At 40.8% G+C, this 227,208-nt stretch overlaps 19 protein-coding genes across 50 annotated transcripts; 10 read left to right on the top strand and 9 right to left on the bottom strand.

Annotated features, from left to right (window-relative positions):
- The first annotated feature begins 5,093 nt into the window (after window positions 1–5,093).
- Window positions 5,094–9,023, top strand: saxo4 (stabilizer of axonemal microtubules 4). Of its 6 annotated transcripts, none has more exons than XM_084364550.1 (12): window positions 5,094–5,183; window positions 5,535–5,655; window positions 5,756–5,879; window positions 7,205–7,370; window positions 7,463–7,508; window positions 7,895–7,995; window positions 8,101–8,166; window positions 8,270–8,356; window positions 8,442–8,507; window positions 8,594–8,688; window positions 8,785–8,889; window positions 8,966–9,023. In XM_084364550.1, exons 2-12 carry the CDS (start codon window positions 5,544–5,546, stop codon window positions 8,982–8,984), a joined length of 987 nt encoding a protein of 328 aa, XP_084220676.1. In that variant the 5' UTR covers window positions 5,094–5,183; window positions 5,535–5,543; the 3' UTR covers window positions 8,985–9,023. The 6 variants fall into 6 exon arrangements, with proteins under 6 accessions (XP_084220676.1, XP_084220675.1, XP_084220674.1 ...); XM_084364549.1 differs by having other exon boundaries at window positions 5,522–5,655; XM_084364548.1 differs by having other exon boundaries at window positions 5,104–5,183; window positions 5,517–5,655.
- Window positions 9,024–12,910: 3,887 nt separating this feature from the next.
- On the bottom strand, window positions 12,911–14,119 carry lrrc10b (leucine rich repeat containing 10B; the record flags this gene model as incomplete). Its single annotated transcript, XM_084364016.1, has 1 exon — window positions 12,911–14,119. One exon carries the CDS (start codon window positions 14,117–14,119, stop codon window positions 12,911–12,913), a length of 1,209 nt encoding a protein of 402 aa, XP_084220142.1.
- A 7,782-nt stretch (window positions 14,120–21,901) lies between these two features.
- fads2 (fatty acid desaturase 2) lies at window positions 21,902–29,752 on the top strand. Its single transcript, XM_084365075.1, has 13 exons — window positions 21,902–22,207; window positions 22,810–23,063; window positions 24,417–24,527; window positions 24,884–25,081; window positions 25,167–25,268; window positions 25,341–25,466; window positions 25,574–25,634; window positions 25,715–25,791; window positions 25,952–26,049; window positions 27,118–27,214; window positions 27,310–27,389; window positions 27,754–27,879; window positions 28,702–29,752. Exons 2-13 carry the CDS (start codon window positions 22,851–22,853, stop codon window positions 28,751–28,753), a joined length of 1,341 nt encoding a protein of 446 aa, XP_084221201.1. The 5' UTR covers window positions 21,902–22,207; window positions 22,810–22,850; the 3' UTR covers window positions 28,754–29,752.
- A 54-nt stretch (window positions 29,753–29,806) lies between these two features.
- Window positions 29,807–50,965, bottom strand: eps8l2 (EPS8 signaling adaptor L2). Of its 3 annotated transcripts, none has more exons than XM_084365073.1 (19): window positions 50,690–50,965; window positions 43,993–44,057; window positions 41,708–41,869; window positions 41,378–41,527; window positions 40,022–40,101; window positions 39,300–39,409; window positions 39,132–39,202; window positions 38,916–39,012; window positions 37,006–37,094; window positions 36,841–36,915; window positions 35,759–35,907; window positions 35,380–35,551; window positions 35,253–35,287; window positions 35,060–35,165; window positions 34,822–34,941; window positions 33,022–33,097; window positions 32,760–32,928; window positions 31,739–31,871; window positions 29,807–30,688 (listed from the first exon to the last, which is right to left on the bottom strand). In XM_084365073.1, the coding sequence occupies exons 1-19, from the start codon at window positions 50,781–50,783 to the stop codon at window positions 30,611–30,613; spliced, it is 2,031 nt and encodes a 676-aa protein (XP_084221199.1). In that variant the 5' UTR covers window positions 50,784–50,965; the 3' UTR covers window positions 29,807–30,610. The 3 variants fall into 3 exon arrangements, with proteins under 3 accessions (XP_084221199.1, XP_084221198.1, XP_084221200.1); XM_084365072.1 differs by having other exon boundaries at window positions 38,886–39,012; window positions 50,690–50,964; XM_084365074.1 differs by lacking the exon at window positions 50,690–50,965 and adding an exon at window positions 47,728–47,961 and having other exon boundaries at window positions 38,886–39,012.
- Window positions 50,966–59,932: 8,967 nt separating this feature from the next.
- On the bottom strand, window positions 59,933–63,180 carry LOC311264029 (transmembrane protein 80-like). 2 transcript variants are annotated; one of them, XM_084364552.1, is made up of 6 exons: window positions 63,107–63,180; window positions 62,902–62,918; window positions 62,700–62,793; window positions 62,517–62,609; window positions 61,578–61,779; window positions 59,933–60,861 (listed from the first exon to the last, which is right to left on the bottom strand). In XM_084364552.1, exons 1-6 carry the CDS (start codon window positions 63,123–63,125, stop codon window positions 60,849–60,851), a joined length of 438 nt encoding a protein of 145 aa, XP_084220678.1. In that variant the 5' UTR covers window positions 63,126–63,180; the 3' UTR covers window positions 59,933–60,848. The 2 variants fall into 2 exon arrangements, with proteins under 2 accessions (XP_084220678.1, XP_084220679.1); XM_084364553.1 differs by lacking the exon at window positions 59,933–60,861 and adding an exon at window positions 61,878–62,031 and having other exon boundaries at window positions 61,650–61,779; window positions 63,107–63,179.
- Window positions 63,181–67,821: 4,641 nt separating this feature from the next.
- Window positions 67,822–93,232, top strand: myrf (myelin regulatory factor). Of its 5 annotated transcripts, none has more exons than XM_084364542.1 (27): window positions 67,823–68,456; window positions 78,412–78,502; window positions 78,635–78,925; window positions 79,425–79,486; window positions 80,676–80,898; window positions 81,011–81,090; window positions 81,270–81,384; window positions 82,658–82,853; window positions 82,941–83,017; window positions 84,566–84,676; window positions 84,768–84,873; window positions 86,263–86,463; window positions 86,722–86,830; window positions 87,010–87,119; window positions 87,204–87,364; window positions 87,546–87,618; window positions 87,724–87,806; window positions 87,911–87,979; window positions 88,079–88,162; window positions 88,362–88,429; window positions 88,524–88,598; window positions 88,676–88,906; window positions 89,065–89,167; window positions 89,409–89,471; window positions 89,941–90,046; window positions 90,181–90,255; window positions 90,387–93,232. In XM_084364542.1, the coding sequence occupies exons 1-27, from the start codon at window positions 68,411–68,413 to the stop codon at window positions 90,465–90,467; spliced, it is 3,090 nt and encodes a 1,029-aa protein (XP_084220668.1). In that variant the 5' UTR covers window positions 67,823–68,410; the 3' UTR covers window positions 90,468–93,232. The 5 variants fall into 5 exon arrangements, with proteins under 5 accessions (XP_084220669.1, XP_084220668.1, XP_084220667.1 ...); XM_084364541.1 differs by having other exon boundaries at window positions 81,011–81,111; window positions 84,768–84,858; XM_084364540.1 differs by having other exon boundaries at window positions 81,011–81,111.
- A 280-nt stretch (window positions 93,233–93,512) lies between these two features.
- Window positions 93,513–96,045, top strand: tmem258 (transmembrane protein 258). Its single transcript, XM_084363486.1, has 4 exons — window positions 93,513–93,663; window positions 94,019–94,128; window positions 95,668–95,796; window positions 95,891–96,045. Exons 1-3 carry the CDS (start codon window positions 93,661–93,663, stop codon window positions 95,792–95,794), a joined length of 240 nt encoding a protein of 79 aa, XP_084219612.1. The 5' UTR covers window positions 93,513–93,660; the 3' UTR covers window positions 95,795–95,796; window positions 95,891–96,045.
- A 316-nt stretch (window positions 96,046–96,361) lies between these two features.
- On the bottom strand, window positions 96,362–99,588 carry tmem138 (transmembrane protein 138). 7 transcript variants are annotated; one of them, XM_084363482.1, is made up of 6 exons: window positions 99,539–99,553; window positions 98,943–99,078; window positions 98,318–98,861; window positions 97,448–97,619; window positions 97,174–97,249; window positions 96,362–97,089 (listed from the first exon to the last, which is right to left on the bottom strand). In XM_084363482.1, the coding sequence occupies exons 3-6, from the start codon at window positions 98,443–98,445 to the stop codon at window positions 96,977–96,979; spliced, it is 489 nt and encodes a 162-aa protein (XP_084219608.1). In that variant the 5' UTR covers window positions 98,446–98,861; window positions 98,943–99,078; window positions 99,539–99,553; the 3' UTR covers window positions 96,362–96,976. The 7 variants fall into 7 exon arrangements, with proteins under 7 accessions (XP_084219608.1, XP_084219607.1, XP_084219606.1 ...); XM_084363481.1 differs by lacking the exon at window positions 99,539–99,553 and adding an exon at window positions 99,139–99,532 and having other exon boundaries at window positions 98,943–99,033; XM_084363480.1 differs by lacking the exon at window positions 99,539–99,553 and adding an exon at window positions 99,445–99,463 and having other exon boundaries at window positions 98,943–99,252.
- A 429-nt stretch (window positions 99,589–100,017) lies between these two features.
- cracr2b (calcium release activated channel regulator 2B) lies at window positions 100,018–109,838 on the top strand. Of its 3 annotated transcripts, none has more exons than XM_084364955.1 (18): window positions 100,018–100,117; window positions 102,072–102,328; window positions 102,406–102,517; window positions 102,627–102,774; window positions 103,825–103,971; window positions 104,064–104,154; window positions 104,246–104,341; window positions 104,428–104,615; window positions 105,558–105,629; window positions 105,784–105,838; window positions 106,477–106,556; window positions 106,663–106,771; window positions 107,771–107,897; window positions 107,990–108,071; window positions 108,185–108,299; window positions 108,552–108,659; window positions 108,782–108,858; window positions 109,591–109,838. In XM_084364955.1, the coding sequence occupies exons 2-18, from the start codon at window positions 102,074–102,076 to the stop codon at window positions 109,673–109,675; spliced, it is 1,947 nt and encodes a 648-aa protein (XP_084221081.1). In that variant the 5' UTR covers window positions 100,018–100,117; window positions 102,072–102,073; the 3' UTR covers window positions 109,676–109,838. The 3 variants fall into 3 exon arrangements, with proteins under 3 accessions (XP_084221081.1, XP_084221080.1, XP_084221079.1); XM_084364954.1 differs by having other exon boundaries at window positions 106,663–106,783; window positions 108,558–108,659; XM_084364953.1 differs by having other exon boundaries at window positions 106,663–106,783.
- Window positions 109,839–109,922: 84 nt separating this feature from the next.
- On the top strand, window positions 109,923–116,186 carry cd151 (CD151 molecule). 3 transcript variants are annotated; one of them, XM_084364960.1, is made up of 10 exons: window positions 109,923–110,161; window positions 110,987–111,033; window positions 112,192–112,276; window positions 112,696–112,887; window positions 113,403–113,477; window positions 113,934–113,954; window positions 114,257–114,361; window positions 115,185–115,334; window positions 115,420–115,506; window positions 115,653–116,186. In XM_084364960.1, the coding sequence occupies exons 3-10, from the start codon at window positions 112,193–112,195 to the stop codon at window positions 115,710–115,712; spliced, it is 774 nt and encodes a 257-aa protein (XP_084221086.1). In that variant the 5' UTR covers window positions 109,923–110,161; window positions 110,987–111,033; window position 112,192; the 3' UTR covers window positions 115,713–116,186. The 3 variants fall into 3 exon arrangements, with proteins under 3 accessions (XP_084221086.1, XP_084221087.1, XP_084221088.1); XM_084364961.1 differs by lacking the exon at window positions 110,987–111,033; XM_084364962.1 differs by lacking the exon at window positions 113,934–113,954.
- Window positions 116,187–116,245: 59 nt separating this feature from the next.
- gatd1 (glutamine amidotransferase class 1 domain containing 1) lies at window positions 116,246–118,801 on the top strand. The gene is made up of 7 exons (XM_084364963.1): window positions 116,246–116,409; window positions 116,658–116,734; window positions 117,739–117,844; window positions 117,935–118,042; window positions 118,126–118,217; window positions 118,309–118,402; window positions 118,497–118,801. Exons 1-7 carry the CDS (start codon window positions 116,361–116,363, stop codon window positions 118,610–118,612), a joined length of 642 nt encoding a protein of 213 aa, XP_084221089.1. The 5' UTR covers window positions 116,246–116,360; the 3' UTR covers window positions 118,613–118,801.
- chid1 (chitinase domain containing 1) lies at window positions 118,642–123,396 on the bottom strand. 3 transcript variants are annotated; one of them, XM_084364956.1, is made up of 13 exons: window positions 123,298–123,396; window positions 122,920–123,214; window positions 122,590–122,733; window positions 121,877–122,009; window positions 121,719–121,763; window positions 121,516–121,622; window positions 121,369–121,430; window positions 121,187–121,276; window positions 120,977–121,078; window positions 120,701–120,850; window positions 119,717–119,797; window positions 119,578–119,620; window positions 118,642–119,450 (listed from the first exon to the last, which is right to left on the bottom strand). In XM_084364956.1, the coding sequence occupies exons 2-13, from the start codon at window positions 123,022–123,024 to the stop codon at window positions 119,352–119,354; spliced, it is 1,161 nt and encodes a 386-aa protein (XP_084221082.1). In that variant the 5' UTR covers window positions 123,025–123,214; window positions 123,298–123,396; the 3' UTR covers window positions 118,642–119,351. The 3 variants fall into 3 exon arrangements, with proteins under 3 accessions (XP_084221082.1, XP_084221083.1, XP_084221084.1); XM_084364957.1 differs by having other exon boundaries at window positions 122,920–123,211; XM_084364958.1 differs by having other exon boundaries at window positions 122,920–123,024.
- A 7-nt stretch (window positions 123,397–123,403) lies between these two features.
- On the top strand, window positions 123,404–130,868 carry ighmbp2 (immunoglobulin mu DNA binding protein 2). Its single transcript, XM_084364952.1, has 16 exons — window positions 123,404–123,575; window positions 125,456–125,538; window positions 125,932–126,101; window positions 126,190–126,385; window positions 126,476–126,573; window positions 126,726–126,889; window positions 126,981–127,181; window positions 127,265–127,412; window positions 127,498–127,672; window positions 128,346–128,528; window positions 128,613–128,731; window positions 128,806–128,900; window positions 129,104–129,227; window positions 129,312–130,133; window positions 130,219–130,418; window positions 130,602–130,868. Exons 2-16 carry the CDS (start codon window positions 125,462–125,464, stop codon window positions 130,794–130,796), a joined length of 2,967 nt encoding a protein of 988 aa, XP_084221078.1. The 5' UTR covers window positions 123,404–123,575; window positions 125,456–125,461; the 3' UTR covers window positions 130,797–130,868.
- Window positions 130,869–131,443: 575 nt separating this feature from the next.
- LOC311263926 (zinc-binding protein A33-like) lies at window positions 131,444–134,529 on the bottom strand (the record flags this gene model as incomplete). The annotated part of the gene is made up of 6 exons (XM_084364301.1): window positions 131,444–132,052; window positions 132,132–132,250; window positions 132,332–132,354; window positions 133,283–133,513; window positions 133,686–133,781; window positions 134,137–134,529. 6 exons carry the CDS (start codon window positions 134,527–134,529, stop codon window positions 131,502–131,504), a joined length of 1,413 nt encoding a protein of 470 aa, XP_084220427.1. The 3' UTR covers window positions 131,444–131,501.
- Window positions 134,530–135,025: 496 nt separating this feature from the next.
- On the bottom strand, window positions 135,026–142,913 carry rapsn (receptor-associated protein of the synapse, 43kD). Its single transcript, XM_084363219.1, has 8 exons — window positions 141,626–142,913; window positions 140,715–141,053; window positions 139,981–140,139; window positions 139,078–139,176; window positions 138,819–138,941; window positions 138,673–138,726; window positions 137,761–137,960; window positions 135,026–137,509 (listed from the first exon to the last, which is right to left on the bottom strand). The coding sequence occupies exons 1-8, from the start codon at window positions 141,848–141,850 to the stop codon at window positions 137,437–137,439; spliced, it is 1,272 nt and encodes a 423-aa protein (XP_084219345.1). The 5' UTR covers window positions 141,851–142,913; the 3' UTR covers window positions 135,026–137,436.
- A 102-nt stretch (window positions 142,914–143,015) lies between these two features.
- On the bottom strand, window positions 143,016–147,024 carry kbtbd4 (kelch repeat and BTB (POZ) domain containing 4). Of its 2 annotated transcripts, none has more exons than XM_084363217.1 (5): window positions 146,940–147,024; window positions 145,548–146,022; window positions 145,319–145,460; window positions 144,519–144,625; window positions 143,016–144,400 (listed from the first exon to the last, which is right to left on the bottom strand). In XM_084363217.1, the coding sequence occupies exons 2-5, from the start codon at window positions 146,007–146,009 to the stop codon at window positions 143,540–143,542; spliced, it is 1,572 nt and encodes a 523-aa protein (XP_084219343.1). In that variant the 5' UTR covers window positions 146,010–146,022; window positions 146,940–147,024; the 3' UTR covers window positions 143,016–143,539. The 2 variants fall into 2 exon arrangements, with proteins under 2 accessions (XP_084219343.1, XP_084219344.1); XM_084363218.1 differs by lacking the exon at window positions 146,940–147,024 and adding an exon at window positions 146,758–146,933.
- A 1,776-nt stretch (window positions 147,025–148,800) lies between these two features.
- Window positions 148,801–149,695, top strand: LOC311263359 (protein FAM180B). Its single transcript, XM_084363361.1, has 3 exons — window positions 148,801–148,932; window positions 149,090–149,163; window positions 149,279–149,695. The coding sequence occupies exons 1-3, from the start codon at window positions 148,866–148,868 to the stop codon at window positions 149,624–149,626; spliced, it is 489 nt and encodes a 162-aa protein (XP_084219487.1). The 5' UTR covers window positions 148,801–148,865; the 3' UTR covers window positions 149,627–149,695.
- Window positions 149,696–149,737: 42 nt separating this feature from the next.
- ddb2 (damage-specific DNA binding protein 2) lies at window positions 149,738–225,141 on the bottom strand. Of its 3 annotated transcripts, XM_084363358.1 has the most exons (12): window positions 225,050–225,141; window positions 212,906–212,994; window positions 154,384–154,519; window positions 154,190–154,299; window positions 153,378–153,569; window positions 152,729–152,895; window positions 152,274–152,373; window positions 151,674–151,851; window positions 151,334–151,479; window positions 150,383–150,538; window positions 150,253–150,298; window positions 149,738–150,164 (listed from the first exon to the last, which is right to left on the bottom strand). In XM_084363358.1, the coding sequence occupies exons 3-12, from the start codon at window positions 154,511–154,513 to the stop codon at window positions 149,917–149,919; spliced, it is 1,473 nt and encodes a 490-aa protein (XP_084219484.1). In that variant the 5' UTR covers window positions 154,514–154,519; window positions 212,906–212,994; window positions 225,050–225,141; the 3' UTR covers window positions 149,738–149,916. The 3 variants fall into 3 exon arrangements, with proteins under 3 accessions (XP_084219484.1, XP_084219483.1, XP_084219485.1); XM_084363357.1 differs by lacking the exons at window positions 212,906–212,994; window positions 225,050–225,141 and adding an exon at window positions 154,625–154,828; XM_084363359.1 differs by lacking the exons at window positions 152,729–152,895; window positions 212,906–212,994; window positions 225,050–225,141 and adding exons at window positions 153,076–153,221; window positions 154,625–154,827.
- Window positions 155,121–165,280, top strand: LOC311263355 (kinesin-like protein KIF23; the record flags this gene model as incomplete). 5 transcript variants are annotated; one of them, XM_084363350.1, is made up of 24 exons in its annotated part: window positions 155,122–155,294; window positions 155,534–155,600; window positions 155,813–155,941; window positions 156,442–156,547; window positions 156,734–156,870; window positions 156,961–157,073; window positions 157,157–157,327; window positions 157,641–157,685; window positions 158,544–158,656; window positions 158,938–159,059; window positions 159,144–159,246; window positions 159,327–159,406; window positions 159,484–159,603; window positions 159,704–159,863; window positions 160,004–160,165; window positions 160,269–160,435; window positions 160,528–160,701; window positions 161,541–161,744; window positions 162,637–162,876; window positions 163,110–163,343; window positions 164,180–164,268; window positions 164,360–164,438; window positions 164,598–164,668; window positions 164,741–165,280. In XM_084363350.1, the coding sequence occupies exons 1-24, from the start codon at window positions 155,281–155,283 to the stop codon at window positions 164,754–164,756; spliced, it is 2,916 nt and encodes a 971-aa protein (XP_084219476.1). In that variant the 5' UTR covers window positions 155,122–155,280. The 5 variants fall into 5 exon arrangements, with proteins under 5 accessions (XP_084219480.1, XP_084219476.1, XP_084219477.1 ...); XM_084363351.1 differs by lacking the exon at window positions 157,641–157,685 and having other exon boundaries at window positions 155,123–155,294; XM_084363352.1 differs by lacking the exon at window positions 162,637–162,876 and having other exon boundaries at window positions 155,123–155,294.
- Window positions 225,142–227,208: the final 2,067 nt, after the last annotated feature.

The raw sequence follows: 227,208 nt of genomic DNA, 5'->3' as shown, positions 1-227,208 counted from the left end.
TTCCAGGCTTTCACAGAACGAAAGATGATACTGTCCTCCCACACCACTGCACAACCCTGTGCTTATCGCAGCAGCGCCTGATTTGGTCTGAATTAGACCTAATCTGCAAAACTAATCACAGTCAACTTGCTGCACCTTAGTCCTAATTATATAAAAGTTATCATGTTAACGTGCTAAACTAATATGTGAACGTGGTAAACATCCCCGCTAAACATCAGCATTGTCATCGAGAGAATGTTAGCATGCTAATGTTAGCATTTAGCAATCAAAGCACTGCCACGCCTCACAGAGCTGCTAGCATGGCTGTAGACTCTTGGTAAAGCAGAAATGCAAAAAAAAAATAAACCCAAGAAAACACAAAAAAAACACGTAGCAACTGTAGCTGATCCTATTATTCAAGCATCAGTACAAAGATTAGATCAGTGCCTGTTACTTTTCTTTTTTAACATGTCAAAGTGTGAGGGGCTTACGGCTGGATTCAGTTCAAACCTTTATCAGTGTTGGCAACGTTTCATTATTGTGAGCACAAACAGCCCTGACTGATCCTCGTATGTATAACAGCCACACAACAGTTTTCCACCACAGATGTTTTCTTCAAACTATGACAAAGATGAGTCTCAGGGGAGTTTTAACTCTCAAACAATGCATGCTGGGAAGTCTGTTAATGTGCCGATCATGTTATTTTTAGAAACGTACTTAAATGAGTTGATTGAACTCTGAACAATTCATTCAACTCATCATCAAAAGACTTCAAGTTACAACATGTGAACAGGGGTGTCCATATACTTCTGGCCGAACGGTATGTTTTGGACACACTTTCACATACGTTTAATTAGTAATTAAACTTAGGTATAAATAATTAGAAACTGTAATCACACACTTCCAATTGAACTTGTTCCACCGTTTGCTGATAGAAGCAGCAATTTGCAAAGGTTGTTTTTGCCTTTGAGAGCAATTAAAAATGTATACTGCAGCTCTGCTCTGAGCAACACATTAGTCAGCATGAAGTTAAATGAATAACACAGCTACATGCTACACTCTGAAGAAATCTTTCATCCCATTTTCAAGGATTGATGACAGATTGCCTCATTAATTAGCTCCTGCATTGTTCATCCACTTCGTTTCTTTTCTGACATCCCCCACGTACAACAGCTGTGTGAGTTTCAGGTTCAATCCATCAGACGTGCACGGTAATTGTATCAACATTCAAAGGCATGTCTTGCAACATCAACATGATGGTGAAAGAGATTGTTTATCTTTAATACTTTTCCCATCAAGTAACATCAGCCTGTCTTGCACATGTCAGGAAATGTACTCATCTTGACTTTAAGCACCTTTTTATTTATGCCTCAATCCACCTCCGCTCATCACAGCCTGCCTCCTTAGCATCACACGCACCCAAGCCGACTCAAAATGGAAAAAGATGACAATGCAATTTACTCCAAACCATCTGTACCAGATTTGCCTATTAAGTACAGAAGTCAAAAAGGAAGCAGGAAGGAGATAAAACTCGGAGCAGTGAAGGCGCTGAAGCGGAGAGAGCACCTCTGAGACCTGACACACAAAGAAGGGTCTTAGCGCCTGAGCTGTCTCTTTATGTCTCTCGAAATATTAATTCCATGCTATTCTATGGCAGACATAGAATCGCACTATTGAACCGACAGAGAAACCCAGATCAGGAGCAGAGAGTTGGCCGGGAAACGCAGACGAGCACTGAGCCAGCCGAGCTCCTGCAGACAGGGGCCGAGGTTTCATCCGCCCCTGAACTGCAACAGACGGCTGCAGGCAAGCCAAGCGCATCAGCTCGACGGGAGACCCTTGCTTGCATCACCTCTATCTATTTTTAGAAGCACTGCACCCACCTTTTAAAGTCTTTTAAGCTCCCTCTGTAGTCAAAGTGTTATCTCGAGTGCAAACTGTTGCAGAAGGCTCAGTTTTATTTCCTTTTCTTCCAGTATTAGTGTGAATTTGATTAAGAATAACTGATTCTGGCTCCGGCACACAGTCTTGTTTTGTGTGAATTAATCAGATTGCTGAATGCAGAGATGAACAATCACACAGAGGGCTGCAGGTTTTCATTGCAAACAGAGTACAGCAGGTGCTTCCACTGATCAGTTCCCCCTCTCTGACTCTCTGGCTGAAGTTGCTCTAATAAGTGAAATCATCTGGTGCAATCTTTGGCTGGAACGAAAATAGGCACCCAGTCTATTCCTGCTGTATGGATCCCTGTGTATTTATAATTAGAAATGCCAATAATGTGCGCATTGTGTTTAAGAGAAAAGAAGCAGGAAATGAGACTGTCAGTTTCAATGATGCAGGCGGTTCCCTGTAGTTATTTTTCGGGAAAGATAATGAACAGTTCCAGGCTTGGCACGACAGCATGTCAAGCAAGAGAGACTGTGGGATGGGAACACAAGCAACAGCTTGGTAAAGATAGGCTCTGCCGACCGCCAGCGTTGGACAGATGGAGGGAAGAAAGGGAGCAAGGAGTGATGTGACAGAGGTGAAGATGCAGTGTGAGTCCAAGGAAATGTGATGAAACGCGAAAGGAAGGGGAGGTGAGAATTAAAAGAAATGTGTGGAAGAGATGTGGCTGTTGGTGATCCGCAGGGTGAGCAGGTTGTCATGGAAAAACCCCAGTTAGATTGTTATACTGCAATCTCGAGTCCCAACTAATTCTGAAACTGTGAGGAGAATCACATGGTTTGAAGGGTTCATACTGAGTGTTTGAAGAACACGTGATCCCTGATACAAAGCAGAGGTTGTGTGTCATCCACTGGATGGAAATTAAAAGAAAAATCCTCCTGTCGCAGCTTAATTAGTGAGAATATGTCTACATCCAGCTCAGGCAGTTCTTCCTGCTGGCCTGGAGAGAGAGAAAAAAAAAAACAGGAGGTGAATATCCTCCAGATTAAACTGAGATGCTCCTGTAGATGAATGTGTACAGATGTATAGATGGTGTACGGACATTTTCTCCTGCTGACAGCGGTGGATGATAGCTCCCTGTCTGGGATGGACATTTTTATCAAGATGTCATGCAAATTTCAAGCCATCCATCATTTTTTACATAACCTTGTATCTTTTTCTGGGGCTAGACTGAAGCCGGAGTCACTGTGGCATCACACTGCCATCCAATGGACACACAGAGAAACTGTCCAGTCTGGCGAGAGAGCTGTGCAACTCATATGTAATGCAAGACTCTATTGTCTATCTTTGAATAAAAATAAATACAATGGAAAGCTGTATGTAATGTATAGAATACCTTAAATTAGTAATTTTGTGGCTCTTTCTGAGGTTTCCACTTGTGCAAATGTAAAATTTGTATGATGTACATGTGACTTGTTCAGTATTACAGAACAAAAACAGGCAGCCATGGTGTATATACTGTACATAATGTAATAAAAAATAATATATGAAATATATGAAGGTGTTTAGTTTTGATATATTATACATATGTGACAGGTAATCAACACCCACTACACCATAATGGTAGCATGTACTTTAACTTCTCCCATTTAGCGTTAATAAGAATCATATACACATTTAATCAAAACTATGATGTGGCTATAAGATCTTATATAAGTTTAATAAAACGTCAAATTAGTTTGTCAAGTGTCAAATTAGTTGTCAACATGCGTCTGATGTCCGTTGCATAAGGACCTTATGGGATTGTAATAATTGTTCCAGTTATTTGTCAAACCCTCGATTGTTGCCAGGGAAACAGATTTCTTGCTTGTGAACAACTCCACGTTTTGATCACAGAGGCTGAAAATATAAACGAATGGTCTTATATTCTTTTCTTTGGTGAGTGAGCATTATATAAGCCGGATCATGCCCTCTGAGGGTGTCCATTTTCAGGAATTAATGGACTCTGCAGTGCCAACCGTCCAAGGGCATTATCCCTTACATACCCAACATAATTAACACATAAAGATTTCCTTAACTTACGACTAATGCTTTAAAATCTGAGTGTGTTATATACAATATAAATTGTATGTGTCATAGAAAGAGGAGTGAACGCTGCATTGTGATCCAATATCAAATAAATCAAGTAAATTGTGATATAATGCAGTAAAGTACAGTGTAAAAGTTCTCATTACTACTTTTATTATTAGTCCTTCTAGTAATAATATTGATTTATTGTTAAGGACAACAGGCAGTCTATAGCCAGGAGTATTTGTACAAGTCAATGTGCCTGTAATTAAAGTAACTAAATTTATGATCTATCCACATTTTTGGGTTTTCGGACTTAAGGAGAACACAAACAAATCAGCAAGAGGCTAGTCTTTAGTATTATACTGTCACAACAACCACCTGACTCCCAGCTGTGATAAAGCAGGACACAACCCCGAACATGTTCGCAACCTGATGCGAGCAGCAAAGTTTAAATATAAAGCTAAAGTGGTGGTGAATGGCTGAAACATCCAGCTTCTTCTCCTCCCAGTTGTTGCTGGACAAATTCAAACTTATTTACCTTTACTTGTACTTAAGTACATTTAATGTCAGATGCTTAAAGACTTTTATTTTAACACAATATCTTTATTTCCACTCAAGTTTGACTTTTCGGGGCCCTAGATTCTTACTTGAACAAACCTCAGTCAAGATAAAGTTTCGAGGAGTTAGGCAGACTGGACAAACGTATTCAACTAAACTGTCCCTACACTCTTGTTGCTACTCGGGACGGAGAGGCGGGAGGACAGGTTAACAAGGGGGGATGCATTTTGGTCGCTAACAAGGAGGATGCCATCGCTGCTCATCCACGCTCAAATCGCAGACTGAACAGAGGAAGAGCAAGCGACCAGACATTCCTGGATCACATGAAAAACATTACTAATATTACATTACTGTTTAATTACATTTCACTTAAAAAATGCAGAAAAGCAGCTGAATGTTGTTTAAACTGCCGTCAACAAAATGGGAATCTTACAACATTCCCTGCAGCAACATTAGATAATCCAGATGATGCAACCTTACTTTATGATGATAAAATAACTTGTACAGGGACAAGTGTTTGGGAAATAGGCACAGGTCTGATATGCAGTGGAGACATTCAGTCTGGAGTCACCCTTCAGCTGTAGTGTTGCTGCCCTTGTGCTGAATGATCTCCTGGCAACAGAGACCTGTTTACCTACAAAACCAGCACACAACTGAGAGCTGAACAAACAACCTGGAGGTACCTGCAGGTATGTCTGGGGACTAAATGAAGCTTTCCTCTGCCGTGGCTTCTTTTTCTGGGGTAATTTATGTCCGGTATAAATAAAAATACCTGTAGTTGTACTGCAGAGCTGCTGTTACTCAGAACTCTCACACAGCATTCGATGAAAGGAGGAGGAAACTTATTGCATTACTTGCTCCAGACTGTAATCAGTTTTTCAGAGAGTTGTGTTGGATACTGTCAAAGCTAAAAAAAAACAAAAACAAAGACAAAGGAGTTACACCTTGTTTGCAGCTTTTATTTGTGGGTACAGCACTGCACACATGCCCAGAGGATTTTTGTAATCCATCACTGTTGTCAGTGAAGGTTTCCATTACAGCAGTCACAGATGAATGAGCAGGGGAGGACGACTGCTGGAGCAACGGGCAGCAGGGGACGACTGACCAGCAGCAAACTCTGCAATACTTCTTACAGGGCGTCTTATGGTGAGAGATTTCAAGGTGAGGGAGCACTTTTTTATTCAGCATTAACAGAAATTAACTTTTATCACACTGATTAGGGGTCAGATTCTGATGGCCGATATTTGATTGAATGTTTTAGACCAAAGCAGCATGAACCTCTCTTCTTACCTCGGACATCCCAGCGGGACCGGCTTCACAGCAAACCAGAGACCGGTCGCATTTTACAGGCCCAGCTTGGACCACATTGACAACCCTCAGTTTGGGTAGGTGTCAGAGCAGATGAAGGCTGACGCTCAACAGGCTTCCACTGTAAAAATTACACTTTGATGCTTCCCAGTTGATTTCTAGCCTGCCTCAAAGGTCCGGTAGTATTTATGTGGATTTAGGGAGGATCTATTAGCAGAAATGGAAGTTTTCATGAGTGTATAATCACCTGAAACTAAGACTTTAATATCTACAGAGCGAGTCTGCCATGTTGCACGGCAATGTTTCTACAGTAGCCCACAACGGACAAACAAAACACTGACTTTGAGAAGGCCTTTCATGTTTTGGTGGCCACTGTAGGGGGGGACGAGACAATACAAACTAAATCCTACACAGTTGACCTTTAATGCCCCAGCAGAGGTGTTTTCAGTTATTGATTTCTGGCTACTACTGACACAATATTTTTCTGATAGGCATCAAAGATGCTTAAAAGTCTTAGAAAATGGCACAAAAACATACTGGAATTACTTTACCTTTTAATATTGTTAAGAATAAGAGAAACATTTTATGGCATCACAACATCACAGGTGTTTTCAGTTATTCTGGGTGATTAAACCAATGCAGGTCACATTCTCACTGAAGACATTCGGAGACGTCGCAGCAGGAAAAGCACAGGTGTAATTAATGAAATTAATGATGGGTGAATTCCACATCACTGCTTAAGCTTCAGGGTCTTGGCGTTGTGCATGCTGACTCACTGTCATGGCTTCCTGGGACGTTGGAATAAATTGGTAATGTTTGCAGAAACACCTGTGCTTTTCCTTTTATGACACTCTCACAGCCCTGAGAAGAGGTCTAATCAGGCTGAATGATTAAAATCACGTGTGAATTTACCATGGGTGTGCAGGGTTTTTAAGTTGTGCATTCAGTGAATACAGGTTCACTTGTGCTGTTCATTTTATTGGAAAATGTTCTGTGAATACTTTCCATAGAAACTACTTCCTACCAAATATATAGCATTTATGTTTAAATATTTGATTTTTCAATGCAGTGACAGCCGCACACAAAACTGTATTATGCTCTCTCATGCAGGCAGAAATCTCAGGGAGCTAATCTTTGAGACCGTGCACAACCGTGTTAAATCGTCACACGTGATCTTAATCATTTTTGGCTGATTTGACATCTTCTTATAAATTTGGCGAATAAATCTCAAGCCATCTTAACAACAAACAAGAAAGCAAGAATGTAAATGTAATAAGCATAGGTTCTTTTGTGTTTGCATTTTTGTGAAATGCATAATTTGACTGTGAACAGCCTGACTGATAGATGAAATGAATGTTCCCCTCTTGCCTAAAAAGCTTTGTTACCTCGTTTTCATCTACAGACTCCTGCTATCAGACAATTACGTGTCCCAAACTAAACGCCACTACCAGCCTCACATCCAGCCTGATTATTATTCCAGGCCTTTGCCAAACCTCGTTAACAAACACAGACAGAGCGGCTTCCATCAGCTGAAGAGTCATTCAAAAACGGTGACTGCAGAGGAGAAGGTAGGACTTAACAACACACCAACACGACAACACTTCTTGGGAGAGACACGTCGTAAATGTCTCATTATCTGTCTTCTTGAATGTCTCTTCAGACAGAATACCAAAGATTGTTTGTGCCACATCCGCTAACATCTACAGGTAAAATAAACTTTGTGAAAACCAGAGTTTACGTGAATATGTTATGGGAAAATACAAAACTACGGAAGCCCTAAAGGGCCATGCATTCATACATTTTATTTCTTCCATTTTCCTGTGATAACGAGTTAATTTCATTTGTTTTCTCGAGATCTGTTATCTCGAGAACATTATCCCGTTATCTCCGGAAAACGGCAGTTGTTATTTCAAGATAATAACTCGAGATTTAGAGAAAACAAATGAAATTAACTTGTTATTACGGGAAAATGGAGGAAATACAATGTATGAATGCATGGCCCTTTAGGGCTTCATACAAAACAACAAATTCAAGAGCATTATTTTTTTATTCTGACCTGTGGGAGTGCTTTACACTGTTGCATGTCCTCCAGTTTCCCAGAACCTGGTGACTGTGGGTCCGAAAGGAAAAAGTGGTTTCACAGAAGGAACAGACCTCCAACATTACACATTTCAGGACAGAAAAAGCTGCATAGTAAGTATCGTCTCTGGAGATGCACGATAATATCAGCAGGTCATTGTTACGCTCCGCGCTCTGTCTCTCTTCCTGCAACGTCTACTCTCACTATTTTGTCTTCAGGTTGAATCTCACCAGACTCACAGCTCGGTGATGAAAAGTGACTTCATGCCGCCAACACTTCTGCAGGTTGACCCACACAACCTCACTTTGACTTTTCTTTTAAAAGGATGTAATGTCATTTTCCACAGTCTGTTCGGTGTAACTATGTGTTTCTTTGCCTCAGTTTGAGGGCGCTAAGGCGAGGCCGGGCCTGTGCAGCCATTCTTCTCGAGAAACAGGGTTCACTCGATGTGCCATCGCTTCTTTGGCCTGCCCGGTACGTATTGACTTCCTCCCAGTCAGCTGTAGTAGATCTGAATGATTTCACTTTAACGTCAACATCCTTCACTCCGCTCCTCTAGAGCTCCCTTCTGCCATCGCAGCAAACTCAAAGTAAAGCACCGACTGTGAAGACCATTGGGAAAAAGGTTATACATTTTTATCTCATAGTTTTTTGCTTTATCCTTTCTTGTTATCTTGAGTATTTTCTTAAGTCTGTTGTTGTGTTTTCTAGGAGCCCACAGGGTCTCTTCTGAATGCTCCCAACAACCAGACTTTCCCTGACACACCTTACGATCGTTCACACTTCACGACACATTATAAGAGCACGTAAGTACTTTCTAGATCGACTGGGAGATATTCTCCAAGCATCTGTTTAGTTGGCATACAGTATATCCAGTTAACAAAAAAAACATTATTTTACAGGTTCTGTCATCGTGCTGATGCTGAAGAGTTGAAATCTGGCTACACTCCCGCAGGAATCATCAGCGCAAAAATGGACAGCGGCTACAACCGTCGAGACGTGGACAGGTAAACAAACAAGCTCCAGGAAGTCACATTGTGCATATGTTTCCTGAACTGACATGACTTCTTTTTTTTCTCACAGGTTCATCTTAACAAGCTAGACCTTCACACAAAAATAAACATTTCTTGATCACTCATTACTCTTTTCTCTGCTTTAAGTCATTCTTGTATAAATAAAAATGGTGGATGTGTGATTTAAAACTGTTGCTGTATTACATTTCCTTATAATCACATCATGATAACCTTGATCACTCCCCCATCTGAGTTGTTAAACAAAAGCGCTGTCAAAAAAACAGCTAATTTTCATCTCTTTGTGAAGTCCTTTTCTGAGCGAGTTGAAAAGCTGCCAGTCACACAGTTGTGTGAAGTGAGTCGTTTGAAAGCCAAAGAGGGAGTGAAAGAGATGATGCATTGTCTCTGACCGCCTCGCTGTCAGTGACCTACAGAGAATGAGAGGAGTGTAAACTAATGAGCAAAATAATTACACTCAGTCTGAGTACGGCACCGATTCCCATCCACGTCTGCGCTGTGTCAAACTGTTTTGCCACCCACAGCTGTGGAGCGAGCAGCAGAGCACCGACCGAGGAGAAGGATTGACTTTCCAAAAGCATGTGTCATATACTGTAGCTCCATATTAACACCTACTGTGGGCCGACGCTCAGAAACTGCAGCGGTTTTACATTATCAAGTCAAATAAACACAAGACTGCTGTGTCAAAACAAGAGATAGATAAATCTCACGGAGTGTCTGCAAAGAATTGTTGGTGTCAACAAAGTTTAGATGGTAGATCATCTTTAATTAGCTGCTCATACGTCTTCCAGAGGTGAGAAGTGAAAATGTTCTGGGCAATTTTTAGTATTTATTCATGAAAATTCAAATATTTGATGAATTCAAAAGATGGAGAAAGTGAAGCAAAATCTTTGTGGAAATTTTTGCCATGCTAGCAGCTGGAAATGTTGGTCCAGACTTCAATATCTTAACGAATTTTGGTGCAGACATTAATGTCACAGGATGAATCAAAATGACTTTTTGTGCCATCAGCTGGTCATCATTTCATTTTGTCTGGTGCTTTATTTTATTACCAAATACCTGCTAAACTAACGACATTCCCAGCTGAAGTTGTACTGTGCTTAGTGCTAACTAGAAAATGTTAGATGGTAAACGGTAGGCCACAATTGCTAAACATTAGCATGTTAGCACTGTCACTGTGTAGTGGTGAAAATATCAGCTTTGGACGGGACAACTACAGGACATTTTCTCAAGAGCAATTCCTGAGGACGACACTGAAGTAGTGTATTTATGAGTGAGGACTGTTGATGTGTGCGCTCTATTGAGTGCAATACTAGTTAACTATTCAACCATGTTTAACAAAAAGTGACTAATTTCATTCCAAAGGTTTGCTGCTTTTTTTCTTTCTATACACTTCATCTTTATATAAGATGTTGGTTGAATAAAACAAGCAACTTGTAGACAGCAACATATTTTATAGGTCAATCACTTAAATTACCATTGCACAAATGCCCGCACACATATGTAAAATCTATGGTTTTATGTAAAAAGGGGGATTATCATATTTCACATTTAGAAATTTAAGAAAAGTAATCATCCCCAGTATGAGTTCTGTTTCACGGACACAGGAGTCGAGACGCGCTGCCACACGAGAACGAGCATGAATATTTCAGCGTCGGGGATAAATATTTCACTCTTTCAATGAGATGTGAGAAAAAGATACGTGGAGGGAAAGAGGATTGGATTACATACGAGCCCCACATGAATAATGAGTGCAGAGATGAGAGGAGAACAAGGGCCGGGCCTGCTTCATGTTGGAGACGGAGGTAGGAAAGGTGTAGTCACCGACAAAAAGGAGTATACAAAGGTCATGACGGACCTGAGACTCTGACCTGAAGGGGGCTTTAGTTTTTCTCTTTAACTGAGTAAAAATCACCTGCTTGAGTCCATTTCATGTGTGGACCTCCCTATGGGCTTACCTTTTATGGTGAGGCTCCCCAGCTATTCATCCCGCTTGTCTCCATCGCTTTCTTGGCACTGACACCCACATGACTGCTTACACAACAGTGACAAGGGTTGGAGGGGTTGTGTTTAGCATATTATAAATATTTTGCAAATCCAAATCCAATACACACATTTACATGCAGCCTCGGTTTATAAAAATAGCAATGAGGCGAGCTGAGGTGCACCGGCAGGCACGCAGAACAGACACAGGCCATGATGTGTGGAAATACTACAGTAAGTCAGTCGTGTAAACGTTCGCTGCTGCCGATGCGTTCACCAGCTCCAGCTCAATTAAGACATATTTCCACATAAATGATTGACAGTGACTTCATCAGCTGAGTTAATATTTAATAATGGAAGACTCGGTCTCCTGCGTACACTCAGAAAACAACACTAATGTAAAACAGACTCACTACACACACACACACACACATAACCACACACTCCTCCTGAGTCCTGCTCTGATTTTGGTCGTTTGCAGCTGATTGAGATGTCACAGGTGCTGTCAGTTTACAGTGTCATAATGCCTCATTTATTTTCACAGTTAACAATAAATTAGGAATTAGCAGCTCAGTTGAGACAGTCCCACCCTCACCCTGCGATTCCATCCACCTCCACCTGCCTGCAGATCATCTGAGTCTGGATGTATGAAGGGTCCTCCATGCTAGGGCTGGGCAGCGCATCAATGTTATATCGTTAACGTGATATGAGACTGAATATCATCTTGGATTCTGGATACCATTACATCGTGATATGGCGTAAGTTTTGTCTTTTCCTGGTTTTAAAGGATGCACTACTGTACAGTACGAATCCAGGACTTTGTTCTCACTTTGTTGAGAAAAGAAAGATAGGCTGCTTTTCTATATTTTCATTATTTTTTCAGAAATCAGGCATATTTAGCTGGCTGGTATTCATGAGCGAGCACAAAAGAAGACTGTTGAGCCTTGACAGAGGTATGCGCTCGAGGACCATTCCAGTTTATCGAGAATATCCACGTGTTAATATTTTGTGAAAGTACCGATTAGAGATTGGACGATGAAAGATCTTATCGTGGACTGCGATAAAAAACACTCACAATAAATTGATTGTGGTGAATCGAGATATCCTCACAAGAGCGACTTGAAAAAGCTGTTTTGTTCGCTGATGTACAGTCCTGAGTGGTTTCTGATTTTATTTTGAACTGCCTAAGCCTGTCACCATGGCTGAACGCATGGCTTGCACATTGAATCCCCCATAAAAACAAGTGAAACAGGTTGTGTGTAAATAAATATAGATACCAAACTTAAAAAACGATTACTTATTTAAAATTCTTTCATTGTTTTTTCACAAAAAAAGAGATGTGTCCTATCTGTGAGCCAATAAAAACATGATTCCAGTATGTTTAAAGGCAATTTTAGTTCTTACTTTAAAGGTTTAGGAATATTTTGACGATTTTCGGGATAATATCGTAACTCACAATTACCTGTATGTTGGACAGGATAATCGTGGCAGTATCTTCGCAATATTGATATTGAGGTATTTGGTCAAAATGATTTTGAAATTGGATTTTGTCGCCCAGTCCTTGCATGAAGTGCTTCAAGATACATATCGTGCATCGCGATAAAGCCTATAAATTAGAGCCTGCCCGATATCAGTTGGCCAATATTGGTCTAAGGTATTGGCGTATATGCTGTCCAATATGCCCCATTATGAAAACTTTTTTTGTTTTTTTTGTTTGCATTATAAAGCAGAAAAAGATTCTTGGGGTAATTTATAATTATTAAATTCCCAGTCAAGTCTACGGTTTCAGTGCATTGATGTCTTTTGAGACAATAAAGTTAGATATCCTGCCTCTGTGACATATCTTTGTCACAAGTGTTTGAGCATATTTCAAGAATCATTGCAAAAAATATAGTTATACCAGCCAATATATCAATATTGAAACACACCCTAATATCAGTATTGTCAAAATTGAGCATCGGCTCTATTAAGAATATTGCAATATTATTTTAAGGCCATTTCGCCCAGCCCTACTTCATGCTCCTTCATCTTGTCTCCCTGTGTCCTCCAGCTCCTCATACTCATAGTCCATGTCAGCCCTCTCGTACTCCAGCTCCTCTCCCTCATACTCAAACCCGTCTCCCTCACATATCAGCTCCTCCGTCTCATATTCGATCCCTTCCTCATCATACACAAGCTCAGCCCCGTCGTACTCAGTCACTGGCAGCTCAAAGTCCTCTTCCTGCTCTTTCACCTCTTCCTCTCTAATGTCTGCGTCCCCTAAAGTCACCGCAGCTTCGTTCACCGCCTGTTTGGAGTTGGAGCTGCTGTTCTTCAGGATGCCGTGAATCACCGGCTCCTCTCCTGCCAGAGCCAGCTCCTCGGCCTCTTGCTCTGCGGCCTTTCGTCGCCTCTCGTTCCTGGCCTCACGCGCCTCCAAGAACTCTGCAGCACCCTCCCCGACCACGAGCACCTCGTCGCCCACTCTAGGAGGGGCGTCCACCGGGTTGTGGTCGTAGGAGAAGAGGCGCAGGGCGTGGAGACGCTTCAGGCTGGGAAACTCTGATATCTTGTTGCGGTCCACGTCCAGTATCTCCAAGTGTTCCATTCGCAGCAGGACTCTGGGGAAGGTGTCAAAGCGGTTCCCGTAGAGCCATAATCCTCTCAAAGACTCCATACGCCAGAGGTCGGAGGGCAGCGTCTTCAGCCGGTTGTCCCCGATCTGAAGGGACTTGAGGTTGGGCAGGTCGTAGAGCTCCCGTGGAAAGCTCTGGAAGTAGTTGCTCTCCATCCACAGGCAGCGCAGACTCTGCAGGTTCCTCAGCTCAGGCGGGAGGCACATCAACCTGTTGCTGCCCAGGTAGAGGCGGGTGAGGTTGGTGAGCTGGCAGACGGCCGGAGGGACGTCCTCCATCTTGTTGAAGTCGAGGGCGAGTATCCGCAGACCCTGCAGCTGGGAGATGCTGTCCGGCAGAGTGCGCAGGCTGTTCCCGCAAACATACAGCTTCTCCAGATGCATCAGTCCAGGAACGCGTGATGGTAGACGCTTAAATTTACGGTAGCTCAAGTCCAGCACGGGATCCCCGCTCTCGAACAACTCCTCCACCCCGAGCGGAAGCTCTTCCTCCACCTCCTCCTCTTTCTTCTTCTCCTCGGTGACTTCTGCCTCCTCGCCCTCCACCCCTCCCTCCACTCCTCCCTCCTCTCCTTCCTCTCCCTCACCCTTCCTGGAGGAGTTGCCCATGATGTGGCCTGCAGCCCCCTGACTCACATAGGAGTCAGGGGGACAGAGTCACTTGACGAGGGAGTGTCTGTGACAAGTTAACCCTCAGTTTGGAGGCTGCCGCTGCTCTGTTGCTGAACCCACAGGCTGCAGACAGCAACATGGTCCAAGCCAATTAACACTCTTGCAGCCATGCCACGGCGGTCTGTCAGGTGTCTGTTCGTCCCTTCATCAGAAAATACCTAACAAACCGTGGAGTAATAGTTGTAGTAATAGTAGTAGTAGTAGTAATAGTAATAGTAGTAGTAATAGTAATAATAATAGTAATAATGCGGCTCAACAAAGTACAGCTGAATTTTGAGCTGAAATTGAATTCTTGCAGTCCTTACCCTCTCCTCCCCTCTCCTCTTTAACTCCCTCCAGGCTTTTAAGAGACAGATAAGGCGCCAGCTTCGAGGTCACCTGTTCACGTGATCCAGTCTGTCTATCAGAGAGAGAGAGAGAGAGAAAAAAAAAAGAAAAAAAGAAAAAAAAACAAGGTGCCACTTTAGGACACTAATAGTCAGTCTTCCTGCCGGGTGTCGGTGGATAAGCCCACAGTGCGCGCAGCTCAGTGACCTGGCCGCCAGCAGTTAATGGAAGTCTGTCCACTAGTTAATGCAGCTGCTCCCCATTAGAGGCCGAGGGCTCCCGGAGTTATAATCCGCGCAGGAAGGAGAAGAAATTGCACATTTTTGGAGGAAACTGCAGCGCCGGACAGACTCTCAGAGAGACTCTGCTCCTGATGTTGGCCGCTTCGCTCCATCAGTGAGAAGGTTTACATTAAACTGCTGCCTCCCTCTTCCTCCTCCTCTTCCTCTTCCTCCTCCTCCCTGTGGAACCGGAGCAGAGGACATTCATATCACATGGTCAGTGTGTGTGTGTGTGTGAGAGAGAGAGGGTGGGTGTGTGTGTTTGGTGATGTGGGTGTGTGTTAAAAGTACACTACAGATAAAAACTTTCCCTCCGATCGCGTTTTAAGATGTTTTTTAAAAAAAACAACAACTTATATTACATGAAATGAAAATATGTTTGTTTATTCAGTCACATTTTATTTTGGATGGTCTGCCTACAGAGTTTACAGAGGATTTGTTAACTGCTGTCTGTGGATATTTAGTATATGTGTCAATGCACAGCTACATATTTGTAAACATAAAATTAACTATGCGTGAAGTTAACATCTGTAGATTTTCATTTCTAATACCCATTCATAGTGAAAACTAGTTTTAGAGTCTGCATATTTAGTATATTATATATTTTTATTCTTGGCAGATGAGACTTTTCTTGTATATGCAGCTGAATTTGTAGATTTCTGGCTAGTTTTCACTTAAAGATGCACTATGTAGTTGTGGAGAAGAAATCCAAACTTATATATTTACAGTATTAATGAGGTAATAATACAAACTCAGTATTCATGTTTTTCCATAACTGAATAAACAAGCTGTTCTCAGAGGAAAATAAGGTCCCCAGAACACTGTTTGAAGCTAGAAAGGTGGCAGGGTCCGCCACATATAAACAAAGTAAAACAGTATGAAACTGTGTGTAAGGTCAGTCTTTCTCTTCTGATTAACATTTCTTACCCAAAAGTACATAATGCACCTTTAACTTAGATTTATCCTTTATCTATTAGGCTTATAGATATTATAATCATCTATGGCAACTTTTCAATAAACAATTGCTTAATAAATGATTTATAAAGCCTTTCATTGTTTGTTAACAGTCAAATTACTATTAACTAAAGTTTAATTAACTATAAATTTACCATTTAGCAGTTATTTTATTGTTAAATGTTACCATTTCTCGTTGTTTGTCTATTTTGTTTACTCGGTTGTTTTGTCAGATGCACACAATATGTTTATTTGTTTCATCTATTCCTATCGTCATTTTGTCTGATTGTCTGTGTATTTCTTTCTCTATCTGTTAATTTTGCAAAGCCATCATCTAATATTAATTCTTCACAAATATAAAAAACAAAGTTTTAAGCCCTTCTCGCCTGTCAGATAAGGCATTCAAAATAAAAAATAGACTGGAAAGTAACATCCACTTTCTAAGTATTATGGAGTTTGACTTTTGCTTTATTAAAAACATTTCTCTTCTCTGTCTCTTTCTTTTTTCACCTTCCAGATTAAGTTATATGTTTTTTCTACTGCTGTATATTTTTATTTACGTAAACAATCTGAATACTTCATCCACTTCTGTAAATACATAAATATACACAATACATTGTAAAAGGCCAGTAATGATCACAAAATCTCCTGGACACACCAAACATGGTAACTCCAGTGCTGCTTTGTGTTAAACACCACAGACTTCAGCTTCAGCAGGTTTTTATTGACTAGTTAAAAAAGCTGTGACGACAGACTTCATGTGACTTTCTGCTTTGACACAGAACAGACCACAAAAATAACCTCTAAACTGACTCCAACACTCACAGTGTTCAATCTGAGGCAGATGTAGGAATCACTCAACCAGAAGGATAATCAGCATTTTAACATCTTATTATTGATTGTTAAACTCTTGAGCTACAGGAAGTCATCAGATAAATGTGGTGGATTTAAAGTCACACCAAATGCTAATAATGTTTTTGCATGTAGGTCATCAAAATGTAATTTACTCCACCTCAGATAGATGGATGGATACATACATAACGAAACCCACTAAAGATTTGAATGAATGTGACACGACTATGTAATATATTCTTACACTGTGGCTCAAAATAGCACCAAAAATTTGATGAGCCCAGAGGAAGTTTTAAATACAAGGACAACAGCCTGTAAAGCACGAGCTAACTTTATCCAGTGGAGGAATACTCACTTCCTCTCCTACTTATAGCGATGTAAAAATACTCCATTACAACTGCATACTAAGAGAAGAGAACGAGGGACCGAATGTAAGTATGTAATTATTGTACTTCAGGAGAAATTCAAGGGGAAAATTACCCTGGGATTTCGATTTTACGCTTCAGTACTTCAGTTCTGAGGGGACATATTTTCACTCCGCTACATTTCTTTGGAGGTTTCTGTAACAAATTATTTTGCAGATTAAGTTTACATTAAGATACATACTGTACAACAATAATATAACAGGAACGCCTCAGTAGCTCAGTTGGTAGAGCGTGCAGCCCATGTGCAGAGGTTGTGTCCTCGCTGCAGCCGCCCAGGGTTTGAATCAGACCTTTGGTCCTTTGCTGCATTCATCCTCCCTCTCTCATCCCACTTTCTGTCCCTCTTCAGCTGTTCTATCAAATAAAGCCATGAAAACGCCAAAAAAACAAGCAAACAATGATACAAACAATAAAAATAATATAACACTCATAGGTGCACTTCTTCTTCTTGGTGAGTACTTTTGCTATTTGAGTGCTTCGGTGCGTTTAAGTGCTACTTAACGTTACTTAAAGATACTACAAGGTGCTTTTAACTGGTTATGAAACAGTCTCCAATGAACATGGATGCCTCCTTTGAGCTACATGAGCAAACGAGACCATCAGGGAGAAGATTGGATGTTTCTGTTTTATTATTATAGTTATTCTTAAAGGATAGTTTCACCCAAAAATGGAAATTTAGTTATTATCTTCTCAGCCACTTGTCGATGGAAAGTCACGTGAAGTTTCGTAGCCCACAAAACATTTCTGGAGCTTCAAGGCAAAACAGCGTTGCAGCATTCTCCTAAACAACTGAAGTAGATGCGGGCTTGTTTTAAAATGTTAAAAAACAACTGAAAAAATAACATGAAATGTATTGCTTCTTTCTTTTACTCGCTTCCAAACAAATTAAAATTTAAACATGCCAAACCAAAATCAAAAAACTAGTGGCGACAATAGCCGCCTGTTGTGTCATCTCATGCCGCCTGTGTCTCAGTGAAAAAGCTCCACGTGATCACACCGCAAAGACTACAGCTGACAGCCAACTAGCTTTAATATATAATTGTAATCTCAAAAAACTTACTAGGAAGTTTCAGCCATTAGATAAATGTAGTGGCGTAGAAAGTTGAAAACTTCCCACAATCAAAATACTAAGATAAATTACCAATGTCTCCAAATTGTCACAGATACAGTGGGTCTCTCTTCACCTCTGACCTGATTGAATACAGGACAATAGCAGACAGGCTGTCTGATTGACAGCCTGCTTTGTTGGATGTGATACTGAAGAAAAGCCTCGAAAAGCTGCTGGGGTCAGATGTACAGCTCCTCTGTCAGCCTGATGAGCTGTGGCAGAAGAAGCGGACAAACAGGGAGACAGGCTGCACGCTGCTTGAGGATAATCCTGTCTGATATGCTGAGGACCAAAAGAGCTGATTTGCAAATTTCTGCACCGCATTGAAACGACCCTGAAATGACACAATGGACTGTAAGCATCAGACAGACAGACCGAGACCTTGGGCGGTGGATGGGTGTGACAGCTGAGGTGAATGTGTGATGACGCGCTGCACGTCCCAACCATATGGAAACATATGGAAACATATGTTAATACCAACTAACACACAATAAAAGAAAAACTAAACTAAAGCAGAAATGATTGCTTATTGTCATTTTTCATTATGTACCAAAACCAACTCATTAATAATGATGAGATTTCACATTTGGGGGTTATGACATTGTTGATCATCACAAGACTGTAATGATATCTGCTGTTGCATCCTCTGGGTTACATCAGGACAAGGAAGGTATCTGAATAAAGGAACACATCTGCAGCATCTGCTGGTGGAGGACGGACCTGCAACAGACCAACTTCATAATATATTTATCAATGTTAAGATGGTAACAGGTTTCATAAACGTTCCAGCCTTCTTATGTCCTTGTAACATATATGCAATTATTTAGCAGTTAGATGTGTCAAAACATGGGGACAACAAAATATATATGTATAATAACACATTATTTATTACATTATACATGAACATGTTTTTGCCTTATCTATATCTATATCGTCTTATGAAATTGAATCAAAGTAGATTTTAGATCATTTTGCAGACAGACATTTATTTTCACTTTTTAGGGTTGCTGTCTAAAACAACAACAACAACAACAAAAACTTTAAACTTTAACAAAAATGTAAAACTTAAAAAATACATAAAAATAACATTAAAGGATTAAAGTTCACTTCAAAATTATTATCTAGTCACCCCCACATCCATAGAAATTCAGATACAGTTCCATTGTCCACAAAACAAAAAGTAGCCAGGGACTTGTTATTAAATGTAAAAATAAATGAATAAATAAATAAATTGGCTCCATACAACTCGTCTGGCACAATCCAAGTCTTCAAGCCCTGAGGTCCCAAATTGAATTGAAGGCAATTGAATAACAGACATTATTTACAGCCTTGACGCACAGTCAAACTTGTGCACCCACTTCAGAAAGAGTGCACACAAACCCTTTAAGCTTGGCAGCTACAGTGCAGGTTTTGGCTTTTAAAGGATGTAGCTAACGCCTTAAAAATAAATTTCACATATACTTCAGTTGTTTAGGAGAAAGACACAACACTGTTTTGCTGTGAAGCTCCAGAAATGTTTTGTGGATGACAAAACTTCACCAGGGGGTGAGTAGATATTGACTGTTGGGTGAACTTATCCTTTTAATCTACTTTAATTTAATATTGTGAAAATAAATAAAGGATGATGACGTCAAAGGGGATGAAAACACTTACAGGCATTGTAGCTGGACTTGGCATGGCACCATTGCAACCATTGGTAGTATGGAGCCTGGAATTTAGCCTTGAAGTGTGGGCATGATTTTAGATTAACCTGAGCCACTTTTACTCTGTGCTTTTTGAAACTTGTTCTGAATCTGTTAGGAAGAAGAAATAATGTTTTGATGTGTTATCTGTCAAAGTATGATAATCATCTTTAAGAGGCAAGGTTTCATGGTCAACGGTCAACTCTTGCCATTGTTGTCATTGTTGCTGTGGAGTGCTAAATGCAGTCTGTATTTTCTACCTTTCAGAGTACTGCCAACGTCTCCTCACCTGAATAGATCTCATCACACTGCAATGTTCTTATGGGAAACCTTCGGTCCTAGCACTTGATGGAAACCTTCATGGAAACTGCACTCTCCCATGGCCACACAGCAAAAACTGCTCAGAAATGTGCGAGGAACATGACAAAGAGCTCAAGGCGTCAACCTAGCCTTCCCGAAATCCCAATCCCATCAAGTGTCCATGCGAACAAGTCTGATCTATGGAGGCATCACCTTGCAACTCACAGGACTCAAAGGGTCTGCCAGCAATGCTCTGTTGCCAAACACAAAGGGACGACCCCAGGGTCAGAGCCAAGTCTGATCCATGGTGAGGCCTCCATGGATCAGCCTTGTTCAGGCAGTTTGCAGTCAGTACCAACTCATCTACAGAGGACACCATCTCCACTGCCCTCCACTCAGTCTTCACACATCTTGAAAATAAGAACAGCTACATCACAGTGCTGTGTTGATTTCAGCTCCGTATTGAATACAATCAAACACTTTGGGCCTGAGTACAACACTCTGCAGTTGGATATTGGACTTCCTCACAAACAGACCCCAGACAGTTCGGATTGGCAGTCACACCACCTCCTACGGAGCCCCACAGGGCTGTGTGCTCAGCCCCCTCCTGTTTACAGTTTACACCCATGACTGCACACCCAGACATCAAGCAAACTATTGTGAAGTATGCAGACGACACCACCATCATCGGCTGCATTGTTATCAACAATGAGAGCTCATATCGGGAGGAAATCAAAAACCTTGTAAACCAAGGAGCGGATTGTTGATTTTAGAAAAGACACACACCCCTCTCTACATCAGTGGAGCTAAGGTGAACATATTTAGGTTCCTGGGAATCGACATCACAGAAAGCCTATCATGGACATCACACATCTCCACCAAGCTCAGAAACGATTGTACTTCTTAAGGAAACATAAGAAGGCAAAATGACCATGCCAAGTTCATGGTTCGTTCACAGCCCAGGACAGGAAGGCTCTACAGCGGGTGATTAAAACTGCCCAGAACATCATTTGTACCCATCTACAGAGCAAACTTTTTTTGCTTTTTTGAAATTTTCTTTTTATTCGAAAAATAAAGTTATTACCATTTCCATTGCGTATAACCTTTATAACATTACAGACTTTCCCTGACCCACTCTAAGCTATTTGTCAATTGTTTAACCCCCTTTCCGCTGGGAATCAGGAAAGGTGGTTGCAGAAAGTCTGAATGTCTTTGTCCATATTGCTTTTCCAAGAACTGAACTGGGGAGCTTATGTCTTACAATCGTCCACATGTACATATTTAGGAGAGGGCATGTGGTCGCAAACATTGACTGCTCTTTATGCCAAAACAAACTTAATAAACAAACTCTCTTTGTTTTCATTACTGAATAAACTGAACAAACAAACTGACAAACACAACTTCATACTGCTCTTCGTTGTTTATATGTGGCGGACCCCGCCACCTTTCTATATTCAAACAGTGTTCTGGGGACCTTATTTTCCTCTGAGAACAGCTTGTTTATTCAGTGATGTAAAAGTTTGTATTATTACCTCATTAATACTATAAACATTAAAATTCTCCAAAACTACATAGTGCCTCTTTAACGCATCAGTGATGTGCGCATGCTCCTGGACTTCTCTCACAGCCACTTTTATTTCTTTAAAGTTTATTCTGATGCAGATTTTGAACGCAACACAACAGGCCACTGTAGGATTTCTATTTTTACTCGAGTAGCCTACTTTCTTCCACCACTGCGAGGCTGCAATTGAGGGAAGTGTACAAGCGACGTGCTCCCGCAGACTGTTTCCGTCTGAGCGCACAGAGCACTGTGTAATATTCAGATGAGCCGTTTATTGAGCCTATTGCACATCAGCCGGTGGTCCAGGATATACTGTACGCCGATTGGCCCAGAAACCCTCGAATGATCGGCTCGGAATTTGTACTGAATGAGTGGGTGAATGAGTCCGTGAACATACTGGGGGCAAGACAGAGGATGAATTTTGGGGATGTGTACGATTTAAAATGGATGTGAACGCATCGGGGGCGCATAAAAGTGAGGCGGCGTGTTAGTGTGAGTGAAACCCGAGCAGAGCAGCAGCCGAAATCTGGACACTGTAAGTCTGAAATATTTTTCATCTTCATGCATGCAGCGGGCCTGGACAAGCCTGTCTGTCCCCTGCTATCTGCGATCAATGTTGAATTAATCGATTCGCGGACGATGAACGTTACTCGACAGACTGTGATTGTGTTTAAAATGTCTGCTTTGTGTCCTATTTTTTGATGGATGCGACTTCTTGCTGACACGCGCTGCCATAAAATGAATAGTCTCCAACGCGCAAACAGGCTAAATATAGATTATTTCCAAAATGTGATCATCTGACTGTGTGCACTTGGCCTATACATCCATGCATGTCGACACAGACAAATGGTGATCCCTCCATATGTAATAAAAAAAAAAAATCCGCCCCGCCTCACCAAAGCAGCCTCCTCGTTGTCGGATTTCATCATTAATTATTAGTGAAGATATTCCTCTGCTCTTTGTCTTACTTCTCTTGTGTCACAATCAGCTGGGTGGTTAAAGTAAAGAGAGCAACAGGTTAAAATCCTCCTCCTCTCCCTCTGCACAGTGTGTGTGTGCCTGCAGACTGTCAGCAGGGTGTTAAACACATCATTTTCACACCCAGGTGTTAAACTTTGTGGCTGTCTGGATCTTTAGTGTGCAGGACCGGTGGATCCAGGCCAGAGACAGCACTGAGGATGGGAGGTGGAGGCCAGCTGACGGAGCCAGGAGAGCCGGGCAGCAGCAGGCGAGCTGGTGGCGTTTACACCTGGGAGGAGGTGCAGAGCCACAGCAGCAGGAATGACCAGTGGCTGGTGATAGATCGAAAGGTTTATAACGTCACAAAATGGGCCAAGAGGCACCCAGGAGGGTTTCGGGTCATCAGCCACTATGCTGGAGAGGATGCCACGGTAACACAATTGTTTTTTAAATTATTATTATATTGCCTAAATAACACATTTCTGTGAATATAAGTGTATTTTGTTGTTATTCATAAATGTCACTTTACTTTACCCGATGCTTCTACTCCACTCCATTTAAAAGCAAAATATCGTGCCTTTTACTCCATTACATTTATCTGTAGGGATCGGAATCGAGAACCAGAACCGTTGAGAACCGGTTCCAAATGGTCCGATCCATTTTGATAATATAATTCTGAGCTAATCAATTTCTTGTATCGATGCCAAAAAAAACAAAAACCTCAATGCAAACAAACGTTATGCAAGTATCCTCTTATCTGTCAGGATGCAGATCAAGAACTGGTTCCAATTGAGAACCGGTTCCAAATTTAACAGCGGTGCTTTTGCACACCTGAGTCACATGCATGTCTTTTTCTAAGCAGGTTTGTACACCGTGGTCAGAGTCAAAGATAATAAAACAGTTCATGCTGAAAACCTGTGCAAGCCTTCTTCTTTTCCACACAGTAAATGCATCAGGAATCAATATGGAAATTACCAAATGATCAAACGGGTACACAAAATCACTGGTGGCATTGGTATCAATAAAATCTTAGCAATTCCCATTCCTATTTATCTGACAGCTATAATTATTAGTTTTTGAACAGATTTTTTAACAAAAAAATAAGAAAAATAAAAAATCTGGAAAAATTGTAAAAAATGTGCAACAGAACTTAATTTTTTCTTCTCTTGTGTCCCATCAATCATCTAACGTCCCCTTATATTTATCATATGACTCTTTGGAGGGTCACATGATTCGTTGGAAACTAGACTAAACTACCCAACTTCATATAAAGTTCTTAAAAATAAAGTAGCTCCACCTCAATCAGCTAAAGCTAAGTGACATGCTGCTTATGATACGTTATAATAAGATGCAACACGATATGAAAGGATATGACGCGATACGATATGAAACGATACAATATATGAATAATATGATACGATACCATACGACGTGATATGAAACTAAACTATACAATGCAATGCGATACGATACGATACGATACGATACGATACGAAAGTAACAGACAACAGTTGGGACAATAGAAACAATACAATACTTATTGATGCGTCAATATTAATAATCAAAACAATTCTTTCTTTGCAGAACCAGGACTTTTGCTTTTAGTACTTGAATAAATTTTGCTGATAATACTTTTGTACTCTTACTTAAGCAAAATGTTAAATGCAGGACTGTTTTGTTGTATTGCCATTTCACATCAGTAAATATTCTGAGCTTCTGATAAATGTACAAAACTGTTTATTGACTGCATTGTATTGACAGGATTTCTTATTTCTGTCCTCCAGGAGGCGTTCACTGCTTTTCACCCTGATTTAAAGTTTGTGCGAAAGTTTCTGAAGCCCCTGCTGATTGGAGAGCTGGCAGCGACAGAGCCCAGCCAGGACCGAAATAAAAATGTGAGATACTTCTGTGATTCCTCATATAAATCCTCAAATTCACATTCATGTAGCAGCAGCTTTAGTGTCTTCAGTGTCAGTGAGACAGCGTGGCAGGATGAAGAACATGTACAGAAACACCTTAGGAAAAGGAGAAGGTCAGAACTATTCACAGATCTGTTTTGTTATTCATGAGTCTTACAGTGTTCAGGCACGTCTGAGATTCTGGACACTCATGTTTCATTAGCTTTTAAATAACTCAAACTGCCATAACACCTTCTTCTGTGTACCAGAGCCCTGCTGCTGTGCCTCATCAAATGATATTAAAACATGCTTTTTTCCTTAAACCTGTCTGTTTCTTCCTCTCCTGCTCGCAGGCGGCAGTCATTCGGGATTTCCACACTTTACGTGTGCAGGCGGAGCGCGACGGTCTGTTTCGAGCTCAGCCTTTGTTCTTCTGCCTCCACCTGGGTCACATCCTGCTGCTGGAGGCCCTCGCCTGGATGATCATCTGGCTGTGGGGAACCAGCTGGACACTGACTTTTTTGGTGTCGATCATCCTGGCAACTGCTCAGGTGACCCCAACGTCGTTATCTCTAACCAACAATAAGTCACATTCTGATCCAGACGAATCCCAACATTTCTCTTCCTCTTCCCTAGACGCAGGCCGGATGGCTGCAGCACGACTTCGGCCACCTGTCTGTCTTTAAGAAGTCTGGCTGGAATCACATTTTGCACAAGTTTGTCATCGGTCATTTAAAGGTTATTTGTATTCTCGGATCGATAATTCTTCTCTGGGAATTTTACACAGATATTAAAACGTTGCTTTCTTAGGGAGCCTCTGCCAACTGGTGGAATCATCGGCACTTCCAGCATCACGCTAAACCCAACATCTTCAGTAAGGACCCTGATGTCAACATGTTGCACATCTTTGTGCTCGGAGACACTCAGCCAGTGGAGGCAAGTCGCACAAAGCCGATATTTATCAAAAAACGTAATCTAGTTTTTAGAGTACTGTAATCTTTCACCAGCTGCTCATTCTGACTGTGTCTTCCTCTCTGTTACAGTACGGCATTAAAAAGATCAAATATCTGCCCTATCATCACCAGCACAAGTACTTCCTTCTTGGTATGTTTTCTTGGAGTCATATTAAAAGAGTGAAACTATAAAAACTGTGCAGGGATAATTGTCACCCTCCTCTCTTTTAGTCGGACCGCCGCTGCTCATTCCAGTTTACTTCCACATTCAGATCATTCGCACCATGATTTCCCGCCACGACTGGGTGGTAAGACGCTGTCTTCAGATCTTCTTTTTGATATGTCAGGTTACATGCAGGCTGATAGTCTTAATGATAGTTCAGTATTTTGAAGAAAGATAAGTATTAGAGTGAAAATAGACAATGTTGCATATTATATTAATCATATCAATGTTCTTGTCTTGGGAAGGATCTGGCCTGGTCTATGTCTTACTACCTTCGCTACCTGTGCTGTTACGTTCCCCTGTACGGCCTGTTTGGCTCACTGGCGCTCATCAGCTTCGTCAGGTAAATTAAGTTGTTGGTGACACTCTCTAACAAGACACTTTATCAAGTGGATCAATGGATCAGTTGGGAGCTTTTAAATGGTTGATTATTGATTTTTGAGCTGAATGCTCTACAGCACCACTTTCAAAATGTCTCCATCACGTACTCCTCCCCCGACCTTTCACCCTTTTCAACCAAAATGAAACTTTGGACTCTCATCAAACTAATGGAAATATCTGTTCACCCACACTTTAACCTAACATGCTCTGAGGGTCTTGCAAGATAGACAGTGAACAACCTAAAGCAGGAGGATATGGATTCATTGTTAATGAAACTTACAGTAAAAAGCAAGAAAAATGAAACATGCTTTAATAATTGCTAATAATGCTTTATATTAAAGTCCTTATATTAAAGTAAAAATGCCCTTATAAGTCCTTAATTGTTACTTATTCACATTAATCCAACTTTATAAATGTTAATTATAGCATTAATAGCAAATTTATTGTTCATTTATGAGACATTTATGAGCACTTTTGAGAAATTTTGTTAACATTTTAAGACGCTTACAGTAAGAAGGTTAGCAAAAGCTTCATGAGTGTCTTATAATAAAATAATAAAGGATTCATAAACTTTAATACGTTTTTTCTTAAGATCTGATAACTGCAAAAAGCAGAGTTAACTGTCATTAAGTGCAAAGTTAACTGCTAATTAATGTATAATAAAGTATGTATGAATCTTAATAAAGCAACGAAAAAAGGTGAGTTAAGGTTTAACAATTATATAACAGTTAAGTTAGTTAAACTCAATGTGTTTGTTATGCTATTATAAACCACTGTAAGAAACATAATGAGGCTATTATTAACATGTAAATAAGCATATGAATGAGTAATAAGCATCTAATAAGGACTTGCAAGGCCATGTAACCTTAATATAAAGTGTTACAAAGAAGACAAGTCATGGTGGAGGAGGATAAACACAGCTGAAATGCCCTCAGCAGCTAGAAAATAGGGAAGTCATTTTTATACAACACCTTGATCACGTGGTGTAACATATCATTCACTACTGGTGTTGTATTGTTATGAATGGCAGGTTTTTGGAGAGTCACTGGTTTGTCTGGGTGACTCAGATGAATCATCTGCCGATGGACATCGACCACGAGAAGCACCATGACTGGCTGACCATGCAGGTACCTGCTTTATTCTCCAACACTCCCCACAGCTACCTGCAGGTGCTGCTGACGTGTTGACTCACCTGCTCTCTTTGTCTCATCCTCTGCTTTAGTTACAAGCCACCTGCAACATTGAGCAGTCCGCCTTCAACGACTGGTTCAGCGGACACCTCAACTTTCAGATCGAACACCAGTGAGTCGATGTTGAGTCTAAGGACTCAGGAGAATAGTGTGTTCACCTGTTTGGAGGGAAGAAGCTCAATAGCAATAATTTGTGACGAGTCATTTCAAGCTCTAACTGTGCAGCCAAACATACTGAATGTCGTGTATATTTACGCGTTCTTCAGCGTGGAGTATCAATTACAAAAGAATAAACATACATCAAGTCAGCGTTCCAGACAGGGAAGACTTAGGCTTTTGAAACACATCACATAAATGAGGTTTATGTCAGGCATCCTTCATTACACTGGACTGAACGGTAATTTAAACCCCAGCTGTTGACTTGTTGGATGCTATTATGTCTGATTGTTTCCCATCTGTTCCTTTCATCTCTGAAGTTTGTTCCCTACGATGCCGCGCCACAACTACCACCTGGTGGCCCCGCTGGTCCACGCACTGTGTGAGAAACATGGGATCCCTTACCAGGTGAAAACAATGTGGCAGGGCATCGTCGATGTTATCAGGTAAGTCCAATGATGACACGTTATTTACCGCCAGGATGAGACACATTGAGATTGTCAAAAGCCAAAAATACAGTTTATTTTAGGCACTCTATAAACTATTAAAATGCCTTTATTGTCCTGACATCACGTTTCTGTATCAGGTCTTCTTCAGGGAGTTTCCTTATGAATGCCGAAACACATTGGAGTTTGTTTTAAGGTCTAACATGAACATGCTGTGACAATAAACACATGTAAATAGTTTATAGAGAGTGCCTTGGACCTTTCTTGTGATGTGTATGTTTTATTTGATATTGGATTAGGTCTGATTGAATTAAAGGAGACTGTAAAGGACTTTTTTTTAACCAATTGAGAGCTCTTCTTCCAGGGAGCCCTGGCCATGACAGCAAAAGAAAAATGTTTCACATAAAGAACAATCACATGAAAAAATGTCAGATGTTAGAAAACACACAATTCATGAAAGCAACACAATGGAAACACAGTAGTAAGCGGCGAGAGGAATAAAGGTCAAAGTGATAACGATAACACTTTCCAAGGATTATGTAAAACAGTGACCTTCAGGGCGGTTTGTGAAAGACTTTTAAAAGTATTTAAAGGAGGAGTGTTTCTGAGCTAATGTTATGTTTTCAGTCTGACAAGGCTTCAGATTTCCTGAACTGACGTATGAAGTTAAAGTGCAACTGAAGACAAAATGAAACAATTTGTGTTTTGTTCCACAAAATATACATTTCTTCAACACTGTTTTTCCTGCAGGACAAAGCAGAGTGGTGGGCCACCTCTCTGATCGACTAATATTATAGATTACCTGATGTTTTTCTTTTCCAGGTCACTGAAAAACTCAGGGGACCTCTGGCTCGATGCTTATCTCCATAAATGATTTTCTTCTCTTTCTCTACCTTGAAGGAGTGATGTTTTTTTCTCAACTTCTGCATCATACATTGATTGTATCTGTGTGGTTTTATAATCTAGTTGATAGTGTGGGAATGATCTTTTCTTATCGTTGGTGTTGTAATTCAGTCTTTTTACATTCTGTGCAGGACTTTTCTCTACATTGCCTTACAGTTAACTGAACAGCAGTGGTATGGTGTTATAAATACGATTATAAACACTGATTGTGAGTTATTTAAAGTGATTTTCTTTCTTTATTTATCATGTGATACACTTTGAACAATCAAAAAAAATGACAGACAAAAGAAAAATCTTGTGTAACTGAGGATGATAATGTTATGCGCTCAACCCTTTCATGCATGGTGTTCATTTTAACTGTTTAAGCTGGAGTACCATACCCAGTAACAAGGTGGTGATTCCCCAAAGCCCTGTCCATGATTGCATTTGATTATTATCTTCGTGTCTCTTTGTCATTTCGAGATATGGCATCATTAATACAAAATGGCGCAAGGATAACAAGATGCAACAGATACCTTTGTACCTTTTTTCAACAAAATAAGATGTTTAAAAATACTTTGAGATTTTACATGTACTCCACTCACAGAAAAAAGATGTACAACATAAATATAGTTGAAATCTGATGAAAAGTATTTCTAACATCTCTTATTTAGTTATTTAAAAGAAATCTTTAGATAAAGGTGGCCAATTCTTAACAGTTATTCCTGGATAAAGTTTTATACCTTTGATACACGGTTTGTGCTGCAGTGGACATTTACGTAACTCCTTGAAGATAGCATACAGCATATTGAAAAAGGTTATTAACATGATTTTTTTTACTTGTTTCAGAGTTAAGTCAAAACATCAAAAAAAAAAAAAAATCTTAAATTCATGCATGAAAGGGTTCATTTTTAATCTGTCAAACTTCTTCTTTACTTGCAACTCTTGTTCTGATTTTACAGTATACAATAAAGAATCTGCATTGACTGTTTCTCCACCTCTGGCATGATTCATCCACACACAAACACAAGAATTAAGCTCAAAAACAGATATAAGCAAGTTTATTTTTTTAATTATATTCTTTTTTTTAACAGTATGTCCCATCATATTTACAACCCCCTTGCAATGTTCTCAAAATCTTCATTTGATAATTGTTCACGACACATAATCTCATATATCCCATAGTATTCCTGTTTGTCTGCAGGCCGAACTGCAAAATATCATGCTGCGTAAAAACACATTCAATGACAGCATCTCACTATTACTGACAATATCTTCATGCGGGATTATTGAGAGTTTCTTTTTGGTGCAAGATGCAAATCTGCAGTTCGTAACCAGGATGAGACGACTTCTGATACCTGCTAGGACGACTAACACAGAGAGTTTTCTTATTCAGTAAACCTGTAAACAGTAATGTGGAAATAATTGGCTATATATCAGAAAATGTGTCAAACATTCTGGCACAAATTTAGATGAGCAATTACTAATATCTACTTATTCACCAAATCATTCAGTAAACAGCTGCAGTATTGACAATGAGCATAAACGTCGACCACACTGCTCGTACGTTACATGCTTTCACATGCGCGCACACACACTCACACACAAAACTGTACATGGATTTATACTGTATGTTCCTCTTTACAAACAGCAACAAAATCTGATGAGACAATGAAAACAAAAACGACATAATTAGATAAGAAAACACTTGAATGCATACACATTGGGTGATACAAAATAAATATACAATTAAAAATGTATACAACATGTTAGTATGTACTACTTTGGATTGATTTAAGAAGTTGGACAGCGGTGAGCAGACCAACGTGCCCGGATGGTTTGCGCTGGTTCAGTCTTTGCTGCCAGAGTCAATCCTCTCCTGCCTCCGTGCCATGATCTCCTGCAGCTCAGTGTCTCCGCTGCTCTTCTGTAAGAGAGACGTGATAAGATTCATCTTTAGTTTTTAAAGTTTTAAAAGGTGTTCTTTCTCCTTTGAGAGATTCACCCATTACAAAGTCTATGGCCTGAGCAAGGAGAGACATCATCAAGGACCTATCAATAACTGCACTGTTAAGACATAAAATTGCGAAATCAATGGCAACAGACCGGTTAAAGAGCGGCGCTTTTCTTCTCTAAGGGCAATAACAGATTTCAAGGTTCTTTATATTAAAGAGCATGAATCATTAAACGAAGAAGCTAAAAAAAAAAAAACTACTTCAGTGGATGGGGTAACAATATAACAAAGTCTTTGTCAGAGCATTTAAAGCAAGGGAGTAGACTCTGTAGATGATCCTGTCAGCTGTCAGAGCAGACAGTCACACTGTATAATCAATGTAAATGTGCCCCCTGCAGCAGTGAGGTAAACAAGTCTGTACATGGAGAGGAATATATGGAAGCAATTTGAGGAAATGTTCTCTCAGACGTGTCATCGTTAAAGCGAAGAGAAAACCAGGAGGTAGGAGAGCATCATCTTCAAAATCAAACACTTTTATAACTCTTAACTCATTTTTAAACATTTCTCTTGGTAGCGCTTCTGCTTCCACACGTCTCTAAACAGCTTTGCTTTTACTGAGTCAGAGCTCATGTGTTTATGCTCAGTGATGACCTCACTCCATTTGGTTTTAATCCTCCCCTCATAAGACAACCACTGAAAGTAAAATATACAACACATTTGATGAATAACAGCACAGAAAATGAATTATTTTATAGTATGAAGTCTGAGTTTAAGTCATCAGTGTCATACAAAAGTGTGCCCACGTTTTTCACACCCACGTTTTGACTGCGCCTGTATGAATTATTTGAGTGTGACTCCCTAATAGTCAAGACAGCTGACACAGGCCTTCACTGTACATACCTGAGTGTGATGACTTGTCCTAACATGCTCTTTTTTTTTGTCTGACCACGAATGAAGCAGCTGGGTTTGTAACTGGCGTGTAAGCAGGTTGCATGTAAACTCGAGTGTGAGTGTGTGACTGACCTCCAGGTGTTCTTTCTGCACGGTGGCCTGATGGTACACACGGCCGCCTTCGCCTCCACACACCGCCTTCAGTTCCTCTTTGTTGAGGGAAAACAGTTGAGCTCCAGTCAGGATCCCCAAACATTCAACCGTCCTGCAGACAACACAGACAGACAACTCCTTTACTTATTGTTATGTATACATTTGCTGTACTTCTTAAATGTACATGATTTCCTGTGGTAAGTACACTGATGGTGTAGATCCAAAAAGGCAGTCTTGTGGCATTTTGATATGTAATAGCAGGAAAAGCACAAGTGTAATCAATAACATTAATACAGACTTCTCTGGGGTGTGTCTGTTCCAATGTCCTGCACGTCGGCTTACCGACTTGATGTTATTATACTGCCTTCGAATGGGGTCATGTTTACTGTGTTCACAAGAAAGAGTCCATATGAACGCCCTCCTCTTGTGGTATTCACAACCTCTGAAGTGGAAATTTTCTGAAAGCTCAGCGTTCAGAAGTTGTGGCATGTTTGCTCATATGTTCAGAAACAGCAGAGGCCAAGTTCATTTTTCTACATGAAAAGTCGGTGGATGTCATGTTCCATGGCAATCCATCCAACATTTACCTCTGCTAACCAGGATGTTTTGACCTGTGTCTAGTTGGTTTGTCAGCAGGATTACACAAAAACTACTTTAGGAAATGATTCACCATTTTTATTCATTTCTCGTGGAATAATGCATGAAAATCAGGCGCATTTAGGTGGCTGGCATCTACGAGTGAGAACAATTTGATGCAGATCCTACATCTGGTGAGCTTAAATTATAGTTAAGCAGTTGTAATAATGTTATTTTTGGTTTAAAAGAGTGATACAGGGCTACTAAATTTGGCTTTGATTGAATTTAAGGGGACTGTTGGGCCTTGGCTCTACTGTGTGCCATTCTAGTTTATGACAAATATAATACTATCTGACATTTCAGTCAGGACGTTGAGGCATGGGGAGGTATTTTTATGTGGTGGATTGATGAGCGGGCAACTTACGGTTTCGAGAAACCTTTCGCATTGAGCCATGCGGTCACCTGGTCTGCGTTTGAGTCAAAGGTGAGTGGTACTTGGCTGCCGGCTGATCGCTCCACATGGAACTTCTTGGCCGGCTGTTTTTTGTTTGCGGTGATCATCATTAATAACTCATTGTTGACCTCGTCCATCACTGCAGCACAGAAACGGCAGACGTCAGAAAAACCTGCGAGAGCTGCTTTTTTAAAATTCCTATTTTTACGTTTACGTGTTTGTGCTCACTCACTTTTGTCTTTGGGTCTGCCCTTGTTGAAGCTGTCTCCATGGCTAAGAGTACCAGGAGGTGACGTCCTGTAGCCTTGCTGCACACACACACACAGACACAAACACAGTTCATAATAAAGCAACCACAGCCAGTATTATTCTAAAAACAGGTTTTGTCTTTCACCTCACTCTACATTGTTGCCCGGGAGCCAAAAGCAAAATATGTGTGCGAAAGTATTTCACTCCAGGAAGTGCAACCACATGCAGGAGCAGGTGCAGGGCGTTGGTGAACCTGCATGCAGTGTAAATGAAGGAAGGCTTTCAGTGAGTGTGGGAACATGTTGCATGGTCACAAGTGTGGAGAGTTTGTAGACAAAGCTCTCTTGGACCCCTGCTCAGATGATACGACTGCAAATGTTCTTGCAAAAGGAAAAACCCATTAACAGTAATTAACAAGCTTTTATCTGTGTCGTCTCCTTATCTCCTTATCATGTTTCACACAGTGTGTTATCTCTTTGTGTCCTAATCATCTTTTGTACTTCTAACCCGGAAGCGACAATTCCCGGCTGCAATACAAATGTATCCACAAGCAGTGATAAAGAGACCTTGAGCTGTCTTTAGTTAAAGATTGCCTACAATTTCCAAAATCCATCCTGACCTCCTGCCTCAGGTCAGGCCTGAGCTTGTGCAGTTGAGATAAGGATTATGACTGCAGGCGAAGTGAGTGAAAGTGATTCGACACATATTGTGAAATGTAGAAAACGCTGACAAAAAAATCTATTTCAAAACACAACATGTCCTGAAGCCGTGGACGCAGATCCTGGTAGGTACAGAATAGATTCTTTGTGAAAATATATATTTATTATTTATTTATCTATTAGAAGCTGAATCCACTTTTGAACTAATTCCTAACACAAAATTACAACACTTTTACAGGTTTTTGTTTACGTCGCCCCTATGTATCCTGCTCAGTGGTCCGAACCGTTGCAGAGCGTTCATACAGTACATCCTCTCCTAAGGGAAAACAAGCGCTGTAATATTGCTGCCACCAAATAGAAATAAGCTAGTTGTACCATGCTTGAAAGCGGCTTTGTTGCCAAATAACCCAGTTTACAATTTTCTTTCACTCCCTCAAAAAGCGAGGTGCAGCAAAGGAGGAGATCTTGATGAAAATGGTAAACTGTGGCACCCGGCCAGTCAATACCTGTAGCTCTGTGTCAAACACTTACTCACAGTACTGATGTTACCGAGTAAATGAAATGCGAGCTGAATGTGTCTGTAGATCGAAGCGAATCATAAAGGAGTCTTAGTGATTGTGTAACTAAAGTTTTTACAGTGAAAAGTACAGCCCTACCAAATAACATATGTTTTTAGAATGGAGCTTGGTGTAACACTCTGTCCACTTCAAGACCGTCAGAAGCACAGGGTATGTTAATGTTAAGAACTGACATTAATTGAGCTGACCTTCAATCAATAATCAATCTTATAAACAGTACAAAGTAACGTAGGAAGCAGGGCTCTCTCTCGGATAATAGTCGCCACATTTCCCCACAGGCCAGGCCCAGTACACCACCATAACCCTCAATTAATTCTAGCATACAGTCAGCAGACAGACTGGTTTCTGAACACTGCTGCAATATGTTCTTAAATGAAACTTGACATCACATTGCCTGTGGGAATGCTAAAAATACACCACGCAGCTACAAAAATAGTCTCAGAAATACCAAGTGTGACTTGAGTAGCTTAGCTTTTAACTATACAATCAGAAAAGCCTTGAAAGAATGTGATGTTAATGGACTGAATGTAGAGTACAGCAGGTCACCTGGCTGAAGACGCCCTCTGGCTCCTCTATCTTCACCACGTCCAGGATGTTAAATGGGACGTAGCCGGCCTGGCCGCTGCGATTCCGTAGTTTCCACCACTGTTTGTCATCCTCTATCACCTGCAAGACACATTTCACATCTCACTCAATGACTTTTCAATTTTGTAAAGTTGTTAACAGCGGACACAATCACGTTTGGCTTTAGCTACGTGTCAGTCTTTGTTTCAGTGGTTTTTACCTCGAGGATTTCATCCTGCAGCACTGACAGCTCGTTGGCATTCCTTGCTACAAAGTGGTAGCGAATTTTGGCATATTTGCGGGAGGGGGGCATCCCGTTGTAAGACCTGTTAAGACACGTGTTAACCTCTCATCACAGTTTGTTTTTGTGTTTAAAAGGGACAGCAGAGTGTGTGAGAAACCCCATTACTTACCCATTTGAAGAGTTTGAGGAATGAGTTCCATAAAACTGAAAAAATAGACAGATTATTAAAGTTTTCAGGGGTTTGACCGTAATTGTCTGTATATTTAAAGATGGTGGCTAACAAAAAAAACCCTTACGTCCTCAGCTGAGTGTTTTCTGTAATCGGGGCTGATGGGACTCGCCAATGGCCCCATGTTGGGGCCCTCTGTTTCCCATGGAGCCGTCCTAAGGAGCTCCGCCGGCGGCACCCAGTTGTTGCGAAACTTTGGGTAATAAGGAGGAGCGCACTGATCCCTGGGCCACTCTGCTCTGCAGGAGGAAGTGGAGCACAGTCAAAAAGGTGACCTTTAAGCTACACATCCACACAGGCAGTAATAATGCCCTCCTGTCATTGCTCACAATGTTCAAGCAGCACCTTACATGCTAGCTGATTGTGTCTGTGTGAAGGGCTGACTGAGAGGCAAACTGTGAAGCACTCTGGACAAAAGCGCTTTATAAAAGCAGCCATTTATGTACCTGGGTTTGGTCCATCCGTCCCCCAGCAGCTCGAAGATGGTCATCTCTTTAGGGGTGAGGTGTCCCCGCAGGAAGTCCACAGCGTCTTTGGAGAGGTGAGGGGAGATTACTGAACGCACCAGTTCAGGACTTCCACAGCTCTGCAGCACCTGTGGACGCATTCAGAAGATTAATGGTCAACAGGGGGAAGGATTAAATAAGTGTATACTTCTTTCTACTCCTTCCCGAGCGTGTCAACTGTGAAATGTGAATGTGTAAAGGTTTTCTGTTCTCTCCATTTTCATTTTGTTATTAACTTTTTTTTGAAAGCTTTTATTTGACGGTTTATTTTATTTTTATATGTTATTAGAATAAGGAAATATCTCAGTAAAGAATAAATGAACAAGACAAAAGATCTGACTCAACATTCAGCACTAATTTACAATATTTAAAAGGCTTTCGATTCTCAGTGCTCTGGACACACTTTGGCCAATCCATTAGCAGTATCAAGCTTTGATATCCATCCCTTGTATTCACTGAAGAAATTAACAGTATATTTTTGAAAGGGTATGAAAGTAATAAATAAACAGCACAAAACAACAGCAGCTGAGAGCTAATTAACATGAGGACCCCACTGAAAATCACTGCTTTGGCTTTATCTCCACCTTATCAAGTGAATCCAAAGTGTCCAGAGGTCAGCGCACAATATCAGCACAGGGCCTAATCACAGCTTAGTGTTTCTATTCAGCAGTATCGAAGGAGTGGCTCAACACTGCGGCTTGGGAAACCAACATTATGTAATTGTGGCCGCACCTGAGTCAGAGCTGAAAGCCACGTCGCTCCAGTCGGGTGAGAGTTTAGCAGAGGCTGAGTGGGTGTGGTGCCATTAAAAATACAAACAATGTCTGATGGTGACAATGCAAACTCTGAACTGTTTCATCCTTTGCATTTAAACAAGCTCAGGGTATTCTTTGTCAGACGTGGAGAACTTATTTAGTGCGACATGGATTTATACCCTTAACATGCAGAAAAATCACCAGGTGTTGAGGATGACAGGATGACAGCCTTCATACATATCAACCTGTGTGATTTACAGCTCTTACCAGCTCCAGTGGGCCGAACAGGAAATGAACCAGCTCAGACGCATTCGGATTCTGTATGTGTTTCTTCAGTTTGGCCTGCAGGGGGAGCAGAGACAGGTACACAGTGAGAAGGTGATGAAGGCTCGGCGGATGAACGAGGGAGGTTAAGGAGCTGTGATATCTCACCAAGAGGTTGAAGGCCAGCTTCAGTTTCTGCAGGCTATCAAAGAACTCTGCTTCAGAGGGGGGCTTGGCTCGCAGGGTCAGCATGCCCTCTGTAAACAAGCAGAGCAACAATGACCACACGCAGACTCCAGAGTTACCAGCCGACTGACCAGACCGGACACAGGTTTCACTCTCTGGCCAGGGTTCATAGACTTAAATGTTATTTTCCATCTCTAGTAAAGCTCACGATTTATACTCTGGATTGACTGATGTGCTGTTTTCATGCCTGATACCAATACCCGCTTTTAGTAATATAGGAGACCGATAACCAATATTTGGAATAAAAATCTTAGTGTCAGAATTTACCCCTGAAATAACCACTGATGGAATACAAGTACTGTATTTAAGTACAATTTTGAGTTGCTTTACTTGAGTATTTCCATTTTCTGCTACTTTATATTTTCACTCCTACATTCCTCATACATTTATTTACAAGTTACTTTACAAAGTAAGATTATTCAGTCTTTACAGCCTATTACTAGTGACATGTAACCAGTCAGATAGCGTTGTGGGCGGGACATTTGAGTGAGATCACAGAGTGGTGACTAAAGACAGAGAGAGGATGTAATGTAATAGTCTACTTGGTACTTGAGGTAATCGGTTTCCTGACCTTTTTAAAGTAAGGTAAACTTTTACATTTTAAAATGAATTTATTTAATTGGAAATCAGGCACAAAAAAACCCAAACGATACTGATAATTGGACAAATGCTGAATATCGGTCCCAATAATTGGCCGGGCTGATAATCAGTCTATCCCTAATTTGTACATCTCCAGTGAAAATAAAGGATAAACAGCTCTACAGGTAAAAAGTTCACCTTGGCCAGAGAGTAGGTCAAAGAAAGACATGCTACATCACAGTTTCTCAACTTGAAATTCTCACAACCCCAGAAACCAGGTTTAAATAACGCATTTGAGTATAATATTACTTTAGATTATATTTTCAGCAGTTTAGAGGTGTCAAATTACATAAAAGGTTTCGGCTTGTGAGAAATGGTTAATTTTTAAATAAGAAATATAGTTAAAAACACGTCAATACATCTGTCTAACAAGAAGTGTCCCCTCATGGGAGTCAGAGGGATTCTGATCAAGGTTGAGAAACTGATTCTGTAGACAGAGAATACATCACTTACATCTCTATAGTCAGTGGCAACACACATTCGTGTTACTTTTACATGGTTATAACCAAATACGTGCGTGGAAAAGCAACACTTGCTGTATGTATGTTTACCGCTGACATTAACAAGTCACATGTATGTCACATGTGCAGTTCGTCTGCACAGGAAACGTGTGTGTATAAATAAAAACACAGCATCACACCACTGCCGGTGTTGGGCCATAAAACATTACTCAGCAACATGTTACAGTAATATTATTACTTTGCACAGTAATTACTAGGGGACTTACACTTTTGGTTTCATTCTGTGTAAGTTTAACAATTGTTTTGACTCTTTTTATCTGCGTCTCTTTGCACAATTACTCTGAGTTTTGCCTTCTTTTGACATTACCAATAGTTTTTACTCTATCCAGGCAAAAACAGAACAATAACATTGTAAATCAGACAAAATCAATGATTCTGTGGGTGTGACATGACAGAAATACACCAGATCAGCCCTCTTTAGAAGTGAATAAGAAGTAATAATATTACATCAGTACTGACGCTTGAGTAATGAGTACTGTGTTACTTAACAGAACCCCAAACCGGCCACCAGTACCACACATGCACCACTGGATGAGAGTCCCGGGGTCACAGGACACAAAAAGACACAAACATGTCGACGTGAGCAATATGAACATATTGTCACTGCATTGGTCCACCACATCAGAAGAAAGGGAGACAGACCTGCTGGTCCTTTCTTCTTATTCTTCTTACTCTTGTTGCGATTGCTGAGCTGAGAAAAGGCCTCTGCGGCCTTTTGCAGCCGCGACACAAAGATCTCGATGTCATCCAGGCAACAGTTGAGGATTTGCTGAGGAAGACAAATCCTGGGGTTTAGCATGAAGAATATGGCATTATGAGACAGTGAAAGGAGCCGTGGCATGTAATGACATGGTGATGGTATCGCTAGGGATACAAAAAAACACTTACCACATCCTTCTCAATGCGCTGGGCCAGCTTTTCATGTGACTCTGCATCATTTTGTCCGGAGGCTCGTCTATCTGCAACCAAACACAAATACACTCATGTGGATTAAACAGAGTTAAAGATTAAAGAGTCCTTTTTAACTGTGTGCATGTGCAGTTTGTGTATTCTCACCTATTGTGTTTGGGGCTGCCACTCGTCCCCTCGCAGCAGGTGAGGGGCCTTTGGGGGCCGATGGGGGGAGGATTGTTTCTCTGTGACGCTTCATTTTCTCCTGATTCACCCTGGAGGAAGAGAAGGATGCAACAAACCCTTCAGCACCCAAACATCTACTAATAATAGGTCAGTGCCATCACAATATTTATTAGGGTGGTTTCTACAGCTTCTTAATTAATGTTGCTCCAGGACCATCCTTGCTATTGACCAATCAGGTCTTTGAGAGGACAAATATGCCTGTGGGAGAAGTCGGCCTTTGTAAGGTAATGTTAACACTGGTCTGTTTTAACCCAAACCAAGATCTGTTCCTAAGCCTCACCAGGTCTTTTCACTGACTGACCCTGACCAAAATGCAACAGAAAACAAAAAGTCAACCAAGGAAAATCAAGTCAATTACGGCAATAAGTCAACAATACAACAATAACTTCCACTTGGGAGAGTGAACCCAGTCTCCTGGGTAAGAGTGTTTCGTTTCACCCATTCAACGCACATGACTCACTCCCTCTGTGGACTTTGCTGTTTTTTCAGCAGTTATGGTCCTGGAGCAACACTAATTACGGTGTCGTAGGAACAACACCCACAGAGCAATATAAGATAAACCATGTCGCCTCCTTAAATGTGTATTTGACTGCAAGAACATTTGTTTATCTGTGCATACGTGTGTGTGTGTGTGTTCTCACTTCAGTGTCTGAAGCCTCATTTTCTTCCCATGCTTGTTGTCTCCAATGGCACTGTCTATATCTGCATGAACCATCTCAGCCTGAAGAGAGAGAGAAGAGACACACACACACAGCGTAACTTAACACACAGAACACATACAGATTCACAGTCGACATCATCATCGTCATATTTAAGGAAAAACGTTTCTGACTCTACCTTTCATTTCTCTAGATTCAGTGACAATATTACCTGAACGCTGAAAGTCTGGAGTTTAATATATCATTGCAGCTGACAATAACATCAGCCTCATGATTGATTCTACTCAACTGGACCAAGTGATTGATTAGATTCTATTTAGGTTGGGACGCTATTGGTATTTTCAAGTCTACAACCAAAGGCACTGGAATTACTTATAATCAATTCATGTTTTTCTATATTTTTATCTTTAATCATCAGTGCTGCAGACCTCTGGCTGCTCTAAGAATGAGGAGCACTCTTATCAAGCCTTTGCTGTTGCTGTTACCAGTGTGAACTTTTTTAACCGACCACGCCTTGCATTGATAAGATAAGATAAGATAAGATAAGATAAGATAAGATAAGATAAGATAAGATAAGATAAGATAAGATAAGAAGCAAACCAAAATAGAAAAATAAAGTTATATACTATTACTAATAACAACGACTTTATACACTCTATTCACCTTTCAAATACAAATATGACCATGAAGGACAATTGCACAGGATACTTATACGGACACAAATACTAAAAGAAGTATATAAAAATAACTATAATTGCAGTGTGTAGTTGCAGTGTGTAGGATTTGTTTGTTTGTATTAACTTGTGATGCATTCTGTGACTCTTGCTCACTAAAAGTTAAAATAAATACAATTAACTGACTTATCATCTTGTACATGCATACATACAGCTTAAATATGTTGAAATTAAATACATTTATCACAAAGCCATTTGACCTTTTCTCTCAAAACCACACTTCATTTAAACCCACTTTCATTTGTATCATTTTAATAAAGCCAAAGATAAACTAGGTTGTTCTATTCAGATTCTCCGACCCTCATCAGTACCCAATCATGATGATCATCTGTTGCTTGTAAGCTCATTCTTTGTACTGACAAGAGGTTTTTAGACTAAGTTATAGTATTATAGATCTTCCCTTAAGCAAATATCGCTGAACAAGGTTGCCAAAAATGTAAAAGGATACACAGAAGCACACTGCCACCAGCAGCAGTGAAACCTGACCTGGCGTTCCAACAACAGCAGCTTGGATTTATGAATGACGCCAAAGACAAAGCCGGCCAATCATGCGCAGACAATGAAGGAGGCAAACTGAGCCTGTAACGTTCAAACCGAGACTCACCTCCACCTCGTCACAGTGGAAGAAGTGGATGTCGGGTTTGTGTTGCTCCTTGTCCTGACACACCAGCAGCAGCACGGAGGGATAACGTGTCTGATTGAGCACCGTCTGACTCATGTGGATGGTGGAGAGAGGGAAGTTCTCCAACTCCTCCTGCAGGAGCACAACAGAGGACTGGTTAGAGGGAAGTATCTTGAGTAGGATGAGTCCTCAGTAAGATATAAGACTAACATAAGACTTCAAGATGTTTATGAGTGAGAACGTATAAATAATTAGTTAATGTGACATTTATTGCACGTTACGATAACAAAAACTGACGATGTGGAGCCGTACCTGTGTGTCACAGTCCAACAGCCTGACCGCCTTGTCGGTGACCTGCAGGAGCATCTCCTGGGTCCAGATTTTGTCTTTTGAGTCCAAAAGGACCAATTTCTTGATGGCATCGTCCACTGTGGCAATGGACTCTGTCTTGTCCATGATGAACGTGGAGAGATGCTGAGGAGAAAACAGAGGGTCGGGAAATGAAGGACAACATTTATGATTGTGAGGGGACACTGACCAAAGCGTATGCTTTTGAAAGTTATTGGGCTTATTTTGAAATATATATTATTTCAAGTTGAGTGGCTGTATTACAGTAATACTTAGGTAACAACAAGTTAGCTTAGCATGAAGACTGGAAACTGGGGGGAACACCTAGCCTGGCTCTGACCAAATCTGACATAATATCCACTTACCATCAACTGTAAGGCTCACTAATCACCACATAATATCTTGTTTGTTTAATCCATACAAAACTAGAAGTGTAAAGTCAGCAACTTTGTCTCAGCTAGTTGCCAACAAGCAGCAACATCCAGGGCTGAAAAATGAAGCCAACACAAAAGTGCCAAAAACTGTCCGGCCCAACATTACTGCAGAAATAAATATACTACAATGCTGTTGGTCTCTAAAGCTGATTTCCATGTTTATGAAAACTATATGGGGGAAGAATTAAGCATACACTGCTTTTTGTTATTATGTTAAGGCTTTTTATTGTGATTAATTACTATTATTATTATAATTAAGCATAATTAAAGGCGTGGCAAATTTGAGTGGGAGTTAAACGCTAGCTGTTAAGCTATGTGTCAGCCACTAAACTTCATTCAGCTCGCCTCTGCTCCACCCACGCACCACCTCTTTGCCAATTTTCGGATTAGTTGTATACAGCTACAGACACTACCAAGATGGCGACGTCTTGAGTCACCTGAGCTTCTCAGTGGCTCTTGATGAAAGTATGGGTGATGTCACGGAGACTGCGTCCATGATTTATACACTCTATGGTTGCCAAGAACATTTGGACAAGCAGACAACTCCCTAAAAACTGTTTTAGCTTCGGAGGTGTTAGTAGGCATATTTTGTTACCTTTGGACCGAGCCAAGCCAGTTGTTTCTCCCTGTTTACAGTCTGTATGCCAAGCTAAGCCAACTGGCTGCTGCTCCAGCTTCTTAATGAGCATACAGAAATGACGGTGGTTTCTATCTTCTACCTCTCCCCAAGTAAGAAATAAGCATATTTTTCAAAAATACTGAACTATTCCTTTGACTGTTACTGTATATCTAGGCCTGTTTTCTTATGTACAGTTTTTACCTGCTAAAATCTGTATTTCTCAGCGCTCCTTAGCTGTGTGATTTACTCTTCTGTGTTATCTAACATCAAAACCTTCCACAGCTCAGCATGCAACTGCTGCATACGTGGCAGTTATCTGTGATTACCTGCCCACGAGTGATAATGGGGAGGCATTTACAGAAATCCTACCTGCGCGGACCCGGGACATGGTTCACTAACATCATCATCCCTGCCGTGAGGCACGTTCTCAACTCCCTATATCAACTCCCCACTGCTGCAATCAGAGGCCTGATTGCTCTATTATGGCCGAGTTCCCGTTAATGAGATGTAATCAAGAGATAAGCCAGTGTGTCAGCTTTTATATCTGGGACACAGAACAATAGACAATAACCTTTATAGAGAGTGTTTTACTTATATCTTGTTTTATACTTCAGGTTCAGTGACCTTTTAAAATGTCTAAATCCTTAGATTTGTAGATCTTAGTTTCAGATTTTATTTCTTTTTTTAAGCCTTTTTTGTTTATAGTGTGTCAGAGAGGAGTGACTTGGGTCCTCAGCTGAATTCAAAAGACATAATGGTTGTGGGGCATAAAACTGGGTTACCAGAGTGCCTAATCTATTCTACTTTAAAGTTAATTTCATGTAATATCCAGTCCAATATTCACCTCCCCAGCTACAAGCCATTTGAACATGTATCAAATGCATCAGCAACAAAATAATAATAATACAGTAAATTAAATGAAAATGCAAACAATACTTTTAAATAATACAAAATGATGATACGGTGCAATGCACAAGTGTCTGTGATCACATGTGAGGTTTTCTATAAAAGGGAATTATTAAATATTAGCTTACTACAATGATTTTTAACCTAGTGATTGATTTAAAAAACTTTCTGTTTCAACATATTATCTGCTTTATTTATATAAATGTTTTCAATTACATGAACAGGCTGAAAATCATAACCATTATTATAACTTAATTTTTTCTGGGAAACATAAACAGAGCGGCTCTTACCTCGACATGATACTGTGACGTCTCATGCATGATGTAATTGGAGTTGGAGTATTTTTTCCTCTGTTCTGTAGATGAGAAATCAGCGATATTAAAAGTGAGAAACAAAAAAAATCAGCAACTCCTGCCTGGGATCTTTCTGTATATCCTATGTAAACAACGAGCAGTGACACAGACCTGAAGTCCACATGTTGCATGTGTGAGCAGAGCGAACAGATGAAGACAGATGACACAAAACACTAATGTGAGAGCTGAGAAGACCAGCAGAGCAATAAGGAAGTGGCCAGGGCACGTAATGTGTGAATGTCGGGGAACTGTAGACACGTGATAGTGTTTTTGTCAATATGATTTACTATAGTGCAATAAAAACTCTGCAAGAAATGCATTAGTAGTCAAATTCTACTTGTGATGATACATATTTTAGCATCATTTTGTGCCCAAAGGTGTCCGTCCAGTGGGCAAATAAACAGGAAACAGACCATTCTGAGTAGTTAATCATTAAATCTCATATCAAAGTCTCTGTGAGACCAGATTTGCCCTCTCTCACGTAACAGTGAGACGGTCAGACTGGCTTTAAAGCTCGCTCTATCTGGGGCACCAATCAGAGGCATAGATTTACTGAGGAGTCAAAGATCAATGACGCCACTTCTCGACAGCACCAGCCCTTCCTTGTTTGTGGCACAGTATTGTAAATTGTCACATGTAACCATCTAACAGGTTAAAGTGCTGGTAAGATCATTCCCGAGTGAGGTTTAAACACTTGTTTAATGCTGGACTCCAAAGCAGTGATGTAAAAAAAATTGTACGCATGAATGAATGACTTGTATGAATGCCTCTTCACTTCCTCTCAGCACAGAGAAACTTTCCCTTCAGCAGATTAATGTGAAAACAAACTGCTGATTCTGCACAGTGAGGGTCAAACATCAAAGTGAGGTCAAAACTCATTTTTGAGTGAAGGGGGGGTTTTATATGCAATTATGGATTTTTGGCTACTGGCGGGAGTTTACACAACATTAACATATCATCAACTTTGAAGTCAATTTGGTTTAACTTCTTCTTCTATGGTAGCTTATTTACATACCCTGCAGTTACAGAGCAGCTGCCTGCTGCAGCTAAAAACCATGATGAAAGATGCAAGAGTGAACCAAAACCATAAAGTTGCGTAAACCCATTAAAACATTTCACATTATAATTGTATTCAAAGTTAGGGCAAAAAAAGAAATATTGATTATGTCTTTTTTAATTTGTTGCACTTAACCTCTTAAATCTATCTGTCTGCTGCATTATTTATACTGTACATACTTTGCACTTTACTGCTTTTTGCACTTCTGGTTAGATGCTAACTGCATTTTGTTGTCTCTGTACCTGTTCTGTGCACAATGACAATAAAGTTTAATCTAATTTAATTAACCTCTTAAAAAATGGGACATGAAAAGTTGAATGTTTCAGATGCAGATGTCTTATCTAAATCTATTCGTAGCCGAGCAACAGTAATGTAAACATGCAATGGTTAACAGTTTCTGTAGACAGGCAAGAGTACATTGTAATTGCAGACTGAAGCATACAGGCATGCTGCTGCTTATATTTATATTAAAACTACTGAACTGATAAAAAAGAAGTGAGGTAAATTGATCACTGAGTGTAAGACTTGTAAACTTTGAAAGGAGATAACAGGAAGTTAACAGGTGTACAGTTAAAAGACTGTAGTAGACTTAATGCCAGACTACACTGTGGAAGGGGGTTTTATTGGTGAGACAAAATCACAGGTGTTGGACAGAACTGCTACTTAAAATGTTATTACATTTATATAAGTCTAACAGGAGATGTTTTAAGGGCCGATGGCGGTGTGTCACGAGAGTCGGACATCTGAGGTGAGATTTAACAATGCGGAGCCTTAATATTGCAGAGAAGCACAGCAACAGCTAACACAAACAAAGTATATTGTAAGACATAAAAACTACATTTCAGATCAAATCACATCATAGTCCATCTACTACCAACCCCAAAACACACAGTGGAGGGTTTGACAGCCAGACACTGACGATCTTGAGGTAAATCTACAGGCCAGCACAAAAAAAACTAAAAAAAAAACATTGCATCTTCCAGTATCACTGCACAAGGAAGTAAAAGCCAAAAACAACAGCCTGTGTGAAACAATCAAACCAGGAACTACAAACCTGAATTGTATATAAAAATCTAACAGGCCGCACATTGTGTTCGTATTGTCATTTGATCCACGGATATAACAAAATACTGATTGGCTGCTTTAAACATTTCTTAACAGCAATTCCTCAAAACCACTACGACATACAAAAAAATGATTTATAACGATAAAGTTGAAAAGTGGTGACCTGTTACACATATAGATGACATTTGTAAATGCTGAAGCGAAAAGCCATTTTCAAAACGCCACTGTTTGTTGCCCTGTGCGCTGTTGACTGCACTGTTGTTTTTGAATTGGCCGATGTTAAATGAGTGTGCCAGTGTGCTCATTGACCTATTTACCAGGTGAATAGTCTGCAGGTAACAATTACGGTTAAAGGAGAGCATGCTCCGATCAACTCCACTGCCAGACCTCATATCAGGTCTCTTTCTGTCTCCCACCCAGCAGAGTCAACATGTTGATGTCACGATCGATTCTCATTTCACTTTATGTTTCATGTCACACAAAAGCCCTGCTGTTTGTAGGACACTTGAGAAAATGTGTGTCAAGACTCTTTATGCCCTTATTGATGATTCAGCGTGATGTAAACATGATTCATAGAGCTGTGACTCTAAAGTGATGTCCATGCAGGCGCCGTCACTGAGCAAATGACGCAAGCATGTGCCTTTCCTGTTCCTGCCATTTCCTCTCTGCCGATTCCTTCCTGCTTGGCTCCCCGCAGGTGAAACGCAAGCGTCAGGTGTCGTTCTGAAAGTCGAGCTCGCCCCATGTCTTATTAATGACTGACATTTATGCCAATCAATTCACAGCGCTGCGACAGCTTGCAATAAGAGCCACTTAGCGGGCAGATGGGCAGATCCTCAGGCCTCTCTCCAGAGTCAACAACCAGTGATAAACATGGCTGCTTGGCAGATCATCAAACCAATACATGACCCAGATCAATCAGACAACCTGACCTCACTAATAATAACTGCCCTTTATTTAACCCGACTCAACCCAAAGCCAAGACAGTCACACGTTTGTTTGTTGTTGTTTCTTTACAATATCATGAAACTGGTCAATTTGAACCAACTTTTTTCAAATTTAGATTGATTAATGAAAGAATAAAATCCTTTATCGCAACATCCAAACACCCAGATAACGCAAACGATAGGATTACGATTATGTTGGTACAAGCTCATGACCTGATCTTTTGTTTTTATCATGTAACTGCAGCTCACCTTGTGGATACTGTGTCCACAAAGATTTGGCCATATGTCACCAGAAAGTATCACCACACCTCACAGCCTGATTCACAACAGTCAAACTAATTCAAAACAAATGAATACAGGTTCAAAGAGGCCAAACGCATGCTATTATTTTGTAAAATGCAGCCACTGATTGCACCATTTTAAGACAAACAGGCATAAGTGACACTGTAAACACGGTTGATCGACCAAAATCAAGTAGTGGATCTATCGACGATGTATCATACATGGACATTCAGGAAAAACGGTAGAGCTGGACGATATCCCCGAAGTCCCTCAATGAGAATTTCCACCTGTTGATTCACTCTCATCCCAAACACATTTTACCTGTCAGAGACATGCTCCTCAAGCACAATCCGAGAAAATCAAGAAAGCTGCCGGATGGTCTTAAGCCCAGGGATGATGAGTCTGATGTGGCACCTCTCTGCTCTACTTCAAATCTGCTGATAACAGATCAGGGTGGGAGGACCTGCGCATCATTTGCATCAGTTGCAGGCTGCCCAGCATTTGTGTGAATGACAGGTAGTTTTGCATGAGGGAGATTGAGCTCGGACTTTTGCTGTTGTTCCTCTACATGTTTATTCAGCACAAAGCGAGCAACAGTCCTATATCTATCCAAATATCTCCCACTGTTATGATACTGTGGTTCAGGAGGACAGTCACGCTGCTGTCATCCTGCCGTGAGAAGGTAGTGGCGACCATCTGCTGCACAAGACGAGACGGGCCAATGAAAAACAGCACAGCCTCGTCACACATACGGTGGGATATTTCACGGAGATCAAGGGAGTGGGTGCGTCCTGTGGATATTTGGATGACTTGCGGTACAAAAATATTTCACAGACAACGAGGTGCACAGTCAGATGGTTCAGGAACATCTTGCATCCCGACAACACCATCATCTGTCATCTGATTCTAAATTTGGACCAGTGCAGCGATGCATGAGCGCAGGTTGTACCTGGGTGTGGGTTTCTATCTGTACTGTACAATGTTGCCCTATGTTGGCAGCGAGGAAGGAGGTGCCGGTAGGGACCAGTGAGCTCATGTCTGAGGCAGCGCAGGGAGGACCAGAGGTGAACGAGAGTCCGCCTCTTCCTCTGCTCTTTTCAATGTGCCTTTTATTCACCTGCAAGACGTGGGCATCCCCACCCTGTTCCAACCACACATTAAAAACAGGCACGCCCTGCACTCCCTGCTAATGTAACACAGCATATTTCACTAGCAAACACACACCCTAGCGCAAGTATGCCACAGCGAGAATAAAATGTCACGTCACAGCGTTCACTGAGTTTAAACCACAGTCATGCCAGATCAGTGATGCAGTCTGACAATGTACGTAGATATAAATGGAGCCCTGAAATACCACAAACACATCCTTGGATTCAAAGTATGCACAAAAGACTGAAAGTCAGGCAACACGATGTGGTTACAGACAAACATTACAAAATCCCGATGCATCTGACAACAAATCCCAGCATGCCAAGCAGGCATGGCACAGAGCTGAAAAACTTATGTTCCCTTCAGGGACCCAGCCTCCCTCCCACGCCCCTCAGCGTCTGACAGAGGTGTCAGCAGCCGGAGCACGACAGGGCCCCTCAGCAGGACCTTGGCCCCCTCTTATCACTGTGCCTGTGTGTGTGTGTTCTGGGGAGTGGACTGCGATAGGTCAGCGAGGCTGTGAGGCAGCAAGAACATGCGGCAGAGTGAGCGTGCTGGATTTCCTGACATTTGAATAGCAAATTGAAGATTTGAAGAAATCACAGTGATTTCAGTCAATTACACTTCTGAACCACACACCTTGATGATTTACAGTTAGAAAGGTAGGGAGGCCTTCCGTTTGTGATTTGAAGATGTACAATTTTAAATATAATAACGCTTCATTTTTTAAAAAAAGAACAAAAACAGCTGGGTAACGTAGTTTTTTGCAAACGTTCCTCAAACAGGAGTAAATATTGTTTTTGTTGGGGACTATTTTCAGCTGCGGCTAGATACATATTTGGTGTACTAGAGAGTATTTACGGCAGCAGGACGGTGTATGTGGGACTGACACTAAATAAACTACAGAAGCTTTGTTTATTGTAAGGAATTAAAATGTCACAGATTGCAACAGAGTGATTCATTTGTGTGTTTTTAATAATTTAAGGTGAATCAGGTTTTTACTGATATTTTTACTAAAAAGTCACTACTTCTTGACTGATTTTGGCATAAACTTAATTTTCACAGATTTAATGTATACAGATTACAGTGAGCGACAGTTTTATCCTTACTTTAAACATTTTACTCTGTTTCACGTTGGAGTACTGGAGAAGCTGTGGTCATTGTGTGTGTTGAAGGCATCAAGCTTTGACCAGGCTTGGGGAGCGGTGGAATACATGTAACAAGATTAGGTAATTAGGATACAAAAAAAGGTAACTGTATCCCAGTAAAGTAACAGGGGGGAAAAGTAATTAGATTACTGATACATTCAGTAAGAAATAGGATTACTGACAGGATTACAATTTTAAAATAAAGAATGATAAACTAGTCTGTAACCAGGCACATGTGCACACATGACAACACTTCAGGCGTCTTACACAACAACATAACCAGATAAGTGTGTATTCTTAAAGACACACTCCATATCAAGATTACATAAAAGTAATCTTATTGATATGTATTTTCTTTTGTCTTTATTTGCTTATGTTTGGTATTGAGGTAATCCAAAAGTAACGAAAGTTACATTACTTTGATATTGTCAGACTTGGATTACGTTACTGACATTTTTTAACAGGAAATTTGTAACTTTATCAGAATGCATTTTTAATGTAACCGTCCCAACCCTGGCTACGACACTATGCACTTCTTTGTACTTTGTTTCATTTCACAGGTCAAATTCTGTGAAACTGACATCACAATGCAGTTTGACCTTTTCAGGGGTATTTTGTCTTCTTCAGTTACACAGAGGTCATGATGCATCATAGATAATTGTCTTGTAATGTATCAAATCCCTGAATCACTGTATCTTGGTGTCATTGTTCTCGTGGGCAACGTATTGTGACAGTATTGTATCAGGAGTTCCTCTTTGATTCCCGCCCCAAGCAAATATGAAATAATACAATCAGCAATGAGTAACAGTGAGCAAGCTTTTATAAAACTTCCTCAACAAGTAAGACTGTCAAACTTCCTGCGTTACAAGCTGTAAACAGCCTGTGGTGGCTCATTCCAAGGAAATAACAACAGGTGCCATTACATGAGAAGGGCATGTAAAGACAACAGTCCAACAGTAAAATACTCCTTCTGTGCAGTCACTTACCGTAGAGGGCCTTGGCGCTGAGCTTGCTGTCCGATCTGGCCACTCCACTGCAATGACAATGAGAGGAGACGGGGTTACGCTGCATGCTCTTCATCTTCACCCCTGCACCTCTAAGGATGTCACAAACCCTCTGAAACTCCCACACTGTCACTTCTCATGAACGCAAAATATACGGAAACATACGGACAGCGATATACGGAGAGCAGACTGGCCAGCACTGGATGAGATTAGCTTGAGATTCTGAGCATATGGACCAGCCAGGGAGAGAGAGGGAGAGGGAGAGGGAGAGTGGAAAAGGGAGAGGGGGGGTGTGGGACATGGAGGGTGGAAAGCGCCAGGAACCCAGGCAAAGCAAACAATCCTCAACAGAGCCGCTCTGTGCCCGAGGTCCCTGACCCACACCACCTTCTGCATACTGGGTTAGTGATTCTCTGGTGTGACAGCGACTCAGCTAACACACAGAAAGGTAAATATGTGAGGGGAAGCAGGAATGTGCGCAACACTCACTTGGCTTGCCTCGACGGAGGTCCCAGGACACTCATGGTTCAAGGCATCCACCTGAGGGAGGAAGAGGATGAGAAGCAGTGTGTTAGTGTGTGTTAATGAAAGACTAAGACAGGGCTGTTGGTGGAGGGAAAACAGCCGAAACAAACATGCATTATTCATCTAAAGGGAGCTTTTAAATGCCTGTTGCATCGGGTATCTCTTCATTTTTCTCTCTCATTCCGCTCTTGTGAGCTTTCATATGCAGTCAATGGTGTTTAAGTGGAAAAATTATTTATGTGCACAGCATTAAGGTTGTAGGCATGGCATGCAAAGTTGAGGCGCTGACTACTAAGCAGCCTGTTCTACCACTGTGGAGAGCCAGGTGTTGGGCCTGTGCTGCTGGCAGTCGAGGGACTGATCCGGGACAATGGCAGACAGCAGGCTGATATACACTGTGTAATTAGATCCACTGTGTTCACGACTATATCTGCAATTAATTAATTTGGTTGGGTTTAACACCCAGCCATGCTAACTCTTTGATAATTAGCATGGCCTCGAAAAGAGACAAACCGATGTGTAACAAAGTGCTACGACTAAATCTGAGAGGCAAACGGGAGCATGAGAAGAGAGAACACAACTCTCCCACACCTTCCCCTCTGGGCCTGGAGACTTTTCTGTCAAGGCATGTACTGACGGGTTATGTAATAAACAGTATATGAGGCCTACAGAACAAACTGTGGCCGCACACTTAACGACCCTAACGAGCTGTTACATAACTGAGTGGGCTCTGCTTGGCTCCTTTTGTGATAATTGATGATTTTTATCACCACATTTTATATAATCACTGATAAGTATTTCTAAGTTAATGGCTGAAGTGAAATGTATTTAACACTGGAGATAATAATCACCTTCTACCTTATGTGACTTCTGGGGCCATGTATATCGCTTTAGGCAACCCAATCAGTTTGTATAATTAATTGGCGGCCAGAGGTGAGGATACTGTATCCCCAGCAAGCATTTTAGGCATTCTGCAGGAACAATCCGACCCGTAAGACACTGACCTCGTGTCACTTTGTGTCACTGGGTGTCACTGGGTGTGCTTCCTACAATTAGGGCTGCAACTTGCAATGATTACCTCCACCAAGCAGGTTATGGTTTCACTCGTGTCGATTTCTTGGTTGGTTTGTCAGCAGGATTACATAAAAAATACAGAACGGATTTCCACAAAACTTGGATGGTAGATGGGTCTCGGCCCAGGATAGACCCTTTTAACTTTTGGTGCAGATAAAGGGACTCATTAAGGATTTTTTTCTTACTTTCTTTAACATTGTGAGATTAGAATTTTTAGAATTAATCATTTAGTCTATGAAATGTCATAAAATTGTGAAAAATGCCCATCACAATTTTCCAGAGCCCAAAGTGACGTCTTCAAATTGTTTCTTTTTTTTCCAAAAACCTCTTCGTTTAACACCATGAACTACAATGGCAGTAGAGCGCATACCTCCGCCAAGGTCCAGCTTTCCCCTTACTCAAAACTCATCCATTTTTATTTGGATCCACATGAAGATATACTCACTCATAGATACCAGCTACCAAAATGCACCTGATTTTTTTCATGAAGATCCATGCATTATTAACTGAGTAATGACCGAAAATGTTTAAAAACGTCTCCCATTGTCAAAGAGAGTGAGAAAGGTTTTCCTGGATTCATCCCTTTATCGGATCTGTGCCAAAAGTTAATAAGGTCTATTCTTCATCGAGACCCATCTTCTATTCAAGTTTCATGGAAATCCATTGGGTAGTTTTCGTATAATCCTGCTGACAAACCAACAAAAAAACAGACAGGGGCGAAAACATAACCTCCTTGACGACGGTAATGACAATGAAAAGAGGAAAATCCTTACATGTAAGAGCTGGACCCAGCTAATGTTTGACAATTTAGCTTGAAAAATGACTTTATCTATTAATCAAAAAATAGTTGGCGACTAGTTTTCTACATATCAAATGAACATTTCACTACCACTTCTTACCAGACTGTTACCACTTGTCCCTGACAGCCTTATATTACACATTTCCTGATGACATGCCCTACTTTCTTTATGAACCATAAAACTGTTTATGCATAACATGCAGCAGTAAACTACACATGCACATGGTAAATACTGTGTACGACAGTGCGGTCACTCAGGCTTATCTCGCAGCAGATCATAAACATAATCGCCCTGAACAGATTATCTCCTCATATCTTCGGAGGCAAAGAAAGGCTAAATCACAATGACTCTCCCAGCGAAGACCAACCAGACAATGTGTGATTCTGTTCAGATACACACATCTACGACAAAGTCTTAGTGAGAAATACAAATGAGGAAAGAAAACTAGTCGTAATTTCTTTAGTAAGTCAAGTCTGCACAAACGGTAGACTTCCTCTTTCTGTTCTTATCTCTCTGGTCATCTTCTCTCCTTGCTATTGTTCTCAGCTCTGGCCCTCGGCCAGGTTTCAGGAGGGAGGTGAGGCCAGAGCAGGACAGACTGGGTGTCAAGTGTTGTCAACCTCATGACAAGAGGCCCTGTGGACACTTCTCCTCCACTCAGCCTGAGGTGCTTTTTGTTCAACAATGACAACGTCCTATTCTGAGGTAATTATACACCATTAGAGCAACTATCACACTAAAACAGGAGCAGAATGTGCAGGACGCTAATCTTCCCAAAAAATCGAAGTGGGTCACATATTCAAATGATGCCTGTTTTCAGAATGACGGATCATATCCGGCTCTTTTGATTTTCATATCTAATGGAATGAGGTTAAACAGGCGTCGTCATATTCATACTGCTTTCTGTGACAATAAATCATTTGAGAGCGAGAAGAGTAACAATGAATACTTCAGTAGTCCTGGCTCAGCTCAGCCCCCCCTTAAACAGTCTCACATTTTTTTGCAGTATCAGTCATGTGGTCCATATGGTTTCTTTTTTTCGTGTTGAATCTAATTTTGGATTTTATCTTATGATACCATCTAATATGCCAACATTTTAGGGCTGCACAATATGGTAAGAAAAAAATCATATTCATATTATTTTGACAGATTGTGATGTGATTCATGATTAGTTGGAATGATCACTTATGAATCACAAGTTTCATTTTCACTGAAGAAACCATTAAAATAAGTATGATGACAAATTGTTTTCGTACAGCTGGAGAACAAGATTTAAAGGCCCTACAGCAGCACAGTACTTCACCATAACCCTTTTTTCTCACACATTATATGTTTATCAAAAAAATTGCAGCTCCTTGCAAGATGGATATTGCACCCAGCCATACAGTGATTTCGATTTGTAGTACGATTAACTGTGCAGTACAAGCAAGTAAAAAAACACACACGAGAAGCCTCTCGCAGTCTTTGAAGTCTGAAGAATCAAATGTACCATAATGCATGTCTGATAAATAGCACATCATCTCTGGTGACATACTGCAACCTAGACCTCAAAGTCTGGAAACAAACAAATCAGAATTACAACATGGATTTTTCTTAATGGATTTGATTCTGCAGTCAGTGTTTATGCTCAGAGAAGGTTCTTGTGCTGTTTTGCATGACAACACTCTGACTTTATTTACACTCAAATAAATAATTTGCCTAAAACAGTGACAGTGAGTGAGTGCAACACCACTGTCAGAAATACAAATCCCAGGTCTGCAACAATTTGTCAGACGTAATGAAGTTGCTAACTACAAACAAAACTCACCTCGTCATAACAATGTCACGTGTTGAAAACTTGTATGTTGAAGTGAACGTGTATGTAACACTGTGATCCTACCCTCTCACTGAAGTTACATAGTGCAGAAACAAGTCATAGGGGAACGGAGAGGCTGAGACAGAGACACCATTCACCCTGTTACAAGACACTGTACTGTAAAAGTTACATCATGTTGCCTGACAGTCACTGTTCTAGACAATTTTTACTGAGTGTAAACAAAAGAACAGATTTTTAGCAGCTTAAGTCTCAAACAAATGTTAATGCCACAACGTAAGGCAGCACAAGTAGACAATAGTAGACAAAGCACAATACATATCTATAGCAACACACACCATAACAAACCCAAAGCTTGAACAAACACCAAACAACTTGATAAAGTGTGCCGTGATCTCAGCTATTTAAATTTTTTACCTCAATATGACAAAACAAGAGACAGACCATGAACATGAGGTCACATCTGTCTCATTACAACATCGACACACGTCATTCTACAAAAGCAAAAAAGCTTATGTAATGTGTCTGAGAGAAATATGAGCCCACTCTGATATGAGCAATCTGGACTTTGCTCCTTTCTCCTGAGCAAGCATTTTGTAAGCGATAACAGTTACTGATTTCACCTATTTTAACCCAAGCAGCCATCTGGCTGAATCACAATGCATTGTTATGATACATGGTGATGATGTTACAGGTGTATTCTGTGTGTACAGGTGCAGTGAGGAAGGTACGAGCGCTCTCTCTGAATCAGGCTCACCGAGAACCACCACAAGAAGAAATCAGGTCAGATTTCACAGGCGTGATGCCTATTGGTTCACAGACCATTCATATAGCACGCCCGACACACAGAGAGAGATCAACGCCCTTAAAGGACGACTGTCTCTCAAATTAGCAACCAGTGTTTCTGCGTTGGTTGTTAATGTGCAGAATGTCATGAGGTTATTTATGACCCAAACGAAAGCACTTTCTCAGCAGAGAGCCAAATGCTGTAATTACGGTTGTGGGTGACATCAGATTTAAATGCACTGTGGCAACATGTAGTTTTCTGCTATCTCAGTTGAATGAGGCAGAACATTAGTCTGGGAGGACCAAATAGCAAATTGTACAGTATGTGAATGCTCCAGATGAATTACTGTACAATTTCAGTCGGATCTATTCCAGTAAATATCAACGTTCGGACTGAGCTATACGGCCTTAATATGACATTGCGATATTTTTAAACTGTATCGCAATTAGGGTTGCACAATATGGATTTTTTTCAGCCAATATGATAACCAATAATTACCGGCTCCTCGTGGCTGTTACAGATAAGACAACCAATAATTTTGCATTTTTCAATTGGAAAAGAAATGTATACAAATCTGAGGGTATATCCAAAATCTCTAATGAGAATAGTTTTCCCCTCCTCTCTGGATCCCTGTGGCACATGTATCGCAAATTGCAGCTTGCAGCTTGCAATTGTACTTCTTCCGAAGCTATAAAAACCATCCACACAGCCGACCAGTTGTTCGGCACTCTAGTCCTCTTCTTCTTCGTGTTTATTGGCTCGCAACGCAACGGTGCATAACACCACCTACTGTATTGGAGTATGTACAGTAGATGCTGCACTTGCTCAGTCAGTGAATCCAATTGAAGTGAATTTCATTATCAGCAAATAATCGATAGATACATTTCCCAATATCGAGCCTATTGTCGATACACAATTTATATCTCGATATATTGAAATCTCTTCAAAAGCACTTCATAAATGCTCGGAATGGGGAAAAAAATCAAATATCACAATATATTTTTATCCAAATACCTCAATAGCAATATTGTGACAATATTGAATAGATGACTATTTGTACACATTGTCAGTTTTGATAAGTAGTTATCAGTAATGTGGATATAATGATTAACGAGGTGAAGGCAAGTATGAGAACAAGTAGGAGGGTCTGTGAAGTACTGTAATACTGCCTTTAAAATTAAGAAAAGACAACGCAATATAGAGATATCCAAAATCTAAGATGATATAGCCTCATATCATGATTAAATATCCAGCCCAAGTCAATATCACTTCAAACCTGAAGCACTGATCACACAACATGAATTAAGGGTACAAAAATCATCTATTAGGAGACATTTAACATGTCTCTTCTTGTACATCTGTGTTGCTCAGGATCCCAGGAAGTCTACAGACCCATGCATGTGCTTCTAATACATACATACACTGTGGCTTTTTACACATAATTGGAACAAACCCTTCTTTTAAACCAACATGAAGTCATAACAGAGCTCAGAGAATATGTTAAGTTGGAAAACATTTGCTGAGGAAGACCTTATGATATAATTTTAGATGCAGAACAGCCACTGAAACATGTATATGTGAGTGTGTTCGCTGTAAAGACACAGAGAAAGACAGAAAACAAAAGAAAGAGTCACTTTTACCCCCTTTGCAGGAACTCACAGAGGTATTTTCCGGACTGGATGCTCAAGGTGTCAAACAGCGTGAAGCATCAGCCTGCCATTACAGCTGATGGTCGATATTTATCGCCTGTTTGTTTTGAAGCAGCGCAGCTGAAATCCAAGACTGTAAACTCAACAGTTGCCGCCCAAACAAACACACACAGAGAGAGAGAGCGCAGACGACTGTTCCCACAAACACACTGTCGCTGAGGAGGCACCGCGGCAGCAGGTGAGTGATAGGTGAGTGTGCAGGTAACTCAAGCTGACGGGGGAGGAGCTCCACGGACACTTCACTGGGGGTGGCTCGGTGTGTGAGAGCGGTTGTCACTCAGGTCTTCACGCGGAGAGTTTGGATGCATGCTGGTGATGCAACCCACTCATGTGTTTCTTTACATGAAGCAACAACAAGCCATGCTGAGCAGCTTGAACTGTAGTGGGCTTTAATACTGGTGCTGGGAGGAAAGCAGTGGTTCCCTACCTGTGAGGCTTGTGATTCTTTAAAGGTCCAGTGTGTAAGATTTGGGCCCCATAAGCAGAAAGAGAATATAAAATGTATAAATGTGTATTTATTGATGTATAATCATTTTGCATCGCCATGCCCAGGAAGAGCACCAGGCTTTGAAGCCAACTCTGTAGTGGCCAAACCCTCTAATTACATCGTCACACGGTGCACTGGGCCCAAAAAGACTTTTTCCCATAAGCTTACATTATGAAAGAAGTGGCTGTAAAACAGTGGCTGACTCGTTTCACTGTCATGATTTGAGCCATTCGGTCCAAAAAAATCTAGAAAATCTAGAAGATTAAATTATTTTATTTCTATTCAATTTAGCCAAGTGCAAAACCGGATGTTAGCCAGCTCGGTCGGTGGGAGTCTCTAGTGTACACACTCTATATTTGGCTTTCCAAGAACCACCGTTATGACCAACGTTAATACGGTATCGTGTGCCTTCCATTCAGCTAACTGTTTCATGCTGTCTGCTGCTAACATTAGCAGATGTTCAGTGGCGTTGCATAAGTAGCCACTAGCAATCGTGCTAGTTTGAGTTTCGCTCAAAACTAATCGTGGCTGATGTATGCACGTGCGATGTGCAGGCCGAAACAATATGAGAGGAAAGATAAAACTATAATACAAAACATAAAACAGTTCTGGCTCCTCCAGGTTCCACTAGAGGGAGCTTGCGATACTCGTACCACAGTTATAGAAGTGAGTAAATAGTGATTAGTAATAGTGGTTTTATGCTGCGACTTCAGCACTAGATGCCTCTAAATCCTGCACAATCAATGTATAAAATGAAGGACTACAAATGGACCTGAGTTTTCCCTCTTAGACAGTTTAATTAGAAATGTGTCTGTTTTTTCTTCAGTATTTCACAAGGAAAAAGCTACATTTGGAAGAAGAAGTGCAAAATAAACATCTTGTGAACTTCTGATTTATCTTGGGACCATGAACCAGAGGTTAGGGACCACTGCTGTAAAGCATGAGTGCAGTGTTTAGTGTTTTTTGTGTGTGTTTTTTGTGTGTGTGAAAATGAAAATTGGGAAGCTAGAATCATATCGCAATATTATTATTTTTTTACTATATTGCGCAGCCCTTATAGCAATAAAAGATTTACGAATGCATTCTACAAGTTATATTATTATTATAGCGAGCTCCTCTGTCGTGGAATAATTACATTTCCACAGGCTTCACTTTCTGCAGCAAAGAGGTGATCTGGTCTGAACTAGTTGGATTCAACAGGGTGAATGAAAGAGGAGCAACAGTGTGGAACACTGCCCAGGTTTCAATGTCACCGGCTGCTAAGAATGACCACTCTTTGTCCAGCTGCAGTGCGCTGTCCCTGCAAAGAAAATCATTTAGATAATGCAGGTGCCCACTTCAGGGTATAATACCGCATGTGAGAAAACACTTGAAGAAAAAGGGAAAAAAATGAACCAGTCCTCATGATACCAGCATTGAGAGATAATTAAAAAGGGAAAACATACACTAAAGGTTTGAACACACACACACACACACATGCACACACCAGCTTGACCTACAGTCAGTAAAACGCACAGGTGTTTGCGCTCAGCTGTTGCTCAAGCACCAGTACTCTGAAATGTGATTTGTTATGAAACTGGTTACTTTGGCAACCTTGGTGTTTGGTTTGATCATTAACTTAAGCTTCAGTGGAGAGAAATAGCCTGTTTGAAGAATGTGGGTTAGGAAATAACTAATAAAAACTGCTCTGAGATCTTCACCTGAATGAATAAACAGGATAAAATATGTACAGTTAAAAGTTATAAAATATGAATTCTTGACCTTGAATACTTTTCTGTCAGGTAGCTACAACTTGTGGTGCAGCAAAACAGAGCGTAGCACAACTGGATGCATTGTGTAGATCACTAGGGACACTGGAAGGTTATTTTTTTCACACAGGAGTTATTGAATCAAGTCTAAACTCAAAGACATGGGAGAAGAAAATGTTCCCTTTTTTTGGTTAGTCACTAAAATCAGAGTCATCGCTCTCTTAATCAAAACAATTCTGCCCTCTACTGGAGAAAATATGAACAAATGTAAAACTTATTAAATGTAGCAAGTTTAATATAAATAATCAATAGTAACACAAATATATAGATTTTATCTTTGACACATGTAAAATATATATATATATATACACTAGAACATGAGGAAATATTAAAGAAAAGAAAACTGTTAATGTTTCAGTGGCACAGAGGTCTGACTGCACCCATGTGAAGTCCCTGAGAAATGCTGACAGCATTTTCTAAAGCTAAAACACACTTTAAAGAAATGTCCACACATTTTTACAAATGCAGTTATGAAAAACAACGATAATAAAAAACAGTCTTCACCTTACAAGTACTCCAATTGTCTTAAAGGGACAGTTCACCTCAAAATCCAACAGATTTTTCCTCTTAACTGTAGTGCTATTTATCCATCTAGATTGCTTTGGTGTGAGTTGCCGACTTTTGGAGATATGAGCCGTAGAGAAGAACTTGATGGCACTTGGCTTCTGGAGCTCAACGCGGCAAAAAATTACATTTGAACAACGAGCAGGATGCTAACCTGCTAAGCTGTGACATTAGCGAGCTTAGTAGGCTTAGTCAGCTATCTTCTTGTCGATGAGTAGATGTACCCTCCCTTCAACACGGTGATACCGAAAGAAAATAGTTCCTACATGAAACCGCTCACAACAAGGTGTGTGGATTACCTTGAGTAACCGGGTCATAATTTTCTGTAAACAGACTTTGCTGTGTAGTTTTTCAAATTAATTTTTTGGCACTTTGAGCACCACAAGCCATCTAGTTCCACAATATTCAAGAGAAGGCCGACATCATCAACTTGCAAACTCACACCAAAACAATCTACGTGAATAAATAGCACTACAGGAAAGAAGGAAAATCAGTTTCTATTTGTAACAAAGAAGTGCTGACGGGCTGTGAGTTCATCTATAACATACAATGTGACGATGAAGAGGAGGCGTCTTCATGAATACACACTGAAAGACACAAAGAAGAAAAAATACAAATCTGTTATTATCACACATTCAACTGTTCCTGAACAGAATTATAGTAAACGAAACACAAAAAGTGTTTCTAGTGTTTTTTCTAGTGTTCTAGTCTGGCCAATGACTGCACGTTTGTTTACGTTCAGATTGTTCTTCATCCGCATTGATTTAAAGATGTATTTCAGCCACCCGAATAAACAATATCCATCTTTTCAGAGGAAGGAACTGGATTATTGTCCGTGGATCTATCTTGGGAGGAAAATCTGAGTATGTGACGACATCGTACGAGGTATACAGTATCACTTGAATGAATGCCACCCGTATCAATAATTCAAACAAGTCCTAAAGGGAACCAGGGCTTATTTCATTCATGGACAAAAGCATGAACAAAAGGAAAGCTCAGTGCTGTCCGGCGTTTTTAAAACATATGTATGAGATGCTAATTATGTCGACATATCTTGTCAATCAAGATAAATGGAGCCTAAAATGTAGGCCAGTCTCTTTATGTGACAATGAAGTATGTTATCTGTGTTTGATACCAGATATTGTAATTTACGACCTGTCTGGCATTTATGCTGACATATGTATAAAAAAAAAGAAAAAGAAATAGATCTCACATGTCACATCAATAAAAGCTCTCTCATCTGTTGTGGCTGATGGTCTAATATAAAATGACTGAGATGAAAATCAGTGAGGGCAGAACTGACCTGGCCAGTCGGGCTAAAGTGCTGAGAGCCAGGACTCCATCGAGGCCGTAGACGACGAGCAAGACACAGCTGATGATTACGTCCGCCCTCATCACGTACGTCTGCCACACCAGGAAGTAGACCGTCAGCAGGATGGTCGTCCCCGTCACGATCAGGTTAGCCAGGATGTAGCCCTGGCTCTCTGTCAGGTTGCCCTTCACGCCTGCAGACAGCAGCCAGACACACAGATGGTGGGAGAGGGTTATAAGCCACTGCTGAAGTTAAGTTAAAGAGGTCATATTATGCTTTTGGGGTTTTTACCTTTTCTTTATTGTCTGTTTATTGTAGATTTTTTGTGCATGTAAAAGGTCTTCAAAGTCCACACCAAAGGAAGTTACTCTCTCCCACAGAAAACACTGCTCCTGCACTGCCTGAAACGCCTCTTCATCGACAGATTTCTTTATGCCTAAACAAACTAAATAAACAAACTCTCCTCGTTTTCATGACTGAATAAACAAATGACCTTAAAAGGAAAACACAGTTTCATACTGTTTTAATTTGTTTATATTTGGCGGACCCTGCCACCTTTCTAGCTTCAAACAGTGTTCTGTAATTTCCCCCTGAGAGCAGCTTGTTCAGTCAGTTAAATCTGAGTTTGAATTTCCTCTCCAAATCTACATAGTGGCCATTGAAATGAACAGGTGGAACATGAATGTTTACATATGTATTGACACAGCTGCCTCAAATATTCTGATAAGCTCTAGATAATGGATGTTAAGCAATAATGACAAATAATGCAACCAAGCATACATGAATTGTGTTGCAGAAACTGACATGGTCCTTGTGTTTAGTATAAGATAACATATCAGAGGCACAGATATCTAAAATGGCAGCATGATCACAAGGAAGGCGTACTTGGAGGTCAGTCATGGTTCAATACGTGACTCTGTTTTCTCTCACCACAGAAGAAAAGGAGGACGTCCAGAGCAGCCAGGAGGAACAGCAGACTGACATCACAGATCAGGTCATCTTCAGGATAAGACAGCACCAAGCCTGACACACACACACACAGGCACATTCACAGACAAATTCACTGATCTCTGCAGGTACATCAACAAAACAGCTGGGACTGTGTGAGCTCACTCTTTCTGATGATCAAGCCCAGAGTGAAGAGGAAATAGAAGACAAAGTAGAGTGATGTCAGGTTCAGCAGGAGCTGGAAAGTGGCAGACGACAGCTGAGTGCGGGGTTAAGGTTTGATCATTCAGCATCACACTGTCAGTGACACACAGAGAGGGACGTCAAGGCTTCACTTCAGACGAGTGGGGTGAAATATAAAGGATACTACACCGACTGGTCTTCCTGCAGGGAGAGAGACAGAAACTTTAGTTAGCCTCGTTCATTTTGTCAACACAGCAAAATAAAGTACTAGTATTCATGCCAGTTATCTTTAAAGTTGCTCTAAGTAATGTTATTTTTGACATGATCGCTTTTTTTGCGGTTTAATGGAAAAGCGTGCCTACTGCAACCATAGCAACGCGTCCACCTACCTGCTCCGTACGTCGCCATTTTGATCTTTTCCTGCTTCTTCACCTCTGATCACAGAGAGGACGTCTCCGCCTGCTGGCCGGGAGATGAACTACAATCAGAGGGCGCAGGCAAATAATGGGAGAACAGATAAATATTTAATACATGAATAATTGACTGATATTAAACTCTACGGCTCTCGTGAGGGCTTTATAAACACTTTCTAAACGCTATATGTGAACAGGGAGCAAACAGATATGACCATGAAACTTTCCCCAGTTGATTACCTATTAAGACCAATATTTTTTGTATTAAAAGATTTGTAAAATGTTATGGTAAAGTGTGCACATGAGACATTAGCTAATTAAGAATACTGTATATTTTCAGAACATAAATCTGAACATTGGATAAAGCCAGGTTCAAAGCTTTTTGGATATTTTGCTCTTTTATAATATAACTTTAAGAAAATACTGTCAATAGCCATTCAATCAAATCAATTTTTGCCATGATTTTAGGAAATAAACTGCTGTATATATCAGGTTATATAAACTTCAAAATGTATACAAAAGTCCCCTGACTTAGAGGATGAGAAAACAAATCATTTTGAGAAATGGTATTTAAAGATATATATTGTAAAATCCCATATATTCTTTGACAAAAAATGTTGAATAGAGTAAAAATTGTATCTTATACAAGCCTCCCCAGTTGATTATTTTTTATCATTTTGCATATGTTCTGATATTTATCTTTAACTATTAAAAATGGGACTTATTATGCCAATTTGCATTAATTAATTGAAGAACTAAGTGTGTATTTTGGACATTTCCTTTGCACTCTTCTAAAAGAAGACATGTTATGGAAGCAAACAGTCCAAAGTCTGAAAAGTGATCAGTGCAAAATATATGAGAGGCCATTCAGGGCGTAATTTGTTTTCAGGCATAGTGTTTCCCATTAAACATGAAAATGACTCAACAGTCTGTTAATGGCTGACAGAACACTGCATTTCTTCCTTGTTGCCTAATCTACTCAACAGGTTTCCCTTTTTTGCTCTAATACTGCCATCTAGCGGGAACATTGGTGAACATGCCACTAACTAACCTTAAACGAGATACATTAGGCTGTGCTCACCTAATGCCTGTAGTTAACTTAATCATGATGATGCACTGTTTATCCAATTCATTTTCTCTATCAATGTCAATCATTTTTAAATCTGTTGTCTTGTTTCGTTAATAGTCCTAACACTAGGTGTCACTATACACATTCACATGTTGCAATGCAATGAATAAAGAGGAGTGAGAAGCAAGTGTGGATAAGAAAATTAGGGTTTTTTTCATGGTTTCCATCATCTCCTATTTTCTGGGGTTTAAAGAGCTGTTACACATTAAGCTGCTAAATTAAGACAGGCGGAGCATGGCCTCTATGTCATGGAGGGATTTTGAAATACTCTCATCTCAATGAAAACAGCTGAGTTAGCAGCAGGATATGGCCATGAAATCTTGATGAGTGGACACGGTGGCTCACGTCCTCCCTTCACTTTCTCAGGGATACATGCAAATCTCATTTCAGCGACTGATATGAAGGGGTGAAATTTGTCAGTGGCTAGTAGAGGAGAGAATCACATATTGAAAGACAACATTTAATGCACATTGCATATGTGAACATTAAAAAGCTATTGACTCTGACCCAACCATTTAGGTGTTCAGTTTATCAGCGAGGGATCAGTTATTTAAGCTGTTTATTATGATTTAATTTATTATTTAACTCATAATTCCTCAAATGTGTTTCCTGTAAGGTGATACATTGTGATGTATATTATATTATATTATATTATATTATATTATATTATATTATATTATATTATATTATATGTACTGTATATGTGTCTTGATTCAAGGTCCCTCTTTGGCCACGATCAGGAAAAGCGTTAATGCATCAAGTTTTGCTGTGTTAACCTGTAAAAATATTGCGTCTTAGCGCAGCCACGCAACTCTGCCTGTTATCATGGTTGTTAATTAGTCAAAACACAAAATCTCTAACGCAAATTATGTTGATGTTTGTGTGTTTTTTAAAAAATTCTTTCAACTTCACACAAAAAGTCAAGACAATCGATCAATGTAGCTCTAGACAATGAATGATGATTGCAGCATGGATCCCATGGTCAGTGAATGGTGCTATACTACATTACAGTAATGAGGTGGAGGCTAATAAGCTCCATTTAGTTTAGAAATGTTGACATATCAGGACACAATTTGTCGTGTCGCTTAAAGCATATAAAGCGGTAATAGGAAACTTTTCAACTTTCCACCCTCCTGGCGTTTCCCTGTGGTATAATCGTTTCTCCAGGAAGAATCCAGCCCTGTGGCACTTAGGATAGGAAAAATATGTGTGTAGAGCATGCCCACCAGAGACTTCTGCCAGCTGAGCAGTACAACTTCTAGTTTAGTCCTCTGCTACAAACTTAAATGTGGATAAAATGATTTATTTGTTTGGCTCTTGTAGACTCTCCAAGTTTTATCAGACTGAATGGCTCAAATTCTGATAGCGGGGGTGTTGACGCTCAAAATATGTATCCACCAATTTACAGCCACTTCTTTCACAATGGATAACCTTTCCCTCTACCTTTACTCTACCTCTCTGAATTTAATATTAAACCTTGTGGGGACCCGCTTCTTGTCCAAAACAGGAGACGAGTCCTCCTAATGTGACTTTGCTGACTGGGTTTAAATCCACATAACATGCAAGATAAGAACAATTGGGCTACACGCTCACACACACACACACACACACACACACACGCACTTACAGAGCGAGCTACATGAGATAAGAAATATAGAATACCAAAATTAACTGCTTTAGCCTAGCCAGCTGTTTCATTGTCCCCTGCAGCCTCTATCTGTTTCTCTTTCTTGCTTGTCCTCTGAAACAATCTGCATAGTGTGGCTGGAAGAACGGAGGCGTTGTTTGGGTTGAATGGAGGAAAAGCAGAGGGGTGGAGGGGTGGAGAGGGAGATGCTCCAGCTGTGGGGGAACAAGACAACACAACAGCATCTCACATGTGGGCGAGGGGGGGGTGTGGGCGTCAAGGCTGCGGGGGCTGCACACAGTGGCATTGTTATAAGGGGGGGATGCAGCTGATAAGGTTTAGAGAAATGGATCATTCCCTCAAATCCTCCCCTCGGGAAGCCTTGACACAAAACACTCCTGTTACTGTATGGTTGTTTAAGCTGGAGGAATTCAAAAAGGCCCCACAGAGATCTTTTAAACCACTTAAATATATTGTAGATCAAAGTTTCACAAATGTTTTTACGCTGCAAGATCAGGGAGTGAGAAAATATTTGTTTTGAGGACCATGAATCAGGCGAAAACTGAACATGACAGCACACAGTGACATTAGATCGAATGTGTTGGAGTGCGTTTTCCCTTAGGTTTGACCAAACTGTTTATCCTGCCCTCTTTTCATAAGGCGTATTTATTTTCATAATTTCTATCCTCTAGCTCTATCTTTATAGCCTCTATTAGGAAAAGTATATACGAAAGCATAAGAGATAGAAAGTAGAAACCTCAGGAAGAGTAAAAAAAGAAAGGGAAACCACTTCCAGGCACGAAAAGCAGGCAATAGGTGTCAAAAAGATCGCTCCAAAACAGGCAATGAGTCTGTTTGAATTTGTACATACAACATTTTAGAGCAGGATAATAAGCACATTTTTCCTGTTAAAATGTTCAGGAAAATTATTGTTGCCTCAAATATTAAGCTGTATGTCCCATACAGTGTTGTAAAAAGTACCCAAAAGTCATAATTGAGTAAAAGTAAAGATATTGTGTGTTACTGTGGTAAAAGTGAAAGTCACTAGTCATGACTAGTACTTGTCTAAAGTATCTGATATTGTAGATACTATTATTGTCTGACAGTAAATGCACTTAAGTTAGCAAAAGAACAACTAAAAGTAAATTGTTTATATTCTTACACATATGCATGCTGTCAACTATGGGTCGAGCAATAATCAGATCAGATATAAGTTAAGTTTTTTCTAATTTTTTCATTTTTCTGAATCAGAGTTTTTTTTTTTCCATGTGATTGATGTTGAAATAAATGTCAAAACGTGCTGCGTTGGCTCTGATGCAGCATGCAATGTAAATGTCTGCAAAGTAACTAGTAACTAAAGTTATCAAATAAATGTTGTGAAGTAAAAAGTACAATATTTGCCTCCAAAATGTAGAGATGAAATATAAAGTAGCAGAAGTACGCTACCGGAGTAAAGTGAAAGAAGGTACAGTATTTGAGTAAATGTAATCACTTACTGGCCTGATACAACACATGAGTAGATTACAGATTAATTTCTTTTTCAATTAATGTCAAAAAGTTGTTTAAAAAGGCCCCTCACAACTTGCCAGAGCCAAAAATGATGCCTAAAAAGTTCTTGATGTGTCCATCCAATAGTCCATAACACAAATAAATTGGATTTACTAACATAGATGACAATGAAAAGCAGGAAATGATCATTCTCGAGAAGCTGAAACCAGTAAAGTTTTGGCATTTCTGCTTGAAAAATGCCTCGATTGATGAATCGATCATCGAAGCAGTGGCCGGTGAATTTTCTTTCCGCAACTAATCAATCGACTAATTGTCGCAGCAGCCCCTTTGTGAAGTAAAGCGTATTGTTAAGAAATGAAATGAAAGATAAGGTGAGTGCAAACCACCTCTTGAGAACAGACGCACGCATCTTTGCGGTCACTTTTCTTTGTTGCGGGGACATTTGCAGCAGCCTGGCGCACATCCCTCACCTGCCTCAGCTCCTCTCCTCCGACTCTGAGCTGCTGCACACATCCTGTCTGAGAGGGAGAGGCGAAGGAGGAAGAGAGCCAACAGAAGCGACCTGGGAGTCAAGTTTAGCCAACTTTTACGCACAGAGACTTGCATTTTCCCAACGATATCCAGTTTTTACGCACGATGATGGTATTTGCTGCTAAAGTGAGGAAACGCTTATTATGAAGCTCGTTTCAGCCGAAGTGAAAATGCGCCTGAAGAGAAGTTATTTGTTGGTCTTGGATGGATTTTTATTGGCACCTTAATTAAAAAAAAGTTTTAAAGTTATAGCCTTTACTGCGGCGTCATCGGAGGCGTTTGGCTGAGGGACGTCAATCCAGTGCCAAGTTGTTGAACAGGGGGAAGAAGTTCTCCGCGTGAAGCTTTGGATGAACTGAAAACAAGAAAAACGAAGAAGTTCATCTGGTTTCCGTGATGTCCATGTGAAGGTTTCCCCGATCCGAATTGATTTCGTTCGGACGAGGGGAGACTTTAATGGATTTTTTATGTGGGACCCGCTAGGATGGACGTGGTAGATGAAACAGAAGCGTTACAGAGATTTTTTGAAGGTAAGAATCCATCATTATCATCTATAACATGAGTCTGCGTATTAATAGAGTTCAGTATTATAATCCAATGTAAGAAAATGTGATTTTTGTTAAATTTACAACCATTTTTGACTTCTAAATAATTGTTTCACTGAAAAAAAGTAAAAACAAAATGTGTTTATATCTTCTGTCAGTTCTAGTTTGAACTTGTATTGAGTGCACAGTCTGGTTTAAACTATTATAATGCACCGCACATGACAGGTGGTTAACAACAGTGATATATGCAAGTGATCTTATAGGTGAAGTTTTCCCAAACACCAAAGTCTGTTTTCCTCCCGTCTTAAAAAACTTCAAAATGCAAGAAGACAGGAGGGTTAACTGGTGCGGGGAGCAAAAGTGCTGCTGATGGGGAACAGATCAAGTTAAACGGGGAATCCTGAGGAGAAGAAAAAAACGAGGTGGAGGAGGGTGGGGTTGAGGGTTAGATGGGTGTAGGAATTCAAGTCAAGATAAATGGTGTGTTTTGCAAGGACACTGTGGCACAATGTGTGCGTTAGAGACAGACATGAGCAATGTGATTGTAACCAGGGTTATTGATGATCATCAGATCATGTGAACACACATGTATAGAACCAAAGTCAGTTTAGAAAAGTGGCAATTTAACAGCTTGATAAAGATGTGACTTTAAATCTTTTTCCTCACATATACAAAGAGTTTGATGTTTTCTCTCATGCTGCCTCCTTGATTTACCAAACATTTTAGTACGTCTCAGTCGACTTTATCACTGTCACAATTTAAGAATCCATCATGTCCCTGTAGTAAATTGAATTTATCACAAACAAGGCCGTCACGTTTAGCCACATTTGTCTGAAGAATTTCTCACTACGCTTTGTGATTTCCACTTTGCCACAGATCTGTGTCTCTCTAATAGTTTTTCCTCAAAGAAACTTAAAGTCAAACGTTCGGAGAAGTCAAGTGCACATAATAACATATTCTGTGGTTTTATGTATAATAAGTTGTCTGCAGAGAGACTTAACACTTGATTATAGTATACACAGAGTGTTGACTTGAATATACACAACCATCCATGACTGTCAGAGGTTCCTCTCCATCCTGACAGGAATTTAGTGTGTTTACATTCTTGCTTTGGGAGTTAGAGAGATGTTCTCTCTTTGGCTTTATTTCAGCCACTTTTGCTTGGACTAAAATGTCAACCTGTCCATGAGAAGTATAGAGTAGGTGCCGCCTCAGATGCTTATTTCCCTATTTTACTTTCTCTTTCTCTGGTGGTATCATTATTTCTCTCTCAGATCGTGGATTCAGGCCTTCAGGCATCAATCTTGAATTTGAATTGGTGACAAAAAGTATCATCAACAAGTTTTTAATTTGATTTATTATATAATAAATCATCTTTCTCTTAATCCTACCTGAAAGAGAAAGACACTCACACTGAGCACTTTAATGGATTTCGGCTCTGATAAACTGTGTTTTAATCGGATTAGTGATATATGTATACATTCACACTAATGCACAGTGTGCATTCCTGGCATAGCCTCGGTGGCTGTTAAAACACAATGAGGTGAGACTGGTGTTTCTCCTGGAGCATTCGGCTCCTGCTCTCTCTGACTCCATTAGAGTGACAGTGAGCAGACGGGGTGAGGAGGTGAGATACTGCAGACTCAGGGTGGAGAGGGACCGGCCTGTTGAGAGAAACCCAGCTAAACCACCAACCCCCTCAAAACTTGACCTTCTCCTCCTCTGTGACTCACTTAGACAACAAACAGCCACTCACAGAGCCGTGTTCGCACATTTATTGCTGTTGTGTGACTCCAAGTAATGCCCCCTCCTGGGTCAACCAAACACTTGATTAAATGGTAATCCACAGTTTCTGTGTTAGACTTTCAGGATGTCCTGAGTACAAAACGTATTGAGATTGAGACGTTCACGTGCAATGCTTTGGAGATAAGAGAAATGGTCATGCAGAGAAATTGTTTTTGCCACTGCCGAGAACGAGGATCCAGCAGACGACTGCATATAAAAACTAGAATAAGAGTACAGCTACGGTAGCAGCTTTGTAAGGCTGTGCACAGCCGCACTTCGAGCCGAATACTGACGTAAGAAATAAGGCTGCAACTGAGTTATTTTCACTTTCAGTTAAACTGCCAGCAATTTCCTTCAGTTAATTGTTTAGTCTTTTAAATATCCAAAAAGAGTGAAAAATGTCCATCATAGTTTCCTTAAGTGACAGCTTCAAACGTCTAGTTTTGTCCAACCAAGAATCCAAAACTCAAAGAGACACATTTTACAGCCCCAGAGGACAATGAAACCAGCACATCCTCACAACTGAGGAGCTGGAAGGGATGTATTGTATTGTTGGCAATTTTGCTTCATAACTTTTCTACAAAAAACTATAAATAAAATAGTTGTAGATACATTTCCTGTAGATTGATAACTTAATTATTCAGCAGTAGTCAGAATGTTAACATGCTTACAATGACTGGGGCCTCTTTTAAAAAACTATATGAAAACTATATATATAATCAATTTTGGATTATTACTTTAATAAGTTTACATGGTTGTAGTGCTCAAAAAACAAATCCGTTTTCTCATACTGTCCAGTGCTGCAGCTCTGTAATCCCCTCTGTCTGAAACGCTTTATTGTAGCTCCTTTCTCTTTAAGGCCCGCCTCCTGAATACCCAGTCTCCTCTGATTGGCCAGCTCACACATGCCTGAGCCGGCATCGCTCACCGTGTCTCCAGTTGGCTCTTTTGTGTTTTGAGCTTCTAGTTAGCTTCACTTCTACTGTAAATATAGGCATAAATTATGCAAATGTACGACACAGTGATAGAGTTTAATGTCAAGAAGTCACAGATCAAGAACAGTGTTTTCTGTGGGAAAGAGGAGATCCTGTTGGTGCAGACTTTGACCTTTTCAACTTTCAAGACCTTTTACATACACAAGAACATAAAGATCACACTGAAAGAACGGGGAAAAACATAATAGGTATTCTTTAGGTATGACTTATGCAGAAAAACATGTACAAGCAGTTATGAAATGGAAATTATCTTTTCTCTAAGCGACTTGATGCAAGTGATTTTTCTGCTGGCTATGTACATTAGGGGTATTGCAGTTTGGGACGTATACTGTATGTGTTCAAGCCTTTTGTGAACTTGAGCATGAGTTTTATGAACAATGTTCAGCGGTGACACACTCCAAAGACACACGCTGTGAGTTTGGATAAAATGTGTTGTCTGGCTTCAATCTCCTCCACCACTGCCATGATCTTGTCCTCCAAAACATGTGATTTTCTCTTTTGGTCCATGACTTTTCTGACTGAACCCTCGTTTGTGCTAAGGGGAAATATACCTTTATCATGGCAGACTTTGACTTGACAGGGTAGAAAAAGCACAAGTAGAAATTATATCATTAATAACGGCTAAATTACACTTAATAAATGGAGCCATTGTTAACTTTATTGACCACACCTGTGCTTTTCCAAGCCAAAAATTCTGCTGTGTAAAAGGTCTAATGCCATCAATTAAAGTTGAAATAAAATTTATTCATTCACATTTTCACCTTAACCATCTTAGTCTGGTGATGAATTTGTTCTTAGTCATTTTGCCTCATTGCTCGGGTAACTATATCAAAATTCCCATTAAATCCCGCTGTACTCCCACAGCAGTTGTGAATCATGGACGCGGAGGCCGTCGTCCATCTTGGAAAACCTGTGTGAAGCAAGTTTGGATGGTTCTTCTGATTTATAGGTTTAGCGGTGAACTGCAGTGAGAGGAATGTATTGTTTTTGGGCAGCGAGGCTTACACCGCTTACAGAGTAGGTTTTATTTTTCATTGTTGGCTCATTCACATCAATAATGACTGCCAACTGAGTAATCCTCATCCAGGGAGTGTTTATGTGTGCTTGAACTGGACTTCATGAGATTGATTTACTTGTTTCGGTTCATGTTTGTGTGCGTGTAACACCTTAAAGAGAGATGTTCTGTATAAAAAGTTGAGAATAGCTTTGTCTGGTTAAAAACGCTTTTTCTTCTTCTCTCTACTTCCTCATGTTGCTTGATTCTTATTTCTGTTCTTCATTTTGCCTCTTTTTCCTCTGTACCTTCTTCTTTTTCCTCCTCAGCATCTTCTTCATCTCCACTCATTGTCTCTCTTTCAGCGTCTGTAAGTGTCTAGCCTCGAATTCAATCTCTCATTCGGAGTGTCTGGTTTTTTCTCCGACCTCTCTCCGTGTCCCGGTCCCAGCCCTGTCACTCCTGTAATCTCCTGAGCCAGGTCCGCCGGTGCGACCAGTGCTTGTGTGCGACAAGGGCTGTGTGTGGTAGCCTGGTACAGCCCTTTCTCATGACTGGGAAATAATCCTCATTATAACACTCTGAAGCCTTTCTCACACACACACTCACTGAAAAATGCACGCGCACACATACACACACACACACACACATCTGTTACCCTGATCTGCGTCTCTCAGGTCTGCAGAAGAAAAGTCTTTCAGCCCCGAGTAGGGAAACATGTGAAAAATAGAGGGGAATTGTTCTTCTCATCTTCTGTTTCAGGTGCTTTCATCTCAAGGACGTCAACATGCTTTGGCTACGCGCAGGTACTCTGCCGCTCTGTCCGCTCCGCTTCTCTTTAGATGTGATTTATCAGTCCCTACCTGATGAGGGGCTTTCTATTCGTATTCACCTCTTGATCAATGTCTGTGTCGTAGTGATGCTATTCACTCTTTTACCAATAACCGAAGATCTGTTACTCTCAGGCTACATGTCTAGAGTAGATCTGACACGTTTCCTTTCATTTACTGCTTGTGTCCGTTTGTGTAAGTGTGTGATATTGTTTGCTGTAGGCGCAAACCCTGTGCAGCATCTTGTAGAACAGCTAAGAGATTGTTTGCTCGTGTACATTGATTATGGTGACATTACTTAGATCCGTCAGGTTGTTTTAATTGATTTCTGAGTCAGGGTGAACAGAGAACATCATTTAAATCAGACTTATTTGGAACTGATCTCCAAAAGTGCATCCAAATATAGAATGGCATGTTTTGATACTTTGATTAAACTGAAATCAGTTTTAAAGTTTGTTTTTATCGTTCGTTCAGAGTGTAAACTGTTGTTATATTTCTTAGAAAGTGTATTCACAGTCTGTACAATGTGTGTATATGTCGTGGGTGTACAGTCGTGTTCACTGAAGTCTAAGTGTTTGATAATCAGACGGACTTTGTTCCTCCTCTCAAAGTGTTTAATAATTAACACACAGTTGTGAGTTCCGACAAAGCATGGGAAAAATCTGTTTAAAATCAGCGTTTTACAGGCTTTTATGTTCTGTCAGACATGTTTTCTTGACTCTCAGCGGCCTTAATAATAGTTTATACTACTCCAAAAAGAAGAAAATTACATTACATGCTATCATTTTTAAAAGAAAGTGTAAAGGAAAGGAAAAGCTGTGCATTTGATTGACTGATATAAATCAAACCATGTGTAATTGGCACTCACACACTCGGTCCTCTGTTTGTGTTCATTTTAGATTATTACTCCGCTGACAACCCAGGCATTGAAATGGTGGCATAACACATACACATGCACAAACAAACAATCACACAGACACATGCACGCGTATGCTTACACACACACGCACACACACACACTCCTCTCTCAGCCGCTAATCTCTCAAAAGGCCAGTCTGTATCGAAGTTGGCCTGACAATCATTTCACTGTTCCTTGTTAGACACAGCTGGACAGAGAAACACACAGAGGGCAGAGAAACTTACACATCCAGTTCACAGCGATTTAAACTTTTAAGTGATTTTAAAGTTACTTCTTTTTTTCCTATTTTATCCACACAATAATAGCCTTTAATGGCAGTGTAACCTATAACTTTCCTTTAACTGTTGAGGCAAAGACTGTTGTTTGTAGATTGTTACAAAGTTGGTGAAAGTTCCAGAAAAGAGGCAACAAACGTGTTGTATTTGTTCTTAGTGAACATGTTCATCAGCTGCTAAGTTATGAGAGACGTAGAGCAAATGTAACGCAAACAGGGTGTCTCGTTGGGGTCGTAGTGCTTGAGTCTCTGGCAACAATATTAATGCCTCGGCTATGTACAGTAGAGTACCTAATTATGGTTTGTGTAGCAGTTTATTTGGATGATTTACATCTGAAACATTTATTTTATTAAGTGCTAACTAATTAAAGATGCTATAACCAATATTTTTGCTATGACAATGTATAAAATGACAATGTGCAGGGGGTCACTCGGAGTGATAAAGCTTAATGAACCAATTTTCCGAAACTGATGAAAAAAATCTGCTACACCGGCTCTGACGTAGCGTCTGTATAGTCACCGCTCTGAGGTCTCACTCAACGTACTGGCCACAACACTACCTGATTAGTTAAACATCACAAGTAATAGCCTAGCAATGCTAAATAATCTGAAATTACAAAGAAACTCGTACTAAAGTCATCAAATAAATGTAGTGGAGTAGTATGAAGTAGCAGAAAATGGGATTACTCAAGGAAAGTATCATAAAAGCATAGCATTGATGCCAAAATTTTAATTTTCACCTCTAATATCGCTTACAAATATTGGCGATCCAATGGGTATCCACATTGTCCTGAAACCAAAGAAGCCACAGAGAATTCAAACCTTATTCTACTTTACAGAGCTTTATTGTGAGTTTCAGCTCATTGTTCAGTTGTCCGCACAACTTCAGCGTAAACCTTACTGTTCTGGTTCACTCTAACCGCTCTCACAGTGTCGCTCTTGGCCGCAGCACACAGCTTTTTTCTTCCTTCATTCAGCACTTCTTCAACAGCAGACAGACAGTTAGCAACTAGCTGGTGAGTATTTTAGAGCATATAGCAACTGAAGAGTCAGGAGCAGGTGGAGACCAAAATCATATATTAGTATGTGTGTTACATAATACTTATAATAATGCTGCTCAGTAACTGCTGGATGTGCAAATAAGATACTTTTTGCTAACAAGTCAGTATCGTGTCCTCAACTTGTTTTCCGCTGCCCCAAGTGGCCAACAATGTTATTGCAGGTTCATGTAATTTAAGTGATTGCTTTAAATGTTTCCTGTAGTGTACTCATGTTAGTGTATTTATTTGCCAACAATCATAAGTCACACATTTGGCACTCTATTTTAAGCTTTTATTTAATGTACAGTGCCCAGTTAAAAGGTAAAAAACAGCTTTACCTAAAGAAATATTGAATGGAAACAATCAGGTCTTGGGAGCGGACTTGATTTCGATGCAGGTCTTGAGTTTTTGCCACTCTGTGCCTTTAACTTCTTACACAATATGTCTTGATTACAGCCCTGTCTCACACTCTCTCCTCAGTTTTCCTTGTAGGTTTTTTCGATTTCCATTTCCATTCCATCCTTGGACATCAAACTTGTGTTCTGCCTTTCTTGCCCCCGCTCTCCTCACCCTCCATCTATCCACCCTCCCCTCTCCGCCCATCTCTATTTTTCGTTATCAGGCCTGCCAGCTTAAATTTACTGCCTCTTTGGGTGGGGTGCACATCTGGATCTTATTTTACGGGGAACCATCCTGCTTCTCTCCCCGTGCACTGGCACGTATTAAGAGACATCAACCATCTGTTTCTATCCAGCGAAGAGCGCCAGTCAGTGTAAACATGCTAGTTTTCTCAAGAAACATGGAAACATGAGGATGTTTTATGTCAACAAACAGAATGTGGGTTGTTCTTGATTTGATTGTTTGTAGACAAGTGGTTTGAGTTGAAAGTTTAAAGATGCTTATATGTCAGCTCTGCATTTGGATGGGACAAAGCAATGTGCCAAGGCAGCGGAGAGAAACTGTGATAACTGTGACAATGATACTTATTAGTGACGTTTCTGTCGGGTTCCTGATGAAGGCTAAAGCGTTAGTGGACGCACAAAAAGAGGGAAAAGGAGATTTTTTTTCCAATACTAACACAAAAATTCCTCACATTCCCAACTGAGTAGCTGCTTAATCTATTGGAGAGAGTGTGTGTGTGTGAGAAGGAGAGAGAAAAAAATAAAAGGAGTAAGTCCGTGGTTGCCTGCCCACCCACTGTATACCAGGTCCTTACGCTCTGCCTCACCCCCTCCCCATCCTGCTCCCCCTCTCTTCTCTCACACCCAGCATCGGCACATTGGGACAAATAGTGACAGCATTAATGAAAATAAATCACTCTGGGTCATTTAACAGCTGAGCAAGTTGCTTGTGTACTATATATGTGAAGTGATGTAACTTTTCTAAATATACGCATAAGAAAGTGCTTGGTCTACATGTTGGTGTTTTAAAGATTAAGTGGGGTCATGTGTTTGGGATTTGTGAGGCTTTTGGCTATCAAAGGAGGAAAGTGACCCTTGGGGTGAAGTAAGGCGAGCTTTAGGGAATTATAAAATTACTTATGCTATAGCATTATGTAAAACTATTTTAAATCATGCCTCACACAATGAGAAGAAGCAAACTTATTTGATTAAGGTCAGCCATTGATGCAGGAAGGCGGCTTGCTGAGCACCGCCTAAAAAAAACTTGCACAATCCACTTGCACAGTGTAGTGTGACGTATATCCGCTTTACAAACTGAACGTCATTTTGCTTCTGGTGCCAACTCTACAGTATACTTAGCTTTTTCATCTGCAACTTACTATAAGTGCTTCACTTTTCACAGCTCCCCCTGTATAAATTGTTGATAGTTAACTTTTGATCATTTTTATAATCACGTAGGTGCTTTTAACTAGCGAGGTTAGCCTGTCAGCAGACATACAGAAGCTGGCCGCTAAAACGAAGAAAGACTTTCGTAGTTTAAATATAGCAGGACACATCAAATTTAAATCTCTTTTAAAGCTTTACTGCTCACTTGCAAAAAAGACAGTGTACGTCAGTCACTAACATTTTTGGCAGCTCTTCCAAGCACAGAGTGTAAAAAAGAGCCATATCAACCCAACGTTAGCGCGAGGCTCGCTAACGTCGCTAACGGTTATCCATATATCTATATCTACACACGACAATGAACAGCAAGCTATCAACAATATATACAAAGCGAACTGTAAAAGTTGAAGTATTTTAACTAAGCTACGGAAGAAAAAGCACTGAGATAACTATATTGATTGATAAAAAATAAAAAGCTCATCCACAAGATATAAACACTTTCTTTCTTAAACTCAGCGTATAACATTTTCAGACTTTACAAGAAGGTCCAAATAATCAAGAAATTGTCATAGAAAGCATTTCATGAGGTTGATTAAGTTCATCCTAACTCAACAACTCACTAAACTGAACGATTTTATGAGGGAGTCTGGGGGATTTCTGCTGTTATTGACTGTTTGGTACACTGGTGTTCACATTTGCGTTTTGAAATTGTTATAAATTGTTGTTAATAGCTGTTGGTAAGAGTTATCTTTCAAATTAATGAAGAAATCATGAATGTCGCACAGCATTTACAATGATGTCATTATATAAACTGACCAATCAGATGATGTAGTCAGTTTACATTAACTCTGATTTAGGTATTTACTGGATGTGTTCCAGTCTATATGTGTAAGCAGTGGGAGGCTGAATCATCAGCATGTGATCTGTAATGATGACTACTAACACATATTTAGACTGTTGGTCACTCTTGTAATATTAATCTTTAAATCCACAGAAAAGCGAATCAGAGCTCTTTTTACATGATCTCGATTGCATGTTTGACAAAATATTGTGAAATTGGCTGATACAGTCTGTAATCGAGTTCTTTGAAATACACAGAAAAAGCTATGAATGATAAAAGAGACCTTTATATGTCATTAGATAAATCTCCTGAGAAAGTGTTACAACATAAGCTTTGGCTGTCATGGCAGCGTGTGTGTGTGTGTGTGTGTGTGTGTGTGTGTGTGTGTGTATGTGTAGAGTTGCTGAAAGATCCCTGTTGCTAATTCCCAGATGCTCTCCATCTCCCCTCTGTGTTCGCAACCCTCCCTTCACCACAGGTCATGATATTACCAGCTCTCTGGAGCCAGCCAACATCGACACCAGTATCCTGGAAGAGTACATCAGCAAGGAGGACGATAGCACTGACATGTCAGTAGGGACTCCAAACCGACCCGGCGACGTCAAAACAACACGCACCAACCGAATCAGATCATGTTGTTACAAAGGAATTTGTTTCTGATAAGGCTAATCCCTTTTTTTTTTCCTTCCTCTTTCACCCAGCTGTTTCTCAGAGGTCCACAGCGCCCCAAATTACTCATCTCCCCAGGCAGGAGTGTCCTCCGCTGGGGGGTTGGTGTGTGGTGTGAGTCCCCCTATTCCACTGCGCCAAGGAGCCCCTCTACCTGGGCAACCTAACTGTCAGAACGCCTACCCCCCAGGTCCATCCCTGGGCCTCCGACACAGCTACTCCTGCCTGGGTCAGCAGCAGCAACACCAGCAGCAGCAACAGCAGCAGCAGCAGCAACAGCAGGCTCACATCAAGCCTGAGCACAGGGGCCACTACGCTCCGGGGTGAGCACAACACCTCAGGGGGGAGATGGATGGAGGAATTATAGCATGAGTTGGTTACTCAGGAATGTTCAAGAAATGCTTACATTTTTAACGTGAACGCAGGGAGAAGTTGCAGCAGATGACCCAGTATTTTGTCTTAAAGCATGCAGCGAAACCAGACACACACCCTACTACAGGTCATTCATGCAATCAATACTTGATTAAGCTTCATTTGTACAAATAAAGCACCAGCTCCTCAAGAGGGGGAGGGAGGCTGATAACAGACAGAGAGAGAGAGTCAAATTACATCCTGACGCACACAATCTTGTGTAAAGAGCGCTTACTCTGATCCCAGTTTCTCCCTTTAATATAATGGCAGTTCAGAAAATAAGAATATACCAGGAAGGGCTTGCCAACTTCAAGCATGGTAGTTTTTTTTAAGAATTAAGGTATTTCAATCCTTAAAAAGTCATATGTGGCTGTTTTTGTGAATGTAACATCTACCACCGTCTGTTTTTAGGACACTACCTGAGTCCCCCCCAGACTCCAGCTCAGAGCCGTACTCTCCTCAGCAGGTGAATGGTAAGTAACATGTCGTTTTTTCCTTTCCCTCCAAAAAAAGATTGTGACAGAGAGACCACACAACAGACAGAAATGGTACTTTTTATTCTGTAAACTGAATCAAAGGAAGCCAGTGAAGTATCCAAGGTGTATGTGGGTCACAGCCACCTCTCTGCTTAAGTCGATATCTGTTACTCATCACTTTATTGTTTTTGAGCATGAAGACAGAAGGGAAATCCAGTTCATGTGCAAACCAATCAATATGTGTCCGTCATTTGTTAATCAACAGTTTACATGAATTGATTTTAGTGACAAAATGTAATGTTTGGAAGCTCTATAAGCTTTAATTTCAAGTTTATGTTTGGCTTGTTTCAAGTTAAACACCAGCAATCCTCAAAGTCATTTTGCACCTCTTGCCGTTCAACACACCTGTGTTGGTCTCACCTATTAGTAAAAAGGTGTGGAGTAGTGTTATCTGATGGGCGTCCCTCCAGTTCTCCAGTTTGAAACAATGGAAAGTACCTTAAGCCAAGGTTGGAGAGAAACTGAATAAGCTGCCATGTGAAATGAGGACAGGAGAAAAAGCTGCATTCTGTGTGTTTATATACATACATACATATATATATATATATTTATTGTATAATTATGTAAACATAGTCAATGTTTAGCTGTTCGCCTCACTTTACTTTGTCAGTTCACTCTAACCGCTCTCATAGCATCATTTTCTGCCACAGCAGGCAGCTGTTTTTATTAAAGGGGCACTACATCGTTTCTGGGAAGACATTCAAACTCTGAATTTTTGTATTCAGAATATTATTCAGGTAATTATAAAAACTTAGATTTTTTTTGTTCCATAATTGAATAAACAAGCTGTTCTCAGAGGAAAATAAGGTCCCCAGAACACTATTTGAAGCTCGAAAGGTGGCAGGGTCCGCCACATATAAACAAAGTTAAACAAGAAGAAACTGTGTTGTCCTTTAATGCCAGTTTGTTTATTCAGTTTATTCAGTCATGAAAACGCTCAGCACTCCAACAACAGCACTTATAACTAGAGACTAGGGGCTGAACATAACGTAGCATTTAGCAGCTGAAGAGTCAAATATTTTTCACTCAGGAGCCGGTGGAGACCAAAAACAGAGCTAAAACAGAGAGTGTTACATTCACTAACCCTCACGTAAACATTATGCTCCTTCCTCGTTGTGTCTCTTAGATCCTCACATGATCAGGACCATGACACCAGAGAACATGTGTCACATGACTCCGACGCCACCCCTCCCGCCACACGGGCACTATCCCAGCATGCATCGGGACATGTACCTGAAGCCTGAGCCCATGATATCACAGTATCCTATTGGTCCGGCCACAAGCGGAAGTGGAGACATGCAGCAGACGCAGATGCTCCATCAGCTGCTGCAGCATCCTCAAGGACAGGAGTGAGTCAGGGAGCGAGGGTCGTGCTGTCCAGTTTGTGTGGAGCACAGGGAATGATGGGAAGGATTAGTAACGTGAACAACTTTTGACATTTGTTTCCATTTCCTCACACAGCGGCATCCCCGTTCACCAGGCCAAGAAGAGGAAGCACTCCGACTCACCCAACAGCACCCTCAATTCCCAAATCCTCACAGGTATCATCAAACAAGAACCAGGTAGGCAGGCATCTTTCTCCTCTTTCTCGCCTCCTCTACCTCACGCTCACCTGCTCTTAACCCTAACAAAGATAAAGACTTTTACAGAACAGTTGCAAACATTCTCAGCCTTCTTCTATCTTGTTTTAATTCATTTTGTTTCGATCTTTTTGCCACAGGTTTAATGCAGGATGCGGACAACGCCTACCTGGACCCAAACTATCAGTGCATCAAGTGGCAACCTCACCAGCAGAACAAGTGGACGCCACTGTATGACGTCAACTGCAAAGAGCTGTGGGTGGATTTTTCTTTTTGACACATCTGCACATCTTGAGGTCTTTATTTGGGGGAAAAAAAGGTCTGAAAGCACTCTGCCGAGTCAGTGAAAGATGTTATAATTGGTTAAATAAATAATAAGAATACAGCGGGAGTGGCAAAGGACTAGCAGGGTTTCAGAGGTCTACAAATTCCTCAGAGGTGAGTTGTGCGGGGGAGTGAAAGTGTGCAGGGTTTCGGCTTAGAAAGACAACGTGAGGAGGGGGAAAGGGAGAAATTAGTGTACACCTACTTTTACTTTTGCAATGCCAAAATAGAAAGAAGAATCGATAGGGAGGAGGGTTAAAATGAACTCACAAGACCTATCAGATATGTTATCAAAACCACCTGGTCGCACATCACAGCTTTTAGCGCAACACAGGGTTTTAATTTGTCTTGAATTCGATTTATTAAAGGGGATTTACAGCATTTTTTAAACCTGGGCCGTATGTTTACATATTTCGGTGTATAAATGAGACAAAACTCACAAAATGGTTTTGGTTTAGTTTCAATTGAATTTGAATGAAGTTTGTTTTATGATAATTCATGTTTATGTAAATGGAGTCTGGTGGCTTTGGTGAGAATAATATCGTGGCTGCTTCTGGTTATACAAAAAGGATTTTATCTCTAACAAAAGTACAGATCCTTTCCCTGGTGTTTTCGGACACTAACAATAACAATCTTAGCCTGCCAGTGGCAAAAACAAATACTGTTAGTGGCCTTACTTTGACGGTTCAAGGATTACGTTGCAACCATTGCATCCCGTGTTGCAGCTGCCAGCCGAGGTGATCTACTGGACCAATTTGAATTATTTTTTAAACAATTAGTCTTTTACAGACCAAAATACGTAAACATAAGGAGCAGGTTTGAAAATACTGGAAGTCCCGTTTAAGTCTTTCAGTCAATCTGAGCCCTCAGGGTTGTGTATGGCGCCAGGACGAGGCCCAGGGGCCTGTGCATGGGACTCTACATTTACATAAAAACGTCCTTAATTTTATGTCAGCATCACAGGAGAATAACACAGCTCTCAGGTTTATCCTCTCTATATCAGAGTCAGTTACATAATCTCCATCCACATGTGTACTTCTATGACCACTTTATACCTAAAAAACATGTGGAACCCCCTGTTACAGGGTCAAGAGTCTCCCCCTGCTGATAAAAATGGCAAAACTCTCTTTCCACTTTTCTTACAACAAACGTGAGCTTCCTGTTCACGTCATTCACATGTCACAATCTCTCTCCCTGTCTTCAGTCCGATGCCGACCTACCGGGTTGACGCTGACAAGGGCTTCAACTTCTCCTTGGCTGATGACGCTTTCGTTTGCCAAAAGAAGAACCACTTCCAGGTCACAGTGTACGTCGGCATGCTGGGAGATCCCAAGTACATCAAGACGAGCGAAGGCCTGCAGCCCATCGACTGCTTCTATCTCAAACTCAATGGAGTAAAGGTGAGTGAAGGCACAATATGGACCATGACACATAACTGTTAGTTTTCAAGTGTATTAAGTGTGTTTTATTTCTCTCCTTGTTGCTAGGTGGAGGCCATGAATCAGTCTATCAGTGTGGAGCAGTCACAGTCAGACCGCAGCAAGAGACCCTTTAAGCCAGTACTGTGAGTCTGAGACTTTAAAGAAAAAGTTATTCTTATCACTTATCACTGCAGCTGACATCACCATGAAACATCCCCAGTTGATTACATAAGGGAAAAAAATTGTTTAGTATTACAAGTTTTTGAAATTGTATGTCTTGATATGCAAGTGAAGCATCATTGAATTGAATATGAACAAATTAGCACCAGAACAGAAATCTGAACACTGGAAAAAGCCGGTTCAAAACTTTTTTTGTTGACATGTAAGGTTTGAACAATGGGAATTTTGGATTTCTTCCTTTGTAACTGCGTAAATTAGAAAATCCTGTCAAGAGTCGCTAAAAACTACCTTTTTAAGAATTTTTGCCATGATTTTAGGAATAAAATATGACTTAAATCAGGCTTTGAATGACATATGAACAAAGCCCTTTGTAAAAACCGTGGAAAGGAATACAACTGTAAAGTTTGGTGTATGTAAGTGCCACTGAAGTTGATATTTCTGGGTATAACAAAAAAGCCTTTAAAGATATGTATTGTAAAATTTCAAACATTTTTAGATAAAAAATAGTGAATAGAATAAAAGTGTTACAAAAGATATCACCGTGAAACCTCCCCAATTGATTATCTACCTTCAGACAATTCTTGTTTGCATGAAGTTCTCTGATATTTTATGTTTAAATATGCAAATTAAGCAATATAATCAATATTTGCTTTAATGTCCAGAACAGAAATCTGAACTAAAATTATCACCTTAGTGTGTATTTGGGGCTTTTTTGTGTTATGGAAGCAAAATATCCCAAAATCTCAAAACTGACCAGTGCATGAGAAACCATGTTTCACCTGTAATTTCTCCCATTTAAAGCAATAGTCAGGTGTTGATATGCACATTAAAGCTGTTTTTGCTCTCTGTAATTATTTCTCCTGTTCATACTGGTCATTAAAAGGTCCCTGCTTAGCCTACAGCATTTTCAGTGCAAGTGATGGGGTATAAAAGAAAGTACAAAGACCACATCCTGTACAAGGGAACATGGGACATCACAACAGCATACAACCAACCAAAAAGAAAAATGTATCTGTTCATAAAAGAATCAATGGTAACATAATAAAGTGCTGCTGAGCAGTGCAGTCACCGTTTTAGAGCAAATTAAGTACTTTTATTACACTTGGAACAGAGGAAAATTTAAAACTGTTGCTCTTTGCCCCGGGAAGCCTGTATGTCCGACAGATGGGAGAAAGACAAATTCCTCCAAGAGTGGATGTTCAGAGCTGGCCAACATCGACCCTGCCTTCTGCAGAATTTTTCTGTTGTAAATATCTGCCAAGGAAAGCTGCCGCGTGCCAGTTATTTGCTGGCTATTTCAACAATATTGGGAAGGCGATTTTTGTAAAAGTGAAAGTGCATTGGGAAGGCATCTTTAATGGCCAGTATAAACCGGAGGAATGATTACAGCAATCAAAAACTGTTTCATTTGACTTGAAAATGACTTGAAAAGTTGTGAGCCAGTCCTATAACTGAAGCAGAGACAGTAAAAAAAAAATTGCATCATATAGTTCTGATTTTGTTTCTGCCAGGGTCACCCTGCCCTCAGAGCAGGTCACAAAGGTCACAGTGGGGCGGCTCCACTTCAGCGAGACCACAGCAAATAACATGAGGAAGAAAGGCAAACCGAACCCTGACCAGAGGTGAAAGACATCACATGTAAACACGTGATTCCCTATGAGCCAATCGAAGCTACAGTAGTCACATCTGCTCCTGATGTTTGTGTCCTGACAGGTATTTCATGCTGGTGGTGGCGCTGCACGCTCAGTCCCACAGTCAGAGTTACACTGTGGCTGCTCAGGCGTCTGAGAGGATCATCGTCAGGGTAACGTCTGGCCATGTCTGTCTGCCTCCTACAACAATCATATCCCTTGTGAATGTGGCACCTTTCTCTTGCACATACCTCTCTGCACTTTAACATCACTGTGTAGATCTCAACATCTTCTCCATTGTCCGTCTTTCCATTCTGCGTGGCTGTGATCACACATACTGTATACTCACACTGTACACAGTTTTGGAGAGTTCAAATTGAGAAACAAAGTGTGTTGTCACTGTCCTGTGAAACCCATTTGTCTTCAAAATGTCAACCTTTCATGAGCTAATAAAAAACTGTTTTCAGCTTTGTGGTAATGCAGTTTTCACACAGTTCAATTGTTTTTTAAATTATTTTTTTTAACTTGAAAATTAAGAGGTTTTGTTCAACTCATAAATGGAGAAACATGGTTTTCAGTGGACAGTGATGGTATTGTACTTACTCCAGATGTGTAAACTATGTAATTACAATGTATATTTAAGTACCTAAGCTTAACAAGTATTAGAACTATTTGAATGCAGCATAATCATGTACTTGTTTCTAACCAATGTGCTTACAGGAGGACATAATTTAGTAAATAACTTTGTTTATTTAGTAAATTTAGACTATGACTAAGCTATAAGGTCGAATGAAAAGTGAGTTCTTTAAATTGCGTTGAAGGAATAGTTCCACATTCTGGGAAAATGTTGCTTTCTTGCCTCATGTCTATATGGTAAGTATCTAGCTGTAACCAGCAGATGGTTAGCTTAGCTTAGCATTAAAGGAGACATGTTATGCCTATTTTCAGGTTCATAATATTATTTTGGGTTAGTAATAGAATTGAATAGAATCAATTCTTAAGTGCCAAACTAGCCGCTACACATTAATTACACATTAAAGGCGAGAATACTGATGAGGCGTTTCAGGAGCAGTGTTTCCTGTGGGAGAGAGGAGCTTCTGTTGGAGCTGACTTTGACCTCTTTAACTTTCAATATCTTTTACATGCACAAGAACATATATAGCACACCAAAGGAAAGGGGGAAAAAATATATTATATGTCTCCTGTAAGACTGGACACAGGAGGAAACAGCTAACCTGTCTCTGTGCAACAAAACTACACAAAAACCGCCTATCAGGCTCGTAACAAACCCTGAAACGTAAAAATGAGAAACTGTAGTTGCCTTATTGGGGGTTATGTTCCAGTTCCTTTTTTAAATGGTAGCACTTCCTAGAGTCTCCACTAGTTGTTTGGCAACCTTGTGTTAATTATCAAAAACAAAAAGAGTGGTATCAATCTTCTGATTTAAACACTCAACTAGAAAGTAAATATTTTCCAAAATGTTGAACTATTCCTTTAAAATTATTGCAGTCATTCTTTTAGCCAATCTTTCAGAAACATCTGAACATTGTCTGTGCACCTTTGTCTCTCTGTTACAGGCATCCAACCCAGGCCAGTTTGAAAGTGACAACGAGGTGCTGTGGCAGCGAGGTCAGCTGCCAGACTCAGTGTACCACCACGGGAGAGTCGGCATCAACACCGACCGGCCGGACGAGGCCCTCGTTGTCCATGGCAACGTGAAGGTCATGGGCTCCCTGGTACACCCGTCTGACATCAGGGCAAAAGAAAATGTCCAGGAGGTCAGGATGACACTCAGTGTGTATCTATATGGGTGTGTGTTTGTGTGTGTGTGTTTCCAAACTGTCAGTGTGTGTCAGTGTGTACCTCATGTGCTCGTCACCATGAATCATGTCATCAAAATGTCCGTGCTGACTGCGCAGTTCAACTCTGACTTTTGTCTTTTCATTGTACTTGACCCAAGCACTCTCATCTGCAACATGAGCATCGTGTTTTCATACCATCTGCATGGACGTCATTGTCACTCTGTCTGTGTGTAGGTCGACACCACAGACAATTTGAAACGGATCTCTCAGATGAGGCTGGTCCATTATCAATACAAGCCTGAGTTTGCTGCCACCGTGGGCATAGAGACCACTGCAGAGACCGGTAACGACTTCATGAATAACAAAATGTTTGCCCCAGTCATCTCATGTCTTTGTACACTGTACATCATCTTATCATCTTAATGTCTTAATATTTGACCTGTCTCTTGCTGTTTGTGCATTGTTGTGTTTCCTGGATCTGCTTTTGCTGCTCTTCATCACTTCAACACTGTCCTCCTGCAGGAGTGATCGCTCAAGAGGTTCAGCAGATCTTGCCTGAAGCAGTGAAGGAGGGGGGCGATGTGGTGTGCGCCAACGGAGAAACTATCCCCAACTTGTTAGTCGTCAACAAGGTAATGAACGCACATAAACATACAGCGAGCACACACACACATTACTTCCATACACACTAAGAGCCTTCCCCTCTGATTTTAAAGGAACGTATCTTCATGGAGAACGTGGGAGCGGTGAAGGAGCTGTGTAAGCTGACGGACAACCTGGAGACTCGTATAGACGAACTGGAGCGCTGGAGCCGCAAACTGGCCAAGCTGCGTCGTCTTGACAGCATGAAGAGCACCGTGAGTGGAGGCACAGTCAGGTGAGAAATCACTTCAGATATCGGCAATACATGTATATATGTGACAGGTGACAATGGAGACAGAGCTGCAAGAAAAGAAAAAACCCAAAACACTTTTTCATTTAAAAAAAGACGGCTCCAAAAGCATTATGGGTTTCTCCAAAGAATTAATAAAATACTTTTCTCTTTCTTGTCCATGCAGCCAATCAGGGAGTTACTTTAGCAGAACAGGAAGTGGCCCACTCAAGAAGAAGACAGTCAAACCTGGGAGCAAGGTCTGTGGTGATAATGACTAAAGAATTTAGTCTTTAACTGTGTTATAAGTGAACAGCAGGATTTGCAGCTTTTTATGAGTGTTTGTTGTTTTGTGTTAATGGCAGAGTCCAGTCCCAGATCCAGGCTGCATCAGCCAGAGGTTCATGCAGGGAACCATCCTCGCTCTGGTCGTTGTCATGGCCTTCAGGTTAGACTGAGCCAAATGTGTTCGGAGAGCGAGTGGTGTGTAAACAAAAAATCTGTAAAGTAGTGACATGATGATAATATATATTTCTTTATTCCCCATGACAGTGTCATTTCCATGTCCGTCCTTTATGTGTTGACCCTTCACCACAGAGGAGACGTCACAGAGAAGGATGGGTATGTGCTTCTGTGGGATACAAACACATTATAGTGAAATAAATCATTTCCCACTCTTCATTAATGTCTTTCTATATAATCTGTTCCTGCTTTCTGTAGCCATGTTCCTTCCTGTGTTCTCTACATCTCTTGGATGCCCATCTTCACTGCCACTGTAACTTTCTGTCCACCTGTCTGCCCGTGGTACGCTCTCAGCACCTTTCCTCTCATTTTACGTTCTTTTTCTGAGCTACTCTTTCAGTCTTATCTTTGATTGCTTAGTTGGGTGTTTCTTTTGTCCTGTCTGAAAGGAGATCATGAGTCACATATTTAAAATTTATTGAGTTCTAAATGAATTATAAGCATGCTGGTGACCTCCTGTACTGCCATCTGACTGGTGCAGGTCCAGAGCTGCGCTGGGATCCTCACGCAAGAGTGCATACACTCCACCGTCCACCACACCTGCACCAGGTGAGCTGAGAGCCAAACTAAGTGACAGACCGATAAACTATGTAGGTCGTTTAATGATTTGAGTGAATCAATATTTCTCTCACAAATATTTCAGCTTGCTGTTCAACTACCACCATAAACAACCAATCAGCTACAGTGTTGACACTGAGTAACAACCAATCCACAGCAGGTAAGTGAGCAAATACAAGATGTCTTCCTGAAGTAAACATGTGTCTTCGGTGTAGCTTAATTATCTTCCTTCTCTAGATTTAGGCATCCTGGTTCCCACATCGAGCACTATTATTAAGAAGGCCAAGTCCAGAATAATCGACAAGGACAGTCGCGGAAGAAACCGTCTGAGTCACACCTCAGCACCTTTGTACTTTGCCAAGTCTAAAAGGCCAGCGCCCACCGACCCGGATGGAGTGGGAACTGCCAACCGTCTGCCCGGGGGTCAGCAGACGGTGTCACGCAGACAACGCAGCCTACACACAAAGGGTAAATCTACAAACACATGCCCTGACTCAGCACTTTCTTCACACACATAATATGAAGTATGCAAACACAGGAAAACCGTTTGTTTAACAACCGCAAACAAATCTTATCTACATACAGTACAGTGGAATGCTATGGTGCTCATAGTGCAGCTTTTCTAGCTCTTGCAGGAGGAAGGTCAGCTCCCCCTCTGACTAGTCTACATATCGTGGAGACAAACCAGGAGATCACAGCACAGAGTTGCGCAACACCCGAGAGCTGCAGGTACACACTGAAATCTTGCACTATTGTACTGATGGATGGGGTTGAGATCTGATGACTGTGAAGGCCATAGCATATGATTCACATAGTTTTAAAAGACGACAAACTGTTCAGTTACACGCCACTCTATGTATAGAAGCATCTGAATTTTATACGTTTCTCCACTCATTTTTTCAAGTTACTTGTCTGCACATTTCTATATTGTCTCTGTATATCTAATGCTTTTTTTCTCTGTGAACCCTAGTTACACAGTATCACTCCACGGAAAGAGAAATTCCTCCATGTCACAAATCACTTTGCACATGACGTGAGTATACAAACATTGCACTATGTACAATACTGCACGCATGCCATGGTAGCGCTTTATTTTAGGGGTCTGTAAATTCCTAGTAATTCAGTTTTTCCGTAAAGATACTTGAAATTTTGGCACTTCCTATACATTACAATAGAGATGGGTTTAAATAAAGACAAAAGGCAATCCAAAATAACATTAAAAATAAGACATTAGAAAATGTTAAAATTGCTTTTAAAAGACAATAAAAAACAAAAAGCAAAAGAAGCAAATTAATTGTGATGTGAAGTCTATCTCTGTGTTCTCTACACGTTCCGAATTACATAGTTACTTCCTGTTAACTTTCAAGAAAGGAATATGTTCAGAGAGAACTGATCAATAAATCAAAGCATTACCCATACAAGTAAAAAATAACATTTCAGCTGTATTTACATATGAGAGTCTAAGGGCTACAGAGACATACAGCATACTTAATTGATTGCAGGTCCACGAACAGCGTGTGGGTACGACAATGTGGAGCCACCAAGGGACGTTTATGCCCCAACCACACAGAGACTGAGTTTTATGGTGAACAGAGTACATCAACAAAGGTACATAATGATATACTGAATCATGATCTGTCATATTATTTAAACATATTGTCTTCTTTTATGCCGTTTTTGTATGTGAAACTAGCATTATTAGTTATCCCTGACTCATTATATTCTTTGTGCTTCTCTCTAAGGGGACTCATCACCTGTGGTCAGTACCTGTGTTGTCTTTCCAGGACATCACCTATCACTTCCGTGTCTCCCTCTCTGTGAGTAAACCTGGCCTCTAAAATATGAGTGGCTTTCGCACGCTGTAGACTTGATTCCTCTGTGTGTCATTGTGCTCTTAGTTTGAGTAATGAATTGATGATTTTTATCTCCACGTGCTTGTCATCGACAGAGTGAAGTGAGCTGTGCCACTGAAGGAGAAACCTCATCATACTCTGACTACCATTTCCTCATTCAAAGCAGCTGCGTGTGAGAAGGAAGACGGTGTCTCCCAGTGCCTTTACAGTACGCCACGTTTTTCCTGTGTGGTTCCATTTGTACGCTGTTGTGATGGGATCGGGTTTGTCTCATTATTGTACATTATTTTTAAAGATATTCATACAGAACAAACTATATTCCACTGTCCCCTCTGTATTCTCCTCCATGTATATGCATTAAGACATCCCTTTTTGCTGTGATCACTGGAATTTGAAACACTGTTTAAGTTCTTTGTTGTCTATCACTGAAAATGTTTTAGATCACTGTAATTGACAAGTGAGTTGTGTCACTGTTAACTGCTATTGTGTAAGTAACATTCATACCTTTATAGCTTGCTTTATTACTTATCACTATGTCTTCCATACTTATTATAAGCCATAATTACTTTTTTAGCAGAATTCAAGTCCAGGCTGATACTAGATGACATTACACGCGTTTTGTTTTTGTTTTGTTTTTTAATACAATGAATCTGTATGTACACTGAAACCAGTTTCAACTGAAAACAAAACCACGTCTCAGTAGTTTTATACACTGGAGAGAAGATCATTGGCTTCTGCTGCTGAAGGCCTCAGTGAATGGTTGCAACTCGCACTGGAAATATACCTCAGTAGTGCACACTGGCAAATCCTGGGTCTCTACAGTGAAGCATTGTGTTTGAGGCTGCTGCAGTCGACTTGACTGTCTGCTGTCTGTCTCCTCATGCAGCATCTGACTAAACACTGTACAGAGCAGAGAATACTCTGCAGGATTCCTAACTCAATTGTAAAAGAAACTTCAAATTGTTATATTAAATGTTTATGCATATGCATACTATTACACAGAAACCCTCATTATCGTTTACCCAAAAATGAAAATTCGGCCATTATTTACTCACCCCATGAACATGGAAAGTCCACAAAACATTTCCAGAGCTTCACAGTACGACAGCTTTGCAGCATTTTCCTAAACAGCTGAAGTACATGGTGACTTGTTTTAAAACGTAAAGAAAAAAACAACTGACAATAACATAAAATGGCTTCACACAGCTTGTCAGGTGTAATCCAAGTCTCCCGAAGCCCCAATCTCCCGAATTGATTTGAAAAGGCATTATTTACACCTTCGATTCGCTGTCGTGCTCGTCCACCCACTTCAGACGGGGTGTCCGCTAATGCTTTTAGCGTAGCCGCTAAAGTGAAGATTTCTGCTTTAAAAGGGTATGAATAATGTCTTTTCAAGCCAATTTTGGATCTTGGGGCTTCAGGAGACTTGGATTATGGTGGACAAACGGTATGGATCCAATATGTTTTTGCTTTTATGATGTTTTTCTAAGTTTTAAAACAAGTCCCTATCTATTTCAATTATTAAAAAGAATGCTATGCCGTTTTGCTGTGAAACTCACAAAATGTGTTGTGGACTACAAATCTTTACCCGTCATTCCATCGGGGTGGGAATGAGAAGATAATGACTCAATTTTCAATTTGGGGGGAATTTATCCTTTAAAAATGGGCATACATTTAATGAGTCATGCTTGTTTCAGCAGATTTGCTGGATGACATGTGATAAGACTGGACAAGTAAACAAATCACTGGAAATGAACATGTCGAAACACTGACAGCTCTAGCATCTGATAATGGTGCCAACACTGACAATATTTCAAGAAACACTGGAATAGCTTACACTGTATTTTGCTAACTGGACAGAATGCTGGTAAGGCAATAAGCAGCACATATCATGTCAGGTGCATCCCCAATCATTTCTCTAAAGTGATACATCTCAGCTTGGATGCAATTTAAACACTGATTCAGCTTTGGAAATTCCACTTTAATGGCTCGATCATGAAGCTGAGAAGGAGTTGCATTTGTTAATGAACACTCTAGAGACAAAAAGGATATTATACACTGGACTCTCTCATGTATTTCTCTGGATGTTTTTAAATACTTTTCCTGTGCCTATACAATTAAAGATATGCAGTGATAACACTTTTAATGTAACTGAGTTGTATAACGTTTTCTATTATCCTTTTCCTGTTTTAAAAGGCATTATCATGTTTCTCTCACCATCTTGCTTTTGTTGAAATTTGTTTTTAAATCCATATTCCATATGTGTCTGTGTCCAGAAAGAAAAACACAATAGTGTATCTCAAATGTAAAATCAATATTAAATAGGAAAAACAGCCATCAGACAAAAATGTATGGAATTTATCATGATATGAAGACACTGTACAATACTTTCGGTATAACTGTATGACTTCAGTGGGTATAGTAGACTATTTTAGCTTATTTATAATGCACCAGCTAGCATAATGAAACCACTGTAGCACTTTTTGCACTGTATATATGAACTGCTTTTACTCTATCCAGTGCACCAGACTGTTTTCATATACTCTGGTAGAACTGCATTGCATGTAACTGTATAGCTTCATTTTGTTACTACCAATGCTCCTTTTTATCTGATGTGTTTTATCTTTTACTTTTTGTTTTTATAGTTGAAATTGTTGGTTGTTGTTTTATCAGTAATATATTAACTTTTTTTGTAGCTAATGGGGCCCAGACATGATTGATAAGCATTGAAAACACACAAACACATACATTTCTGATTTGCCTAAAGCACAATTTGTTAAGAGGAAAATTACATAACACTGAAACTCTTTGAGGATTTTAATATCACTACTTTATCCTTTTAGCCCATTTTATCATTACATTTTCAGAGCGTTTTGTCAAAAAAAAAAAATGCTGTAATACTATGAATGCATGTGGTAAATAAATTTGTGATTGAATTTTACTGTTGTGTTTGATTGTCCAACTGCTTTATAGGCTGATAATAAAACGTCCATTGTGTCCAATAGATGGCAGCCACACATTTATGAACTGTCTTCAAGGGACACCATTCACATTACCGCCCTGAGTTTAGCCTGACGGGTAGCGGATTTCTCACTCTTGAAAAACAAGTTGTAGAAAGAGAAATCACAGAGTTTAGAGACATATGAATGTATTGTATAGCTATGAGTAAGAAAAGTCGCAAATCCAGTGGAAAGAGACGCGATTTGTACGCAGTCTGTGAGTAGGAAAATCCTGAGAGGCCTTACTGAGGGAATAAAATGCCTGCTACGCAACGTCAACTGTACGTCACGAGAAAAACCAGGAAGAGATAGTCAGTACGTGGCCTTCTCATCTTGGACCATAGAAGCAGGAGCCCAGATTCATCATAAAATGGTAGAATTACTCACTTTATCTTGTTTGTATAATTTCTACTCTAATATACAATTATATGTCGTTTATCTGTACATGTTATCCGTAATTTCATCAGCAAAACAAGACGCTTCCTGTGGGAAATTATGCTTTGTGTTGTAGCTAGCTAGATATGCAGACTAGCAGTGTACGTTAACGTTAGCTTATCATGTCGAATACTCTGGTTTAGCTGTTTTCCTAAATAAACATACGATTAATAAGAATAAGTTTTTTGCTAATTTTCAACACCAATCAAATTAAGTAGAGGTTGACGGTGGTGCAGGTGATGTTTAGCGTGTCTAACCTGCTTGTATCTACTCTCTCTCTGCTGCGGCTGCAGGAACTCGAGGCTATGACCAGATACACCAGCCCGGTGAACCCGGCTGTGTTCCCCCACCTCACTGTCGTCCTGCTAGCCATCGGCATGTTCTTCACTGCCTGGTTCTTCGTGTATCCTTTCACTGCTTGTTCTGCATTGCATACAGTATTGTGTATGTGGTAACATGAAAGAAGGGGTCATACCAGAGACCAGTTGGCTATTGCAGAGCATCAACCTGCAGTCAGTAAACTTAAAGGATATGTACACCCAAAAATGAAAATTCAGTCATTATCTTCTGACTTTCATGCCGATGGAAAGTCAGGTGAAATGTTGCTGTCCACAGAATATTTCTGGAGCTTCACAGCAAAACAGTGTTTTAACATTAGACTAAACAACTGAAGAAGATGGAGACTCGTTTCAAATTGATTTGAAAAGTCGTTATTCATACTCTATTAGAAGCCCAAATGCTCAGCTGCTAAGTCAAAAGTATCCGTGCGCATCCACTCTGAAGTGGATCCAAGAGCACCTCTGCGCGGCAAGGGTGTAAATGACTTTTCAAATCAGTTTTAGACATCAGGGTTTCCAGGGACTTCTATTATGCCAGTGAACTGTGTGAAGCCATTTTATGTTTATTTTTCAGATGTCTTTTACATTTTTAAACAAGTCAACATCTATATATGTTGTTCAGGAGAATCCTGCAACGCTGTTTAGCTGTAAAGCTCAAGAAATTTTTTCCTGGACTATGAAACTTGACCCAACATTCTATCGGCATGGGGTTGAATAGATTGTGACTAAATTTTCATTTTGGGTGAACTCATCCTTTAACATAAATATTTAGTTAAGGATCATTGCCTTTGCATGTTGTAAGCACACTTCAAGTGAAGTTAACTTTACATTACTTCTGGCCAAACCTGTGCCAGCAGTAATAATGGCACAGGTTTTGTTTTTTTATTTCTGCCAGTGGCACAAGTTCTCATAGAGCACAATTAACAAGTCATACTACTGGTTTCAGTTGTTTGTTTCCTTAAACATTTCAGGGACCCACTCAAGTACATTGTGATAAATCTGGTTTGTTACAACTTGGGACTTCATAGTTCAGGCCATGATTTCAATTGAAAGCAATAACAATGTGCTCACTCAGTTTATTGTTGAGATTCTGGACATGTCGGCATCTCTAAAAGACTTGCAGTCAGCTGCTCACAGCCATATTACAAACTCCCAGGTTAGCCATAGTGATTTAGAAAAGAAAATTAAGGTGAATGGTAAAACTGTTACATACAACAACCAATCCAAACATGACACTTTACAGACTTACTTCCTGCTTCAACATTGACTTGTGAAACTGGTCAAAGATGGGTGTCCACACAGTATCCCTGTGCATTAAGGGATTATAAAAGATATTTAGGGTGTGTTCACTTTTGGTTTTATCTTAGATTTAAGCGGCAGCTAATTTTGGCTAAACTGTTGAATAAAAAAAATATGAACCACTTCCCCTCCATTGGAATAGAGATTGAGACTTAACTTTTGCATAACAACACACAACATGCTGATGGGTATTAATTAAACCATCTAATGGCATAATAGTGATTTTATGTAAATATCATTACAGAGAATACAGGAGTTTGGCTATTGGTTGTACTTTTTGCAGATGACCCTTAACTTTTCATCAGCTATGAGGTGACGTCAACAAAATACACGAGGGACGTCTACAAAGAGCTGCTGATCTCTCTTGTGGCTTCACTGTTCATGGGCTTTGGTGTGCTGTTCTTGCTACTCTGGGTTGGGATTTATGTATGAAGGTAAATGTAAATCTTGTTCAAGTCTGCTCGTTTCTATTTTTCAATTAAGTAGTTTTGTAGTTGTTAACTGGGTTCTGTCCCTCTTTTCCTGCAGTTCCGGGTGACTGACTTAAAAGAATGAAACATTCCAGTGGGGAAACAAGGACAACACAACACAACACAAACTGGACTTAATTGGACTGCACTGACAATATTCTGGGATTATATGGACTGGTTTTCTTTTCACAAGTAAAGGGGATTTGTACAACCTTTGGTGTCTTTCTTTAAGCCTCCTACCTGCAATGACTGCAAATATCCATAAATCTCATAGATTTTATACAGTTAAATAAAATGTTGATAAACAATTTAATTTAGCCCAGACGAGAAGTTCACTGCAAGTTGACCCTTTGGATGCATGAGATTAGACTGTTATTTTAACCCACTGAAGACTATTTATGGTGCGTTTCACTAGTGGCGCCTAAAACCTCAATCCCTGATTAATCTTTGCGTTAAAAATAGAGCAGTCTGTTTCACCTTGTCTCCAGGATAATACCGACTAGCCTAGTGATGAAGGATTACACTGGGATTAGAGAAGGATTATTTAATAAAAACAGCGGGAACGCAATTCAAAGATCCCCACTTGAAGACAAATGCATTCACAGGAAAATTGGCTTATTGGAATTACATTAACCGTGTAAACGGCACATACTAACCTTACATAAGGCAAAATAAACCAACAGGTGTCTTCCTTTGTGGAGCAGAGCTTATCCAACGAAGCTGCTACTACTACATGTTGTTCTACAAATGTACATCAAAATAAATCCATCTCTAACAGTTCTTCCCTAAACTTAAAACATACTTTCATTCTGTCTGCAACCCAAATTGATTTACAAAGGCCACATAGATTAACAGACTCAATCCTGATTAATACAATACTATACATGCCATGGTTGGCTCACCTGCTACCGTAAACCATTTAAGTGGCTGCCCACTTGGCTATGAAGAGCCAGTAAACACAAACTGTGGTTGAGACTTTGCTTCATCCTCTTTACCTGTTAGAGTTGAACACCAGCCCACTGAATTGTCTTTAATAGTTAAACACTTTCCAAGTGTCCTTTTAAGCTGGCGATAATGCCAGTGTTATCATGTCAGAAAGGCTCCTCGCAGGTCCTTGGAGGTCTCTCTTGACCCTGTCCCCCCTTCACTGACGAGCTCTGGCAAAGGCGTCACGCAGCCACAGAGAGTCCTCATACAGCCTCGGGTCTCCCATATACTCCGCTGTGCGCTTGTATAAGTAGTAATACAACACTGCCGCTGATAACAGGAAGAAGAACAGTTACTCAACACAAAGTAGATTAGTTCTGATGGAAATTACTTCTGAATAAATGCACCAGTTACCTGTTCTCTGGAAAACGAAGAGAGTTTGAAGACCATCTGTCCAAACAAAATGGTTTGAATCAAGCCATCTGAGGTTCTAGAAAAAGGAAAACAAGTGACAAGTAACAAGTGAATGGATGGGAAAATGTGCACAGTTATCCTGATGTAAGAAAGCAGAAATTGTATACATAGATGATTAATTTCAGCAATATTTCACTTAGATACATGTCCATTTGTGTTTAGTGCTTGCACACAGCTGACATACAGGTGTATGTGATAGTGTGATGACGCCTACCATCACCCAGCAGTGGAAGCAGATGCTGAGAGTCAGGTAAAGAGCAGAGAACACCAGCAGAGCCCTGAATCTCTCCAGTAACAAGGACACCAGGCCGACCTGGAACACGTAGGTGTTGAACATCATCAGCAGTATGATGATCACGCTGAACAAGATGGCGATGTCCTGGATGCTGTAGACAAAGTTGATATTGGTTTATTTGTAATATTGGTTTCTGATGCAGTGTGTGCTTCATATTACTTATCAGTGCAGCAATAATGTGTCAACAAAATACCTGTGACCATGTCAGAGAGAAGGACACTAAAAGATGGTACATTATTACCTTTGTTAAAAAAACTGATAAAGTAAAAAAAAAAAATATGGATCCTGTTTGGGTACTGATGACTTATTAAAATTAAAAAGCTCTAGATTAATTCACTGACCACAACATCTTGAAATGGCTAAAACTCTTCTATTAAATCAAAAGAATATGACTTGCCAAATCAAAAGGTATGTTCACCAGTTCTGTTTTTTAACAGCTGCCAATGGACTGGCTATTGAATAAAGACTAGCCAAGGCATAAAATTATGTAACAAAGAGGTTTAACTTGGTATTTTTCATGAATACTTTATATATTGGACACAGTAATGACAAAGGAAAGTTGGTTTTGACGATTACCACTTACTGACAGAGTAGAATTGCAAAGTTATTTCTATTTTCAGTCTCAAGGATGATAAAAAGTAAAAACAAACATGGATGTTCTAGTAACCTCTAAAAAAAACTAGTCTATAATTGAAGTAAAACTGTTCATGAGCATCTGAATACAGTACATTTTTGCCTATTGCTCAAAGTGTCTGGCTGGCTGGCTGCTATTTTAGTTCAGTGACTTACATGAAAAGCACTAGTTGGATGACAGGCGCTCCTCTCAGGAGTTCACTGAAGGAGTTGACGAAGAGGTCATAGGCCAACAGTGCCAGCTGGATCAGCAGCACCAGTGAGTAGTTGCCAGTCTGGAGCATCTTCAGGGGTTGATCCTGCGAACCACCAAGCTCGCAGGTCTATTCACCTCCTTGCTTCAGGCTGTTTTTCTTGACACTTGCAGATTGCCGGTACTTGATGGTGAAACAAGTCTATCTGATCTAGATTCACCCTCTACATATTTAACAGAAAGATACTGCAGAGGGTTAGAAGAAGAAAGGCAGTGCTGAATTCACAACTTGTCCATTCACAAAACGGGTGGAAAATTGTTCTATTGCTTTTTGTTTTCTTTATTCAGTCCATCTGTTCAGAAACATGCTGTTTGTTGTCCTCAGGGGCAAAGCATCTTGGTAATGATTGCAGGAAATCCAAGATATCACATCAGATGTTTGGGTTTTTTTCATTTGCTGCATGTTTACATCTCTGGTGTGGAGAGTCTCCTCGTCTGCTGCATTTCCTGCGAGAAAACAACAGAGCATCTGTAAAACAACAGACACGATATGATATAGTTAAAAGAAACATTATGATTTCTTTTCACCTCCGAAGCGTTTTCACTGCTGTAACTCGTATCTTTGCCTTCTAGCCATCTCCAGTGCGGATGAGGGTGGATGTAGCTTGTCGTCTATCGGCTAAATTAGCAATAAACCTAACCATGCAAGATCAACGTGCCCAGGCTGTTTACGCAAACAAGCATGGAGAGGTAAGGTGTGGGATTACAGATTAATTTCACCTACGTGGACACCACAATCTCTTGTTTTGTTGCATGCTGTGGGAGCACACTCCCTTTCTTTCTACGCATCTAATCCAGGACGGTCGCCCCACGTTATGTAGTGATGGACGAAGATAATCTGGGAGACGGATAACAGAATTGCAGCTGACGGTTTCAGAATCTTATTTCCACCACAAATTACTCGGTAGGCTTTGGCACAGCTCAGATTTTAACTTCCCAGGAACTCCCTCTACACACGTTTACTACGCTAACCATCACAATATTGTTGACGAACTCCTCACAAATGCCAAATTAACCAGCACACACTCACCAGGAAAACGTGAAGCATACAAATAAATCACTCGGAGCGAAGAACAACCACTAAATTACTCATATTCCTACTTTTAGCAAACAATGCTACTCACTTGGAGCGTCCACTGCTGCTTTTCCGCGGTAACGGATGTATTTCCGCAAATTCCATGGTAACGCTACTTTTTACCGTAATAACGCACATATAGGTTCTCCGAATATCCTCCAATATAAAACTATATGATTATAAACTTTATTTATATAGCACCCTTAGAGACAGAAAATGTAAAAACAAAAACAGTTAATGTGAGTCATTATAAGTAATAGGAATAAAAGTGAAAGAAAACAGGCAAAATCACGGAAAAAGAGAAGGATAACAAAAAAAGTCATGCTAAAATAGAAATGGATAAACGAATGAAAACAATAAAGGACAAACATCAACAATAAAACACAGTACTCTTTTGTTGTTTCGTGTGTTGATAAAAATAAAAGGAGAGAAAAAAAGCTACATGTTCGTAAAAAAAGATTTCAATCAATCAAAGTACGTGTCTCCAATTCGCGATCTACATCAGACATTACGGTAACCTTCCACAGCTCTCGGTCGTCACCGCCACCCAGCGGCTGCACGCGGTACTCGACTGCAGTCCTGTGAGGTGATCAAGGGTTAGTGGACACCTGCGTTCAGGACAACACTGGTGAGTACTCAAAGTTTCTACAACTTCGCGGAATTGATAGAAAACTACAGTAATTTAAGTCGTTGAGACATTTAACAACCGCGTTTATGTTCACCTTCTCTCCGCTATGGTGACAGTTACATTAACAACCGACCAACGGTTGTGTTGTGAGGCTCTTCTTCAATAATAAATGTACATTACTTCTTGGTTTTGGTTACCTCAGCTAGCTACATTGGGTCCAAAATGTGCCGCATGTCAGCCACTTAATTCATAGAGGACTGCCGAGCTGAGCCTCAGACAAACTTTTAACGCACATTCGCAACGTTGCTCAGCGTTTTACAACCACGCATTGTTTTTAACGAGCTGTCACCGTGTTTTCAAGCAACATATGTTCAAGCGCGATGGTAGTGAATATGTTGTAATGTGGACGTTTATCACTGAAAGTGTCGGGCCGTGTTGTAAACTCACTTTCCCTGAATGTGAGAACTCCACCTTGCACCAAACACACACACCGACCTTGTTAAATAGTGTGTTAGGTGTGTAAGTTTATTTGACCTTTGGCGTGGCTGCTGGCTTATTAGAAGTCTGGTTTTGACATACAAAATCCTCAATGTTTGCAGGAGCAGCTTATCTTGGATCTCTGCATATCTCTAATGTTATAAAGAAGTTTTTTAACTTCATAGAGCAACATCTGGATGTTTTACTAGCCATTATCAGATCATAACTTTTTAGGGTTTTATGCCTTCTGAGATAACCTAACTGGAGAGATAGGAAGGAGAGGCAGTATTTAACAGTGACGCAGATATCAATCGTGAGTGCACCTTAACCTGATTTCTAATTTAATTTAGATGACACCATTTATGATTTATTCTGATATGTTGTTCCTGTGTAATAGAAATGCCACTAACCCCACAGATTATGTGTGTTACTCGTCATAAATCACAGTTTATGATGGAGGTACTAAGGCATGTCTTCCTCATAGTGCTCAAGAGTAAAATTTGTTTGCAATTGTGGTATTTCTCACAATGCAAATACCTGAAAACATTTTATTTGCATCGCTCTCTCCCCGGGTTTTCCACCCTCCCTTAGTGTACACAGTAAATCCCCTCACATGACACCATCCTGTTTTTTATTCTCCACACATCCTGATACGCATCATCATGGCAGCAGTGGCAGCATATTGTTTGTTTAACTTATCCTCATCTAAATATTGAGTGAGAATAACTGGTTGTGCTGCCTTAAGCTAAACACTTATGATTTACCTTGCCTAGGCATATTGAAACATACACAATAACGTGCCATCACACTGGATACCTCAAACGACTGCAAGAGAGTGACATGTCTGTCACCTGATCATAGCAGCTGTAGATAAGTCTGGACTCACAGCTGAGTTTGTTCTGCACCTCGTGTTTGACAAGGGAGGACCTGTAGGCTTAGCTTCTCACAATATCCAGCAGCAATAAGAAGGAACATCCAAAGTGTCGTTTGGATCATCAGTGACGTAAAAATGAATGTCATGGATCATGCCTCACACTTGCAAATTCCAGTAATAATTAACTTTAACACTGTTGAAATAAGGATCGACTTCCCATCAGGCCTTTGGTGATAATTTAAAAAGCTGTCAAGCGTGACTAAACATTTTCATTTGTCACATCGGTGCGCCTGAGATTCAGCAGGTCAGATTGAAAAAATGTCAACTATGAAATTAATTGATGATGTTTGAGATTGATTTATTTGAGTTTGTTGAGCGCTTTAAACATCAGCACTTTATTTTATTATTTGAACAATTTAAGTTATGACAGTTTCTTGTTGCTTAGGATGTGATTTAAATGAAGAGAATTATTTGTCTACGTCTTTAGTCCTGTTAACAAGAATATGATATTATTGGGTGCACCTACATTGTGAAAAGTGAACCAGTATTAAATGATAGCCACATACACCAACTCACCAGCCATATCCCTCTGTCTCTGTGCAGTAATGTCTAACTGGCTGAATGATGGCGAAGTGCTGGTGGGTCATGGCAGTGGTGAGGCAGTGCCGCTGAGCCCCAGGCCGCGGTGCCTACCAGCCGGGAGCCCAAAGCCAGGCCGGGTACGAAGTCCCCTGACCTCACCCACTGCCAGAGAGGCTATGCCAGGCAGCCCACAGGCAGAAACCATGGGCAAAGCCAAGGAGCTGTTTGTGCTGTGTGACAAAGAGGGGAAAGGGTTCATCACAAAACGGGACATGCAGGTGAGCAGCTGATGTGGTAGAATTACAAAATTTAGGTCCTTTAAAGAGTCTTGAACTTTCCATCTTCTTGTGGTCAGAGGCTACAAGGGGAGCTGCCGCTGTCCCCTGAACAGCTGGAGACGGTGTTTGAGAGTCTGGACCGACAGAGCAACGGCTTCCTCACTCCTGTTGAGTTCAACACTGGACTTGGTGAGTGTTGTGTTTTGAGTGATTTGAGACCGCTGCTCACTATTGTTCACAACCATCCATCATCCACTTTAAACTAAATCCTCTGTGCTTCTCTCTGTCTGTGGTGCAGGTGAGTTGGTGGGGCTGGAAGACACGACTGAGCTGAGTCAAGACGAAGCAGAAGAGGATATGGACGGGGTGGACTGGTCCCAGGACCCTGCAGCAGTTAGATTTGTAAACATCCTGATGGAGCTGGGCGCTGACAAACTCTTCAAAGAGTAAGACCACTATCACACGTTAACTGCTAAGATTTCCTATGACTTCTACAAAAGCATATATGATACTGCCTACACACAATTTATTACATAGCCAAAACTAATGAGGTATCTAATACAGACTGGTTAATGTTATTTTTATCATTCTACCTTCATTGATAAAACAGGGTCGACAAAATAGATTCAAAAGCACCACAGCCACTAAAATTACAGTAATGTTGAATCAAAATCTCCCTTAAACTGTTGCAACAAAACATCATGTGATAAGTATTGTATAACAATATTTGCATACTGTGTTTACTAGAAGTGAATGCCACATTACATGATGTATTTTCTTCACTGTAAACGGCTGTCAAAAAGATCCACAGTTACAGGAAACAACAGTGCGGAGTCCCAGCTGTTTCATTAGAAAATATAAACTATTGAGTGGTTTTATTTTAGTGTAGGTCCTTGACACTATAATAAAAGTTTCTTTGTTCCCAAAAACCCTTACAAGTTTTGAATTTGAGAAAAACATCAAGACTGAAAGTTTTTTGAAAATAGACATACAGTACATCGACATGGGCCATTGAATTTATATACTTTGTGAAAGAATAGAAATTGAAGGTCTTTATACATTTTTACTTGATTACTACAAAAGGTTACATCCTGCTGTCTGCATGTGTGTCTCCCGCAGTTGTTTGCCATCACAGTTGTAAAGTGTTAACACATTCAAGCCTCTTTGTATTTGAATTGTTGCCTGTGAGCTTCTGCAAAGTTTGTCATTGTTAAAAATCTAACAGTAATTAACATTGACCCAAGTCTCAGACTTTGTTGTGTTGGGTCGTTAAAATGGAGGAATTTCTCCTCCTTAAAACAAAAAACTGTCCTGAGCATCTACTTATTTTATAGGAATTTTACTGTGCAGTTCAGTATAAATATGCTTGATGTACAACTGTACATATAGCATTTGTCATTTGAATCCATAACCTCTTTGTAATGTGAGTGATATTGTGCTGTTAAGGTTTGATATTCACAGTCACTTTAACAGTTGTGCTGTGTGTTGTGTGTCAGTCAGCAGGAGTTCAGTTCCTTGTGGTGTGACCTCCAGAGAGACAGGCCGGAGCTGCTCGGTGTCCTTGAAGGCATCCTAACCCATGCAGTGTCCCATTTACAGGACTCCATCAGAGAGAGAGACAGTCTGGAACAAGCTCTTCGCAGGTCCTCTGCATGTGGAACATGATATACTACATTAATTATGTCATATTGAAACGGGAGTATTCAGAGTTTTGATTTAATTTTTTCTGTTTCAGACGGGAGAGTGAACATGATCAGGTTGTTCGGTCCATATATGAAGAAATGGAGGGCCAGATGCGAGAGGAGAGAGAGAAGCGCCTGGCTCAGGTACACACATGTGCTATTTAGTTCTGCCTTTGTGCTGTTTAACAAAAGTGATCAACATAACAGCATTTAATACATTTATTGTGAAATCAAGGAGACCATTAAACAGAAGCAGAGAGGGCAGAAACTTGACAAGGAGCTGAAGAGTCGGGAGCAAGAGCTGGAGAACACACTGACCAAACAGAAAGAGGTGGCCGTCCGAACAGCATTAATGTTGGTTCCAAAAAGTGTGAAGGGTCATAGTTTAATGAGTGAATCAACTGTCTCTGTCCTCAGCTGGAGACCAGAATCCAGCAGCTGAGCTGTGAAAAAGCAAACATCAAGCAGCAGAACCAGCAGCTGCGGAGCCTCAACATCCAGTTACAGGAGCAGGTGGAGAGCAGCAGAGAGCAGCTGCAGGCTGCTCTGGGTCAGCTCAGCTTGCTGCAGCACGATGCTACCCAAGAACAAGAAGCCAGGCAGAGGTGAGTATCTAACAGCACATACTACATGCTGTAGACGTCCCAACACTTGTATCAGAAATTGGATTGTCTCTCCTCATAATTTGATAACAAAGCATTAAGAGTTCTGATATTAAAAAACACATGGGAGTCATATGACTCTTTTCAGATCAGTCGAACTGTTACCAAAAGTTACCATAGCCGATGTGCAATTAAATTGAAAACACGCATATTTCATCCATGTGAGACAAGTTTAAAAATAGCCAAATGTGGAGAAAATAAGATTACTTTAAACAATCATTTTGACTTTGAAAAATGTCTCTGAGGTCTCCGGCAGCCTGCCGATTAAGTCATTGTTACCAATCAGTCACACACCAATCACAGCCATTGTCCCAAAGATCCTCCTCCTGCTCAAATGCTGCCACAAACTGCTGCTGCTGGCAAGCTTGCCACCACCTTTAATAGATTAAAGTAGAGATGCTGCCTGGTCAATTCAGGGAGCGTCTTAAGAGCACAGCCACCAGCGCCAAGCATAACTGTATTTCTATATGTTACAATAAATGGTCAAACCTATGACGAGAGTGTTCCTGACTGAAGTAATGTCCTAAAGCAGCTGGGCACTGTAATCTTTAGCAAACACCACGCACGCAGAAGTAATAAGTGTAGTTGTTTGGGACTATTTTCTGTTGTGGATAAATACACATTTGGTGCCCTAATGAGCATTTATGGCAGCAGGACGGTGTTTGTGGGATCAGCTCAAAGTCAACTACAGTGTCCATGTTCATCATCATGACGTCTTGTTGACGTGTTTAAAATCTATTGCACAAAGTTATCTAAGGCTTTGACTACACAGGCAGTACTTACAGGGATCAATTAATTATTTTTTCTCGGATTTGTTGCCAAGAAGAAAAGTAGAGAATAATTGCAGACTCATTCTTTAACAATCTCTTGTTTGCTTCACTCTAGAAATGTGATGAAGGTGTCAAGGAACATACAGAAAGAGAAGGACAGTCTCATGAGACAACTGGAGCTTTTGAGGTAACAGCTGCTGCTTCAGTCAAGTTCCTGTAGTAGTACTCTGTGCTGTAGTGTCTGTACTTTTCATGTCTTTTTTTAATCGATTACTCACCAATCTAAGCATGGATCTACCAGTGTGATGTTGGTTGTAACAGATTTTCTCCCTTTCTGTCAGGGACATGAACAAAAGGCTGCGAGACGAGAAAGATGTCCAACAGTCTCAGAGGAGGGTTAGTCACAGTCACAGACACACTTCTGTCCATCCTGCTCTACCATTAACTCATTACCTCAGTGAAGACCTTTGTACTCCGTGGACACAGAAGATTTATCCAACCTAAGCTAAGTCTTGGAAAGGCTTCATGCTGGACAATGATTATTTATACGGGTACTGTTATGGTTCGGTTATTGATTGAACTCACTTGGGACTTTTTGCAATGTCAGCATGTGTTTTGTTTTTCTCTTGGAGATGTGGTCAGTGAAGTGAGTTTTGTGAAAAGACATTTATTCTGTCCTGTGTCAACTTGAAGAAGAGTGTTTTATATCTTTATTAATGATACTGTACATAGCACTATTTATGCAGGTGATTCAAAGTGGGTCAGTTGACTAAACTAATAAAGCCCTTTATCAAAATTCTGATGATTATGATGTTCTTTGCAGCAGAATGATTTCACTATTGGACTGAGTACTTGCTTTTTGAATGAACAAAAACTAAAAAATTCTCTGCCTGTGTGAAGCATTCAGTATTTCTACAGAGAAGATGTTGCTTGGAAAATAGCATGCAGATATTATAAACACTAAAATACCTTTTATTACAAAAATCTTAATGCTGCTCATTTCTTCTGCCTCACTTCTCACAAAAACCTTTTAGACTCCAAATGTCACAAAGCCTTTGCAGAAGAAAGGGTCAATCATAGGTAACTACTTACTGCAAGACAAGCCACTGAAGAGGTTTGTATGACTTACCACATCTGATATCACATTTGTCATCTTTGCAGTAATGTGAGGCAGATTGCCCGAGGAGGTAACTAATTTTGTGTATTCGTTGATTCTGAAGACAGCTGAGCTCATCCGATGAGTTGGAGGAGAACAAAGACAAAGAGGTGACAAATGCAACCAAGAGACGCCAGCCGTCACGTAGAGTCAGTCGTGAACATGTTGAACAGGTGCAAACTCAGGTAGGGAACATATTAAATCCACAAATACATAAATTAATGAATTCTTTTGAACACAGTTGCAGCAGCTAGACACGGATTATGAGGAAGATGAAAAAGTTGTTCATGCACTCATCTTTTCTCAACTCGACTCCTCCTTTCTGGCAGATACTGAAAGTCTTGCTCGCCTCCAACTTGTCCAGAACGCAACAGTTCGGCTCCTTAATGGTTGTAAAGGAGACTATGCTTTTTCATTTTCTTCCTTTCCTTCTGTGTTTTATACTGTATAGGTTTTTGTACCTGTGAAAGGTCTTGAAAGTTTAAAAGCCCAATGTTCGCACTAATGGGAGCTCCTCTCTCCTCCAGATAGCGCTGCTCCTAAAGTGCCTGAAACGGCATATTAGTAGTCTCTCCATTAATTCCCTGACATCACTCACCATGTCACACATTTGCACACACACAGTAGAAGTGAGGCTAAATGGAAGCTGAAAACACGACAGAGCCGACACTATAGACATAGTGAGCAATGCTGGCTCAGGTGTGTGTGAGCTGACCAATCAAAGCAGATTGAGTATTCAGGAGGAGGGGCCTAGGAGGACAAAATCAGCAACTTATTTAAAATCACCTCCTCACCTCCTTATCTGTCTTATTCCTCTTATGTGATGTTGTCTTCTTATCGTCCTTTTATTGCTTTTACTCTTTTTAATTTAATTTGTATTGTTTTTTTCTCTTGACAATTTGTGTTTTGTTTGTTTTAACTTCTCTTAGTCAGGGCGTCTTTCTGTTTGGCTTAACTGTTGAGTGTTTATCCTGTGATATGGTCCTCTTGAGTTTCCTGCTTTTGCTTTGTCTGTCACGGGTTTTAAAGGTGCCATATAAACAAGGTTGTAATTATTATATGATAGTATTCTAGGGCTTCTGTCCTCTGCACAGTGATGATAGAGTGCAAAAGGAAAAAAACATGACACTGAAGTCAAAATGTTCAGTCTGGTGCCTTTACCTGAATTTTAGAGCAACATTGTCAGTCCTCAGCGAGTGTTCAAGGTGGTGTTCCTGGGTAACTCAGGCGTGGGTAAGACCTCCTTCATCCAGCACTACTGCACGGGACACTTCCACAATAAAATGAGCGCTACTGTCGGTAAGCTCTTCTTTTATTATCACTAGTATCGCAGCGATTAACGTACACCTCAGTGGATATGTCGGTAAAGTATGAAACCATGTTGGTTCCAGGTATAGATTTCCAGATGAAGACTGTAACTCTGGGCTCCACCACCATCACCCTGCAGCTCTGGGACACCGCAGGACAGGAGAGGTCAGATGTAACACAGCTTATTCCGATCTTTCCCAGCCACGTGTTTTTCATGTGGCTTTAACATGATACCATTTGTGCTGTAGAATCATTTAAAGTGTTTTTATTTCATCCAGGTTTCGCAGCATCACTGAGCAATACTTCCGCAAAGCTGACGGTATCCTCGCCATGTATGACCTCACTCAATCCCCCTCCTTCACCGCTGTGAGAGGGTGGATGCACTCTGTAAAGGTGAGCAGGTGGAGATGGAAAAACATGCAAAACAGTTTGTCCCAATTTGAATACACATGCAGGTAAATGACAACACGGCACAATAGAAATCTCTGCTGACATCTGAGTGATAAATCTCAACTCTTCTTTTAGCTTTTTAGCTCTATGTTTGTCAGATGTTTATGTAGATTAATGTACCAGCTTTCCTCACTATTGATGTATTTTTTGCTTCAGTTTTTGTGTGTATTGTCACCTGCTGTGTGTCTGTCCCAGGAGAAGATGTGTGACGGTGCAGTACTGATGCTGCTGGCGAACAAACTGGACCTGGCAGACGATCACAGCAGAAGAGTGACAGCAGGGAAGGGGCAGAGACTAGCAGAGGTGAGGCACATTTGAATATTCAAACTACCTTCTGGTGTGATTTACTCACAATGCCACTGCTAAGGAAGGAAACACTACTTTGATATAAATAAAATAAAATAAAAATGTTTTGTTTTATGCAGCAACACCAAGCTTTGTTTTACGAGTGCAGCGCAAAAAGTGGACATAACATCGAGGAGCTGATGACTGATCTGGCCAGGTATGGTTTCTTATTTCTTTGCTGTATGTCCTTCACATCATCTGGATCCTGTAAAATGTTTATTTCTGCTGTGCTGGCAGTGTTTTGGCACGTATCATTTGTTTTGTCCGACAAATTGAAAGATACAGGGAAAAGTAGTAAATAATCAAATTTTAAAAGCTGAAAAAATGATTGATAAATGTTTAATCGAATTGTCAAAACCTTTTACCTTTTACCTTAAATTACTGTCAGATATTGATCAATGTATCAAATTTTCATTACTATATTTCATATTTAGTCTTCTAGAGGTGTTGATTCTGTGTTGTTTTTGGACCGTAGTTTGTGTTGCTATTGAATTGTATTGTGTTTATTGAGAGGTGTTTCTAACAAGGGCTACAACTGAACTAGCAATTTTCTCACAATCAAATAATTTGCACATTTTTTAATAATCAATCGTTTGTTCTATTAAATGGCAGAAACGTTGGTCTCACTGTGAGTCCTAGGTGATGTCTTCAGATAGTTTGTTTTTTTGGACACGCATTCTAAAACTGAAAGATATAATAACAGTGAAAAGCAGCAAATAATCACATTTGAAAAGCTGAAAACAGAAAGTATTTGGCATTTATGTTTGATCGAATTGTCAAACCCTGATAAACTGGCAGCAGGATCTGCTGTGTTAACTGTAAACTTATTTTTATTCTCACATGTTGTGGATTCTGCTGCACAATGATTTAACCATTTTCTTCATTTCAGGCTGTTAGTGTCGCAGCATGACCGACAATGTGAAGATGCACTTTTATTGACCGAGGACACTGAAAAAAAACGCTGCTGTACATGAAAAGAAGAGGAAAGATGTCAGCACCATGGTTGATTTGTCGGGACAGACAAAGGTCATTTATATCATGTCATTTTGTGGACAAGTTTACTGAACAGTATCTGTAATATTTGCCTGTGTATGTATGTTTATAAACCATCCCATAAAATCTATTTTTGATGACTGCTTTGGTGTCATCGTCTTTTTTTTATTTTACATTACAGTCCTTTAAGCTTTTACAGTTTTAGTTCCAGTAGAGCTCATATGTGTGAGGAACCAGATGGGGGCAGCCATGTACTCTACACAACATGTGGAGCTGCCTGTGGTGCCAAAGGAGGACAGACACGCTCAGACGCTCGGGTGGAGGGCTCGTGTCTGAGTGTCAGCTGAGAACTTGCACTGTTGCAGTTAACCTTCAAAGTCAGCAGCGCGGTGACACCGGGGTTGTTGTGATCTGGGAAGACGTACCCCGATAATCTACATCCTTCAGTGCTCGCCATCTAAAATCAGGTAGGAGTATTTTAGTCTCAGCGGAAAGGGAGAGCAGTTTTTCCATGACACAATGAGTTAAAAATAACTCTGACCATTGGGAGATTTTGTTTTGCTGGACAATCACATATACACATGGAGTATTTTGTCTTGTGGCTGGAACACAACACTGCATTTTAATTTGTTTCATAGTAACTTTTACTCTTTCTTGATTTATGTCTTTCTAAAGAGATGTTAGCTGATACCTTAAAATTTACAATCCCCATCTCTCATGGTCCTCAGATTCACAACTTTTTGAGAAAAGAAGCAGAGGAAAGTTGTGCTCAAGTTAAAATTAAACAGACATGAAGTGAAGCATTAAAAGTCAACAGTATATCACTGGAGCGTGAGAAGATCAGGTTAAGTTACTGAGATGGGGACATGTATATCTGTCTGCTGGATGACATGTGACACAAGTTAAGTATGTTTTACCCACAACATATTTGATTTCATCTTTGAGCTCTTCACATTGCTCTAGTATACCCATATTTTTTAGTCTTTTTGTAAGTTTGAAAGACACTACATTTCAGTTTTCAGTTTCATGTAAACCCTTAAAAAGATGAACTGTTTTCAGGAAAGCACTGTCTACTGTAGTTTTGTGTCAGCTCTCTGCCCAGTAAATCACCTTTCACACCAAATGTGGAACTAAAGGAGACTGAAAGAGGAAATTCCTAAATGTATACCATAACTGGCTTGTCTCAATCAGATATGACAGTAATAGGATTTAGTTTGCTGTCATGCGAGTTAAAAGATATGTGATAATAATCTTCAATGTTGGAGGGTAAGCAGCTTGATTTCATTCTCTAGGTTCTGCTGTGCTAATCTTCAAGAAATACTACAAGGGGTTGTTTAAGGTAGGCCATACATGATTTTCCTAAAAAACAAGGTACAGATTAAATAATGCTAAATAATCCCTCTCAATCATCACTTGTGACTCACCAGAAGTTAGTCATAAGTATATTTGCGGAGACCCTCTGCCTGTATTTTGTGTTTTTTTTAGAATTGCTGCAGTGTTAGGCGTCAGCGGTTCTGCAGAAAGACAGTTGATTGCTGAGTCTCGTTCACAGGTTGTCAAATACTGACAGGGGGTGATGACTCGCTGATTTATCTACAAACAGCAACAACAAATCCTACATAGTATGCCTTTAACTCGTTATGAAATAAACTAGACTGATGCCTCTATGACATGTAAGAAAACCAGACCATCAGCAAGAAGATTGGCTATTTCTATCTAGTGTAGTCATTCTCATCAGGTCCAGTCATTAAATTAAAAATATTTTTTATGGTGAAGTTCTGAATTGAGGGTCCTCACAGCCTGAGGAAAGGAGCCGCTCTGTAGTCTGGCGGCTCAGCACTAAAACCAAGTTTACTTTTTTTCACCATTGTCATATTAAAGTTATTAATCTTACATGGACACAAATAGTCACCATCACTATGTATCCAACAAACAGCTGTTTTAAAAAGACAACGTTTTAAAAATATGTGTCGTTTTTCTTTGAGTCGCCTTCAAAACAAATGCCTTTATGACACGAGTCAGGGTGCTCATACCACATTTGTCGCCAGAATGTACTTGTAGCTGCTTTAAAGCTGCTGTAAGCGTTATTTTTGTATCAAAATGAGTGTTAAATAGCACATGTCTCTCCTCCCCCTGCTCATGCAGTAAAAAAAGAAAGACATGTTCTGGTGTCTCTGCCCACTTTATCCTCTCAGGGGAAAAAGAAAAGAAACAATGATATTTACCAATTCCAGCGCTCCTGGTGACAGCTAATGCTACCAAACAGGCCACACGATGAAAAATGCTTGAAGAAAAAAAAAAGGGAAAGAAAAACTGCCTCGAAAAGAGGAGGGAGTTGAGTCATTGTGGTGACAGAGATTCCTAACTGCAAAACGGACTGAAAGTTAGCTAAAATGACGACGTTACAGCAGCTTTAAGTTTTTCATTGTGTAATTCCTGCCCTGTATATATACATTAACCTACAGTGTACTAACATATGCATTTCTTTTAATTTCAGAATGGAAGCTCAACGTGAAAAAACAAACACCTGTGGGACAATTTGTCTGAAATACCTACTTTTCCTCTTTAACTTTCTTTTCTGGGTAAGTTAACAAATAAGCATGAAGATATTCTCTCTTTAAGATAACAAGTTATTTAATAGTGTTATAATTACTTCCCACGATATAACTACACCGTAACTTAAAGTCTGACAGTTTTTACTGTCTTAACCTCATTTTTTCTTAACTTTAGGGTTTAAATCTTCTCCTGTATAACCTGCTCTGAGCATTTCCACAAAGAATGCACCCACATATGAACGAGACATGATTTATGTGCATCAGATAACAAAAACAAATTTAGCCTGAACGTCTCTTGAGGCTGACAGAGAAATAAGAAGGCGTTGTCTTGTTTGCATCACTGTCACATTTGAGGAGCTGTGTTTAAAAACTGCTGACATTTCTGAGCTACGTTCTTGATATGAGCATCTGGTTTGAGTTGAGCTGATAACGGTGTGTTCTTCCAGCTGGCGGGAGGGGCCGTGCTGGCAGTGGGACTGTGGACTCTGGTGGTAAAGAGCGACTACATCAGTTTACTGAACTCCAGCTTCTACTCAGCCTCAGCTTACATCCTGATAGCCGCTGGTGTCATTGTGATTGTGACCGGGATAATCGGATGCTGTGCCACGCTGAATGAGATGAAGAGTCTGTTGATTGTGGTAAAATGGATCAGACACACAAAACATTGCCCCGTAACAGAGAGGTTGTTACTACACTCCAGCCCATTTAATTAATGATGAACCTAGAAAAGACACTTAAGTTCCTGTTTATACACACACAACCTGCAACTGAAAGTTAATCCTTGGTGACCTTCTGTCTTGTCTGCCTGCTTTCAGTACAGCTCATTATGTCAGACAGGCATGACTGTCAAATATAACAGACAAAGTCACGCAGAGTGTGTCTTTAAGGGTTTAGATTTAGAGTGTGGCTCATGCCAGAGGAATGGAGGGCATCGCAAGCGCTCTGCTTGGCCTGAAGAGTGTTTGAGAGACACAGACAGACGCAGTGACAGGACGTCACGCAGAAGAAAAACTGCACACACTCTGTGACGTTATGTCTGTTTCCATATTCAGCACAACCTTTGTAATGAATAACATCCTTTACCGCAGATACTTTGTCATGTTTTAGCACAGTTTTAGCCGTCCTCTTGATATTTCATGTCCCTCTGTTACAGTATTTGTGCTTACTGCTCTGTATTTTCCTGCTGGAACTCATCGCCGGTGTGCTGGCCTTCATTACCTACCAAGAGGTGACGTTTATTTTTCTGTTTGTATGTGCTTCTGTGAATTTGACCAAAGTATACTGACATATATTAACCCAATATACTTTAATTTTCAATACAATATTTCCTGATAAAGATCTCGTATAGTGTAACAAACTTAAGATTTTTGTTAATATACTGCTATGACTGCTATGCTATTATACACTTTAAATCCCACTGTAGCGTTTACAAATCTAACTTTTTTTTCTTTCTGCATGTATTTTATGTGTATTTCTGTCACTCCATTATCCCTGAAGTGATTTCAAACTCCATACCTTGCTCTCCTTCATTTCTATTTAAATGTTTTTACCACCCATGAAATGCTGCAGTTGCTGCACTCTCTCTTGTGAAATCTTCTCTGCATGCCTCTCTGTGCATGTTGTTCATTTGTCCTGTTTTCCACCCTTCTCACACCTCTCTTTTTCCCCCCTTTTCTCGCTCCAGTGTTTCCCTTTCTGCTACCAGGTAATCTGCTACCACCTGTTTCCATTTTATATCAACCTGTTGATATAAAATTATTTGTTTCCACTCTTTGCACAAAGCTTCTTTTAATTTGCAAACTTATTTGAAGAATGTGGAAGAGGTAGTGGGGTGAGAGGATCTCTGCTCATATGGTTTGAGTTATGTGTGGGCATTGCACAGGTACAGAAGAATGTTACAGGGGAGGATAGAAACTTGACCTCAGGCTATTTTTATTGATGGGAGGAGATTTGCAGGTGGCACATTTTTTCCTGAGCGATCACTGAAATGCTTTTCCCGTCTCACAGCTGGATGAGGAGCTCAGACAGAACCTGAAGGTCACAATGCAGCAGAAATACCGGCAGCCGGGTGAGGAGAGTGTCACGCAGGCTGTGGATAAACTCCAGCAAGAGGTGTGGAAGTGATACTGAATGTCTGAATCACAGCTGGTTTACAGGCAGGCAAGAAGTACCACCTAACCCTCAAAAACCTAGAACAACTTTGGGGGCACTTGACTCGCTGACACTGTATTTATTTTGTTTTTCTTACCGTGTTCTAGCAGTTAGCATCAAGTGTCATACATCATTTGATTCAGGAGAACCTTACGTTTGTTAAAAAGGTTTTTTTTTATTTTAAAAGATGTACTTGGATGTTTTAGACTTCCATATGAATTTTTGTCTACATCTGACCTTTCCTGGGCCAGTTAAAGCCATTTATTATAGTATTATTCTCAGCATTTTTCAGTGAAAAACAGGTGTAATCCCATATTTCATTTCCTGAAAATGTAGATATTATTATCAGGAATGTTATTAAATCATAACAAAGCAAAAGTGACTTTTTTCAGAGAAATATAATCCATTGAACATGAACAACAAAAGTAGTTTGGCTAAAACTGTTGCCCTTTGGCCCAGAGGAAGAAACTGTGTGGGTTTCCTTGATGGGTGATCTGAATGCCCAACAAAATAAATGTATGTGACGCCAATGAATCGTGTAGAAACTCTGCATTACATGACTTTTAAAAACATTGGGTAGAATGAAGCTCAAAAGTTATTGAACATTTTAGAACAATAGCTATTTTTAGCCGTAGCCGGCTGTCTAGCTATTTGAGGGTTAAGCGACCTCAGTGTCGGGTATCTGCTTGATCAGATTTTATTAAATTTGAGTCCACCCCTTTAGCCTGAATGTCAGTCATCATTGTCTTGTCTTGTGTTCCTCCCTGCTCTCGATCCCTCTCAGTTTATGTGTTGTGGCAGTCACAACTACTCGGACTGGACAGACAGTGAGTGGATCCAGTCGAATGATCAGCTCGTTCCTGATAGCTGCTGTAAAACTCGCACTGACCTCTGCGGCCTCAGGGACCATCCCTCCAACATCTACAGGGTGGAGGTAGGTAAAGCTATCCATTTGACAGTGGAGAAATGATAGAAATTATGATAACGTTTTAATTTCTTTCCCTCTCTTCTGCTCCCAGGGAGGCTGCATTATGAAATTAGAGGAGTTCATCCTCAGTCAGTTGTATATTCTCGGTGCAGTGGGTATTGGGATTGCATTTCTACAGGTAAAACACTAACCAGTGAGCAGAATACAGAATAGTATGGACATCTCTTTTAATGTTGTGCAAAATGCCCCCAGCTGATCTGTGAACATGTTGTTTCTGTGTGCCGTGCAGAACTAACCAGTTCCTCGTGTCTTTTTTTCTTTCAGCTTGTGGGAATGATGTTTACTTGCTGCCTTTATCGAAATTTGGAGGAAGATCCGTCCTGATTTTTGACTTTCTTGAATATCACAAACTCACACAGTCAAGTCATGCATTGTAAATTGTTTGGGTAGACTTTTTACACAGCTCTGAATGCTGTAAAGTTGGCAATTCAAATGATTATTTGATGAAAATACAGACGCTATGGATACTATAATGCTGCTGGGCAGCACTGTTCCTATTCTGCAAACTGCCATTGCATGCTGTTAAGGAAAGGTTCACCCAAAAATACAAATTCAGTCATTACCTACTCAGCAGCATGCCGAAAGTCAGTCAATTTTTGAGTGAACTTAACCTTTAAGTGTCTCCCCATTTATGTTAAGATAATGATGTGTGGGTGATCTTGTAACCAAAATAATTAATCTTTTTTTAATGTATCACAAAGTGTTTACCGAAGTTCTCGTTAAAAATGAATAAAAAAAACATGTTTGAATTGTGAAACTGATAATAAATACACCTGCCAGTTATTATCTGTACATTCACCTGCCTTTGACAACGAGCTTTTATTTTGAAATTGTTCACCGGATGTTGTTGTCAGCTGACAGGACTTCCTCCTCGCGTTATTCCTCTTTCATGAATTCACCGACAATTATCTTCTTATTCGTTTCAAACAAGCTAGAAACATTTCATGCGGAGGGAACACGGATATAAATGAAATGTCTGCGAAACCAACTTGTCTGATAGTGGCGAGTGCTTCTCCACAAGGTGAGTCCACCGGCTGGTACCAGTGGTATCATCATGTAACGAGAGGGATGGACGACACAGTGATGAAGTGTAGCGTGGACTGTACTCACATGGTTTTGTACTGAATAGTTACTTAGTTTTTAATTTAGTTAACCTGTTAGTTGTGGTCAAACATCACTTGCTAACTAGCTAGCTAGCTAGCTTAACAGCCGAGCTACGTGTTGGTGACACTGAGCTCTGTGGTGTTTAAACTGTTTTGTTTCCTTCAGGGGTGTCAGCAAAGTCTTTCCATCAGTCCTTCAGCCTCTGTTCCTCTGTGTTTAACCTCCAGACAGCCACACCTGGGGTAAGACTGTATTTATCGATCAAAATACTCAACAGACTTATTATTCTTGTACAGGGTGGTGTTATCTTAGTTAGGTTAAGGATCTGAATATGTCTAATTACTAGTTACTAGTAGCAATGACCAATCAAGTCCAGCCAGTTCTGATGAAATTCAGATGTTCAAATGTGAATTTTTTTCAAAACAATCTTAAAAAGGTGATTTCACACATCTCTGCAGTCCAGCAGACGGTCTTAAACAAGTTGACCTGTTATCTATAAGTGAAATAAAAATGCCTTAAAAGACAGGTTCACCCAAAACTTTCAAATTCAGTCATTATCTACTCATCCAGATGCTGATGGAAAGTCGGGTGAAGTTTAATGGTCCACAAAACAACTCTGGAGCTTCACTGCAAATCAGTGTTGCAGCATTTTCCTAAACAGCTGAAGCAGATGGGGACTTGAACTAAAAAAACACAAAGAAAAAACATAAAATGTTTCAATACAGCTCATCCAGCACAATCAAAGTCTCCATAAACCCTGAGATCCCAAATTAATTTGAAAAGACGTTATTTACACTCTTGGATTGCGGTCGGACTCATGCACCCCCATCAGAGAGGGTGCACACTAACACTTTCAGCTTAGCAGCTCTCGTGAAGACATGCACTTTAAAAATGGTGTTAATAACGTCTTTTCATATCAATTTGGGATTTCTGGGCTTCCAGAAACTAAGATTACGCAGGAAGTCCCCATCTACGTCAGTTGTTAAGGAGAATAATGCGATGCTGTTTTGCTGTGAAGCTCCAGAAATGATTTGTGGACTACAAAATTTTTCATCCGCGTATAAGTGAGTAAATGACTGAATTTTCATTTGGGGGTGAACTGTTCCTTTAAAGCATCTCATTCTGTCAGAAAGTAGTATAAACAGACATGCTTTAAGCTATCGGACTCAAAATGTGATATGTTGCAGGTATGAATATTTAGAAATAAACTTAATGGAGAGTAACAATGTGTTTTTTTTAATTGTAGGGGAAGCCAATAGACTTTATTGGAGTCGATGAAAGCACTGCTAGATGGGTGCAGGACTTCAACGTGAAACCCTACGCCACACCAGCCAAACTTGAATCCATAGATGGTGAGAACTTTAATTTCTCGCTCACTTGGCTGTTTTAATGTGTGCTGTTGGTTGGACTCTGCTCAGCTAAGTCATGCTGACCTTTCCCAGGTGCCCGATACCAGGCGCTGCTCATCCCGGACTGCCCTGGAGCGCTGAATGACCTGGCACACAGCGGCTCTTTGCACCGCATTCTCACACACTTCATCTCTCAGCAAAGTGAGTTTCAGGCTTATTTCAAAAGCAGTCGGTTTGTTATCTGTACGTCCGGTGTAGAGATGTGTTCGTTCCTCTGTTTGCAGAGCCTGTTTGTGCAGTGGGACAAGGAGTGTCGGCTCTGTGTTGCGCCACTGAGGGACAGCGGTGGATCTTCAGTGGCTACAGCTTAACAGGGGTCAGTCTTCCTCAAATAAATGTCGAACATAAACCCAAATATCTTTGTGTGTTCAATGTAATTAATTACAGTATGTGTGTGTGTGTTATAGCCGTCAGTGTTTGAACTGGTGCGGAGGCCTGACTTTGCCAACCTTCCCCTGGTCGTGGAGGACTTTGTGAAAGACAGTGGTGGATCGTACACAGGTGAGCTCACCTGCAGAGCAGATACTGATTCAGTAAATACTTTTTTTTACATTTTAAACTAAAACCCTCGCATGTTTATCTCTTTGTTTTCCAGCAAGTCAAGAAGATGCTGTGCACGTAGTCATAGACAGACACCTAATAACGGGTCAGAACATGCAGTCTACGTCGCTTGCTGTGAATAATCTAATCCTGCTCTTCAGTGCCAAGTAAAACGAAATGTTAACATCAAATTAAACGGCTTCGTTGTACCACATTTATATTCATGTAATTAAACATTCATCTCAGACAAATATTGGAAGATGCTGTGTCAGAACAGGTGTTTGGCAACACTGTAAATACAACTTTGTTACTTGTCAATGCTGTCGATACAAACATAATAAAAATCACACAATCAAATGTCTCGGGTTGAAGATTAAAAAAAAATAATGGGAAAACTTCAGGTGTCAGGAGCTGATGCAGTTTTGAGGATGTTCAAAGTCGGAGAAAGATGCATCTTCCCATCCGAGAGCAGAAATGTTTGTGGGCAAAACAGAAGATTTCTGGATTTGTACGGAGAGGATGCTGCTGATGTTTGTGGCACGTGAACTGTGAAGGCCTCAGAACAAGAATACACCCCTTAATTCAAACCTCATATATATTGATGATCATGCACCATCTGTTGTTGAATGGAGATGTGTGACTGAACTGTACATAGAAAGGAATACAACATACTGAAGTGCCTTTCGTCTGCTGTTCCTATCATTCGACTCAAACAATCTCAGATTTGTTCTCGACCTGCGAACAAGTTGAGTATTAACCACATCCTGTCAATGGCTTGTTTCAACGTTCCCTTTCACTCATTCAGAAACAAAACAAACAACAATTTCTGGCGCATCGTGCTCAGGGGAAAATAAAAAAATCCATGTGCTGATGATTCGGGGTCCACAGTCCTCACCATCAAGTCCGGTTCTCATAGGAGATCATAGAAATAATCCAGTCCTTGTCCCAGTTCCCATAAGGAAATCCCTGTCCCCAGTTCAGTAGCTAAAGAGATCCTCAGGTAGATTGACTGTGAAATAATTTAAATAAAGTTATCTCTACATGTAGTAGAAAACCTCATGAAAACATCACGTAAGTTTTAAAAATTCCCGACATTGCGCTTTGATAAACATACTCATGACGTGATAACGACTTACCTTCAACGACGGATAGTACACCACGTGTTTAACTGCATTGTTCCTGAAATAAATGTGACAGATCTTGTTAAGAAATGCTGTTGGAAGTTGCAAGATTTCAGCCATAATTTGTTGACTCCAAGTGTCATTTAATCAGTACCTCTTGTAGCTGAAATAATGCTCTCCAGAATATTCATCCCAGAGATGTTTTGGCCTGTATTCACGCAAAATCTCAATGTACCTGCAGGAAATCAGAGACAAGTTTAAGACACTGCCGAAGTCAAAAAATGTAATCCAATTTGAATACTTTTTGCTTTGTACGTTTACTTTCGGATTATTTCAAAATCATGGAAAAATCTGAGTTGCACATATATTATTTACTGCACTTTACTCAACCTACCCTCACAGAAACAGTACTGACCCAAACTACACGTATACAGTCCGTGTTCTACAACATGTGGGATGTTGTTAAAAAAAAAATGCAATTATTTTACAGAAGAAATCAAAAATGTAATTGTACTAATCTGACAAAGTAATCACAATTGCATGTATTGTGTTACTACCCTGCATATAATACAAAACCTTCTGCCAAAAGTAGAAAAGTTTAGATTATTTCAGAAGAGAGATTTCTGTATTTTTTTCTTCTGTTGCTCCTCATACTGGTTTGATGAAGGCAGGGCTTAGCTGGAAAAAGATGATGTCATGTTCTTACGTACCAATCAATCACTGAAGAGTTAAAAAACAGTTGCTGGGTTATTGAGAGTTTGATCAAACGTCACCCACTCAGGGATGCTTTCCCCCCCAAACTTTAACTTTGATGTTGCTTGTTTGGTCATGAATATTTTATGTCATAGAGAAATAGTCCTGATTTGATAGTTCTTGAAAGGGTTTTTTTTTTTTTTTTAAAAGGAGAACCACAGATCAAAGTCTGTTTACAGGATGTGGGGAGTGCTACTGCATACGTGAAAAAAAAAAGTTACATAAAACCATTTGTGGCTCCAGAGGAAGCGTTTTTATGAAATCTGATAAATTCTGATGTCTGAGGACGGACTCTGGAGCCCAACAATGTTCAGAGTACTCTTATCAAGTAAAAGTTTCATATGTTTCAACAAGTATTCTAGCAGTAGTCACAGTATTATCTCACCTTCCTCCGAGGATTGGCTCTGTTCCCTGGCTTGCAAAATCAAGGCCGTACATATTGAGTCCAAGCAGGATCTTCTGCCTCCACTGAGCGTTGGGTGCGAGCTGGAGAACACAGTCTCTCACCCAGGGCAGGGGGGAGCTCGGGCCTGGCCTATTGATGCAAAATATAATGCACATAACTCAGAACGTTGGCACTTCAGTGCTGTGAATCTCTGTGAAAAATATTTCCATTTGCACTACAATGAATCTGTGGACGTCACTTGTGTGTGATGCTCACCTGGCGCCGCTGGAGTAGTCGTATGTCATGAGGCTAAATCCATCCACTGCAGGGGCCAACTGCTCAAACTCCTCCCTGCCAAACATACCCGGCTGCCCCGTACTGAGTGATGGAAAAAAAAAAGAGCAAAGGAAAGTCAGCTCCGGGTTCTTTGATTTTTTTTCTTTTTATTTATAAACTAAATGCATAAAGTAAACCAATTTCATTCACCTTGTCACAGCAGGAGGAATGACAAGAATACAGTCCAGTTTTTTAGCCTTCAAGGTCTCACAAATATGTTTCACCAAGTGGACGAGCTCCCTGCACAGAGAGGAATTCGTATTTGAATCGTCTCACACAAAAGAAACCACGTTCCAAGTAGTAATACAGACGGTGTCGACAAAGTAACTCACTTCCGTTTGTTTCCTCCCAGCTGGCTCCACAGCTCCAAGGTGAAACCATCGAAACCTTCGGTCTGCAAGGCCACAGCTTCATTAGACACACGCAGGACAAACAACACTGCTGCAGGGGAGTCACAGGAAAACACAAAACTTGATTACCTTTGCAACATCGACCAGCTCACTCCCCAGCTCTTCAATTTCATCTTCACTTCCCAGCACGGTCATGTAGTCCTGGTAGGACCAGCCGTCGAACAGCAGCCGAGGCACTGAGGGTAAAGGAGATAAAATGACCAAACAATAGAGCCTTGAGTCTGACACCACCATTTACAGAGCTGTGGGCGGTCAGCAGGACATGTACTCACACATCCGGACTTTTTTGTTAGACTTGCGTACAGATTTGACCCAGCCTGCAAAGACAAAAAGACCCCTCATGTACATTAGTGATTCTTGGTGACGCTTTTATAACCAACAAAGACTAAATATAATTCCCATCCGACTGTCAGCGGAGTGTGTCGTCTACCTGGGTCATGATCGTGGAGTCCGGTAACGTCGAACGTTTCAGGTCCCCGTCGGCGGAGCTGAAGCCACACTGGAGACACTGAAGTTAGTTTGGAGCCGAACGTTTTGGCGATGTCGTAGCCGTGGGAGTTCCACTGGAGGATGTTAAAAGTAAGACGTGATTTAGAGAAATTTAGTCAAAACACCACCTACTGTGTCTAAGTATGTAGCTGCTGCGCTCATTCAATGAAGATTATCTTCAGATAATCAGCTGCACTTAATTATCAGCTGATAACTGATCATCCTGTATTCCTATTCTGCAATGAAAGGACAAACTTTGGGGGATTCATTTGGCTTTAGCTGAACTCTGATTAATTTTTGTCCGCCACCCTTAAAGGTCCAGTACGTAAGATTTAGGGGGATCTACTGGCAGAACTGGAACTGTTATCATTTGTGTATTATTACCTGAAACTAAGAATCTTTTTGTTTTCGTTGCCTGAGAATGAGCATATGGCATGTTGCGCCGCCATGTTTCTACGGTAGCCTGTAGCGGACAAGCCAAACAGACGGCCTTTTGCTCTTTTAGCTGCCGCGGTGAGGGTGAGGCGAGGGGTGTTTCGTTGGTTGCGATCTGAAACCACACCACAAGGAGCCACTAAATCCTACATACTATACCTTTAAAGATCTAAAGATAGGGAGGAAGTAGACATGTTTGTGGCAGGGTTTCAGACTTACAGGTGTGACGTATCCGAGCACTTGTCCCTGAAATGTCTTCTTGATGTGAGCGCAGTGCCTCTTCTCCTCCTTCACTATGTCTTTCCATTGCGGGTCTGACACAACAAGGCCTCTCTCCACCACTGACAGCTCAGCTGGAGATGTCTGAACAGAGAGGACCAGAGAGAGAGAGCAGCCCACTTCACTGACACACACTCATCATCATGACTGGAGACATGACAGGTGAGGATACAGGCCTCTGAGTCCAGTGTCACACCTGACAACCAGGGCAAGACCTGTAAGACCTCACAGCTCACACACAGCTCAAGGTAAAGCCCTGAACTTACTCACCTCGGCCTCAGCTTTATGCGACTTCCTTGCATCAGTTTTTGAGAGTGTGGCACTGACCAACCAGCAGCATGAGATGGCGTGCAGCAGGAATAACGTCGTTCTCATCTCCAAAGGAAAAAAAAAAACGCAGTGAGAAGGAGCAGTCAAAATAGAAATGGGTTAGCTCAGGTCTGCAGGTTTGCAGTGCAAGTGCTTCCTTCCTGACTCAGATCTGGTAGATTAAACACCAGCAGCATGTCCTCCTGCGGGCTACGATCACACGGAGCGACGAGCCCGAGCAGCTCCGGTCACACTGCTAACACATACAGCCCGGATTTATCACAAACAACCTGGATCTGACTGTCGAGCGGTTGTGTGCCTGTTTGATTGACAACTTACCTCAACGTGTGTTTCTGGAGCGTCAACCCAGCGGGGTAACTTCCGCGTTGTGGGGTTTTCAAAATAAAATGAATGAGAGGAGGGGAAGTCTTCTGAGCAGGTAGGTGGCGGTGTAGCTAGCATGCTACAAGCTAGCGCAATAAAAGAAGACGACATGACTCAAATAAAGCCAGTGCAGTGATCCCACTGAGGATATTAATTATAAGAAACGTGCTAATTGTCTCCGCATTTGTGTCTGCTGCTCTTCCGGTGTCATTAAGGATAGCTAACGTTAATGGGTGAGTGTCACTGTGGTTTGCTAACTGTAGCTAAAGTAAATTGAGTTTGTTGTAGCTAGCAAGCTAACATGTTAGCATTTAAGTCAATGAGGAAACTGTGTTGATATTTAAGCTACACAGCTGTTTTCTTCTCATGTATTACCCTCAACCTCAACTACAGCTGAATATAATAAATATATTATAAGGCAAAACTAGGAGTTGTATTTAACAAACATGTATGAGTGTGTGTGGATTGTGAGATCCACTTGTGGAAGAAGTATCCAGGTTTTTTACTTAAAGGATAAGTACCGTTTTTTACAACCTGGACCTTATTTCCAGCAAAAGATATGGTCATTTACTCACCCAGATAACTTTGGTGTCATTCGGCGTCGTTCGGACGAAATTAGATCCAGTGTAGCGGCGATATATCCATATAATGGGAGTAACGGGGCATCGACACACAGCCTCTATATAACGCATTATCTGCCACGAAACTAGTTAATTTCATCAATATTTTGTTATGAAATGCTAGCGCTATTAGCCTCTGAGTCCGGGCTCGTCTATTGTCAACATCCGGGGTCTGTAGGTTGAGCTACTACCTCTGACCTGGAAGATGTCGTCTCTGAGCTGCGCGCGCACCCGCGACAGCCCAGCTTGTTTACCTGTAGCTGCTACTGCTAGTTTGACCCCGGATGTTGATAACGGACGAGCCCGGACTCAGAGGCTAATAGCGCTAGCATATCGTAACAAAATATTAGTGAAATGAACTAGTTTCGTGGCAGATAATGCGTTATATAGAGGCTGTGTGTCGGTGCCCCGTTACTCGCATTATATGGATATATCGCCGCTACACTGGATCTAATTTCGCCCGAACGACGCCGAATGACACCAAAGTTATCTGGGTGAGTAAATGACCATATCTTTTGCTGGAAATAAGGTCCAGGTTGTAAAAAACGGTACTTATCCTTTAAGTTAAAGTACCAGTAGTCCACCACAAAGACCTCCATTCAAAGTTTTATTTAAAAGTATATCAGCAAGTATCACAAGTGGTAAAACTCGTTGTTTGTATGGAGGGTTTAAAGAGACAACATTAAATATATAAATGAATATGTAAATACCTAATCATATAACAAAAGGCTTACATAAATGAATGCATATTAATTATCCTTTTAATTTAATGCTTAATTGTCACCATTAATAAATAAACAACAAATTAAATGACACATTAAATATATATTATTGGATTATTATTATTATTATTATTATTACCATTATTATTATTATTATTACTGCGTATGCAGGTATTTCATATTGGAGCTGCGTTGATGAAGTAAAGCAAATTTGTACAATCCGAAAGCGCCCTTAAGTGGACTCATAAGTACAATATTTGCCTCTGAAATGTATCAATCAGTCTCTCTTTATTTGCCAATTCACAACAAAACTCACCTCATGACACTTTGCAAACTCAGGTCTAGACTTGCTAGACTACTTCTTGATTATCCTTGATGTAGTGTGTGTGTGTGTGTGTGTGTGTGTGTGTGTGTGTGTGTGTGTGTGTGTGTCTGTGTGAGTATAAAGTAGCATAATATGGAAATACTCAATTAAAGTACAAGTAAACTTCAAGTTCTTCAAAAATGTACTTAAGTATAGTGCTTGAATAAATAGTTACATTCCTCCACTGGTGAGATTTACTTTTGTAAATGGAGGAATTAACCCATCCATAAATACAACATCTAGTTTTATCAGCAAATGTGACCTGGTGTGTTTAACATTGAAAATTAACAGTAGTCAGTGAGCAGGACCTTTTCTAGTTTGTTTTCCTTTGTCTATGCTGAAGTGAAGTAGTGCTGACATGTTGGTAATGATCTGTGCTGTAACACTGATCTTTTGGGTCTTTTTAGTAAGTGATGGCGGTTGAACAATTTGTGTCAAAGACACTCGAGCTCCTCCAGGAAGAGAGGGAGGCTGAAATAGAGGAGACCAGGTATGTTAAATAACATCAAGAGTGTGACACTTTACTGCTATTAATCTGAAGCCTCCAAGCCAAAACTGAGATAACCCTGATAGCATCTTCATTCTCATCATGAATTCATGTGGGATAAAGTTTAGATGTAGTCCAAAAAAGACACTGACAGTGGAAATGCACGTCTTGTTCATGCTAAATTGAGTGCAAATTCATATATGTTTTTTTGGTGCAGTTATAAAGATGACCCACGTGACTTTGAAAGACCTGAAGAACTTGAAAAAACTCTTCCACAGCCACAAAAGATATCATACAACTGTTATTTGTAGGCTCAGTAGTAGTCCCTAAGACAAGAAAACTGACTGTGACATAGCTTTCACTATGAAATAACTGCATCTTGTTTGTTTCCTGCAGGATATGGCAGGAGAACATCTCTCTGAAGGATCTTCAAAATAAAGGAGTTTGCCTGCTGAAGTTGCATATAGGAAGTCAGTCCACAGGCCTGTATGGTCGCACCATCGTTGTCCTTGAGCCAAGAAAGCATCTTGGTTTCTTATCCCTGCCAAGCAACAGCTTTGGACCTGGTGAGACAGAAGATCTGGATAAAGATGTATTCTTTTTTTTGTGACTTTCATATTTTGCTTAATGTGACATTAATGTCTTTAACTACAGGGGACATAGTCGGCTTGTATGACACCGGCGGATGCACCGCAGACTCACAGATCAGCACGGGAATAGTGACGAGGGTCAGTCAGGCTGCTGTAAGTGTCGCCTTTGACGATTCGAAGGATGGCCTCAGCTTTGATACAGATGCTCTTTACAACCTCTTAAAGTTGGCAAACGATGTCACCTACAAACGAATGAAAAAGTGAGTCACATCTGTAAAAAACTCACTGTCATGTTTGTACTGAGCAGCAGGTAAGACAACTTATTTCCACTGTGTGATTTGTGCTTGCAGTGCCTTGAATGCATTAAATGGATACGGCAATGGACCCGCTGGCAATCTGATCAATGTTCTCTTTGGAGACTCAAAACCGTCTTGTCAGTCACAGCCGAGTAAGTCACACTTTACAAAGCAGTTATATATAATAAAAAAATAGACCCTATTATTGCTCTGTATTGTGCTTTGTGGTAGCTTTAAATGAGCAAATGAGCATGAATCACACACTACACAGACTAATTCTGGGTACTGTTTTATGTTTCATCAGATGAAGTTGAATTCTTTAACTCGAACCTGGACGATTCCCAAAAAGAAGCTGTGACATTTACTCTGTCACAGAGGGAACTGGCTGTGATTCATGGACCACCAGGCACTGGGAAAACCACCACAGTGGTGGAGATCATCCTGCAAGCAGTCAAACAAGGCCAAAAGGTGCAAAGAGTTGTTTTTTTATTAGTGTTGATGTGAATATTTTTGTGTTCGGTCATTGTCTCAGTTTACACAGGATCATTTTCATGTGCAGGTCCTGTGCTGTGCCCCGTCTAACGTGGCTGTCGATAATTTAGTGGAGAGGTTAGCCCGGTGCAAGGCAAAGGTCCTGAGGCTGGGTCACCCTGCCCGATTGCTGGAGTCCATACAGAAACATTCACTGGACGCCATCCTCGCTCAGAGCGACAACGCAAACATCATCACCGACATCCGTAAAGACATCGATAAAGCCTTTGTGAGTATTTCAGTCCGTGCTCCTGCTTGTATTTGTGCGATCTTGAATGCCTTGTAATATATATATATATTTTTTTTTTCAAGATGGGAATGAAGAAGATGCGTGAAAAAGGAGAGCGGGTGAACTTCAAAAGGGAAATCGGGGAGCTACGAAAAGAGCTGAAAACCAGGGAGGCAACAGCCATCGCCCAGATCCTGAAAGGGGCTGATGTTGTGTTAGCAACCAACACAGGTCAGTCCTGAGTAAAGAAAATGATCTTCAGTTGTTATTCACTGATGATGAAAGGCAATCAGAGAGCACTTGTCTGTGTCTGCAGGTGCTTGTCATGATGGACCTCTGAAGCACCTGCCAGCAGAGCACTTTGATTGGGTGGTGATAGACGAGTGCGCTCAGGCCCTGGAGAGCAGCTGCTGGATCGCCCTGCTCAGAGCGCGCAAGTGCATTCTGGCTGGAGACTACAAGCAGCTACCACCTACGATCAAATCACAAAAGTAAAGAACAGGATTTTTATCTTTGTCTACATTAATAATATGATAATATTTGTGACACCGATCTATTTCTTCTTTAAACCCCCTGAGTATTTCCCTATAAGGTTAAATATTTATGACTAATAGAGCTGCACGATTAGTTGATTAATTCATTAGTCGGTTGATTGACCAAAAAACAACCACCAATTATTTTGATAATCTACTAATTGTTAAAGTAGTTTTTTAATTAAAATGGCAGAAAATGCTGTTTTTCCAGCCTCTCAGAAATACGTGAATTTTCTGCTTTTCTCTTTTTATATCATATTAAACTGAACATTTTTGTGATTGGACTGACAACACAAGACATTTATGTACATCACCTTAGTCATCACCTAGATTACCATGACCTGGATGATTGAGAACCTTCATCAACATCCTATCTAAGACTCTAAGCATGACTGTTGCTAAATCCTGATTGGATCACCCTTTTCCTGTCTCTGCATCAAACTAGTGAGAAGAGCACAGACAAAAACATAGAAATTTTTAATATGAAATAAGAGAACTCTTCTACCTTTGGCAGAAAATGTGAGTTTTTGTAGATCCAATCAGTTACAGTAAGAAGCTGATTGATAAATATGTAGTCAGGTCCTTTGGTGGGATCTTGTCTCATTATGTTTTACTGTTTTGCGCTCCACAGGGCTGCATCCAAAGGCCTGTCCCTTAGTCTTATGGAGAGACTAATCCAGATGTACGGGGACTCAGTGGTCCGCATGCTAACAGTTCAGTACCGCATGAACAGCACCATCATGGAGTGGGCCTCCAAAGAGATGTACCAGGGCAGACTAACAGCTCACAGCTCTGTAGAGAGGCATCTGTTAAAGTGAGTGTGAGCTTGGGGATGAATAATATCTCCGTTTTATACTTAAGTGAATTCTAACTCATTAAAACCGTCTTTGATCAAAAGAGATCTGCCGGGAGTCAGCTGTGTTGAAGAGACCAGCACACCGCTGCTTCTCATCGACACTGCAGGCTGTGGTCTGAGTGAGATGGAGGTCACAGATGAGCAGTCCAAAGGCAATAAAGGTTAGTCATTTTTTATTTAAACAAACAGTTTAACAGTGAGTGTGATGAGGGATCTAACAGTGCTTTATCCTCAGGTGAGGTAGACATCGTTGAACTGCACATAAAGGCCTTGACTGAAGCTGGGCTTAAAGCTAAAGACATCGCCGTCATTGCTCCATACAATCTTCAAGTAAGTCACTGCTTTAAGGAACTGTACCATAACATATATGCTAACTCAAGAGCTACTACTGTACTGTGTCATGGCAATAATGCAAAACTTTATTTAAACTATATTCTTAAATAGAAAGAGCTACACTTTCATAGTAAAATCCCAAACATAGAAAATGTAACTAACAGTTATAACAACATTTGATGTTTTTTATCTCTGTTAAGGTGGATCTTCTGCGTCAGAAACTCTCTGCGAGGCATCCAGACCTGGAGATAAAGTCAGTAGATGGATTTCAGGGCAGAGAGAAAGAGGCCGTGGTGTTGTCTTTAGTCCGCTCCAACAGAAAAGGTAGTTTTTTGTGTCTATTTCTGCCCCACCATAACCGTTATCTGCATTAATTTACACACTTAATTTTTCCTTCTTGTATTTTAGGGGAGGTTGGATTTCTGGCAGAGGACAGGAGGATCAATGTGGCTGTTACGCGCGCGAGACGTCACATCGCTGTAGTGTGCGACACACAAACGGTCCAGAATCACGCCTTCCTGAAATCCCTCATCAGTCACATGACTGAGTTTGGCGAGGTCAGAACAGCGTTTGAGTACATCCAAGACATCGTGCCACAGAACTACACCCGCGACCACAAAGACGCGAAGAACAACACATCTGCCAGCAGCTCATCCAAACAGAAGGGCAAAGACCAGCCTCCCAGCAAGGCGAAGCAAGGACAAAAGAAGCCCTCTGGTAGCAGCGGTGTTGAAAACACTGCTCATGCTAAGCACAGTAAGTCCAGCATAACAGTACTGGCAGAGGAGGAGCAGAATAAGAAGAGAGACAGTGAGATCAGAGAGCAGGTGGAGAGCTTTCTGAAGGATTTAAATCGGACTGAACTACAGTTTCCATCATCGTTTAACTCTCATGACCGCCTGCTGGTCCACCAGATCGCTGAGGAGATGGGCCTCGTGCATGAGAGTAAAGGCGAGGGGAAAGACAGGTGTATCACTGTGTCCAGGCCTCTGGAGTCAAAACCAGCTGAGGAGCCAACACAAGAAGAAACAAAAGAAGAAGCCCGTGAAGAGGAAACAGTCCCAAATCCTCAAAGAGAGCTTCCGTGTCAGCCTCCGTTAGACTTGAAAAGTTTGCACTTGGAGCGAATGAAGAGGGAGCAGCAGAAAAGGGAAGAAAATATTCAGCAGAAAAAGCAACAGAACAACATCCCAGCAGCTTTGTCATCAAAGAAACCCAAATCAGCTAAAGGTTTGTCGTAGAAACATCACATTTTTAAGTGTTTCTGTTGCCCGTCTGCTCCAATATGTTAACAATTCAACCATGTCTCTCCCAGGAAAGAGCCGAACGAAAGCGGGCGCCTGCGACATCGCTGCCGCCGCTGCTCCGGAAGATGACTTTGACGCACTTATCGACGCCGTCAAGAAGGCTGAGAGCGTGTGCAGTTTTGTCAAGTGCAAAGCTTCTGTGCTAACTCTTGGACAGCTTTGCCTGTTCTGCAACAGGCAGTATTGTCTCAGTCATCATATACCAGAGGTAAGACAGGAACAGACCGCAGCAGTATTTGTTTGGGTTTGCGTCTTTATCAGGCTATGTAGCTGTGATTTACCTGATATGAAGTACACAGACTTATAAAATACTTTCCTAAGTGACAGCTTAAACGTGAGACGTTTTTGTGTTTTCTCTGATCTGATTGTCGTGTCGTAAACCCTTTCTCAGGTGCACGGCTGTGGAGACAAAGCCAAGTCTCACGCTCGGATGAGAATAAGCAAAGAAGGCGTTCTTTATGCCGGGAGTGGGAAGAAAGACAAATCCATGGATCCCAATAAGAAAGCCTACCTGCAGAGGAAACTGGACTCTAAACTCAAAGATATGGCATCACAGAGGAAAACAAAAAAAGAGGACAGTAAATAAAACCAGATCGACTCTATGAATGAACAGAACTGAAGACTTTGTGTTGAACATGATTAAACATTTAAAATGTGATACATTGGTAGTCGTCTTGTTTGATGAATCTACAGTATGATGCCTTTTGTAATGTTAATTGGATACAAGTTATAAGTCGCTAGCTGCACGGCTAACTGAGCTAACTAGTGAATTGCTGTGGTTACTCTCTTGATATGCTGCCTCCTATGATTTTGACGGGAGGCCAGTTCTTACATATCGCACCTTTAACTGAAGTCGGCACCACTGTTAATACCCTGCACCGTTTTGGCATTGAGTAGATGCACGCCTCCTGTGCAGTGATACAGTACGAGTGTAGTTTGAAGAAAAAAGAAAATAGTTCCTACATGAAACTGCTCACAACAAGGTCTGTGTTATCTTGAGTAGCCAGGTCATAATTTCTGGGAAGAGACATTTCTGTTTGAGTTTCTCAAATGGATTTTCTTTGCGCTTTGAGCACCATAAGCTGAGAGCCCTCTAGTTCTGTTATATTCAAGAGAAGGCCGACATCTCTACGGCTGCAACTCACACCAAAGAGTTAGATGGATAGATAGCACTACAGATAAGAGAAGTATGTGTACTTGATTCAGGGGTTAACTGACGCTTTAAACTGCGACTTCTCTTGTTTTGATCAGCTGTAGCAGCTATAACACACACTCATACTGAGCTGTATGTCTACTGTACATCCACTTTTATTGTCTGAGGACAGATAGTCAGTGGGCTGGAGGTTTTCCCATCTTCACACAACCCAGGGGAGAAGTACGGGAAAACCCTCTCTGTAAACTTCTCACTGAATGTGTGTATTGTAGTCGAGTCAGCAGCGTTGATGAAAACCACCTTTCCTTTGTCACAGTCCAGTTTGACAGTAATCTTCCCAGGCTTCTGCTTCAACGCCAGCTTGGTGGGAGGCGATGTCTGAGCCCAGAATGAGTCTCCATTAGACAAGCCGATCACCCAGAAACCCTCGGCGGGGTTGAGGAAGACAGTGCTCTTCCTTTTGATAGACTCTCTGGCCACTCCGATGTACCAGTCTTTGCCTTGGCCCACCTCGACGGTCCAGCTGTGCTTCCCAGATTTGAAGCCGGTAGCTCCAAGGACACACACACTGCCGGTGCAGCGCTCAGGGTTGTCAGGTAGGGGCTGCTTATTGCTGTATTGTACACAGGTCAGCTCTTCAGATAACTTTAAGTTGGACTGGGCCGTGTTTGGATCCAGAGTGATGGGAACTGAAAGTGTAAACAAAGTTCAGCACATTGAAAACAGTTTACAGTAAACTTTAACTTCAGCCACTGTCTTTTTACCCACCATATTTGACAATGTTGGCCATCTTCTTCCAAACTCCATACTTGAGTGATGTCACATGCTTTGCAGTGTTAATCAGGATATCTCTAATACACTCAGGCTGTTGAATGGTGCATTTGGCCCTGAAACATGTTGTAATGGTTACGACATTGCCATGTGGAGACAGTTTATACTAATTGGAGCAGATAGGGTGATATACATACCTTTTTTTTGTCTTCTTGTAGTCCTGAGGTCACAAAAGGAAAGTGAAGAAAGGCATCTTATTAACAAAATGTGAATATGCACGTCACATGTAGGTATACGGCTATTGGAGATAGAGTAACGCTGGCACAGTGACTCCAAACCACAAAATTATATAAATGGGCAAAGGTTCTATCCCAGTCGGATGTTTGTCAGGTCAAAATGTTTAACACTGGTCACCACATAGTATACTGCATCAAACCCTCCCAACAAGTGGGAATACAGAGACAAGAGTACGAACAAAGATGAAAGGAAGTGTCAAAATATTTAACAGAACAAAATGTATTTAAATGTATTTAAACACTCTTCGCCTACATTATATTTTTACCTCCACCAAGGAGGTTATGGTTTCACCCGTGTTGTTGGTTGTTTGTTGGTTGGTTTGTCAGCAGGATTACACAAAAACTACTGAACGGATTTCCACAAAGCTTGTATGGAGGACGGGTCTCAGCCCAGAATAGACCCTGTTAACTTCTGGATCCAGATAAAGGGACGGATCCAGGCATATTTCTCACTTTCTTCAACATTGCAAGATTTTTTTCTTCAGGAAATAATGCATGGATCTTGAAGGAAATCAGGCGTATTTAGGTGGCTGGTATCTGGGAGTACAAAAGGGGACTATCGGGCCTTGGCAGAGGTATGCGCTCTTCTGAGCACCATTGTAATTTAGCCATGCTAGCAGCGTGGCTGGGATGGCAATGTCAACCAGTCTGTTGACTCAGACTGAGATTTCATCATCCCAAGGGGAATTCCTTTGCACAGGAGGGAAACCATCAGACAGACAGATTCATGGGATTGAAATCTTGTCCAATTCAATAAATCAGTAGTTTGGAGTCAGTGCTGGTGTTACTCTTATCAATGTTGAGAGAGACTTCTATAATGTTGTGTTGTGTACATAAAGGCTGTACATTTACCTTTAAAAACGGCAAGTCCCTCACTGTGAGGGCCGTCTCAATATCCCTGATGGTGGAAGACATAGTTTCGATCTGCTCCTGGATGGTTCTCAGCTTCTCGCACATCACCTGCTTCTTGATTTCTTCTTCCTGTTTGAGCACCTTCAGTCTCATGTCCTCCTCCTCAAACAGGAACATGTGAAGCTTCTCAAACTCCTCCTTGATTGCTTTCTCACTTTGATAAGCCTGGGTCTGTAATGTTGAGGAGGCTGTTTATTCTCGGCAGTAAACAAAAAGGAATGTTTGTGTGCATCTGTCAGCATGGCACTTTCTGGGAAGTGATTAAAACTAGTCACACTCGTTAGATAAAGGTGTGAGTAGAGGACGTGTCATGGGTGATGACAAGATGACTAGTAACTTTTACCTGAATATGGGTCTTTGTTTCCTCCCATTGCTCCTTTGTCTTGTTCAGTAATCTGAGCTTTTTCTTCAAGGCCTCCAGCATGAATGTAATTTCTTTCTAAAACATTTATAGAAGAATCACAAGTTAAAATTTGGAGCTGTAAGAGTTCATTTGTGGTCAGAAAATGTATTAACAACTCTGTTGATTGTCTATTTTCTGCTTTTCTGTTGAATATTTTTGAAACTACATTTCTTTAGATTTAAAAGAAGATGTCTCCTTGGACAATATTTTGATATTTCTACTATATAGAGGAAACATTTGACATTAATCCCCCTCTACGTCTAAAAAAAACCTCCACCCACAGTGGAAAACAACAGATCTTTACTCTCACAGATAACTTAGTGAATTCTGCGTTTGGTGTGTATGTACTGTAAATCCCCTTGTTATTTCCAAGTTTCTATTTTTACCCTACCTTCTTCTGTTCGGCCGCCTCCTCCACCGGACAGCACTCATGAACTCTGTGCTGTTTTGATGTCTGGCAGACGAGACAGATGAGCTCCTCGTCATTCTGACAAAAAATCTTCAGCTTCTCATTGTGGAGACAACAGGTTTCTTCATTCCTGTTGGTCTTTCGCACCTGAAATGTGTCGGCAGCTATCTTTAGAGCCAAGTTGATAGGAGGCCTCCCAGGGACGGCCACAGTGCGACACACAGGACATTCTCGACATCCTTTCCATTCCCAGAAAGCCTGTAAACAAACTCTGCAGATATTGTGGCCACATTTTAGGAGAACAGGAAAGGTATAAATGTCCGAGCACTGAGGACAAAGTAAGTCCGCCTCAGAGAGCGAGCCCGTTGCTGCCATCAGGTTTGAAGTGCTCCTGTCAAGTGAGGTTACTGGAAGGCTTCCCTTCCTGCTCTTCAGGTGCAGTGACTGTAGGCGGTGCAACCTTGAACGCATGGTTGAAACTTCTGTCAATGCTGGCGAACGAGTACTACTGGTTCACCACGTATCAAGTGTCCTATGTACTTCATGTACACCTGTTATTATAAAGTGATGGAAGAAGACTGATATTCACTTTCAGTGTCAAAATTAGTGAAGAAAATAAATGAACAGGGCTCCAGACTAACTTCTTACACTGGCTGCACCTAACTTTTTCACTTAGGAACACTGGCACATGATTAACGTGCACCCAATAATACATTTTAATTACATTTCTAATCACAGCATGTAAGAGAGGAAATATGTTCTGTGGGCTAATATTGTTTCAACTGTCTACATACCCAGTTCATGTTTGTTAAAAAATATCATGTCAACAGTATATCATGGGCTAAAAAAAAAAGGTATAGCTACACTTAAATTCATTTTCAACGCACTTTATTTTCCATTTTCCATGTTTCCATATGCGACACAGTACCACGGTTTGACTCAATGCATAAATATATTAACAATGCATTTTAGTCAGACTCTAAATCAATAAAATCACGGTTATATCAACACGATGTCTAGAAAAACATAACAATTCTACAAGTATTTAAATGTTTTATTACTGCATTAATCCTCTGAGGAAGGCAAAACTTAGAGGCAAAAACAGAGGTAGTTTAAACCATTAAAGATGAGTGGCTGCGCTGTCAGTAAAATCGTATTTATACCCCAGAACCGAGAGTAAAAAGTGTCGAGAATATCTTTGCTATACATTGATCGTGCTACAGGTAAACAGACATAGAATCAGCATTATTTTGGATGCAGAGACCTCAGACAGGTGCTGTTCAGGAGTGAGGTCAAAATGAAAGAAACATAAGTGCTTGTGCAGTAAAAGTTAATTGGGTTAGTTGGGTCTCTCTCTTTTAATGCAGTCAACTTACTCACATGTTGAACAGAGAGAGAATCTAAATACTTCGTATTTTAAAGCTACAGCTATTCGTCAAGTTTGATTATAAGTGTTTCTAAAGAGCTCAAAGGGCAGCACCAAAGTCTACACATTGCAGTGTGTTTACACGTCTTGGGGAATAAAACTGCATATGTGAACAAAGTAGTATAAAGCCTTTTGTAGGTCCAGAGGAAGCTGCATGTTATCTGATAAATTGCCTCCAGTGATGTCATGCACACTCTCTGGGTTGCATTGTGGGTAATGTAGGCGACAAATTCTAAAAAGGAAGAAGAAAACGTGGAATAAAAAAAGGCGATGTCTCGTTCTGCTGTAATGATTTTGATAATTTGTCTTTAAACTGTCCATTATGAGTCCAACAGTGTTGCTCAAAGCCTGGTGCCTACATTACCCACAATGCAATTTAGCTACTGAGTGACATCAATTGAGGCAATCACATGCAGCGTCCTCTAGCGCCACAGAAGGCTTTCAACTTTTTTTCCCCACATAAGCAGTAGTTATTTCCACAAGTAAAATGAGTGAAGTTATCCTTTTATAGCTAATTATTTTGTCCTAGCTGTACCAGACTTTACCGAAAAGAAATTTAGTAGGAGATTAAAGTTTTTGAGGAAAACTTCTGATTGTGAAAAACATCATTTAAGCCAGAACGATTTTAACTGAAAAGGTTTTTTTGTTTTTTTTTAAAATCACAAAATGTCTAAAACACGTTGAACTAATATATAAGGGATATGAATGATAAAAGCAACTGGATATTAAGAAATACTATAATTAACAATTCTGACATAAGTAAATACAGTTTCATGGATACACAATCTGATGTAATCCAATTGTGTTGCTTTGCATTGTGAGTAAAACATGCAACAATAAATGATGTGATAGCTCAGGTTTACAACGCCTCAGCAAGTTAATCATCTCAACCCGACTATTGAGATTGTACCATTAATTAATATTTACATACGACTACAAATACGAAAACACTACATTAACACAAACTGTATGCAACTCCTCTAAATAATCATCTGATGAGTGTGATTGGTCAAAGAAGACCCTTTCCCAATAGGTTTCCTTCTCAACAAAATCATGTTGATGTCACACTTAAGAGTAAAACATTTCCAGAAATGGACAGAAAAGGAATTTCTATGAACACAATGTGTGTTGATCCTGCTCCTTAATCTCACTGAAAAAGGAGAAAAAACAGCTGCATGAACCTGTTTTGTAAAGACATACTAGTTTCTGAATGGTTAAGAGATTTTCGTTTTTTTTTTTTTTAGGTTTTACAAAACACCTCAAACTTTCAAAACAAATTAACATGAGAATAGTATGTACATGAATACAATAATAAATATACCATGTATGAAATCAGGTAAATTCAGAAAATGGCTCTGTGTTGTGATAAAAAATAAATCTGAAAACAGTTGAGTATGTTGTGAAAAAAGGTAATACAACAATTCGTGTGACTAAGATTAAAGAGTTACCACTGACTTTAATAAACAACTCTAATGCATTAAATAGCAAATACAAGTAATAAATGCTCTTCGGACGGTCCATGTTCCTCTTGATTTAAATTCTGCAACAAACGGCCAGTCGTCAGAGACAATGTAGGTTCTTTCTTCTTCAGCTTATATGGAGATGTAACGCTGTCAGTTACACCTCCTCACTCAGACTGATGTCTTTCAATAAGGTGGACGCCTTGATTGTGTCCTCAGAGCCGAACTCTGCGACACTCCGGGTTCGGTTCAGCATCCTGTGCACAGAGCAGTGGATTATTACTCCTCAAACATCTTCGGCACATCCTGAGGCTGCCTGCTGCTCTCAGATCAGTCAGGAGCCTGCGAGGCTTCGCCCTGTGTCTGCAGATCCAACGCACAAACACAGTCTCACAATCACACAAATCCAGGCTTCATGGAGGACTTGAAACATTTAGGACAACCCTTTGTCCCGTTTGTCTGCAGACACCTGAAAGGATGAAACAGCTGAGTGTCAACGGCTTTATGTCAGCGTGTAAATATGTTGAAAATAAAGAATATTAAAGGTCGTCTTTGACTGGATTTCTCTTTAAAACAGATCAGAAACAAGCATTTCTTTTACACGCAAAGTTATGTGCGCAGAACACACAATCAAAATTACACCTAATCATTTGTGTTGTCTCTCAACTTCATGTGTCAAAGACAATGAAAGGTGACAGCACAATGTGCTAAAACACCCACTTGAGATGGAAGATGTGGGAACAGGGTAAGGCCTGCAGTTTTTGGTCCCTGTCCCCGATGGACTCTCCACACATGCCGCAGTAGAGCTCCAGCTCCTCGACACACTGCAGGAACTTCACCACCTGCTCTCTGAGCTCCTCCTGCTGCCCCCGGCTTCGATAAATCCCTTCGCTCAGGCAGTGCACCTTCAGCGTACACAGCTTCAGATAGATATCAGAGGAAGACCATCAGCGTCACATGTAGACTGTGTTTGTGTGCAATATACTAGCTTGTATGATTTACAAAGGTTCTGTGTCGGATGGCAACAAATGATTATTCTCATTATTGATACATTTATAGATTGTTACCATTTTTTTCCATAATTTATCAGGGAATAAGGATCTTGATGGAAAAAATCAGGCATATTAGGTGGCTGTATCTATGAGTGAGTATAAAAGGGGACTGTTGTACCTTGGCAGAGTCATGCACTCAATATCTGATCAGCTCTTTAATTAAGAGGCATTGTTATAAATTCAAATCCCCAAAGACACTTGCAGACGTTTTCAGTTACGCTGCTGATGAGATGTGCTCAGGTTGGGGTTGTGCAAAGCTCAGCAGAGGTTTACGAGAGGTCATCGTGTACTCATACTAATGACAAAATTGTAAAGTGCCCCACAAGTAAAACTAACAATTATCTTGTGTGCATAGGATAAAAAATGTAATCTTTCGGGACCTTGAAGTATTTTAACATTTTTATACGTACAGTACACTTTCCTGGTGCATCATTTCTGCTCATAAAATTACTAAAATTATTATTTCATTATTAAAATAATTTCTAAGTAACTTCCTGTCCGTTGGCTTATCGATTAAAGGACTAATCTCTGCAGCTCTACTTGTGTGTTTTGTCTTGTGTCCTGTGCAAACACCACTTACCTTGTTTCCAATTCCATCAGCCAGTTCCTGTGCTCGCTGCAAGGAATCAAGAGCCTGTAAAATAAGGAATGAGGGAGGGTGTGTCAGAGTTTCTAGGTGAAACAATTTCGTTTCGCAAGGACAATGTGTATTTTAATTACAGATACCTTGTCAAATTCTTTCTGCACAAGCCAACACTTTGCCACTCCCACATAGACGTGAGTTTGTCCAAGACGGTTTCCAATCTCAGTCATGATGGCCAGCGCAGACTCGTAGCGAGGGAATGCTTTCTAGATAGACGAAGAGAAACACCAAAGTAAAGCTCAGTATGTAGAAAATATCCAAGACAAAACGTTTTAGTGAGAAAGCACAAAAATATATGGACTAATGAAACCCAACAAGTGTGCACAAATGGTGGCACCTTACATCAACGTCACGCCTGCAGCGGTGTATGTCTGCAAAGTTTAGTAGGCACAGAGCCTGCAGAGGACGGTCACCGTGCTGCAGAGCAATCTTCATCGATTCCTGTTGAAGAGCAAGACAGAGATTTTAGAGAAGAGAGTTTTTCTGACCTCCTCGCCTGCCGTACCAAAGCTCTGCTGAAATCGAATGATGGGAAATCATTTTGTATCATTTCTTTCCAGTTCGTTAGAGAGATAAAATCAAATTAAACTGGCGGTATAAAACTATAAACAGCCATAAATATAATACGCATCCTAAATTAAGTGTCATTATGGATGCAACTATTTTAAAAGGTTGCTTTCAATTAAAAAACGGACAGCTGTATTTTATTTGACTACTTTCACAAAGGGATGCACTTATTTCATTCAGCAGTGTATTTTCACATAAACCCAACTGAGAGGCAGAACGTGGCACGTTGTTGTTCCACCTTTAGGACTCCTCTCTTCTCTGGTATTGTAAATATGAGGAGATGTGTAAACTGTTTGGCTAAAAGCGTTTGGCAAATGTAATAAATCTGAAACGCATCCTGCTGTCTTGTTACTATACTTTTACACTCCAAGGCAATGACATCAAGATATTTTTCACCCTCGGTACATTATTAGAACACAGTGAAGACTAAAGCCACCCACTTCATTAACACTTTAAACCTCGGTGAGCATATTTCTGTCGAGGTCTAAGGCCTGGTGCAACACAACAACTGGCGCCCGCACCTGTCCAGAGAGAAACATCTACTGTATCTGCAGCTCGGACACCAGAACGGTCAAAGGCGTCGGGGGAGGAAACAAAAACTGTGACATTCTCCGCAGACTTATGTAAGTTTGTCTTTGTGGGATGCATCTCTTGTGTGTTGGTTATATAAAACAATACCTCACAGCATTCCATGGCGTCTGGCAGGCGCTCCAGTTTCCTGTAGGCGACAGACATGTGGTACTGGCTCATGGCTCGATACTTGAGGCTCCAACCTTTGCCATAGTCATTGACGAGCTCAGCTGCTTTGCAAGGGAAGAACAGGGCTTTCTCGTAGTCCTGTTGGCAGAGGTTATTGATGAGTAAGACCTCGGATGTCCAATTATTGCCCACAAATGGCAGCAAAGTCAGATGTCCAATTTAGATACTACTGACACAGACTTCTTGGTTTGTGTTTCCCTTCCTGTGACCGAGAATCTTACCTTTCATCAGGCACAATATATGTTTTCTGTCATAAAATAACGTGACATACGAGTGCATTCCTCAAACGCCACTTCACCACAATCCCATTGAAACCAATCCTCCCCTGGAAGCCGAGGGATTACTCTTACAAATCTCCGATGTCAAGGGTACTACATAAGCCCCTCGCCAGCCAGCCGACTCACTCCGCCCTCGTTTTACAATGCCCAGCACTACATGAGCTAACCATTGATGATGTTTGCGTGGATGCTCTGCAGTGTTATCATACTCTGGCATCAGTATTATTAAATGTGCAAAACAGACGCACGTGCAATCCATTTAATGTTTTACCTGAGAAGTCTGTCAAAGTATTTTAGATCTTTTACAGCTCTGATTGTAAAATAATTTAACAGACAATGACTTAAAAGATGTAGGAATTTGCCGTGCAGAAGTACCTTCAGATGGACGTAGATGTTGCCCAGACTGCAGCACACTCTGCACTCCAGCATCTTGTCGTCGTTGTTGTGTGCGTAGCGCAGGGCCTTCTCGTAGCTCTCCAAAGCTTTCTGGAAGACACTGAGGCCCAGGAAGGCGTTGCCCATGCTCAGACACACCTGGCCGTTGAGCTGCAGGCTGACGGTGGTGCCCTGCATGTTTAAGCAGGTCTTGCAGTAGGACACCGTCTTCTGGAAGTCGCACAGCTTCTCGTTGCTGCGCGCCAAGTTCAGGTATCCCTCCGTCAGGTAGTCGGGGTCCTCCATCTCTCTGGCCGTGTCGATTTGATCGAGAGCGTACTGCAAAGAGAAGGTAAGGTGAGGGACAACTTGCAGGAAATTTGATTTAAGTTAGAGGCTGGATAAAAGAATAAATAAGACCTAAGGCCTCTGCTTTATAAAGTCCTCGTTAAAGCTGTGTGAAAGAGAGTGGGTGCCGCTTGAGTAAAGATAATTATGTCAACAAGACACCCCACACTGATACTCGGGTTGCAGGGCACTTATTTACTCTGCATCGCATGGAAGCCACAAATTAACCCATGCTTCTCAAGATCACTGTAAATGGAACCAAGGAGGTGACTTTTGACCTCCTTGCGTTCAATAATCACTGCTAAAATGCTGCTGCAGCATGAACTGTAGCAGACATGATGACATATAAAATTGAGTGGCAATACAGTGGCATTCAACCTCTCTCTCTCACACACACACACACACACACACACACGCTACAGCTGGTTGCATAACAAAATATGATCAGCCTTAAAAATGTGAGAAATGTCTTAGTGTGAATTATTTAAAATCCACATGACAACACAGCTATTAAAACATATTTCACCCAAATTAAACCTTTTCAAATTGTCAGCTGTTCTTACCTTTAGCATATCTTTATATTTCCCCATTTCTGAGTGAGCTGTAATCAGGCACCCCAACACCCGAAACTTCCCCCCAGGATCTGAGGTCTTCTCCAGCACTTTTGTCCACACATGCAGGGCTTTGTCTGTCTGGTTGGACTGATACAACCTCAGGCCCTTCTCTATCTGCTGCTTGGTTTGGTCCTGGCCCATCTCTGGTGCAAGGCGCCTCATAAAAATATTCATTCGTTTAGGCCATGCAATTTCAGTGAGGCAGCAAGAAAGTAGATCCTTGCCATGCACAGTACGACTCCAAAGAAGATCCCTTGAAGATGATCCTCCTGAGAGGGTCGGAGCCAGAGGGCCTACAGGATCCCGCTCTCTCAGCTCCGGCTGTGCTGAGACGGAGAGGAAACTGGATCCACCGAAGTAAAACGGCAACACAGCAAGACCATTATCACCAGAGAGAGCTGGAGAAATACCTTCCCCATTTAACCGTGTGAAGATCCCTCGTTCAAAAAATTCTCCCTCAGATTTCCGCTTGAAAAATGCCAAAGAAACACGTTTCCCACCGGAGTGCTAGCAGCGATATCCCAGAATATCTACTCCCTCCACACCCCAGCGAGAGGAATTCTCAGCACCGACCCCCTCCACCTTCCTCCTACTGCTGGCGCTACAGCAGATGGCCTTGTCACTCTAGACCATGTGTCCCTTCAGGAATTCTGTCCTGCCCTCAGCAAGCAGTCCCAAGGTCACTACAGCTCCTAGCGATCTACCTTCACACCAACCCGCACTCGCTGAAACACTGGACTGCACATTTTTACATTGCAACCCTCTGGAGCGTTAAAAACACGTCCACAAATGGATCCCAGCGGACTCTCACATCATGTGGGGGTGTGAACTGCGATACAGGGGCTATAAACAGCTTTATTGCCCAACATTAAGGGACTGCATGTCAGATGAGGCTAGTAGTGGCCGTCAGTTCCTATTGGGAGTTCTTATGGAGGCGCATATGTGCCCCCAGAAACCCCCACCCTTCATCTTGGCGTCAGCAACTGATGCTTAGAATAGTTCACAAAGTCTGACATGTTACTGGGTTTGGGTTTCAGCTGCACAGCCTCCTGCAGCACATCAATGGGATCAAAGTTCTGGCCTCTCTGTAGTAGCTTTCTCTCCTTCAACCTCCCCCCCTCCACCCCCCTGCCAAGGACAAAACAGGCACCTTTATCACCTCGCCATTCACAAGATGCATTACCAAAGATAAATACTGTTGGGAGTTATGTCTTTGTTGAGCTAGTGCAGATTTTTTTTCTAAATGCATCGCTGCATAATTGCAAGAATGAAAGTTTCTAAATCCCCAGTAATAAACACAACAGTGACATACAGTTAGTGCATGAAGACTGACAGGACGTAACATTTAGCTACAGCGATATATTTAGCATTTCTGTCAACAGTTTAACTTAAACATCGTACATCAAGAAATACAATCTTAAGACAAGAAACAGTGAAAAAGTTAGAAAAACATCGTCCGTCATCATGTTTATGAACTTTAAATTTGACATCAGAGGACATTTAACCTACAACATCATGATACACTGATTCACGTACAATATACTGAAGGATGTTTTATGTTCAGTTTAAGTTGTTCATGCGTATCAATAAACCAGCAGTGCACAGGAAAACAATGTCAGTTAGTTCAACACTGGTTACAGCATCATCACAAATTGTTTGACCTCTCCGCTAACAATGAGACACAGACACACACACGCACAGCAACTGTTTGTACTGGTCAGAATGGAATGAGTGACATAGAAACCAGCTGAGTAAATACATTTAGAGGTCCTCTCAGGATGTCTCAACAGTGGAGTCATGGTAAGTTATCCAACAGTGTTCCCTGATTCTCTGCGGTGAGATCGTGAACATCCAGACGACGCTTCAGGCCAAAACAAACTGCCAGTTTGTGAGGAGGATTTTTATACCTCTGATAACGGAGACGACAGACGTGGCCGGGTTAAACTTTAACGTGTTTGCGTCACCTTTCTTACATTTGTCCCTGAAGACGTATATGCAGCCGTTACAGCTGGCCACCTTCCAGAGTGAAGGAACGCAGCTCCACACCTCTGGGAAGCGAAGGCGGGTGAAGCTCTCCAGCAGAGGGTTGTAGCACACCAGCGAGTCTCCCTCCGCTACGATGAAGATCACGTCCATGTGGACCGCCGCGTGCATGCAGCCTGCGAACGGCAGCATGTAAGGTTTGATCTGGCACTTCTGGGAGCTGGTGTCAAAGCACTGAATCAGTCGAGACGGCTTTGTAAAAAAGTCCATGTCGTTCTCCTCCCCTCCGAGCAGGTAAATGGTGCCTCCGAGATTGACGCCAGCAGCCCCGGACACTGCCGTGTCCAGTTGGCTGGTCTCTGTCCACATGTTGTCCTTCACTGTGTAGTAGATGACGGCATTAGAAAGAGTGTCCTGCAACGTCTTACCTCCTAGTGAGTAGATAGCGTCCTCAGTAGTGACAGAGACCATAGTATGATGGAGGCGGTCTCTGGGCAGTGGGGCGCAGCGCTCCCAGTCCATTGTGTGCATGTTGCACTTCCACATGCGTCGTGGGATGGACCCCCCCACCACATACAGGTCGCCTCCGTGTTTACAGGCTGCAGTGATCTGATGACATAAACTGTTCTGACCGCTCACGCTGATCGAATCGTCCTCGTCACAGTGAAGCGACACAGCCAAGGAGTGAGTCCGCGTTTCCTCTTTACCAATCAGGTAAATGTGGACGTTCTCACCGATTTCCTGTGGATACACAAGATAAAGATAAACCAGACACCTGAGATACAAATTATTACAACAGACATACAATTAGAGCATCCTCTTCAATGATATTTCTCAGCTCTACGTGAAATAATGTTACCTTGAGGTTTTCTTGGAGGATACAAGAAAATTCCTCTCTCTCCACCTTGTTGTGGTTTATCCACGACTCGATAGCCACTGTTGGATTCTGCGAGCTCGGAACGCCATCTGAACACAAACAAACACAAAGCCTAGTGAGTCACATTGATAAAATGAGTTTTGTTTTTATAACATTACTCATTTGGCGGGCAGAATGGCATTGAGGTCTGGATAAATGCCTCAACCATTCAGTTCCCAGAATGCCCCATAAATGTGTAATCAACATCACGTGACTGTGACTGTTTTTGTATGTTTTTAATAAGTACAGATGATGTAATGGAAAACCACTTTCCCAAACCTTCTATTGTTTTTAATTACATATTTTTCAACCACATAGGCCACAGCTGGATATCAGCCATTCCAGTAAAGACTGGAGTTCAACCGTACAGAAACACTAAACTCAGCTGGAAATGTGTAACAGTGTCACAGTGAACATAATTTGAGTTTTAGCTTTGGGTTGAATGTATGATCATTGGATGCTAAAGCAGTGGAGACTTGACATATTAACATACTAGCTTCTACTGCATTATGGTGCGATGATAACTTAAGCCTGACAAAGTTAAAGTAAACGTCATGCCCATCAGGATGGATTATCTGACAATGTCTTAGTTCATCTTAATATCATATGGAAATTAAAGATTTTTTTTACAAAAGGACACGATTTGGGAAAAAAAGATATGATTTGAATTGCAGTAGTGGCTTATACTAAAACACTGTTTCAGACATCACGGCACATAGTGATAGGTCAGTGATGGTCAATACCTTTGATGATGTCCAACAGAAGACAGAGTGGCAGATTCAGAAACTCTTCAGTCTGATGCAACTGAGCCAGATGGATTTTAGCACAATGCTTGGCTGCAGTATACAACTCCTGGTCACTGTGTCTGTCTGCAAGCCACATCACCTGGACAAAAAAAAGCCAATCATGAAACTGATACTACACAATTACAACCATGTAGCAAAGACTGTTTTGTGAGAAACAGTGAATCACCTGCAGGCAGTTCTTGACCTCGACTGTCCGTGAGAGGAAGCGAGAGCACTCTTCAAACAGCGCAGTCAGCTGGTACATATCTGCCATCTCATAGGTGTCCTGCAACTCCTCCACCCTCAGTTTAATCGTGCCGTGATAGATGTAGTCAATCAGCAGCTGAAAGACGGTGGCGCCCACATCCTTCAGTTCAATAGCGCGGTTGTGCGACTCTTTAAGGTTGGAGGTGAACATGGAGCGGAAGAAACTGCTCTGTGCCGAGAGCACCAGCCGGTGCAGATGAAACTCTTTGCTGTCCACGGTGACGGTGACATCGGCAAACAAGCCATCCTCCAGACACAGGTCCATGATGCTCTTCACCACCCGGCTGGAGTGGGAGCGGTCGGTGAAGGTGTATCCCAGGAAGTAGTTCTCCTCCCCCACAGAGCCTCCGACACTGAGGCCCCCATCCTCGCTGGACTCCATCTTTGCTTCTTGCCTAAAAACACACACCCAGTTTTCAGTTTGTAGGACACGTCTCGGTGAAATTAATGCAGTCTAATACAAAAGAAGTACAACAAACCCCTGCATTTATTAAGGTTATAATGCTCAGATGTTGTTGTAACTTCTCTAGACAAGCTGATTGCAGCCCGACTGATACTGAAGCCCCATATAGATGATGATGATATTGGAGTATGTATAAAATTTGATAATTTATCTGCCAATTTTTTTTAAATAAATAAATAACATTTTTTATGATTGATGATTTATGACCATGAGGACATTATGACAGGACAGTTTTACAGTTGAAAAATACACATCAGTGGTCTGTAATGGTCAATATATACATTCAATTTCTGCCCTGCAATTTCTTATTAATAACCAGCCGAAATACTAATATGTAATATTAAAAAATAAACAAATATAAGCTGATTTATCCCTCTAGATTTGGCGTTGATTCAGTATTATTATCATTTTGGATACTGTCGTAATGCTGCTGTTAAAATGTACTGTATTATACTGAAAGCCCTTTCTAATATTATCACCCCAATAAACATTACTTTAACTAGAAGAGCTTAAATATTACACACCAACCAGAAAAACGCAATATAACTCAACACCTGAGACGATTTCAGGGAAAGAATCGAAATAAAATAAAATAAACAAATTAAAAATAATCCAGTTTACAGTGACACTGGCCATGCTACGCTAACGCTAATCACGTTGTCTTTACCGTTATCTGCGGTTGTGATCAGCTAGCGTTAGCGCCCACAGCAGCTAGCTAGCTAGCTAGCTAACGTTCCCGCGACTGACAATTCAACCGTGATATCGTGGAAGCAGAGTTATAACTAAAAGTGTAAACAAGACAGAGGAGTCGTAACGCCTTAAACAGGACAAGTAAACACGCGTGGTTACCTTTATTTCCTCTAAATTTATCATTCAGGAGCAGCTGAACTCTTCACCGGAAGTAAATAAACTTTTTTTTCATCGTTCAGCTGCGAAGACGCCCCCTTGGTCTCTACTGGTGCTACCGCCACCATGTGGTGGAGCTGTGTTACTACATCTGCTATTTTAGAAATACTACCTTTCTACTTCATGTAAATACTGCTGTATTGTAGTGTTGTAAGAAGTACCAAAAAGTCATACTTGAGTAAAAGTACAGATATCATGTTAAAGTAATACTTAGGTAGAAGAAAATGTCACCCATATGAATAGTAGCCTGTAAAAGTCAATAAAAAAGTACTTAAGTATTAAAAGTACTTAGTACATATACAGTACATATATTTACATGAATGAATATACTTTTTGGATCAAGATCCAATATTCAGCATTTTCCGATTAACAGAATCAGTCTTTTTTTTTTTCTTCAAATCGGATTGTCAATAATCTAAATTAATTAAAAGTTCACAACATGCTAATGACGAAGGATGTAATCTGCAAAAATAACTAGTTACTAAAGTAATCAGCTAAATGTAGTGAGTAAAAAGTAGGCCTACGATATTTGCCATCAAAATGTAGTGAGGTAGAAGTATGAAGAAGCAGTAGTGAAGTGTGATGTGGACAAAAATGTCTGTGTTATATAATGACACTGTATGCACTGGGTCATTATGTGCAGGCAAAAAATAATAATTTCAATTATATTGCAGTTAAACTTTTTATTTTCTACTTCAGATGTGGCTGCAGGCAGAAATCCAGCTCCTTATAAAATGAATTAATTAAAAGTGCACATCATGCTAATGAGCAGCATGTCATCTGCAAAATAACTTGTAACTAGAATAATCAAATCACTGTAGTGGATCAAAATTAGGCCTGTAATATTTACCATCAAAATATAGTGAAGTATGAAGTAGCAGAAAATGGAAATACTCAAGCAGAGTGCCTCAAAATTGTAGTTAAGTACAGTCCTTGTGAAATGTACAAATATACTCAGAGTCCATTACTGTGTATGACACTCTACAAACAGTGCCTTTGTTGCAGCATGTACTGTATAAAATAACACCGTACTGTGTTGGGTTTTAAGCTTATTGCACATATTTGTCTCATCCGTTGACATTCATCCTGCCAATGGATTCTTGCTCATGAAGTTTAATTACGATAATAACACCTATGAATACTGTGAGAAAGATACTAAGACTGCAGAAAACATTTTCTTCCATTGTGAAGAAGTGCAGGATATCTTTTCAGAGCCGCGTCACCGAATTAGTGTGATGTCTGGTAAAGTTGGAAGTTATTATTATTATTATCATGAAGTAAAAAAAAAAAAAAGGGGTAAACATTTTACTAAAAGCTGCAAATACTTGAAGGTTAAACCCTTACTGAGCAAAGAAATAATTAACTATATTAATTGCAATATCCCTCCAGATTATTATTGACAAAATGCCCCTAAAAACATTTTATTTTCTAGACTTAATAATTTGGAGAAGGGCTCTTACCCCCACTTAGTTGATACTGACGCTCTTAATATTTGTTTTTGTATATTTATTTATTGTTTGAGTTTTACATTGTATTGCTCAACCTGAACACACTGGGAAAATGCATTATCCACATAGCTGCTTGTGCTAACTGGAGAATAAATGGTGAAGAAGGTCAGTTGGCTCTGTGAACTTTTAAGTCTTGCCAGCTCAAAGTCCTTCATGCAGTGGATGAAAAGAAGCAGGAATTAAAAGAGCACTTCTGTCTGCTCTGCATTACAGCCAACTGGCTTTTGGTCCCTTTTTCCAAGATGAAAAAATGTACGGTATTCAGGCTGAGCTGCTTCTGACTGGATTCACAAAAGTAGACGAGGGAGAGCAGAGGTGAGAAGGATGTGGTGTGTTATCGGTCGGTAAAAGAAGAATAAATATGAAAGTACGACTTCACATCTGCCTTCAGCTCGTTTTGTGGCTTTGGTTTGAGCCTGCGCTGCAAGGTAAGAAGAAACAAGATCTTTTGACAGCACTGTGATGTGGACACATTTTTTAAGATGTTATATAAAGACACTGTGTTCCCTGATGTAGGCACTTAGTTGATCTCCGGTGATTAATTTCAATTATATTGCAGCTAAACGTCAGTATTTTCTACTTCAGATGTGGCTGCAGGCAAAAATCCAACTTCTCATAAAACTGGCTCATCAATCTCTGATGCAAACCTGATGTTTGAGGTATTTTCTCCATTTCAGAGCTCACAGAAGTCGACACGCAGATACATTTTAAGTGTTAGGTTTTACTCACATAGTAAATAAGTGATGGACGTGTGTTTTTCTATCCTGCACACAGATCCTGCTGGGCGGGGTGGAGATGGATCAGGACAACAACATTGTCCTGCTCGACAAGGAGCTGGCGTCCATGAAGGCGGGGCGGACTTTCCTGTCCCAGATCAACGACAACATCCCCAGAAGTCAGAGCTCCATGGAGCAGATGGTGACCGAACTGCAGGGTGAGAGGAGGAGACCGCTGACTCATGCTCAGTTTGAGAGTCTCGTCCTGAGCATGGTGTACTCTGCCCACCAGGCCGGGCACCAGGAGAGAGAGGAGGAACAGGAGGCCTGGGGTGGAGTGCTCCTCCAGCTGGCAAATGTCACGGTCCATGAACTACGTGGAAGCTATCTCTTCAATTATGCATGAAAGTGCCAGTCTGTATGAGATAAATGTGTCTGCAATAAATCAGCTGCCTTAAATCTTCCTGTGATGTTTTTTCGTAACAAAAAGTGGTCAAAGATTGAGGACTCGATCATGTATGGAGCATTTTTTTAATAAAGTACAGTAGAAAAAACATTTGTGTGAATGTACAAGAGTTCCAGTTTTGAACTGGTTTATAAAAGTATATCTGGAACATTTTTTAAATATTCAAAACAATCCCTGAAGTTAGAGACACAACGAACAGTAAACAAAGGAACGAGGGAGACAAACACAGTTCACTTCTTCCTCATCTGTTTTTGTTTCGTACTCCCAGTCTTGGTCTTGGTTTTGGTCCCTGATTCCTCCAGAGAAGCCAGTTTCTTCTTGAGCTTTGCATCCACAGCAGGACCTCTCCGGTCCCGACTGGAGCGCTGCTGACGCCTCCTCTGGCCTCTCAAGCTGTCAGCGGAGGTCGCGGTTTCCTCCGGTTTTTGCTGATCGTTCATCAGTGACTCGTTTCTGTCCCAGACTAGGACTGTCACACCTGTGGGTAAACATTAAGCATCTTTATCTGACCTCGACATCGTCACTTAAAAAAACATTAATGATTGAGGTGCTTTTGAAGAACTCACCCATTCCAGTTCCGATCACTTCACCCATTGGATTGAACTTATTGACCTGTAAATACACATTTATGTGCGTTAGCGACAACAGTTTTCTTGCCTTCAGACGTCTTTCCTGCATTTTTAAAAACACACTCACAGATTTGATCCCTGCAGCGGTGGGATCTTGCAGCTGATACACGAGTTCTGCCGTGTTGGCGTCATAGATGTCGATGGTCCTCTGATCTCCTGAACAAACGCGGTCATCGGGGTAGCGGCCCGCCACGACGAGGTCATAGACAGGGTGCCACGTGGCCTACAGAGAAATAATAACAGTTGTCACACACTGACCATGCACACACAAATGACAAGATGTTGCTTCCCCCATCTGTTCCAATATTATCTACACACTACATGACGATTAAAATGATTTCTCCAACAGGTTCTTCTACACATTTGGATACTGAATGCCACAGTTTTCACGCATCTCTTCCACTCGTGCTGAACGCCAATAAGACGAAATGTGCAGAAACAAGAATTTGAAATTTCACTGTATACGTTCGTGCCAGTCTTACACAGACTGAAGTTGACGTTCTTCAATCTTAAAGGTGGTCACAATTTGACAGTAACCTTATTGAAATGACCTGCCAGGCACAGCTGATAATTTTACACTATTCACACATGCAGCAACATTCAGAAACATTCCCGTCTTATGCCGTTTCAAACATGCCACGGCAATACGGGAATAGATATTGCCACAACAATCCAACAAATGGCAGTAACAAAACACTTATAGATGCCACCTGCCCAAAAACTCAACAGAAGAAGACGAAGAGGGAACAAGGCCAGATGCACATGTAAGCAGCGGGAGACCTCTTATTACTCTCTTGGAACATGGCGGGCGAGGAGCTGAACAATGTTCTTGTAATATATTGAATATTCGCCAAGTTTGGGAGACAAGTTATGTTTTGAAAATCTAGTCTCTGCCCTCATGCACACGTGACCTCATGCAGGACATTTTCCTGAACATTTCAGGGTTAGACTGCACATGTTTATTATATTACTGTGTAAGTTAAGGCGGGGTAAAAACACAAGTAGAGAAAAAACAAACCTTGATGGGTGTGAGATGCTGAAACTGTCTGTGTGGATGCTGGATGATATGTTGAGGCTTCGACCAATCGGAGGACGAGTAGACGCGGATCTGGTCATACTGATCTGTGGTGAGCAACTTGGAGCAGTCCAGTGGGTTGAAATAGGCTGTGACAGAGAATAGGCACTTTTAACTTCTACTTCACAACTGTATTCATTATCAAAGGTATATTAATGCGAAACAAATGATTTACTTTTATATCATTTAAACGGCAGAAGTATTGCAACGTTTTTTTGACCTTTCAAAAACATGTCAAAGTAGCAACAACAGAAAGCCGGAGGTGTTTTCCTGAGAGTGTTACCTGAGTTGACAGCTCTGTCGTGAGGCAGCTCGTGGAGGAAGCTCTTCTTGTCTTTGATGTTTCTCAGGTCCCAAAGTTTCACCGTGTGGTCAACTGAGGCTGTCGCCAACAACCAATCACAGCGGGAGTTGAACTCTGCGTGGGTCACTTTGGATTTGTGCAACTTCTCTTTGAAAATCTACAAAAATCAAAACAAAGCCATCAACAACTACATTTCTTTATTGGGAGTAAAATTCAAGCACTTTTTAATGCTCCTAAAACAAAGATTTCCAGATTATCAAGGCCTTTATATCAACACATCTAAGTTGTGACTATAAATGCTGAAAATAAAGATAACAGAATTCCTTCATACCGACAGCAATCAATGTATATTGTCAGTTTATTTATATTACCAGCTTTGCATATTAATTTTGACTGCATGTTTTCATCACCATATGATGGAGGAAGCATTTCATTTTGTATAAAGATTTTTGTTTTACATGAGTGATTGTGGGGATGAAAAACCAGATTATATTGAAAATCAAGCATTTTTCAAGGAGTATTTACGGTAAGACTTCGTACAAACTCTACTATCATCTTCACTGTAGGATGGACACGTACCTTTTGACCATCCAAACCCAGGAGTGTGAGCTCTCCCACATTGTCTCCTGTCACAAGCATCTGTCGGCTCACAGACACATCTACACAGCAGTACCAGTAACTAAAAGAAAACGAAGAAAATGTGAGAATGTGTGAATTTACTGGATTTAACAGATGAAATATTAAACATGGATGAGACTTGTTGGGTTTTGGACTGTTGGTTGATTAATTGCTGATTGAAATAATCATAATTTGCAGCCCTAAACAAAGGTAATTCATTTGTTTTAGGCTAAAAAACAACAATAAAAACACATGATCTAATAAATGCATTGTTTTGAAACTGAAGAGCTTTTTTTTCTTTTGTCATAAAAAAGCTAAAAACTTTAGATACACGTTTTCATTTTAAACAGCGTGATAAACTTAAGCCTAACATTACAAGATCACAGCCTCTCTTTGCCGAGCGTCAGTCTTCTCACCAAACATTGTGGTGATCGTGGCCACAGTCTTGAGTTCTGGACAGAACGGTGGGCGTGTGGCCCTCAAAGCTCTGCAGGGTCAATGTGCCCTCTCCAGAAGCCGCATAGACTTTGGAAAGGTCTGTCGGGCAGAACTTCATCCCCCCGATAAAGTCTCCTGCTCCGTTCTGTGCACACAAAGACAAATGCAGGCCTATCACTGGGCAGTAATTAGCACTACACTGCCACATAAATGTGTAGCATTAAATCAATGAGGGGCCGTCTGGAGGGAAGACTGATGCTGGGCTGACTGAATCTACAATCTGTTTCGACTTGAGCTGACAGAAAACAAGGGGACGTAGTCTTACTTCAGCGTGTACGTGCTGGCAAACACTGTTAGAGTCGTCCCATTGAAATCTCGAAGTGCTGTTGTACCCCCGATAGACGAGGTGAACAGCTGAGTGGGATTTAACGGGTTAAACTTCATGTCTGTAACTGAGTCTCCAGCCCCCATCTAAGCAGAGAACCAATAACAGCAAACATGATATAAAATTAAGTAAAAATCTAATTTGCACAGTCGAAAATGTACTAGTCTTAACAGTGATGCATAATTAAAAGCATGCAGGTGTGCTGCTGCTGTAATTAACCAGGCGATCACGTGGACACTCACCCCTTCAATGAAAGTTTGTTTCGTGGGCGTCTCAAAGTCCCACAGATACAAGTCACCGCCTTTGGAGCCCACAGCCAGAGTGGTGGGATGAGTCGGGTGCCACTCCAGACAGGTGATCCTGCGGTTGAAAGGGCTGGTGGCGCCGTGGAAATGATAGGACGAGAGTGAGCGAACAAAAGGTTCCTGAAGACACTGGAAGAGACAACAGAGGTAAACTGCTCGTCAATTTAAAGTGGAAATGTATTTACAACATATGGAGTAATAAATACATTAAAATGGCCACCTTGAATTCAGACTCCCAACAAATAGGGGCAGCAGATCTCAAGAGTTTTGAGTTTGCTGCTAACTCTGCTCTGTTTATACATCCATGACTGTAGCTACCTCCTAGATTGTTTGTGCTAAATCACAATATTACCTGACACGCTGACATGACCTGTGGCAAAATCTCTGAGGTCTCTGCTTACATGTTGCAATAACAACAAATATAGAGCCAGGTCCTACATGAAAAAACTTTACACATTTACAGGAATGGGAGACACAGGGTTTTTTAGGATCAGCTCAATTTTAACTGTAGCAAGTTAATCTGGCCATGAATATGTTTCTACATAATAGAAAATAATGTACACACAGGCCTACACCATGCACACTTGCACAGGCCCTCTACAGTAACAGTACTGCATATGGACAACTTGCCAACTTTCACATACAAGTAGGAGCAGTAGTAGTAGTGCAATGTAGTAATATAATTTGATCTACACTGTTAACAGTTGCCGTATTTGCTCCCTCTGTCCAGCCTCTGAGTGAAGTCTCACCTGTCTCATCTGTGAGTGCAGACTTTGCCCCAGTGTGCTCTTGTAAATGTAGTGCAGGATGCTCCCATACCCAGTCCTCCTCTGGACTGCTGCAGGTTTGAGAGGAGGCCCTGCAAGACACACAAACCAAACTGTCATGACAAGAAGTACATTTCATGATCAGTATCACCAGCTGTCCCGTCAGGGCTGCGCACCTCGTTTAGGTTTCTCTCCATCTTTCTTGTCTCGCAGTTTTCTGGAGAGGGTTTGCTTAGAGCTCTCCCCGGCTCCTTCCCTCACTTTACCCTTTGGTTCGGAGGCATCTGACTTCGTCGGTCTTTTCATGTCTCCCTTCAGAAACAAACGACGGATCTCAATGTGCAGCACAACACTGAGGCTTTGACTCGACAGTTAAATCATTTAACAGCATCACTGAAGTGAAATTAAACTTCTCACCTGCGGTTTTCAATGTTCAGAGCTGCAGTTTCAGAGCAGGAGCTTCAGTGTTTGCATAACGCAGCTTTACACGTGAGTGTGGCTGCAAAAGTGGGTGTTTTGTAACGTGTGTGTTACTGCCTGTGGACGGTAGGTGTCAGTGTTTATCTACCAATAACCATCAGCAGACGCCATGTTTGGTGTTTAGGCGGGACTACAAAATGACGTCAGATCAGCGTTCTTTTTTCAGGGGCTTTATTTGATAAATAAAAACACACACTTCGCTTATGGGAGTCAGACTTATACATTAACATCTATCTCAGCACATACTCCACTTAGTATATGTATTTCTAATCTGCTTGTAAAAGTGCAACATTCACAAATTTGACGAAATCTGCCAAACATTGTCACTACTCAATAAAAGTAATAATAATAATAATAATAATAATAATGTATTATTATTATTACTACTATATAATAATTAAAACAATAGGTTACATATTTGACATTTTTGTGGTTCCCGGTAGTTTCCAGAAAATGGCCGGAAGTGAAGGCGGAAACACGTGATCGGTTGTTATGGAATCTGATTGGCTGCTGCCGCCTCGTTCTCCGGAGGGAAAGTTCAAAATTGTAGGAACAGGAACGGTCAAACTAACGAGACAAGAAGCAGAGATACAATGATCAGACAAGCGTAAGTACACTTTAATGTTGCTTTTTTCACCGGGTCTAAAGTACATTGCCTACAATTGTTATCCTAAACCCAAATATCGTGTTGGACTTTTGCTTAGCCGCTTGTAAACGGAATCCAAACAATAGAAGTTAGTTAGCTAAGCCGTAACGTTAGCCTGAGGCTTTGTTAACGCATCATCGCTTTACTGTAATCAAAGGCTAACAGTGTACTGTGCTAATGAAAGATGATTAATGTTTCAGGAAGGGGAGAACTCCCCGCAGGCCTCCTCCCAAAAAGCCTCCCAACAACCAGAAAGACCCGGTTGGGGTAAGTCACTACGTTGTTCAGTAAATTATTGTTTATATTAGCAAACACAGACTGCACGTTAGCATTCAATGCTAATGCTTACGTAGTTGTAACGTTTGTTGTGCATTAAAGCGTGTTACTAATTTACTGGATTTCCACGGATCATAAAGTGACTTTCATTAAGGAGTAAACACGTCCTCCTGAAGCACATCTGACTGATGTATTTTCCTCAGGTGTACTGTCGTGTCCGGCCCCTGGGTGTGGAGGACGAGGAGTGCTGCATTGAGGTCATCAGCAGCTCCACCATCCAGCTACATGCACCTGAAGGCTTCAAAACAAACAGAAATGGAGAGTACAAAGAGGTAACACCTGGACTAGTTTTTATGTTCTCCTCCTTTGTTCTAGTACTTGAGGGAAATAGCAGAGGTATTTGTCATCATTTGCACAGGTGTTTGCATGTCAGATAAGTAATGTAATCTCTCCAGTCTGGAGGTTGGACAACCAGAAGGAGCAGAGTAGAGCAGCCCCTCCTTCACATTGAGGGAGTGATTCAAAATGTTTTAGGAATGCCTCTCAGACTCCTCCCTGTGGAGGCATTCCAGACCAGATCTAACTGAGGAATCCTCATAACAGACCTTTTTTTGAAAGAGAAACTTGTGGCCTGTTTATATAAAGATTTTTATCTTCAGTAGGAAACAATAGGCTTGATGCTGAGTGCCACAGAAAGGCTCAGGATGTCAGAAAGTACGGAGACAAAATATCCTGTTCTTGGTTTCAATCTTGTTATGTTTATTTGGTGGAAATAAGACAACATATGATAATGCCAGCCTTAAATATACCAACTCATCTCTTTTGCTTGCAGACACAGTATTCCTTCAAAAGAGTATTTGGAGTTTCAATATCTCAGATGGAGCTTTTTGAGCATGTGGCCAAACCTCTTGTCGACGATCTCATCCATGGAAAAAATGGTAAGAGCACTGGCTGGCTTCTTTAAAAAAAAAAAAACCCAGTTAACTATAGCTTGATTTGACTTATTTATCTCGTAATTTCTCCTCCGACTGAACTTTCCCTGCATTTCAACATGCTCAGGAAAAGCGCTGTTTAGCTTTGAGATTATTATTGGCAGCTGATTGTCTCCGCTCTTGATGTTGCAGGTCTACTCTTTACGTATGGGGTGACGGGAAGTGGAAAGACGTTCACCATGACGGGCTCTCCAGGCCAGGGTGGACTCCTACCTCGCTCGCTTGACATGATCTTCAACAGTATAGGACCCTACCAGGCCAAAAGATATGTAAGACAGGAACCTCTCTCGTACCCATATTCCTTTCTCATTCTTGAATCTGTACATTATGATTTCATACTTCTTGTTTTGTTTTTTCAGGTTTTTAAGACGGATGACAAAAATGGTATGGAGGTCCAGAATGAAGTTGATGCTTTGTTGGAACGCCAAAGGCGAGAAAACAACTTGCCTGTTCCTAAAACACCCTCTGCCAGGTAAATCCTTAGTCCTCAGAAATACTGCGGTTTCTACAGTGTAACTGATATATATAACCTGAAAATCACTTCCTTGATTTCAGACAAAAGGTTGACCCTGAGATTGCTGACATGATTAAGCCGGAGGAGGCTTATAAAGCAGATGGTGTGGACGAGGACAGCAGCTTCAGCGTCTTCGTCTCCTACATAGAAATCTACAACAACTACATCTATGATCTCCTGGAGGAAACTCAGGAGGATGTAATCAAACCAAAGTGAGTTCAGAGAAAGTGAAGTGAAAGGAACATAATTCAGATGTATAAATGTGAATTGAAAGACAGATTTTAACTGTTTTGAGAAGTGTCGTGGGTTTTAAAGGAGATTATTTTATATCAGAGTAGCTGGAAGAAGATCCTGCACACTGTCTATCTTGCAAAAATACATTTATTGTTGACCGTGAGCAGGACTATGCTTGCGACTTTTGATCCACTCTACCGTCTCCGCATGTGTCTCATGTAATAGATGTGCGAAGTGTTCTTCTGTTCAGAGTAGCTTGAAGACAGAATTATTGTCCTTTCTTTTTACTAGGTGGAATGGTGGAGGCACACCTCTGCGCCAGAACACTGAGTTCATGTATGTGACCAGTGAATACTCGTACATCAGCCTAGTAGCCTGATTAAGATGAACTTTCTCTCCTTAATGTGTAACCTAGATCGTAAGTGGAGCCTTGTGAACGCTGGAGACATTTTCAAACTTACAAAAATGTTGTGGAAACTTCTTTTAGAAAAACTAAATCTATAAAAGTGATATCATAACAACTAAGAAGTTACCAAGAAGTAGGGCTGGGTATTATTTGAAATATTTTCAATGTTTTCTTTATATTAATGCTGATATTAGTAACGGATACAAACGATACCTTTTATCTATTGGATTATTTTATTAATGGATGTAAAAAACACATCAATCCAAGGGATAACATTAAAACATTATTAAAAATTATATTATTATTCGTTAATCCACAAAATAATGGCTAAATTAATCAACAGTAATAATAATAAAAAATGTTTTCATGCTTCTTAAATTTAAAAATACAACCAGCTGTACAAAAACTTTCTAAAAACTTTTTTTAAAATACTTAAATAAAATACAGTTAAATTGGCAATTTAAATCAAAGTTACATTTTGGTACTCTGTGCTGCAGTCTGATTGCAGGCCACACCAGTTAATGTCTCCAGTGTTGACGAGAGTTCCTTTAGTCCCCAAAAATCATTACATTTCCCTGCTGCTGCTTGTAGTCTGTTATGTTATCTTATGGCTAAGCTCCTGAATGTCCTTAAACCTTCTGTCTGTTGCTTTGGATGGCGCTTCATGATCGTAATTGTCTGATTATTTCCCATGGCTGGAATCAAGCACACCCCACCCCTCCTCCAAATGTTTGATTCTCATTTGTTCCACATCTTCAGTGAGTAACCCCCTTTTTCTCTCAATGTAGACCACCTCAGTCTAGAATCCTCAGAGAAGATCAGAATCACAACATGTATGTGGCTGGTTGCATGGAGGTCGAAGTCAAATCTGCAGAGGAGGCTTTTCAAGTATTCTGGAGAGGTAAGCTGTACATTTAGAAACCAAAGAGTCAAAGAAAAAGGAATAAGGAAAATTACTGCACTGATGATTGTAGATGTGACTGACCTGGCACTGCTTGCCTCTGGGTTTGCTTTGGCCAGGAAATGACCCTGTTTAATCTTCTCTCTGAGCAGGTCTTTTATGAGCTAAATGGATCAACTGGCGTTTTGTGTCAAAACCAGAGTAGCTCAAATTCACATGTGAAGATGATATCTGTGAATCTAGATACTTGAAAATTGTTGCCTTTTACTATGGTGTTCCAGGTCAGAAAAAGAGGAAGGTTGCCAACACCTGCCTGAACAGAGAGTCCAGTCGCTCCCACAGTGTGCTCATTATTAAACTGGCTCAGGCTCCTCTTGATGCTGAAGGCGACAACGTCCTCCAGGTCAGTTAGAACTGAAAGCCAAATGGCTGGTCCCGGAGTTGAAAGCCCCAACACTGAAGGCTTTTTTTAAATCTTGTTTTACAGGATAAAAACCAGGTGACTGTTAGTCAGCTGTGCCTGGTGGACTTGGCAGGAAGTGAGCGCACTGGTAGGACGGGGGCAGAAGGAACCCGTATACGTGAAGCAGGTGTGTTACCCAAACATCCAGATTTTGGTTTATTTGTAGCTGAAGGTCATGTGAGATTGAACAACTTTCTTACCCTGTAGGTAACATTAATCAGTCTTTGCTGAATCTGCGGACGTGCATCGAGATACTTCGGGAAAACCAGATGTGTGGCACAAACAGGGTATGAGTTACTAAAGCTGCACACTGTTGTTATATTTACAAATGAACCATGTAGATAATGTAAGTTGTCTCCTACAGATGGTCCCCTACAGAGACTCTAAAGTAACCCATCTGTTCAAGAATTACTTTGACGGAGAGGGCAAAGTCAAAATGGTTGTTTGTGTGAATCCCAAAGCTGACGACTACGAGGAGACCTTGGTATGTTCATCTGATAGTTAAACTGTCTCCATTACTTTACACTGAATGAACACGTAAGTCGCTTTTCGTCTGACGCACAAGAGGCGCTCTGTTTGTCCAGCTGGTGATGCGGTTTGCAGAGATGACCCAGGAGGTGGAAGTGGCTCGGCCGGTGGACAGGCCCATCTGTGGCTTCACCCCGGGCCGTCGCCATAGAAACCAGGCCTTTAAAGAGGAACTGTCTCGCAAGCTTGACGAGCGTGGCGGTCCAGTAGACAGAGGTAAGTTATGCACCGAGTAAGACAGCCCAAACAAATTTCCAAAAAAATGTCTGTGTGGGCCAAAACTGTATTTGTATATATGGAATATGTTGTACTCTTACAGACAGCTGCCAGTTGGTAAATTGTCTGTTCCCTTTTAGATGTGCCCTCTGTTATAAGCCACTTGGTGCAGAACCTCCCACCTCTACCCTCTTGTGAGCTGACCGACCCTCATGATGACATCACCCTGCCCAGGCTGATCGAAGCTCTGCAGCACAGACACAGCATCAGACAGATGATGATTGACGAATACAGCCAAGCAGGTGCCCACTCGCATGCTAGCTCAATCCTCGCCTCTCAGCTTTGACAATTAGATGAGAAGTTGGATCTTTTGTCTTGGTCACATAATTTTCCTTTGTTATTTAGCCAACATGATGAAGGCCATGCTTCAGGATCTGGACGGCAACCTCGTTTCCAAAGAAAATTTTATTCACGAGCAAACTGGCAAACTGGTAGAGAAGGACAAAGTTATCCAGACCAACAAGGCAGAGCTCGAACGCTTGGAGAAGAGAACCAAGATGCAAGAACACAAGGTGAGGGACGACATCATTTAAACGTCCTAGAGATTGCTGGTTTGTAGATGTGTTGCTCAGTTTCTTAAATGTCCCACATGGTTCTGTTCCAGATTGATATCCTGCAGAAAACAACTAAAATCTATGAAGATGACAAGCGTTCACTGCGGCAGGAGCTGGAAACCAGGGAGCAGAGGTTGCATAGGGAGCTGACCGACAAGAAACGCATCGAGCAGCGCATGCACGGCGTGGTCTCTGATACCAAGTACAAGTGGGAGAAAGAATGTGTGAGTTACTCCTCTTTTAACACAGATGTTGAATAAAATTAAGTTGTCTTCTGTGCCCTGTAAACTACAGCAGCCCTGAGGTGAGAATGAGGAAAATACATTTCTGTTGAGCAGGATTATTTTCTAAGCTTTTTTCCCCTTTGATGTTTGACAGGTGAAGGTTTTTTGTCAGGGTCAAGTGGTTGTTGTAATATAATCACTTGAATCACTACCCAATCTTCTGAGTGGGATTAAAAGTATTCATTCTTATTCAGAATGCACAAAATAGATTTTTTTTTCCCCCCATTTATACGATACACTGATTTAACAATTTTGTATTGTAAAAAGAACATCTTCTCACAATAGTTGATGCACGCATGGGGGTAGAAAGGGTCTGATGTATTGAGCAAAACTGCATGGTTTAGTATTCCATAGCTCTAATAAGATTTGGCCCTTGTAGACCTTTTCCCTCTGGGTCATTCCATGCTAACTCACATTGGGCCTCCCAGTTCATGTCATGGATTTTCTTGAAAGGATTCATGTTAAAACTTCTATTAAACTCAGGGGACCTTGGAAAAGGGACCTTTGGTACTCCAAATACCCTTTTAAGGTATGACATTTTGGCTCTCAGAGTTAAATTTGATCATTCTTGTGATTCTTTGTAAGTGTATTCTGAGCCTCACCAATCGCTTATTTTTCACTGAATCTGGTTGAAACTTGTCCTGAACATCCAAGTATTTTTGGCACCATATTCATTTAAATAGTTGTTGCAGAATATAAACACTTTCCCAATAACCATTTGACTTTTTGTACAGTCAGTGGTGTTGCACTTAAACCTTTTGCCTTCTCTTGCTCTGCAGGACAGACGCGTTAATGCGATGCAGCTGGAGATGCAAAACAAGCTCTGGGTGAAAGACGAGAAGCTGAAGCAGCTCAAGGCCATCGTGACAGAAAGCAGGACTCCAGGTCGTCCTGATCCTCCACCGCGTCAGACGCAGCCAAAGCGGCCTTCTAGAGAGGAACGCCTCCCTGCAAAGAGATCGGCCTCCCCCTCTCCTGTCCCTGTATGTTGTATTGACAATGCACATGTAGAGCACCTGCCTAACTCCTGATTAATGTATCAGTTACTTAATATTGTTAAATGATATGACAGCAGTTTAACACAACTCTGTCCCTTCACTTTTAGCAGCTACTGTGATCTTCTCTGCAAAACTAAAACACTTTCCTGACTGGACTAACATCACTAATCCAAATGTGGCCACAGTAGATACAATAACAAACACCTGTACTTTATAATGCAGTACAGTGCATTAGTCCTGCAGCACCTAACTACTGTTGTGGACCTCAAAGTACATTTTTGACGAGAGCTTTTCACGGAAGAGTTGATTCAGTTCTGTGGAATAGGGCTGCGACTAACTTATTTTCATTGTTTATTGATCTATGATGATTTTTCTTCGATTATTCAAATGTTTAATCTATAAAATGTCAGAAAATAGTGAAAAATGTCCACCACCTGAGATATTTTATGTGCAATAAAACAGAAAAGCAGATAATGTTCAGATTAAAGAAGCTGAAATCATCAAAGTTGATGCCAATTAATTACAGTCAGGTAATCAACTGATTTTTTTTTTTTCAGCTCTACATTTAAATACAGTAGGCAGCAAAATATATTGGGCTGCAAGTTAACGATGGTTTTCATTATTGATGATGATTGATGATTTAATCAGTGGAGTATTTCTTAAATTTATCTACCTATCAAAATAACAGAATTTAGTCTTCATTTTTGCAACCTAATGGTCCACAGAAAAGTTAGAATTTATTGCAAGGCTGTTTGTTTGATGTTTCTGCTGTTGTAACATTTGAGTCTTGTTTAATGTCTTTGAACTAACTTTGTACTCTGTATATAATCATGCATGTATGTATGTAACTGTGCAGTCTTTTCACTTTGCTCCCCAGCTCCCTGTTGATTCTCCCCTTGTCACGCCAGTGCCAGTCAGTCCCACTAGAGTTGAGGAGGTTGAAATGAACCCAAGGCCCAGACAGGGTCACCATTCCCCTTGTACGCCAACGAGAACCCAGTCCCCAGCAGGCGATTCAGACAGCTGTGCCAGGAGGAGAGCTATGTGTTTGACTAGAGAGGAGGAGGAGAACAACTCTCCTACATTTGATCTAAACCTAACTGAGATAAGCTACAGGGTCAGTGAGTTAGCTACAGGCAGCAACATGAGGTTTAAATGAGTGAGTAGGCTTCACCCCTCTAATCAGGCTAATATTGGACACCATTTTCCTCAATTTTAGGTTCCTACAGCTGAACAAGCTATTTACTAATTTCATGACTGATAGCTTTGTCAGAATTTGATGTAATCCTTTACTCCAGTTTTACGTATGTATGTTTTTTCCTCCCTTTTAACTGTCAACCCGCTCTGAAGACGTCAACGCCAGTGCGGCCGTTGCACCGACGCTCCCGCTCTGCTGGCGGGGAGAAATGGGTGGACCACAAGCCCACTTCTAGTATGGACTTGGGAACAGTTTTGCAGCCAGTCATCCCCAACTCCATCCAGGTGTCTGCACCCAGTGAGAAGGCCCTGTCAAAGTGTGACAGATATGTGTTAACACACCAGGAGGTTGCCTCTGATGGCGAGATACAGACCAAACTTATTAAGGTAAGTACGCTGCAACAGGATATTCGAAAATGTCTTTATTTAATATCAAATGCTTTTATATTTAGAATGATTTGCTATTTAGTTTCTTTGTATTAGTCTGATATCCTGTTCATGTTGGCTGTTTTCTTTTTGGGAGGGTCTAATCAATAGTTTTTGCAGTATCCTCCAACACTGCAGTCACAGTTGAAGCTGCTATTGTTGTTGGGAGCAGTTAATGTTTTTAAATTCTATCACATGTAGGATCATTTGTTGTGAGTCAAGTTAAAGATATAATCTGTAAAGGTTTTGTCAATCTCAGCCATGCTTGTTGCAGTTGTTCTGGTTCTGGGACAGGAAGGTAATCACCAGCCAGTACATGTGGATCAGCAAATCATTACACTTACCATGACTACTGGACACATTTTATATAGTTTCTCTCTATTAAATTGCATTAATGAGTAACAAGCACACATAACAAATGCACTTGCTTGAAAAATATGAATATGAGAAGAAGTGGCCTCTGTCTTGCTCTCAAGCTACTTTGGCACATTTCCTTCAGTAAATGGATTGTTGGCAAGGACCAGATCAATAAAGATGGTGTTGGGTGCCTTGGGAAAAGGAGGATAGTTGAGACAAAGCCTCTTTAAATATTTACCTTCTGGACATCTGATCGACTGAGTACTGGCATGCTACATCCTGCGTGGACGGTATAAAAAAGTGCTTAGAGGCAATGGGGCTTTTTGGAGAAGAGAGCTGAAACCCAACATTTTTCCTGAACTGGACCCGCAGTGTGGTTGGCACATGTCAACTACTAGTTAAGATTAACTAATCCCTTATACTTGTTCTTCATTTTTCAGGGTGAGGTGATTAAGACCAGAGGAGGAGGACAGTCTGTCCAGTTCACCGACATCGAGACACTAAAACAGGAGCTCACTACAGTCCCAGGGTAACAGCCTACAGCCAGTTATTAGCTGCAGATTTGCTGCATATTGATAATGTTTTAACATTTCTTTCTCACTTTACTTTTGTGTCTGAAGCCGCAAAAGAAAATCCTCTGAAGGCAAACCTCCTAATGGAGATCGAGCAGATGGGGCTTGGAGTGATGTGGAGACAAGGGTAGGATGATGATATCTGATAAGTCTACATTAAACTACAGTTGAATGCATGTCTCGGTTTAGACAGCAGATAGATTAAGTAATGAACTTGACTTTGCATGTGTTTGTTCAGATTAATGTAACTTTACAGGCACTTCACAATTTATCTTTTTGTTCGCAGTGCTCTGTGGCTGTGGAGATGAGGGCTGGATCAAACATGGGTCCTGGCTATGAGCATCATGGGATCACTAAGTAAGCTGTCTTTTATTTTTAATAGCATTTCCTCTGCATTACGTAGTATTTAATTAACTCTATTCTCTACAGGCGCAGAAAACCCTGAAAGCAGCCGCCAGCTGCTCCAGTGATCACTCCCTTCTGTCCTCACCTGGCTGTTGTGCAATAGTCTGAACTTTTTTTATATTTTTAGCTCTAGTGATAATATTTAAACATTTCCATGCTTATATATGCAAAAGTGTATATACATAGATCACCAAAGCTACTTTTTAAAATATTTTATATCTTGAACCAATAGAAAACAGGTGTTATTTGACTGGATGTTGGCAAATATTTAGTTACTGTGGCCCTGCTGCTGAAAAGAGTCTGTGTGCACATTTGTGTTTAATAATGTAATCACATTTGTTACTTGGCGTGTGAGGAGACATTGTGAAGCTGCCACATGTTGTTTTGTGTCCACAACATACTGTCTCTGTGTGCTGATTGGTAGATTATGTTGAGCTTCAAGTAGAGTTTGAATAATCAAGTTCTTTTTGAGTGTCTTTTATATATAATTGCTTCTGCCACTGATAAAACTGAGCTCTCCTGCCTTCACTGTAAACTCGGGAATAAAACTCCTTTGCAGCACCAGTTTGTTGTGTTTTATATACACTGAAGAATACAATGCAAACTTGACATTACTGTGCGTAACGCTCCAAGCAACTGGCACTGGGATCATTTCTGAACACTAGATGGCAGCACAGGACCGCTTTACATTATACATCTTAAACATGGGGTCACTTGCACTGCAGGAGTACTTGAGGTATTAATACAGCAGGGAGACATCCCTCATACTGCACTGTTCAGTAAGCATGTTAATGACAAGAAATACTGACTGAATTTCATTGAACACAAGCGCAGATCTGAAGTGCCATCTGATATATTCGAACATCTCTGCTGTTGCCAGGTCCACGTTTGTGCTGCTTTAAAACAACAGATTAAAAAATCTTTAGCAATCAGCAGAACAGTTGATGGGCTAATGAGGAGAGACTGCCTGTTTATTTCAAAATGATGTTTGAGAAGTGATTTAATGTTGACTTGGAGCTCTGGGCGATCCTCTGCCAAGAGTGTAGCAATATTCTGTGTCATATAAACAAAGTCTGCTTTCAATTACTTTGCAGAAATTGCTTTCCTGTGCTCATGCTTGATTAGATATTCATTATGTTAAACAAGACACCTTGTATATAAATCCATATTAAATTAGCCTGGTTGGCTGCCTTCAGGTTGAGTCAGCTGCATTAAAAAGGTTGAGTATGTCCTGGCCTTCACCGTGGTGTGGTTTGTTTTCTCTCTGGGTTTGGTGGCCTGGTCATGACCTGCAAGCTTTTTTATTTATTTTTGTTAATCCACACCATATATATACTCCTTTTATGAGTAAAAGTACCTTTTGGGTGAAAACTAAGCCTCTGTTAGATTATTGGATTCTTTATTTTATGTTGAAGCAGCATTTTAATGTTGTATCTGATGGTGGTGGGGGTAATTTTAACAACTTTTAATGGTGTGCATCAAACAATGCATCACATTTTATATGCAGATAGTATGTTTTCTACTGTAAAATAGTGATCTTTAAAGTAATTCATAACTACAACCGTAAATGTAGGCAGGTAGACCGTCGCATATTTAGCTCTGAAATGTGGGGAAGACGTCTCAAGTAGCCTAAAATGGGTTCAGTAACTCAAAAATGTTTATAAGTACTTTCTACTGCTGTATTTGTATTTTTGCTGCTTTCAGCTGTGATAAAAAGGTATTCTGTAAATTATTGACTGAAAAATACATTATACATTTCAAACCAATGTCAGCAGATGGGAGTGTGAGAAAACAATTAAGCTCGAAAACTGCTGCACAAATCCAACTTCATCAAATGTCAGTGTCCAGTTTCGCCCTCTCTTGTCAGCTGAGCATCACCAGTCTAATGACCAGCTGAAGCCATTGGTACAGTCATCCAGGCTTCGAGTGGACAGTTGAAATCTCATCTACCAGCGGTCTGGCTGGGTTTCAATTGGAAAGCACTGGAGAGTGACTAACATGGAGTCTCTTGGAGAGGGTCAAGAGCCAAGAGCAACCAGTGGCCATTAAATTCACTCCTATGAGATATCGAGTGCTTTGCTTTTTGACCAGGCTCTGTTTGATGTGCTGCACCACACTATTATCCCCAGCTCCTCACTGCAAGCCCTCCACATCCAAGTGGCGTGAGCATTATAAAGAAGTTATTATGAAACTCCTGTTGCACCCATGATCAACGTTACAAGGTTCAAAGAGACACTTGAGGAAAATAAATGAAAACTGCACTCAAAGGTCCGCAATAAGCATAAAACCAATTCTTGAAGAAAACACAGTTCATCCGACTCTATAGTAAGAATACATCGCTCTGTGTTTCAGGGCGTCAGGCTTATGATTATGCTTATCAATGTTATTAAACTTGCTGAAGGGAATTTGGATGTTCTACTTGAATACACACAGTCAATTAGACCATCTCAGATTTTAAAAGGGCTAGCCTAATTGCAATGTTTTATTGACTCTTTGCTTGAATGGCTCTGATAAAGAGGTCTTAAGCTGCCTTTTGGCACAGGCAGCATGAAATAATTTTCACACCAATCCAGGACGCTGATGAGGTCCATTCAGAATTCAGCGGCCCAAAATAGCACTGTCCTCAATTACACATGTCATATAATCCTTTTCTCAACTGTGTGAAGTTAAAACCATGTTGTCTACTTTCATAACATGTTATTTTACTCACTGATAGCTCGGCAGATGACATTTTTATATAATTTAAAGTTACCACTTGATCGTCAATTTGGAGTCTGTTTGTGTCCACCTCTTAAATGTTAGTCCAAAGTTCCCCACGTACTCCCGAAGGAAATATCTTGTTTTTTAGTTGTCAAATGTTCGACATAGATGTAGTGAAGAGCCAAAGCCAAAAAAGTTTGACTTACAAGCAGCAACAAACAAACTTCCTTTCATTTTCTCTCACACATCACAAACACCAACAATTCCTCCCTACGGCAACTCTAACGGGACACACTACTGTTATGTGCTCTCTGGTAGGAGGCCTTTTAAATCATAACGTGACAATAATATAGAGCGCAGTAGTCGATGACAGTCAGTCATTGACGATGGACCCTATTATGTAGAGAGAGTTTTTGGAGATGAAAACAACAAGCCGGTGCAGCTAAAAACAATGCCACGAGAGCAGAGAGAGTGAAATAAAACTATTAAGTTGAGGGCCCGAAAATCAAAAGAAGAGAGTGCTTGAAAGCTCCATAGATCTGTAGGTTTGTCACTATGAGTCACACTTTTCACATTACACATAGTCATTTGATCCATTGTTGCTATAAAATATGGATTACTGCCGCTTTAAAGTAGCTATTTTGATTTGGCAAATTTGACTTTAGCAGCAGGTTCATGACCTCTTTCGGCTTACATGATTAACACGCTGTTCTGAATCAGACTGTGAAAAGTGGGCATGAGTTTAAATAGGTGTGATGAAAGTGTAACCCTATCCAGTCACACTCTATACTTGGCTGCACGGGGCATCCGAGGAATGATAGCGGTTTCAGTTGCTTCCAAAGCTGTATCATAACAACTGAATGGTTGCTGATTTGAAGGGCATGTTGAAGCAAGCAGCTCAATCACAGCCACAGCTGTCCTTTAAACCAGAACCCATTACAAGGTTTTTTGCCTACTTTTAGTGGCGAGGATGACAATCCCTGACAATGAAAGTCAATTAGTGGGAAACACAAGTAAATACTGCATGAGAGCAGAGCTTTGCAAATCACAGCTCTGAGAAGGGTCTGTACACTACGTCTTCATATGTCAAGGCCGTGGCTGCCTGCCAGCTAAGTGTGTCGGGCCAGAAAGATATGCGAATGCAGATGAGTGTTGACAGCCAGTCAATTGTCATTCAGCCCATCTCCCGGCCTCTTGGGACTCATCTGGCTTTTTTTCCCTTTTTTTTTCTTTTTTTGCTGGGCTGTTCTTCGCCGCTTGCTTGCTCGTCTCACGCTCCTCTGCCTTAATGCATACTAAAAATGCACAGTGGAGGCATGAGGCGCCGTGTTCAGTGTTAATAAAAGGTAAAAGCTCCCACGCTCTCTTTTCTGCTGCTGCGGCTGTGACGAGCAGATGGGTCAAAGAGTCACAAACTCGCAGAGACTCCCGGAGGTAAAGTTTGGTTTTTCAGCTGTTTAGAAGCACATTGGATGAGAATTGCTCTGACCCTTAAGCGCATGTGGTTAGTGGTTCAGAACACCTCATCCCATCTGCTGCTGCCTCCTCCTCCTCCTCCTGCTCTGATTTCTAGTACGATATGTCACTTAGCTGCTCTTACTTTATGCATTTTTTCCATAGATGACTCGAGCAGATGTTCAGTCTGTCACTGTCCATTTTATGGGCCGACGTCCATGTTATCATTTCGAGCTTGTAAAGAGGAATCCATTTGTCCTCGTGCTTGTTGTTGTGGTTACACATCAGCACTGAGAGAGTTGACCTCTGACAAACAAAATCCAAGACATGACTGATTTCTTAGTGCAAATATTGGAAGCCATTGTTGTGTAGGCCCATTATAGCCAAATTGGGCTGAATAGTGTTTTTTCCTCCCTGTCTTTGTTCTTGGCAGTCGACTAAGTGCTTGCAGCTGTCAGTTGAGTGCATTCTCCTTGCCCAGTATATGTGGCTTGGCTGCACTTTTAGCTGGCTGTGTCCTTACTGTGGTGACAGTATGCCATGACTGATTTCCGTTGACTCACTTTCATTGTAACCACAACGTGTCCCTCACAGAAAAATCCGACTGTGTTTTTTACAAGTGGTTGATCTCATCTAGTTAACGCGGCTCAGTATATCTGGGCTTTGCGTGCAGTTGGCTGATTATTTAAGCAATGCTCCAAGCAGTTTGCTGATGAAATGAAAGGAGAGGCGATGCCAGAAATGATTGTACTGACAATGGCACAATGCAGGATGATGTATGATGACTAAATGGTATTTGGATGTGGTGGGGATTGACTCAACTTTCTCACATCACATGAATCTTCTAGGTTTCAGCGCTGCACGTACAAAGAATAAATGAGCGTTAAAAACACCTCTTATTAACCGGCTACACTGATATCTGTGAGTCCTTGTTTGCTGCAAAGAAGGAGAATTGTATTTCAAACCTTTGTCCTGCCAGCGCTTTCATGCAAATTCCTCACACTGAGGCTTATCTGTGAACAATCATAGGTGGCATTTGGAAGAGGGTGAAATAACACCACATGATTTTCATATCTGCATAAAGCTCAGTCAGGTCCCTACACACAAAAGTCCCACGCAAAAGCAAACACAAAAGCCTCTTTGAACGCACACATCAGCTGTTTATCTTAAAATAGTCTGCCACACTGCTGCTCTTATCCTTGCACATTGCACTTTGTAAATGGTAGGCAATTACACACAGCGCATTAAGGAGTTGTTATTTAATTCATTAGATATGGCTAAGTTGCAAAGTTCATTCATTCTAATAAAGCAGCAACTTTTATCACACAGAGCCAGGTACGAGTAGAAAGGCTGAGATTACAGCATCCATGTGCACAAATAAGATTAGAGCGCTGGCTGCGACTGCTGTTGACAAGGTGAATGGGACAGTTGTTCCTAAAAGCAAAAACAATGGATGACTGTGGGTTCATATAATTCACAGAGCATGCTATTTTCACGGTGCGTTTATCCGCATGATTAATGTCCGTTCAGGTTTGCATTTGAACATTACCTGAGGAACACATCTGCATCTGCCTTACTGGATGCTAATGATCCAGCGCACACCTAATAAACTGAAGTGAGAATTCAAATGAGGCTCAACCTGCCTGCGAGGCTAGCTTAAGCAAACACCAGGACAGCTGGCAGAGAAATCATTGTGACTAATGGTCTCAGTGTGAGACAGGAGCAGGGCTGTGGGTGGTTGTTTTACCATGCTAAGAAGAACAGACTTTGTTTGTCTTTCTATAGCATACAGCGTGACTGTGTGATTCTGGAAGTGTTGGCTTTGTTTTTGTTTGCTTTGCTTTACTGGCCACTGTGGTGCGACAACAGGAATTATCAAAAAATGTGTTTTTGCTGTACATGTTTTTCTCCCGAGAACGAGGTGACCTTATGAAAATGCATGAATCAGGGATGCACAATTATGTCGGCTCGTCATCTGTTTCGGCTGGTAAAATGAAATATCAGCTTGAAATGAACATTTCTGTCAACATGACAGGCCGATAAGCTCATCCTGTTTTCAGCAGGCTTTTGAACTTATCATTGTCTGAAAGAGCACTTTAATAAATGACTAAATGAATAAATTATAGTCACACTAAAGAGACATTTTGTAGGAGTTTTTTGAGGAAAACCTGCTGTGTGGAAAATATTGTTTAAGCCATGACGATTTTGATTGATGTAGCTTTTATTCTCAAATAACAATGAGTCTAAAATAAATTGAACATGGCTGACTTACATGAAATCTTTGTAATTTATCAATATATTAATGATTCATTTCATATACCTGTATTTGTACTCAGATTTTGGAGGTCTAGTCTCTGTCTGGGATTATGTTTATGTAATGTTATGTTTTGTTATGTTGGGTCATGTATGTAACAGAATTAAAAATATAAATTAAATAACTATATAAGGAATACGAAGGATAATAGATGGATATTAAAGGGTAAATCTGTTTACAGTTCTTGCTGAGTACTACTGCACATGTGACAAAAGGAGTATAGAGCCTTTTGTGGCTCAAGAGATATCGCCTTTTTGCATGTAATCTGATAAATTGCCTCCAGTGATGTCAATCAGTGGCTAAGCTGCACTGTGGGTAATGCAGGCTCCAGGTTTTGAAAGGTTAGTGACAGTGTTATAGTGCAATGATGGATCGGTGGACTGCAAAACCTGCTGCCTAAATTACCCACAATGTGTCAATCGTCAGAGTGACATCACTGGATGTAATTTACCAATTTATCAGATTACGTGCAGCTTCCTCTTGAGCCACAAAAGGCTTTTAACCTACTTTTGTGATGTGTAAAATTTGTGAAGTTGCCCTTTAAATATGTGCATGTGATGCAAAATGTTACAAGTGAGTAGTTTTCATTATTTTGCCCTGTGAATTGTACATTTCAAAAAGCATTGAATATCTGCATCTGCCAGTGGGTCATCATGATAAGAGGTGTTATAATATGTTAATACTAAATATCTGCAAATATTCATGAGGTGATTGGACAAATCAGAGACTGTTTATAACGTCACTTGGAGGTGTGACGCTTTCCTCCGTCAACTCGTGTTTACTGTATTTGGATTCTGCAGCTCGGGCTCCGCCACTGTGGTAAACATAATGTACTATGACCTGTCCTCAGGGCAAATGATCTGATTTGCTCTTCCCTTGTCTTTTACTCCTAATCGCATCTACCTCAGAGCCAGAAAATGGTTGTGCAGCTGTCATAACTGAAGCACAGCACGGCATGATGGGAGTGCATGTTTTTGCTATTATCTGTTATATTTGAGCCAGAACACAATACTAAACCTCCACTGCATCCCTCTTTCTCACAGACCGCTGCATGATCAATACCCACATCAAAGGCTCTGCGGAGATAGCAGGATTCTTTGAAGCATGTTTGTGGAGCTGGATTTGCTGAGCTAACACGGTCCACACAGAACCCCCTTGAATAAGCTTGTTTGGCTTGCATCCTCTGTGTTTGTAGAAGAACTGAGTGGAGTCTAATGGAGAACAGACAAGGCCTCTCCCTTGTCTTTTTTCATCCCTTTGAGCTGCTAAATGCATCCATAGTGCCAGTGCTTTTTGCTCATCTGACATACGCTTCATTGCTTGCCAGCTCAAATATTTATCTAATATCAAATTGGCTGTAACACTTTGGAAGCAGCGAAATGCCAGGAAATATTTCTCATTGAGGACACAAAATAACTTGCATCATGAATTGCAGTGCCAAGTGCAAATATGCCGGGGTAATTACTGATTGAAATGAGATGGAGTGCAGACAGCAGCAGCGTTGTTATGTGGTTACCTTGTGTTGTGACTTGAACAGGCAGACAAGAATTTCCAACGGTGATTATTCTGCACTCAAAGAAACGCGACCTGTGTCCCTGGAAAGCTATTAACTATTTACAGAAGTGCTTTCCGTCTCCTAAATGGGAAAACAGTGCATTTGGGACTGTGTGTGCTAAGTGGGTATTGGAGAAGTGGAGGGTGGAGGTTCAACCACAATAAATGCAAAAGCACATAACTTGTGCCGGCCCATCTGAGAGAGTCAGCAGCTCTAATGACGGAGCAGGAGAGGATATAAATTACAGAATAAAACACATTTGTGATGCTTTGACTTTTGAAATTCATGTATTGTTGAATATTTTGTATATTTTCTTATAAGTAATTGCACTATTTAGTATGTGCAGTGCGATGGTTTGACTCTCCAGTCAGCTGTGGCTCATTTGAAAGTGAAATGTGGGAAAATGCTGACTTCTTTTTTCTCTTCCCTCCGAACACCAGGGGCACCACTGCATTTGCATCCCTGTCTCTCTCTCAATCTCCCTTTTCGTTCTCATTTACATTATGGATGGTTCATTTAGCTTACATGACCGAGTGAATACATAACCCAGGGCAATTCAAAATACCATGAGGGCCTGCAGGGATAAAATGGAACCACATAAGCAGAAAAGACTGCTGCGCCGCGATCTACAGCGGCCTCTTATTCCCTTTCATGTGGTTGACAAACACGGCCTGCCCCCGACCCAGAAGGCTACGCTCAACGAGGTGAATCAATTAAAAACAGTAAGTGAGATTTACAGAAACGTCTCGAACATTTACCAGCCGTGGCCTGATTTGAATCTCTCTACATGTTGACATTGTGTGCATGGGGCTGTTGAAAATATAAGGAATAGAAGAAAGCACTGTGATCTGCTCAAACGAATGCCGCAAACATTGGCATGTCTAGCTTACTAGCTAACCCACAGCAGTAACTGAAGCATTACTTCCGAGGTAAGGCAGCTTATTATTAACTAACTGCATTTGTTTGTGGGTCTAAAGGTTAAATAAAAAACACATTTTTGACTAGTTATGCAAGTCAAATGCATGTGAAGCTACTCTTCAGTTTCCTGTTAGTACTAGCACTGTCCTATACCACATTAAGAAGAAGCACCAGGCTGCCATTGCCTTGATCGAGGTCACGTTAGAATCAATCTTTTGCTATCCTGATCATGTCAGCAAATTATCATACATTAAGGCTTTTTTGGCATTATTGATAGTACAGAGTACCAAATTATCGTATGAATAAGATAATTATTGTACATCTTGAGAGGCGGTCACTGCTAGCCATAGGAAGAAAGTGTGAGGGAACGTGAAAGATTGAAAGAGCTAGTTCAGCACCTCCAGCCTCAGTATGTTATTTTATCAAGAGTGCCACTAAACAAATTGAAAAATACTTTGAGGACAAGAAAATAGATGAGTTTAAAGTCATGTCAGCCAGGGCAGACAAGCTAGTCCGACCACCCACTGCTGGACAGCTCTTACAAACGAAAGCTACATCACAACTGCCAGCTACTTCCTATTACCCTACTCGTAACATTAAGTGGTAATATACAGTCTCAAATACAAGGATATGGCTTCGGAGCTACACAGGGTTGTGTAATTATTAACCCATTTCAGTAGAAAGGAGTGGAGGCCTTCATGACATTTTGTTGCACTATACAATATTTTTTCCCACACTATATAGTACGTTACACACTCAGAAACTCAAATAAAATGGCAGAGGGGGAATATAGTGGGCCATATAGTAAACAGGGAATGATTTCAGACAAAGCCTAGGTCTGTGAAAGAGGAAAAGAGCGATAAAGACTTGAATGAGTAGGCTGGCAAGTGGTGAGTAGTCGAGTAGGTTTGCTCATTTGTGTTCTTTGTGTGAATGTGTGTGTTTTATGGTTGGGTAGAGCTGTTAACATTATAGCTGCAATGTGTAACCCAAGATAAGAATTTAATACCTGCGCTCAGATTAAAAACGTGCTTTGGCACACAACACCAGTCCCCCTCCCTCGCTGCCAACAAGTTTGACGGCACTTTGTTTTTGTCTCGGAGGCACTAACGACACAATGGCCCCAGTGACGAGCCAGTTTTACAGCCTCAAGGACTCAATGAGCTTAATGACAGAAAAAAACGCGCGCACATAAACACAGCTTTGCCCGCACGGAACGAGAACGCTGTGTGTGATTTCACAAGAAGACATTTCACAAGTGGCTGTCATTGTGCATCGGTGATAAAAGTCGCAGAGTGAGAAAACATTTGTGTAGGGGGACCAGATTGCGAGCTCCACCTCTGCACCTTCAGCTCGCTCGGTGACAATCACCGGCCGCGGGTTCTCCTGCTCTGCTTTACATTAGCACCACAGCTCCAGCCTGGACAGGTCCACGGCTGTTATCTCAATGATGTTCTAATTCTAGTCAAACAGTTCTGTGTTTGACTCAATAGAGGCAGTGTTAGTCAGGAGAGTCAATATTAGCAGAGCACACAGAGCAGGACTGGTGTTAGGAGAAAGACAGAGAGTTATGTGTGTGTGTGTGGTGGGCGTGTGTGTGTGTGACAGGATACATGGTTAAGTGTGCTCTTTTAGTGAACCTTGACCGCCCAGTGAAGTAATAATAATAAAGATAATAAGAAAAGGGAAGAAAGAAAACTCCTGCTTACTTTTGCCTCAGTGGCTTCCGTGTTTGACAAGAGTGACATTTCTTTTATCGCCTGTCTTTTATGTGGATGTTATTGTTAGACGTCAGAGTTCCTGCGCTCGGCCTCTCTCATTCCTCACTCTCCTGGCTGAGGGCGCTCTGTGCAGTCGAGCCTGGACTCGTTGACAGTTCTACATGAATGGCTCAACACTTCAGATGGTTTCACTCTTGAAGGAGAGCGTTTTCTTTTTTTTTCAGTTTATTCAAGGTCAAACAGCTAAGCAGCTGCCAATGTCAACAGCCTGATTATGATAGTGCCACTCTCAAATTGCACAACTACTACATTAAATCTTCCATTCAATAAATGTGATGTGCATGACTAAGCTCAAAGCCAAGTCAGTTATAAAGGCCATTAACTGTGATTTCTCAACATAAAACATTCAGTGGCATAAAGCATATTTGTGGCTGAATACAGCTTTAATTACAGAGGGCAGCTGAATAATGTTTGAGTTTTGCCTCATTTACAATTATGAAGTAAGAGGAAATTATAAACCCATCAGCTAACAGCACCTTCTGTTTGTCCAGGATTCATCCACCGGCACAGTTTAATCTACAGGAGATTCTGGAAAACAAACAACAATATTGAGCTTCTGCATCTGTCAATCTCAGCATAATGACAAGACCAAAGAAGTGGATAAACAATATTCTGATATTGATCAGCATGCTGGTGTGTTGATTATTTCTGTCTGTCATCATAACTCTGAGGGCTACGATAACCAGCTTTTTACCCTACGTCAGTGCTTTACAACCTGTAGCTCTGGATCCCAAAGGGGTTGCAAATGTGAGCGGCCATGATTAACTCTGTGCTGACTGCCCCCATCATCTGAGGTATAGGTCCACTTACCTCCACAGCTAATTGAGCTACTTGCTAACAGCGGCTAGTTGCTACAGCCAAAGGCCAGTATAGAGCAGCGCTTAGCAGTAACGCCAACCCCCATATTTTTGGCGCTACCTTCATATTCTCACTATTTCTCACATACAGTATTGCACCTTTATGCCTGTAAAAGTAGTGAAATAATTACATTTTTCCCTTAACTTAAATTACTGCTCATTTAATCATTACTAATTGATGTTATAGACACATACTTAAAGCAGCCATTTTTAATAACAACGGATCAAATAACTGTTTAATGTGAAAGTGATTAATCCAGAGAATTACCACCCAGCTCTGCAGTTCCCCTCAGCTTTACGTGGGTTGAAAACTGCTTTCAATTCATCGATTTGGTTATTAAGCTCGCAACTCTACCCTTTTGGCTCTCTCTCACCGCTTTTATGGATGCTGTTTCCAGTAACATTGGCAGCTAATTATAGTAAAAATATCTCTAAAACCCCGCGGTACACTACTGGCCCAAAACCAAACAGAAGTTAGCATTTGCAAAAGTTTGTATACTGTAGACCATCAGCCTGATAATTAGACTGAATTGTCAATTTATTTCACTTAATTACTGACTATTTAAATCCAACATATAAGCAGCTATTCAGAGACCTACAATCAGGCTCATAGATCAAACACAAAGCTACATTTCCTCTATCTGTCGAGCAAGTGTGTACTTCAGCAAAACAAAAACATGAGAACAGCGTGATGGCAGTCACACATTCAGCTGAGCTTTCACAGCAGCTGTGATGGTAGCAAACAGCCAGTCAGCCATGTTTGAAAAAGCCCGTGGCCTTGTTAGCAGTAATAACTAGTGTAAACAAACAGCAGCAGTGTATTTTAAGGTCATCACAAACATCAACCAAAACCTCCCAGTCAGCACAAAGCAGCGGTTCTGATGTGGCAGCACACTCCTCCTATTTAAATCTGCTGACATGAGAAAAAGCAACATTAGCTAATGCACTACTTAAAGACCATAATCGCTCTTTCCCCTACTGTTAATGAATGCTAATTAGAAGTCTGGAGCAGTTTCTGGCGTGTGCTGGCTGCTCCTCTAATGTGCCGTATTGTTCCTCTCCTCGCTCCAGCTCAGCACTAATGCTGCTGTGCCAGCTATTAAAGTCAGATAAGCTATCCATCTTTAGCATTGCCAGCCAAAAAGCCACTAATAGCTTAGCCACAAAATTGTTAATTTCCATGGTTTCCTTTCGTCGTATGAGCGTACTCTCGCAGTGTATAAAATGGGCAGATATTCCTCCTCGGCTCCACTGTGTCACTCTGTCAGCCTCGTGCGTTTCACATGATCCATTTTCTTATTCTCGTTTTACAGCCCCCTCACCCCAAAAACACTCTGTCAGGGAAACAGGCTGCTATATTTGTGGCTTCCTCTTTACAAAGCCAGAGCGACACTCCATCATGGACACCGTCATGAAATCCTACAGGCTGTACACAATGCTTCCCCCACGATAAATGTGCCTGTGACTCCAAAAACTAATACAGCGCTTTTTCCGAAACCCATCTTATAATGTGGGCTGCAATAATGTGATCTAATCCGTGAAACGACTTGGCTATAATAAGGTTAATCACAACCACACTTTTAACGAGGATTAGGAGACATATTAGCTGCTACATTATCCCCAATCCAGATTCCTGTTAATTTTACAACTGATTTTAAGATCTGGAAGATATCCATTAGCCAATTTGGGCTGCATAGGCCACGGAGGATTTGAAGTGAAAGTTTAGTACATGTCGGGTGTACGGAAAAAATAATACTCTGTTTTGTGCATATAGGCTTTTGCGGCTCACATTTTTAATGCCTTTAGTTAATAATAACTTTAGTAAATTGTATGTTCACTGGATAGGTTTTACGGCATAATGAGTTTTACCCTCAAATCCTTTTATTTTAACCATTTATGAGCTCTAAACACAAACAGCAATCTAGATTCAGCGTTAAATTTAAAGGTAACAGAAACGTCTTAAAACTCCTGCTGACAGTTTTTATCACTTAACAAAATCCCTGCTTAAAACCCTGTTGTTTGCTTTACTCGGTGCTTTACTGAGTTTTGGCTTCACTTCTACTTCCCTTTTTAACTGTTCTTGGCTGTGACCAAAATTTAACACTTTAATTTGTTTTTGGACTTTTATGTTGTGTGCATGATTTTATCACATTTTCTAATTTGTTTCAAACACCCCAAAACAATCTCACATGAAGCTTTGTTTTAGTAGCTGCACTGGGGCTTTCGATCGTGTCACACAATGGTCATCAGCGGACAGAGTTTGTAAAGTTTACATCACATTGTAGACGTTATTGTTTATATGTCCGTTTTTGTCTGAGCACATGAGGGACTTCTCACCCATGATGGATTTGAAGGTAAGCTTGAACGTGTTCGACCGCTCCAAAAGATCGATTACACGGTCATCCTGTAGTTGCTGTTTTCAAAAGATTACATCGTACATTAACAAGGCTATCATTCAGCGCAGGTCTTCTGATAAACTTGGTGTGACCCACATGATGCTCCACCATTCACACCATGTGGGGTGTGTAAACAATCCAGCGTGTCATTGAGTAAATCGATGACCTGCATTTTGCTCTAGTGAATGAATGAGTCTGTGAGACTCGCTTATCAAAAGGGCCGTGACACTCTGTGACTCATTGTGGTGTTTCTAGGAGCTGGTCTTGGAAACATCAAATTCAACAAATAATGTCTTCAGTGGGAACCTTATGAGCTGGGTGATCATAAAAATCAAATGTGAGTAAGGAAGTGTGAAATCCACTGAGAATTAAAGCAGTTGTTTCTCTGCCCGGTCTTTTTTTTGTTAAAGTGCTCTTTCACTACTGCTTTTTCTCCAGAGACCGGAGCTAAAACAACTTCCCAGCCACGCAGATGTTCGGTCTTGACACCTATAGACACCCCTGTCTAGATCTTACCCAGCCAGAGGTGTCTTATTTCATGGATCTGAAACTAGATCCATGAAAGTGTACAGAAGAACCGTGAGTCTGCGAGTGTAACAGCTCCCTCATGAAATAGGTGTCTGCATTTTTTTTGTCCACTGAGTATTCAAGAATAAGCTGATACATGAGTGAGTGTAGATTTCACAACCCCAAGATTTTTCATCCGCACAGAGATGAAACAGTCTCGCCTCAGAGTGAGGAAACCCAGGAAGTGATTAGTTTATAGAGCGTGCATGAGTAATGGTCTTGTGGTGCTGCAGACGTGCCCTGCTCTGTGACAGCGCGACGTGGGAAAAGTGAACTTTTAATGCTGCGCGACTTTATGGCTGTTCATCATGTTTTGTTTGACACGAACAAAAGCGAGGGTTACCATTTCCCCTTACGTTCTGGTATTACACTCACAAAGGCTGATGGATTTAGCAGATCCTAGCATCGCTTACATTCGCTCTGGAGACGATTCAGTAAGTCAGATAACAAAGAAGTACATCTTTCTACGTTATGCATGTTTATTGTATATTAGTTGGAACAATACAGAAGCTCATTTCAGCAATATTTAGAAAAAATAATACCCAATCTTAATATTATTCAGCTTTCAGCAAGTAGACACTGTTTTTATTTCTGGTTTTATCAATTAAATGTTTTGTCTGATGGTGAAAATGTCAGAAAATAGTAAAATAAAACATCCAAAATTTCTCACAATCACAAAACTCTATCTTCATATTTCTTGAACAACAATCTAAAACCCAAAGACATTCCTTTTTGAGAAGCGGGACCCGAGGTGTAGTTGGCATTTTTGATTTAAATATGCCTTTACTGATTAATTGACTTCAAAAATTAGTGTTGTGTTGATCAGTTAATAGAGTAATTGACATATTTTTTCACCTAATTACTAGTCATACACTCATAACTAATCAGGAGAGAGCAAAAACACATCAAATAGCAAAGTCTTGGCTTTAAAGTTCAACAAATTTAAGAAATATATCACATTTACATTTGATTGTTCTGTAATATCCACAGTTACATTAGACTTGCAGTGCAGAAAATGCATCGCAGTGAATCCATTTGAAACACAGCCAATGTAATGATCTGAGGAGTTGGGACTAATCTTTTTTTTTTTTTACATTATACTGTTTCCTTTCATTAAAGGAGGAGAGTAGTCAGAAATAGGTTTCCATCAGTTACAAGCACCACACGCTGAGTCATTAGGGGCTCGGGCTTTCTTCGAGTAAGAGCCCTGCTGTCAGCTTCACATGTGTTTCAGTCTGGAATCAGTGTAGTTAATGTTGTACAATCTACATTTATAGGAGCTGTTTTACTTTTTGGACTGATTGAAATTAATCAAACTGTATTCACTCTAATCAAACAGAGAGAAGACTGAGATTTTATGACACACAGCTGGGATACAAATCAAACAGTTTTTGGATTCAGTTATTACATTCAGTAACTTTTGTGTGAAGACTTTAATGTCTCAACAACTATTGAATATATCGCCATTTGGTTCTTTAACTTTTATTCTGGCCTCATCACCAGGTTAAATACCTTTGTCCAATATTTGTAATACCTGTAAACGAATGGCATTGCCATCAGACTCAACTGTACTTTGTGTTGAGCACATATTAGCAAATGTTAGCATGCTAAACTAAGATGGTGAACATATTTAAGATCTGTCTTAATTTGGATTACCTGCTAACTATTAACATTTCCATCAGACTTAGCTGTGCTTAGTATTTTGTGCTAATTAGCAAATGTTGAACATTATATTTGCTAAATATCATTAGTTATTTGTACTGCAAAGATATAAGGGAGTGGTTTTAACATCAATTCACCTGGTTCCAGACAACAGACAGTAATTATTAGCTGGGCAAGAAGAGAAACAAAGAAAAAAGTTCACCGCAGTCACTGAACTGGTATTGCTGCATAAAGGTGTAACCATCACACATCACCCACTCACTGCTGCTTCAGGCTCTATGACCTCCTGTCACATTACTCTCTTCCTTCATCTCCTCAGGCGTGGGATCATGTTACAGGTTGTGATTAAACCACAAACAAGAGGGAAGAAGCAACCAAAAAAAAAAATTCACACACTTATATTTTGTCACATATTATTAATTTGTCAGAGTGATTGACAATGAATGACAACTATGCACCGGCTCAAGTGAAATGTGAAACACCACGTGCTTTCCTGTAACATTCAGATGAGTGTGCCTTTAGGCTCCTGGATTGTTTTGTCTGACTGTTATGTCTGGGTTGTCTTAAGCAAGCGTGATTGGCGTTGAAGCCGTTGAAAATTTTTCTTGAAGTACATCTATCAAATCTAAATCTGAGTTGTTCTGCCAGCCACTTCACGTCACAGCCGAGGGAGATGATTCCACTGAAGAGCATCAGCCTGACGCAACAGCACTTAACCTGACACTGCGGGTCAAATACCATTGAATACTTGAAGAAATGTTCACTCCTCCTCCTAGAGAATAGTATCGAGAGCATCCTGTAATTGTCAGCGTTTTCCCAGTGATGTGCCTACAGGGTAGGGTGGTAACAGTGTGTGGATTGACAGGTGGTTGAGCGGTTAGCTGTGTGTCATACACCTCTTTCCTCAATCCCAGATCAGTGGAGCTGTTGACTCACACACATATCCCTTTCTCCACCCTCCACTGCACCTACACAGCCACTAACAAACAACTTAACACACTGTGGAATGTGGCTCAACACTGAACAGGTCTTAATGAACCACAAACAGCCGCAGGACTCTGGGGCGCCAGCACCTCATATAACTGACTGTGAATATTATTATTATTATCATCATCATTCCTTCGTTCGCTCTATCATTTCTCAGATAGTCTGGCTGTTGCCAAAACAACAGCTTGTTATCTGAGGACTGATCAGCATGTGCAAGCAGAAGGTTTGCTCCACTGAATTCTCACAACAGTCCTCACGATTGGGTGAAGTGCTACAGGTGTGAGCATTCCTTTGCAGACTGGGGAGGGATGAAAAGATTGACCCGTGAATGAGGGTAGGAAACAGCCGCACCTTCGAGGCTAAAGATTCCTGAGATAAGGATTACCTGTGAACCAAAGGTCAGACCAAAAAAAAATCCCCAACAATATCTACTCCATCTGTTTTATCCTTCTATAGCAACCCACAAATAGCAGACATGTTGTTCTTCGATATGACCTCTGACAAGGATAATCCAGCACCTTGTTACACCTCTTTAAGACATAATTGCTACCTGTCACAGGACAGGAATCTTCTCTCTTTTACAAGGCACATAATAGCCAAGAGCATCAGTCTTCTTTGTGGTGTAACTCATCAACCTAAAAGGGTGGATAAGTAATCTGAGAGATGAAAGATAAGAGGGAAACCGTGCGAGTCAATGCAACCACTAGAGAAGTAGCTTGTGGTAAAATTCTTTGTGTCTTTCTGGGCGGTGACGCATCGCACCGTTTTGCCTTGAGCGCAAGAGGAAGCAGAGGTGCAGCAGGCTGAAGCTGCTGAGGAACCTGGTGAGAGGTATCTGCTGGTGTTCTCTGCTGACTCGCCTGCCAGGCAGATGGGAGGTTGTGTCATGTCCCTGGTGTCAGCCGCTCCCCTCCCTGAATCGCTCCTCTGTTCACCCGTGGAGTGACGGTGAGGGCGGCGAGCTCATCGCAGCATTTCAAAGGTGAGTGATTTATATGGCAGCTGTTCCCCAGTGTGCCGTTCTGAATGCCCGTGCCCCATGTTTAACAGCTGACAAACACATGCTTTTTCTGTCACGGTCGCATTTATGGCCTCACACACAATTCTATTAGTGCAACCTCAACCATACAAGGATATAAAGAAGTTTTTATGATGCAGTTATCTCAGTCAATCAGGCAGGGTGACTTACTTCAGCACGCTGACATGACGACACATGCATCAGCGTGATAACAATGACTTACAATGAAGAGCAAGCTGTTACAACAGCTGAACTATTCTCAAGGACAGAAATGTTATTTGGCGATTTATCATTGTTTACATTCAACAATCACAAAACTTTAAGATACGTGAGCTCCTGAAAGTGAGAGAAGGATCAGAAGCACTTTCTAGAGTTGTTTGATATTTGAGACCTCTCCATTAACCCACAGCAGCACACTGGGAGAGTGTAACCTTATTTCACGCTGGCTCTCAAATAGTGCCGAGAATTTGTGAGGCAGTTAGTGGCCGTCATTAATAACGGCCTAGGCTGGGTTGACAGCTGCTGATTGGAATGAAGAGCTGCTCTACGGCAGACAGCTACAAATTTCCCTGACAGCCAGGTCTCCATTACTGGGCGTCAGCTGCCAAAACAGCAGTAATCAGAGAAGGAGAGAGGAGAGAAAACATGCTTTCCCGCAACAGACACCTTCCTTTTCCCTCTACTGTTTTAAAACATAAACACACAAACACGTACGTACACATATAACTTACACTATTATTGCAACAGATATATTGCTCAAAAGACTGTCAAACATCTGACAGGGTCGTCTGGTTTTGGAGGCTGTTATTACAGCAACATTAAAACAACCACTTCAAAATCATTTTGATGGTACACGGACTTGTACTTAAGAAGAGCACTGCCTCTGTCATTCCTACTCCCTGCACACAATTCCTTTTCTTGCACTATGTCACTTGGATGAGACGTTAAGATCGCCTGTGAGAAACGTGTAACGCTTCATCACACTCTGTCACTAACAACCAACTGGATCATATTTTATTAAGAAAATGTTTTCTGGTTTTCCCTCTGATGTCCTCCGGCCTCTTTGCCTCAACTCTCTTTGATTTACAGAGTTTCCTGATGAACAGATAATTTTACTTCTTGCCAAAGTAACTGCAAACTGCTGTTAACTGTAGCTGCCATTAGCTCAGTTAGCCATGCAGCTAGCTAGCTTTTTTTTTTTTTTTTTTTTCACAGACATTTAGGTTCCCCAGAGGTTGAATCCTGACTTTTCTTCTATAGTGGGGTTCACAATTACAGTTTTTTGGCTTTTAAAATTTGATACACATTCATGTCCCTCTTGGGGTAAATTGTAATAACTTAATCCCTTATCTTTTTGTTCCAACATCTGGTTCAAATTTCACTTTGCCCAATATTTTTTGTTTATGACTTAATAACTGTAAAACTGGTGCATATCACCAGCATGTTAAAATCATAATTATAAGCACGTTAGCATGTTGACATTAGCATTTAGTAGGTCAAAGAACCGCTGTGCCTTAGTGCAGCCTCACAGAGTTGCTGGCAGGGCTCTACAGTAGAATCTCAGTTTTTTGTGGTTTTGTTAAAGGACTACGTTCAAGAACTTTGTAAGGAAAGGCATGTGGTCTGTGGATACATATAGAAAAAAAGTCACCGCTGACATGCGGGACTTGACTAATTTTACAGCAATTGACCAGAACCTCAATCTTTCACTATCTTTAAGCAAAGTGTTTTTCGTGGGAAGCATGTGGGACAGAACAGGATGTGAAACCCTGTCCCGTCAACCGTCTGCCTCTCTATGCCTTCTGTGTAATACCCGAATGGAGCATCCTTTACTGGAAAAACTGTCAGTGCACGTAACCCAGCCAGCAATTATGTTTCCTTCTAAACATATTGGCAAATAAAGCAGTAGTATATAAATGTAATTCATATGAAACAGGCTTGGAAACTCATACCGTCTTCCCCCCTCTGACTTTATTTATCCTGAAACACCCAATGAGAGCAAGTCAGAGATGTTTTAGCAAGTCAATGCCACCAATGAAAATATTAATTTCTGAGAAGCATAAAAGCATAAGAGATTTAATATCTATATGCAAAGCTTCAGTGGGTTGTTGCAGAGTAATACAGTTATTTCATCAAAAATAAGCCTCTGGATAATTTTCACAAGGGTAAAATTATAGATGCGGGCAAACTTTCAAGCCTCACACAGTGTTTTGCCATATGAACGGCAGTCAGACTGAGATCTACAAGAGCGTGAATCATGTACACTTATACATGTGCAGTTTTGTAAAGACAGGGACCATCTGCAGTAATGTCAAAAAGCCAAAATTAAGCTGATATGGTCCTTGAAAGTGCCTGATCATGTGACTGTACTTGTATGAGAGGAGGGCAGGCGCAGCATTTTTTCAGTGGGAGGAGTAAAAGTGAAAGTCTGTGGCCTTGAACAGTTTGATCCCTGTAATGACAGGGGGCTTTGGTATGGGTCAACCTGTCAGCGCTGCGCTTCCACTGATCCATGCTGCTCCCCACTGCAAAGCATGTGAGCATGGTGATCTGCACGATGTCACACACATACACAGAGCATGGAAAAATGTTCCTGGGTGTGTCCCTCTGTCCACGAGGGAAGCTGTATCTACTGATCCTGACGTTTTGGACTAATTGAGATATGAAGTGAAAGGCAAACACGCTTCATTGATACACAGCACTGCTCAAATGTTGTTTTATGGATGGGGCCATTAGCTCATTGTGGGTTCTGGAGAAATATTTGCGACGCTTGATTTTCGCCAAAACTCTGTCAGTTCCAAAAACAGATGTGGCAGCACGTTAAAATGAATCATTTCTCAAACTTCCTCCTGGTGCTGTGCTACACATAAACTCCTGTATGCATTCTGAGGTTGGAGCACAGGACAGATTAGGTATCACAGCCTCATAGATTACAGTGACACATGAGTAATCACTGATGCCTCATTTATTCTGGAAACTCAGCTCCTAGTCTCATACCAACTGAACAAACAAACAAGCTCACAATGCATATCAATCCCCTGCATGCACATACAGTACAGATGAACATGCATTCATACAGACTGCAGAGCTTTCACAGGAGGTGGCAGACGACCAAGAATGGAAGGCTTCATTTTATAGCTGCCTCTTCCTTGTCAGCTTTACTCCTGGCAGCAATAAAACACTCCATAATAAAAGGCACTATCCCAGAGAAGCAGCAGGACTGCAGCTATAGATAATCCACTCAGCTCACGCGGCTCGCACAGCGTTTGCATTTCTTGCCACAGAATTCATTTTGTAGGTTTACTTCAGTGTTCTCTGGTTTTAAGCATAATGGAAAGCAGAGAGCTACGGCTTAGCTGCTGGATGAACGTGAACAAAGCAATATCGTGACCTTAGCTACAAGTGGGAGGGCAAGCTGGTTAATTAGCACCTACTACATTATCAAAACAAGGCCTTTAGAGAGAAGACATAATTAAACCTCCAGATAAAAACTAATAAAGGAGAGAAGCTGTCGGGTAGCAAATTAACATGTGCATTTTTGTTTCATGTAGTTATTCCCATCACTCCATCACATAATGAGAAAAATAATTCTACAGTATATAGTATAGTTATGTAGAAAAAAAGGAATTAAAAATAATTCTCTCAACATTGTCTACGTGTTTCACTCAGTGCTCTCGCTGCCTCTAAATCATTCACCGCAATGTATGTCTGTACTTGTAAATCCGCAGTCAAGGTTACTGGGAAGCGTAGCACAAGTAGGCATGTGCGATTATAGGCAGTACAATTCACACAATATTTATGACACAGGATGTCCCATCTGGAGCTGCTTCCTGTCTGCTGGCCCCCTCCCGAGGACAGACTGCCTGGAGCTCTAGTAGCACTTCTCAGGGACATCTGCTCGTGTCCTCTGGGTGTAATGCAATACAGTCGCCCGCAGCAGAGGAGCTTCAGTTCAGACTAAACAGTTTGTTTCCAGATGTGTTGATATGATGTGTAGGGCTGCAACTATTGATTATTTTCATCTGCAGCTAGAACGATTAGTCAATTAACTGATTAGCTGATAAACAGAAAAATAGTTCCAAAGTTTGAGGTTCTCAATTTTGAGGTTTTACATTTTTAGAAGTGATAGTAAACTGAATATTTTTGGGATTTTGATACGGAAAAACAAGCAATATGATGACATGGGGTTTAGGAAATTGCGATTAGCAATTCATCACATCTTTTAGACTAAACTAATAATTATTAAATGAAGAACGCAACTAATCGATAATGAAAATAATCACTAGTTGCAACCCTCATTTGATGTGATTTTTTACATCCATGTTCACTTGCGGTCTTATTCTCTTCCTTTGCTGGAGCATTGCTGCTCTTCTTGGCGCATTACCACCACTTAAACGTCAGTGTTAGGCGCATCATGTCAACCACATGTGTGTGTTCTTGTGTGCATGCACGAGACAAAAAAACTGGGATCCAGTATCTTTATTACAGATTAATCTACAATTATTTCCTTGATTCATTAGTTTATCTATAATAAAAAAAAAAAGACCAGGGTGACTTTTTCAAATTGCTCATTTTATGTGACCAACAAGCCAAAACCCAAAGATATTCAGTTAACTCTTATAGAAAAGTAAGATTGTTCACATTAATAAGCATGAAGCAGAGAATGCCTGGCATTTCAGCGCTGAATAATTATTTAAATGATTAGTTAGTTATTGAAATTGCTGTGGATTGTTTTTTGATGATCAACAACATCAATTAATTCTCACAGTATTTAGTACACTGCAGGGTTGCAGCCATCTACCGTTTTAAAGGTTTAGGTGTTATGAAAGATGACGATTATCATACAGTGTAAATTTGCTTATATTTAATATTTCTGTCAGGACATAATATTCTTTAAAATAATAATAAAACCTTTTTTCAACCCAGAAGTCCTTCTGTTTTCATTCTGTTGGGGTCATTGTAACTGATAAATAATAATAATAATTGTGTAATACTTTGATACAGCGCAACCGTGACATTTTCTGAGACGATTATCACACTGCGAAAATCTTATACCGCTGCAACACTACACTGTTTATTTAACCAGTTCACAGGGTTCACAGCTGCAGACTTGGCAGGTGTCATGCTGGATCACTGCAGTGAAACATCAAGGGACGGTGGATTATTTGTGCTATTGTGAGGCTGTGTGTGGATGACACTGTCAGTAAAAATATCTGTACATTTGTCACCTTATGATGGCCGACTTTTTTACGTTCTGATTCCTGGGATTTGGAGGCTTCGTTATCAGATGGTGAAGGTAGGTGTGGCCTGAGGGAGCTGCCTCTAACAAGGCAGCAGCCCTGATTTAACACAGCGTGAAACTGCTGTTAGTCATAGATTGCATTGACAGCAGCTCTCATTATCACTACCTGGATATGCATGGCATGGTTGTCAGAGCGACGCAGGCACAGGGGACGACCACACATGATCGCCACAAATCAGCTGAGAAATGGGATGTCTGATCACTCTCACCGAAGCTGATAGAAGTGCGGAAATTCAGCTCTGTCTCTTTCGACTTTATGGATGTAAAAAATGGAAATGCAGATGCCCTATTAAAGGTGCAAATTGAGAGGCAGAACCGGTAAATTGAGTTTATTCTCCTGTTTCTCTTTTTGAATATGAAGACTGAAAGGTGAGATAATACCCGAATTTTGACATGAGCATGTGATAGACAATGTCCTTACTTTTGGCACCTTTCATCCACTCATATCAGACCAACCTCTCATCCCTGTGTCCTTCTGTCAAGTGTGGCTGGGTTGCCAGTTTCTCTCTCTCCCCCTCTGCTCTGTGTGCTGAGGGCTCCAGGATTGCAGGTGCACAGCCTGTCTGCCCACTACAGGTGGGCCCAAGAGAGAGCGAGCTCACGTCTCACCCTCCTCTTGGCTCATTAAAACCTTCAGCTGTTCCTCTCCTTCCTCCCTCCTTCAGCTTCATACGGCTGCTCACACCACGCTGATCACACCAATCAAGCTTTGATTTACAGTATTTACACCATCCTCCCGTCCCCATTGTGGCTACAGGGAATCTGAGGAATGGCCCTCCCCTCCCTGCCCTCAGTGCAGCCAGCATCCTGCTAAATGTGAGCCAATCGGTGGTGGTGGGTGGAGTGCCAAGCCACAGAGCACTTCTTCCCGTTGGCAGCCTTCCCTGTGGTGGCTCTGATCACAGCGCAGTGTTAACAACACGTGACCTGGCCCCGCAGCCCACAGTAATTGAGGTTACATCCCAGGCAATACCTTGATGAATAATTAAAAGGCCAGAAACAGAACTCAGAGTGACTTAGCCAGCGCCCTGGGGTCTAATAACGTGCTTGGACTGTATTAGGTAATCTATCCACTGGTGCCAGTTAGTGTCGCACACACACATTCATGCATAAGCGCACAACTGGGCCCAGATAAAGGCAACACAACAGTATCAGTCATTGTCAGGGCAGAGTGCTGGTTATGGCTCTGCAGGAACAACATGAGGAATTATTTCAGGGTGAGTAGTGGGCACTTATCTTGCCAGGGATGTGGAGCAAAATTGAAAATGCAGCAAAATGGCTGTCTGGTAGCCTGTGATGTACAAGGATGAGAAGAGTGTCATTATAAGATGCTTTAAATGAGGTTTAAGATAAATAAAACCTAATATCCTGGACAATATTATTGTTCTCTTTCAATGAAAACACAAAAATACAAGTATTTGAAATGTGTATGTGTAAACTACATAACTTATGTGTGTGTCAGTGTTTTGTATGTGCATGTGTAACAGGAACTAGTTTGTGACCTTGACCACACTGAAACCTGAGTGTGGAAACACTAGACCCATTTATAAGTTGCCATTAAGCCTGCAAAGGTGATAAAGATGTGCCTCCATACCAGCACCAGCCGTTAAAGCCGCTAGCGTCATTCACAGGGTAACAGAGGTCATTCACACTATGCTAAAATATGACTTGTTTTATGGACTGCAACCCTGAGTATAAGATTAGAAACGGCACATCTAACTGAATCATTTCTGTAGTGACACTTCTAGCGACCAAACACAGTAAAAGAAAGAGTTTGTGAGAATAAATGGCGTAATTTTAAGTAATGGGTGTATACAAATAAGAAGTGAGGGAACAAAGAATATGAAATCGCAAAATCAAAGAGCAAATGAAGTTACAGAGCCACTGAAGTAATTGTGAGTCAAAAGATGACAAATTATGTGCATCAGCATGCAGGCTCAGGATCACATACACAATAATCGCAGGATAAATGGCATCAGGCTGCAAGAAAGTGTGCTGAGGTACACAGGGGGATACTAATTTAAAACCTAAATGACAGATTTGTATAGGGCCCTCTGTGTTTATACACTGAACCAAACTGCTGTTTACATGTTCTGTGAGTGCAGTATGTTGGAGGGAACAGTGTGGCCCTTTCCTCTGACAAGCCCCTGTGTGTCACAGCTTCAGCAGTGAGCAGAGGGGAGCTGCCAGTGCAGAATAATTAAGACCTCTGTGGAAGTGACAGGGTCACTAGGAGGTATGCAGCATAGCAAAGCTCCTCTTCTCAGCTGCTTCCTCTGTGAGCTGTCACGGCCGCTGCGTATTTATAGCAGCATGGCGCAGCACTCTCCTTCTCCTCTCCCCCTCCACCTCCCAGACAGATGTCACCTTCAAGCCACCATCTCTGGGGCTAAACACAATGCTTTCAGCAGCCTAACAAGCCACACACACAGGCAATCAACAGAACAACAGGAGTCTGAGGACAACATCAACGTCGACTCATTCACGCTGACTTAACCAGGCGGGCAGGCAGCAGTCCGCCTCTCCCATTGGACTGGCCTTCTTTACATAACAGCATAAGCCAGAGCTAGTCAGTTACTGTTAGTGTGCAGCACGAGGGCCCAGAGGCTGGTGACACAACAACACACTCAGTCAGAAAGGAAAAGTTATAATGTCTGCCACTCCAGTACAATACTTCAGCCAACACAAACCTTATTTATTAATAATTTAATTCCATGCTGATGCTTTTGGGAACAAGTATGAGACTTTTAATTTGATTCCATCCATAAATAATATCTTTCACTGCTTTCTAATCTTTGTGCATTGTAAACAAGGCAAACATGTCCTCACGGCAAACAATAGAAAGATTTCCAAACTCATTTAAATTCCAACACAAAAACATATTTAGAGAATAAACACGGGAAACAGCGGAAAATCTCGTGTGTGCTTGTGTGTGTGTGTGTGTGTGTCTGTGTGTCTCTGTGTGTGTGCAATGTAGCTGACTTTATGTCTGTGGCTCAGATAAGAGACGAATGGGGGGCCTCTGTAATGTAAGCCTGGCTGACTGAATGTGTTGACATAGCTTTAATTCAGCTTGATACCAGACACCAGTAGTCTGTCTGAGCCTCTGAGCACAGGGGGTGTTAACCTCTCAGAGATTCTCAAAATACACAAACACCAAGCACGACTGGTCAGGAGGGATTAAAATAACTTTTCTGAGTGCCTTGCTCATGTACTGTCGTTTCCACACTTGCCTTCGGTCAGCATAAGTTATTCAAACATAGCAAAGCAGCGGTTTAATGATGAGTCAACCCGTTGGTTAATGATCTATATGACATGTTTTTGTAGATATGATTAGAATCAAATTTAGCCCTGTGCAATCTCTCTGCTATGTGTATCTAAAAAGCAATAAAGTTCAATTACAGCGTACAAACACATAAACATCTTGTACGGGTAACAGATGCAATTTATGACCGTGGCTATGATTTGATCCTTTAACCTTAAACAGATTGCTAATGTGTCAGACTATCTGCCCAGTAGTGTGTTCTCAAGGCTAGGGTAACACAGCCTGAGCCTCCAGATGAAGTGCTGGTTACTCAATATGAGCACGTCTTGCAGGTCATAAGCCTGTCACTGCCAAAGTGGGTTTCTTTTACTGCCACAGTGGCGATAATCAGCTGATGCTGGCTGTCAGTCGGCGTGGCTCTGGGACAGACAGGGGACAGGCTCAGAGGACACACGATCGCCCTGCTGACAAGTATCCCTAACCCCAGCTGCTTCGCCAGCTCCTCTGTCATGTGGGAGGAGCAGTGGGGGAGACAGGCTGAGGGGGAGGTGGCAACAGGGCCCTGCTGAGAAGGGGAGAGGGAGAGAGTCTTATGAGAGCACGAATTTCAGCACCCCTACATTGCTGTGCACTCCACCCCATCTCAGCAGGCGATTCCCCTTTCCCTTCCCAGCATCAGTGCTTCACTTAAACCCCAGGAGAGCGGAGGGCACCAGCTGGACGACAGGCCTCAGTACGCACAGGCCCCAGGATAAGCCAACAATCAGGTGCTACATTGTTTAAGAGCGTTAGCTCAGATTAGACTGCTATTGTGAAATGTCACAGTACCCTTCCATATGTGCGTCCTGCCTTTCATACATATATATAAATACAGTATGACAATATAGAACCAAGTACATTTACTCAAGTACTGTATATTCAAGGTGCACAATGTAGTTTCTAGGAAGAATTTTATTGGTATCGGTGAGTACGTGAGTCTATGCACCGATCTGATATGATGTAATTTAGAAACGGGACCCTGCTACTTCCCAGTTAGCTCTGTTAGCTTGGCTGAACGTTAGATACCGGAAATCAGTCAGACAGACCTAGCAACATGTCAGCTATTTGGCAAGATCTTACTCTGGATATCCCCACCAGTAAACAATGTCCCCATATTACTGTTCAGTACGCAAGGATGTAATTTTGAGAGGTAGCACGAGTGTTGCCAATTTCAACACCAGCAACCTTATGAAGCATTTGAAGACGCAAAGTTTATGAGACAGTGAGGGAACGAATTCAATGTAGGCTGAAAGACATGAAGGCAATCTGCTTTACTACTGACAGTTGGACCTCTGACGTGTGTGTGTGTTTACTGAGTCTGAATTTATTTTCCAAAACTACTTAGCGCAGCTTTGAACAGCATAAACACTTATTCTGATTTATCACAAACATACATTTCTGTACTGAAGTTTCGTGTTTCCAATCAGCCAACATACAGTATTTGCCAAAACCAATAAATCTGTGATAACCTAATATCATGACATCAGCTGGCAAATGTATCAGTCGGGCTCTACTATTACTGTTTACAGCTAAAAAAAACAACATGTGATTAGTGTGCTCGTAAAATTAAAGTACAGTTATATATTTAACTACCCAAGTATATAAAGCTGTTAAATTCCACCTCAACCAGCTATATGATTTAAATCCACATTATAAGTTGACACATTAACAATGAGAATATACAAAATAGTACAAGACTGAAAGGGACTGTTCTGCACATTTTAAAGTATATTCTGCTGATATGACTGTATTTTTACTTAAGTAATAATATATATGTATAAAGGGAAGAAAACAGCGTCCCCCAAGTCTCCCAATCTGTGCACTCAGGTGGCAGTTTTCATTTGGATTCAGCAAAATGAGAATGTGTTGGATAATGTTCCCAGCTGTAAATAACCCTGCTGCATCTACGATTTAAATACAGAATTGTGTCCTACTGCTTGGAAAGCTATGCATTGCTTGAAAAGTTCAGCCCCATTAATTAGTGTAAACTTAACTGCTGCCCCTTATAGACGTGGCGGACTGGCCGTGCGCTGACATGCTCAAATGATCCTACATCAACACACACGCGGCAGGGTTCATGTGGAAACCCACAGTGCATGACGAGCTGAGGCTGTGAGAGCATGCTATCCCCTCAGGGAGGGTGGTGGTGGTGGTGGGGTTTGACCCCTTCAGTTTTGATTGGCAGGTAAATGGCTCAACCAGAATCTTCTTTCCAAGAAATGTGCTCGTGTCTGTCAGAGCAAAGAGCAGCTGGCAGGAGTAAAGACAGAAGATCAAGTCAGCTTTAAGTGTTAGAATAAGATCCTCACAGCTCTCTCTGCCATTTAACAGCACACCAGACTGTCTCACTTTAGACGCTCATTAGCAAACCAAGCACTTGTTATTGCAGTGCAGAGGGAATGCCTGCTCATGAACAAGACACACTCTATTCACTACAACCCAGCGCTGTGATTACACTGATAGACCTGCTGCTTAAAAGGAGCCTCTTATCGATGCACAATAAGGCATGAAACACGTTTTTCATAAACACAACTAATTGCAACCTTGATTTCTCGACTCTTAACATCAGCTAACATTCACATAGCGAGGGACTCAAATGTTATTCTGACGGCTCCATGTGCGGATTCAATGCCAGTGTTCTGCTGAGCTGCAGAAAGACACACACACACTCACACATTCCCTCAGTCCCCGCCAATTGCAAGTGTTGAGGTGTTGAGTGTTGATGTATGCATATCCTCTCACATACAGCAGTTAAATTACCAGTGAAGAGGCCTGAAGAGCTCTGCTCTCAGGCTCTCACTGCCTCACTTTCCCATCGGAATGAATTAACACTCACGCCACCTCTGATTAAAAAAATCATTTAAGGAAGGTTTAGCGTCATTTCTTGATAATGAATTGTGAAAGGACACTCCTCGTTTTAACACCGCCTACGGGAACATTCCCATCTTACCACGAAGGAGAGGTAATTTAAGTGCATTCTGTGGTTTGTAACTTTGATATGTCTGTTTATGGACACACAGCACTAAGAGATACTAAGTCAAAATATCACATTACTAATGACAAGGGAGAATTTGTCCCAGTGGTGAATAAATATATTGCATATAAAAGGTCCTGAAACTCTGATTGCAGCCTCTTGGTCAGATGATTGTTGGCTGCAGTGCCAGACTAACCCTGAATAAACCCTTTTATTTTCAAATGCTCAAACTTTCCTTTAACCCTAATCTATCACCTCAGTTATCCCGCATGATTAATCGGGGGCCTTAAATAACCAAGGCAGGCTTGATTAATCGAAAAGGGTGAGGTGTTGAGATCAGGCCCTACAGTGAATGTGCAGAGCCAGCACACACCTCGTACTTCTGTGGCCACTGCCATCTGTCTCCCAGTGGGACTTGTTCCTCCACAGCGCCCCTCGCGACTATGCAGCTAAATTGCTAACACGTTTCTGACACATATAACACAGATGTCCTTCTGCTAGGAAGTTCTGCATCCCAGAGACTTAGCAGACTGTTTGGAGCAGCAATTTGAAAGCCAAAATGACAACATAATGATTCTCTGGCAGTTAATTATCTTAGATCATCAAAATGTCTGAGCAGCATTGTAACATATAAATTAATTTCCCCACTTCATAATGAGCTGTAACCTAAAAGGAAAAGTACATGATATGTAATATTATCTAAGCCAGCACTTGTCATCTGTCCTGCCCAGTGTGAGCTGAGACAGAGGCAGAGAGGTCTGCTAATGGTTCCTCTTGGGCAGCAGCCCTGGTGGCAGACAGACAGGGCAGACAGGTGGCACACATTTGGCCGTGGTAAATCTCTGCTCTGCTGGCAGAGAGCACGCTTCTCTCCAAGCTGCAGTAAATGTGAGCTAATACTTAACGCCTTTCACTCTGAAGGTGACACAAGAAACCACTCCCTGGAGGATCTCAGAGGGGTCACGTGTGAGTCTGTTGGGAATTTACGTATCGATTTATATTTGTGCACATGTTTGGGAAGTATGCAAATGCCAGTCAGTTCAGCAGTAATAGAGGCAGACTCAGACTGATCCTGTTAGAGATGTTTACAGTCTCCTGATGGTAAGTGCTGTGTCTGTTGTGCTTTAATTAGCTGGGTTAAAAGTAGTTAACCTCTGTTGTTTGACTCAGCGGTCATGGCTCTGGGTCTTAAAGATATGTAGATATGTATGTATCATTTCTGCATTAAAATGTCTAAAAACGATGACACCTTTCTCATAAATAATGTTGAGTTGTGCGTTAACATTATCCCAAATATACCCACAATGTTAAAACCTGGAGAAATTTGTAATTTTACTCAATGTGATGGTAATGGTATTATTACCTTGTTAATATTTCTGAGTTTGAATTTCTTTTCCAAAACTACATAGTACAGTGCGATGGTAATTATCTTCCAGATAAACATCAGATGTTATAATACAACAATGGCGTCTCAACCATTCAAGATGTAGTCATGAAACTTCACAAGTGTGTTGTTGGGATCAAAATAAAGGACAAGTTTGTAGATGGGCATGGTCCAACCCCAGAGTATTGAGTAGTCATGTAACAATGTAGTAATCACCACTGAGTAGTCATAAAGATAAACATGTTGACGGAAGTCGCGGATGGTTTGATCCCAATTTGATCACAAGACGGTCTCCAGTCTGCTTGCAGTTTTTTTACAATGCTCTTAAAAATTGTAGGGATAAAAACCTAAAAAGTGCCAAAACTATGCTCCTTCTGTACACCACAGTAATCTAATGTAGATATTACAGCAACATCCTGACGCTCTACCTGTTTGTCACATTTGGCCAAGTACCCAAACAGTAGTGGTCAATAAATGTGGAGAGGGTGTTAACGTATACATTTCCCAGTTAATTAGAGTGAAAAATGCTTGGCACAGTAACATTAAATTTCCCTCTGTATTAGCTTTACCTTGGGAAATGCTTATATTGATTTACCAACTCTTGGATATTTAGGGGAGATCAATCAGCCATTATAAGTTCAGAAAGAATATAACACAGTCAGTAAGTAACGTCTTCTGTATCTCGTGATTGTCAACTACACTGCAAAGTAAAATAAAAAACACATTTGTAGGTTGCCTGCTGCTGTCATGGCTCTGTGAGGACACAGGGCAATAACCCTACAATATTGAGATGACTGTTACTACAATTTATGATCGCTATCGGAAATCCTAGTTATCAATTCACCGTTGTGACCTTTGTTCCTCTAAGTATCTACCCTGACATCTGTAGGTCATGTAAGCCATAAAATAAGAGATATGGACGACTAATCACTGTTCTCACGCTGATTTGGATTCAGTGCTATATCCATATCTTGTATCTATAACTGGCTAACCAGAGTGGACAGCAAGGGGCCAAGGCCTACGGTGCTGATGCACTTGAATAAGCCACGAAACAACATCCCAATTTAATTAATATCACAAACAAAACAACTAAGTATAGCTGATCATGTCTTTAATGAAATTCATGTTATAATTATGACTTGTTTCACACTAGACTTAAACCTCTCTGTATTATTGTAGTGTTACATTTTCCAGCCATCTGATAATGACACCACATACTGGCCTAATGATATCATAAACAGTGCAATTTAATGCAGCTATTAATACGAAGGGAGCTTTTTTCAGCCCGTCTTATTAATTACACACTAATGAAATCTGACAGAGATCCTCCTGGGGTGGACAGCAGCGCATTATTACCACTGCCTTTCACATTTCAAGGTGGTAAACACAAGCTAATATAATACAGTAAAACATTCCCCTGATCTATCTCTCTCTCCATAGTTGCCATTTTGTCTTTTCTGCATGACTACCCATGTAAGGTATTATTTTTTTTTGTCTTCCTCACAGGCTAGGACAAGGTCAATTTCATTTTCTGTCTAATCTTTGGCTCTTCCCCCACGCCGATTATGAGATGAGCTCGGGTAGATACATAACTTGAGGCTCATACCACAGAGAACAGCTCAATTACCGTCAGAAAAGCAGATATGAACTGTTGATCTAAGAGAAGTCATACAAAAGTAATTAAGATAGTATTTTTGTTCACTCAGGTATAGTCCCTGATCTGTAATTTTAATTACGTTACAAACAGAGCAAGACTGGTGTTAATAACTTCCCACTTGTGATAGAACAAAATGTCTATATCAGGAAATGATTGCACCATTATCATTTTATGCTTTTTCTTGCACAGATATAATAACAGCTAAATATTCCCACTGCTATCATCTTATCATTACGCTTATAAAGAGTGTTGCAGCTTAACACAGTTTTACTGGTCAGTATCTTATTTTCCACTGCAGGGGGAGGGGGAGGAAGTGAGAGGAACATTCTGTTAATTGGACATCGAGTGAGGCTAACAATAAGCTATGCATGGTGAGATTTGCCTTGGAGAGCTGGGGTAAGGATTTGGAAGAAGAGGAGTTATAATTGGCCGTAAGATGAGGAGCTCAAGCCAGCTGTACACGTTCAAACTGTGACATTGGACTCTTATTCCCCTCTTCTCCGTGAAAATGAGCTCAAGATTCGGAGCCTCAGGAGACATAATACATGTCACAGCCTACAATAATGGTTAATTTGAAATCATGTAGCTCCCCTCTCTCTTGCCGTCTCCCTCGTCTCCCCTTTTCTATTTCACTTCCTCTCTTTCTCTCTCCTTCTCTTTCCTCGCCCTCCCCCTCAAATAACCCATTCATCCTAAAAATGGTTTTCATCGTTTTTTTGCCTCCACCCCCAGCCCACCCCCGTACGCCATTAGTCCCATCCCTCCATGCTCTAACGACCAAATGCATTTCCTAGATTTTCTCTATAGCAACCCTTATTATCCTGGAGCTAATGTTTTAAATTCAATTGCAACAATCCATATCCAGGCCAATTTACTGTCTCCTTTTTAAAAGCGGCCCTCCCAACGCAAGCTTTAGAGAGTGCGTCTGTGGAGCGAAGATAAAAGCGGCTGGCTCACCATATATACAAGCATCCCGTCCCAAAACAACACCGCGTTTCTTGGTAATATATTCACACAGAATGTCTTGACAATACACCACCACCTCCTCCACATTTATAAAACACTAAAGCAAATGGGCTCAAAACATGCATGCACATCCTGGAGCATATACATTCATAAATGTGCTCTCAGACACACACACCCCCACACACACTCTCACATGACCTGCACTGCTCTCTTTCCAGCTGTAGGCAAACTGCAGCAGTGGCTATTAATGTTTCACAACATAGTGTATCTGTGTCTCTGTCTTTTTTTTTTTTTTTTTTTTTTTTTTTCAAGGGCACACTGCCAGAGGGAAAGCGTGGGAGGGGTTTTGGTGGAGGGGTTGGGTGTTCAGACACAGACAATATTTCCCCCATCTCTCGTGCCTCAATGCTTCACTGCTCGCCAGACTCAATCACATGTGCGGTGTGCTTTCATGAATTAATAACGGGCACTTTGGAGGCCTGGCAGGAACATGGTGACCACACGCTGATGGAAGTTTAATGAGCAGCACGGGGACCGCACCGCCATGGCATTGGCGGGTCTCTCAACGCACTAGGCCATGTCCCCGGCCCTCCCCGCAGAGCCACAGTGTTTGGGCTCTCATTACCTAGATAAATATATCTGCCCTCTGGATCAGCCCACAGGCCCTGCTTCCTCCTCCTCCCCCCCCAAGAGATGCTATCATGGCCCTGATTACACTGTCATGCCCTTGGGACAATGGCTGGGCTGGAATCACAAGAATACAAACATCAGTCTCAATTCACTCCTCTGCTAAATATCTGGCCTTAGCACAGCAGCAAGCTCAGTCGCAGCATGACACAGGTTCAGGATTGTCTAGGCAGAGATCACTACGAGCTGTGACTGGAGTAAGGTTCAATGGTGTTTCCAATAGGCAATTATCTCAATCGGATCACATTTGGATTCAGGCAGTAGCACAGGGTAATTACGGAGGTCAGTAGCTAAGAGTGTACCCCCTCCCTCCTCCTCTTTCCAAAAGTCTATCTCCCTCTCTTTCCTCTTCGCTCTCCAGGCTCTCTGGGGACTGCCCACTGATGAGACTCTGAGATGCAACACGCTCATTGATTTAAGACCCGCCACAGGCATTGATTTGAAATGGCTGAGGTACCAGGGCGCAGAGCACCCTGCTCCGTCTTAATGACTAGATCAAATGCATCACACCTCCTCAACTGGCCGGGTCCAATACTGACTGCATTCCACACCAACTACAATCACACAACTAATTCCCTTTTAGACTCTCGAATGCAATGTCAGTGAGGCTACTACAAGAAAACAGCTTAAAACCAGCAGTGAAAGATAATTAAGTACCAAACAACATTTTGAAGTACTTGTACTTGAGTATTTCCTGCTACTACTACTACTACTACAGTGGAGTATTGTACACTTATGTTACGTTCTATATCTTTTCCATTACATTTCAGAGGGAATTGTTGCACTTCAGGGCTATGATGAAGGAATATTTTCATTACTGACTAAAATCTAAATCGTTGCAGATTAATTTTCTGCCAATCAACTATTTGATTCATTGACTTATTATTTCAGTTACCTAGAAATTTAAAATTACACATACAAAAACACGCGGTTACTTTAAAAAATATGATACATTATTATAGAATAAACTACCAAACACAAGGCCATGTTAAAGGGGAACTCTTGATTTAAAAGGGACAGAAACATTGCAGCAGAGCTTCTTACTTGCCAAACTTAATGCCTGTATTACCCACAAAGCAATTCAACCACTGTCAGTTCGGTAGGATATTTGGGTGTGTGTTATGCTAGTAGTGGCTAATTTAGTCTGGTAAGGTCACTGCACACATTCATAATTTATTTCATTTTCAGTCCTCAGCACCAACACTGACTCAGGTCAGGTCAGATTTGCTAGTAAATTTACAGTTAATTCATCTTTAGTTAATACTTAATAATATGTTTTACTGTTAACAAACAATGAAATGCTTTTTAACCTCATATAGCCATCTATATAATGTTTATAGATGAACTACACAGTATTTATTAACCATTTAAAAAGTATCATGAACATTGGTTGCAACTTTATGAAAAAAAGCTGCTTTCTAAATGGTTTAAAAATAATGTAATTGTTTGTTAACAGTGAAATAACTATTAACTTAGGTTTAATTGACTATAGATTTGCCACTTAAAGTATCAATGATGGTTATTATACAGTGTTACCCTTTGTTCACATATGCTGTAGTACTCAGTATCTGTAAAGAGACTTTGAAGTGTAAAACTTGGGTAGTTCCCCTCTTAAATGTTGCTCTTAACAAATCAATAACATAAAATAATGTAAACACTGGCAGGAGTATTTCTTCATCATGAGAATTTCTGACACTTAAATACATATTGCTAACAATACTTACATACTTAATTATTATTTTGAATGTCGGACTTTTACATGTATTGAGTATTTTTACACTGTGATATTACTACTTTTGCTTATGTAAAGCAATGTAAAACATCTGAATACGTCTTCCACCACGGTTCAAAACAGGTCACGCACAATGCACATTAATATATCATAGTGGTCTGTAGGTGCAATTGGTATTCACAGAGTAACTGATGGCTTTAGAGGCAGATGTAATATGCACTTGTAATGAAATGGAAAGGCCTCCTTGAATTCCCCGGTGTGGAGGGGTCTCTTCGTTTTCTTGCCTCTTGCACCTCTTGCTCTCATGTTTATATAACAGTATAGTCTCAATCATTCTCTCCAGCTGGTTGAAGGTTACCAGGGGCAAGAGGGGTAACAAATGGGCTCTGCGCACCATCTGAGAGCTAGCAGGCTGAAGGCTGGATAATGGCCTGTCATAATGGACAATATAGGCAGAACCCTCCTGAGACCAGGAAACCAAAGAACAAGTAGGCTGAATTATTCATGGTTACCATGGCGGCCCGCACAGCTGCATTACATTAGGCTCTTCATTAGCCGTGCCGTATTCTACAAAAAGCTTGAAACTAAAATATGACCAATATTTCCCATTGAGGGAAGACATTATCATAAGCTCTCGTGGGGGTTTATTCCTGCTTAAATGTGCCTGAGTGCTGACCTTCCTCACCACAGTAATAATGTGGTGGGGATTAAAATGTGATTCCATCCACGACAAGAGCTTCTCATGCTTATTCTAATGATGGGTGCACTGTGACAGCTTGGGCTCGTCTGACACTGCAGTCATTTCCCACTAATAAGACACTTAACACAGGGCCTCTCGCTCTTCTCCTCTCTCTGAATACTGAGCTAGACACAAGTAGGAAGAAAACTGCACTCTGGGTTATATTTGCTTTCAACTACATGTACAAATCCGTCTGTCACTCACATTACATTTAGAGAGAGGTATAACACTTTCTATATTATAAGAGGTTGCATGCTTTCTGTATGCATATACACAGAGCGAATAATTTGGAGTTTTTGTCATCATTTTCAGAAGGAATGAGTTTAGAAGAATTTGCAAGTGAGATTAGGCAGTGTATATTCAATCCCACGCAGGAATTTATGCCAACATTAGTTTGTGACTATAGAAATTTCAGAGCTTCTCAGCCAAATTCTTGAACTGTGCTTTGTTGTTGTCTCATTAAAATCTGGAGCGTCATCTCTGCCCTTATTTATATAAATTCTGCTCTGCTATTAAAGTGGCAACCTTCAGGGCTGTGACAACAGTTTAAGTGACAACTGGACTGCTCTTGTAGCGAGCAAACACAGCAGCATTACCAATGTACCTCATTCAAAAAATACATTTTCATGCAAATACAGCACCACTGCCTCAGGACACAAGCTCTCCTCCCAGAATGATGAAGAAAATAGAGCAAGGAATTTATGTAATTTAGTAACTCTTCTTTCAACAGATACAGACATTTCTCTCCATTGGTTCATTAAGCTTGAGTTATGCCCATGGCCACATAATTAAGTAACAACTTTAAACACAGCTTTTCACTTGTATGTTAATGAATTGTCGATATGAAATGCAAAACTCACGAAAAGGTGACAAAATCACAGGCGCTTTTTCAATTAAGTCCTCCAAAACCGTCATGATAATAGAATCTTTGAAATAATTCAGATGCCACAAGTTTTTGTTGTAGAAAACAGACAACTGGTGTAGATTACCTAATGATACACCAGTTGAAAACAGACTTATGGGCTCTCAAATCAAATCAAATCCATCTATCTATATATATATATATATCAAACAAGACTGTGAGTCAACAGCTTTGCTAGCAGCTATATGAAAATCTTCTTAGGCACAGTGTTGCTTTTGAGGCAAAAGCTAACGTCACCAGGCTAATATGCTCATAATGAAAAATCTGATTAAGAACTGCGGGGCACATCAGGATAGTGACTTATCAATCACAAGTTAGTCGAGGCCTAAAGCATACTAGGGGTTGACTGATATTCTAACCCTAAAGCATACCCTGCTACATCCTCTATTTAACTCTAAATGGGACCGTAATTTACTAAATAAACATCATTCTGTATTAAAGAAGACTTGAAAATAGTGATTAATACCATAAACTTCTTAGGAGACTGTTTACTGAGGAAATAAATCAAGTGAGAAGTAGGATCTTTTTTCCATAAGCTTAAATACAATTACATTTCTTTTGAAACCAGTGGAGTTGTCCCCTGCTGGTCATTAGAAAGAATGCAGGTTTAAGACACTACCATTCACATTTAATACAGTCAGTGTGGCAATCCATTTCACTCACAGCCACAAACATCAACCTCAGGGTAAAGCTAGAGGGGATAGTTAGAGGATCACTAAAGTCATTAAGATCGCTCCTCTAGACACAGTGGACACCTGTACAAAATGTTATGGCAATCCATCCAGTCGTTGTTAAGATTTTTCAGTCTGAGCCAAAGTGGTGGACCAACTGGCCAGCTGACTGACAGGACATTCCCATCCCTAGAGCGATGCTGCTAGCATGGCTAAAAAAGGCCTCTTCACAGAATTTATATTGGAAAACGGTGCCATGCTTTAAAGGTCCAGTGTGTAGAATTTAGGGGATCTATTGGCAGAAATGGAATATAATAGGGATTCACAATTAATCGAGCTAGGTATCGCTAGGTGCAATATCTAAATGATAAATGCAATCTTCATGATTTGAATTGTTTTTTTTGTTTTTATATTTGCGAATGATTATTTTGATGCAAAAATGATCATTCCCCCTAATCCTAAATCATATCGCAATATGATATGATATTCACAATTATGTTTTCATTTGTGCACAATCACCTGAAACTAAGAATTGTTGGCTTTTTGTCATCGTAGAGTGAGTCTTTCATATATACAGAGGGAGCAAGCCCACCATGTTTTACACTGGTCCTGTAAAGACATGTATATATTAACATAAAAACATACCTACAATATAGTTAAGTAAAGCTGAACAAAATTACCTTAGACTTTGATTTGATAACATAAGTCATACATCCTGCAACTTCAATAAAGCACACACTGCTGTATTGATTGTTTCATAAACTAAGGATTTGTTTAAGTGAAATTGTGTGAGCAGCCTGCACCTCCCAGCTGTTGAAACCAGACAGAGATGAAAGCAGTAGCACGTCAGCAGTGCTGCTATTTCAGTCATCGACCGTTGCACACACAGTCCATCATTTATTCATAGGGGGCAGTCTGTCAGAACAGGATGGCTCATGTTGGCCACTGTACCTCCAAACCTGCAGCTCAAGACCAGCGAATAGCCGGGGAGATGGTTTAAGGGTCATGATACCTTGACAGTAAAAACTGACCTGTCAGGTGGCTCTCAATTATCAGAAGCATCTCGTTTTACAGCTGAAAAAGAAAACCCTGAATTAATCTAAGCAGCTGGCGAGATATAATGACAGCAAGACCGGGGCAATTAGTCATCTCACGTACGACTTAATTCCATAAATGGGACCCAGACACATGCTGACACACATGTACTTACTCATTCAGGCTCGCACAGATGCCACACATGCTACATGCAGCCAGTTATGCATGCATGACCTTTCATACATAAACAAAGCACACACACACACACAGACGCAGAAACCCATCCACCCATTCCATCACACACATTAATCCGTACACACAAACACACACTCACACAGTAAAGGATCCATTTTCAGGGGGAGCAAAATGATTAGCACTGCTGAAACATGAGCGGTTATTAAAAAGTCAATACATTGTCATTATAAGTGAAGACTGTTCCCTCAGAGTGAAGATATTGATCCATTCATGTGCTTACTGGTCATCGACCCGGCCAGTAATTTGCTCCCAAACAGATTTGAGATATGAGGTTTCTATTCCATGATGGCCTGTATCTCTGTTACACCTAGGGCTGAGGCTTCTACACTGAAATGGTTTCAGGGATTCAATAGGATTTAAATATGTCCATGGAGGCAAGGAAGGGCATGTTTTTATTCCCTGTAATTGTTTACTATCTCACCGCAATTTCTATTTAATAGACTGAGTCATCCTGGGACTTTAAATCATATCATTTGACACTCATAAGTAAAGTGAGTTTGCCCTCTTTTCATAGAATTTACAATTTACTTATTTATAAATTATCTTTATATAACTATTACACATCTATAACTACAAATCCATGACAACTGGGCAAACTTCCATCTGCAGATGAAAATCATATGATATGACTGAACGTCAGAGCAGCTCCTGGCACAATTTTCTCAACTGGTGTTTTCAAGCTCAAAAGCAAACTATGATCCTCAGTATTTACCCGTTAGTTTTTTAAGCTTGCATTTCATTATTTCTACCTTTCTTTCAACTGGTTATATGTTTTAATTACTGGTAATCAAAAAGAGGCAAACTAATGTAAGTATTAGCTTTCATCTCCTATGTCTAAAGCATCTCAATCAGTATGTTTGGAAAACTAAAGCTTAATACGTACCACTACTACTACCACCACTCACCTTGTTCACACAGTATGTACTGTCTAGGTATCAACATGGTAGTAAATTACTTGCTTCAACATTTTGGGAAATAGGCTAAATATTATGCTTGAACCAGTTGGTGATTAGCTTAGCTGAGCATTAAGACAGGCCTGGAAACACTTATTCTGTCCAAAGTAGAGCAGCAGGATGTGTTCAGAAAATAAATATCATATTGTCATTATTTCGACCGTATTATGATCGTAATAAGATAAATCATTATTGGATATGATCATTTTGCATTTTCACTGATAAAACATACACAAAACAATTAGGTTATTGTTTGAGTGGTATTATTGATTATTTACACATGTGCTTATGCAGTTACATCAAAATGTCTGCCGTGGAAAACATTTCAAATTTAGTTTCAACAAGTGGTTCGTGAGTTTTAATCAATGTTTTGCAATGTTTCCAGTGGAGAAAAATAGCATGCAGCTGGGTAGGCATATACTGTATAGTACCAGCCTATATGTTTTTTAATATGCAACAATTTTGTTTGGTGTTGCTTTGCTTTATACTAAAATGATGTTCACTTATACATCACTTAGGTAAAGACTACTCTCATGAAACTGTTACTAGAACAATCGACAGTTAAGTATGTTTTTTTCCACAGAAAAGCTAAGCGTACTTTTTGAGAAAACAAGGCTTTTGTTCAACAGTTGTGCTGTCACTCAAAACTCAACATAAGAGTAAAAAGCTCCTGAGCCATTTGATCACAGAAACCCCCTACAAATCAAAGCAAACCGATTATCTGTGGACTTCCACCTCCTGTGCTTTTACTCAGCCTGTGTGACAGGACTGTTTGTCTTCGAAACAATGCATTATTTAATTGGATATTATTCAAAGGTAATTCAAATGCAGACCTAGTCATAAGAGAGACCTTGAAGATTTATGTTTGCTTAATCCTTTGAATTTGTGTATGCTATGTGATTCAGCAATGCACTGGAGCAAAACCCAATCATTTGAAAAGAAAAAAATGCCCTCTTTAATATTCATAATCCCTTTTGAACTGTAAACTCCATCTGTAGTTTAAAGTGATGACTCGTTCAAAGCATAATCTTAATCCTTTTTTACGCAGCTTAGTTCTGAAACCAAAGGGAACTGGGGGAAATTGAAAGCTGCCATCAATGCAATAAACCAGAATCAAATACAAGCAGAAGGGCACAATCTAATTCTCATACAAGGTCACTAATGCTGTTCATCTGTGTCCCTCACTGCTAAGCGATGCATTGTTGCACAAGACGAGAAAAAGAATCCAGGATCTCCACGTTAGAAAACTAGATTCTGTGGGGTTGTGAATAATGTAAGAATCCATAAGTCACAACCTAAAAGTTTACCGCAGCAGGTCATTACATTTTCAGTTTCCCTTAGTTTGGGTTTTCCTCAGACGCTCCTGGCTTTATTGTGTTCACAGTTCTATGCTGCATCTTTGTGAAGTGATTTTCGCACTAAGGAAATCGTAAGAGTAACCATGATTTGAGTCAAATACCTGGGCTGAAAGAGACAAAAAGACTTGTGTTAAGGATTTCTGTAAATTAATTAAAAAGGTGAAATACACCCAAAACAGTCTCGCCATTCAGGCCAGGAATTACATTCATATTGGCAGATCATGCATCTAATGATTAACATCCAATGCCAACATTTACAGCAATACAGGAAGTAGTGTGCCCTAAATGTAGCAAGAAGTGTGGCGGTTACATTTTGTCACAGTTACCATAAGCACAACCTTTCCGTGACCTTAACCAAGTGTTTCTGCTGCCTACTGTAACTGTAATAATATTTTATGAGCCATGACCGTGATCCTTCCCTAAACTTAACCACATATTATAGTGCAGATGAGCAAATTTTAGCAACACTGGCTCTGGACCATTGAACTTAATCCATGTTTATGTAAAAAGTGTCCAATATTTAAGTTTTGCTCCATTTGGGATGAAATCAATAATAAGTCTGTTTGCGATCACACCCCCGACCTGACCATCAAACCATTCCTATAAACTCTGGCCATCCAGCACCGCCGAACTCTGTTTTCTGTTAATGGTTTAATGCTTCAATCAAACAATTACTGCGCACTAAATGAGTAATTTGTGTGCATGTAAATGTGCAATTAACACGAGTGTTCCCTGCATGATAACTGGCTGTTCCAAAGCTGGGGTTAACAACAGTCATACAAACTATTATCGTAGATAACCTGCAGACAATAGGATATCAGTCCCTCAGGATCAGGAAGCATGCAGGTTTGATCATCGAGACGGTTCCTATGTCTCTTGAAGGAGAGAGAGAGTTCGCAGCTGAGGACACACTATCTTAAACTCCTCCAACAGAGGTGTCAGGTTTTACTAACTGGATTATGAGTGAAAATCAAAGCCATCAGACAGATTAGCCTGCATCAAGACAAGGTCTGACCTGTCAGTACTGCTCATATAAGACAGATTCAAAGTGATTTACTGGCCACATCAATGCAAATACAAAATAAATAAACAGACTTTCTGAAGGTTAAGTATCAAATCTTTGGCCCTCTACAGATGCAGTGTCTGGTGTATCCTGATAGTACATCTAGATCTCACTAAGGCAGATTGCAGTTCACCCTACGCATTAAGAACGTGTCTCGAATGACCACTTGAATGACAAATTTGCTGCTGAACATGCAAATAACCAGTCACACAGTTTCTTTTCCACAGACAAGAGCCAACACTTGACATCAGAGGTCTTGAGTTACAGCTTATTGCAGGGCTGCTGTACAGGATCACATTATATATAGTAGCTACATATACTGTATGTACTGTATGTAGGTGATTTTGTTGCTGTTAATCTGTGTCTGACACCTGACTACAGTGGTGGCAGCATATCCAGATCTCTTACTTCATTAGAAGTAGCAATACTTGAACTGGCAAAGGACAACCTTTATGCTTATGCATATTATTCTGAAGTAAAATAAATTATTTCGAAGTGTAATGCCTGTAGAAAAATGATACCAATAAGTAACAAAACCTGTCTACTACTTATTACAACCAAGTGTTAACCAAGCTCCTTCAGCAACAGACTGCTTCACCCTCGGTGTAAAAAGTCATTCATTCCAACTGCTGTCAGACTGTTCAACAACAATAACCCTTAATGTAGCACCATAAGCACCTACTTATCTTGCACTACTTACCACCTCTACCTCCGCCATCTTGTGCAATTCCCTTTTGCAATAATACCTTTTTTATTTTTTACATATTTATATTCATATTTTTCTTCCTCTTATTTAAATCCTTTTTAGTATTTTTAAGTCTACTTGTTTAATGTCCCTTGTACTTATTGTATGTCTGTCTACCTGCTCGTGTACTTATTGTATGTCTGTCTACCTGCTTCTGTCACAAGTGAATTTCCCCGATGTGGGATGAATAAAAGTCTAAAGTCTAAAGTGTTTTATTATGCCTTTTTCATGGTCTGGAGATTGAGGTTTTCTAGGTCAGATTGGGATTCCTAGGGTTGTTTATTGCGTTGGACAATAGACAGGCTGCTAACGGTAGCCACATTGCTAACGCTGTCTTTGCAACACCAACCCCAGCAGCAATACCACAGGGAAACGTAACCTTTACTTTAAAATATTAGCATCCCAATATACTTAAAGCATATAAATGGCCCATCTCAGAATCCTATATGCAATATTACTAATTTGAATTACCTTACATACTTCTGGGTATCTTAACCTATAGTAATACATTATATTTTCTTTATTGATTTATATTTGTATTTTAAATCTTAAAAATGACTACTGTAGTAACTAAAGCAGCAATACAATACAACTAAAGCTAAAGCTAACTTAAACAACCTCACTAGAACCTCTATAATGTAGTGAAGCAGAAGTAGAAAGTAGAACAATAAACAATAACTACGTTTCCACACCTCATGTTACTTACTTGAACTGCACTCTGAATGTCTGCAGAGGCCTAAACATATTGTTGTCCGCGTCTGTGTCTTTTTTCACTTAGCTTTATGCAATGATGAATGGAGCAGTGGGAGTTATGGATGGGTTAATTAGCAGCGAGAGCTCATCTCATTAGACAGTGAATGCCATCGGTGCTGAGTCTAGCATGCTGTCAGAGCTCTGATGACACATTCCTCCACAGACCTGCTTCAGCAGCTCTCCATGTGTATCGGTCTGTTTATAGACAGTGACCAGCTCATCACTGAGACACATCATTACATCGCCTGTCTGTACACAACGCCACACTACTCTACACCTATACTTACAGCATGACTTGATGTGTAATTTGTGATGATGAATATTCATATATTTCTGAGGGATATGTTTTATTAACATACTTTAACAGTGATTTTGCTGAGTAACTGCCTCAGCAGGATTATGGCTGATGTTTCTCTTTCTTGTGAACATACCCAAAAGCCTTTTGAAAGGTAACCAAAATGCATAAATAATACGTATTGAGCGGGAACAAAAAATAGAAAAAGGTAAAGAAAATGAGCAAACAGATGTAGAATAAATACAGTTTTAAGGCCCTTTTGGTTCAATAAAAAGTAGCTGAAAATGTGATGGGTTTTTTTCAAAATTCACCAACACTATGAAGTGTCCTGGATTTTTTAAGATCAGATTTCTATGTGATCTAGAAAATTTTCTTCATTAAAATATCTACTTTTGTTTAGAGAATTTGCAGAGGAGGTGTCTCTACACTGTACATGTGCTGTATATTGAAAAATAATAAACAAAATAAGGGTAATGTGAATGTGATACAGACACATTTTGGAATATCCTTAATACAGATTATATGAATCATATCTTCTGTCTCAAACAAATTAATCCCCACAAACATTCTTTCCAGCAAAGCTTTCAAGATTTCCATCTCATTATGTTTACTATATTATATGCTTCCAGTAACATTGTGAGCATGTTTCCCACCATTTTACAATCCGTAGTTTCTCTCCGTATCATTATCATTATCATTATAGGTGCAACAATTCTTGATATTTTACATTAACAATTTTTAAAAATAGACTCATCAAAAGATATAGGTTTACATGCGTTATAATAAATTAAAATAGCAAACTTAAATTTCTTGCTCAGTCAGTGACTCCAGCACTGAGTCTAATGGTCGCACGTATTTTCACCTCAACCGTCTGTTCAGTCTGACAACTTTATTTCCACAGATAGATTCCTGCATAAATGGTCTGATATCAGATGCAAAGTGTCTCCAATTTAGAATCTAATTAAGTTTGATCTAACCAAGTCATGGAGCAGGTGTGAATCCCTCTCCTACCACACTGTCTCCTTATCTGTGACATGGGAAGCTATCCAGCATCGAGCCACAGTCACATTTCCATAGCACCTTGCTTACCATTTACACATTTTAATAATTTAATGATTCTGGCAATTGGACATTAAATTTCTTATTTTCTCATCAGGAAAACCACAGGAGCTTTCTCCATGTTGGTCAAACACAGATCATTTGACAAATCATCCCCTGTAGCAAGCTTAATGTCTCGTGCATATTCATAGCTTTTTCACATTTCCAATCAAAGTGGCTGGCAGGTCTCTGGTGTGAGCTGTGCCTCTCACTCCTCTATGAATCATTCATGCTGTTTAGCTCACAGTTGTTTGGGTGCATCTGGCTCGGAGAGGTATGGGGTTGGCCAAATGGAGAGGCCACATGGCGGCTCCAGATGTTTTGCTTTTGTATATGCACAGCTCATCAAAAACAACAAGCGCTGCCACCCTAGAGTCTCTGCCATCTGGGAGACACCAGACAACAGCTTCTCATGCTCCCCGGTGAATTATTGGAGGGCTCTTTTAGAAAAGATAGGAGTTATTTTCAGGCAACCCCCTAATGCCACATTCAGCTATGAAGACTGGAGCACCTAGTCTACTGCTATTAAATTTGGGCAGCAGGCTGCTAATTTGAAGACAGTTATTGAGCTGGAGGGCCATGATTCAAAAAGCATCCGCCCAGCTGAAGCGTCCTTCAGCAAATTGCGGACAGCTCGGGAAGATGTTTTGTAGCTGCTATGTGTCTGACCTTCCTGTGTAAAATTGTGTGAAGCAACTTGACTTCTTTCTGAAGGGATCAATACAAAAAACGATTAACGATGCTGTTCCAACACTACTTGTCTTTGAGTTTTTATTGCATCTCAGCATCAATCAAAGTAATGAGAGAACAGTTAAAGAACTGAAGTTCACTTTTCCACTCAAAGTTTTTGAATATCTGTCAGGTAACATTATTATGAGTGCTGTGTGCTGTGTTTCTCTGCAGGCTCTTTGTGTCCAGCCCCCTGTGCGCATCACACCCATCCCCAGATCCCTGCCACTCTCAGTAAAATCATTATTTAGTCCTTTTGTAAGCAAGCAGTGTCCCAGATCACAAATTAATCTTTCATATGTTTCCAAGATCTAGCCTTCTGTAATCCCATCTGTATGAGACACAACAAAGCACAGCCAGAGAGCGCCCATGAATTATTCATTCATTTCTCATGAAAGGCTTTCGTTATGTCTGTCATGTTTCACTCTTGCAAGGAAAATCCATTGATCCTTGCCTTTTCTCTGACAACAAGAACAAACAAGCGACATCACATAGCTGTACGTTTTCTCACACTCCGACAAAGAGATCTGACAAAAAATGCACCGGCTATAAAGCAATGTATAATATGCATATGTGCATAATGTGTACACACATTACAAATGCTCACTCACACACACTGTGCGCACACCACATTAAACACATCTCCATGCTCTTAACTAATAGCTGCAAGTGCAACCTCGGGGAAAATGTTTGAACTAGAACACAGCGAGGCACAGTGGATTAAGTCACTCGTGCCTTGCCAGTAATCATTTATCTCCAGTAGTATTATAATATAATGGGCATGTCTTCTTTTTTGACAAGTTGCCTTCATAATTCAGTGCAACAGAATAGAGAAAACAGCATTGTTAACAAGAAAAGGCTTTAAATCACAAGCACGGAGTACATTTCCTGTAAAATATTAATGTGGAAAGTGTGTTTGTGTACAAGGAACAAAGGGCAGAGTGTTGTACATCAATGGGCTGACAGTGCTGCAGGCTTCACAGACCGGGCTCTGCTTACTCCAGCTATGGCACACTGTGTATGTATAGGGGGTTGGTGCATGGGGGAAAAGAGAGAGGGTCATTTATAATATATAGGCCTGCTGGAGCGTGAGGTGTTGGGTCTGCTTAGGTTAGTGTGCATAGCTCTGTGTGGCTGCTCCTCACCTCGCTCTGAGCACTTGCCTTATTTACTTTAAAAGCTTTCCTCTGGAGCCTTGTTTGGAAACTTGGGGGGGCTGGATGGATAAGACAGATCCAATTGACTAATACCTCCATTTTTACCATGATCAGCCTATTGCCTTACAAGATTGGGAGCAGGCACAACTCTCCCTTTGAAAGTCACATAGCCTTGTAAGTCTACATTAGTGTCTTGTTACCTGGAATGTAATGAGGTTAGTCGGGCGGTTGTCTGCGGGGTGCTGCAGTAATGCTCTTGGCTCTCAGGTCGGAGGCATCTGACTGGATCCTATTAAGAACAACACAGTGGCTTTATCTCCATTCACAGTGATGAAAAACTGAACATCAGACACATTAAAAAGCACTGTATATTAACTGTGCACCTGTAGCTTGTTCTATTCTCGTCACTCATGCTTATTTCATAGTACGCTGCAGCTCTGATATGACAAGTAGCTTGTGCTGATTGTGTGTACTTGACTATGTAGATTATACAGCAGCTTGCAGGATAAGAGTGCTGTTGTTGGCCCAGGCTGCCTCCTCCCTGCCTGTCAGCGCCAAGCGGAGATGAGCTTGTGGCCCGTTCTGTCTGCTGTTAATCCTGCCTGTTCTGCTTTGTCAAAGCTGCTGTTTGAACAATGGAGCTGTCTTCTTGTCTGCTAATTTAGGAACAAACATTTGCCTGCGTAGCAAACAAGCTCTCCCAGGAAGTGCTATTAATAGGATAATTAAGCAGACGGTAATGAGCAGGATTACTGCTAATTATGACAAGATTTGTTTTGGCATTTGCCTGAGAGGCAGCGGAGTGTTAAAGTCTGCACAGGAGTTCATCACTGCACCGAGCGAGCAGGCACCTGAGTAAACAGACTGGGACTCACTGGGGGTATGGGTGTGCTACATGCACACACTGTGCATGTGTGTGTGTTTGTGCGTGGATAGGTGGGTGGGAGGGGAGGGGGGGGTAAACAGAGGAAAGATAATAGCAAAAGCACAACAATGCCAGAGGTACTGCCAGGCCAGGCTATCAGTTTGAAACAAGGTCAATCCAACCTGCCACAATATGACTTTATGGCTGTAAGGGGCTGCCAGCTGACCCTGTACACAGCATCTATATCCTGCAGCTATTAAAGCATCACAATTTCCCAGTCCAATGCTGGGTTGTTAAATACTGGAATTACTAAATATGATACACACCTTGAAAAATATCAATATTCGATACCACGGGGGAAAACGCGCATTAAATTTGAGATGAATATAATGTGGTTATAACATGACAATGAGGCTTGTAGCAGAGAACAACAGAAAGATTGAATTAAACATTAAATATTGCACTTTTTTAGAAACAATTGTTTTTTTCTCTGTAGATTAGGCCTTTAAAAATCATGTGTGTGATAACACAGACCAGTGTATCGATACTAAGGAAACTGAGTATTGAAACCATTTCAAATATCTACAAATTGATAGATTGTTCCCAATTTTTCAATAATTTCAATAATTTCAACACTAGTCCAACACGACTCCCAACCATAAATCCAAAACCCAAAGATATTCCATTTACAATGTTATAAAACAGAGAAAAGAGGCATGTTTCCAAGTGGTATTATTGTTGGCACTGCTGTTCCAAAGACAACCGCATTGCTTTTCATTTTGGGAAGTAGCAACTACCAACAAAACAGGTCCAAACATAAGTTTATTCATTCATTCAGCCTATACTGGAGACAGTCAGCCTTCATTTTCCCAGGAGATTTGGTGCCCAGACAGACAAAATAGCACAGTGAAAGTGGGGTTTATAGGGAAGCAATCGAAGCACCGATAGTGTAATATTTCTATTACACTGTGCTATCAACAATTACTTCATATTAAGAAGTCAAAGCAAAACACCTGTCTATTTCCATTACTTAGTTTGAATGTGATATTAGATATATTGGCTTAGGTATTGTCTTGTCCATATCATATCACCCAGCCCTACTAACAGTCAGAGGATGTAAGCATATTTTAAAGCTTTATTGTAATTGATCACGGAAATCCTCTAACCACATTCAGATAAGGCCTGGTAATATATAACAATTATGACATTTGATTGATAAGTATATGCAAAACTAATAGACTTAGGATACAACTCATTAGACACACCTGTGGAACATCTGTTTTTTTCCTCATCTATCAGGACAAAATGGATGCTACTGATTAAAATGGCTGCAATTTATTAAAAATAATCTCTACTGTGTACATTTCTGGTGTGTTTCTCATATGGAGTCCCTTTAAGTTTTCATCACATTATCACTGACTTCTCAAATCTCCTACATTTAAGTACTAGGTGTATATTGTATGTGACTTGCATTCATTAAGTACTGGCTGTATAAACATTTTGTTGGGTGAGGCTTTTTTTCTCTTCAGAATAAAATATCTCATTTGCAGGTGACAGGAGAATGCGATGCGAGTGAGGAAGCAAATGCCTTTTTCAGACGACTGCACAGTGTTGTTTTCAAAGAGGTTTGTTAACTAGCCATTTTTTCTGTCATTAAATGCTAAAAGAAGTGTTGTTGTTGTTTTTAAGTCATTTCATCTGCCTACAATAATTGATTCTTTTTTGTTCGTCAGGCTTTGCTCCTTTGCAGCTAACAACAAGGGCAAAAAGGCAAATCTTCAGTTTTACGAGAGAAGTTTGATTATTTTTCAGCGTATTAGTGTGTTATTAGTTGTAGTATTATTGTCACTCTCTCACATGATAAGAGATTAAATTAGACTGTTCGTTCCTGGAAACGCAGCAGTTGGAAGAATTAAACCGTGGGGTGACTTTAACGGAGATGAAACCTTAATTCACAAGATTCAATCAAAAACTGACAACAAACAAGCCTAGTTGAGGTGAAGGGGAATCTTAATGCGATTGTAGCTAAAGCTCAGACAGTGAGCCGCCTCCATTAAAGCATGCCACACGGCCCAGCAGCTCCAGATAAGACAGCTGAGTCTGGGATTTAGAGCTTTGGCTTATCGTCATCTTCACACCACTGTCTCACCAAGAGCAGAGAACATGGCTCCCAAATCCTCTCCGGCTGACAACCAAGTTTGTCTCTGCGCTATAGGTGCAGTCCAAGTCTGGGGCAGGTACGTTAATGGGTTATAACTCTCAATTAGGACCTTGATCTCTCAGCCTCCTCAAAACACACAGCGGCTTTGGCACGCCAACAAGACTTTTTATTCTGAGCAGAAGCTGGGATGAGATTATAGAAGGGAGAGCTGTGTGAAGCACTGTTTCAGAAATAAAATTGCTTTTATTCCACCCAACATGTGTTCAGTGAGATTAAGGCATAATCTTACAACGTTTAATAAGAGCCCGTTTGTGGCCTTCCGGCTGAGGCAGAAAAAGTGGAGCATGCCTGCTCTACTTTAAATCCTGTTTATTGAATTATAAAGAACCTTAAAGGATCAGAAATGTGACTCATAAATTTAAATATTTGATGGTATTTTCACGTCAAAGCACATCATCAAGTAAAGTGTGCAGTGTTTTGAAAACTTTTTCTATCTAACAATTTCATTTTCAAAGTATAACAAATGAACAAAAGAATGACTACATATAGAAAATTTGGGGGATATAGAATAACATACTTTATGTAAATTCACACAAAAGGTACATTATCAATTACCAAAGGACACTGGGTAGAACATGAGTAATGATCCCATTATTTAAGATTCAATACTGAGGAGACAAAATGATAAAATGCAGGAGATTTGCCACCACAACCTACATCCAAATCCTGCTCTATTCTCAAACATAAGGCCATATTGGAAATCCCTAACCTCAATTTATGTAATCCAAAGCCCTTGCATGAACTTCAGCTTGAGCTCTGGCTTTCAAGAGGTATTTGGAAGTTAAAGTCTCAGATCAGATTTGGACAGATTAGAATTAAGAGTTGGAAGTCTGGGAGGGGTGGATATGAGGATTTGCACTGCTCCACGAGACGGCCTTGTCAGTGATAAGTTATACTGAGCCACGGGTAAGAGGATTGCCCAGACTAATCCGAATCAAAAGACATACCATGTGAATTACATCCCGAAACAGGTTCGCTTACAGAGATTAGGAACCTGCATGTAAATCCTGTCATACTCTACTTGGCGCTGGAAGATGAGCCTGAAAGAACAAACACAAACATGTGCTTTGTACCCTGCTGCAACTGCTGGCACTAGGTCGCCTACCAAAAATCAGCGGCTTCCTTGATTACAGCTTTCTTTTTCCTATTCTTTAGAAGATTAGATATCCATTGATGAGACTATCTAGGCCAGGCACACTAATTATTCACACCACATCTAAGAAAGTGCTTAGACTGAGGGTTGAGAATAGCCCTCCACTAGTGAACTGGCACCCACAGACACCCACATAGCAGCCTGCTCACCCCTCCCATCCCTCCCTCCCGCCCGCCATCACTAAGCTAAGCTCTAGTTCAATGAAGCATTTATTTCTCTTCCTGTTTGACATGGGTGATTCTATCAAGGCATCTGGCAGCAAGTGCTGTAATACAAGGCTCTCTGTTGAGACGTCAAAGAATGTTACTCTCTGCCGTAGTGAAAGAAAAAAATAGCTTACATTTTTTCTCTCCCTTTTTTTTTTTTTCTCCAGAAGTACTGAACAAACAAGACTTGTATCCCTGGCCCAGAAATGCTTCAAAGAGCACATGTCTGCTGGGACTGGCTGTGAAATGTAGAGCAGCGTTGGCTGCTTAGCTTTGCATTTCAGCCAGAGCAAGCTCATAAGAGCACTGCAGAAATCTGGGCAGATCTGTAAACCAGGGAGAGTGGAGTATGAGCTACAAGCTCGCTCGGTGCACATCTATCCAAGGTGGAAACATGTTACTGCAATAAAAAAAAAACAACAACTGCAGTTTCATAACTTTTCCACCACTTACATATTTCATACTGTCTGAAATGCATGCTCACAGTTGTGAGTAATAACACACAGGGATACCATAGGTTCTGCTACTGATAAAAGCTGATGAATAATAACACATCTTAAAGATGGAATGAATCTGTTGGGCCCTCATGTGTACAAGGGATATATACTATGGTAATTACCCTACACATCAAGTCTTGTGAAAAATGCAGCAAAGCAAAGCTATTTTGTTGTAGATTGAATGGATGTAAATGCTTTAGGGCACAGTGTAAATGGAGAGCACTGAGACGAAAGCAGTAGGAGCCGGCATAAGAAAAACCATCAAGCGGTGGTGCAAAACTCTCTGCAGCGCTATGAAGCATGCCGAATAGAGGTCTCTCGCTGCAGTATAATGGCTCATAAAGCCGCAAATGGTATTTCCACTTCATTCAGTCTCAGGGCCAGGTTCCAAGCAGCTCCTCAACGATGGAATTGAACCCATTAGCAATCGATTAAAGAACCAGCAGGCAGTCACCACTCTGCCTGCGGGGAGGACGGAGTATGGCGGGGGTGGGGGCCTGTCGGCCAGCCAGCTGAGGCTCCTGGGGATTGAGGTTCAAATCTTTGTTTATGTAGAAATAGTGGCAAGCACTTTAACCTCAGATCCCACCCCTGTGGAGCAGATTATGACAGTCAGATTGTGAGCTCTGAGATGCAGAGCATGGCAGCTTTTGATTGACACATCATGTCACTGATGCACAAGGTACAACATGTCCCTGAGATAAGACAGCACCCACAGGGCACCTGTGACTCCTCAAGAGAGGGCTGGTTACCAATTTTAATGAGCATATTCATAAGTCCTATCGAATGTTTGAGCAGTGGATGTTTACCCAGACCATGAGATATGAATGATGAACAATTTGACCTTTGGAAACAGATTAGAATTTCAATCAAGTGACCGCAAACCAATCCATAAAACTATATGAAAATGGAGAGGATTCATGTAATTACCTCAGGTTTAAAACATCTTAAAATGTTCTCTGTTGGTTTTTACTGGACCTTTTGGCACATACAAGTTGTAAGATATAAATTTATGCAAGAGTATCAGAATTCATTCCACTGTGATCCTACTCTTCTTCATCCCTATACCACACAGTATATGCTCCACACACATCAGCCTGTCAGCTTTTGTTCTTGGGGCCGACCTTTGCCTGCATGGGCCTCATAACTGACATTTTCAATTACACTGCAAACAACTTATCAATATGCATGGATTTCCCAGCCAATATCAGAGCAAACAGAGTCGTTTGGAGAGCCGAGTCTGTCAGGGGAGAGAAATGGGGCAGACATGTCAAGGTCAGGATTTTGTTAATGAGGGACGGGCCGCTGAATAATTGAATGGGCTGAGCAGTATCGACTGTTGAAGCAGAAGCGTTTAAAGCGTTGGCGATCGTTAAGGAAAATCCTCCCAGCACTTTATGTTCCATGGCAGTAATTTATGCACGGGCATCCAAGCGGGTGCCCTATGGTTCACAGCACTGAATGCACAAAGCAATGAGTGGATTAGCCAAGCACACTCTAGAAACAGCAGCCAAGCGTGCAAGTCATTCCTGTGGATGAAGTAATGACTCTGGCAGTGCAATTATTCAGCTGTGCATTTTAAATACACAGACAAATGGCGGCGAGAGAAGCGTGGAATATTTGCTCTGCGTACCTAGCAGAAACATGGAAAAATAGGTAATCGTGAACAGAATGTCGAGGCTGAAAGCGATCAATCTGCAAATTATGCATCGCATAAAGCACACAGAAATACAGAGCAGCTGCAGCAGTGACGGAGGGTGATCCAGAGTCAGGGAAACATAGCATGTGACTTTTTTTACGCTGTGTACTCTGTAAACAGGTTCCTAGAGAGAAAAAAATTAACGATGATCTGATGAACGACTATACTGATGACTTGAGCTGGTACCGCCTATTTCCCTGGCAGACGAGACTGTGATATTTGGCCGCAAATTCTGATAATTGTGGGATCAAAGCAGCAGATGTAAATGCATGTAAACAAGCTAAGTAATACTTCTTTAGCCAAATGTGCCCTTTGTTTTGAGCGCAATCTCAGCCATTTTTAATCTGCACCACGAACTGCTCAAGCTGTTGTTGTTGCAGTAACATACTCGAGCAGTTCTCAGGCCTTAAAGCCTCCACCCCTCTCTCCTCTCTGTAGGTTGGGAGCGTTGGGGGGCTTCTAATCCCTCTATGTAATTACTGCTCCCTGCAATGGCCAGACCATCTCTGTGTAAATCAGATTAGCTGACCTAAATCGCTCTCGTTTCTCTCTACCCCATCAAACAATTCCTTATCTACACCCAGAGAGCTAAACAACACACAGACACCACTCCTCCAACCTCCCGCCCCCCAAAGACATGGCCTGTTTATTTGATCAGCGCAGGAAAGCAAACAGTTTCTCCATGATACACAAACAGGCTGGGCTGGGCCGGCCCTGCTGGGTGGCCAGAGAGGCGAGGGTAGGGCTGAGTCGCAGACATGCAGATAACCACCTCCATCACGTCCACAACTTCCATGTCGGGGAGACATTAAAAGCAAAGGAAGCGAGGCAGACACATAACAACGATGTTGCTCAATGCGCGGTAAATAAAGGTCACCGAACATGATAGAGATGTATTGCTCCTCTCTGTGCTGCCTCCTCGCCTCCTTCCCATCCAATTTATTCCTCAGGTCATACATTTACAACTTTGAGAGAGGGGGAGGAGGAGGGGCACAGAGAGGAAATGCTGCTCTTCAGTGGGAATAGAGACAGGCTAAAGTAAAGAGGGGGAACAAATGAGGTCTGTGATCCTGCCTGTCCCCTCCTCTCCCCCCTCCCTCCCTCCCGAGCCCCAATCAGGCTGAACCACTGCTCTCAGCGCGACAGCCAGGCCTTTGTTGCCGTCTGAAAGGAGGTTAAATATCCCTCGAAATCAGAGCTCTTTGGCTTTCTGGACGCATAGTCAGAGACCCAGAGCCTTTCACATGCTAATGCCCGTGTTTTTTATTTCCTTTGTAACCATGGTTAGACAGCGGTATCATGCTAAAGGGCGATGAATAAAGCGGGTGAATTTGTTTTTTTCTCAGCTTTTTTTCCTTTCCTCTTTTCTCCCATCCCTCCCTCACCCTCCTTTCCCCTCGCTCCCTCTTTTATCACCATCTCTGCGAGCCAGCCCACATTCCATCCCCCTCCTGCAGGGGTTTAAAAAAGCACAGATGGTCTCTCCTGACCTGCTATTCATCATTGTGTCAAAAGCTTTGTCAGAATAATGCTCCACAACAACAAGCTGAAGGATTTTATTTGTTTCTATTGACGAGGCCCGTTAATTTCACAGACGTCTCATTAGGCTTAAACCACCAATTAATTTCTTTTGTTCTCATTAAATGGCTAATTCTAAACATGAACCGCGCTGACAATGAGCGCTGCTCAGAGCCAAAGCCAGACAGCGCCGCTCCCGCCACGGAGCTACTGGAGCGTGAAGCAGGCAGGTAGAGGGAGAAAATTGAAGAGCAGGAGGGAGTGTGAGATGGGGAGGGGGGGGGGCAGAAGAGAGAGAGAAAGTGGTGGCTAGAGCAGGAAAGAGGGAGCGAAGAGAGAGCCCTGACAAAAGCCTCTGTTAATTTGTAGACGCCCTTAACACTAGGCATGGATGGCAACTCATTAACTGCTTGCAGATTTTTTCTTTCCTGTCGGGGGATCAAGTGGCCCTCAGGAGTAAAGGTTGCAATCATCTGTTGGTGGCAGCAGCCAGCACTCAGCCATGAATAAAAAACGAAAAATAAAAATGATAGAAGAATAGATCAAAACACAAATGGGAACAAAACAAGAAATGAAAAGCACAGACTGGGAACCAAGGTAGTAATTTTTCTATTGGAAGTGTGCTCACAAAAGCTATCTTGTGCCTGCACTCCATTATGGCAGTGCAAGCTGTCATTATGGCCAAGGATATATGGAAGCCTCATAATATCCAGAGATTGGTAGTTTGTTAGACAGCACTGTACAATTTGCTGCAGCCTTGAAGGATCCTTGAGCCTCTCTTGACAATTTACCGAGGGAATTGCCGGAGCGTTGCCTTTTGTCTGCTGGAGACACAGGGGCAATTATCCAGCCTCCTGTAATGTTTCCCTGACTTTAATCTCCTGGCTGAGAGCGTAAAGCAGAATGGGTAAGGTTTCAGAGTGCCTCTGGGTTCTATTAACACACAACTGCTGTTTCTGTTCAGGCCAGGCAGCCAAGAGAGGACTGCAATCTGACAGACAGGCCTCCCCTGGGCTTTTAGGGAGAAAACATGATTATGTCATAATATATTTTCGAAAAGAGATCCATTTGAAAGATTGCCCCTCTGTCTTTTCAATCTAACATGGCTCTGCTTTTGTCAGGCGCAGTGGGAGCACTGGGAATGACAGATGCTTCAATGAACCAAACAGGAATAGAAATAAAGTGTTTACCAGGAAAAAAAAAAGAAAAAAAGAATCACCAGAGACCGGAAGCAGGGGCAAGAAATCCAGTTTCACTAACAATTTCATCAAACAAATCTGATTAGTCTGGTGTCAAAATTTCCCTGGGTTTATTTAACTGTATTTCTTTGAAAGAAAAACCCTGCAGAGCTGTCTTGTTCATAAAAGTATACACATGGTTTTACTCATAACTCACATATACTGCCACCACAAATAAGAAAAAAACACATCTTTGATACATTTTAGAAGTGTTACAATTAGTCGACTCATTATCTGTGAGCTAACTGAAAGATAATTGGCAACTTTTTGATAATTGATTTGTCATTTTCAAGCAAAAATGCCAAAACATTCTTGAGTCACATCTATCAAATGCTTTTCTTTTACTATTATTACACCATAATTTGTGTGTATATGCATTTTGCTTTCCTTTTTAACACAGGTATAGGGCTGTGCTATAAGGCCTTGAAATAATACTGCAATATATTTAGGATATATTGCAATTCATAAAATATATCTCGATATTTTTAAAACTTCACAAAGCACTTTGAAAATGCGAGGATTGGGTGACAAAATACCTCAATATCGATATTGCAACAATATCATAGGGATGACTATTAACGCTTTCACAAAATATTAACATCATTTTTTGGGGATTTAATAATCATCAGTAATATGGATATAATAACTAAGGGTAAAGGCAACTGCTAGAGTTCAGAAAATTACATTACCTTACGATAATGCAGCCTTTAAAACCAGAAAAAGAAAAGAGACCACTTATGCCATATCACAATATAACAACATCCAAGTTCACGATGATAAATAGTCTCTTATCTTGATAACGATATAGTCAAAATAGATTACCCAGTCCTAAGCAGGTACACCCAGTAAAAATTGGTGATTGACTGCATCCAGAAGACATTAAAACTTGTCTTTAAAAAGTCTTGATCAATAACATTCTGAATAAAGACACACTGTAGATGGAGGGAAAGTACCAACATGCAAACATCCTTAACTTCAATGCGTGCCATAGCATGGCACCTGGAAAAGGTGAAAATGAGTGTGTTTATCTAGGTGTCATGTTTCCATCACTGGATCTGGAGTTGATTAACATCTGTGATTACTGCAGTCATTTGACCTGGAAGTGAATGCAGACTGTACCCTTTCTCATTGAAGGCAAAAGCCAGATGTTAGTGGGTGTCTCTCTTTGGGCTGTGGGGAATTTTTCATTATTTTTTTGACTATTTTAAATTTTAATACAGACCATAATTGTCAGATTAATCGACAATCAGAACAGACAGGTGCACTAACCAACTGCCGTTAGCTGCTGCCCTAAGATATATTCCTATCGACCAATGGATTTTCGACCATTGTTGCCCTATTCGAAAACTTTGTCTAAAACAATATTTCTTTCATGCCCCATAGGTGTGCCTGTCCACTCCACTGAATGGAAGTAAACATATCACTTTGAGGCTGTGAATAACACTTGAGCTTCACAACAGAGTATTTGGACAGGGTTGAGCTCTCCAGCACAGAGATCATGCAGCCACTTCACTTTTACTTATATGTGTAAGAGCTCTCTAAAAAGCCAAGAGACAAGGGTGGGCAATCTTGTGATCAAAGTATATACGCCTTTTAGAGTGTAGGCTGCTCTCTGCACCTCTCCAGTGATGACTATAGTGCACTACAGGGATACTGAAATGAGAGCATTCGCTGGGAGGAAAGCAAAAGGACCAGTGTTTCTTAATAGAGTACGTATGAGACAGATGCATTGCTAAGATAATAGGTTAAATTAATGACCTTTGTACCAGACACAAACAACCGTTAAAGTTACCGTTGCTTTTGTCAAGTTTATCTGACAGCAGATAATCAGAGGCCATTATTTTGTTTTTGTACTTGAAAAAGAAAAATATAAACATATAAATATATATGTGAGAATTCATCACTATTTACTGTGGCGAGAAGCAAATCAATAATGCCAAACTTATGGTGAAAACTGTTTTCTTCCTTCAGTTTCTATCACCAGAAACAATCTGTAGGGAAAGGACGGTGTTTACAGTAAATGCACACTTGAAAAACATCTATCATGCGAAGACAATAATGTTCAAAAGACTGATAAGAGGAATCCAATAAAGTATCAACCTGGACAACAACCTCTTTTAAAACTAAAAATAATGTCGTGAGTAGTTACCTTCCTGAGGCTTGTTCTTACAGTCAAATCAAGCTGAGGTTGCTAACTCATTTAGCTTGATTTGATTGTTGATTTGACGCGAGTCTGGATGGGAGCATAGCCTATCTATGTTCCCAGGGCCTTAAAGGTGATATTGATAGAGCTTGCACAAAGGTGCAGAATGAAAGATCTCTTTTCCTTAAAAAGATTATTATGATTGTGAATTAATCATTAAAAAATTGTCAGGCCCAAAATGATTGTTTTGTTAATGTCTGTGTAAGAATTCTGACAGTTGGTTTGTTTTGGGAAACAAAACATGAAAATGGCTGAACTGTACTGCCCTTACATTAGTTAGCAAGCATTAGCAATATTAACATTAGCTAGCGTTAGCAATGTTACCTAGTGTCACAAACAGGGAACCACTTGAGGTGGCAGATGATTCACACAACAGCGGTATTGTGACGTGAATGCAAAGGAAGGGGAGAGATGGAATATCACATTTGGTTGCTGAATGTTCAATAATACCTTCAAGTTCCCATTATCCTATGTTCCCAAGGCCTTTAGTTCCCATGGTCCTATGTTCCCATGGTCCTATGTTCCCAAGGCTCTATGTTTCCAGGGTCCTATGGTCCCCAGTTCAATATTCTGTTAACACACATTAACCCTCCTATTGTACTCTCATTATGTGTATCATAAATCTGGGGAAACTAGCACTCTGGGAACATAGTAATGACTCTATTCTGCACACCTTCAGTTCTTCAAAGTTGATTTAAAATGTATCTGGAGCTGTTATCACATCAACTTATATCAAACACTCACCGACTGAAGCCTTCACAGGTGGCTGCTGTTAGGTTTCCTGTACGGCAGCTGTGGCTAACATTAGCTTGACTTCATGTCAGTTGGAGTGGATTCCAGTAGTGGTCACTTCTCTTGACAGCAATAAAAACAAAACGTCCACAGATATGTATAACCCTCCCACCTCCCCTCCAACACCACCCACATCGCTGCTGGTCACCTGTACGAGCAGTAAGATGCTACGGGCGGTTGTTGGGACAGAATATGGCTAAATTATTCAACACTTCCGGTGGAGACAGCTAGCGGTTAGCGCGACATGCTAATCCAAACCTGGAACATTTGCTCGAGTGTATTTACAAGACAAGACACGTAAGTAACATTATACTATACAGAGCTCAACTCTCAGCTAGCAGCCATACCTTACTGACAGAAATGTTAAATGTAAACTATTGTTAGGCCGTTTGTTTTTAGCTAGCTGAACACAGTGGTAGAGAGTAACCCAGCAGGAGGAACAGACAGGTGCACTAACTAACCTCACAACTGGATGAGACGGATTTTCAGGTAAGAAATAAATTGTGATAGAGTATTTCTGGACTCTGGTATTAGTACTTCTACTTAAGTACAAGATCTGTGTACTTCTCCCACAACTTATAGGTGGCTATATACTATGGCTGTGTCACTAAAACACCAAATCCTTTGAATTACATTCTTATCAAACAAAAGGATCATGGTGCTACTAAAATGTAAGCAATTTAAAGGGTATAAAAATGTGTTTTTATGTGAGTTTATAAGTGTAAGTTACTACCATATGGGACTGTATGGCAGTAGTTTTTGCAGTACTAGTACTTTATACAAGCCACACAGCAAAATGTAAGGTTGTAAAAATTGAAATGGGAAGTGGCATGTTACAGTGCCACTGCGTAGTTTAGCTTGAGTATAAAACATTAATAAGTAACGGTGGCACTTTCTGAATTGTTGACTGAAAAGTTCAAACCACCACATAGTATGCCATAAATACAGTAGGGTCAAAAAGTCAGAGATCACTAGTCAAAATACTTAAATTTTGTATTTTGAATGTAATACTATTTTTTTTCCATTGCAAATGAGAAATATAAGCGTCCATGCCATCTCAAGTGCATGCTGTCGTGGAAGCAAAAGGGGGGCATACCAAATACTAAAATACTCTGAACCTCATCGACATTTTTTACTCAACTTTTCACTCAAACTGTTAGGACTGTTTGTCCTGCAGCACTTGAACAAAACCATAATGCTGTTAGGCATCGCTGGAGTACTTTAAATTCACTGAAGATATAGATGAAACATGGCTTTCATATCAGAGAGAACAACAGACAGAAGGCCCCATGCAGTTTAGGAAGTGTACAGTAAGTAGTATTTTGCCCTAAACATAATTTATTACATGGTGTTTTAACAAATAACAAGCAACTCAAATGATTATCGACATAAACAAAGATAAATTCATATTAACTATTAATCCCCCTCTTTTAATTCGTCTGAGTATGTGATCAAGCTGTTAATCAGATTTACCGTATATTAAAAAAAGATGTCTTACAAGTAAACACAGGCAGAGGAAGAGGCCAAAGGGAAACACAGCTCCCACCACTTTAGCTCAGTACCACCATTTCCTCTGTAATTAGTCTTGTTGTTTATACACCTCCAGCTGTGCCTTAATCAAAGAATATGTGTGGAAATATAATTAGCATGTTAGCATAATGCATATAATAAAGAAGTACTTGTAGCTGAGTTGATCTCAACATCAAAGAGCATGTTGGTTCCTTCTCAGGGCATTACTATCATAAGAATCTAATTACTCCTTGTATTGAATTACTGGATTTTAGTGGATACTTGGAACAAGTACAAAGAAATGTCTCGACAGTAGTCTCGCCTTCCAGTGAAAAACGGCCGTTACAAAAAAGGGCAGCTGTGAGAAGATGGCGAAACGACATACTGATAACGTGTGGTCGCCTGTTCCTCGGGACACATCAGGAGGAATTTCGTTTTGCTACCTTCACGGCCCACCAGCTGCGGTGACACAAACCTGCCCAGTGCAGACAGTGCCTTGACCTCAATATCTAAAATAGCATCCAGTCCATTACTGTGCCTGTGTCCCCTCACTAAGCTGTAAGAGTCCACGGGGTGAAGTGCAACATCAAGTTCTCATGTAG

The sequence above is a fragment of the Pagrus pagrus genome (assembly GCF_965226575.1).
Source record: "Pagrus pagrus genome assembly, chromosome: 10".
NCBI classification, from domain to species: domain Eukaryota; kingdom Metazoa; phylum Chordata; class Actinopteri; order Spariformes; family Sparidae; genus Pagrus; species Pagrus pagrus.
Note: the sequence above shows the minus strand (reverse complement) of the source record. Positions and strands in the feature narration are given on the sequence as shown.

Coding starts and splice junctions, on each gene's coding strand:
- saxo4 (XM_084364545.1), top strand. CDS start 5,201: ATGAAGCTTTCCTCTGCCGTGGCTTCTTTTTCTGGG. Junction 7,996..8,100: donor AGGACAGAAAAAGCTGCATA/GTAAGTATCGTC, acceptor TTTTGTCTTCAG/GTTGAATCTCACCAGACTCA. Junction 8,508..8,593: donor TGAAGACCATTGGGAAAAAG/GTTATACATTTT, acceptor TGTGTTTTCTAG/GAGCCCACAGGGTCTCTTCT.
- fads2 (XM_084365075.1), top strand. CDS start 22,851: ATGGGAGGTGGAGGCCAGCTGACGGAGCCAGGAGAGCCGGGCAGCAGC. Junction 27,215..27,309: donor ATGACTGGCTGACCATGCAG/GTACCTGCTTTA, acceptor CCTCTGCTTTAG/TTACAAGCCACCTGCAACAT. Junction 27,390..27,753: donor AACTTTCAGATCGAACACCA/GTGAGTCGATGT, acceptor TCATCTCTGAAG/TTTGTTCCCTACGATGCCGC.
- eps8l2 (XM_084365072.1), bottom strand. CDS start 50,783: ATGAAGAGCATGCAGCGTAACCCCGTCTCCTCTCATTGTCATTGCAGT. Junction 41,870..43,992: donor CGTCACAGTATCATGTCGAG/GTAAGAGCCGCT, acceptor TTTTCTCCTCAG/CATCTCTCCACGTTCATCAT. Junction 35,166..35,252: donor TCCTCAAACTCTTCAAATGG/GTAAGTAATGGG, acceptor GTGTCTTAACAG/GTCTTACAACGGGATGCCCC.
- LOC311264029 (XM_084364552.1), bottom strand. Junction 62,610..62,699: donor GGGCTTGATCATCAGAAAGA/GTGAGCTCACAC, acceptor TGTGTGTGTCAG/GCTTGGTGCTGTCTTATCCT. Junction 61,780..62,516: donor CGTCCTCCTTTTCTTCTGTG/GTGAGAGAAAAC, acceptor TGCTGTCTGCAG/GCGTGAAGGGCAACCTGACA.
- myrf (XM_084364540.1), top strand. CDS start 68,411: ATGGACGTGGTAGATGAAACAGAAGCGTTACAGAGATTTTTTGAAG. Junction 78,926..79,424: donor AGGGGCCACTACGCTCCGGG/GTGAGCACAACA, acceptor GTCTGTTTTTAG/GACACTACCTGAGTCCCCCC. Junction 89,472..89,940: donor CAAATCACTTTGCACATGAC/GTGAGTATACAA, acceptor AATTGATTGCAG/GTCCACGAACAGCGTGTGGG.
- tmem258 (XM_084363486.1), top strand. Junction 94,129..95,667: donor TTCACTGCCTGGTTCTTCGT/GTATCCTTTCAC, acceptor ACTTTTCATCAG/CTATGAGGTGACGTCAACAA.
- tmem138 (XM_084363483.1), bottom strand. CDS start 98,445: ATGCTCCAGACTGGCAACTACTCACTGGTGCTGCTGATCCAGCTGGCA. Junction 97,620..98,317: donor ATCCAACTAGTGCTTTTCAT/GTAAGTCACTGA, acceptor CTTTGTCTACAG/CATCCAGGACATCGCCATCT. Junction 97,250..97,447: donor GCTTCCACTGCTGGGTGATG/GTAGGCGTCATC, acceptor TCCTTTTTCTAG/AACCTCAGATGGCTTGATTC.
- cracr2b (XM_084364953.1), top strand. CDS start 102,074: ATGTCTAACTGGCTGAATGATGGCGAAGTGCTGGTGGGTCATGGCAGT. Junction 104,342..104,427: donor CACTGACCAAACAGAAAGAG/GTGGCCGTCCGA, acceptor CTCTGTCCTCAG/CTGGAGACCAGAATCCAGCA. Junction 104,616..105,557: donor GAACAAGAAGCCAGGCAGAG/GTGAGTATCTAA, acceptor GCTTCACTCTAG/AAATGTGATGAAGGTGTCAA.
- cd151 (XM_084364961.1), top strand. CDS start 112,193: ATGGAAGCTCAACGTGAAAAAACAAACACCTGTGGGACAATTTGTCTG. Junction 114,362..115,184: donor TGGATAAACTCCAGCAAGAG/GTGTGGAAGTGA, acceptor GATCCCTCTCAG/TTTATGTGTTGTGGCAGTCA. Junction 115,335..115,419: donor CCAACATCTACAGGGTGGAG/GTAGGTAAAGCT, acceptor TTCTGCTCCCAG/GGAGGCTGCATTATGAAATT.
- gatd1 (XM_084364963.1), top strand. CDS start 116,361: ATGTCTGCGAAACCAACTTGTCTGATAGTGGCGAGTGCTTCTCCACAA. Junction 116,735..117,738: donor TCCAGACAGCCACACCTGGG/GTAAGACTGTAT, acceptor TTTTAATTGTAG/GGGAAGCCAATAGACTTTAT. Junction 118,043..118,125: donor ACACTTCATCTCTCAGCAAA/GTGAGTTTCAGG, acceptor CTCTGTTTGCAG/AGCCTGTTTGTGCAGTGGGA.
- chid1 (XM_084364956.1), bottom strand. CDS start 123,024: ATGAGAACGACGTTATTCCTGCTGCACGCCATCTCATGCTGCTGGTTG. Junction 121,431..121,515: donor AGCTGGTCGATGTTGCAAAG/GTAATCAAGTTT, acceptor GTGGCCTTGCAG/ACCGAAGGTTTCGATGGTTT. Junction 121,079..121,186: donor ATTCCTCCTGCTGTGACAAG/GTGAATGAAATT, acceptor TCCATCACTCAG/TACGGGGCAGCCGGGTATGT.
- ighmbp2 (XM_084364952.1), top strand. CDS start 125,462: ATGGCGGTTGAACAATTTGTGTCAAAGACACTCGAGCTCCTCCAGGAA. Junction 125,539..125,931: donor GCTGAAATAGAGGAGACCAG/GTATGTTAAATA, acceptor TGTTTCCTGCAG/GATATGGCAGGAGAACATCT. Junction 130,419..130,601: donor TCAGTCATCATATACCAGAG/GTAAGACAGGAA, acceptor ACCCTTTCTCAG/GTGCACGGCTGTGGAGACAA.
- rapsn (XM_084363219.1), bottom strand. CDS start 141,850: ATGAATATTTTTATGAGGCGCCTTGCACCAGAGATGGGCCAGGACCAA. Junction 138,942..139,077: donor GCTGCAGGCGTGACGTTGAT/GTAAGGTGCCAC, acceptor TCGTCTATCTAG/AAAGCATTCCCTCGCTACGA. Junction 137,961..138,672: donor CTGATGGAATTGGAAACAAG/GTAAGTGGTGTT, acceptor ATCTATCTGAAG/CTGTGTACGCTGAAGGTGCA.
- kbtbd4 (XM_084363217.1), bottom strand. CDS start 146,009: ATGGAGTCCAGCGAGGATGGGGGCCTCAGTGTCGGAGGCTCTGTGGGG. Junction 145,461..145,547: donor AGGTCAAGAACTGCCTGCAG/GTGATTCACTGT, acceptor TTTTTTGTCCAG/GTGATGTGGCTTGCAGACAG. Junction 144,626..145,318: donor TCTGTTGGACATCATCAAAG/GTATTGACCATC, acceptor GTTTGTGTTCAG/ATGGCGTTCCGAGCTCGCAG.
- LOC311263359 (XM_084363361.1), top strand. CDS start 148,866: ATGAAAGTACGACTTCACATCTGCCTTCAGCTCGTTTTGTGGCTTTGG. Junction 148,933..149,089: donor GTTTGAGCCTGCGCTGCAAG/GTAAGAAGAAAC, acceptor TTTCTACTTCAG/ATGTGGCTGCAGGCAAAAAT. Junction 149,164..149,278: donor ATGCAAACCTGATGTTTGAG/GTATTTTCTCCA, acceptor TCCTGCACACAG/ATCCTGCTGGGCGGGGTGGA.
- ddb2 (XM_084363358.1), bottom strand. CDS start 154,513: ATGAAAAGACCGACGAAGTCAGATGCCTCCGAACCAAAGGGTAAAGTG. Junction 154,300..154,383: donor TGGAGAGAAACCTAAACGAG/GTGCGCAGCCCT, acceptor TGTGTCTTGCAG/GGCCTCCTCTCAAACCTGCA. Junction 151,852..152,273: donor TGGGTTTGGATGGTCAAAAG/GTACGTGTCCAT, acceptor TGATTTTTGTAG/ATTTTCAAAGAGAAGTTGCA.